General features: G+C 40.3%; 11 protein-coding genes and 2 long non-coding RNA genes across 56 annotated transcripts in view; 4 read left to right on the top strand and 9 right to left on the bottom strand.

Moving 5' to 3' along the window:
• Positions 1 to 866: 866 nt before the first annotated feature.
• On the bottom strand, positions 867 to 19,245 carry CASP2 (caspase 2). Of its 3 annotated transcripts, none has more exons than XM_064409983.1 (10): positions 18,964 to 19,244; positions 13,443 to 13,610; positions 11,885 to 11,960; positions 10,429 to 10,523; positions 8,883 to 9,059; positions 7,632 to 7,760; positions 7,119 to 7,209; positions 3,569 to 3,718; positions 3,367 to 3,476; positions 867 to 2,746 (listed from the first exon to the last, which is right to left on the bottom strand). In XM_064409983.1, the coding sequence occupies exons 1-10, from the start codon at positions 19,111 to 19,113 to the stop codon at positions 2,612 to 2,614; spliced, it is 1,281 nt and encodes a 426-aa protein (XP_064266053.1). In that variant the 5' UTR covers positions 19,114 to 19,244; the 3' UTR covers positions 867 to 2,611. The 3 variants fall into 3 exon arrangements, 2 of the variants coding, with proteins under 2 accessions (XP_064266053.1, XP_064266054.1); XM_064409984.1 differs by lacking the exon at positions 18,964 to 19,244 and adding an exon at positions 14,852 to 18,883; XR_010356634.1 differs by lacking the exon at positions 867 to 2,746 and adding an exon at positions 6,943 to 7,004 and having other exon boundaries at positions 18,964 to 19,245.
• Positions 19,246 to 21,073: 1,828 nt separating this feature from the next.
• Positions 21,074 to 25,971, bottom strand: TMEM139 (transmembrane protein 139). Of its 3 annotated transcripts, none has more exons than XM_064409982.1 (4): positions 25,816 to 25,971; positions 25,415 to 25,500; positions 24,166 to 24,474; positions 21,074 to 22,859 (listed from the first exon to the last, which is right to left on the bottom strand). In XM_064409982.1, the coding sequence occupies exons 3-4, from the start codon at positions 24,411 to 24,413 to the stop codon at positions 22,385 to 22,387; spliced, it is 723 nt and encodes a 240-aa protein (XP_064266052.1). In that variant the 5' UTR covers positions 24,414 to 24,474; positions 25,415 to 25,500; positions 25,816 to 25,971; the 3' UTR covers positions 21,074 to 22,384. The 3 variants fall into 3 exon arrangements, with proteins under 3 accessions (XP_064266052.1, XP_064266050.1, XP_064266049.1); XM_064409980.1 differs by having other exon boundaries at positions 25,415 to 25,578; positions 25,816 to 25,964; XM_064409979.1 differs by lacking the exon at positions 25,816 to 25,971 and having other exon boundaries at positions 25,415 to 25,804.
• Positions 25,972 to 43,466: 17,495 nt separating this feature from the next.
• On the top strand, positions 43,467 to 84,947 carry LOC135294552 (rap1 GTPase-activating protein 1-like). 6 transcript variants are annotated; one of them, XM_064409970.1, is made up of 20 exons: positions 43,467 to 43,623; positions 48,481 to 48,574; positions 49,027 to 49,062; positions 54,689 to 54,736; positions 55,854 to 55,892; positions 56,012 to 56,203; positions 67,750 to 67,853; positions 69,311 to 69,389; positions 69,678 to 69,731; positions 69,822 to 69,905; positions 70,286 to 70,386; positions 71,024 to 71,153; positions 71,406 to 71,561; positions 73,778 to 73,849; positions 74,038 to 74,124; positions 74,805 to 74,939; positions 76,305 to 76,451; positions 77,658 to 77,761; positions 80,039 to 80,152; positions 82,782 to 83,569. In XM_064409970.1, exons 1-20 carry the CDS (start codon positions 43,580 to 43,582, stop codon positions 82,789 to 82,791), a joined length of 1,830 nt encoding a protein of 609 aa, XP_064266040.1. In that variant the 5' UTR covers positions 43,467 to 43,579; the 3' UTR covers positions 82,792 to 83,569. The 6 variants fall into 6 exon arrangements, 4 of the variants coding, with proteins under 4 accessions (XP_064266040.1, XP_064266039.1, XP_064266041.1 ...); XM_064409969.1 differs by having other exon boundaries at positions 80,036 to 80,152; XM_064409971.1 differs by lacking the exon at positions 82,782 to 83,569 and having other exon boundaries at positions 80,036 to 80,156.
• Positions 84,821 to 91,293, top strand: LOC135294557 (uncharacterized). Of its 2 annotated transcripts, XM_064409977.1 has the most exons (6): positions 84,821 to 84,947; positions 85,036 to 85,138; positions 88,339 to 88,424; positions 88,581 to 88,638; positions 89,079 to 89,196; positions 90,838 to 91,293. In XM_064409977.1, the coding sequence occupies exons 2-6, from the start codon at positions 85,100 to 85,102 to the stop codon at positions 91,191 to 91,193; spliced, it is 657 nt and encodes a 218-aa protein (XP_064266047.1). In that variant the 5' UTR covers positions 84,821 to 84,947; positions 85,036 to 85,099; the 3' UTR covers positions 91,194 to 91,293. The 2 variants fall into 2 exon arrangements, with proteins under 2 accessions (XP_064266047.1, XP_064266048.1); XM_064409978.1 differs by lacking the exon at positions 89,079 to 89,196 and having other exon boundaries at positions 90,838 to 91,036.
• Positions 91,294 to 91,423: 130 nt separating this feature from the next.
• On the bottom strand, positions 91,424 to 98,882 carry GSTK1 (glutathione S-transferase kappa 1). Of its 2 annotated transcripts, XM_064409975.1 has the most exons (8): positions 98,719 to 98,876; positions 98,050 to 98,131; positions 97,171 to 97,299; positions 96,732 to 96,832; positions 96,293 to 96,328; positions 93,582 to 93,698; positions 93,001 to 93,094; positions 91,424 to 91,723 (listed from the first exon to the last, which is right to left on the bottom strand). In XM_064409975.1, exons 1-8 carry the CDS (start codon positions 98,782 to 98,784, stop codon positions 91,683 to 91,685), a joined length of 666 nt encoding a protein of 221 aa, XP_064266045.1. In that variant the 5' UTR covers positions 98,785 to 98,876; the 3' UTR covers positions 91,424 to 91,682. The 2 variants fall into 2 exon arrangements, with proteins under 2 accessions (XP_064266045.1, XP_064266046.1); XM_064409976.1 differs by lacking the exon at positions 96,293 to 96,328 and having other exon boundaries at positions 98,719 to 98,882.
• A 151-nt stretch (positions 98,883 to 99,033) lies between these two features.
• LOC135294549 (antigen WC1.1-like) lies at positions 99,034 to 123,596 on the bottom strand. 9 transcript variants are annotated; one of them, XM_064409951.1, is made up of 17 exons: positions 120,187 to 123,596; positions 117,165 to 117,579; positions 113,836 to 114,150; positions 112,032 to 112,340; positions 110,145 to 110,459; positions 109,051 to 109,362; positions 108,439 to 108,756; positions 107,399 to 107,713; positions 106,413 to 106,727; positions 105,538 to 105,600; positions 105,137 to 105,451; positions 104,923 to 104,958; positions 104,485 to 104,622; positions 104,092 to 104,187; positions 103,445 to 103,543; positions 102,250 to 102,402; positions 99,034 to 101,081 (listed from the first exon to the last, which is right to left on the bottom strand). In XM_064409951.1, exons 2-17 carry the CDS (start codon positions 117,238 to 117,240, stop codon positions 100,984 to 100,986), a joined length of 3,273 nt encoding a protein of 1,090 aa, XP_064266021.1. In that variant the 5' UTR covers positions 117,241 to 117,579; positions 120,187 to 123,596; the 3' UTR covers positions 99,034 to 100,983. The 9 variants fall into 9 exon arrangements, 8 of the variants coding, with proteins under 8 accessions (XP_064266021.1, XP_064266022.1, XP_064266020.1 ...); XM_064409952.1 differs by lacking the exon at positions 120,187 to 123,596 and having other exon boundaries at positions 117,165 to 117,315; positions 117,390 to 120,126; XM_064409950.1 differs by lacking the exon at positions 120,187 to 123,596 and adding an exon at positions 117,675 to 120,125.
• A 195-nt stretch (positions 123,597 to 123,791) lies between these two features.
• Positions 123,792 to 171,791, top strand: KEL (Kell metallo-endopeptidase (Kell blood group)). 11 transcript variants are annotated; one of them, XM_064409960.1, is made up of 23 exons: positions 123,792 to 124,242; positions 139,379 to 140,104; positions 143,511 to 143,626; positions 145,103 to 145,187; positions 146,335 to 146,487; positions 151,557 to 151,698; positions 153,034 to 153,237; positions 153,825 to 153,949; positions 154,743 to 154,889; positions 155,118 to 155,180; positions 156,147 to 156,335; positions 156,721 to 156,866; positions 157,566 to 157,589; positions 158,125 to 158,248; positions 158,721 to 158,831; positions 159,563 to 159,661; positions 160,209 to 160,286; positions 160,735 to 160,838; positions 161,680 to 161,790; positions 163,829 to 163,896; positions 164,140 to 164,297; positions 165,083 to 165,175; positions 166,393 to 167,877. In XM_064409960.1, the coding sequence occupies exons 5-23, from the start codon at positions 146,470 to 146,472 to the stop codon at positions 166,567 to 166,569; spliced, it is 2,181 nt and encodes a 726-aa protein (XP_064266030.1). In that variant the 5' UTR covers positions 123,792 to 124,242; positions 139,379 to 140,104; positions 143,511 to 143,626; positions 145,103 to 145,187; positions 146,335 to 146,469; the 3' UTR covers positions 166,570 to 167,877. The 11 variants fall into 11 exon arrangements, 9 of the variants coding, with proteins under 9 accessions (XP_064266030.1, XP_064266031.1, XP_064266029.1 ...); XM_064409961.1 differs by lacking the exon at positions 145,103 to 145,187 and adding an exon at positions 141,777 to 141,892; XM_064409959.1 differs by lacking the exon at positions 145,103 to 145,187.
• On the bottom strand, positions 127,902 to 128,975 carry LOC135294554 (taste receptor type 2 member 40-like). Its single transcript, XM_064409974.1, has one exon. The coding sequence runs from the start codon at positions 128,941 to 128,943 to the stop codon at positions 128,008 to 128,010; it is 936 nt and encodes a 311-aa protein (XP_064266044.1). The 5' UTR covers positions 128,944 to 128,975; the 3' UTR covers positions 127,902 to 128,007.
• On the bottom strand, positions 134,177 to 135,749 carry LOC135294553 (taste receptor type 2 member 40-like). Its single transcript, XM_064409973.1, has one exon. The coding sequence runs from the start codon at positions 135,436 to 135,438 to the stop codon at positions 134,503 to 134,505; it is 936 nt and encodes a 311-aa protein (XP_064266043.1). The 5' UTR covers positions 135,439 to 135,749; the 3' UTR covers positions 134,177 to 134,502.
• Positions 171,792 to 186,856: 15,065 nt separating the features above from the next.
• Positions 186,857 to 189,804, bottom strand: LOC135295562 (uncharacterized). Its single transcript, XR_010357687.1, has 3 exons — positions 189,461 to 189,804; positions 188,026 to 188,086; positions 186,857 to 187,308 (listed from the first exon to the last, which is right to left on the bottom strand). It is a non-coding gene; the product is annotated as an uncharacterized LOC135295562 (long non-coding RNA).
• Positions 189,805 to 191,041: 1,237 nt separating this feature from the next.
• On the top strand, positions 191,042 to 216,254 carry LOC135294545 (transient receptor potential cation channel subfamily V member 6-like). Of its 4 annotated transcripts, none has more exons than XM_064409947.1 (17): positions 191,042 to 191,402; positions 191,552 to 191,731; positions 201,063 to 201,160; positions 201,577 to 201,699; positions 202,578 to 202,718; positions 203,242 to 203,340; positions 203,548 to 203,723; positions 204,572 to 204,718; positions 207,012 to 207,224; positions 207,343 to 207,426; positions 207,549 to 207,635; positions 208,666 to 208,742; positions 208,929 to 209,094; positions 209,384 to 209,450; positions 210,017 to 210,285; positions 211,026 to 211,132; positions 212,664 to 216,254. In XM_064409947.1, exons 2-17 carry the CDS (start codon positions 191,601 to 191,603, stop codon positions 212,947 to 212,949), a joined length of 2,271 nt encoding a protein of 756 aa, XP_064266017.1. In that variant the 5' UTR covers positions 191,042 to 191,402; positions 191,552 to 191,600; the 3' UTR covers positions 212,950 to 216,254. The 4 variants fall into 4 exon arrangements, with proteins under 4 accessions (XP_064266017.1, XP_064266016.1, XP_064266018.1 ...); XM_064409946.1 differs by having other exon boundaries at positions 191,549 to 191,731; XM_064409948.1 differs by lacking the exon at positions 207,343 to 207,426 and having other exon boundaries at positions 191,042 to 191,731.
• On the bottom strand, positions 191,549 to 193,317 carry LOC135294547 (uncharacterized). The gene is made up of 2 exons (XR_010356628.1): positions 193,188 to 193,317; positions 191,549 to 192,562 (listed from the first exon to the last, which is right to left on the bottom strand). It is a non-coding gene; the product is annotated as an uncharacterized LOC135294547 (long non-coding RNA).
• Positions 216,255 to 261,305: 45,051 nt separating the features above from the next.
• Positions 261,306 to 271,100, bottom strand: part of EPHB6 (EPH receptor B6) — a 65,386-nt gene continuing 55,591 nt past the window's right edge. For 11 of the 12 annotated variants that reach the window (XM_064409939.1, XM_064409935.1, XM_064409936.1 and 8 more), the window contains 9 exons: positions 270,759 to 270,873; positions 267,952 to 268,007; positions 267,717 to 267,836; positions 267,074 to 267,321; positions 265,941 to 266,156; positions 264,784 to 264,933; positions 264,443 to 264,636; positions 263,044 to 263,199; positions 261,306 to 262,025 (listed from right to left, as the gene is read on the bottom strand). In XM_064409939.1, the coding sequence (XP_064266009.1) occupies positions 261,917 to 262,025; positions 263,044 to 263,199; positions 264,443 to 264,636; positions 264,784 to 264,933; positions 265,941 to 266,156; positions 267,074 to 267,321; positions 267,717 to 267,836; positions 267,952 to 268,007; positions 270,759 to 270,873 (1,364 nt within the window). In that variant the 3' untranslated portion in view covers positions 261,306 to 261,916. Of the gene's footprint in view, positions 262,026 to 263,043; positions 263,200 to 263,927; positions 263,993 to 264,442; positions 264,637 to 264,783; positions 264,934 to 265,940; positions 266,157 to 267,073; positions 267,322 to 267,716; positions 267,837 to 267,951; positions 268,008 to 270,758; positions 270,874 to 271,100 lie in introns of those variants that run through there. The other variant, XM_064409942.1, reaches the window with a different exon arrangement.

Genomic DNA, 271,100 nt, shown 5'->3' with positions numbered 1-271,100 from the left:
CTTCTGGTCTACTAGAATCACTTTCTGCACAGGAAGATGTTGGTCATTCCAGTGCTAATATCACACTAGATTTCCTGTATCAGAATTCTATATTTTTAATAAACCAATGTACTCTTTCACTAAAAAGAGATCACAGAAGACAGAAAATAACTCTTCAAGGTGTCGTGGATGAAACAGGGTAAATGGCAACCTCTAGTGGATCTGGAAGTTGGGGATTATTTTCAGAGCTTACAAGAACAGCTTCTACCTTCTTATTTCACACTTTCTCACAGGTGCATTACTTTGATTTCAGCTTCCCTGCCCAGCAGTAAAATCATGACTCGTTTGTGAAGGTGGAACAGAAAATTCTGTGTTGTACAGCTGCTCCTAGTTACAATCCTTATGCTTTTATGCATCAAACTTCTAAGCATTCCCTGGGATTCCTTCCCATACAGCTCTCTGATCCCCCTGTACCTTCCTCCACTTCCAGAATATCTCTGACTGATGGTATCTTCACTTTCTTTTCATTCTCTTCCTCCAAGACTCCTTTTTTCCAGGAACCCTTCATTTTCACATCAAATTTTCCTTCAAAAACACCAAGCCCAAAATTTTTCCAACGTCAGTATTTTATCTGCTGAAGCACAACGTCAGCCTCCTACTTGGTGGTTCTGCCTCATCTCTCTTTATTAATGAATCAGTCTTTGTTTGGCCTGGGAGTTACCAAAATTTACAAGCAGCTCATAGTGGTTGCAGCTTTAAGTAGCAGGCTTCTGCCTGAGAGTTCAAAACCCACTCTGGGATGTGCTGTCTCAAGAAATGACACAAAATTCTGTTTATTAGAACCTTATGTAGAGGTCTAATTCTACAAATGGAAGACACCACACAGATTAATCAAACAAAAATTCTTTATTTTGACACCTCAAGGCAGTAAAATACATGTGTACAAAAAGACATATAAAAGTGGCAGTGATAATGCAACTTGATGCAATCCTAGAGAAATTCAATCCATCAGAATGGACTGCTTCATCAATAAACCTATCTGCAAAATATTGCACCACTTTGTAGAGGGAGCACTCAGGAAGACCGTGTTTATGCTCCAGGGAGGTACAGGAGGTACTGGTATTTTAGACTTCAGAGTAAGGCACCAATTGGCAAGTATGATTCTTGTTCTGTTCATCACATTGTGTGTAGGATAAATACAAGATACACGTTAATGCTGCACCTTTGTCAGCTGGAGGAAACACAGCCTTCATTTACTAGGCAGAATAATAAAAAGAGCACATGCCTAGTTTTCCAGCCTCCCTCCATTTACCTTTGTGCTTCCCATTCATAATTCTATCCTGAAAAATGTATTTTAAAAGCCATACTTACATTAAAAAAAAGCCAGAACTATGCCAACTTAGTGCTACAAAATGGAGAGACTGAGACTGAAGTGAGCCACCTGTAGTCCACATGTAATCCAGTATCTCAGGATTTAGGCTCTACCACAAAAAGAGAACAATGCCCATCTCCCATGTCACATCAAGTGGGAGTAACTGCAGTTGGACACAGCAAGATACAAATTACAGCATGAAGAGACTGTGGTAGAAATTTCCAAAAGAAGTGATAGATTATGCTTTTAAATGATCACGGATTCAGAAAGAAAACTCACAGAACAGGATAATAATGTAAAACTCTTCTCTCTCATTTAAAACAGGAAAAAAACTGCAGTGATAAATAATCCAAGCAACATGCTTAGACTGTAAAGAGCTGCCTTGAATATTTTTGACAAAAGGTCCTCTTGTACAAGGCTGTAGAGTTTCAGGGCTTCAGATGTACAGTGCAATTTATACAGTCCTGAGAAGTTGGAGTGAATGTCTGTTGCGACATGTAAGTACTATGGCAAACAAATTCCTCAAAAGGAATATTCCATGCAGTTTCTCACTCTTGGGACTAAGGAAAGTTAATCTAGATTTTCTAGATTCAAAATATTTCTGGGGCATTTTATGCAGGCATATCTGTCTGGGTTTTGCTGATACTCTGGGATATCTGATAACTTGGCTACAGGAGGAATATAGAAAAATAGACTTTTAAGTGTCTAAAATGGAAAGTGTTGAGTACTGAGAACAATAACCTTCCATTTTAGAGCGGGGGGAAGATTCTCCGTCATAAGGAGCCCTTTTCTAATGCGCACAGGAGTCGACTGTCCTGTATGAATAACCATGCAGAAAGTACTTAAAAATTGTTGAAGAACAAGCATAAGATAAGTAGCATCTTTTGACTGATTTTCCTTTCAGAAAGGCTTAACTTAAAAATCGTACTAGTAGTCCATTTCCATTTACACATTCACTTTGTTCACAAATGTCCTTATGCCTCCTTCCAAAGGATGTTCCCACTTCTTTCTACTTCCTGTGCTGATACTCTTTCCATCACTTTCTATACATACAGAGCCAATCGGGATATTAGAATTTTAAACCCTGAACTGAGTCAGATTACAAGCAGAGTTGCCAGTTTATTTCAGAAAACGACATAAAGAATTAGACTGGCACTCCTTGCTTGCACATCTGACGTCACAGCTCATAAGAGTGAAAACAGATATCCACAGTCAAAGTTCAGCTTTGGCAGTATCTCTCTTCAAACAGAGCTGGCAAGGTTATTTTCCTGGTAGGTAGCCAGGAAACAGGTAAAGGTCCCGGCAGAGCGTGCTACAATACTCCGACATTTCCTTGCAGCGGTGAAATTCGGTGCCTGGGGCATAACCTTCTCGTTGCTTGATTTGCCTGTTCACCTAGATGTGAGATAAAAAAAAAAAAAAAATTAAAGTAGCTCGAAAGATTAAAAAGACTGAAGGAAGAAAAATGTAGTTTCTTTCTGTACACACAGATTTTTCTGTTTAATGCATTAAGTAGTCCCCTAATTACAAGAAGGATAAAGAACTAGGGTGCAGCTCCACAGCAGCTCAAGTTGCTGTGGTCACACTGCTTTTTTTCACTCCCTCTTCCTCCACTTTCTCAAACTTTACCTTACATGAACACTGGTGCTTTTGCAGCTGTGTTATGTGCATGTTCAGGGAATGAATTCACCTGTAAAGAAAGCTATTTCTATAGAAGAAAAGTAATTCTTGGCAAGCAATATGAACTCTACTCCCAAGTTCACCATGCAACCACATCAATGCAACAGAAGGAGTCAAAGAAACAGCATCATTACTTTGTTAAACTGCTATGGAAATGTACATAAATAAGTAAATAAGAAGGAGGAAAGAATTTTAGTTTTGCTACAAACAAGGCAAGAATAAGTGCTTGAATAGTACTAGAGTACTCCTAGCATCCTGAAGCAATGGAAGGCTCTTCAAAAACCAGGTAGGAGTGGGAGAATAAATGCCCTTGTGGGAGAGGAAATGCCCTTTACCTTTACCAGCATGTCAGCCACGTGGGTGTGTCGGGAGTCCTCTGCAAACACCGAGGTGAGCGCCTCGACGTACCAGGAGCCGCGCTTGGTGTTCCGCATGGCCGCGGTGCCTGGCAAGAGAGCGTCTGCCATGAAGACTTTTGGGGAACACAGACACAAGAAACCTCCTTATGCCTAAACAATTAGGGGCCCAAACAATTACCTTTCAGACAAGCGTATCCACAGATCATATCCGAACACGTTGGCAGCCGCAGCTTCAGGCTTTCCTCCTTGTTCGCATCACTTTGCTCACAGCCTGGAGAATCTGACCATCCCTTGCCATCTCTCTGATCCACTCCCCGGTCCAACTCATCTGTGGTGGCAATAAATGAGGAGAGGGAGAAAGGGAGAAGAAATTATCCTGAATGTATAATATATATATATAATGTACATATATGTATTATATATGTGTAATATAATGTATAAGCTACTGGATGTAGCTTTCCTGTAATTAGTTTTGTGGTCATCAATGTCACAATTACTGTCAAGCAGAAGGTTTTTGCACGAACTTGAGGCTTTCTCAGCTGTTATAAACTCATCTGAAAGTTCTTATGCACAAACTAATGCAGATACCAACAACTGCTGCACCTGCTCCACCTAACCTGACATGGTCTGCATGCTGATTTCTGCTCCCACCTCTTCCTGCAGAGATCATGGGATAACCATGAAAGCAGGCAAGTTTCTGATAGTGCTCCACCATTCATGGAAGGATTTGATGCCTACCCATGAAGTTTTCATCTTCCACTCATACCTACCTCAGAAATAGCCAAAAATGTCTAGTGCACTTTGCAATGCTAACTGTCTATTTACTGCAAAACTCAAACAAGAGCTCTAATTTTGGTTGCTAAGATCTACACTCAGGACATGTAGAAAACCTGGACCACGTATCTCACCCGTTTCTAAAATCTGATTACAATACTGCTTGTTTCAATTAAAAGCATAAATTGTGCAGCAGCAGAAAAATGCAAAATAATCTGAACCCAAACATGAGAGAAACCTACAGACTATGGAGATTAGTTTAAAACCTGGAGAGCATTTAATGCCCTTTCCAGGATTCATTAGTGTGTATTATGCACATGTAGATATTCTCGATTGGTGTTCTACATGATGCAGAACTTCCATTATAATCTCAACTAATTGCTTAGTGGTGGTAACTTGGATACTCCAGCTGAGTTGCAAGAAAATTAAAATTACATTTCACAAATTTTCCATATAATTTTGCCTTTTTGTTTTCTTTTGTTCTAAGATGAGAATCTATTATTCTTACTACCTAACAGCAGAATCAGAGTCTAGTGTTACAAGGCTTAAGTGTCCACTTCAGAGGCCTTCCTCCTAAGATGTTTCTCAATTTTTATTGCTAGCTCATGCCTAAATAATACATTTAGATTTCTAACCCTTTACCACGCAGTGGCACAGGTGGCATCTCATAATTAAGCTCAGAAAGCGGTCAGCTCATAAGTCAGCAACACTGTTCTTTTCCTCTAAAAAGAAAACAGCAATGGGAGGGATGTGATTGTCTGAAACAGCCTAGAATTAAAGTCTCCATAGCTCAGAATTCAGGTAATTTTGCTGTCAACTCTATTATTCACACTGTCATCACCCCATTATGTATAAAATCAAAACTTTTTTGATTAAAGCTTCAGAATTACACATCTTCCTCATGCATATTTTCAAACACCACTCCAATCAATTTAACTAATATGTGCAAAGCACTAACCCTTTGCATACTTAACCTCTAATTTACAGAACGACTGCCAGAGATTGATCTAGTCTGTTTAAATTGTATTGAAGCTCCCAGACAGCTGTTCTGCCAATTAATTTAAGTAACTGCTAATTACCCAGTTGTTAGCTTAATTTTTCACTCTTTTGAATCGAGTACATTAAACACAGATTCTAAGCAACTTCAAAGTTTCATTTTATACCACACTGAAACTCTTCCCATTGTTTTCTGTTGCCACTGGTTTTTGATCCATGACTGTAGGTGGACTACTTAACTTCTTTAGTAGACTCCTGCCAAAAGCTCATTGGGAATTAGGACTATACCAACATTTCTTTATCTACATTTTAAAAATGTGTCACTAATAGAAGATAGTGCAGGCCTACAATGTAAGGTTAGAGAAGAAGAATAATTTATGTATTTCTCATCTTGTTTCAACTAGTTCCAGTTAATTTGCATGGCATAGATAGATTGACTACTATTTCAAAGTTGACAATACTATTTATACAGTCCTTTTAATGCTGTTTAAAGGATACACATGTTTGTTGACAGTTCAATTACTTTGTAATTGGCTTTCCCCTCCAACTATTAATCAAGGTTTAAAAGAGGTTAGACGAGGCAGGGGTTTGCCTTCTTTACTGTTTTTGTATTAAATTGAGTTTGTCCTTCCAGTTTTTCAAGTATCTTAATCCTTTGTCTATTGCAATATCCTAGTTCTAAAGCATTGTGCATAGCAAGCTTTACCACTTGATGGCAACTTTTTTGGGAATACAGTTGCCAAGCTTGATTTGTTAGTCTCAACAGACTCATTTTGGTAACATTAACAGCCAAATAAACATAATTACATAATGAGGTCAGCTGAAAATTCTGGCTTATTACACTTAGTTCCACCCTGAGTCTGCACATTCATATTTATTCAAGAATATCTAAATGTGCACTCACATAAGGAAAGCAATCAGATTCAATTCATATTGTAAACATGCATGGTACAATAGTCCCAAATGCTTAAAAAGATCAAGTATTTCTGATCACTGAAATATTTCAGGTAGACTTTGGGCTTTTGCCTGCATTGGGATTAAAGAAGAATAGAGACTAGAGGACAAACTTTAAAGCTTGCTAAAAGTGAGAAAGAAGGGAGACAACTGTGAGGAACAAGGGAAAAGCAGGGAAAAAAGCATACACATGAGGAAAACTCCTATATCACAATGGGGAAAAAAGAAACTATAAGACAGAGTTTCACTTTGGAATGTCTGCAATTTCACAGAGTCCAAACACTTGAGGGAAAAATGTGGTCATTAGCAGATCTGAAAGCTAGTTAGTTACAGATGTGTTTGTTAAGTTACAAAAGGAAGGATAAGGAATAGCAGAATTAAAAAAAAAAAAAAGGTACACAAAGCACAGAAGAAGAACAAGTCTGTAAGAATCATGAAAAGAGATCTGCACAACAGCATGTAAGAATTCAACAGCAGTATGTGGAAAAGGGTGCAAGGAAAGGTCATTTGAGGCTGACAACAGGCTAAGGTAAAGGAAAAAGACAAAACCCTAAAAATAATTGGAACCAACTCTGATAGCTCAAGAGACCACCACCAGAGACACATTCAGGATCTAGAGGAAGACAGGACTTCAGCAAGACTCCAGTCTGTTAGTGTTCTGCTCCATGCTATGCTATTTGTACATCATGTGCCCCACTCCCCCTACTGCAGGCACAGCACAAGGGAGCCTCGGGGTATGAGTGGGATATGACAGAGCTTTGTGTCACTAAGGTGCTCTGGGGTCTGCAAGGCAATGCACACACCTCATGCAGAGCTAAAGACACTTACAGAGCAACAGATGCAGTGGCAGCAGCAGGGCAGAGGGAGGTGAATATGGGTCCCACTTACACCTGAGAGAAGCAAAGAGGAAAGTTGACAGCAAGTTGAATGTGAGGGTGTGCATGTGTGCAAAATGAGCCTTAACAGCATGCAAAGTACATGGCTTTCAGTGTTTGGGCACTCACCTCCCCGGCAGGCCTGAATAAAGAACATTTTGGGCTTATTCTGGAGATTTGGGCAGTTAGCATTATCAAACAGCCGGAAAGCCTCCTGCAGCTGAGAGAAGAAAGAGAAGAAATTTCTTCACTGTAGCCTTCTGTAAGCCAAACCCAGTCTCACCTTGCTTCCCTGTCGTTTGCTTATTACCTCACCAGTCTTGGTAATCCTCTCCTTTATCTGCAAACTCAGTGTGTGACAAACACATCCCTTCTCCACCCTCTCCCCAGGTTCATAAACTCAGGCTTGGATTCATGAACTCTACCTAGCATTTATACAGAGAGATAATTTCTCCTACTTGCCATTTTTCATTTTCTAGACCTCTCACAGACAGCCCCCTGCCCTTTTCTTCCCTCCAGCCCTTATTTTTTTCTGTTTTGAAATATGTGAGTCCTCAGTCTTGCATAATTTTTTTTTCTTTTTCAAGTTGGTTACTTCCCTAGAGATAACTTACAACAAGAGATTAGGACTCAGCAACATACCTGTAGTAGTTTGCCATCACTGCCATAAACCCCACCCTCCACACCATGGGAAAGCAGAGCTATAATGCAGGAATCCACATCTCGGTGATCTCGCAGCTTGGAGAATCCCTCCAATGCATTCTGCATCTCCTAGAATAGGAAAAAAAAAATTCAATGCTTTCCAGACTTTCATAGGGAAAGTGAATCAATTTTCTGGGAAGAAAACAAATGGCCCTCCCTGTAACAAAGAAAACCACACACACCTCAAATTTACATGAAAAAGATGTGTACTATTAAAAAAAGGCAAAATATTCTTGTTCTTTTATGCAATATTCAGTCCTAAATATAACACCGTGAAGAAGGAATCACTTAAGCCAACAGAGGAAACCAAGTCATATTTTGCAGAGTGATATTTTACAAGTGTTATTTTACAATGACACTGGAATCTGGCTGGGATGTTGGAGCAACTTCAGAACTGGGACTTCAGAGTATTCTGGACTTCAGAATTCAGACACTAGTGGTCAATTCAAAATTTAAACTGGAAAACTTCAGTAACTCTGACAATATGGCAGATGCAAATATCTTCTATCAATGTTGGAAAAGCTCTATTCTTGAATAAAACACTCTTTAAAAGGTCTTGTATCATTTGAATTCATAAGGATTTAAAAGGACTAAGGTCAAAAGATGCTGGAGAAGACAGCAACTGCATTTCTAGGGAGAGTGGCTTGATTAAGTTAGTCATGGAACACAACCAATTTTCCTAAGTGAAGCACATACATGTTTTTAATGAAGACTGAAAGCCTGGAACTGAACTGCATGCATAGACTGAATGGGATGCCAACTGACTTCAATAGTGAAAGGACATGAAAACATCACAATAGCAAAGACTACATCAAATATTTGCAAAGTTTAACTTTTAGGAGAGTAGAACACTTGGAAAATCTATCTAGAGTAAATTTGAGACTTAATTCATTTGTGCTTTTAACACATGTGCCAGGTGTTGTCTCAAAAGTCCTCCCTTGCACTAGGGTCAGACTAGAGTAAAACCTCTTGTAGTCCTTTGTGATACTACTATCCACTGGAAGAGCTCAGCCCTCCAAGCTTTCTCGTGTTGATCAGTATGAGAGCAGACATAATCATGCCTCATTTTCCATTCTTAAGTGATAATTCATATCTTCAAAGCTCAGCTGCATACAAAGGGAACCTCTTGAGACAATTATGACACAAACTCTAATGCACGCCAGTTGTGAAGTACTGGGATCACCCCCTTACCTGTGCAGTTTGATCATGAAAAACAGTGACTCGATACCCAAGGTGCCTGAAGAGCATCTCCAGGGAAGCACAGTCCACATCTCCCCCTGCGCGATATTCCAGGTCCTTCTCGCTGCTGAAACAGACATTGCTGAGGATCAGTGCTAAGCCTCGGGGCTCTGATGTCAGCTTGTATGCCTGAAAGGAAGATTAAAAATGGGTAAATTTAGACTACACAAGGAAATACTGGTGTGTTAGAATAGAACAGCAATCATTCCACACCAACTTGATATGTCTATGCTTGCCAGCCTCCACAACTGACAATGCTACACCATTATTAATAATAAGTTAGACTGCCTTGCCTTATTCCTCATTTCAAAATAAACATACCTTATCCATTCCAAACTGTGAATTAGATATTGCTAACTTGTTCTCCTTTCCTCACCCCAGCAGGGCCCCATGTATTTGTGACACCCCCAACAATGGACAACACTAGGCAAAATTTAGCTGAAGTTTCTTAATTGCTGTTGGGAGCAGATAGATATGTAAAATAGCAATGAGTGTCATTGCAACAGCAAGGGACTTGATCTTCAAAACTGTGCAACTAGCAAAAGAGGTTAACAGGAAAAGTACTAATTTAAGAGAGGCGCCTTCAGATTAAGTTCCCTCTCTGTCCCTACCACTCTAACAACAACAACAAATCAATAGTAATTCACTTACTAACACTCCTGTAAATCGGAACTAAAATTTTATACCAAAGGAGAATACCAAATAAGGTGTATCCAGCACAGATACAAAAGGAGCCCAATCAAGCTCACACTGGCACTGGTTATTAATCAAGTCACCCCCACAGACAATTCCAAAAAACCCCACAACAACAACCCCCCAAAACCTCTGTTTCATTATACATAGAGCCTCTGACATTGCATAACCCTAATGAAGTGTTTATCCCACAACACAAAGTAATTTTTCCTTAAGCCCACCCCACCACAATCTATTTACAGACAGAATCAACAAAAATTAGATTATATATATAACTTCAAACACTGCAGCAGAAGATTAAAAATTCAGATTTTTCTACCCACAGGTAGCATTCCAGCACATCATCCTAATCTGCTTCTTAAGCCTAAGGACTTTATTGCGTACAGCCGGCAATTAAAACAGGCAACTTACTAGCTGAAAACACAGTTCTACTATCTTACAGTCATTTAGAGGGTTTGTCATCTTACAGAAAATGAGGACACAGAAAAATAAACTTGAGGCAATAATACTGACAGCTCACAGAGAGTAATCAATAGTAGAGAAGTCATTCCACCAAGCTCTTCATGATCAAAAAAAACAGAAGCAGAGATTTATTTAGAGTTACAGAACTTCTCGGGATTTCTTGACACTTGTAAATGAGAACCACATTAAATGGGGCATGACTGGTAACACCTTTCAGTTATGCAAATAGCACAACTCTGATCTGCATCCCAGTGAAGCATTTCAACTCAATTTTAAGTGGCACATGTTCAGCTGATAGATCCAAACATCGCACATCTTAAGGCTTTCTCCGCCAACAACTTACCAAGTGCTGATGATTGTGATAAAATTCAGGAGTGCAATACTTCACTGGAGGAACTGAGGGACCATCTCCGTTATCCAAGGAATGTTCCATTGGTTCTATGTAAAACCAAATATATCAATAAAAATAAAAATTTCAGACAAAGCCTCTGCATTAAGGTAGTAACTTGCAAATTCTGAACTATAGTCATTTATGCATATTTCATGCCTCCAAAAATCTTGTTTGATCAGGGTCTACTGACACAAAACTGAAACACAGAAGAGAAAAAAAGTAACAGTATACTTATTTATTTTAACCGACAGCTTTTATTTTTGCTTTTTTGTGGGTTAGCCTTATCTAAGGCCTAGTCTACACAGTATGAAAACAAAATTCTCATGTAATTTAAGATCCTTGTGCTTTCTGCTGTTTTGCACAGTATGTTCTTACTTTCAAACTTTGGCTGACAAAATGTTGCTAGAAAATTTCAAACAGAGTAGTTCTTTCCTGTCATAAAAGGCCTCCCATGCTGAACACATGCATAAGTGATCAAACGAGACAATTTTAACTTTCATAAAGTGCAAAGCCCTTTTCTTTTTTTAATCTGCCTCTGAACACTTTCCTCTGGATAACAGCAGATGAGGGGAATGACAATCAACTATTCGCCATTTTCAGACAAACACTCACTCCTCTGTACCGAAGAAACTGAGCTAATGTCATTCACGATCTCTTCTGAAATCCTCTTTCAGCCTTTTGAGGCATGGCTCTCCTGGTTGGAGGAACATATGCTCTAAAAAATCAAAACAACCCAACCTAAAACCCTTGCACATAAATAAAAAAAGTTTCCAAAAATTAGACACTTGTTGTTTTAACACCAGAGAGAGCTCCCAGTAACAAGCAAAAGGGTAAACCTGTGGTTAGGGAAAAAGTACTCCAGGCATTACCAGAAGCAACATAAAACCCAGCAAGGAGACTCATTCCAACCAACATTTATTAAACCAGTCCCCTGGTCTAAGTTGGAAATGCGTGTTAAGGAAAAACTGATTTCCTGCACTTGATAGAAGCTAAAGAAAAGCAAGTTGGACCCAGATAATACATATAAGGCCTTAAACTAACTTTTTAAGAAGGAAGTCTTGGTTAAGGAATACTGCCTGAAGTCAGTATCTTATCAGAGTGCTAGCTCAATGGAATTCTATTACATATCTTAGAGAAAATCTCTGCAAAATCTAGAATTTTATTGACATGTACTGTTTTAAGCAACAAGGTGTCCCTTAAGAATAAACAAAGCTAACAAGAAACACATATTGGTTATCTCTTCCCATATGCTATGAAGCACCCTCTTTGATCATAATATAGTCATTTTACTGTCAAGTTTGCATTCCCGGGATGAGCAAAGTGGTGGCAAGCTTATCTTTACAATCAAATCAAGGCAGTATTAAGAAATTGGCAGGAGCCACCAGGTAGTAAATCATGTGCAACTCACCAAGCCAACGGGGTCTCTTTGAATTACAGGACTCACTGACAGGGTATGGAAGATCTGACTCATGACAGTGCTCAAGCTACAAGACATCAATAAATCCATGAAAATAAGTAGCACAAAACAGTTTTTTTTTCCTCTACAGTATCAAGCTGAAGGTATCATGGAAGAAAAGATACATGCATTTATATACACACATAAAAATGACTAAAATATAGTATTATGGTCACTTCCAAAAGAAACATCATGACAAAACAACAGCAGCACTTCCTCTCAATGCATGACTTCTTTGATCATCTGCACTTCTACCCAAATCCTCAGTTTACAATCTTTACACTGGGGTCATCTTTCTCAATTTTAGTAAAAATTTGATTGTCTTGTGATTCCTATATTTTTGTGTGCTGTCAAGATTTCCTTGTTTGTATAGTAAAAAAATTGAAAACAAAAAATTAAAAGGGTAGTCTGATAAATTTTACATTTTAATAAGGGAGCACCTGTTCAGAAGCATTTGATCTCCTTTCCTTTGTATAAAATATGTTTACTGAGAGTTTCCATCCTTGCCAATGTATTAAGAATATGGAATCTTTCCAAAACTCTTCCTTTAGCACAACACTAACCACACATAGTGAAAAGGTGGAAAAAAATAACAAGAAAGAAGTACATGCATTTATTTCCTTAAGAGTCTACTCAGACAATTACTTAAAATTAAACCAAAAAAGTTCAGAGAAAAAAATATTTTCTTTTCAATTTCTGGATTATTGATTACACATCCATTAAGAACTTGTTGGATGTAAGAACAGTGCAGGAACCTTGTACAGTTCAACAAAAATAAATGCAAGGTCCTATGCCTGGAGCACCAATATATATATCCTGGAGGCCACCCAGCTGGGAAGCACCTTGGCAGAAAAGGACTTAGGTGTTGCCAAGCCAAAGAGGAGCCAGCAATGTACCCTTGGCACAAGGGCAGCTGCTACCCTGGGCTGCATTAGGAGGAGCGATGCCAGCAGAAGAGATGAAGGCAGGTGATCCCTCATCCCCCTCAAGAGGAATTTATCAATGTGCATGAATACTTGAAAGGAGAGTGCAAAGAGGACAGAGCCAGGCTCTTTTCTGTGGTGCCCAGTGACAGACCCGGAGGCCATGGGCTCAAACACAAGGAGACTCCCTCTTGAACATCAGGAAATGCTTTTTTATTGGGAGGTGCCTGAGCACTGGAGGAGGTTGCCCAGAGAGGCTGCAATCTCCATCCTTGCAGATATTCAGAAGCTGCCAGGATGTGACCCTGGAAGCCTACTGAAGGTAATACTTGAGCAGGGAAGTTGGAGGAGATTAATTCCAGAGGCCCTTTCCAACCTCTAACACCTTGTAATTTTTATAAAAATTGTCTTCTTCCTAAGTTTCTTCCTCTCTACTTTTGCTAAGGCTACTACAAATTTCAACTTGCAACAAAACCATGCTATCTTATGTAAACAATTGATTTTCCCCCATTTGATAAAGCTCCTTTTGTGCCCAAACCCAATCTGAAATACAAGCCACCTGCCCTATTTTTTTAAAACTTCTGTACCCTTGCAATCTCATGGCTCAGGCTGGACATTGTCTTCAGGATCATTGCCTCCAGATGCTGCTGTTGGGTTTCTCGCAGAGCTTCACAGAAGGCTGAGAAGGCATTAGGGCCTCTCTTGGGCAGCAAATTGAGGAATTCCACATTTCGGTCGAAGCTCCCAGACTTGGCCTGAACCCAGAGGAAAAATAAACCAAAATCCATAATCAATAACACCCAACATAATTAACTTTCAATGAATCATCAGAACAACTTTCTTTTTTTTTCATTTCAGAAAAACATCCCACCACTATGCTTAGCTGTGCTAGAACCATTATTATACTCTTCCTAGTTGATTTCCTTCACACTCCTCTGTTCCTATTTGCTCAAGAGTATATGACAACACAACAAAGCAGCAATTCATACATGACCACACACAGTAATACACCATATTCTCTCTAAAATTTTACTTCCAGTTACTGCCGGAATAGTATCTACTTCTTCACACTGAATACACAAAGTCAAAAATGTGCTTCCACTACTATCCAATATTTTATGGTCTCATGCAGATTGTCAAATCCTCCAGAAAACATTAAGTAAAACACTTATTATATGCAGTCAGTTCCAGAATGGCATTTTCTATGTACAGATGAATACTCAGACCAATGAAGCAATATACACTAATATATGTGGAAAAGTAACCATCAAAAAATTAAACAGTGTCAAGAAGTTCTAATTGTTAGAATATTAACAGGTATTTGCCAACAAAACGTATAATTTATACAATAATACCCTTCCCTGTGAAATCTAAACCACACCAAAAATCATGCACCAAAACACAAGGTATCAGAAATAAATTTTATGTATTTCAAATTAATCCTATATTGTTTTAATTATCACTTAGATCCAAGATCTCTCCTTTCGGTGGACAATTGGGAGTAGCTGATGAGTTACAACTAAGGCTTAAAAATACAGCAATCACAGGAAAATCAGGGAAAAAAAAGAAGCCTTGAGTGACAAACGTGTGAATCTTCTGCTATGGAAGACATCATATCATCTGGTTTCATTCATAATTATCAAGCTCAGTGTCAAACATAGTTTGGTTTTTACCAACACATTGTTTGGGAGGATATTGCAAAATCTTGTTGATCAAGTATTTATGAACCTATTTAGAATTTCAGAACTACATTCATTCATTCATGACTAAGAGCATTTATTTTTAACAAGTGTTCCTCGACTTCAGTGTTCTGTCCTTTCCCTTATTTATCAAACTTCTTTCTGTAAATTGGTCTTGATTTGCTATGGGAAACAAGTCACTTTCATCCATAAATAGCCTCTTTCTCTTAACAGTGTATGTGTACCTTTTCCTATTCCCATAGGATCCTGAATTCTCACAGTACTATTGACTAGAATTGCCAATAATAATGCCTTACTTGTGTCTTCCCAGAAGTATGAAGGTTCCTTTCTCCTTCCTGGTAACACTGCTCCATGTCCATCAAAAATAACCACCTCCATAGATTTGTATCTTGCTGTAGGCTCACTGAATTTTATTGTAATTAATAAAGTAAGTTGAGACTTGATTTCTTAAGTATCTAATGAATTTTTCTTCCTTTCTGCAGCTGCTTTGAGACAAGCTAAGGGTGATTCATCTTTTTCACATCTGTGACTCTGAGCCATAAATGATAGTTTAAGGCTGACCTCAAGAACCAGAATGTTAATTTTACTGAAAAGTTAGGAAATTTCTAGAATGTTCATATTCTGCACTCTGTATGCACAGCAGTCAGCTTTTAGCAGACTTCTTCCTTAATGCTTCCTTAAACACTCAAAGGGCTGTGCTTCCTGATATGGCTTCATCCTCAACATCACATTTAGGTTATGCTAAATAATAGGCAGCAAGCATTCAGAAGTTAATAAGACACTTCTTTCATTTTATTTCCCAATACATCCCTAATTTATTTTTTCTCCTCACAGATGAGTTTGATAATCTGCATAACAGAAACTAACTGTAAATGAATTCTGAAGTCCTGTCAAAATTCCGTATTAGTCTTATTATACACCAGCAGAATCCATAGAAAAAGCATATAAAATTGACAAACATCCTAATCAAATTTATGTCACTTGTCAAAACTAGTGATCCCTTCATTACTGTCTAGTTATCAACAGAGTATTTAAATCTCTCTATATATACAATCTCAGTCTTTGATTACAGTACAGAGTACAACTTGTTTAAAAAGCAAGAAAGCTCTTGCTACCATATCTGCAATTTCAAAAGTCCATCCCAGAGCTCTGGAAGAACATGTGATGCTCCAACAAAAGGCATTTATGCAAGTAGATGCTGGAGTTTGCCTTAAAAACAGCTGTTTCCACTGTCCCACTTTATTTCAACAATAATTTTTCCCCTGTGTTTGAAACCCCCTCTTCTGGGTTTTCACCTAGATAATTATAACATCATTTTCACTACAAAGTATACACAATTTTTTTTTTTACACCTTATTGAAAATGTATACTGTGGAAAAAAACCTCACATGGTTTAGTATCTTTCTGAATGACCCAATTTAAATTCAATACTGTCAGATCCTACTATCTCCCCACATTTCAGACATCAAAGGAAGCAGCTTGTATTTGCTGAATATTCTCCTATGTTGTACACCTATAAACTCTCTACTTACTCTTCATATTTCTTGAGAGCTTCTCATCCAGTCCAGGTCACCTTTGCCTTCAGTGGCTCTTCCTGGAACACACTTCCCCTCTCATCTTTTTCTTACTTGGGATAAAGTTTCAGTACTGGCTTGACACCTCACACTTGGAAAAAATGTCATGGTTCATCTCCCTGAGCTTGTTGACTTATTTCACTTTCCTTAGATTACAGAAATTTATTTAAGCACTCTATTTCCAGAACCATTTTTTTCTTTTGTTGAGCTTAAATCAAGGCAACAGGATGAGTGTAACTATTGTTTTTTTTAAGAAAATATTATTTAGAGCATAACTATTTACCCAGATCTTGGTTTCCTGACTTACTGGGGATGCAGAGGGATATACAGAGAGCCAGTCAGTTATAACATCCAGGAGAATCTATTCTCTTTCATCGGACAATGGCATTTGGCTCCTCCTGTTTCCATTAATGTACCTGGCAATGAGCGTCACAATACATTTACAATAACAGGCTACTTAACAGCACTTCTAAGACCTGTACTCACATTTGCCAGAGACAGGAAGAATATTAAAAATTCACAGACCTACTACAGGAAGATCAAAGATAAGACAAAGTGTTTTCCACTCGAGTGAATTTTTTTAAATGCACTTTTTCTCCATAGCACTGTTATGTCTAGGACTATTCAATAAACTTCCCTTAATTTTTATCCTTCTAGTACAATGCATATTCTGTAGATCCAGCTTTCCTTCTACCTCTGCCGTATTTCTATTTTTGTTGCAATTTCCAGATCAATGCCCTGCAAGATAGTTCAAGTCACTCAGTTCTCTTGCTCAGGCTGCTACTGCTATTTATATACATTTAAGCACTTAGTCAGGTGTGCTAATTGTATTAGGCATAATTTTTCCACTAAGCCATTACTCTTTACCTGCCTTATCCATCATAACACCTTTCTCCTTACTGGTAATCCATTACTAAGTATTGTTGCATTCCCTTTTACTCATTTCCATCTGGAGGGGAAGATTCCTTTAGGCTTCTTCCTTTCTGTCTCAGTTTAATACTTTTTACCTACAACAGCAGAAAAGAGTACTTTCTCTGTCATTACCTTATGTTTGAGAGGATTTTTTTTCCTTTTCTTCCCTTCTCCCTCTTAAGTGACAAAGTGCAGGCCATCAAAAGCCCACCGCTACTCACCCTTCACACTTCAGCAATGCTGTTGCTTAACCCCTGTGGGCTGCTAAGCATCAGACACTGTTACCTCCTCCCCAAGTGGAATGGCGGGGAATAAAAGTGAGAAAAGTAGAGATAAATATGGTTTAATAGGTAAAGGAAAAGACACACACAAAGCAAAACAAAGAATTCATCCACTAATTCCTGCTGGCAGGCAGGAACTCAGCCATTCTAGGGACAGCAGGGCTCCATCACTCACAATGGTGACTTAAGACTCGCAGAATATTCTGAGTGGGAAGGGACCCACAAGGACCATTGAGTCCAGCTCTGAAGACCATGGCATCATCAGCACCATGCTCTGTCACTCAGAACTTCCCCCTCCTTCTTTTTCCTCTACCTTTACATGCTGACTATGACACAAACGGAGTGGGATATCCCTCTGGTCGCTTGGGGTCAGCTGTCTTGGATGTGGCCCCTCCCAATTTCCTGTGCCCTTCCAGCATTGCTGGTGGGGTGGGGTGAGAAGAAAAGGCCTTGGCTCTGGGTCAGCACTGCTCAACAATAAGTTAAACACCTCAACATTAACAATACTGTTTCCAGCACAAATCCAAAACACAGCCCCATACCAGCTACTATGAAGAAATTAAGTACTCCAGCCCAGACCTGGAGAAGTCCTTGATTCATTCTCTGGCTTGCACTGTTTCATGGTATCTTTGTTCTCTTCCATTAGGGATTGGAGCTATTTCAGGTGAGACTGCCTGGAGCTCCCACAATTCAGCACTGATATCCCTGACAGGCCCCATGAAGCATCTAATATTGTCTTTGACACTGCGTCAAAGTATGCAAAGTGATTCACATTATCTTCTTTGACAATGACTCAAAATTAATCAGGAAGTTATCTTTTCACTGCTATCAAAACCTTATCAGTCTCAGGTTTACATTTGCTACACTCATACCCAGAAAATAGTTCATAATCCTACTTTTCAGCATCCGTTCTTTATTACAGGACCATGAACTTTGCTAAGGGACTATAAACTCCCTCAGTTCCTTACTTGAGCCCTGACATGCACTTGGTGTGCAGTTTCAACCACTTCCTTTCCAGCCTGTTTTCTCTGAAGACCTGCAGTTCATCCTGCTCAGTGTTCTGTGCATTACCATCCCTCTGGCAGAAATCCCAAGCTATTTCCAATGACTTCTCTCCACAGTACCCAGTGCGCATGGGAAGTAACACAAGCCTACAAACAAACAGCATCTATTATTTGTTAGACAGTGAGCCTTGAAATGCAATTCACAAAAACATATAGGAAGCACCAATCCTTTATGTGGAAGGTGCCACAACAAACTGGTCTATAACATAGTCATTTACTTATTTTCACAGTATTCTTTTGGAAGTACATATTACTCCTGCTTCTATACATGGAAGGAAAAAGATAAGCACAAAATTACAATAGAGGACTGGAAGCTACCACCCGATGCACTAAGTGCAGCCTGCTGCAACTGCACACCAGAACACAGGGAAATCTTAAGAGGAAATGCACTTTTCCTTTCTACAAAAACACCTTATGGCTCTCCTGCACGCTGCAACCAAACCCTTGCAGGTCCTGGGAGCGCAATCCCACTGCAACGTGCAGGTAACAAGTGAGTTTTTTCCATGCTGCCACTGCAAGGAAGGACACCGAGCTGAGCCACAGACAAAGCTCAGGGCGCAGGCGACAAGCCGCGTACCTGTATCATTTCCACCATCTCCGCGGTGATGATGTCTTTCTCTACCATGTGCTCCACCAGCACATTCAACACCAGCTGCTTGGCCAGCATCACCCGGTTCTTCTTGAGCGCTTCCTGGTGGCACCGCTGCATGCCGCACGCCGCCAGCATCCTGAGAGGAGCGGGGACCCCACTGGCGAGCGCCGCGGCAAGGAACCAGCCGTGCCCTCTGCCGACTTTTGGCTCGGGAGGAACCGGCAAGACCCCACGAGCCCGGCCGCCACCTGACAACGAACGGACGGAAAAGAATACCCGTCCCGCCTTCTCCCGGCGGCCCCCGCGATTCAAACGGCGGGACGCGCTTCCCGCCGTCACGTGACCGCCGCTGGAGGGGGAGCGCTTTCCTGCCTCTTCCTGCCCGCGCCTCAGGCGTGTGGAGCCGCGGGGGATCCGGGGCTACAGGGCGGAGTAGTGGGGGTGCGGCTTTCCTGGGAAGCGTACCGACTCTGGGCTTTTAAAAAACCTTTTATTTTTAACCTATTTTAGTTTCTCTACCTCTGCTGAGATGGGTTTCTGCGGCAATCAGCTGCAGTCAGAAATGATAACGTGCTGTAACTAATAGGGAGAGAGGAATGGTGCAGATAAATACGGAGGGAAATACAAAGGGAATATCAAGTGACCACCATAGCGAAAGCAAATTCGCAGCTCTCATTACAGAATCAGAGAATCAATTGGAAAAATCATTTGGAAAAGACCTCTGAGATCACCAAGTCCAACCTTTGATCGAACAGCACCATGGCAGCCAGACCCTAGCACTGAGTGGCACGTCTAGCCTTCCCTTAAACACCTCCAGGGACGGTGACTCCGCCACCTCCCTGGGCAGCCCATTGCAATGCTGGACAACCCTCCTGAGAAGAAATTCCTCCTGGTATCCAGCCTGAACCTCCCCTGGCACAGCGTGAGGTCAGTTCCTCTGGCCCTGTCGCTATTTGCATATTTGCATGGGAAAAGAGCCCAAACCCCACCTGGCTACCATCTGCTTTCATAACGTCTCCCCTGAACCTTCTCCAGGCTAAATAACCCCATCTCCCACAGCTGCTCCCAACACAACTTACAAAAAAAGTCACATAAAGCTTCAGGTGGCTTCTGCATGTTATTCTTTAGCACATAGATTTCCTGTGTCCTGGTGCACAGGAATTCTATCTGCTAAAGCTTAGCACAACTCCAAAGGCTTGACAACTTTTACAAATGTTGAAAATAAAATTATACTGTGTTGCCATGATAATTTAGGGAAAAAGCCTCTGCTAGGATTTTTCCTGTCCTGAGGAGCTGAGGGCCTCGGGAAAGAAATGTAAACAATAGTTATCTGCTGCTGTGGAATGCCACGGGTGCATCTTCCATTGGTTCATGTGGATTGTTTTCAATCAGTGACCAATCACAGCCACCTGTGCCAAGGCTGTGAGCAGTCACAGGTTTTTGTTATTGATTCCTATTCTATTCTTGTCTTTGTAGCCTTCTGATCCTTTTCTCTCTGTTCTTTTAGTATAGTTGTAATGTAGTATTTTAGTATAATATATAACATAATAAATCAGCCTTCTGATGAAAATGGAGGCAAGCCTCGTGTCCTCGTCCAAGGGGTCTTAGCTTAAACAAGAGTACTGATCACAACTGGTGACATTTTTGGTCTTTGTTTTGGCTGGTTTTTAGTCTGTGCTGGTCACCTGAATTTCTTCCTGACTCCTGGAAATTTAGTGCACTCAGGCAAGTTCTGAGTTGCCCAGTTTAAGACTTAAAATTTCTACACCTGTGTCATACACATGACACTTTTTGGTGAGATTTTTTTCTTTTCTGTTAGCAGATACAGGAGGGAAATGCAAGTAGTGATTGACATTAAAGAAATTGCATTGCTTTGATCAACCAGTTTGTCTCTCCTAATACTTGCATGATAGAGGTATCATAATTGCTTCATCAGTAATGATAATAAAGTGATTCAGCTGTTGATTCAGAAATGGAGCTTCTCTCTCTTTTCTAAGCCAAGATTATCAAATAAGCAGAATGCAAGCAAAAGCATGGCTTTGTGGAGTGTTTCTTTTGAGAGGAAAAATTAATGATGCCACCAGGAATTTTTAATGCAGTCCTATTTATTTATAAACAACATAAAAGGTTTATTTTTTTTTCTCCTTGAACTATAAAGAATCAAACAATAAGAAATAATTTATTTGCTTCTAGCCTAGGGTTTGATGGTTCCTCGTATGAATTAAAGATGCAGTCATGAGCATGGCTGGGTTGATTGCTGCTCTCCTTCACAGGAGATTTGGACCACCATTTTTATTTTTTAATTTGGACATTAACCAGATGCAAATGCATCTCTTTGCATACTGCAGACCACTTTGACACTGCAGAGCTGATCAGTTTAGCTCACCCATTTAAAAAGACACAGCATCACTGATCAGTGAGAGCTAGAACCTGCCTATAGCCTAGAACCGTCAGGATGAAGGCCAAATGTGCCTTGGGACTGTTGTCCTCCAGTGCTCCTCTGCCTTGGCAGACAGACTGGACTATTCCAGAGCCCACAGAGAACTGGAGGAGCTTTGGCCTTTCTATGCATGATGACAGTAAAATGTCTCAGGCCATCTGTTAGAGTACATCTGTAATACAGCAGACATAAACCCTGCTGTAGAGCCGTCAAGTCCAAGCAGAGGATGCTTACATGTGTATATATCCCATCACTGGCCTCTCTTGCAGGGGGAAAACTTATCTCCCTCTTGTCCACCACTGGCTGTGTGGGATGAGAACTTTGTGAACAACAAAAGTCATTTGATGCATACTATTAGCTTTTCAACCCGAAGTCACAGGTATCAGGTGGTACCAGCTTCCAGATGCAGTCAGACGCTCTCCCCTCAGTCACACTCCCATAGCACAGTTGAGGATGTGGAGCAGGTGTGGCAGAGGGATAGTAACAAACAGCTCAGACCATAAATTTGTGTTTCTGCAAAATAGCAAGGTGGGGAGCACAGGCTTGTTCTCTCTAGAGATTTCAGGGTGGCTGAAGTCACACAGCGCTCAGCAATATTGCTGTTTGCAATGCACAGGCAGAATGTGCTTAGTGTTGTTTCTATTCCTCCCCTTTTCCAGGCAGATTCTTCCAGCTGCATCCTACAGTCCTTCAGGGTTTTTCTGGCAATCTTATCTCTTCTTAGGATTTACTTCTCCTCTCCCATAAAGGTGTATCTCCAGTTTGAGAATGTTGCCTAATAACACAGCTTTCCTCACAGTGGTTTTATGTATCTGCCAAGTCAAAGCAGTGTGGTATTGCACTGATTTCTATTTTGTGCAAAAAGATTCTGGTAACATCAGAAACTGTGTCTGTAGTTCAATTCTAGTTCAAAGAATGGTGAAACAAATGTTTAGGCAAAACATTATCAGCTGTTTTACCATCCCTCTAGGAACATCCTGTATTGGGGTGAGAGTTTGGTTCTGTATTCATGGAAGGTGAAATCAGTCCTAACAAAGAGGGCTGGTGAGCATCTGCAAAGACCTCATCACTGATGGCAGTCTCATAAGCAGGTGGTGGAGTGAGTGGCTCCAGTGGTTCAAACCTTTCTTCAATGTCTTTGTCCTCATGGATGTCCGAAACAAAGCGGTGCAGCCTTGGGGGCAGCACCAGCTGCAGTTGCATCCTGGAGCCCGTGTCTGTCTCAGAGGTGCGCACTGTGTTGGGTGGCACTGGCCCCTGGAGAGCCTCCACCATCATCTCTTGTTGGGCAGAGGATTCAATAACAACGTTGTATGGGGGAGGCTCGCTCAGCGGTGAGGGCACAGAGCCAGGGTTGGATGTAATTGTCCATATTGCTGGAGCTGGAGCTGACATGGTCATCACCTCCTCATAGGTGGGAGCTTCATAGGCAGCGTTCACCCTGTGTCAGAGAACAATGCCAGACATGCTCGTTATTTTAGTGCATAATTTATGTTTATAGTACAGATCATGGACTATAAGGGACTATGCTACAATCAAGAAATGGGACTGAGACAGGGTACCTCACATGGCATTGCTGTGTAGGATATTCTGCCCCTGGATCAGCTCACCTCTCCAGCCAACTGAATGTCTTTCTTACTGGTATAGAAAATAGCTCGTCTGACCATTTCCCACACTCCCCAGAGTTAGTGAAGCTACCCACACTGTTAAGTTTGGTGTCCTAGGCTTAACCTGGTGTCCTCCTACAGCTGAAATTTATCACTGAGGATTGCTAACTGCTAGTTATCTCATGGAATAAAGAACCTAAAACAGGACCTGTTTTTTTTAATATATTAGCTCAATGTCCATCCATTTTTAAGAAGTAGAGAAAATTAAGTAGTTTCATTTAGTTTAAACAAGGACTATTTATTCCTTGTTTAAAAGAACTATCTGCAAAGAAAAAATGTTACATTGGAGACATTTTCCTTTTGAAGTTGTACTTTTAAATAAAAGGATACTACTTTTCTGTAAGTATGCCCTCAAACTAGCAAGGCCCAATATAGACTTCTTTTTTTATATAGTCTTTCTAAAAATAAACATTGTATTTGGGAATATCAAGTCATTTAAGCAAGTGGATAATGATTATCTGGATTATACAAGGGAGCAAGGCTACAAATGGAGTTAACCTCTTCAATGACAGCAGGAAAACTGGGATTAAATTAGGTGATGCTGAGAACCTGCAAATGAACGTGAAGCCAAGAAAACGTGGTAGTATTCAGAGTCTCTAAAATCCAGGGGTTTTATTAGTGTCAAGCAGGAATTTTAAGAGTGGAAACATACCCAGTCACAGGTTTTTCTTAAAGTTTGCCAAGAAACTGTTGCTCTAGAGATAAGGTTTATAGAGCTAAACCAAAATCAGATTTGGTATTGCTTCAACTTTTTTTCTTTTTCCGTGTCTGACTCATTGTTTGGCAAGCCTCGATTACTCAAATAAAATGGGCCTGGATCAGTTTAACATCAGCAAGTTTTAGTGGATCAGTTCCCAGGGGGAAAAAAATATGTATTATAAAAGGTACAGGACATGCATGGCATTGACATTTGCAACCCCCACATCAGTAATGAGGGAAAACAAACAATCTGAAAAGAATTTTCATCTTTGGGAACGAAGTCTGCATTTGGTGCCTCAGGGGAAGGGCAGCAAAAGAGTGTTTAAAATGGCCATGAGTAAGGTGAGAGAGTGAAAGAGGAGTAACTGGGTTGCTGCTTACCCTGCTTGGCTTTGCCTGTTTGGAGGTATTTCATTTGCGTCATGCCGGTGTTGATTCCTCAGGTAACACTCGACAAACACGCTCAGCAGATAGCCGACCAGGCACACTCCCCCTACCCCGAGGAAGAAATAGCCTACTGGGTTAATGTTAGAGGAGATGGCCAGCATGGTGACCCCGATGAGAAGAGTAGCGGTGAACAGAAGCAGCAAGGTTTGGCGGATGTTCTTCCAGCGTGTCTCTAACAACATGGCAGAAGGGATGGTGGTAGCAGGCACTTGAGAACAGATGGGCACTTGAAGGGACAGACATCTGTGGAAGATGGAGCAGTTTTTTCAACGTGAAACATGAGCATGTAAACACATTTCTAAGTATTGTGACCAAAGTGAAAACATAGACACTTGAGTACATGCACGTACATAATAAGCCTGGGAAATTGGTGCACACCAATGTAAATGTATTAGAATTTCCTGTGTGCATGCATATTGAATAGTTGGAATACTTGGACACAGCTGCAGAACATAAAATGAATAAATGGACCATCAGTACTTATTACCAGACATATCTAAAAAGGTCTGGCTTAACAGGAATGCAGATTGAGGTTACTGCAAAAGCAAGACACAGAATAACTATAAGGGTTAATTCTAGGACATTTGTGCCTTGCATAATCAACATTCAAATACTTGTTCAAATCCCGGAAGAAAAGCAGCATTATTTAATAGGCCTGTCTGCCCTGGTAAATTGAGCATCTTACTTCAGTGTAGCACTAGAATAGTAATGTAACTAGGTTATGGGTGTAGCGAGGGTATGTGTGCTTTTGTAAAATGTAGGTGTTTATTTCAGTATTTGCATGTATTCTCAGTTCTTTCTCAATTGATGTGCTTTTTTTTTTCCTCTGTTCTCAGACATGAGTCTTTCCTGTTCCCCATTCCAAATCCCATTTCTGTGAAAGAGATAGCAGTTGTCACTGTGTGCAGTCAATACGGAATGAATACCAGGGATCTGGGTTATTCAAGAATACCATAATTAAGGAGCTGTCTTGCACATGCTGTGCTAACTTACATCCATCCCACTGTTTTGGTGAAGACCTCTTTGAAAGAAAAAAGCCTGACACGATGGGCATATTTTTTATGAATATGCTTCTCCAAACAAATAAACAGTTTTATATAGCTCGATGTTACATTGTGTGCTTTCCCCTTATTACAGCAGAAATATACGCAAAAGAAACATAATTGTTTTAGCATCTACTTACCAGAAAGAGGTTTTGGTAGGTACAAGCAGTCATGTTTTAACTTCTCTCTTCATCACAAGGAAAAATGTGCACTGCTGCTTCCCGTTCTGACTCGAGGATAGAACAGCAGTTAAAACTCTCCCTTCCTCCTTTTGAGTTTTTTGGTAAGGAAACTATGAAGATTTCTTTCAAAAATAAAAGTCAGAAACTAGTGAATATGGGAAGATAGCAACTGATGGGAAGATCCCATTGTACAAGTTTTGGGTGGGAAAGTAGAATCTCTGTTTTCCAGGTTCTGAATCCAAAGCAGTTTCTAGACAATCATACACCTTCTACTCTTTTGCAGCTCTTCTCGGTCTGTCCCACAAAAGCAGGAAACTCATTAGGAAAGAGGGCGGAGTGAACAATGGGGGAGTGCTTACCTGCGTCATATCTCTTTGGTCTGCTTCACTTCAATGAGAGAAACTGCCCTGAAAATTCTGGGTTTTTCCCCACGTAGCAAAGGAATCTTGATCTCTGCCTCACAAAGCAGGAACAACTGCCTGCCCAGCCCACATCACGTGGCCCACATATAAATCTATTTATGACTTCTGTAAAATGTAAATTCATACATTTGTCCTGATCGAGTTCTGTTTGTCAAATGTTGTTTTATGTCCTCTTTGATTTTACAAACAGAAGGGGAAAAAGGGGGGTAAAAGGTTATTATTTCACAGAGGGTTAATTTGAAAACATTTTTACTTCCAGATATATCTGGGAATGGAATGAGAGGTAATGATAAGAAACAGAACTGAATTAGGTACTGAATTACTTCTGTTATCTGAACCTTTAGTGTGTGTCTGAAAACTGGAATGGAATGGAATGGAATGGAATGGAATAGAATAGAATAGAATAGAATAGAATAGAATAGAATAGAATAGAATAGAATAGAATAGAATAGAATAATTTCAGTTGGAAGGGACCTACACCTTCCCCAACTCCCCACCTGCTGCAGGGCTGACCAGATGCTAAAGCATGTTATTAAGGGCATTGTCCAAATGCCTTTTAAACACTGACAGGCAATCAAGGGGTGGGATTATTCTGAGCAGCACTTGTTAGGACACACATGAAATATTGTGTACAGTTTTGCTCCCCCTAGTTTCAATGTGCTCTGAAAAATTGGATATGGTCTGGTGAATGCCTTAAGGGTTGGAGAACTTTGACAGCTTAAGAGGCTGGATTCATACAGCTGAGAAGGCTTGGGCAGGTGGTGTCTACTCAGTTTTCCAATAGTAGTAGCTAGTTACAGCTAGGAGGGAGGGAGCTTTCCTGAGGGTACATGGTGACAGGATAAGAGGCAACAGGAAAAAGGGTAAGTGCCTCTAGATATAAGAAAAACAGTCTTTAATGTGAAAACAGCAAAATGCTATTACTTGCTCAGAGAAATGGAGGAATCCTCTTGGCTGGAAATATTCAAGACACAGCTGAGTTCAGGGCCCAGCTTTCAGTAAGAGGTTGGATCAGATCATCTGCTCTTCCAGCCTAGACTTGTCAATGTTTCTGTGTTTTGAATATTTTCTCTTTATAATTGCCCTTCTGGCTGCTGACAGATAAAGAACTTTAAGCTTTGATTGTTATCTGTTCTTTGCTTTCAAGAGAATTCTTTGGACTGTGGCAGACTAAACACCCACATAATGAGGAGAAAGTCGGGATTCTGTTGTGTAGCATGTGTAGCATGTCATTTTGCAAGGCTATTATTTAGATGGAAAATATGACCTGCATTTTGGGGTTGCCTGGTGTTGAGAACACCTTAACTGCGAAGGAAGATTGTTTTGACAGCCTCTTTACACAGGCATCATGACTGACCCATGGTGGAATCTGCACGTCAGTACAAACAGCAACTACTTTCTAACCAGTGTAGCTGGTGGTTGTTAGAACCGTTCCTCAGGGATAAGATTTACATCCTACTGATTTGAGGAGGTAATTAAAATTATCCTCCTGTCTGTTCTCCATTTCCTCCTGTCTTCCTTGCAGTGACTCAGTGCTCAGGTGATCTCTTGCTGAACTAGCTCAGCTGTCTCAGTGGGAAAGTACTTACATTTTTCTAAAGTGAATTTAGTGGGCTTAATCTAATCCCTAGTGTATCATCTAACCATTAGTTCTCCATTAAAGGGAAGTGATAGGAATGCAGAGCCAGAGTGGTGGTGGAGAAGGGAGGAAGAGTAGGAATAATTTCCAAGAATGTAGTGGCTGTCATTTGATTGACTTGGCCCAAACCATTGGAGCACAAGAAAATTCTTCCTTCTTTGATGGAGTAAGCCCCACAGAAAGGTGTAGAAATAATCTAAGACCCATTTTTTACTCAGCAAAGCCTGTTAGATATACCATGGATTACCAGCTCAGCCTGATGACTTTAGACAACTCCCAGCTCTGGTATGTACACTGACTACTGTCCAAAGGCCTCAACAATTTGACCATTGTTGAATCCCCCTTGTAAGTTCTTACAGACTGTACTTCAGGTGTGTGGAGGGGGCTGTGGCATTTTGCTTATCTGCACATTCTCCTGTTCAGATTCTCCCCAACTGCTTTGGGGCTAGATCTTTTTTGCCAAGTTAGCAGAAAGTCAGAAAGGTGAAAAAATTCTTCATTTTTTTGCTGGAGAACTACTTCTGTGATTGGAAATGCTGTATTTGATTTGTGGATAGATAGAAAGATGTTAGTTTTGCTGTAATCTGTATAGCAGTTTTGATTGGTGCACCATTTTGTAAAATAGTCTTGGGCATAGTTACAAAATATTGGGATGAAAAAGGCTAGAAATGGTAGGTCTGTGTTGAACTGGTTGTTGCTGGTATTGATTGCATCAGTTTATTTCTGTTGAAGTTCAGGGTTCAGTAAGTCCTGTAGATTTTACCCATGCAGTTCATTAATGACTCTGCTGAATCTTTAGGAATTATTTTTATTCATTTACAAGCACACATAAAACAACAATACTTCATGATGCAGCTGTCAGTGCATTAGTTGAACATGTTTATGAATGTGATACATACTGCTTTGTGAGTCTAAGGATACAAAGCAGGATGAATTTCTATGAACTAACCTTTTAAATATGTTTTCTAGCAGAAAAGTGCTTCTACATGAGGCCTTTTAGCATTTCTGAAGGACTTCTAAAATTTTTGTCTCTGCTGTTTTGGTTCTCTCCACAGTCTGGTTCAGACTGTCACTGGCATCCATAATAAAGAAAAATTGATCGCAAGCTGCATCAATAAGTTTTTTGGTGATTAAAAGGTGCAGAAAATGCAGTGGGGCTTGGGTAAGGCCTGAGAGATATTGCTCTGCAGGGGTTGTTGAACAAGGTGTTGAAGCCTGGGAGAGTAAACAAGCACATTTATCCTGCAATGCTAAACTGTCTTCCTTTCATATGCAGTAGAGATTTTCTATTTTACAGAAAGCTTTCTGTTCTCTCTGTTCTCTGTTGTTCAGTCATACTGTGGGAACCTTCATTTAACAGTATATTTCTTTAGTTAGGACTGTGATTTTCCTTTTTTTTTTTTTTTTTTTTTTTTTTTTTTCAGTTCTTTGTTTGTTCCTGTATCTCGTTGTCAACCTCTAGGAAGCATTTCACCTTTCCCCTGTTTCATCTCACTATCTACTCAACCTTCTGCCCTGACTGCTACTAATTAACTTAGTACCTACAGTAAGCTCAGTTATCAGCTCGGTATGCAGAGAAGCTTGCTTTATTTCCAAGGGCTTGTGACGTGCACACCATGGCACGATTAATATGTTCATAATTGCCAAGTCTATTCTTCCCCATAACCTCGTCCTGAAGCAATTTCTGAGAACCGAGCAAGTACTGGGAACAAAGTGTTACTGAATCACCTTTTCCACTCTTGTCTGCCTCTCCTTTTGTCCCCCAGGATTTGCACAGTCACTTTTCTGACTAAGCAAATTGCATCACTGCATTTTATCTGCAGATCATGGGGCAATGATGAGTTCTGGTTGATGTTTCTGGTCAGTATAATGTTCTAGGCAGGAGAAAGCAAAACCCCAAGTGAAATGCCTATGCTTGGCAAAATATGTGTGTACCTTTGACCTGCCAGAGCTTAATGGTCCCACATTTCTTGGGAACTGGCAATCTCTGTTTCCTTCCAGCTTATTCCAGTTCTTACAGGACAATGGTTGGAAGTTATATGTGTAGTCACTGTAGGGTGGGTTTTTTGGCATGTCTGTCTTCTACCTGTAGTGGCTTTTCTCCATAGATCAGGGCTGAGATGTGGTGACAGAAGGACTGATACTACACAAAGAGCTTCCATTGATACTCTTAATTCTTCTGTCTGAAGGATACCTGAAAATCATAAAGAGACATTTTTGTTATGTTGTGCAAAACTAAAGGATTGCTCTTTTCTCAAAGTGGGGAGTCACATTCAAGATGTGAAGTGTTTTTCAGGGCTGTCTGCACACCTTAAGTTCCTAAGTATTTAAAATTAACAAAGCAGCACCTCCTTTTCCTGCCAGGAGAGGAAGAGAAAAATAACAAGCATTTACCAAGATGGTATGAGGGGTTTTATATTCTCTTATAGACTTTTAAATTCACATACATTATGTTTTGCTTTTTGTCTGGGGGGAAAGTGAAGTTTAGAAGCTTCCTCATCTTTTTATTCTGAGTTTTCCTTAGGGCAAGCACTTAAAATTTGTGATATTTCATTAGCATAGGTAAAACTTTCTGCAGCTGATTTAGTTTCATGATGGAGCCCAGCTTGGTCTAAATTATTTACTTTTTGCTGGAAGACTTTCTTCACTTGTGAAGAATCTCTGCACACTGCAGATGTTATTCTATGTGGGATGTAAATTAGTACTATGCACTTCTCTGAAGAAATCCATCTTGGTGACTGAAATGCTACTAAATGGGATACTACAGTGACCTCTCTTCTTTTGCTAATTTAGAGTTCCTAACTTGGAGTAGACAGAGGAGGAGACAGCCGTGACTAAATGTGAAGGAGGGCAGTTAAGATCCTACTGCCAGAATATGATGAAAGAATCACATGAAACACTGTGGAAATTTCCATAGTGTGGAAAGAGCAAATGAGCAGAAAGAAACAGTTGTAAGATGAAACTAAGAACTCAGTTGAGAATAGTTGAAAGAAAACAGGAAGATAATTTGCTGTCATTCTAGACTGTGCTAGGCGTCTCTGGAAAAAAGAGAAAAGCAGACCTCTGTATGCTGAGCATAGCTTTACTATGAAATGTTCCTTTTCTCCAGGCATAATTTCACCATTCTAAATCAGGAAACTTTTCAGCCAAAGGACATGAGATGCAGTGAGAAAAGTTAATGTGTAATTGCCACAGAGTTTCTGTTCCTTATCTTCCTCCCTGGTCCCAGCGATATATTCTTGCTGCTTATGTTGCCAAACCTGTTATACACTGGAGCCCTCCCTGACATGTCCGGAGTGGTTAACAGGGCATAAACACGTAAAAAGGAAACAAAGTGCATTAACACACTAACAGTTACAGAACTATGCAGGAAGCACCCATATGGCCACAGGAAAGGAGAAAGGACCTCATAGCCTATTTCTGCATTGAACAAAGGGGGATGCCCTTTTCCTTTCAACAGCACTAGATGGTTTTGCTAGGGAACCACACCTGAAATAGTTGGGAATTACCACACAACAGTAAAATACTGTCTACTTGGGTTGGAATTCAGCAACTGTGCAATTCACTGTGGACTAAAATGTAATAGATGTGAGAAGATGAGAAAGAAGTTGAAGTGCCTGTTGCAGAATATAGATTCCTGAGCAGGAATTTAGCAGTGTTTCCTGCTACTGGTGGGACCAACAATGTCTCTCCATAAGGTGCTCCTACATTCCTACTGTATAACATTGCACTTTCTTCAAATTCTTTCAGTAAATAGTGGGGTGGTACAATGGGAAAATGTTGCCAGACAGATAAATCACTTGACCATTTATTGATGAGTTGTGTCCTGGAGAAGAGGACACTGCTGTTATTGGTACTGGTCCTTCTGTGAGTGCTCTGCTTTGTAGCAAGTGAAGCACAGAATCCCACATGCTCCTTGATGCCTGTTCTCAGCCTAAGGTGCTCATAAGTCTAAAGCAAGTGTCACAAAGCCACAAAATAAATTAGCTATGGAAGACCAGAGATAGATAACTTAGTATGAAAAGAAACTCTAAGAAAGAAAAGCAAAGAAAAATGAGTAAAATTTATTTTAGTAAAGATACATTTTTCCTGAAAACTAGATCTGTAACTGGGATCCTCTTTTTGCCTTTGTTAGATATTCTCCACTCAAAGGCAACACTGTTTCAACCTAGTTTTACCATTAGTTTTTGCTACAGCCAAGTACCATAAAGGCAGCACACCTCAGAGGGAGGAAACTCAATCTGGTTCCTTTTTCTGCCTCAGGAAAAATGGGTGCTATATTTCAGTTACATCCCTGCAAATAGGCATTCACAGGGGTCAGTGAAAGAGCAAATATGTATTTTATGAAACTAAATAGTCACATGAGCTGAAAAGAATGTAGTTTTTATCTTGGCATGGTTCCTCAGTCTGAGATGTCAGTTTATTTAGTGATACAGACAGCTTTTGTCCAGTTCTGCATGGATTTGCATTCCTCATGGACACTGCCAAATTAACAAGAGCACATCATAATGCATTTCTGGTATGTGCCATTGTCATGCCTCGTAGTGTTGCAGTTTGTATGGCATCTGCATTGTCATTCTGGTACATTCTAGAATGTCATTGTGATGATGTTTCAGATGTTTGTTCCTGTGGGGGCAAATGACTGCTTCCAAGGTCAGCCACCAGCTGCAGGGACAGTCTCATGAAAGCACCACACCACATCACTGCCAGCCCAGCCTGCACCTTGTAAACGAGCACTGTGAAAGCAATACACCACCTTCTGCTTTCTCGTGAGGCAGCAGCAGTAGTGACACTGCAACTCCTATTGTTTGTGAAGGGGAACTCTGTGTTATCAGGGCTTCTGTTGCTGAGAGATAGCTTTCTTGTTCACTGTAGGCAACAAAAAACCAGGACACTCAGTATGTGGGATTAACTGCATATCTGGTTGAACTGACAGCTTTGAGAATTTATTAATGGTGATGACTGTGCAAGTTTGCTTGTTCCATATTGTACCTGTTTCAAGATGTGTTAACTGGTTGCAAAGGGTCTTACTGTGAAAATTAGAAGGTTGCCGTTGAAGGGAGAATTTCAGGGTAGAGTGGTCATAGTATGTGGACATTTGTGTTGAAGTGAAGTTATATTTGATTCTGAAGATGATCCTTGTGATAGTGCCTCCGTTTCTTGAGAAGAGTTTTTAAGTTTACTCACTATTGGCAACCTCTGATTCATCGAATTGTTCTGTGAAATCCCTTGCAGATGATGAAAGATGTCAGAGTGATTCATGAGAAGGTGTTAATTATTTGAAAAGCTCTCATTGACGCTTGGGGCATGAGAGATCATAGTCTTGGCTGAAGAGATTTCTTTGACCATGTTGGAAGTAGTGATGAGGTATATATTCTTGTCCACTGCCTCCTCTCTTTCTCCCTGCTTCCTCCAAATATTGTCTTGCTTGATTAAAAAAAGAGAGAATAGTCTTTTATATCAGAATTGCCATTATATGACCTTTACTTCTCACACCTGTGTGTGTGGCAGTATGCAAGACCCAGAACTCTCACAAGTTTCCAGTCTACACCTGCTTGAGATCCATTGATATTGACAAAGTCCCTGGGTCCCATTAATATTGATGAAGGTTCCAAGTCTCTGATATATGGTGGTGCTCCCTTTAGCCAGATTCTCCTGGTGATGAAGCTACTCAGCAACAACTTTGACCATCACGAAGATTTCCTACATTTGTACTTCAAGCACTGTTATGGCATGAACATTTGGCCATCTGAAGCATAGATATAGGGCCTCCATGATGAGAGCTTACTCCTCTGCTTCCTTGGCAATATTATGTTCACCTGCTGTTTTTAAATGATATTTGCAAAGTAGAGATTGGGGCGGAATAAGAACTGTATGGAGGTGAACTGATTTTCAGTTTCCTACAACCACTGTAAAGACCAGATGGTTTTTATCTATGCAAAATCCCTGACAATTGTTTGCTTGTATTGATGACTACAGCCTTCTGCATGTCTTGCTTCTGTTTGCTGCTTTCCTCTTGCAATCCTACCCTGAAGTGTAGTTCCATGGCAGCCCAGCTATGATGAACTTTGTTAAGCCTGTCTCGCAATTTCTAAAATTCTGAACCTCAAGTACACAAAACTGGCAATACGGTATCTACCGTGTCAACACACTTTATTACAGGGTTGGAGAAGGCAGAGATATGTTCATTTCCATGCAAAGGCTTGTTTCAGAGATTATTTTTATGCTCTTATTTTATATTTTGTTAATTTGGGGGCTTAATATTTTTTCTTACAAGTTGTGTTGAAACTCATAGGTCAAACAAGCAGTGTGGAATTTGGCTGTAAGCATGTTTCCAAACAAAAACCAGACAAAAACAAGGCTTCTTGTGAATTGTGGCTCTCTAAATGGAGAAGTTTTGACTAGAAATTACCACAGAAAGAGGTTTTTGTGGTAGGTCAGTAAGAGACAATGGAAGTAGTACAGCTCGAAGAACATAGACAAAATGGTGAAAAAATCAAACCTGACAGCCTCCAGATTAATACTGGATGTAGGCTCTTGAATGAGTCAAAGGGAAAAGAAATTACTGTTTTGGGGTCATATATGAGATACTGATATTATAAATAACAAGGCTGTGGTTAGATCATTCCCCACTTACCTATGCAAAACTCTTCAGGATGAGGGAGTTGTTGCTGATCCTAAACTCTCTGGTTTAACTGTTGACCCTTCTGAGTTATCTCTGTAGCATTCACACCAAGCCAGCTGGGCTGGTTAGTCGAGCACTAAGAAAGTGTAAATATTTACTGCCTAACAAATCTAACTTCTCTCACTTTGGTAGAGTCCCATGATTGATTACAGCTCTGCCTTTCATTCTGCAAATATATTGACATCAGTTATATAAATACATTTATCAATTCTTAATATTCTTTGAGAAGGAAGTAAACACCGTGCCCTCCTTTCATTACATTTTAGTTTGTGCAGCCCTCTCTTAAAAGATTGCTGAATTTTCCCTGTTCCCCGTTTTATGTCATCAAAGTATTGCTGGCATTCTTTATTTCAGGTCTACAATTTATTTAAGACCACTTGCTTCCTAAGAATGCCTGGATACTTTTTGTCTCATGCTGTGCTGGTTTTGCCTGTGGTAGAGTTAATTTTCTTTAAAGGAACCATGACACATGATGGAGCCCGGCTGTCCTGGGAATAGTTGAACACCTGCTTGCCCATGGAAAGTGGTGAATGATTCCCTGTTTTGCTTTGCTTGTGTATGCAGACTCTTCTTTACCTATTAACTATCTTTATCACATCCATTGTGTTTTCTCGCTCTTACCCTTTTGATTCTCTCCCCCATCCTACCGCAGGGAAGTAAGTGAGCCAATTTCACTGCAATTGAACATAATTTTTTCTTTTACTGTAGCAATTCAACTCCCTGCTGGGAGTTGAACTGCTACAGTAAAAGAAAAAATTCCAGTCTGGGAATTATACTGGATTGTTACTAACCAAGGTGCTATACGCAGGCTGATTTTCCAATGGTGCTTGTCTTCTTAGTGCTATCCAGGCCACTGAGGTGCTTAACAAACTGGCCATAAAATAATTTATCATTTTTTGTGATTTAAGTTTAATGTGGAAACACTATTTTGTGAGACATAGTTTGATAGTACTCCAAAACGTTTAGTGAGCACTTCTCTGTAACAAGTAAACTTGAAGCCATAGATTCCATTTTTACTGCATGTCTGATACATAGAATATATCTATTTGATAGATGTGTGTGTACCTATAATGCACAGCCGACACATGCCACAAAGAACTGTATGTAGTGTGCAATGTGCAAACACATCAGGACATATTTAATCATTCACAAAAGCAAAATGTTCTCCACATTCTTCATTAACAGATTTTCTAGATATTCAGGATCAGTATATAGCTCCTAAGTGGTAGACACCATCTTAGTGAATGTCATGAAGTGATTATTTTTAAGTTTTTATATATGCCAAGTATTTGTCAAAGCAAGTATCAGCTGTTCTCTGCTGTTGTACATGCATACACTACAGAACCCTCCCTATTCTCTATGTGTCCTTATTGATTGACAAATAAATGATCCACTATCTTGTCTCCTCATGCTCCACGTAACCCATCCTTATGGCTTTCCAGGTGGCCTGGTTGATGTGGAATAATTGCTAGGTGTTTTCCAATGAAATTCTGTTGAGTAATTAATTGTGAACAGTCTGCACGTTGTTTGTTTAACTGTCCTGATTCCTGTAAGTAACACCGTCCTTGTCTTGCCCTGACTGGAGGAAGGCACTGCTGTATCACAGGTGGGAATGAAGAGGGAAACAAGGAGACTGTTCCTGTAACTGGCATTGACTTCTGATTTGGGTCATCTCAGATCAAATTCCAGTTACTACAAAGCTTTCAGCTGTGACTTTAACCAAATCCTTTCGTTCACTGCAGGTCCCTCAGAGAATGTACTTTTTTAGTATGGGGACTGACTCTTATTTTGTGCCTTGGAAACAGGGACAAGATTTTCCTGAGCTAGCTCACGTCCTCCTTCAATGAAACAACAACAACAACAACAAAAATAGCAATATTTCACTGAAGTACAAATGCTTCACTGAAACAGGTAATTTCACGGTATTTCAGGTGTTGATCATGTCCAGGAAACTGTCAGCACGACCCCCCCCGCCTGTATCAAATGCGCTGGGGGTGTAAGCCCTGTTGAACGTCCCTAACACGCTCTGGGCACAGCAGCCTGTTGCCGGGCGGGCGCCCTGCTCCCGCTCCTTGCTCCCGCTCCGCAGTGAATCGTGCCGTCCACACTAATCAGCACCGGCTCCCGTTATTAAAGGGGCCGCCGCACCATTCTCATTTCCCAGAGGCGGGGCCCGGGAATTCGGTCCCCGGGGATTCCGCAGCTCGACACGGTCTAACCGGGGCCGCTCCGCCACCCCTTGTGCTGCAGGCTGCTTTAACCCCTTCTGCGCCCTTCGGAGTTGCAGCAGAGGTTTGTAGGGAATAATCCCAGCTGGTCCAGATTATCTGGACAGAAGGAAATTGCAAGCACCTTTATACCTAATTCTGCAAAAGAAATTTACTTTTCCGATTGCCTTTTCATCCACACGTTGTCCTTATCTGCACGGCATCTAGTTCTGACCTCCCTTCCTTCTTCCATGTATCTTTCTAGCAGCCAGTGCCACAAAAAATCCTTGCCTGTGCTTCCTGTCCTTTTGTTTGGATTAAGCAGCTATTATTCCCCTTGTTTGAATACCATTTCATTACTGCAAATTAATGTTAAATTAATGGATCAACTGTTAAACTTGTTGATCCAACCTAGGCAAGGCCCATATCTTCACTGTGGCGCTTTTCAACCTTTCCTCAGCCTAATGACGTGCCTCTCTGCTGGTACATGACCCTGGTAATCTTTTCACTTCCCTGCCTTGGTTTCACATGTAATTCACGGATGCAAACTGGCTTTATATTCATACAATACTGCTTTTAAAGGATTATGCTTACTGAGAGTGTAGAGTTTTCCTTTGTTAAAATAATTCATTAAAGCCCATTATGAAGTTAATGGTGCAGTAAAGCCTAGAATGATTAGAGAACTTGATTTCTGGGTGAAACCATCGGTGAAGAATTTTGACTTGGTTATGATCTGATACACTGCAGATTTTGAAGCTTTTATATATTATGCTGAAATGATTAATTTTGATCTTTTGAACATTTCATGCAATGGATTTTCTAACATGCAGTGAATAAAACCATAGAATAAATTAGTATAAAAAGGTCTCACTTAGGTCAACTACTGTGCATTAGATGGTCAACTTCAAAGCTAGAAGAGCCCTGTACATATATCTTCTAAAGATCTCCAAGAATTATATTACTCAGTCTCTCTTGGCACTTCGTAGTACTGAATCATCCTCATAGAAAGAACAAATTTTTTCTTGAATATAGCTGAAATTTTCCTTAGTGTAACCTGAATGTTGTTACTTGTCCTTTTTTGTGCCTATACTGATGAACCTAGACGTCACTTCTCTGGAGGAGCTGCTTCATCTTTTCTGAATCATGGCCATTCCAGTCATCTCTGAAATTAGCAAGCAATCTTATAATTTCCTTCCTAATTAATTTTCCCTGTTGACAAATATCCAAAGTTATATTATCAAAATCCTCTCATTTCCCCAATCCATACAGTACTGACAGACAGATAAATTGCTAAATATTTATCATAAAATTAAGTTTTACTAGCAGACAATTTTGGTCAAAGCTTGAAAGTAAACTGAGTTGTTATCAAAGAGCCCTGCTGAGAGATTGATGCCGCACTGATATCATGGGCTAGTTTAAAATTCAGTTGTTTGCAAAGGAGTCCTGCCATATCCCTTTCCCATCAGCCACTTGTTCCAGTCCCCTTCATTGCACCAGCACGGGCATTCAGGATGTCACCTGGACCCACTGGCTGATCTGAGTGGGGCTCTCCTGTGTCAGCACGGTATGGAGGCATCTCAAGCTGTTTGTACAACTGTACTGATGGACTCAGAGCTCTGTCTCCTTTCTGTGACCCTGGGAGATAGTGAGGGTTAGTATCTCTGTGCCAGTTATCCTTATGTGGAGCAGTGGTAATAACGGGAACCAATATCAGTAATGCATTGTGAGATATGCAAATAAAGGTGGCAAGGAAGTGGGAAGTGCTCGTATTTATATGGAAACAATTTCTTCTACAGTCTTTACAGACATATGGGAAGACCCAGTCAGTTTATAATCTAAGGGTGATTTAAAAACTTGTATAAAGGGCAGGATGTTATAATTGTATTGATCAGGTTATGAATAATAATAATTTTAGTATATAACATTACATTGTATGCAGTATATAAACTGTATATATACTATATAATATGAATAATATTAAATAGTAAAATACCAAAATAGTAATATAATTAGTCCAGTAAGAGTTCAATATTCTGAAAAAAAAGCATAAATCTATGCTCCTATATCTGTAGGTAGATACACAGGTATTGATATTTGCTGCTAACTGAAAAGCCAAAAATGACTGTTTTCTAATATTTATAATGCTGATTTTCTTACTGTTATTGAGTTTTACCATGTCTTGTTCTTAGTCTGCTTTTCTAGAAATAAAACTTACTTTAGACAGTCTGTGCCTACATACCATTTTTCCTTTGTAACCTCTGGAATAGCTTTCTTCTACCAAAATTAGGGTATCAAGGTCTCAAAAATAATTTGCTGATTTGATGATTTGCTTAAAATTATGTTCTGATAATTTGATAATTATCTCAAAGAGCCTTTTTTTCTGTTATCCCGGAGAAAAGGCTCCTTTAAATTTAATTAAAATGGCCAACCAGGAAAAAAGATCCAAAAGAGGGAAAGGTTTCAATGTGAATCTCATCAAAGATCCAGCACAAGAGAAGGGTCTTGTAAATGCTCCAGCAGACTCAACTACAGTTCTTGGACCTGGAGCAACTACACAAAACAAATCTTGGGAAAATTTGTTGTTATTCCGTCCATAGAAGTTGGTGGTTCCAATGCTCACATGAAAACAAAAAGGTGATGACTTTTTCTTAATTTAAATTAAAACTTTTCCAGCCTGCAGAATTGTGGAGAAATGCTTGACAAAGCTTGATCTGCAAAGTTTTGAAAACAAGAATATAATTGAAAACAATCAGAGTACCCTCTTAAAAGAGTTTCTGATTTTCAGGAGTTTTACTCATAACTGTAGTTGCAATACCAATATTTTCTATTAGGCAATTTATTTTTAATGTAATTTCAGGAAACTCTTCACTTCTTCTGGTAAAATTCCTGCAGACATCTTTTTCAAAAGATGGGAAAAGTTAAATAGGGCAGAAAAGCCATGATGACCTACTGTTTGAGCACTCTAGTATGGTGGGGTTTTTATTTGTCTCTGTGGTGATTCTGGCACAGCTGTGGTCATGGGAAGAATTAACAGAACAAATTACTGTGATATTTGAGATGACACAGCAGGAGGGTCCCCAGCAAACTGGTGGGACTGGGATGATTCAGGGTGAGTTACTCCAATGCAAAATGGAACAGTTAACTTGTCCTGGGATTTCAACCTAATTTTGCTGTGAGGCAGATCTAGAACACTCACCCAGTTGTGGGCAGTAGCCCTCTACAAAGGCAAAATGTTTTAAATGCCTTGACCCAGGTCTGCCAGAACTCATTTTACCTTTGCCTAAGACTGCTACCACGTAAGAATCCTTTAATTATCTACAAAAATTCTGACTGAAGAATCATTCCAACCCACAGGTCAGTCTCATGACTCATGATTACCAAAAGCATTTAGAGAAAGTACAATGTCATCCTGTCCCCTTAAATTATCCTCTCCCTGTGCCTTTGCTATGGGACTAAATCAGTACTACGTAATCGTGTTTCAGATTTTTCCAGTCTTCTACTTTCCCTTCCTACTCTGATCTATACACATGAATTTGCATGACCCAGTTCACTGTCACCAAATAACTGTCATCATACTTGAAAGGACTACAGAAATGTTCTTTTCTGTAGTTAAAAAAACCCCAACAAAACAAAACCAAAAAAACCTCTTTCATTTTTAAAGGTCATCCCTGCAGGTCTGAGATTAGAAGCGCAGGGAGCAGGATGTGGATGTACAGAGCTGCTTGTCTTCCACCTCTGGAGCTGCCAGTCCGTCCCCTTCTGCCAGGGCAAATCTTCTCTGCTTGAGAGCACAGCTGCTCCACAGGATGGCTGTTCAATCGACAATGATCTCTAGTTTCAAGTGTGACAGCACCGACCTGCTCGATCTCCATTCAGCTGCAGGTGGGGGCAGCGGAAGAGAAAGGGAGGGAGGGAGGGAGGGAGAGGGAGGACACTGCAACCTACGTGAATAATTGATAGTGCAAGGAAAGGAGAGCAGCTGGGTTCCCTGTCTCCATCTGCTCACCAGCTGGGGATGAGAGATCCTTGCTCAGGTAGGGGATGATCAGCTTAGCTGCTTTTATTCTCGTCTTGCTTGCAATGCCAATTAAAAATATTTTGCATCTAGAAGGAATGGGAGCAAAGATAGGTGGGGGAGGGTTGATCCAGATCTTCTCTGATGCTTGTGTGGCGTTGTGTAATGGATAGAGTTTGGGGCAGTTTCAGCCTCATCAGGGAAAGTGTGTGCTTTTTAAAAGACATTGTGCTATTCTGCATTGAGTAGAGAAGCAGTTGCAGAGAGAGAAATGGAGAGTGGAGGTGGGGGGAGCAGATGTCTGTGTAGGAAATTAAACAAACTGAAAGGATGGAGGGGCATGAGAGAGGGTCTGCCCAGACTCAAAAGGATCCCACCCTGATTATGTCAGTCCTGGACATAAAATGAGGAGTCCAAGTGCACTGCGGGAGATGCTGTCTGTGCACACCCGGTGCTATATTTAGAAGCTGTGTGCATAGATCTGTGGAAACAGCTGAGGTGAGAACATGTGTGTTTCTGTCTGTGGATGCAGCTATGAGTTTGTGTAATATTGAAGTAAAACTTAAAAAAATACAGGTTTTGCCCTGCAGAGTTTACCCTTGAAGGATATTCTGCTCTGTTTATGTGGTACTGCGCAGCTTCTGTGGAGCTGCTGATGTTCTTACCATGACTCAATTAACAGAATTGCAGGGACCAGTTTCTGTGTTACAGCTAATACAGACTTCTACGTGAGCAAGATCAAATGCTAATAAAATGAAACACATTGAAAAAATTGCGAACAGAAACTGGGAAAATTCATAGCAAAAGGTATAGACACCAATTACTGTAATACATATATTAATGTCTCTACAAGGATACCTGAAAGAACAAAAACTTATATGCCAGTCCCTAAACCATGCCATAACTATAAAACACATAATGATCCATGCAAGTATGGACACATATAGGGATTAAAATCTAAGACCGTAAGTACAATGTATTAGTCATATAAGAACACAAGTATTAATAGGAGCTGAATCTACTTACTACAACAGAAGGCTTATAATAGGGAATATTTTTGCATCAACAGGGTAAATAGTAACAATGGCTAGCTTGATTGTAAGTTGAGGAACAGAAAGTGGTCCTGTGATTTGTTTACATGTGATTTATTCATATTGCTATTGCTAAAGGAAGTTAATTAGAACAGTAATTAGGGTATTTAATAATTGTTTGATGTTTTGCTTATGATGTTGAGGGCTTTGTACACAACTGGAGTTACACTGAAGGTTAGGTAAAGCTGTGAGGCCGCTAAATGAAAGCTGAGTTCAGTGTGGTTTTGTATGTGAACAAAGTTGGCTCTTGTCTGTAGTGGCAAGCTGCCAAAGAACAAGAATGGCAGAAAGACCTAAGCCTTTCTGTATGCTTTGCTTTCACCATGGCCAGGCCTGATAGCGCTGCTGATAATGACCCTGAGATGGGGGAGGGCAGTAGTTACTGCTGGCAGCCCTCTCTAACAGCAAAAAATAATGTCTCTTCCTCCTTCCTAGATGCAACAGAAATGGCAAGCTTGGCTCTTTGCCTTGGTCCAGTCACATCTCTACTCAGAGATTCAGGTGAATGAGTAAGACCTGCTTGTGCAGAGAGCAGCTGTTCTATTCAGTGCCCTGGGTCCATTTAGGAGGCATTTGAGTTGAAGTGAGGATGTATGAATTGGCCCATGCTCCAGCATCAGATCTTCTGGGGAATTACAAGAGGTAGACAAAAGGAAATTGAGTCACCTTGGCTCCATGCAAGTTACTAAAAACAGCAAGTGGACCCTTTGTCCATTCAAAGTCATCACCCATCTTGATTCCTTACTCCTTAGAGTTTCTTTGCCCACCCACAGATCCTTGAAGACCCCATAATCATTTCTATCCAGGTCTTTCAAGAGTAGAATTTATAGGAAGCATTAGGATGAAAATGGTGCATTAATACTCAAAACTTTGATATAACTCCTTGCTCTCTGCATTTTTCTTTTTTCCCCCATCTCTATCTGCTAGCTCATATTTTCTGCCTGGTCTGTCTGCATATCGTTTGCACATTTCCTTTACATCTTTTCCTAGCTCTCTGGCAAATTCTGTCTCTTGTTCTGTGTTTCCTGATGTCCTCTTCATTAGTTAGAAAAAATCCAGTGTGAGGCTGACATTTGGTGTAAGGTTATAGTTACTGCTTGTATAGGTCTTGATGTAAAGAGAATAAATGGCATCATCCTGTGGAATGAAAGTGAGAAGCATGGAAAAAAATACATGTCCAGAAGAACTCTGTGTTCTCATTTAAACACAGGTATATTCATATTCTTTCTATAGCAGACCATGTTCTTATGCTCAGTTTTTTTATCAGGAATGACCATCTGTTGATGAGTCAATCTGTTGATGAGGAAATGTAAATACAATTGGTTAAGGCATTTGTGACCCCTGGGAAATTGAGCTTCCCTACACATTGCATCAATGAACTATTTCATAAGGAGTGCAGAGCCAAATCTCTGCGATACTTGATGTATGTCACGTCCAAATGACACAGAATTGGATTTAGTGGATACAGCATCTTCCTAGACCTCCCTTTAAAAGAATGGCAGTTTGTGGAGAACTGCTTTGATGCTCACTTTCCTCACTGGATACTGAGAGCCTCAAGATGTGATCTTGTTCCACAGCAGAGTTGACCAAGTGAAACCCCTCTGCTGTCCCCGTCTAACGCTGTGCTTGTGTTACCCTCACAACCCTCACAACCTGGAGGGCAGCGTCCTCGGCTCGGCTGTCCCAGCAGCAGCTCCGGCACGCTGTGCGCCATCCGTGGGCTCCCACAGCGGGGGGCTCCAGGGGAACCGCTCTGCCACGGCGGAGGAGGGGCAGAAGCCATCACCCCATCCCCCCTTGTCTCCTCGTCCTCCATCCCTCCTCCTCCTCCTTCCCTCCGTGCTCTCCGGGGCCGCTGTCCGCCGGGCCCGGTGCCAGCCGTGCGGGTCTCTCCCCCCGTCTATCCGGTGAATCCCGGCCCGAGAGGAAGAGGAGGGGTGGGGGCGGGAGCCGCGGCTTCGGAGGGGGCCTGGAGGCAGCCTGTGCCCTTCTTCATGGCGAGGCCGGGGGAGAGCAAGCTCCCGAGGAGGGAACCTGGGAGCTGACTCAGCGGAGCAGTCCAGCATGTTTTCCCGGGAGCACGGCTTCTCTGCCGGAGCCAGCGGAGGGTAGGTACCGGCACCGGGACCGGTGCCGGCGGCAGTGGGGCCTGGGCCCTGCCAGTCCCGCGCAGCCCGGCCACGGGGCAGGGCAGCGGCTGCCGGCGCTGGGATCGCAGTGCTGGAGCAGCAGGAAGGGCCCTCGCGGGTTGGCTGGAAGGGCGGAGAACCGGGGAGGGGGAAGGAGGTGGCCGTGCCCAGCCCGGCAGATCCGGTCTGGCTGTGGGCCCGGCCCTCGCTCCCTCCCTCCGGCTCTCCCGGCCCCGCTCCGGCCGGGGGAGGATGGCCGTGGGGCGGCAGCGGGTGCCCCTTTCCCTGGAAGGAAAGAGGGAGGCTCGGCAGGATTTCTGCTGCCGTCCTGGGAGTGGGGGACCTCTCCTATTGGGACTTCTCAGGAGATGGGAGTGCGATTAATTTCCCCCTGGACTTCTCCTTTCTCCTGCCCCGCAAGGAAAACTGCCCGGGAGAGTTCTCCCGCTACCCTCGTTGTGTGTGCACAAAGTCCTGAGCACGGGGCTGCCCACGAGTGGGAGCGGTGCCCTCCACGGGAGCTGCCCAGCAGCCAGAGGGGAGGGCGGGTGGAAGAGAGGTTCCTTGCTGGAAGTCGGAGTCTGTGGGCAGAAAGTTTGTGACCAGCTGAGAGCAAACCACCTCTCATCTGTAGCGGTAGCTTCCTTTTCCTAGTTCTGCTTCAGTAATTCCTTCTCTTGAGCTCTAGGAATGTGTAAGCAAATTTCAAAGCTGCACAGGTGTTCTGAGAGTAGGGCTATTCATGTCATGTTTTCAGCTGTCTCCACTGAATAGCTGACAATTGTATGTGGTGCAGCAAATGCACCTCTCTAAGGCAGAAATAAGGGAGTGAAACAGCAGAAGCTGTTGCTCAAGAGAAGTGGTTGCCCAGAATTTTCCTTATGAGCATTTCAGGCCTGTTCTTGTCTGACATCACCTTCAGTTCTTCTGAATTGCCTGTCCCTTCCAGTGAGGGATTTAAAAAACATATTAGTGTCTCCCTGCAAGAAACTCTTACCAGGCTGGGATACCAGTTATCATACTGACTGTTGTTCCACAGATAGCTGCAAATCGTGCTGTGGTGTTTCTCCTATTGGAAGACTTCCAGATGAGCAGAACTATTTACAACAGCTATACACCTGCTTCCCTGTTAACTTTTAGAAAAACAGTTGTCTGAGGATTTGTGGCACTTGCCTTTTAGAGTGCAACAAATTCCTACTTGCTCTGTAATATTTATGAAAGCATGTATGAAATTCTGTCCAATTTGTGTTTTTCTTAGAGCAAATACTTGCATTGACTTGGTTATTGAACTGGCTCAGCCACAGCAGATTGCAATGGTTTTGAAAGCTGGGTAGAGAGATCCTATGACTGAAATAGCAGAGGATGCTGCAAGACAGGAATATAAGGCATGAACACAGTTGTAGTGGCGTAGAGATTTCAGAGGTCCTTCTTGCTCCATTTCAGAATTGAGAGTGGAATTTATCAGTGGATCAGCATTTAGTTTGCCTACTTGTAGTACCTACATTTAGACTGCCTGCTTGAAATTATTGTACTTGTTACTGTCACTAACAAAATCCCAGTTTAGCCTTCAGCATTTTCTAGGCCCTCTGCTTCCCCTTATTGCCATTTTCTAGGAATAAAGCTTTAGCAAGTATATATTTGCACATAAATATTCCTCTCCCAATCTGCAGAATTGCTTTCCTTTATCAGAAGGATGATGTTCTTCTTTTCTGTGGTCAAATAGTTTGAAGTTTATAATAGTTTGAATAATTTGAAAAGAAGTATGTTCCCTTTTTGTAATACAGTCTAGTGCTTTTCATTCCAGAAGTTCAAAGTTCCAGAAATTGAATGTGGACTTTAAAGCGATAATTATAATAGCTTCAAATTTTTGTGATATTTTATAAAAGGTAATATAAAAGATAATATAAAATCTAAGGCATTCTCTTGGGTTTTCAAAGGCCTGTGGAGTATTCGTAATTTGGGATAATTACAGAATTGTGAACATCTCTGAATCTACAGTAAGACTGGTGATTTTGGCATCTACTGGACTCATTTAGGCAATAGAACTGTGCTAGGATTCAATGGTAAAGAACAATTTCTGCCTAAACTTTTCCAGTCAGTCCAAAGTGTTGAGATGAATTTATGGTGAGAGGACAGGGGCAGGACTGGCTGCATTGACCATGTAGGAGCTGCCAGATTTCCATGATGCAGGTGTGTATTTAACTCCTCTGAATGATTCAGCAGTCACCTCAGTGACATGCCAAAGAAAACACTAGTATGCAGCAAGGCCCCAGAACATCCAGTTGCACAAAAGGTTCTATTGTTACACTTCTTTCTGAAAATGAGAATTTATCAAATTAAACTCATGCCTTTTTAGGGCTTTCAGAACAGAAACTTCAGGTTTTTAAGAGACAGGGAAAATGTACTGCCTTGGACATAAATTTTGCTCATCCCAAGCATTCTTCAAGTAAATGAATACGATTATAAATAAAGCATGTATTAGTATAGTATTAATATTAATTTAAAATACATTTGCCATTGAACTATTTCAATATTTATTTTAGGTTGTCAAGACTAACTCCTACATCTTCCCTCCCAGACATGTTATGGCATTAATTACTAGATGCATTATACAGATCTCTCTCATTTGAATTTCAGGAGAAGATTGTGGGATGGAATCATTGTGTTATTTTGTGTTGATGAGCCTATATACAAGTTACATTATGCGATTAGGCCACTAAAATGAATTGTGAATTGTCAGAGAACTGGTGAGCATTAGGATTCTTGGAGCTTTCAAGATTATAGAAATATACAAGAGGGAATGTAGCTACTGCTTTCAAAGCAAGGGTCTGCATGGCCACTCTCTTAGCATGGAAGCAGCAGCAGTCATGCATCTAACAGCTACAGGACAGCAATTCTTGATTGCCTTTTAGGATTATTATATGCCTTGTATGATGATTGTATGGCCAGTGATGAGTGGTGTCTGTCGGGCTCTGTCTTGGGACTGGTGATCTTTAATATCTTTATCAATGATGCCGGCAGTGGGACTGAGTGCACCCTCAGCAGGTTTGCAGATGACACAGAGCTGAGGGGTGTGGTTGACACAACAGAAGAAGGGACCATCCAGAGGGATCTGGACAAGCTTGAGGAGTGGTGGTCCCATGAGAATCTCATGAGGTTCAACAAGTCCAAGTGCACTTGTTTTGGGGCAATCCCAGACATGGGCACAGACTGGGACTTGAACTTACTGAGAGCAGCCCCGTGGAGAAGGACTTGGTGGTTCTGGTAGAGAAAAAGCTGGATATGAGCCTGCAGTGTGTGCTTACAGCCCAGAAAGCCAGACATACCCTGGGCTGTATCACAAGAGGAGGGGCCAGCAGGCTGAGAGAGGTGATTTTCCCTCTCTGCTCTTGTGAGACCACATGTGGTATACTGCATCCAGCTCTGGGGTCCCCAGCACAAGAGAGATGTGAACCTCCTGGGGTAGGTCTAGAGGAGGCCACAAAGATGCTCTGAGGGCTGGAGTTCCTCTCCTACAAATATAGGCTGAGAGAGTTGGGGTTGTTCAGCATGGAAAAAATAATCTAGTACTTAGAAGGGGCTTATTTAAAAGGGTGAGTGACTTTTTACAGGGCAGGTAGTAACAGGACAATGGGGAATGGTTTTAAACTAAAAGAGATTTATATTACATGTTAGGAAGAAGTTCTTTACTCAGAGGATAGCAAGGCACTAGAACAGGTTGCCCAGAGAAGCTGTGGATGCCCCACCCCTGGAAGTGTTCAAGGCCAGGTTGGATGGGGCCCTGAGCAACCTGATGTAGTAGGTGACCTCTGGCAGAGGGGTTGGGACTAGATGATCTTTAAGGTCACTTCCAACCCAAACCATTCTGTGATTCTATGACCACCTAACAATCATATTCATGATTTCATTACAAAGTGGATGAGTCCTGTCTCCTGTAAACCTGCGCTTAGTTCCCAGCCCCACCTATGTGGCCTTCACCATGACTTAACCCCAATTGTGACTGCTAGTAAAAACTGTGCGAGGTGTGGAATGTTTATAAAGTAACAGCAGGAGAGGTGCAGCTGGCAGTGAGACTGTCTGTAGTGCTGTGGGCAATATGTCTTCTAAACTACAGTGTAGTGCTTGCTTTTTTTTTTTTCTTTTCTAGAAAATCTAATAAAGTCCTGCCACTATTTGTACCCACTGCTACTCCAGCAGGGACCATAGTAATAAAATATTTTCCATAGCAGATGTGCAGACAACAGCTCACCTAATCTTCATGCTGGTTGTACCAGCAGTAGTAACACAAATCGGTGCCTCCATCTCTGCAGGGTCTTACCGGTTCTGCTATGGTGCCATCTCTGTTATGCTCCTGTCTTTGAGATTGATACCCAGGCTGTGGCAGCTGGGTATTGGGTATTCGGTGCTGATTTCAGTGGTGGTTCAGGACTACTTTATCCTTTTTAATACAGTTCTGTTTTGACATCTGATTACAAAGCTTCTTGTGAGATGTGTCTTAATTCTGCTCCAAATCCATGATAGAAGAGGAAAAATCATTCAGCACTTCCTTGACAGTTGTGAGGAAAATATTGTATGTGAGCTGAGACAGAGCAGTCAGAAGCCAGAAAATTTTTGCTGTTACATCCAGGATGTTTGAAAGTGGCAAGTGGTAAGTTCAGCCACCTCAGGGATTTTCACAGGTAATGACAGCTTCCTTATAGGCAAGAAATGGCCTGGGGAGAGGAGTAGTATGCAGAGGGCAAAAGAGGCACTGCAGGCAAGCACTGACATCTTGAATTCTCTTAAGAGTTAATTTTTTCTATATTTTTTTTTCTCTTCTGCCTCTGTCTGTTGCAGGAAGTCTGAGGAGGCGGTGCAGGGTTTTAGTGATGTTATAGACTCTCCCACTGAAGGCTTTCCATGTGTCCTCACTCCTACTGTTCCAAACAAGGTAAAAGCAGTCCATGTTTGGCTCAGGGTTGGTGTATGCTTTGAGTTATGCGTGCAAAAGAATTGTCTGAAATCAAGCTTGTGTGTAGGTATGTCTTACAGCTATAGTTGCCTCCTTCTGTGAGAATCCTAAACTTGCTAATTTGACCAGTTCTTATGCCATACTATCTCAAGTCAATATGACCCATTGAAAGAGAGACATTCCTGATACTGACTGACCAGGTTTCAGGTCAAGCTTTTGCAACACAAGCAGAAGACAATGTGGCCAGTTTTTTTGTCCATGCTACCAATTAAGGAAGAACAATTCCATTATGTCTTCAGCAAGCAAGTAGTTTCTTTGCCAAAATATGGAGGGAGCTGTTGGCTCCTTCAGTATCTGGGTTACCACAGCAGATAATGTTATTTTCTGCAAATGTCAAATTATTTTTCTCTGTTGTCTTTTCCTTTTCACAGACTGCAGACTTGTTTGAGATGATTGAAAAAATGCAGGTAAGGAGAAGTAATTCTGTCAAACTTTGGGATCTGTTTATTTTTTGTAGCAAACAAATAATCAGCTACTATTTGTACTATTGCTTCACTCACAATATCCTTTATTGTGGGTTTACTGAATGTTTAGGGCCTCTAGGCTCAATCTCTTACTCTTCAATGGGATTTCAAAAGCATTTTTCTTTGTTAATTTTTCCAGTCAGCATGATGGAAGCAATAAACACAGGTTATTATAATTCTGTCTGTTCTTTGCAGAAGTGTGATTCTGAGAGAAAATCAAAGTTGCAGTAAGTTATCTCTGGCATCTTCTTCAGGAAACTCTGTTCTGCTGGGTAGCAGATATAATGACAGGTGGTTAATGGGATGTTAACCTAACTGCATTTAGCAAGGTCAGACAGTTTAATAAATAACTACCGTAGGTCCTGTCATTAACTTGTGCAAGAAGGAAGGACTCTGGCTTAAGTCTTACACAGAAATACATGCATTTAGCTGCATATATTTAAAACAGGGCAGAGCTGGGTTTTTCCCCCTTCTACCATATCAGGTAAAGAAACAGTAATATGTTATATGTGTTAAATATCTAACAATGAAGTTTTCAAATACTCAGATTATGTGTTCTCAGAGCATCCTTGCAGTTTACCAGTATTTTCCCTGAGAGGTGAACCTTCTTTAAAGTGCTGTGGTTAACATTGACCTAACAGAACACATAGCATGGCACATAACTCCTGACTTTTATTACATACAGGAATTAAACTTATCAAAACCATTTAGCTTATTTTCTGGAATTTGGGTGATCAAATGATGAATATGAGGAAACTGCCAGAATTTAGTGAGACTACAAAGGCGAGGAGGTGGAAGGTAGCAGGAAGATGCTGAATTTAGAGTTATGAGGCTGAAGTACTTTTTGGCAGATGGGAGAGGAGGAATGTGGGAGGGAGGGGCTGAAGGTGTATCTGCCATATATTCATGTGCAGACAGACACAGACCTTGAAACCACTGTACTGACATCCAAACTATGTTTGGGATGCGTTCTCAGTGCTTTAGAGAAGCAAGTCCTGTAAGTGTGCCTGGCTTATTTAACTGCAGGAAAGTAAGCTTGAGCAAGCAGTGCTGCTTTAGTTCAAGCCCATGTTCAAAGGTTGTGACAGTCCTTCCCAGGCCTTTTGAAATATGGATAAGGAAGAGTCACTAGCAGGTGTCCCTCAGTGAAAGACTGGTGCTTAAGATTGTCAGTGTTTCTCAGCTCCCAGTTTACCATATAGAAAGTCTGACTGGATTTGCACCTCTTTAGAGAGATAGCAGGGACCTGATGGGAATCTCCAAGGCATGCAGACTGCCTAATTTTGCATCTATGGTGTTTTCTTAGCTGCCCATTATCAAGACTTTATAGCTTTTTTTTTTCTATTTAAGCTTGTTTTGTCACCTAACATGCACTAGGAGAATCAATAACTGCCATTTCAGTATAACGGATTTTTTTGAAAGTTAAGTGTTTTCCAAAAGGAAGAAATATTTTTTCTAATACTTTTTATGATATTTGTTTAGATTTTTACTAATTCTTTATTCTCTTTTGTTTGTTTTTGCTTTCCCTTTCCTTCCATTTGACTGTGACTATCCTTTAGATTTGTTGAATCATTCTTTTAAAGTAAATCTGGGATTTTCCTTAGCAGTCAAAGTGAGTGAATATCACGGCAGCTCCCTACCGGGCTGTGCCCAAGCAGGGTTGCTGGAGCCAGGATAACTCAGCAGGAGCTCGGGCCACCTAAGCAAGCTATAGTGATTTTCAGCTCTTACTGATTATCAGCTCTTAGTGATTTCCGCTCGTAGCTTGCTAGGTGCCGCAGCAGCAGACGCAGGGAGAGAGAGGAGAAGGCCGTGTGGGGCTCTGCAGGATTCTTTATTATGTTCCGCGAAGGTTCCCAGTGACAGCTCTTCTGCTGAACCAGGCAGAATCAGGGGTTTTTATACCCTACAGGGGTTTTGAAAACTGTCCAATACTAAGGGTCAGGGGAAAGTGACCTATGGGCTTACAGAGAGATAAGCAGGGTCCGAAGAAGGAAGAGAGGGGCTGCTAGGGTCCAGTCATGCTGACTTGGCATTTCCTAGCTTTAGGCCTCTGACTGCCAAGGCCTCGCAGGCCCTAGGTCTGCTACAAGTGAAAACCAAAGCAGGAGACTTGAACATTTCTTCTGTAAAACAACAACAAAAAAGCCTCAGGATAGAATTGATTATTGAGTACTTTACCATTGGATTGGAATATAATTGTTGGACTGAAAATTAGGATAGCCATTTCACATTCTGTGTGATAAATTAACATAAAGTTGTGCTCTCTTTTTACACTGAAACTAATCCCAAGATCTGGGAAAGAAGTTTACCTTTTTTTTCTTTCATGTTTTATTTTTGTTTTTCTCTTCAATTTTATTAATCATTTCTTGGAAATAAATGGGCTACTGGCCACTTCATTCTGTGCTTACAGATCTAGTGAAGTCACAGTATACACTCTGTTAAGGACACTTAGCAATATGTTGTTCCTAGATTGCTTTGCAGTGCAGGCATTTGAAAACCAAGTAAATTTTATTTCATCCAATAAGCTCAGATATTTCAGGTCTATTTTTACATAGCCAGTCCTTCACTTGACTACTTTTGTTCACTCTGTCTGTTCTGCATTCTTAAAATTTCTGCATATTCAGTTTTATTTTCTCACAAGTACTTTCATGGGTTTTTTTCTTGTGTCCCCTTTTGTATCCAAGTTGTCTGTTTTGAATTAGTCCCCTCAAGACACTACTCTTTCCCCATAAAATATCATAGCGTTGTTTTGCCACGTTGGACCCTGACTCTGGGTCTGGACACGTCTTTCTCTGTCATTGATTCTTTCACCCTGCTCAGGCCAGGTGTTTCCCCTATACAAGACCTTAGGAATATGAGATTCCTGGGCTGATATAAGTTTCCCAGAGTGATGCTGTCTCCAGTTAGCTACCCAGGGAAACTGGCAGTGCTGCAAGCCAAACCAGATCAAACTAGAAGGATGTCTCAAGGGGTGGCTGAGACTGCTGCAGTTTATTCCCTTCCCTTTTAATGAATGACAGTGATCATCAAGCAGTTGTTCTTCCCATGCTTTGACACTTCAACAACTTACGTTGTACATTTTTTGTGGTCCTGGTTACCCTTTAAAATAAAGCTTTGGACTGTACAGCCCAGGGTTGCATTATTCTTACCTTAAGCTTCACTCTAGAGGAGAGGCTGGTAGATTTAAACTTGTCTTCTGCTTCCAGGCTATCAAGAGCTTCCTTAACAGTGCAGAGTCATGGAATGTGCTGGTACATTCCTTTGCTCTCTGTAGAGGTTCTGATACAGAGCTCCTTTACAGCAGCCCAGAAAGTTTTCCCTCAGGCTTGCTGAGATACTGGTCTCCTACCAGGACCTCCTTTGAAATTGGAAAATTCTTGCAGTTATCAGATCTGCCAAAAATGCCAAGGAAGGAGAGTGAAATATTAGAAGATTGCAGTTTCCCAATCTCCATTTCTGTCCCGGTACTTCCTACAGTTTGTTGTGGAAGTTTGTGGCTGTTTTGTACCTATGTATCTGTCATGCTTCAGCCCTGTTTTGACAGTGCACAGGACTTTTTGGTAGTGACAGGACTTTCTGTCCCTTTTCCAAATCCCTGTTTCAGAACCTGGTCTTCCTTGTGAACCTCAGTTCAGTAGGTTGACAACTGAAACTGGAGACCACATCAACAAAACACTTTTTAGCACTTACATTCCATGACCTCAACTTTATCACCTTTACAACTTCCCTAAATGCAAAATGGTTACTAACTACTTCTGCAAAAGATAAAGATCACTTGTCAGCCTGTGTTCCATCTTAATTTCACAACTCACCACATCCTGGTAATTAGTTATTAATTTTGTCAATGCTGTGTACTGACAGCACAATTCAAAACATATATTGTAAAGTTTTCCTATGAAGAATGGTTTCAGGCTGGTATTTGTTTAGTCTCTGTTGTTGAAAATACAAAAGGAAAACAATTTTTTTGGGGAGGATGTGTAACTGTCTTGAAACTGAGCTTTTGTAGTTTGATCTTGTGTCACCCTGTAGATAACATGTGAAGCTTCTTTCTTCTAGTAGGGCTAAAGAAAATAATTTGTTTTTTTGTTATCTGCTCATTGTTCCTCGCTCACTTTACTGTGTTCCTATATTTAACCAATTAAAATTTGTTGTTACTGCTACTTCTTGTGATTAAACTTGACTTCAGACTTCTGAAGAATGACCTCCTGCATCTACTACTAGTCTCCCTGACCCTAGAGTGTGGTCATACTGTTTTACTTCTGATGTTTCTAAGAGTATTTTAAAGGTGTTAAGCATTTGTTGTGTACTCAAGGTCTGGCTCCTCATGATTTCATGAAGGTTTAAATTTTTTTATGACTCCTTCCTAGGTTATTTTAATAAACTTTCTAATTTTCCTAAAACCTTGTTTTTTATGTGAAGTAGATGTGTTGGTTTTTTTCCTTCCTTTTTTTTTTCTTTTGTTGCTCCTGCAAAGAGCATCCTGATTATTATGAATCCTCAGTAGTAAGGTTGCTGTTGCTCAGTGTTAGTGGTACTATGCTAGCAGTTTTTGCATTCTGTACAGCTGGAGCATTGCCCAAAACTTTTGTTCCTGAGCTTCCTAAAGTCTCCACTGTAAAGCTCCTCTGTGATTTACCTATTTCTACCAGAATCAGTTGACAGGCTAGTTCCACTGTAGAATATGTGCATAGGCATGGCTGTTATGAATCCAATCCTTATTTTCACTTAACAAAGTTAAGAGCTGCTTATCCTGTCTGGAATCCCTGATTAGCCATGCCAGTCACTGATGGTAAATAAAAATGTAGTTTCAGCATCATGTTCCAGCATGAGAGTTACAAGATTTAGGTGACAGTAGTTGAATACTCATGTACTGTGTGTAAGAGAAGCCTACATTTTAAATCCTGGTCCTCACCTTCCTATCTGATCATGCAAATTCTGCTTCTTACTCTTCTGTCTGTGATGCCCACTTGGACAACTGTTGACCCTCATATCTTCTGCTCTGGGCCTCTACTCAGTCTGTGTTGGGACTCTCCTCACTACAATTGTCCTATTCTTGTGTGCTTCTGCTGCAGAGGTGTGGTGGAAGTGAGCTACTTTGCTGTGGTGAGAAGACAGAGGATGGAATAAACTTAAGGAGGAGATTCAAGTCTGGATGCCAGCTCCTGATTGAGGAGGAAACTAGGCAGCCAGTAGCCTTTTGCCCTATTATTCTAACCCAACTCATAGTCATTCCATTTCCTCTTTTTATTGCTTAGGATAGGAAGGAAGATAGCTAGAATAGATTAGAGAAACAGTTTGGGAGGTTGTTTTTAATATCTGCCAGTTGTCTGCTTTTTAAGAGGTGTAAGCTTGGGGGTAGCTTTTCAGTTTTAATGCCAGATTAGGGGACTGGCCAAGTTCTAGCTTCACTCTTCCTTTTTGTTCTAATCTTCCAAAGTTGCTTAAAATGGTAGATTTTATGGAGAGACAAAATATGCATATTGCGGATATGGAGAAGGACACAGAGGGTAAGTGAAACAGACATGCTGAAATACAGGATTCACTGTCTGTGACTTTATGTTTCCAGGGGAGTCGTCTGGATGAGCAAAGATGTTCCCTTCCAGCTCCTCTCAAGGTCAGGCAAAGTTGTTGTTGCCTCCTAAATTGCTGAGAATGGCAGATAATTACTGACCTGGCTTGCAGTGTACTTTTGTACTGGAATGAACAGGGAGTCTGCAAACATCCCAAAAACACATGCTTGCCTTTTTTCTTTTTTTTTTCCCTAGTTGCTGCACAAGAGGGTGCTGAAATATGTAGCTGAAATAGAATTAACTTTTCTTTTTTTCTAATTTAAGTGGCTCCTATAAGAGTTTATTATTATTAAAAGTGTTAGTTTTGACTACGTAATTTCTTAAATTTATTCGAGAGCTGTAATAATATTTATGAAACCACATAGCATTTATTTCAGTAGTCGGCTTGATGACTCATAGAGATGCTACTAGAAAGTTGATCTGTTTTGCCCAATATTAAGGCAATAAGAACAGATTCCTATCTTTAAATCCTCAAGTTGAGGATTAAATTCCGCTTCTTCAGTATCAACTCAGGCCTACTAACCTTAAAATCAAACCTGACCTTGACTTTTATCTTGGGATGACCTGTAAAAAAGCCACATCAAGAATTGACACAGCCTTATTCAGAGACAGAGATAGTCAGTGCTCTTTGTGGTGATGGAGAGGGGATGCAGCTGGCATAAATTGGCTGAGATACTGCCTCTGTTCTCTGAGTCACACCTCGGCATTGCTTGGATGCATACCACAGAGCAGCCATGGAGATGACACAGCCTCAGTCTCACTGTAAATAATAGTACTTTTTCTACCATTCCTACTGTCATCCCTGTCAGCAGAAGGACAGCAGTTGTCTGACACTGTGTGGAAGGAAAAGAGAGAGAGTGACACTCCTAACCACATCATGTTTGCCTCTAGTTTGGCTACTTCCTCATTTTGCATGCCTGTATTCCCTGTACTTTGGAGGAGGAGGGTGGGTAGAATCTAACTCCTAAGTTTATTGTTCTCAATGTTCTTTATTAAAATGCTGAGACCTTGGAAATGGAGTCTAACCTTAAGTCTGGAAATAAAACTCTAAAGGATGACCTAGGGCAGAATAGAAGCTGAGGGTGCAGCTTGCACAGTCATGAGAGCATAACACTTTAAAAGATGTCACATGTTTTTGCTAATGGCCTGTTCTGATTTCAGACAGAAGAGGAGTATATTCCTTATCCCAGCATCCATGAGGTGAGTTAGTACTGCTCTTTCCTCTCCCTATTTGTCCTTGCACTTCATTGGTTTTCCAGCTTATTAGCCTTCCAGCTTACAGATCTGTCAGCTTTAATGCTTTCTGTCCTTCTGAATAGGTATTACAGAAAGGATGGCCATATCCTCTCATTATCCTACCGCAGTTTGGGGGCTACTGGATTGAAGGGACCAGCCACAACCTCTCCAGCTTGAGTCCAACTCTGTCTGATGTACCCTTTTCCTGGAGTGGTAAAGTGAAACTGGAAAGTGACCCTACAGCCAAGCTGTACCGCAAACATTTTCTGGGAAAGGTAAGGGTGACCTTCAGAGCCTTCTTTGCCCACCCACCCACAAGGCTGAAATGTTTCTCAGGCTTTTTCTGGTGGACTTAAAAATGTATGCACTGCTGCTACGTTTCATTTCCTTATGATGCCTTGAACTGATGTAAATGAGGCACATACTAAGATATGGTCTATAGTGTTTTAAATTTGTTGTGTCCTCTTGTGAAATGTGCATAGAAAGATTTGCACAGTGTCCTGGCTTGTAAAGTAGGCATGTATTCTATTTTGCCATCTGTTGGGAGTTGGGCAGTTTTTCTTATCTCTTTCAAGAACAATGACACTGCCAGGAAGATAATCTCCTGCTAATGGGCTATATGCTGTCCTGGCCTGTAAAATAGGCATGTATTCTTTTTTTGCCATCTGTTGGGGGTTGGGCAGTTTTTCTTATCTCTTTCAAGAACAATGACACTGCCAGGAAGATAATCTCCTGCTGATGGGCTATTGAATTACTCACTGTGGCTGGTAAGATTAGTTACATCATCCCATTGAGAGATGCTCCACCCAGAGGGAGGAGCCAAGCATCCCTGCCACCATAAAACAAGCATTTCTGAGACCACAGACAGCCTTCTTCACTGGATTTCCCAGAGGAATCAGGAACCAAGGCCCAGCTGCTCCTTCGCCACATTTTCGGAAGGGATCTACACCCTTCTGCAGATTGCCGCTCCAGGAGGAGCAGCCACCATTTGGCTGGACTGCTATCAGCACCCTGACTTCTCAGGGTGTCAGGTTTTTCTCACTCTGCCAGTGTTTTTTTTTTGTTTTTTTTCTTGTGCTAAATTACATTGTTATTTAGGTTTTTTTTTCTTCCTAGTAAAGAACTGTTATTCCCGTTCCCATATCTTTGCCTGAGAGCCCTTTTTAATTCTGAAGTTGTGATAATTCGGAGGGAGGGGGTTTACCTTTTCCATTTCACAGGAGGTTTTTGCCTTCCTTCACAGGCCCCTGTCTTTTCAAACCAAGACAGATTTTGGCGCCCAACGTGAGGCTCGAGGGCATTGAGAAAAAAAAAGGATTAACAGTTCTTAGGTAGTTTAATTTTTAAGTACCACCATGTGGTCTAGTTTTCCCTGGTTTGGGTGGCATGTGGTCGCAAGTGTATACTTCCCATTTACAGGCCCTTATCTAAATATGGGTCCTATAACTAAGGCCACTGTGTCTGTTATCAAGTTTGTCCTCTGCGTGAAGGATTCATGGATCTTTAATTTCCTCTGGATGGCAGGTACATGGATTCAGAGCTATCACACACTAACTGCATGTTTTTGGAGTTACTTTAATAATGGTACCTACTGTGAGGAAATGACACGGGGGGAAACTTTCTCCCAACCTTTTAACCATCTTTTTGGGTCTGCTCCACCAGTTTTCGAAGGGTTAAGATCCACTCTAAGTGCTAATGATATCATACAATGGGTGGTGTTGCTGATATGCCTGTTATGTTTAGCACTCAGAGATAAGAGAAGATTAACCTGCATAACTACCCTGACACCTACACCAGAGACTAGGGATGCTGCTGCAGAGCCTGACACTACCCCAGAGACTAGAGATGCTGCTGCTCCAGAGCCTGACCCTGCCCCACAGCCTGCCTCAGAAACGAACCACCCAGATTGGGTGAGGGTGCTGGTTAAGGAGATGCAGGAGATGCAAGAGATGCTGAAGGAGTGCATTTCACCAGCTGGTGAGAAACCCGCCCTTTGCCTTGAAGAGGGACAGTCTAATAGTACAGCTGTGGAACCCACAAATGTTACAACTGTCCAGGTTCCAACTGAACCACAAAGGCAGTCACAGCCAGCAGCAGTTGCCCCGGTAGAAACAAGGAGGTCTAAGATGAAAGCAGAGCACCCAGATAGAGATAGGAATGGAGGAACCTCACAACCCACAGGGAAGCCAGAAGTTGCGATCATCACTGAGTCCCTGACGTACGAAAGTCTCCGTAATCTGCACAAAGACATTGTGCGACGAGGGCGTGAGGCTTATACTACCTGGCTACTCCGGGTCTGGGACCTTATGGGTACAGGCGTGCAGCTGGACGGTGGTGAGGCAAGGAACTTGGGACCCTTAACCCAGGACTCAGGTATGAATCAGATTTTTGTAAGGGAGCCAGGATCCCTTTCTCTCTGGGAGCGGCTTTTAATGAGTGTCAGAGAGAGGTTTGTCCACAGGGAGAGAATGCAGGAGCACCACCATAGAATGCGTTGGAAGACCCTGGAGGAAGGGATCCAACAGTTAAGGGAAGTGGCAGTATTAGAGGTACTCTTTGGGAGGGACGGACAACATAATAATGACCCCGACAAGGTCAGGTGCACAGGGCAAATGCTGTGGAGTCTGGCAAATCTGGGGCCATCTCAGTACACCACTTTCATTGCAACAATTGATGCTGACACTAACCGAGAGACAGTGGGTTCTGTTGCCAACAAACTTAGGAATTATGAGAGTATGATTAATGGCCCAATGCAGGCTCATATCTCAGCTGTGATTAAGGAGTTCAAAGAAGAGATGAGGGAGGAAATGAGGAAGGTTAATGCAGCACCCGTACGAGTCACAGGCCCCAAAGTCAGAGCCCAACATTCCCCAGCTAGAGAGAGAGGGTACACCCCAAGGGCTAATCTGTGGTTCTTCCTGCGTGACCACGGGGAAGACATGTGGAGGTGGGATGGGAAACCCACTTCTGTCCTGGCAGCACGGGTCCGTCAACTCAAGGAGGGAAACTCTAAGCGGGGGAGTTCCACCAAGGTGAAGGTAGCCTCAACCTCCCATGACCAAGCTTTTGGGTACGATCTGTCAGATCCCCTTGAAGGGACCTCTAGTATGTATACCCAGGAGAGGAATAATAACCAGTGTTAGAGGGGCCCTGCCTCTAGCCAGGGAGAGGCACGGGAAAAACGGATCTTCTGGAGGGCGTGGATCCGATGGCCTGGCACATCAGAGCCACAAAAATACGATGCCCTAGTTGATACTGGTGCACAGTGTACCCTGATACCATCGGGACATGTGGGGCAGAGCCTGTTTCTATTGCTGGTGTGACAGGGGGATTACAGCAATTGACCCTGGTGGAAGCCGAGGTGAGCCTGACTGGGAAGGAGTGGCAGAAACATCCTATAGTGACTGGCCCAGAGGCCCCGTGTATTCTGGGCATAGACTTCCTCCAGAACGGCTATTACAAAGACCCAAAGGGATTCAGGTGGGCTTTTGGCATAGCTGCTGTAGAGGCAGGGGACATTAAGCAATTGAACACCTTGCCTGGACTGTCAGAAAACCCGTCTGCAGTAGGACTCCTTAGGGTGGAAGAGCAACTCGTGCCAATTGCGACCTCGACAGTGCACCGCCGGCAGTATCGGACGGATCGAGATGCCGTGATCCCCATCCACAGAATGATTCGTGAGCTGGAGAGCCAAGGGGTGGTCAGCAAAACCCACTCACCCTTCAACAGCCCCATCTGGCCTGTGCGCAAATCTGACGGAGAATGGAGATTGACTGTGGACTATCGTGCCTTGAATGAAGTGACTCCACCGCTGAGCGCCGCTGTACCGGATATGCTGGAACTCCAGTACGAGCTGGAGTCCAAGGCAGCGAAGTGGTATGCCACTATTGATATTGCTAATGCGTTTTTCTCCATTCCTCTGGCAGCAGAATGCAGGCCTCAGTTTGCTTTCACCTGGAGGGGCGTGCAGTACACCTGGAACCGACTGCCCCAGGGGTGGAAACACAGTCCCACTATCTGCCATGGACTGATCCAGACTGCACTAGAAAAGGGTGAGGCTCCAGAACACCTGCAGTACATCGATGACATCATTGTGTGGGGGAACACAGCGGCAGAAGTGTTTGAGAAAGGTAAGAGGATCATCCAGATACTGCTAGAATCTGGCTTCGCCATCAAGAAGAGCAAAGTCAAGGGACCTGCCCGAGAAATCCAGTTCCTGGGAGTGAAATGGCAAGACGGACGGCGCCAGATTCCCACTGAGGTCATCAACAAGATCACCGCTATGTCCCCACCAACCAGCAAGAAGGAAACACAAGCTTTCCTAGGTGCCATAGGTTTTTGGAGGATGCACATTCCCGAGTATAGCCAGATTGTGAGCCCTCTTTACCTGGTTACCCGCAAAAAGAACGATTTCCACTGGGGCCCTGAGCAGCAACAAGCCTTCACCCAGATCAAGCAGGAGATCGCTCATGCTGTAGCCCTTGGCCCAGTCAGAACGGGACCAGAAGTCAAAAATGTGCTCTACTCTGCAGCCGGGAACAATGGTTTGTCCTGGAGCCTTTGGCAGAAGGTGCCTGGTGAGACTCGAGGTCGACCATTGGGATTCTGGAGCCGAAGTTTCAAAGGGTCCGAAGCCAACTACACCCCAACAGAGAAGGAAATCTTGGCTGCCTATGAAGGAGTTCAAGCCGCCTCGGAGGTGATTGGCACGGAAGCACAACTCCTCCTGGCACCCCGACTACCAGTGCTGGGGTGGATGTTCAAAGGAAAGGTTCCTACTACCCACCACGCCACCGACGCCACATGGAGCAAATAGATTGCCCTCATCACCCAGCGCGCCCGTATTGGAAACCTGAATCGCCCTGGGATTTTAGAGATGATTACAAACTGGCCAGAAGGTGAAAACTTTAGTCTCACTGATGATGAGGAGCAGGTACAAGCGACAAGAGCTGAAGAAGCTCCACCCTATAACCAACTACCAGCAGAGGAAACACGTTACGCTCTTTTCACTGACGGTTCTTGTCGCATCGTAGGGATGAACCGGAAGTGGAAAGCAGCCGTATGGAGCCCCACACGACAGGTTGCACAAGCTACCGAAGGAGAAGGTGGATAGAGCCAACTTGCTGAACTCAAGGCCGTTCAGCTGGCCCTGGACATTGCTGAAAGGGAGAGGTGGCCAAAGCTCTACCTTTATACTGATTTATGGATGGTAGCCAATGCTCTATGGGGCTGGCTGGGAAGGTGGAGAAAAGCCAACTGGCAACATAAAGGAAAACCAATCTGGGCTGCTGATATATGGAAAGACATTGCCTCTCGGGTGGAGAAACTAACGGTGAAAGTCCGTCATGTAGATGCCCATGTCCCCAAAAGTCGGGCTAATGAGGAACACCGAAACAACGAGCAGGTAGATCAGGCAGCGAGAATAGAAGTGTCAAAGATAGACTTAGATTGGCACCATAAGGGGGAGTTGTTCCTGGCTCGATGGGCTCACGATGCCTCGGGTCATCAGGGCAGAGATGCCACCTACAAGTGGGCACGAGACCGAGGGGTGGATCTAACCATGGACAGTATTTCTCAGGTTATCCACGACTGTGAGACATGTGCTGCCATCAAACAGGCCAAGCGGGTGAAGCCCCTGTGGTATGGGGGGCGGTGGTCCAAGTACAAGTGTGGGGAGGCCTGGCAGATTGACTACATCACACTGCCCCAGACACGCCAAGGCAAGCGCTATGTGCTGACCATAGTGGAAGCCACCACTGGATGGCTAGAGACCTACCCTGTACCTCATGCCACTGCCCGGAACACCATCTTAGGCCTGGAAAAGCAAGTCCTATGGAGACATGGCACACCTGAAAGGATTGAATCTGACAATGGCACCCATTTCAAGAACGGCCTTATCAACACCTGGGCCAGAGAACATGGTATCGAATGGATATATCATATCCCCTATCATGCTCCAGCTGCTGGCAAAGTTGAATGGTGCAACGGACTCCTTAAGACTACCCTGAAGGCACTTGGTGGGGGAACATTTAGAAACTGGGAAAATAACCTAGCAAAAGCAACCTGGATGGTCAACACCCGAGGGTCCATCAGTCGAGCTGGCCCTGCCCAGTCTGAACCCTTGCACACAATAGATGGAGATAAAGTCCCTGTGGTACATATGAAGGGTATTTTAGGGAAAACTGTCTGGATTAATCCCACCTCAGGCAGAGACAAACCCATCTGTGGGATTGTTTTTGCTCAAGGACCTGGTTACACTTGGTGGGTAATGCAGAAAGATGGGGAAACCCGTTGTGTACCACAGGGAAACCTGGTCTTAAGTGAAAACTGAGTATAAGATTTCATTGTGACACAGATGGAAATAGAATAAGGGGTGAATAATGTTCTGGCTTGTAAAGTAGGCATGTATTCTATTTTGCCATCTGTTGGGAGTTGGGCAGTTTTTCTTATCTCTTTCAAGAACAATGACACTGCCAGGAAGATAATCTCCTGCTAATGGGCTATATGCTGTCCTGGCCTGTAAAATAGGCATGTATTCTTTTTTTGCCATCTGTTGGGGGTTGGGCAGTTTTTCTTATCTCTTTCAAGAACAATGACACTGCCAGGAAGATAATCTCCTGCTGATGGGCTATTGAATTACTCACTGTGGCTGGTAAGATTAGTTACATCATCCCATTGAGAGATGCTCCACCCAGAGGGAGGAGCCAAGCATCCCTGCCACCATAAAACAAGCATTTCTGAGACCACAGACAGCCTTCTTCACTGGATTTCCCAGAGGAATCAGGAACCAAGGCCCAGCTGCTCCTTCGCCACATTTTCGGAAGGGATCTACACCCTTCTGCAGATTGCCGCTCCAGGAGGAGCAGCCACCATTTGGCTGGACTGCTATCAGCACCCTGACTTCTCAGGGTGTCAGGTTTTTCTCACTCTGCCAGTGTTTTTTTTTTGTTTTTTTTCTTGTGCTAAATTACATTGTTATTTAGGTTTTTTTTTCTTCCTAGTAAAGAACTGTTATTCCCGTTCCCATATCTTTGCCTGAGAGCCCTTTTTAATTCTGAAGTTGTGATAATTCGGAGGGAGGGGGTTTACCTTTTCCATTTCACAGGAGGTTTTTGCCTTCCTTCACAGGCCCCTGTCTTTTCAAACCAAGACACACAGGAAATGCTTTTATTTAGTTAAGAAGATCTTTTGAGGCTCCTGTACAGATACCAACCTTGGGATAACAAGTGTTCAAAAGCATAATAGTATTGGAGTGGAAATGGCATTATTTTTAGAGGGGACTTCAGCACTTCCATTTCCCTCACTGTATGGTCATTAGAGAATGTATATGATGAAACCACACCATGTGTTTTATAGCTGTTGATTTAAGTAAGTTTGGTGCTAAATGTTCCATGAATTTAAAAGTTCCAGTTTGACACATAGGGAAACAGAGCGAGGCCTCATAAAGTGAATGTTTGCTGGCCAGCCATGAAGGTAGGCCTGTTTAGGGAATTGGCTGATTACCAGACTGAATCCCAGGATGATATTATCCATAAAGAACAAGTGAGAAAAACCCATGATCTTTTTTGAGATTTGGTATATGGCATAAGGAGATAAGAAAGCTTGACAAGTATGCTCACACTGCATCTTATTCAGTGATCTCCCTCAGTGATTGCTGAATTAAGTTCAAAACCAGGAATAGGTGGTATTTTGCACAGTGCTGGGGACCTTTCTGCAGTAGTTATGCTTGTCAGAGTGATCTTCTGTAGTGAATCTTGTTCCACACCACTGGAAAATTATATTAATATGATTTTTAAATAATTAGGGAAAAAAGGAAGCCTTCCTGGAGTCTTCCCCTCAAGACTTAACAGATCTGCTGTGCAATCTGTTAATGGACATTTATCCTGTAACCTTCTGGAAGCTTTCAGTATGCCAACTGTAATTATTTTTCTGTCATGGTAAATTTAGGGTTGTGCTTGAAGGCTTCCAGAGTCAGACAGGACGAGAGGCAAATTTGAATATGATGTTTTCAGTCCAATTGTAGGATTTACTGCTGACCTGATATCACAAAACAGTTGAGGTTGGAAGGGACCTCTGGAGCTCATCTTGTCCAGACTCCTGCGCAAGCAAGGCCATGTCATCATTGTTCCTTCCAAGTGTGATCCAGGACTTCCTCTGTTGTGGAGCTTTGCATTTGCAAAGTGTCCAACCATTAGTGCCTCTGTACCACAGAAAAACTCTCTCCTATATTCTTCCTTTACTGGTGTCCATTGTTTTATTCTTTGCCTTAACTGACATGAATGTGTGTCCATGTTCAGTTAAACATGCAAGTTTTTGAGCAAGCTGGCGTCAGGAAAGATCTTGTGTCACTGAAAACTCTACCCACGGCTAGAAAACGTTTTCCTCATGGTTTAAAAACCTAGTTAAGGAGAGAGCTCAAAGCTTTTCCACTAGAAGAGTATTTCTTCAGTGCAAAGTTAGCAGTGATTTTGGTGCTGTGTTGGATCTTTTCCTTGTTGGTAACATGGGAAGGTTATTTCAACAATGGCAGGAAAGGTCTCTTTCATGCTTTGAATAACAGCAAACAGTTCTTAGCTGAAGAAGAGTCTGGAAGTATAACATGGTGGGAGAGGCATAGCCAGTGGTTTAGGGAATATCGTTTAAGCAAGACAGGAGATAAAAGTATTATGTGGTACTACAAACTTAATGTGCATGTCTGTGTTGTGGATGTGTGTATGTAGATTGCTCAAACCTGAACAATTCTGTGATACGTTTTATAGAATATCTTACAGCAGACCCTATAAAACAACCACCAAAAAAAGTGCTAGAACATTCAAGCCATAGCTCAGTTCTGTATTTTATATGACAATTACACAGTAAGATTTATTCAGCCTTTAGGATAAAGGCTGTAAAGTCTTATGTCTTATACTGGGAATTATTTTATGTCTATGTTGTTTTTCAAGTCGGTAATAAAGAGAAATAGCCTGAAGCCAGGAAGGATTTAATAAATATGTACATTGTAACTGCCAGTCAAATAAACTTAGGGTCCAGTTTCTCAAGCACTTGAAGCTCTCAGTGCTGAGGGAGGAGCTTTCTTGCTATGTATTCATATGTAATTATGTATTTCTCCTTTATGCTGTCCTTTCTTTGTGCTGGTTAAAGTTGCTGCACATGGCATATGTCTTACTAGCTTTATAACTTTTTAGGCAAACTGTCAGCATTCCTTGTGTTTTCTGTTAGTCTTTTCCCTTGGCCCATGGAAGATACTTAATTGTTTTTATAGAGATCTATCTGAAATCCAGAACTACCTTTCAGACTATATTAAATGTTACAGAAACTGCTTCTGTGGCTGAGCAAATTTGTACTTAATACATAGGTCATCTTAGCTCCAGGGTATCTTGTCATCACTGACTTGCAATCTTCAGTATCAACTGCAAAAGCTTTTGATGGTTCATCTCTAACTTCAGGACAGCTAACAATAAGGGCTGCTGTCCACTGAAGGAATGTGAGTCTGATGCATATTGCCTATGTGTTTTTACAGAGAAAGAAAATCATAAGGAGTAAATTATAGGTTTATTCATACATACAATTGATCAAATCTCAGTTTAAACCTCAGGCTTACATTCAGGGTCAAGCTACGTAGTCAGAGTGGCTTTTACAAAAATTCAGTTGTTTTAATATCTCCACTAATTCTGGTAGACATTCCCCTGTGAGGACTGCACCCATTTGTGCAGCTCTGCCTAGCTGTGTCAGCTGCAGAGCTGATAGCCCAGTTTCCAAAGCAATTGAGATCCCCCTGTATTGCATCTGCTGGGGTCTGGCTTAGAAGTCTCATCAAAAGGCATCTTAATTTCTGGTCTTTGCAACTCAGTGTTACTTTTAGCCACAGCTAACCTTAGGCTTTGGCTCCTCTTCCTTGCTTTGCCTTCTAGTTCTGATTTTTGTTGGTATTATGCCATCTTTTCTCAGCAGCCTGTCTTAGCTATCCAGCCTGGCATTTGACTTCTCTGGCTTAAAGATTTTGATTCTAGACTTCAACTGACCATGGAACATGGTCTTGCTTTGTTCCTTGAATCTGTCTGTTCCTCAGCTACTCTGTCTTTCTGCCCTTGGTCACAGTGACTTACTGCACCCGATTCTTGTTCACATCCCAAAAATCCATTAGTATCCTGAAACTCATGGTCAGGAGAAATTAACTGTCCTTTGTGGCTTCCTTTGATTTCAGCTTTTTTTCCCGTGTACTGTCACTGACCAGTGTGACAGATCACAATGCACTTCTGTGATTTGAACACTGCAGCTAGAGGCCATATTATTCTGTTTGCCTCTTGGCTGCTCTTAGACTTTACCTTTTTCAGACTGTCTTGTTTGATCAGCCATGGAACCTTCTGTCCAGTATCAGGGCAGTTCTGGGTGTTGGGTGTTTTCTGTCTCAAAGAGGAGGTGAGGACAATAACATCTTTAATACTTTAAAAAGTTAGATAGCTGCATCTTCACGTTATGGTTTAGGGTAGTGACTAAACCATAGTTTTGGTTTAAGTAGTCTTACTATTCCTATTTTTTGTTTCAAAGAGAGGATTGGTTCATGTCTGTTAGCTTCAAGTTGGCTGTGTCCATGTACATATTTCATGAGATGTATTTTTATTTCTGACAGTGAATCAGAACTATGACTTATACAAAAGATTTAGACAGCAAAAGACAATCTTACCAGTGTTTTTAGAGAGGTTTTAATCCATAAGAGCCAGAGCAGACCTTCTAGGCATGTATATATTCTATATATTCTAGGCAAAAGACTGAGGAAGGAACTGACAGACCAGCAACCATTTTTTATCAAATTACGCTTTGCTCCCACTGAGTTCTTCACTAATTTATCATGCCTGGAGTATTCCTTTCACAGAACATATTCTGAATCATGCAAGTTTTGACTGTACAGCCGAATACAATTTGCTGTCCCACTTCTGTGTCATGCATGAGGATGCTTTTCCACTAGGATGATGGGAGTGATCAAGGCATTTCTGCACGATTTCACCTTAATGTTATTTTCATTGTGATGGAGGTTTCCATTCACATCCTGTGTCAAAAGGCTTTAACCTCTTGAGATTAGAGATTATATAGCAATATGTATGATACAGCAGTATACAAAATACACGTTGCTGTATCTAGGCCACTGGAACATGGCTGTATACCCCAGAGAAATGTATGGCCACAGCCACTTACATATAGAGACTGTGAAAATGTTTGCAGTGTCTTTCATTGTTTGACTGCATGACTGTTCCAGGCACACTCCACTAAAGCTCAGGCTTTAGTGGCACTGCTGAGACCAGTCTTCATCTGCAAAACCTCTTTGCTTACTGACTGTATCCTTCCTGACATGTGAGCACTCTTGGAGTTCAGCCATTTACCACAAACCTGCCATTGCTCTTTAGATAGAAAATTCCCACAACCACATCCAGCTGAATGCCTGGAAGACACTGCTTAGTCAAGCAGAACCTGAATGGATACAGGGAAAGCCCATGAAAGATAGGATTTTATTTACAAGAAACTCAATTTCTTCAAAATGTGTTGTTGAATGTTGTAATACTATTCCTTCTCAGGAGCCCTTGTGATGTTGGACAGGTGAGGAGGAACTCAACTGACTGGATGCACTTTGGCTGATATGCTCAGGCACTGTTGATCAAGTGGGCTGGAAGACCACATACACACATCTGGAAGCATGCTACTCTTAGTTAAATTAAAAATTAGCTAATCTTGAGCAACAGGTTGTATGCAAAAAAAACCCAAACAACTTGGAAAGCTTCTCCAGGCAGCGTTTTGGGGATAATGCATTTTGGTTTCCTGTCTGCAGGAGCACCAGAACTTTTACTCCAGTGACATGTCCTTGGGCTACCTGGTACTTTCTGTGAAATATGAACAGATTGAGAAACAGGAAAACCTACGCCTGTTGCTGAGGTAACAGTGCCTGTTATTGAAGTGTATGCTACTGTGCTGTGTTCTCTTGTCTTACCTTGTGCTCCCTCTGCATAGATGTAGTGTGAGTTTCGTGTCTTTCTTCTGGAGTGAAAAGAAGCTGCAAAGAAACCTTTGAGCCTTTTTTTCTAGCCTTCTGCTCTTGAGTTGCTCTCAGCAGTTTCCTTAAAGAAGACGATGGTGTGCTTACAGGTGCATCTTTGTAGTACTTGTGTGGAAAATACCTGTCCTTCCCTCAAATAGAAAGCTTTTCTGTTTATTCTGTCTACGTAGAGAGATATGAGTACTCTGTAGTAGAATATGGATTTCCTAAAGGAGGACAGCCTAGCCCAGGCTTTGTACTTGAGATTAAGGCTCCCTTGAAGGTGGTCTAGAACATTCCCTGTATTCCCAGGGCAGTCTATGAAGCCATAACCCTTAGAGAGTGTTATGAAGAGAGACATTACCCAGAGAGAGCTGCTGGGTGAGCTACAAGAAGAATAGAGAAGGATCTTGTGTAGGTGAGAGGCCACCACAGAGAAGCTTTTTACTACATTATGGGCTGGGTGCACTCCCAGGAGGCAATGCTACTGGAGCCAAGTGATGTACAGTTGCCACTGACAAGGATTTGTCCAGGACTGAGGGGAAAAAAATTATTGCATAGAATTAGCTACAAGAAAATCACTGGTGGGTTTCTTCCAGTGTCTGCAGGGAATGCTTCAGACTGCCAGCAGTAATCTGGGAATAAAAAGAGAGCCTGTTTGTGAACTGTGCCTGGGAATATTTATCTTCCTATGTGGAAGAGACCAGGGAAGAACAAAAGGATAGTTATTCCTCTATTAAGATATTTTATTGTATGCAGTACTTTTTGTTCAATAGCTTGTTTATAATGGTTTGAAGAGGCTTTTGACAGCCCAATATTTCTTCTTCATTAGAAATATATTTCTCCTTAAATACACATACAAAGAGGAAGGCAGCTTTCCTCTGTCAGCTTTCTGGAACAATGCTACACCAGTTTCTACCTCCTTTACTTTGCATAGATCTGCTTTTCTAGGCTGTTTCTAACAGACCTTTTAACAATCTTTCAAGCCCTCACTGATCATGGAGATCCCTTATTATTCTGTGTCCATGAATTGTACTTTGACATTTAGATTTCTTTGAAAGAAAATGGTGTGGGGGGGAAGCAAAATACTTCTTCAAGGCAGACAAGAGTGCAAAGGAGCAAAGACACCAAGGCTCCTGTTTTGTTTTCTCTGCTCACCACAACAAGTGATGGGCAGTAAGAATTGAAAATACCTTGCTTTTCCAGTGATTCTATGCACCATGGTTAAAATTAACCCTCTGGAATTAACTGCTTTAACAATACTCTGAAGGAATGGCAACGCTTTCTTTAAAGATCCAGTGTTGCTTGTGTCTCCCTTCAGCCATCAGTTTCTAATGCCTTTTTTGTTCTATGTCAGGACTCGTACTGGCACCAAACATGATCTAATTCCCATTTCCTGTCTGAATGAGTTTCCCAATGCTGTTCAGATGGCAAAGGTGAGGTTCATGCTTGCCTGTTTGTCTTAAGGCCTCATTCTTCAAGTTATTTTCCCCTCTGTCCTCCCATTTCCGTCTTTTTCTACTATTCACCAATAGAACTATTATATAGTTCCCTTTTACCCTTCCATTTGCCTTTTCTTCTTTCTCTTCTAATTTTACCTCAGAATTTTTGCCTGAAGGGGCTCCTGTCAGATAATTATATATGGTGCCTATACTGTGAAGCCTGCAACAAGCCAGAACACATGATAATCACACTTATGTTTTCCTGTCTCTCTCACTCAACAGCTACTGTGTGAGGATGTGAATGTTGAACGCTTCTTTCCTGTCCTGTATCCCAAGGTACAGTGTTCTGATATATGTGTATATCACTTTTCCATCAAGGTCTGGATAATGACATCCAGTTGACAATTTCTGTTTTCATTATCTCAGGCCTCGCAGCTTATTGTTGCATTTGATGAACACGTCATAAGCAATAACTTCAAATTTGGGGTCATCTACCAAAAACCTGGACAGGTAAGACCCATCAGATCCCATGGTACTTGGGGCAAAATGAAAAGAGTCAGTTTTCTTAGCTTAAAGGATGTAATAGCAATGTCTGCACTGTCCAGAAGCAATGGCATGGAGGCAGCAGTGTTTGTGCGGTGCCATGGTTCCCTTTGCATGCTTCTTCCACCCACAATGTCTCTGGCAGTATAGGCTTTGTGGATCTCTGAACCCTAACTCTTAACACTTATGGCAGCTTGGGGCTGAGGCACGGGACCCCAGCACCATGGGGGACTCAGGTCAGAAATGTATTCAAGCACAGATGTTTGTTGGTTGAACTGTCTATAGAAATTACTGCAAATATTTTTGTACTCATTGTGCTTCTTACTACTTGTGCTTTCCTTCTGTAGACAACTGAAGAAGAAGTCTTCAGTAACACAGTAGAGAGTCAGGGATTCCTGGAGTTCCTGGATTTCCTTGGTGACAAGATTCAGCTGCAGGATTTCCGTGGGTGCGTACCCAAGGCAGCTGACAAGCCAGATTAAGTTAGGGAACATCATGTGTTCAGAGGCTGTGACTCTGTTACAGCCCAGCTTCCAGAGAAGTGCTGTGTCTTCAGAAACCCAGTGCAGGTGAAGAAGCCCCGAATGCTTTTGTTGGCCATCATGACTGAGAGCTACTTGGAGCTTAGGTCTCTGCTGGTATTTTCATTTAAAGGTCTCCTGGTATCTCAATCTGACCCGCAGCATCAGCAGAGAATAATTTTACTTGGCAGTGCAAATACAAGTTTGTTTCGTAGTGGTATGGGGCAATATTGTTTCAGGCTCTTTCTGTAAGGGATCTCATCCCTTCTGTAGTTCTAACATATAGCGTGTGTTTCTCAGAAGAATGCAAAAAAAGGTAGCTACTTTGAGGATCCCTGGTTTAACTTCATGGCTTTTAACAAGCTGGTATGTTCACCAGCACAAACATGGTGCAGCTTCAGTCATTGCATTGGTTTGGGGAAGACTTGGTGCCTCCCTATCATTGATTTCCTAAAAATCACCTTTAATAGTCCTGATGTAGTAGTCTTACTGATACTGTCTGTCTTCTCTCTGCTCTCTCATTCCTGTACTGCCTGACCTGTGGCATGGTGTGGATTTGCTCAGGTTCCGGGGAGGCTTGGATGTTACCAGAGGTCAAACAGGCACCGAGTCAGTCTATACAAATTTCCGGGGGAAGGAGATCATGTTTCATGTGTCCACAAAGCTGCCCTTCACAGAGGGAGATTCCCAGCAGGTATCAAAAGGATGAATAAGGGTTACAACAGTGTGGCTGGGAGAGGAGGGGTATTTGAAGGACTGCATAGAGGGGACAATGATTGACTCTGTAATGTTGGAAATTATGGCTGGAGTAATGGCAAAAGTAGTGATGAGGGGTTTGTTGAACAGATGGGTTTGAGATGTTAGGCAGACTGATGTTTGAGATCCCATCACACTGTTCCACTCTTTTTCACCTGCCTTCTCTCCTCATTATTTATTTCCTCTCCAGCTTCAGCGGAAGCGTCACATTGGGAATGATATCGTAGCCATCATTTTCCAGGATGAAAGCACACCTTTTGTCCCTGATATGATTGCTTCTAATTTCCTACATGCTTATGTGGTAGTTCAGCTCACTCATAGCACCACTGGGGACACTCTCTACAAGGTAACCAGGATCAATAGATTAACCTGTATTGATTTTGATCCTTGAAGTGGAAACGGGTTCTTGGGCCTTTGGGAGAGGTGCAGATTCAGCCAGATGTCATCCTCATTTCTTGAGTATCTATACCTGAAAGCTGCGTTAAGTTGTATGCTTTTCTAAGTAGCTGATTAATTTCTGAGGCTTAAAGCTTTGGAATTGAAGCAGAAAGAATTCAGGTAAAAAAATTTGTTTATATCACAGAGCATGAGCCACAATTGATCACGCTTTGGGGGTTGTCTCGGTTGCATTGTGTCAGTCAGGTAAAATTCATGTCTGCATTGCCCATGCTGCACAGCAAAGTGCTTGAAACTTGCACTGCTTGAGGCTGCTAGTCAGATACAGCTGCTTGACCTAACTATGGAATCCAAGCCAGCTACACCTGCTTTTGGGGATTCCAGACCTGGTGCCTATCTGGCAGAGATGTGTTACCTGTTAGGGCCTTCCAGCTGAAAGAAGCCCTGCTAGAGCCCAGATTAATTATCTGCGGCCTTTGGACACAGCTCATTCTCTCTCACACTGTATGGATATCTGTATAACTTTATGTTCAACTTTCAGTGATGCTGAGAGAGCAGAAAATACAAAGAAACTTGGATTTATGATGGATTCTCCATTGTAGAAACATTTTAATCTCAAGTGCCATGTGTTGTATTATGTAGGGATTTTGATATGGTGATGATGAGTCCTTATGCCTAGGAGGTCTACAGGAACACCAAGAATATCATAATTAGGACAGTATCCCCATCTCCTCTTCCACCAAGAGGGTGTTGGTGGTGGAGCTACCATCTTCCCTTGTTCCCTATGCTTTGGGCAGCAAAGCTTTCACTAGAAACCAGCTGGTTTTCCAGTTCTCTTGCTCTGTTTTGTAGGCCACAAAAATTCACTGGACTTTTTAATGACAAGAAAAGAGCTGGGAAAACTTGCTACTTGTTGTGTGTGCTCCTGCCATTGTTTTCATCTTTGCCTGTCTGCAGTAACTTTTTTGTTGTTTTTGTTGTTGTTAGTGTAATAGGGCTGCTTCATTCCATGAAGAAGAAATTATCCCAGTAATTACCCTTGAGCCAATGCAGTTTTCTGTAAAGGCTTTAGTTCTAAAGGAGCTTTAACTGATGCTGCCTTGAGAGCACTGTAGTATACAAAAGACTGCCATTTGAAAGATTTCTTTGCCATCCCTTGTTCCATTTACTTAAGCTTTAGTGCCTCCTGTTAAAGTGGAGTATTAATGGAATTTATTTCACAGAATCAATTTTTGCAATCAGAAAACTAAAAATGCAAAGCAGGATTTAAACGGGTAGATATCTATTAGGAGAGAGATGGAGACTTTGTAATTAGTGGAGATGGCCTAAATATGAGAAATCTGAATTTAATCAAAAGCCCATTTCCTTCTTCCTTTCATTAAACTCACACCTCTCAGTGGCTCTGTGACATTTATTTGTTGTTTTGAGGCAGTTGTGGTTGTTATGACATTGTTCCCTTTTGTATGAAAGGACAAATAATGGTCTTGTTTCAGCTCAATCATGACAAAAAAAAAAACCCTTGTGAAATATTGTGAAGTACTGTATGTATTTGGTAAGATAGCTACATATAATTATTGGTAAGTACTGTGAAGAAACAAGTGACCATGTAAAAACTGGGCTGCATTACAGTTACTTTACACATTGGTATGTCAGGTAGGAGCATGCTAAAACAAATGAAACCTATCTCTTACTGGGAAAATGCATTTGCATGTTTTCCACCTGTGACTCCCAGAGGCAGTGGCACTGAGATATTCCCCTCAGTGTGCAGCATGTCTCCCCCAAGGATTCTCTGTAAAAAAAAACAGGTCAGAACAACCACACTGACAAAAGTTCTTTAGTGGAGGTTGGTCTTGTGGGCTGAATAGGAGCATTTTTTTGTTCCTAAATATACTGGTTATACTAGTTATTATTTAAAATATTTTTTTAAAAAGCAGTCAGTTCAGCTTTTTTTATTGCTCTTGCTGTGTGCACATGTGGCTGGCTGAGTTTCTGAGAGATAAATGAGCACATCCATCCACTGAGTTCAGGAACAGAGGGATGCACAGGACACTGTATTACATCTCTTTTTTATAAGTAAATTATTTAGGAGGAATCAGATCTATTGTAGTAGTTTGATGGTCTCACTTGTGTTCTGATATTCATTTTTTTCCCCTTACATTATTTCAGGTTTCAGTCACAGCCCGAGATGATGTCCCCTTCTTTGGACCACCACTGCCAAATCCAGCCATATTTAAAAAGGTTTGTTTCTCTGGTCCAGTGTTAGTTGGCAGGAAACGTGGTGCACACACTTGTGTTCTGAGTCAGTATTATCAGTCTGGCTAGAGCACTTTGGAGGTCCAAAGAGTAGGAGGCAGAGTTTTTATAATGTGATATTTTTACTAGTGTTTTCATCTTCAGTTTAGTCTAGTCTTCATCTTGTCTTGTAGAGTGCAGAGTTTCGTGAATTCCTTCTGGTCAAGCTCATCAACGCCGAGTACAGCTGCTATCGAGCTGAGAGATTTGCTAAATTAGAGGTGGGTCTGTTATCTGGCTGACTCAATGAAATATAATAATTATATATATATAATAAATATATTATTATCACACAAAGAGAATAAAGCAAAATTTCTGACTTCTAGTTTTGTGTTGCTTAAGAAAGGAAGATGAAATGTGATTTTATACTCAGTTATGGGATATTTCCTTCACATTTCTTAGTAGGTGTGATAGAATATGAACAGGTACATTTTAATATAAAAATCTAATCCTCAAGTAAGGATGGGAATATGATGCATATACTTTGCTGGAGGAAATTCTGTATTAGCTGAAATTCAGTATTATGCTAGAGGATGCATGCTGATATCACTGATTTTTGGTTTAAGGTACCAAAATTCTGTTCCAGACTCTGCTGTTGCCTGATCTAGAAAAAAGCCATGTCTCTGTTTCATCAGCAGTAAAGAAGTGTCCTTTATGACTTGCTTTAGACAGAGTTTGAAGGGGCTGGGTGTTACTGCAATATATACTGTAACTATGCAGTTAAAACTACTTCATACTGTTTAAAATTATTTTCATGGGGTTTTGTTCTCATTGTTGGTCTTTTGGGGTTTTTTTTTGTTTGTTGGGGGTTTTTTTTAAGAAGGATGTGAGACATTGAAAAAACAAGAAAAAATCTCTCTGCTCCCAATAAAAACTGTTCTGATTCCCAATGTTGATGCAGGAAAGAACTCGGAGTGCCCTCTTGGAGAGCCTTTTTGAGGAGCTGCAGCTTCGCAGCCGCAGTATGATGGGATTACCTGTAGGGGAGGATGATAAGATAGAGAATGGCAGTGGGGGCTTCCTCGAGAACTTCAAGGTGAGCCTTTCTACAAACCTATAGTGTGGTCTAAATTCCATACTGGCCCTTAGAAGCCAAACTCTTTATGCTTTGTGTTGGTGTGTCAAGTGTCAGATATGATTTTATTCCATGACTTACAGAAGAAGGAGTCAGTGTTTGCAAGAGGAATTGTAATAACTAGGAGCAAGGGGCTTTCAGTTCCTGCAGCAGACCTCTTTCAATTAATTTTCATTATAGCCGAAAGAATTGCAGGAGCCACTGCAAAAGTTTCTAACTTATCTCTGAGTGTACTGTCTAGAAAAACTGGAGCTTTCTTTACCCTCTAAAAGCCCGAGTTAATTTGCCTTTTTCAATGTAGATGGCATGTTAGGAGGTTTTTATTGTTGATGTTTTAAAAATAAACCAGGTGACCGAACTTTCTTTTAGAAGCGATGAAGATAATTGATATGAGAAAGCAAAGGTTTTGTATGAATGGGCAAACTGAGTTTTGAACTGGTTATACAGAGAGAATCTTTAGTGCTTTACTATTCTGTCTACTTGGCCTTTCCCACTTAACGTGGGAAGTGCCTTGCCACTTCTTTTATATAAAAAGTTATCTCTCTGGAAAGAGAGATGTGTTATAAATAGCATTTCTTCAGATGATTTTATGGCTTTGTATGTTCGGTCAATTAGAGTTACTAAGGTCTGTAAAACTGACCTGTTCACAAATATGTTTGGTAGCTGTGTGCGTAGCTTTGGTCAGGTCTGGGATACTTTGGTGAGGGTTTGTTTTTTTACATACAAACTGCCTCTGTTGCTAACCATGAATTTTAACCTATCCACATCTTACACTAGTTCTCCCAAAATGTCCTTTTATGACTTCTGGCAGATGCTGGGATTTGCACATCATGTATACAGATGACATTTGTAAAAGGCTGGAAAAGGCTGAGTTAATTCAGAAAATGGCTTTTTTAAATGATGCAGATTTTTATATGGCTGCTTTCCCATTGAAACCAGAACTCAAGTTCATATGAGACTGAACCTTACAGTCTTGAACAGGAGTTTGATTTTGTGTTTTATAGCCTGTACTGGATAGGACTGCTCCAGATGATGCTGTTTAATCTAGTGTGCTGGGATACTGGTAGGAAACCTCTATTGATTGCAATAGGAGAAGAGAAGTGAAACTAGAGAATATACTTGATGAAGAGCTCTTCCCAGAGCTCCATGAATCAGCTAGAACCAATCTAAGGTGCTGACTTCTAGGAATTAGGATCTGTGTGGTTCTGGTGTCAGTCTGTCACAACTTCCCACTCAATCTGTGGTGCTTCTCACACTACCCTACCGTGTGCATGTCTATATGTGTATATCTGTGTTTGTCTGTTTCCCTGCCTCCCTCCTGTTCAGCGGGTGATCAGAGGCCGCAGCCAGAGCCTGGATACCATGGGGATATCCATGAGAAAGCAGCAGCCAGCCACCCTGCCCAGCCGCCCAGCTACAGCTGGCCTTGCCCTCAGCCAGAGTGTCGCCGAGGGCCCTAAGGCCATTGCTGCGGTAAGGTATTCGGGTGAGCTGTAAGAAGAGAACCCGGCATACCTTTGTATTTTGTAACCACTCATACATTTCCTTCCCTATTAGTTTGTCCTCTTGTCCCACTGTGAATCTTTTTGTTGTATCATCCCATTTCACAAGTGGTGACAGCGTGTGTTGCAGTCTGTTTTGTCTGTGCCCATCTCTAGCCCCAGTTCATGTGTAAACTAGAGCTGAGATTGATGCAGACTGGGAGAAGAAAGCCAAACATGATTCTATATCAGACATCTATCTCTGATATCCTGGATTAGATCCTGTACGGTGCCATGTGTTAAAAAATGCATGCACTGTGGTTTGGCTAGAATGGTACTGTATTGTCATATGGCAAGGCCTGAGAACATAAGGACACTAGAACTGTTTCATTTTCTTTGATTTCATCAATCAGACTATTTTCTGGTGCACAAGGTATTCCAGGTGCTGTTTTGCTGTAAATAGAATTTGCATGTTGGGAACAAAGAGCAGAATTAATAAAGTTTGGGGTGAGAAAAAGAATTAATATTTCTAGTCACTGTCAAAACTTTTCTTATTTGATAGGGATACTAAATATATGTGACCAATGAATTAAAAATCTATCACAAATCTTTCCAGAAAAGGATCCATGTTTCTGATACTGAAAATATGATTGCCTTGGGCAAAGTGCATCCAGCTGGTTGTGGTCTCTGCACTAGTGATGTCAATACAGGCAAACTACAAAAAAACCCCATCTCTGAGTAAGCCAAGAAGGTGCCCTTCAGAGTGAAGATTTCTTGGTGACAGTTTACTTGGTTGTATGCATTCCTTATGTCAATACAACAAAGTCACAGCGTACTAATGACTTGGGTTTGCTGCCTCCTTTGCTCCTTTAACTTCTGGTTTTCTTTGTCTTTCTGGTTCTGCCTCTCCTCTCACCATATGGGGATACCTCCCTTCCCAAGCCTGTTTCTCTGTACACTGGCTGTGTTCTGCCTTTGTTTCTTTATAACTGTCCCTTTCTCACACCACCTTTGTAAGCCCTGGCTGCTTTTGCTCGCTGACAGAAAGTACTCCTTGCACAGGTGGAGCTGAGCTCTTGTATTGCAGTAAAGGAGAGGATCTGGACCTACATTGCAAACTCTTCTCCTGTGGTTGCAGCTCTGCACAGCTTTTCCTGTGTTGTTCCTCTCCTTTCTGTCATGCTTTCCTTTTTTCTAGTCTTTTGCCTTGCCTGGTAGGAGTCCATCACGTCCTCGAGCCAGTCGCTTCCAGGGGAGACGGAGTAGTGCCATTGGCATTGAAAACATACAGGAGGAAAAGAGGTATGAGCTGTGGGGAGACAAGACAAAGAGGGTAAAAATAAAAACGAGGAGGTGAGAAAAGGAACATAGAAAGGCACATATAGGCAGAGGGGGAACCATCAGGAATGAGAACTAAAACAGAAATGGTTGGAATGGGAAGAAAAGGGACTGATTATCGACTGATGGAGAAATGGACAAATAACAGAAACAGACAAAATAAAAGAGGGTATTTGGAATTAAAGAGAATCAGTATTTGAGTAAGAATGGAGGAAATAGGTGGAGGAACATTGTAAGATCACTTAAATATTGTGCAATATTACCCAGCACTCTTGAGTTTCCTGCTCTTCACTCACCACTTTCAGAAGAGAGTCAGATGAAAGGCTGGTATTTAGGAAGGGGATACTTGATTGTTTGTTTGTTTTCATGTTAAAATATTCAAATAGGCAAAACTTCTGCTAACTTACAGGATTTATTTAAAAAAGCTTCAAGTCCAAATGACTAGTGTTTAAGTTAGATCATCTGAGAAATAATTATAATTAAAGGATAATATACTGCTTCAAGGAGTGATTTGTCATGTTTGACAGAATTGTAACCATTCAAAAGTTGTCTACTGGTCACAAGAAATTATTTACTTAAATGATAAATTTCTCTCAGCACTAGCTGAGACATCATTTTAAGATTATACAGAGTCTCAAAAGTCATGTGAATGCTCTGCATCTAATGTGCAGTTTTCCCAGTTGCAAGAATTCCAGAAAATAGCTTAAAGACTGGGTGCAAAAGAGGGAAAGTCATCTCTAAAGTGGAAACTAGTTATTTTAGGAGGAAACTACTGCATTTTCCCTTCTTTCTTAATGAGGTGCCTATGACCTAATCTGAATAAAAATAGAACTTTTGAGAAAAATTAAGTCTTCAGAGACAACTGCCCTGTAGCAGTCTAAGCTATCAGAGTAGCCACAGCTTGTCTCTACTTTAAATACTATTGTACCATAGGCAGCTGTGTCCTTCAGTCCATTACTTTGTGTACAGCAACTGTTTCTATCCCCTTGAAGGATCTGTAAAACTTTCCTACTACAAGGAAAACCTCTGGATTTATTTTCTTTTTTCCCCCTGCTCTTTGCTTAGAGATACCTGATGAACTAATTGGCTTATTTAGCTTTCCTTTTGCTTACTTGTAAACTTAGATGTGAGGAACAGGGAGCCTTAGTTTGTTTTTTCTGAAAGACTTTTTGAGTCATTCTTGAAGGTGCAGTTTCACTAGCAACTGCTCTAGCAGTTCATTGTTATTGAAAGCAGATGTGATACTTCCCTTCTGTCCCTTTCATCTACCCAATCCTGTCTATTCCTTGTGATGATTGCTCAAATCCCTAGTGGGCCTTTCATGGAACTGATTCAGCCCATTAATCAAATAGAAAAAGTATCAACTTTCTTTCACTGGATTGTCTGCCAGGTTCTGCCATGAACTGGCTCATGGAGAAGTCTGATGGGTACCAGGACTGGTGGAAAGTGCACTCAGCAAGAATGAAGGAGGCTGGAGCATGCTCTCTTTCTGGGAACAGTGAGCTCAAAGTGTCACATGTGACTTCACCCTGAAGCTGTAATTTAAACATATGGAGGCTTTGCTGACAGAGCTGACCCAGTCCATCCCCCTTGTTAGCTTGTTGTAGGAGTTTCAGGGTTGTTTTAATTTTAGAATTACTTTTTGTTAGGGTAAATTCCAGTCTCACAAACAATTTTATTAGCATAAGTGAGGGTATCAGAAACTTTTATGTGAGGGGCACAGGTAGGGTCAACTGACCAAGAGAGCAGAGGAAGAACTTTGTGACAAGCTCCATCACTGAAGCTCTAAGAAATCCCCCGAAATCCCTTAGTTTTCCTTTCTTTAATTAAATGTACCTCTCATTTCAGTTACTCACACAGACAACTTTCTTCAGTGGTATCTTGACAAGTCCTAGTAGCACTAACACTTTTGTAGCCATCATATTTATGCTCTCTGTTAAATTCTGTAGCTTCTTAAGACCAGTGGAATGGGGAGGATAGAGGAAAAAGTTAAAAAATAATGGTGAATACTGAAATTAATTCAGGCCTTTATATCAATTCAAAAGGAGCTTAAAGTTGGCCATTTCCAGATGTTACATGTCACATCTAAGGAGTCTGCCCTTTTCAGCACAGCTGTGTTTGCTTCCCTTTTACGTGTATAGAGGAGATACAGCTTTCTACAGTGTCTTGTATGGAGTGTTAGAATAGATGGTAGTTAACTCTGGCCCTGGAGTATAGCTGGTTTCTCTTTTCTCCCAGCAGAGACACCACAGAGAGGATACAAAGAGTGTTGGACAGTCCAGGAACTTTCTTTGACCTGAAGTCTGATGGATCATCTAGTCCCAGCTCTCCAGAGTTCCCCAGCAGGAAGAGCAAGTGAGTTGAAAATAAATTTTAGTATTTGAAAGATGCTCACTGTCTCTGGTATTGGCTTAAGTGTGGTGCATGTCTTGCTCTGTTGGAGGCTTTACTGAAATTGTCCACATCAGGCATTGTAGCATCTCAAAGGATGTCTGTCTGTGGCACAGTAATTCAGAGCCTGTCAGGAACTTGGCTTTCTTAAACAGACTGTGATGAAAGATTGGACCACTTGATTTTGGTTATGTCTTTACTGTAATGTGAGCTTGCATCCAACAGGATACACAAAATTCTAGCTGTCCAATTATCCATGTTTACTTATATGTATGCTTCTTCTATAGTTTGCTCTGGAGTGATTTTGGAGCTTCATGGAGAAGCTTGGACAAGGATATGTTGGGATGTTGGGTTGTACTCAAGTTCTGCCCCTTTAAGCAGGATTCATGCCGCTGCTCCCAACCAGTGTGAACTAACCCGTCTCCAGTCTCCCCAAAATGTTACAGCAGGATTCCAGCACAGTCCCATGTGTTGCACCTATATTTTCATTGCTAAAGCACGCCATACCACACCCAGCGGTATGTGCAAATCACTTCATGCAGTAGTCTCCAGTTTCTGGTTGTCAAAAGCTGGAGAAATGCAATTTCCTGGTAGTGGAGCTTTGCTGCTGCTAAGCTGCATTATACTGGGATGTGATCCTACCTAGAACACTTTAGGGAAACCAGCCAATTTATATTTCCAAGACCCCAGAACAGTCTGTCTTTAAATCAAAGGCTGCAGCTGACTTTCTGGAACATTATACCACACCTAATTTTTTTCAAGAGAGCTTGGATGAGACCTGTGGCAAGAAAGGTAGCAAGTACTTTGTATTAGGGCGTTTCTCTTTCTCAGGATTGTGGAGATTCTTAAAAAAATTTCAGTAGGTGCCCTAGGACCAGGCATCTATGGTTATAGTTGCTTCAGGTGCCAGATTTGACAAGAAGGCGCCACCCTTCCAACTCCACCCAACACTCCCTAAGAATTGCAAGCTGGTGACTATCTGCAGTAGTTCAAAGACCAAGTTGTGTGCTGTAAGACTGCTCAGAATTTTGTCACAGTCACAGTGCAGTGTTCTAGTTTTTGTGTGTGTACTAGTTTTTGGGTTGGATGAGTGCCCAGAATTCTGGTGTGGAGGAGAATGGGAGCATATCTAGGAGATACAGACCATTTAAGGTGCTAGCTGTGGCAGCTAAGGACTAGAGGGAATGCAGGACATGGAGCTGATTATTAGTCAGCACCCGCCATCTTCCAGCATTACCACATCATTCCACCTTCCCTTCCTCATCCTGCCTGGGGCCTTGTTAGTGAACTAGAAGTTCTTGACAGACATGTGTGAGGGACTCGTGCTCTGATTACATAGCTGATTACCTTGCATAATCCCCAAGAATTCTGCTCCCCCACTTCCCATTCTCCATCAGCTGAGGAGGTGAGCCAGCTGCAATGGCTGTTTCAAGTTGGTATCCACATGCTTTCAGAGAGCAAACATAGCATGGGATTTTACTAACAATACTTGCATGAATATTGTTTATGCACATTAGGCATGACCCGTATGATTTGTCAGCCTGTCTAGTTCTGTTCCCAGGATTCTTTTTCCAGTCATGGACTCAAAACCACTTAGGATCACCAGAAAAAAAGAAGTATTTTCATATCTGTGGTGGTGTAGCCCATTCCTGGACAGTTCATTTACAAGGTGGGATGCAGCATGGAGTTCTGCGCAATTAGTGATTAGTCAGAGTTAGAGTTGTGATCTCAGAGTTAGGGACTAGCCCATGTGCAGCCATACTTTTTGCATGACATCGGGGAGGGGGAATTAAGAACATGTAAAACACATAATTTTTAGCAAAACAGTGTTAGCACATTGCAGGAGAAGTCTGGGAGTGTAAAGTCTGTCTTGGAGACAGTTTACTGGTGTTCTGCTGAAATAGCCTACCTCTTGTTCAGCAGCTGTGAAACCGGGATCAAAATGTAAGCATACTTCCAATGCAAGTGAGTTCTGCCTCTTTTTAGACTAATTTAAGTAGTCCCTATTAGATAACAGAATGGGCTATCCCTGGTACTATGTCATCAGTCCACTCCTGGTCTCTCCATAGAATCACAAGAAATTTCTGTTACCTCAGAAATGTCCAGCATGATGCTACTGGTCTTACATAATCATTTCAGATTCAAAACTTGGAATGATCGACCTCTTCACCTGTCTTCTACTAAAAGCAACCTGGAAATAAATGCAAAGGGAACACATAAGTAATAAATTAATTATTTTACAGTAGAGGAAAAGCAGCATGCTGCTGAGTTTAACAGATGTTTATACAGTGATCAGCCAGCAATCCATGAAACTGCATCATTGTTCACTTGAGCTAACGATGTCTTCTCTCCCACATACAGGGACAATTGTCCTTAGTTTTTCTGCTTTACTGTCCATGTAGCCTTCCAAATAATCCTTCTTCTCAAGGGACAGACTCAAAAGAATGAACCCAGCCTATATAATCAAGCAGTAGAACTCCTGAGGATCAGACGACTCTCTGGGTTACATCTGAAAAATCAAGCACTGTACTGTGTATGTCCATATCCTAGGAAAAGTACATGGATTTTTTGTATGTGTGTTTTCCCTCCTCAGACACATCTGAGTGGGGACATCAAGCCAATCAGGAATGGACCGGATGCTACTCAGTCATTGGGTACCTCACTGAAGACACTGGCAAGACTTTTGGGGTGAAATCAGAGTCCTGGCTAAGAGGAGCATGAACGTACTTAGAGGACCTCAAGGACTGGAGAGACCGAGTGGCACCAAGTGACGCTCCACTGTCAGTTCCTGGAGCAGAAATTCTGTGAGAGAAAGATGGAAGATAGCTCCTGTTGGAGCATTTTGGCTCTGTGCCCTTCCCATTGCCAAATCAGCAGCCACTGAACCAACCTCTACTAGTGATGCGGAATGGAGGCCACCTTGAGTGTGAACCCTTCTCTTCCCTTCCTCTCCCCTAGGATGAGTGAGAATAGTTTGGCCTGCAGAATGCAAGAGCAGAAGAACACAACTCCACCTCTGTCTCTAGTGCCTTGACACAGGTCAAGAAATGCAGTGCAGAGAACAAGGATAGAGAAACCTGCTGAGGAAGGGTGCTGAGAAGGAGATACTTTGTGGAAATCTAGATCCCATTTCACTTAGATTCGTGTTATTGATTTGCTCTGCTAAGGGAGAAGCATGTTGGCCTTCATTTCCTCCAAAATATATTTCCTAATCTCTTGAGGAAATATCTTTGGCGTTTATTGGCCCTGTCTTTACTGTTCTCCTTGTTGCATGCTGGCATGTAATATGCCTGGGACTTTAGGTTTCACAACTGCTTGTAGGTCAAGACTGGCCACATTTTGCAGTGTTTCTGAAGGAATAAATATATTTAGTATGTTAAAGGTTTTCTTGCCATTTTTAACTTTCTTTTGTTCCTTAACATTTTTATGCTTTAACATTTTTAAGTCTCTCTCTTACTAGCTGGTTTCTTATGCAGTCAATGAGTATTTCACCATAAATTTGGGGCTTACATGCACAGTCCACCTTCTGCTATGTAAGAGTGTCAGCCACATGGCCTGCTATATCTCCTGAATGACTCTAAGCAGTGGATCCCAAATTCTCAGCTGGGAATAGCTGACCTTAAGCGTCTTCTTTGGTAGATCTGAAACATGCACCAGACTACCTCAGTATCTGTTCCATTTGATAGAGTGGTGGTAAGGGGATCCAATACACTTTTCTTTGAATGTCCCTTTTGAATGGCCTTGTTGGGAGCTAAATTTCAGTGGGACAGACCTACAGGAGTCAGTCTGTTGGCAACTGGGCACATGGAAAATCACCAGGATGGGAATCCTGACCTAGGTGTGTTCCTCTCTGTAAGCAGGAGGAAGGCTCTGACTTGTCTGTGCAAGAGCTTGGCACTTGATCCTACATAGTTTTACACTGAGACATCCTGCAATAATGCAGATCTCAGTAATGTGTTTCTACCTCCCCACTGCTTCCTTAAACTTTCTTAGTTGACTGTTCTGTAATGGCTAATGTGTGTCTGCTTTCCTGCTTCCTCCTGTTACATGTGTACAGAAAACAGCAGTAACAATTTATAAGTTCTATGACATGAAAAGTATGCTTTTTATGGTCCCTTTCTTCTGCCTGGAATTTCACATAAGAGAAAACACAATAGCCTGAGAGTGGATGTGGGAATGAGTGGCCTAGACTGGACTGCACCTGCTCTTTATACTCAGTTTAACACCTCTTCATTCTGTATTTAGGCTTTTAAAATCTCTGATCTCCACAAGAGGGCATCTGTTGATTTTAATGAATGTCTAGATCTATTTAATATATAAATGCAGGTTGTTTGAGTCACTCCACATTATTACACTTAGGTCTGTGACTTAAAAATTTGTTCAGACTTGTCCTTTCATGCAGTTATCCAGAATGGAGACAGAGAATTGGTGTTTCTCCTAAGTAATGTAGCAACTGGAAATTAAGGTATGTATGCCAGTTCACCTGAATTCTGTTCCTAGGTGGAAAAACTAGTTGTGAATTAATAATATATGCTTATTGTTTCTGACTGCTACATAATAAAGCTATGCCTCAAGAAGTTAAGCCTGTGTGTAACAATAAGCATGATGATGTTGAATGCTTGCATTTCACAGAATGCTCAGGAGTCAGACTTCAGGATACTGTGTGATGCAGCCACTCTCACATTCATCATCCAATGTAAGCAGTTGTTGTAGTGGATTGAGGGAAAATGGAACATCTGAGGAAGAGGAGAATGACAGGGTGGGTGTATGATCTCTAACAAACAGAGGCTACCCTCCCTGATTTTACCAGGTGCATTATTAAAACACATCTTCTTTGCCCTCTCCAGGAGCTGACGTGCTCACTTAAGGGCCCTCCAAAACAGGATTCAATGGTTCAGAGTATGTGGCTGGATGACAGTGACTGCACACCCAGTACTTCTAGCTCACCAGGTAAAAAAGAAAGAAAAATAAGAAAACCCTCTACTTACACTTCTAGAAGTGTTTGAGAGGTTGAGCCAAATCTTTTGTATGCTCTACTTAATATTTTAGAAGGACAGGTAGATGATAGCCCAGGAAAATGGGGAGAGAAGGTGTCATGCAAAGTTTAATTGGGAAAGAATAAATAGTGCTGTATATACTGCAAAAGGAGTTACAATAGAGTGCAAAGAATTAAAGTGTTCATGTCTTTTCTGTGGAGAACTATGGTTGCATTTCTGAATGCAACAACTAGATAGTTTGGATATGGGATTAGAGGAGCTGCTTCCTGAACAAAGCAGTATGCTCCTGAGAAGGTGGGTAGTCAGGAAGCTAACCTACACTGAGACTTTTTTGTCAAGGTTGGGCTCTTAGTCTAGTACTTGATTAAAGCTGACGTAGTTGATTAAACTCAGTTTGGATCCATTCACTGTGCAGAGATGATTATAGTCCTTAGAAGTTCTCTTCAGTCCTGTAGCAGGGACACCTATTGTGTTTCCTGCTGTAGAGCTGGATCACCTGCCCTCATCTCAGACCCTGTTTGCAGTTGCATTTCACTTTTGTTAAAATGAACTGGTTTGGATCGAAGCATTTCTTGTTGAGCATCAGCCTTAGGCTAAAATTAGGGAAAGTTTAAATCAGTTTCAGTCTGTTTCTGATAATGAGGCTGTTTAAGATTTTGGGAAAGTATGATTGAAAAGACTAAACTTTTGAGTTTGGGAAGTCATTAGAAACTGTGAAAGCCAAAACATTTAACATTTGTTGCTGGAAGACTGGAATAGAAACTTGTTGAGGTGGTAAGAGATAGTAGGGATTATGTGTATGGCAAGGAAGAGCGTTGGTTGGAATGAACCATGAAATCTTTATAGGAATTGTGTGGAAAAGGATTGTTTGTAAAGATTACAAGGGTCAGAAGGTGGAGTCAACTTACTTTGAGGATAGAGTTAGGTCTCATTCTCCACAGCTGCCATATATGAGATATCAGGAGTGGCTATCAGATAGATCCCTGCATAAAATTGTCTGTATCTTAGCAACAGCATTGGAGATGTAATACTGTCAGATATTCTGCAGAGATCTCTGTTCTGTCAGATACTCCTCTTTTGTTGTGTATGCTGGAGACAGGGATGCTTTCCATTGGCCTCTTCTGCTCTTCACACATAGAAATCTCTGTCTGCTGACCCTTTATTATCTTACAGTATATAAATCATTAATATGCATCACTGAGAATAATTGTTACAGAGAATGCAGTGTAAAGTTCAATGTGATTTTTAGGTTTTACAACCCTGGGGACAGCGAGCAGTATTCTGGTGGTTTAGTTTTGCCCTTTATTGAGTTAGCCAGTAAGTATTCAGCCACAGTTAATGCACTGTGTAGAGTCAGACCAAACTGATTTTTTTTTTAATGGAGAAACCTAAGACAAGCCCACTGTGAGTCTAGATCCTACAATGAATAAATCCAGCATTCCTGACCCATGTACACATTCTTGGCTTCTCCAATTTGCCTCTCAGATTGAGAGAGCAAAGTTACAGGGGAAAAAAAAAACTCAGCAGTCTGTGGTCATTATGCTCCCAGATCATGACACAGAGAACTGCCTTTACCAAAATGTTTTCTGAGTTGGCTTTAAAATACCAACATGTCTCATGTGCCAGTGCATGTCACATGAAGCAGAGGTGACTTTCTCCATAGCCTCAAGGGCAGGATAAAAATTCAGCTATAACTCTCCTTAACACTTAGACACTACCAGTTGTGTTAGGTATATTTTTATTTACTATTTTATAGTTACTTGGCCTGTTAGTCACTTACTACAAAAAACATATATCATTATTAAATTTTAGCATAGTGGAACTGGGATATATACAAAATAGAGAAGAACTCTCATACTGTATATTCTCTATTAAGAGAAAGAAAGCGTTGACCATGTGACAAGCAGAGAAGACAGACAGATGTGGATTGCGAAGAGATTCCAACCTTGTGCTTCATCCACAGAAGATTGTGGAACTGGGATATATACAAAATAGAGAAGGACTCTCATACTGTAAATTCATGTTGTTTAAAACAACAGTTTAGCAGCATTTGGTAGTGATTCACCAGTTTTGTTTTTAAATCTCAGTTTTAAACTACATAATGGCACTGGGAAAGAGGATAGTCTACTCTGGAAAAAATGCTGAAACAATTGTTGCATCTTATCTGTTTACTAGAAAATACTGGTGTGATCACATATAAGTAAACAAAAAAAACCAAAAACAACAACAAAAAAAAAAAAAACCACCAAAAAACCCCACCCAAACAAAAAAAAAGTGTTCCTGGGAAAAGCATCTGAGCTTACCATCTTACTGCAGAAATCCCTCATTAGCTTTCTTCACTTTCCTGATTGAATGGTGGTTAGATATGCCATCAGAAGTATTCATCTGCCCATTCTACCCCTTAGCACATTCCACACTAAACTCTTTAATTCAGACTCTTTCCACTTTTCTCTGATTTAAAGATTTGGTATTTTATAATACAGATTTATGTTGTGATGCAGCTATGCATAAACTCCCACAAACTGTACTGGTTGGAAATTACCATATTTTAACCATAGAATGGATAGAATGGAGGATCATCCAAGAGTAAATGTAGAATGGTTTAAGAAGGCTGTTATGTTAAAGACATCTTGCTAATTTTTTGGAGAATAGTGTATGGTGAATATAAGCTGATTACAGAAAGCAGAAGAATGCTTTTAATTTGTGCATTTTGCAAGCATTTAATCCCTGGTTTTGCCATGGTGCTGATATGTGATGAGAGGCAAATTCCTTAAACCCTGAGGTCATATGTGGGAATCTCAAGGAAGAGGTCAGAGGGAAAAGGAAGAGAAACATGTGAGAGTGTAAGATTAGAGTCTGCTTCACAAATGTGTATCCTCGAGAATAAAGCATTCAGATTGTCTGGAACCAGTAGCTGATGACTATTTTTTTAATGAAATTAAGGCAGTCACATTCCTCATGTTTTGAGCTGGAATGAGAAACAGGTGAGGGTAACACTAGTCAATTTGGGCATAGGTACACTCCTTTCACTCTTACCTGTGGAAGAGCCACAGATCTGTGAAAACCAATTTGGAGTAAAACCAGCTATGTGTGCAGCTCCTGGGATACCCACTTGATTATTTTTGTATTGTTCTGTGCTTGGTTCCCTTCTAGGAAGCAGGTTGCTTCCTTCCAGCAGTGTTGCTGGCTCCATTGGAAAAGGAAAAGGCAGCAAAGCAGAGACTCAGCACCATAATCCAGTAAGTGCTTTAATAAAACGTTTCCTTCTCGCTTGCACAGAGATAAGGATGGGAGAAAAGAGAGAGGCTTGATTTAGGAAGCGTTGCTTGCTGAGGGTTGAAAGGGCAGTAGGAAGGCGCTTGCAGGAGGAGGTTAAAGCGGTGCTTGTTCTGCAGGCCTCCATTTTGTGCTGTGTGTGATGTCAGCGCTGGAGCACTGTTTGCAACACGCAGGGTGAGGAGCACAGGTAATGGACATGGGGGGAGGAGAGCCATGGGCCCCTGGCCATCCCTGCCTCTTTGAGACAATGCGACACGTGCTATACAGCTTCTCTGGAAACAGTTAGTCCTTTACCTTCCTGCCCGAGTGATCTTCCATGGCCAGCAGCTCTGAGCTGTCTGATTTACCTAAGCGCTCCCTTTCCTGGCTGCCTTCTCCCTCTCAGGAAACAGCATGTCCCATTGAGATTCTGTTTTCTACCCTAATCTAGGCACAGGTTTTTTTTCTTTCTCTTCTTGTCTTTGATTGTTCAGTTTCCTTTGCTCAGATACAACCTACCTTTCTCTGTGCCTAACCTCTGCTTTTTCTAATAGTTCCATTACTTTACAGAACCCCTTTTTGTTGCTCATTTTCTGATGTTGTGCCTATCTGTACACTTGCTTATTTGCTTTCAGCCTATCATTGCTGGGACCTACTTGTCCATGCCAGTTTCACAGCTTTTCCAGACATGGGAAGTGGGACTTGATTTCCTGGTGAGGCCTGTAATAAGAGCAAAGGGGAACACAACTTCAGGTTTGTTCCCTAAAATTCATAGTCCAGTTTTGCCTGTGTTGTTGAGAGTCTTTTTGCTCAATGTACCTTTCCTTGCCCAGTATATTCTCTGGCCTGACAGCTAAACAGCTACCTTGAAAGTGGTGGGGATGTGAGGCTCTCCGGAGCCTCACATCGTTTGGTATGTAGCTGAGTAGAACAGGATCACCTTTATGGAAGAAAATTCTTGCAGCCATTCCTAAACATTCCTAAATAGCTGCCCTGCCACCTTGTGGCATTCAGAGCAGTCAGGTGAACAGTTCAGCTCCATGTGGTCGTGGCCACTGGCGCCACAGCCGATCAGAGCGGGGAGCTGATACTCACCACTGAGACTGCTTCAGTGTGTGCTAGAACAAAGATCAGAACTGAGCATGACAGTGCAGCTGCCAGCCACTGTTTACTGGGGTCATCCCCAGAGTGTTTGCCACGAGCTTGTGCTCACGTCATGGTTCTGTAACACAGGAGCAAGTTTGTCTAAATGAGGGGCAGAACTCCCTCAAAGTTCTGCTGCCAAACAGGCAAATTTTGCTCAGAATAGGTACAGGGTCAGAATTGCAACAGTCTGCAAACTCACTGATAAAAAGGCAAAGGCTGTGGTTTTGCATTTACTGTTGGCTATTACAGGCAATAAGCAATGTATCTCAGTAGTACTTAAGTATGATTTTAGTACCTGAGGTTTTGAGCATTTAATTTCCACTGATTTGAAGTAGGTCAAAGATGTTTAAGATAATTTCATGAAATATATTGCAGTCTGTAGGATCCATGTCTTTTGGTCCATCTGCCAAATCAACAACATTCTGCCACAAAGTCATTTTATTTGTCAGTTGATCTGGTTCAAAGAACAAAGTTTCATGAGACCATGCTTTTCACGGTGAGATTATTTCCAGATGTTGTTTGAATTCTCACCAGCTCCTTACCAGAGTACATTATTTCCACAAAAGGGCATTTTACCCACTTCTGAGATAGCACTGCTGGCTTAAAGTGATGTTTTAGTCATTCCATTTTATCACAACCTCTGAATCAGTTTGATAGCACAGACTGGAGACTAGCAAGTTTCAGGGGAAATATTGTAAAAAATTTCTGTAACATGGCTTCAAGGGACTCAAAGAAACCTATGGCACCCACATCCATGGTAGCCTCCTTGTCATTCTAACTCCTCTTATCTCTCACAAAGATTTCCTTCAGTTCCAGGCTGGATTTGCCCAAAGACTAATGGGTGCACTGGTAAAAAGGAGGAAGGACTCTTCCAATCCTAGGGTATTTCCTGAAGAGCTGAAAGAAAGAAAAATTGTGGATGGGGGAACAAATGATACTCCCACAACACTTAGAGCTCTAAGAACATGAAGGATACAGATTTTTTTTTTTCTGATGCTTTGTTTTAGGAATTGCTGTTCAAGTGAAAATACACAAATATGCTTTACCTTAAAAAGACAAAAAAGTGAATTCCAGCTGCTGCTGTTTCATTTGGTGATGCATGAGAGAGTGTGGAATCATGCAGAAATCAAACTTCATATAAATCAAATTTCTGTGTGTCATTCCAATTCAGCCACTACAGGGCCAAGCTCAAACTGTTTCCATGTAGAATTTCTTATTTTAATTGTTTGCATACCTTTCCCTCTGCAGACTACATGCTTGGAAGTCCCCCACAGCCATATCCAAATCACCTTTGGATAGGCAGAATTAGGGCATCCTTGAGGAAGCAAAACAGAGTCTACTTCAGTTACCAGCTGAACCTACAGCAGTGTTCGCAACCATACTCCAAGGACATTCCTGTAAAACTTGCATTAGTTAAAAACTCCTACTGGGTTTGGGGTTGGTGCCCACAAATGCATGTGTGTGGTGGTTTCCTCAAATATCAGTCACTGCAGAGCAAGGTGTATCAAATATTGTCCAGGATGGGGACAGCTCCTTTTAAAATACTTGATTGGTTCCCTAGACTCTACTTTGGGCTTGAATTGTGTCCTTTCCAGCTGCCATGATGCAGAGTAAAAGGAAGCATTAATATCTTACCCTGTGCTTCTTATGTCTGTGTAGTACACTGGACTTAAAATAAAAGGAGAATGTGGCCAGCTTCTCTTAGTATTTGTGTGTGTGTGTTTATAAAGGACAAGCAGGAAGATGTGAAAAACCCAGAGATCGCAGTCCAGTGACTATGTAATCCTCATGGTTTTAGGGTAAAGGAAAGAAAACCAACCAGGGAAGGAGAATGTTCACTCTGCAAGAAGTTAAATCTTTAATGTTAATCTTTGATCTGTTGAAAGAAAGGAAGCACATTTGTATGGGTAAGCACCTCACCAGGCTAGTAATACTGGCAAACCTTGGTATGTTTTTCAAAATTAGAGATGAGATCAAGCAGTGAAGTTAACTTAAGGATGAGAAAGCCATCTCTCCATAAAATTGAATACATTAAGATAACCACTGAAGACTGACATATATATTTTCCTTCCTATATGTTTCCCCTGGACTTTTCACAGCTTGGGGCTTGGAACTGGTCCCAGCCATTTTTCACCTGTAAGACAAACCAGCATAAAAGAGATATGTTAAAATGTAATCCATTCAAGTAATTGGCCAGTCATTTTTCTGCAGCAGGATTACTGTTCCCACTCTTGTGAAAGGTAACTACTGGTGATGGAATATGGATTTATATCTTGTTTGGTGTGCTTCAGCCAGCTCCATAAATCTTTCACTGTCTAGTCACAACTGAAACTGTACGGAAGAATTATTTTCCTCCATTACAGATGAGACATTCTGCAGGTCAGGGGTATTCCACATGGAGAAATCAGTTCTTTTTAGGACTCACTTTTTGGGGGAACTGGGGGTTAAAAAAAAGGGTACAAGGCTGCAGAGTCAGAGAATCAAAAAGAAAATCTGATTAAGTCCTTGGAGTTGAGACTAGAAACCAGGCCACAACGTTCCAGTCAGTATTAGTGACTGCTGTAGTGGTAGTTGGGTACTCTGCTTCCTCACTCTCATGTTCATCAAGAATATTTTGTAGACTCAGAAACTCATCGAGAAGACTAAAAAGAAAAAACTTCAAAAAATTTCCATTCTGCGTAAGCCTATGACTAATACTGATTTGCATTAATACTTTCTGCTGAATGTTTTCCACAAATGCATGAGCTAATTATGTGCATAACTCTTTCTAGAGACACTCTCTCAAGTGCTAAATCTTGAGATGAATAGTCAAATGCCCTCTAACTCATAAAAACCAGTGACTTTAGTTTTATTATTTATCACTAGCTGCTTCAATCTCTTAAAGAATTTAAAGTGTGTATTCTGTTAATAGAAAAATGAAAAGAAGGATGGTCAATATATGAACAACCTAAACAGCTGTGTAGGTAGACACAAGTTATGGATTGGGGAGCTGTAATAATGTGCTTTTACTAAGAAGGAACAGATATAAAATGAAAATGTTAGAATGACAAAAAAAAAAAAAGTACCATAGTCATAATCTTAGCCAAGGCCTACTGTCCAGTACCAAAAGGTTACATATGAATATTTTGAGAATGGCACATGGACCACAAAGCCTTGAAACACACAAAGAGAGGGTGTGAGAGAGAGAGAGAGAGAACTCAAGTTACTTCTGGTCTGGAAAAAGATAATTTGGTAATTTTAAGTGTACTGAGACAGATTTCAGGCAGCAGTTTCATTCCAGAAGAAGGAAGAAATAACCAACATTATTTAACATTTGAAAGCCCTTATGAGTGTTTTACTCAGCTGCATTACGTATTTTGTTCTAAGAGGGTGAAAGCATGAAACCAAAGTGATGAAATGAGGTAGACTCACCTATAACACTGCCTAGCAGCTCTAAACGATCAGAGCCAAAAAACAGATGAGGTTCCCCATCATAATGTGCCACAACAGCAGGCATCCCAAATGCCTATTGACACCATGGAGATGAAACAGAGAATGTTATAATGGGAGAATTGCTTGCAGTCATATCATCAATCTTTGGGAATAAGTCCCCACAACTTTTAATTTTTTCCCTCCCCTTCTTTTTACCTTCTTCATTCTTAAAGATAAGCCTAATGAAGCCATCTGAAAGTAGGTGACTCTCCAGAGCCTGTGTGCCCCTTTTGAAGGAGCATAAAAAGCAACCTGATTAATCCACAGTTCTATTTCAAGAAGCAATAAATGGTATCTCTCAGTACTGGTCCTGTCCTTGCTGTCTAGCTGGAATGAGTGGGTCAACTTTATTTTCCCAGATGACAGTGAGATAAACTACCAACAACTGTGAGGTGGCTTTCACACACTGGAAAACAATTAGTGCTTTCTAATCATCACCCTCATTGTTCCCTGCTTCCCTGTATTCTTAAGAGGGAAGGAATGCACAGCTGTGAAGCCCAGTGCCATTGCAAACATCTCACCCCATATTTCAGTGCTTCAGTTGTTGTGTCTTTCAGTCGGTCCTTCACTGTAGGGGATGAAATCATTTCAAGTGCCTTCTGGGAGAGCTCTGCTGAGAGTCCAGCCTGTCGGGCAACCTGTGAAAAGATGATATAATTAAGAATACTCTAAAAGTAAATATTCTAATTCCTACCCTGGTCTAATTAATTTAATCTTCAGGATTATTATGTAAGGTCTAGTGACAAATTCAAAATATTCTTGAAGCACTTCTTGCACAACTGTCTTGCTGTATTCCCAACTTATTCATCATTTAACAACTCTCAGATACAAAGTAGAAGAGACATTTTAAATCTTCCAAGCCCCAAATCTGCACTTTTTTTCCCAGGAGTTCCTAAACCGAAGAAAAAAAAAGAACCTTTGATACAGCGACTCATCAGATAACTTACAAAAAACCTCAAACTGGTGTTATGGAAAATAAAATCTCTCTGTACAAGCCTACCAAGACTTAAACAGTTTGTGTTACAAATGTGTCCACATGGATCTGTAAGTAACACTGCATGAAAGACACTAAATCACAGAGGTTTAACAGTTGCTGGTGTTACTCTGCCACACAGGAATGAGACAAAGTAGCCAAACTTAAATGTCCAATGTTTATCTGGTAACAATGATTTACAAATACTCTTTGAATAAAGTCCTTCAAATAAAAGAAAAAAAAAAAAGGGAAAAAAAAAGAGAAGAATTGTAGTATTTCACATGGAGAAGTAATCCTGCACATGTAACTGAGTCTTTATTTCAATTTTTTTTTTTTTTTTGTTTAGCACCCACATTTTCACGTGTCTTCCCCTACTCACACATCAGGGAAATGAGGAGCTCTTTTGGACTGTGCTTGAACAGGAGGTTAAACAAGTGTACCACTGGATTAGAACACAATGCTTGGTAGCCACAGTGTTTAGACAGTGATGTAGTATTTGGTCCTCACCATTTCAGGGCAGAAAGAGGATTTAAGTGGACTAGGGAAGAATTCAGATCACACATTGCTGATATAGCAATTTATGTGAAGCTGCTTTTGATTAAATAAAGAAGTAAAAACTACTAAGGCATTATTATCCAGTTTTAGAAGTACCATTTTTCTAACTGCTGTGTAAAATAAATCTAAAAAGACTCAGATGATTGGCTGGGACCTCTCAGCCACCTTTGGATGACAGACTTCCAGAACAGTCTAATACTTGTTGCAGGGGTGAATGAAGATAGGCACAAGCAGAGAAGGGGACACCTCCTTCTATGCCTTGATGAAAAAGAGGGATACTCATTGACTGCCAAACTGTGACTAAATTAGAGATTGTTCTGAGTATGAAGTTTTTGGCGCTGAATTTCTGCATGTCCTTGCTTTATTGAAATACTGATGAATTCAGAGAAAATGTGACAACGTTCTATATATATTTATGTACTGGGTCTAGCAGGAATGGAGCTACTTTGCTTCACAGCAGCTCCTGTGGTTTTGTGTTTCAGATCTGTGACCAAAACAATGCTGATAACATCCCAATAATTTTAGCTCTTGATGAATAGTGCTTGCACAGTGTCAAGGCAGTCTCTGGTTCTCACTCTATCCCCACAGTGAATAAACTGGGGCTTCACCAGAGGCTGGGAGGTGACCTGGACTAACCCAGGAGACAGACCATGCCACATGCCATGCTCAGCAGTAATTGATGAGGAGGGGGTTTAGGCACGTTAACCTTTTTCTTGGGAACTGGCTGAGCATCAGTCTACGTGTAGGTGGTTCTTTGTTTTCTTTCACTCTGTTTCCACTTCTCTTTTGCTTATTAAGTAATTTTATCTCAATGCACAAGTTTTCTGGCTTTTATTCCTCTTTTCCTCTTCCCCTTTCCTCTTGGGCAGTGGGAGGAAGCAAGTAAGCATCTGTGTGGTGCTTGACTGCCTACCAGAGTAAAAGTACCACTTTAATTATATCTTTAGCTATAAAGATAGTTAATTAATTAAATTATGTCTTTAAATAAAGAATAACTTCAATTATATCCTTCAAATTTTGCTTCTTAAAAAGGCAAAGTGCAAACCTTTGGTAAAAAAGCTACACTAAGATGAAGCTGAAGTGCAAGAACTAGACTTGGAGGGGAACAGCAAGACTGCAAGCTTCAGATTTCAGCTAGGGATGTTGGATAGGAGAGACTAGTCATGGACAACTCCTCTCTTTTCTTCATATTCCAAGAACTTATAAAATAATTAAGAAAGGAGAGACCTTCAAGAGGATCTACTGGTATTGTAACTTACATGCTATTACAGCTTTTACTGTAATAAACAAAATCAAAATGGCAAAAGAAAATATATTAAGAGTATAATTTCCAGGTATATAAAAGGGCAATATAGCACTGAGCTTAATAGAAAACTTGACTCCATCACTCTAAGGAAAGTCACTTTCCCCAAGTGTTGCATTGCACCTGAACATTTCATATAAGAGCAATGCCTCAATGCATTCTGCAGAAACTATTTATACTTTCATACTGTTAATAAAACAGTATCAACAGGTAACTCATTGTCCAGCCCGGGTATCTTGCCACATAAATTAACAAAAAAAAAGTGTATTCTGGTTCTGAGTATTATGTAAAAATACCCAAAAAAATCCAGAGCTGCAAGGGAATTTAAATCCATTTTTCTTCAAAATCATCAATAAGAATATCTATCAGAAATGCAGAAGCACCAAGAAAAAGACACTTACAGCCAATATGCTCTCTGGCTGACTGATGTCTTCATGCTGGTAAAAGAATAAAATAAGTAAATCAGTATTTACTGAACAAAAGCATGTCTCTGGATTTAAAAGCAAGTTTTCTAAGAAAACAAAAATAAACCCAATACTAATTGCTGGAGAAATTACCTCAGAAAAGGTCTTAAGCCACCTAATCTAGGAATGTATTAAAGTGTTTTCTGATATGAACCACTGATCAAGCCTGCTGGATCCATCATATATACCTGAAAGAAGGCAAATTAAGCTCATCATAAGCTTGTGGCTTCTGAGCCACTGCGACCTCAAGTTCCTGCTATGACTTTTTATTAAAAGACATTTTCTTCCTCTTCCTGGAATTCCACATTTGAATGATGTGGGACAGGGAAGGTGACAGAAAGGGTCAAGAAGTTAGTTGGCTGCATAAAATACTGACCTGTGACCAAAACCGCATCCAGAACTCCCTCGATAAGGGTTCCAGGTACTGTGGGTCTGTCATGTCAACGGCTGTGATAAAGCGCATGGCTGTCAGGCTGCCTGGATCCGTGGGGAGACAGAGGAACACTCAGACAAGGCACAGCATCAGGAGCAGGTGTGGTCTGCATGACTGCTAAGAAGAGGGTGATCTCCCCTGTAACAGTCCTGAGAAACCCACAGTCTGTACAGTAAAGCTCATGTTGATCCACTGTTATCTCCCGTGCTATTCACAGCCATATTTCTCCAGAAATTTCTTTCATGGCTATGAATGCACAGACTTCATACTGCTCATAGGTTAAGGAAAAGGCTGCACACAGGGAATTCATCTTCACCTTTAATGGTAGGGAGAACTGGAACCAGAAGTGCTAGGGATGAGAAATACCAGCTAAGACTCTTACTTGTGCCCATGATGTGCTGGAAGGCATCTGGTGACATGCATACAGGCACCTGGTAGTACTTCGCCATCCTTTTCATATCCTTCAGCAGGTATTCCCCTCGCTTTGGTAACATTGCTGGCGGCTTGTTACCTTTTAGGAAAAAGTTCTGTTGAGGTTTGTAGCTGTGTTATAGTACCACTGAACAACGCTGGACAAATTATGCCTCATACATACATATAGCTAAGGAAGAGTATAATTTTGTAGTATAATTTCATATTGGTTTACTGAAACATACTTAGCTTTTCCAAAGATAATGCTATGATTTAAACATGGTTTATTTCAGTTTTACACAGATCAAACCTTTAGGGTAGCTGAATCAGTTTTAAACCAAGGTACAAATGTCCTAGCAGGGATTTATGTTGATTCAGACAGATGACTTTTCAGCTAGACAACTCCTAATGCATGGGTAAACTGACGTAAAGACTTGTTAATTCATGATTTATGCGTTGTAAGTCTTGGTGATCTAATTAAGGCCATAAGTACTGTTTCAGGACATACTTGTATCCTTCCTGCATATTACAAAGTGCAAGTGTTGCACAAATTAATTCTGGTTTAAAAGCTAACTCTAAGAAAACACTCCATGTCAAGTTATTACTTATTTTATTGTGTTTTAGAACAGATGGAGTTTGGCACAGACTGTCTGTGTAGTTGCAACGGTGTGAAATTCCTTATGATTAATTTCTCAATCCCTTTGGGACTCCACAATCCTGTAGTTAATCTGTTACTGGTGCCACAACTTAGTTCAGAGCTGGCTCTGCACATATGCAGGGCCTGCACACTAAGTGCTCTGCTAATGAAGAAGGTATCTCCCTGCAGAGCTCATCTCCCCGTACTCCATACCTGTTTGTTGCATTATGCCACCAAGGAAAGCTGGACGGAAGCGCAGGTCAATATTCCAGATGTGCTGGTACCGGCAGAGAGCCTGCAACGTGAAAGAGTAGTGAAGGATTCACAGTCAAAGATGTCTGTAGAGCTGTGTGCAGCTAAGGCAGTAAATACTACAAATAAATCCTTTCCTATTGTATTAGGGCTAGTCCTAAAGCCTTTCCTGGATGATGTCAGGGAACTCTGATCTCAGAAAAACTGAGGGGTCCCTATTTGTGTCACGACTATCCAAGGATAAGCAGCGGTAATTATGGGAAAGGTCAGGCTCATGTCATGATCAGGACACCTGCATTTTCTAAATATGAAAGCTACCCCCGAAGCAAAATATTCAGCACTAACTCCTGCACTGCCGTTTGGCTCGGACACGCTTCCCTGGTGTCCCTGGATTTCAACACGCGAAGGAGAAGCCCAGGCACCCCTCAGAGGTGAGAGAAAAATTAACTTCAGAGGGCAAAGGGCGCTGCCTGCAGCCAGCCCTTTGCGCTCCGAAGCAAGGAGCTTCGGAGAGCTGCCCTTGAGCGGCCCTTCCGAGGGGGAGGCGGTGGCGGGACCGGCCGGGCGCCAGCGCCGTTCCGGCACCGCGGAGACCCGGCAAGGGCCTCCCTCCCCGTGCCGACCCCTCACCTCGAACGCCAGCCAGGAGTACGGGGAGATCACATCGTAAAACAGCTCCACGAGCGTCCGGCCCATCCTGGCCCCGTGCTGTGCCGTGCCGTGCCGCGCCGCGCCGCCGCTCCGCAGCGTTCCGCGGCCGCAGCACCGCCCCGGGAGGGAGGGAGCGGCAGCGGGGCGGCCCTTCCGCCGCTGCGGGACGGAGCCGCCCCCGCCGCCCCTCCGGCTCCGCCTCCCCGCGGCTCCCGCTTGCTCGGCCCGGGCGTGCCGCTTGCTCCGCTGGTTCTCCGGGAGGAAGAGCAGGGGTGCGATCGCAGGAGGCCGGGAGGCGGCCTGTGCCCTTGGCCATGGCGAGGCCGCGGGAGAGGAGGCTTCCGAGGAGGGAACCCGGGAGCGGACTCGGCGGGGCAGTCCAGCATGTTTTCCCGGGAGCACGGCGTCCCTGCCGGATCCGCAAGCGATTTACGTGCCACTGGCCGTTTTATCCCCCTACTCTCCATTTTCCCCACACTTGTTCCTCCTCCGTTCACCTACGCCCTTCCCTTTCCCCACCTTTAGTTCCTCCCCTGCCCATCCCACAGAGACGCTGTGCAATCCCAAAACGCTCTCGTTCTGCCACGGTTCCCTCCCCATCGCAGCAACGCCGTTTAGTCCTGGATGTTATCCGGAACGTGCTCCTGGATCCCTCCTTTGGCTGTAATCTTGATTTTTTTAGCAAAGCGGCTTTCTGGGTAACTTTATCTGGGTAACTTTAACTCAAGAATGAAAAACCTGAATCCCAACAGGCTGTGACCCCTCCCTGAAGTCTTTCTTAACACCTGAGTACTGGACAGCGAGCCAATCGTTAAGAAAAGATTTGGGAGAGAGCTGGGAAACTTAAGTGTGAAGCATATTGGTGGCAAAAAAGAATCAATGAGTGACTGAATAAAAATTCTATTCAGGAGACTTAGTAGAATTTCTCCAAAGAGGAATCGTGCCTTACGTTTTTCTCAAGGGGTCAGAAATACTGCAGAGAGTGACTTTAAAGAGTTGCAATAAGTCACTGAGATAAATTTGTGCGCACAGAGGTGACTCCAACACAGCTGGCTACACAGACTGCAACAAGCACTGCTGCCTGTAACCCCACTCACAAACAACTTCCTTTCATAGCTGCTTTTTCAAAAATTTGAAAGATAGATTTGTAATGAGTTCAGCTGTAGCCTGATTCTCTAGGATTTCATCCTTTGCCTGATAGATCCTACAGTTAAGTCATTTTACATATTTTATTAATCTTGTTAATTGTTAATATGCTTTTAATCCAGTTACTCCAATTATCCTAAAACTTTCCCTGTGCAGGTGTCATTCAGGTGCAGGGAGAGTGCTCAAGAGTTTGGCTACAAATTTTAACACATTCCTAATATCAGTCCACTAAATCAGTCACACTGAGGATTATATACCCCAGTCACCTGGGGAACACTCAGCTCAACTGGATCATGCCTGTGACATCAGTTGTTGCCATCTCTGAGTCACCAGGGATTCCTTCTTCCTCGTCCCTGCCTGGTGCACCTGGAGAGGAAAAGTTCTGTCCTGTGCAGATAGTGCTGACAGGGATAAATAGCTTGCTACATCTTTTTTGGGCATAACATTTGTTGCAATGCTTATGTCGGTTTCTTCTGCCTTTTACTATTCCTTGCAAAAACTTTCTACTTTCCCAGTTTTCCTGTTAGTGAGCCAGGAAAAGTAGATTGCAGGATGCAGTTAAATCCCACGTGTTTCCCTCCTTCTGTGCCTCACATCATGCCTGCAGCACACCTGTCAGATCTCTTGATGTTGCTGCAGAAACAATCAGCAACAGTTCCTTTCTCAAAGATTTGGCTGAAACAGAATTTTGATTATTTTCTTGCAGTTCAGTCTCAATTCCAAATAATTCCCAGAAGCTGCCCCCATGTATCTGAGAGGAAAACCATACATTTGAGAACTTTGGACAGCTTCTAATAAGAAAATATAATAATTTTAAAATTAATTAAGTAAAAAAAAATAAAAATGAAGGTATTTAAAAATAAAATCAAAAGTATCCATTAAGTCTTAACAACAAGAAATTGTAAGATAAATTTGAAAGATCTTTTTAACAGACATGCTTCCTTATCTTTTATGTATGTTATCTCTTCTCTGAAAATAACCAAAACTTATGCAAACGAATCCTAAATGCAGATTGTTCTGGTTCTGCTAGTACAGGATTAGCATTTTACGAACAGTGGTGTGTTTCCAGAAGAAGTTAATACAGCTCAGCAGTCTCTATCAGTGCCCCAGCTCTTCAATGTCGTCGTAGCTTGTATCCTCAAGAGCAGGGGATGAGGATCTCTCAGCCTCAGAGGTCCTGTTTCTGTGAGTCCAGTCTGAAAACATGAAGGGAAGAACACTGTGATAGACAAATGCACATCCTGTAGGTATTACCTCTGAGTGGTTGTGCAGCTTCCAGTTGTCTCCTCCAGAAATTAGAACCTTAGATAGGAGTGCCTGTGAAAGATCTGAGAAATGCTTATGTCACTCTGACTTCTGTGGCGTGTCTATATATATATATATGGATCGAGCTTTATACACAATGTTAAAAGGAATATATTCGTGGGCTGTCAAAAAAAAAATCTCTAATGTCTCTCTAGTTATTTAGTGTCCTGTATTTTGATTATTTTTCCACATCTCCAATAGGCCAGAAATATTTATCACTACCCCAAAAGTAAGAGTTAAGATCGGGTGTTCCACAGCTATATTAAATGCACTGATAAAGAAAAGTCTGTCTTAAATGTTAGTTGTTAATGCTTACTGAATTATATGAGCCTGACAAAATTTAGTGCCAGGTTAAAAACCCAGCTGAATCCATCCTCCATGGACATAGAATGAGATCTAATAAGGATACTTGAGACTACAGGCGAAGGGAGAAAGAGTCAATTGCATGATTTGAAAAATCCATGTCTAATGCTATGTAGTATTCTACAGAGCACTCTTTGAAGCTGCATCAGACATGGAGCCCTCTCAAGACTGTCATATTGTTGGAAAAAAGGAAGTATCACACTAGCATCCATAAACAGAAGGATATGGTGTAAGAGCTGGTCCTTCTGCTCTACCTGACACTAGTAAGATCTCAGTACCATGCTGTAAAGAAATACTGTAAAGTTTTGGGTTTGAAGCAGTTGTTGAAAGATATGGACCTTCTGACATGGACTGAGCAGAGACACATCATGGGCAGAGTGTAGTCTACAAGACCTAAGTAGAAAGTTGACTAATTTATGTTGCGGATGTGTAGAGAAACAAAATACAGAGCAGAACTGAAGGTAGGTATGTGAACAAACTGTTATCAGTCTTCAAGTACTTAAAAGGCTGTTTAAAAGATGACTGCAACCCTCTGTCCCCATGGTCATTCTAATAAGAAGTAAAATTTTAATTTGCAGCAGTGGAAACTTAGGTTGGTTGGCCACAGGCAAGAATTTTATGGCTGTAAGGAAAGCAGAGCAGAGGTATAGGTTAGCTGGATGTAAGAACAGAACAGCACTGCTCTTCTAGCCTCACCTGTCTGGGAATCCTTGTTTCTGTCACTTTCTCCAGGGATCCCAATGATTTCCTGTTCATTCTGCTCAGAAAGAGAAGCATCTCTAGGTCCAGGAGCTTCTGTCACATCATCATAACCATCTTCCAGGGCATTTTCAGGCAGTGGAGAGGCCTCTGGAACAGTACAGGTATTAACTTCCACTAAGGAAAGCAGTAGGTGATAATCCAGCAACACAGGGCTGTAATACTGACTTGTCTGTAACTGGAATCCATGCCTCAGCAAATGTTACTGTGCACACTTTTATTGTAAATACATATGTTACCAATAATACATGTATAAACAGAAAAGTAAATCAAAGCACTCCTGTTTCACTTTTTACCTAGAAATCAATATTCAATCTGAATAAGGGAAAGAGAAACCATTTAGAATAATTGTCTTCTCTATAAGCGCTTCAAAGCTTTTAGTTTGTTTTTTAGGTTTTGGTTTGTAAGCAAAAGCTTTTAGTTTGTTTTTAACTAAAAAAAAGTTCTTAATATGAGAAAAGCAGTGGAAAATAAAGACATGGTGCAGCAGAGTCTGGGATATGGGCAACTGAGATGCAAAACTGCTTGTGCCTTTGGCAGTTGTTCTCTTGACATCAGACAATGGCTATCAGAGCTTTTTGATCAGCTCTAGGAAAATACAGTTCTTTTCCAAACACTTCCCCTCCCTCAACTATTTTAAATAATTTAAAAAAATCCAACAAACCAAATGTACCCCACAGGCAAACCCCACAGATAGGAATATGTATTTTCTTTAGATCACTTGTATTAAGATCCCTTGATCAGCTCGAATTGTACACCAGTGTTCTTATTTGGAATATGTCTTTCCTCTGCTTTAATTCTCCCCATTTTTCTCAGAAATAAGGGAAATGTTTACAAGCTGTTATGGTTGAATGTCTGGGAGAAGCAGTTGTCACATTGTTGGATTCATGTGACTGCATCCTGTGAAGTGTCTGCAGAACTACCAGCAAGCATTTGTTTTAAATTTCTCATACAGAAGAGAAAACTAGCACTTGTATATGGGATTGTATGACACTCTTCCACCACAAGAGTTACACAGAAGATTTCCATCACAAGGAAACATCACTAGGACATAAAATTAAACTCTTAATCACTCATAATACTTTGGATATTAGAAGTTACCCTGATTTGGGATATCTTTCTTTGTACAAACCCTTTCTCACATTGCCTTGGGTTGCTCCAGGACCATTTTCTTCATCACTGTCTGCTCTATAAAACTGTTCCTTTGGTTTTGAGCTCTCTGAATAAAAATCTAGGCAAATGAGAAAGAGCATGATACCAGATTAAACTCTCCTTAAGTGCTAAAACTGCACAATGAGAAAAAGAGCAGTAATAGCATCCAAGTCCAGCATATTCTTTGAAAGTCAGTATTACTTCTGCAAGGCTTACAATGGAGTAACCAGGAATCCCTCAGGGGGCCCCATAACACCTCTCATGGACCATGGCGAAGGCAAGCCACAAAGGGAGAAAAGTAATCCACAGGAGGAAACCTACAGGGACCCAGCTGCTGTGAGGGACATGCAAATTATTCCTTTATTTGTTCCTGCTTTAAATAATTGCAGCAAAAGGCTTTTGTTTGTTTGTTTGACCTATACTGATCTATGCTCTGTGGCTGCAGTGAGAACTGCACAAAACAAATTGTCCCTAGGAAAGGAATTGACAGAGTCCACTGGGCAGGAAACTCCTCTCCTCACATCCAGGAATTTTAAATTTCTCAGTAGATTTGGGAGCTGCAAGATATGAGATTGGGATCAGAAAGGAGGAGCTTTCCCTTGAGAAAAGCAAGACACACACACAGACCTGAGAGGAAAGTCACGCCCTGCTTTTCCCTCATCAGGTTATAGTCAATCTCTTCATAGACAGCCTCAGAGAAGGGGTCGTAGGATAGTCTGGAGCCTGAAAGTAAAAGGTAATGATCACTTTCACAGTCTCTGCTTGTATTCAGGTTGGAGTCTTGAAAAGGAGAAGTGCCTTACAGGGGTCAACATGGCCTGGTTGGTACCTAGAAAGGCATCAAGAGGTGCTGGCTGAGGATAAGCACCTCTGGGCTCTTCCACTGCCAGAAAGTAATGAAAAATCTCAGCGTGTCAACAGATTCAGTTAATCTCAGTCACCCATCCCCACTGCCTCCCAGGCAAGTAAACATTTGGGACCATGTAAAAGAGGCATTTCATACCAGTCTGAGAAACCCACCTCTGTGCTGTGTCCTGGCACGTTGGATCTGCCCAGCAAGAATGGCAAGGACCAGGCAGAGAAGGGTCCCCAGGACAATGCAGAGGATGACAGGCACTGAAAGTCTTGTACTGCCTGTGGCAGGGCGGCGGGGACGATCTGGGTGGAAACCAAGAGGAAACAGGTAGAGAATCATGTGTCCCAAAGAGGTGCTCCTCTGCAGCCCCTTGCTGTGCCCATGCTAGCAGGGTGAGGCAGGGCACCTGCTGCTCTGCTATGGGTCCTGCTCAAGCAGATAAAATTCAGCAGTTGGGGGTGGTGCCTCTCAGTGTTCCTTTATGAAAGTCTGTGGGAAGTGCTATCTGATGAGCTGAAATAAACTGCTGTTTGATCTGTCAAGCATCTGGGACCTTAAATTGTCATTTGATTGGAGAAAGAAAAGAGAGAGAAAGAATTTACCTGCTCTCGTGGGTGATGCTGTTGTTTCTGTCACACCTGCAAAAGAAAGGTGAGTCTAGATTAAGAGGCAAGTGTGAAAAATACATCTTCATATAATTTGTGATGTTTTAGCAGTCAAAATTATGAAAGGGCTAGTCACTGGGAAGTACAGCTGGCATAATGCTCCCCTACCCACCTACTTCACAGACATGTGTAATAAAGGACCAGTACTAACCAGAGCAATTCACAGCAGCATCTTCCTTATGATCACAGGTTTTGCCAAACACAGGCTTGGCCGCACAGTCCCAAAGAGACAGCTCTGTTCCTTTACAGTGTACCTTCTCCAACCAGATGGGACCAGTCCCTTCACCAAAGGCAGCCTCACTCAGAGCAGACACAGCAGATCCACAGCCCAGCTGCCTGCATACAACATTGGCATCTGCCATGTCCCAGGAGTCATCACAGATTGTTCCCCAGGAACCTTGGTGCCACATCTCCACTCTGCCTGAGCATTCATCCTCTCCTCCCATGACTCGTAACTTCTCCCTGTCTGCAAAACACAGAAACCATCTGTTTTACTGAAACAGCAGGAAGGCCCACAGGGACCAATAAGGAAAAACAAAGAAGTGGAGGTACCTGAACAACTTGTGGAGTTTGGACACTCAGCAAATGCAGCTGGAGATGTTGCCTCTTTTCTTCCTGCAGAATTTAAATAATGAAGTAAATAATTTAATTATTCTCTGAAAAAAAAATGAGGGAGTATAAAATAGCTGAAAATTAACCATCAGGTTAATTGTTTCCTGAAATATGTGTATATCCTGTTTAGTTCTTGGCAGATGGCTGTTTGGCTGTTGCTGTGAGTAATAATCTTCCTGATGGTTATGCTTTCCTTCTTCTCATGAGGCAGCTGCAATCCCTTTCAGGATATCTGAATGTCATGTAGATTTCATTTTTATTATATTTTATATTATATTTTATTTTTATTTTCTATTTTATATTTTTTCATTTTTATATATTCTATTATATATGAATACAGATATTGATACCCATAGGTGTGAAATACTGTCATAAGAACAGGCATTAGAAATGGACCTTTAGAACCAAATGGATTTGTGCGCTTGTCCATGGCTATGTGTATACACAGATACACCTCCTTACATGCAGAAACATAGACTTGGCTCTAGACCTCTTGGGAAGTCTCATCCTAACTCAGATCTCACAGGCTGACTTTGTATCATAGATTTTTGCATTAAAAAATAGGCAATGACGCCATCTTATTAGGGAATTCCTTAGGATTTCACTGGTCCACAGCACTCTGATAATCTTGTAATTTTAATTCACTCATTTAAGTCAATGATATAGACAAAAATCCATGTTGCTGCAATTTTCATGAAACTAGAAACAATATACACCAGATAACAGGTGCACACAAAGTAATTACTGTGATGTCCATACGTGCATGCATAGGTTAATGTACATGTCTGGCCATATACAAATACATTTCTGATTACCAGTGCAAGTAATGTGGGTCTCTTCAGCTCGGTTAGTGCACGACTGAGGATCCCAGGGGTCTGACTGACATTGCCAGAGCGAGCTGTGCTGCTCAGTGCACTCAATGTGGTCCAGCCATGTGGGCCCTGACCCTCTGCTGTACTGGGACTCCGTGGCTATTTCTCCTCCATCTCCGCAGCCCAGGTGCTTGCACATGGTTACTGCGGTGAGCAGGGACATGTGATTAGAACAAACGCTCCCCCACGTCCCATTATAGAAAACTTCTACACGCCCAGCACAGTCATTGCCATTCACCAGTCTCAGAGCCAGGAAATCTGGAAGTGAAGGCATAAAAATGGAATTAGTGCCACAGACTTTCTGTGATGTTTCTTTCTTGCCTGTGTAATAACACTTTTTTTACAGTGCTAACTGCTTGTGTTGGTTCTTCCTGTATTGTGGGGCAAAGAGGCTGCTGTCCTTTCAGGGTTTGTTCTGGCTCCAACATGGGCCCTAACAGACTGCACTCCCTTCAGGGTTCATCTGTGGTTTTTTCCACTTCTCTTTCGTTTCTCCTCTCTCTTGCTGCTGCCATTCTTAAATATGCATGTGCAGAGCTACCATAAGCTACTTGGATTGTCTGATGCTGTAGTGCACAGTGGGTTGCTCCCATTGGTTTCAGAGCCAGTGGTAACTGACTGGAAGGAGCACACAGCCCCTTGCTGTAGAAATCTTTACAAACTCCTCAAATTTATCCCCTAAATATCCTACTACACCACAGACTTTTGTGTGTGTGTGTGTGTGTGTGTGTGTGTGTGCATTGGTGCATAATATGGGCTTCTGTAGATCTTTTGCATCTTGGTAGGACAAAGAGGATATGCTGAGCAACTGTGCTTGTCATCAAGACAGGAGGAGGCTATCCAAGCATGTCCCCGCTATTCTTGACTTCCCTTTTATACAACCCTCCTGTTTGAACCCACAGGCTTAGAAAAGTGTTTTCCAAACACACCTGAGCACAGGACCCCAGCATCCTCTTTGTGTTGGCAGTTGTGCTGGCCCCACGCCCTAGAGGGACATGACCAGAGATCAGATTCAGCCCCAGAGCAATTCACGTCATCCAGCCAGATCTGCCCTGACCCTTCGCCATAATGAGCAGAGACAAATGCCTCGATGGCATGCCCACATCTAAGCTGTTTGCAAACAACATTGGCATCTGATAAATCCCAGTTATCATCACAGATGGTGCCCCAGCTGCCATGATGATAAAGCTCTACTCTCCCAGCACAGCGGTTTGTTCCATTCACCAGCCTCATCTGTCTGCTTCCTGTAGGAAGAAAATCCAGCTGTCAACATGCAACACAACTATAATTCACAGGTCAGCATAATGGCAATATTTTTAAAGCGCTTTTAAGACATCATGTTCTTGTTATATCCCTGTTCTTCTGCTATGGTTGCTTGGGCAGAAGTCCTGTGAGGCTAAAACTTCATAAGAGGAAATATCTACTCCTGCACCAGGTGAATGTTTTAATAATTCAGGTGAGATATTGCCAGCAAGAAGTGTATAATCATACCAAGTATATGCAGAGATCACCTTATCTTAGAAAGCCAGACAACCTGTTTTCTGTCTATACTCATTTAGTTAGAGACAGACACTGTTCCTGTTACAAACGAGTTGCAAAATCAGAGAAGAGTAGAAATAGTTCTATAGAAACTATTCTACAGTAATGTTATGTAGAATAGCTGCAAGTATCTATAAATATAGAAATGTCACAAAATAAAAGATATTTAATTCTCAAGTGGCAGTAAGAATGCTTAGCAATCATAGCTAAATTAGTGTTCTTATGGCTTCTGTGTTCTAATAGTTCTTTTTGACTCTGGAAGAGAATTCTGTAAGAAATTCGGATGAAGAAAGCATTATGTAAATTACACTTTTTTCCTTAACTATCATCAAGCTCAGACTCATGCCAATTTAAGATCTGTGACACCACAGCACAACGTGGGCTGGAGAAATCCTAGGAAACCTTCTGTACCTTTCACACAGCGACTCACCTGAACAAATCACACCAACATCTTCTGAAACTCCTGTTGGCACTGTCTGATAATGGGAGGCGTTGCAGAGCATCAACTGAGTCTCATTTCCAGTGCACTGGACACTCCTTAGGCCAACAGGACCCGTGCCTCGCTCAGACTTTGGAAGGTAATAGGCTTTCTCAGCAGTTCCGCACTGGAGCTGTCGGCACACCACATGGGCATCCCTAATGTCCCAGTTGTCATCCAGGACTCTGCTCCACACCCCATGGAGGGAAATCTCAACTCGCCCACCACAGTGGCTCTCACTCCCTGAGAGTCTGAGTGATTCAACAAGACCTGGGCTCAAGAGAGTTAGGAAATATATTGAGTGACATCTACTTATCTCACTACAGTAGAAATAACTTGCAGGAAAACAATGGAAGACAAATTTCTGTGCTGGCAAAATATTAATTCTCACCACTGATTGAGGAGACTGCCCTTGTTAAGGCTGTTTGGTTTCATGCACACAAGGGCCTGCAATGGGAAGCAAGAAAGGCTTCCCTACCTCAAAAACTAAATCCTGTCAGTGAGATCACCAGCACTGCTTTGGTCTGAAGTAGCACTACCCATAAAAGGCCACCCCTGACTTACCTGAGCAAGTTACAGTGGCTATTTCTTTGGCTGAACAGGTTGGATTGCCCAAAGTCACTTGAACACAATCCCATAGGCAGGACTCTGTCCCTTTACAGTGAAAAGCATCTCTCCATATAGGCCCATTTCCATCCACAAAACTGTCTTTCATCTGGATTGATTTTGCATAGCCACAATTCAGCTGATGGCAGAGAACATTGGCAGCTTGCAAATTCCAGTGGGAGTGGCAGAGTCTTCCCCACGTGTCTCCATGGCGGATCTCCACTATGCCAGAGCATGTGGTGCCATTCACCAGCCTGCCCCCTGGACACCCTGAATGTAAGAGAATGGGAATATCGGGGTGTTACATTTGCAACTGCTCATGGGCAGGACCTGGAAGTGACTGGGGAATGGGAATGAGTTTTCCTTACCATTCAGTAGTAAAAATGACTTAACTGGGCCATATTCATAAGTAGACTTCATTCCAACCTATTTTACTGGGAAGAATGACTAAAACTCAGGATCATGTCCCATCTGCAATTTTTAAAATCAGTGCACTAGGTTTTGGGACTTTGGGTCAACCAATAGACCTTAATTTTTCAGACCAACATCACTGAGGGCCTACAGCTCTGCATCCTTCAACTGCTGGTCCAAGTCCTCACTTAAACCTGGACCAGGAATTCAGTCCCTGCCTCAAGTACATGACAGGTATAACCATCTCCAGTCTTGTCTCATGCTATGCCTGGCTGTTCTCTCCAGCCAGACCCTACACCTCTTTGTTTGCTTCAACTTGTCTGGGACTGCTCATAGACCTTATTACCAATACCTTCCTCTGTCCTCTCTGCAAATGCTTTGGATTGTGTCTAGGTGGCAAGGACTCTACCTGTGCTGTGCTCAGCCTGGCTTGTGCAGCAGCCCTGCTCCTGCTGTTATCTGACACTAGGAGCATTTCAGAGAGAGCAGCCTTGTGGTACAGTTGAAGTGCAGCCTTGACTCCTGTTGCAGCAGTCAAATGACAAAGCCTGACTCCACATATGCCCTCTGAATTTTGAGTCCATATTTTTCCTCAAGGAAGGAGTTTTTCAGTTCTTTTCTTAGACCTTCCCACTTCTCACCTGAACATACCACATGAGCCTCTTTTCCAGCAGGGCATTCATCCTGACCTAGAGCACGCACGGGACACTCTCTCAGGAGTGAGCCATTCTTCTGGCAGCTGAATGTGGCGTTCCAGACAGATCCATTTCCTTCCCCAAAGGACTGTCCACTTGGGATCAGTAGTGCAATTCCACAGTTTAGCTGCTGGCAGAGGATATTGGCAGCTGGTAAATCCCACAGGTAGTCACAGAGGGTTCCCCATATGCCTCCGTGAAGAAGCTCTACTCTCCCTGAACATGTGGTATTGCCGTTTGCCAGCCTGTACCCACCGTAGCCTGCAGAAAGAATAAAGGAGTTTTGCAATTACTTTTGGGTTTTTGTGCTACTGTGCTGAAAACTGTAAGAGAGCTCTATCTGCAAGAAACTAGCGCTCATTTATATGTCAGGTTACTAGAAGCATCTTAGAACAGGATGCTGATAAGCCAGCCCGGAAAAAAGTCTCTATTTTCCATTTTGTAACCTTCACTGTATGACAAAAAGTCTTTTGACTCTTTGAGTTCAGTGTCTCCTTTCTGCTCTGCCCTGTCCTCCCCTCACCATACTGCTGCTACCTTACAACATCTTCTGTTGCAGAGGCTCTTTCAGTACTGCCTCACATGTGAGGAACTCAGGGTAGGAGCAACTGGTATCACACTCTCTCCCAGTAGCTGGTCATGTCACATTTCCTGGTAAGCAGAAACTGCAGTGGGGAATTCTTAGCTTTCATCCATGTCCCAGAGCAAGGCTCTGAACACCCCAGGCCATAACCATCAGCATATTGACAATAAATGGTGTCCTACTGCCAGCTCCATGAAGTTCCTCTGTCTTCTTGCACTGTTACTTTCTACCCTTACCTTGTCCTTGCACTGTACCCCTAATGAGCCCAGGATTTCAGCTCTGAGCTAAGACTCTTGCAAGATAGAGGCAGGAGCCAAGGCCTGTTAGGTGGCTTAACTGAGGTGTTTGGCTGCCACTGGTCACAGTGTCCAAGGCAGTCTTGAAACAGACTTAAGCCCATTGGGCAGGAAATGGACATGAGCTCCAACCCTTTTCCAGGCTTGTTTTCTTTCAGTCTGTTGCCAGCAGCTCTGTCCCAGGTTTAGTTTATCCCTTTAGAACTGTGGCCTCAGAAAAATTTGTTAGGCCTAATCTTCACTTTTTCAGTGGGTGGCAATACATAGCTGTATTCAGAGCCCCCAGCAGCCATGACTTTATGGAGTTCTTAAGTGATGTTACCTTCAAATCACAATGAAAGTCATCTAGTCATCTAGGCCTCTGGCAACTTTTTTTTTTGTTTTGTTTTTGTTTTTGGTTGGTTCGTTTTTTGTTTTGTTTTTGTTTTTGGGTTTTTTTTTTAAACCCCAAACCCTTACATTTGTAACTTATGCCTCCTTCAACCTTTTGGAGATATGGTACCTCTTCCAGTTATATCATTAACTGAAGTGCCAGGGATTAACATACATATTGGCACCACAGGAAAGAAATTAATGTCTTGATATTCCTGCTTGTCTGCTCTGGCCATTTTCCCTTTTGTTTATAAGAGAAGGATGTGCAGAGCATTCTTAGGACTGTTGAGTGCCTATTTCTAATAGCATAAAAGAATTAACAGCCCTTTTGACATATCTGTGTAGTAGTGAAGTGATTAGAACCGCCCAAGTTAGATGCAGACCCTCAGTAGAGTGAATGAGACATTGTGGGACTGCTCTCTGTTATTTTCTGGTCCCCCTTTGAATGGCTCAAGGCCTGATAGTGGAAGCATCCAAAGATCCTGAGGACCACAGAAGTGTACAGATGCTCTGAACAGTGGGTTAACAGGAAAAAGGCATATAGGACATGGGTGAATTACATTAATCAGTCCAAAGTCTCACCTGAACACACAACAGTGGCATCATGAGAGCATGTGTTAGTGTGGTGCCTGCTCCTGGGACAGTCTGCAAGGTGAGTCTCATTCCCTACACAGTGAAACTCTTCTTGCCAGATCAGTTCATATCTATCTCCAAAGTGAGTTCCTCTCAAGGTATCCACAGCCTGGCCACACTTTAACTCATTACATATAACAGAGGCAGTTTTGAAATCAATGTGTGAGAAACAGACAGTGGCCCAAGTTTCTTCTTTCTTTACTTTCAGAAGTCCTGAGCAGGCAGTGTCCCCTCCAGTCAGATGCATGTCAGAGAAGCCTGGAAAAAAAACCAAAAAATAAGAAATCTAACATCAAAGGTTGGTTCTACTGACCTATTTTTATAACTCCTTAATGGGCAAGACACATTTCACTTCCCTAAGGATGACTGATACTTTTGAATTGTGGCTGGGGCAATTCCTATATAGCACTGATAAAGAACAAAATGGTGTATGAGATTGCTTATTTCTCAGTATGTGAAAATACTACATCCTTGGGAAAGAAGGAAGGAAGCTTTGAGCATCTGTAAATGACTGAGAAGTAGCAACCCCCAAATAGATAAATAGACAAATAGCCATTTACTACTGTGTGTCCTTGAGACCTCATTATTTCAATGAATAGCTGAAGCACCCAGGAAGAGGAAACAGGAAATGTTCACCCAGTTTCAGAAATTGCTAAAAAAACAGTTTAGAGAGCTACAGGCTGAGCAGCCTCACTTTGGTGCTTGAAAAAAAAGATGGAGTGAGACTTGTAGAAACTCATTTGTGGGAATAAGGAGATAAATAGGAAGAGTCAGCATGGTTTCATCAAGCATGTATCATGCCTGTGGAACTATAAGGCTTTCTCTGATTAAGATGGGTTTATGGATGAGGGGACAGCAGCATATGCCATTTGCCTCACATTTAGCGCTGCCATTAACACTGTCTTGCACAATATTCTTATGTCCAAGAACTCGGATGTTACTGTCTGGCTGGAAAGGCAACATGATTAAGCAGCTGATTGAATGGTCAGGTTCAGTCATTAGTGAGTTGCACTCTACCTGAAGACTGTCAGCAAGTGGAATATCACTTTCACTTGTTGGGTCTTTCCAGGAGCCTGTTCCGCCCAGTGTCTTATCTTCATGGAGGTGGTGATGGAGTACACTCTTATGATTTTGGGGGGGTGGGGGGGGGAGATAACCACGAGGCAGACCTGCCATTCTGAGAGATCCAGACAGGATAGAGTAATGGGCTGACAGGAACCTTACAAAAATCAAAAAAGGACAAATGGAAACTCCTGAAGCTACAAAGGAAAAGCTTCTTGCAGTGGTTCTTTTTCCAAAGAGTAAAACCATGCACATCTTGCACAGGAAGCAGCCAAACAGGTATTGGTCTTTTTTTTTTTGCCATTGCAGACTGTCTTGTCTTAGCCTACCTGAAGATCTGGAGAAGAAGGGAAGTTATATGACATAATATTGCATTTTCTTGCTTCTCCACCTACACCTGCTTTTTTAGCCCCAATTCCTTATTAATGACAAGTTCTCCCCTGTTGCCGGGAGAGCTGTGGTGGAAACAAATAGTGGATTGGGGTTTTTTTCTGTTCTATGTAATTTAATGTCATTTGATGTCATTGCTGTGCCCAGGCAAAGTCAGCTTGCACTCATAGTTAGCAGAAGACTTAATGCTCGAGCAACTTGCTTTGGATGAGTAGCAGGAGTACTTGGCTTTATCCAACTAGGACAAAGTTTGATCCTAGGCTTGTATCTCTTTTCCTATTGTACAAGCCTGGATTCTTACCTGAGCAGATCACTCCAATATCAAAGTAATGAGGGCAGGTAAAAGCACCCCATCCTGTATGCGAGCAGTTCCATAGAGCAGATTCATCACCACGGCAATCAACTCGGTACAACCACGTTGGTCCAGTTCCTTGTCCAAAAGGAGCTCGATTTAGGGCCTTAACAGCAGATCCACATTGTAGTTGCTTACAGACAACCTCAGCATCCTTTATGGTCCAGTCGCCATCACACACGGTTCCCCACTGCTCCTCATGTTTTACTTCCACTCTCCCAGAGCAGGGGCCAGTTCCGTTAGACAGCCTCAATTCATCAGTGCCTTCAGACAGAGAAAGGACAGAGCTTAATCATGGTTATGTACTGCAGATGTTAATGAGATTGGTATTGCTCTTAATTTACTCTTACATCAGACTTATTTGGTTCACCTTCCTAAATAGTCCAACTTAAAGACTTTTTTTTGCAAGGAGTTATGTCTGTATTTATAAGTTTAAGCTAACTGCACTGCTAAAATGTAAATTAATTCTAATGACAGTCAAACTTTCTTTTTTACTGACTTATCAGGGCTGGGAAATGCTGAGTAATGTCCCTGCTTTGTGATTCACAAAGCCTGCCACAATAAACACAGCAACTGGAGTGGGGACTGCCTGTCAGTGTGTGATTGCCACAGTAGATCAAGCTTCATTATCCTGTGAGTTAATTGGCCTGAAAACCAATGTGTATGTGTCTTTGGGAGTGAGGTAACTGTAGGAGCTGGCTACCAGAGGGACCAGTGGGGCCAGGCTAGCTACTGGAGTGGTGGTAAGGTCAGGGGGGCTACTTGAAGACGCAGCTCAAAGTTGGCTTTCTGGGCTGCAAGGGCACATTGCTGGCTCATGTCCAATTTGTCCCCACCAGTATCCTCAAGTCCTTCTCATGGGGCTGCTCTCAAGCTATGCATCCTCCAGTCTGTGCCGATCCTGATGGTTGTCCTAAGCCAGGTACAGCACCTTGCACTTGGCCTTGTTGAACTTCATGGGGTGAGGCTCATTTTTCAAGCCTGTCAAGATTCCTCTGGGTAGTATTCCTTCTTTCAATGGCTGAACCACTGAGCTTGGTGGGAGACATTTCTACGTATCACACATCTTGCTGTTTTCTGACATTGTGAAATAAGAATATTTAATTTTTCTTTGCATTGGGAAACAAATCTAATTCTTCTCTCTACTCACTGCAAATGTATCAGTCTTAACCCATGAGCTGGTGCTAAAACAGCCATTTCTTTCCAAAACTAACAATTGTTTTGCTTCTTACTGCAGAGTAACTGCTAGCAATAGTCAATTGGAAGGCAATGTTGCCTCCATCTTCATGTGGTCTGTAACTGCTTCATCATACATAGACTATGGCTTTGACACGTCATCACCTCTCATACACCTCTTCTGAAAAGGTTTTACCTCTTTGCTAACACTGCTGGATTTCCTCACAATTTCCTGCCTATCATTTAAATTTGGAAACAAACAAACAAACAAAAAAGGTGGTTATTCAAGTGACTGACAATTGGTAATTCCCAAAACCTATTTTTTCTGCAAAATATCCTCTCTCCTCAAGTCTCCATAGTAAGAAAATCACATGCATAGTACAATCCTCAGGTAACTAGAAAACCACTTTGTGCCTGCAACATATTGTCTCAGAGGGGGCATTATCTATCTGTAATAAGTCTTGTAAGTCTCTAGAAAGATATTCTGGAGAACCGCCAGAGCATTTAATGAATATAATCCAAAAAAAGAGTTTTCTCAGCTATAATATTTATACATATAAAAAGGTAATGAGTTCTAAGAAAAGTTGAATTCCTAAAACATTTTTAAATGAACCAGACAACCCATTTCTATTAGCCATATCCAGGAACAAAACAAACAGCTCTTCACTCAATTCAATGACCTCTGTGCACTTGAATTTTTAAATAATTGTACAAACGACGTTTTCAACGTGTAACAGCATGCAAGACTGGATGCAGAAGTAGGCACAACTGAATCGAGATATTTAAATATTTCCTAATAAAATCAATAATTTGCTGTAGTCACTCTTCTGTGATTTTTTTATGATACATACAGGTACAATTTCATATTTCTTCACATTTCACAGCATGTCCTGCAAGTACCTTCATTTGGTGTTTGGTGTTCTGCTTGGCTGAGAAGGCATGAGATTTTTGATTGCTCCAGCTGAAAACCCGGTTATTCTCATGGGCAAAGATGAGGGTGCGCCATGCATTCCTGTCTCCAGGCCCTCAGAGGAGGTTTCCAGCCTAGGCTGGCTGCCTCAGGGGCAGATTTCCAGCTCACTCCTGGAGAGCTGTGACTCCTGCACTGATCTGCACAATGCTGTGTGCCTGGGGAACATCAGAATACCTGTAGCAGCATGAAGAGTGCAAGTGCTGCCAGATCAGAGATGGGGGTGGTAGGTGCTGATGATGATAGTGTCATTGTAAAGCTACTCTTGTCTGCATGTTCCAGTCAGTCTGTTACTGTTCCCTGATGTTAACAAGGAGTTGGCAGAAAAGTCACTCTCATTTCTGCAGTACAGCTCAGTTGACACTAAAACGTCACTACAAAGATGTCTAAATAAGAAATGTTTCATATTATGAGAATGTACGTCAAGAGTGCCTCCTGTTCCCTGCCATGTAAACTCTGACTGCATCCACACAACTGGAGAGAACCTTCAAGACTAGGGCCATGCTATAGCAAAACACCAACCCTGAAGTCTTGTTCTCATCATATGGGGATGACACCACCACCACAATGCCTTAATGTCACCTCCATGTGTAGGGAGAAAAAAACAAGGTTCCCAAATCTGTCTCTCATCACCAGCATCAAGCATGTACACATAGCTCCAGAAGTGCAGAGAGAGAAACAGTGATAAGCTTCAGATATACAGGAACAACTGAGGAGATGTTGTGTTACCAACACTCCACTGGACACAGAGGGTAGAGCTGCATAATTTTAACTGGTGTTGAAAAAAGACCCAGAATTATTAATTCTGTCTACAAAGAGCTCAGCAGGGGAGATAAGACAGTAGTAAGAATACCCAGCTGGTTTTTAGTACAGCTTTTAGTTTACAAAATTTGGACTTGAATTTTTATGGGAATGGCCAGTCACTGATATCTAAGTAAAATACAAAACTTTTACAAAAGGCTTACATTTCCTTATCTCAGGATTACCAAGAAGATTGAATCAAAGACAGAAACATAAACACCATTTTGTCACTTTGCTTTAGAGGTTAGTAAAAGAATAACCTAATGATATTAAATTTGCATACTTTTTTTTTTAATCTCACTGCCTTATGCAAAATAAAGAATGTACTTACACAGGGAGACCTGAATGGAGAGAAGAATCAACCACAGTACTGGAGCAGAAAGTCTTTTTGTTGCCATCTTGACCATGGATGGATGAAACTTGACTCTCCAGGCACTGCCTAGCTAAAACTCTGGATGGGCATTCCAGTATCTCACAAATGACTACGAAGGAGGAAATATATAGATTCACGTGCTAGCATGAGCTACCTGAAGGAACCAATAGAAATATTGTTCACCTTTTTAGACGTTATCAGCAGATCAATCTCCAAGCTGAAGGAGACAAAACCTCCAATAAAATTCAAAAAGTGTACTTGTGACCTTATATGAAAAATTATTACGTATCTGGTGTCATCATCGGAATTGTTTTACTGTGGGACCAACATTGGTGGCACAGGCAGAGCAGTTCACAAAGTGGTTATTTCTCACCTGAAAAAGGGGTATGAAAGTGCAGAACACTGGTCATTTTTTAGTCACTTCAGAAGAAAAAAAGGCAAAGAAAATTCCTTTAATTTGTAGCTTACCTGTCATATTGGAAGAAATTGTACTCCAATCAACAGAAATGGTGTTTATCACTAGAGGTGAGTAAAAAATTACACCCTCTCTGTCTTTGGGGTAGGCTTAAGGCTTCCTTATTTGGTCATACCTTTTTGGGCAGACTCTCTTAAAAAAAGATCTTCCTTAGGATTCAAATTACAGACCTTCCTGTTTCCTCTGCTGAATTTCTTTTTGTTTCAGGTGACAACTGCTAGTAGTTCTACCCCCTCTCTCATTCACTCTAGAATAGCAACTTCAGGAAAATAAAAGCTTCTGTTAATTAGAGTGGCTACTTGACTCATTCTGACAACTGGAACAATTTGCATAATGCTGTTTACACCAGTCTAAACACTCATTCCCCTCTATGACGCTGCCAGCATCTTGCTTTTGTCTGATAGTGTCTATCTACTCTTTATCCAGAATTCTGAGTTCAGTAACATCCATGCTGTTGGGCCCTTAGGACACCAATCTTTGCAACCTCTTCCCCTTCTCACTGGGCTGTGCTTGTTCAAGTTCTGTGTAACATCGCACAGGATAACCTTGGGTCAGACTGCTGCAGAAAGGTATGAGAGGAACAGCAGAGAGTCTGGCCAGAGGCTGCCTGTTCTTTGCTCAGGACCTCAGACACTTGCTTGTGGTCTCTCTAGAGCTACAGAGAGCAGGCTGGCAGGCTGGCTGGGATCTGGCCACAAACTTTGCTGATACCTGACTCTGATCTGCTGACTTGAGTTTATTTCTTGATCTTGGTTTTTTCTGGATTGTCTGCACTACTGGCTTAACCTTGCTGATGTTTTGACCTATTCCAGAGGTTTTTTGTTCAGTTACTATGGGATTGCAACTCTTGTGAGGACTTTGCTTCATGACTGGTTTGCTGTCAGCTTCAGTTCCTGGCTGACCTTCCCTTGCAGAGCATCCTGCTTCTCCTACCTGATAGAGACCTCTGAAAACCAGAAAGTCACTGCCACTCCATTGGAAATGTGGTCAGGGTGGGGGAAATCCCACTACAGATGTGCTAATGAGAGATAGGTAAGGTATCCATTATCATGTCAGATCCTATACTGAGGTTCAGTAGTTTCAGTTAGCACTATTCTTTGCTGATTGGTGTCCACCAACTGAATTCTCACTGACATTTTAAACCCACTCCAGGAAGCCTTAGAGTAAGGTCTGTTTCTCAGCATACAAGCCCTTGATGATCAGAGCCTCTTTTATGGACACTGTGTCCATGTAGCCAGGTACATGCCAGTGCCCATGGATGTTAGAACAGATAGCATGAAAGAAAATTGCCTCACGTTGTGCTAGAGGAGGCTCAGGTGAGATATTGGGGAAAAAAAAGTTTCACTGGCAGGGTTGTCAAATCCTGGGACAGACTCCCCAGGGAAGTGGTTGAGTCACCATCCATAAATTTATTTCAAAGATATATAGATGAGGCACTTAGGGCCACAGGCCCCTAGGTTTAGTGCTGAGTTAATGGTTGGACTTGGTATTAACATATTTGCTAGCTAAAATGGTGCTATGATTCCAGGAAAATCAGGCAGGAAACAGCAGAACAACTCTGAGATATTTTGCTTAAGAAACTGAATACAATACTTCACTTACCAAAAATATGTGCTAGAGTTGGAACAATACAAAGAATGTCTTCAGGGATGATCAGGTGATTACAAAGTCCATTTTACAGTCAGAGGATAATGAAGAGACTTCAAAAAGTTGTCAGCCTAGCAAAACAGACTTTTGCTTCTAAGTATTTTGAGACACTAACTGGAATATGGACTATATAATGTAAAGAAAAGAATAAAGTATATCACAAGGGGGGTTTCTAAAAATCAGAAAAATAAGGCCTGGAATTAGGTCTGAGTAAAAATGGTGACAGAAAACTTCTGCAGTAATGACCAAGTAATGAAAGGAGCTGTTGAGCATGTTTCATTCCATTAACACAACTGCGGGTTTGGTGACTCCAATGGTCCCCTTAAATCCCTTCTCCATTGTTCAGGAATTACCACAACAGACCCTCTGAATAAATCATCCTTTTGCTGCAGATACAAGAGAAGATTGCTGTAGAGCAGACAGAAAGGCCTTACTCCATAGTGACCATATAGCATTTAATCTGGTACTTGACTCAGAACTCTGTCCTGAGGATATGCAACATCTCAGACTTCCCTATACTGTGACCAACACAGTGCAAAAGAGGCAGGTCAGTGAAGGAACAATGAGCAGGATTAGTGGAACATTTATTGGTCATTGAGGTACAGATGGGGCTCAGGCAGGAAACAATTAATGAGCTTGTACTAGTCCTAAAGAGTTAAGCAAGGATGTGATGGTTTCTTAAGTAAATTTGCAAATTTTCCTGGTCGGTATTTAAGTCAGGAGAGAAAAAGATTACAGTTAATGTCTATTAGATCACTTCTTACTGGTTAGGCTATTAGTAAATCAAGCTGTTATTATTAACAGCAGATACCAATTCACACATTATGCCCAGTTTTTGACTCACACTCAGACACTCACCAACACGAGCTGTTGTCTGGTATCACGACATGTTTGTGGCCTGGAGAGACTGGAGAATCTTGATATTCTGAGTTTTTCTGTTCTTGTGAATCCACAGGACTGAGAGTTTCCTGACCTTATGTATTCTTAGGAGTGTTTCACTTGTCTCAGCACCCACCCATTCTTTCTTTGGTCTGGTTTTTGGTATCACATGCACAGGCCCTGCTCTTTCATGCAAATTCACCCCATGTGGGCTTTTATGACAGAAATGCAGAGCCAGAGTTGATCCAAAAGCCATCATATGTCCCACAGGACATTGTCCTGTCCCATGATTTCAGCTCGCAGTAGCAATCTTTACCTCCAATCCCTCTGAACACAGTTCTTTTGTATCTGTGGGAAATTTATACCTTTACTGCTGCACATTATAAATAGAATTTCAAAGTAGATCACTCACTGCAACATAACTAAGAGACAAACCACTTTTCTTAATTGTTTCAATTTAGAGTATGAACCCTTTTGTACAGAGGCTGTACACATTTCTGAAGGCTTCCTCCAGGTCTTATGACTGTCATTCCCATACGCCTGTGAAAATGAGAAAGATAAGCACACCCAAGTGCATGTTTTGTGGTCTGAAGTTAATACAGGATGCTTCAAAACTTGTTTTGGGGCTGTGTAAGTACATGTGCCTTTGAACTGCCTTTACCTTTAAACACAACATAGATGGAGTTAAGAGATGAAGGTAATACACTGAGTGCTAAGGTAAAGATGGGGCTGCCTGAAGGAAAGTAAGCAGTTAGGAAGGAAACCACTTTCTTCCTTACTCAAGCTGTGCTGGAGGGATTTTGAGTTTCAGAGAAATGAGATGTATCCTGTGGTTAAGATAAACCTGAGCTTTGAGATAGATTAATCTCTGTATCTCAAACTGACAATGGTTTAAACAGACATCTGAAATTAAGTTACCTGGAGCGGTGTTTACCTTTGTGTTATCTTTATGAATGTATTTGTCAAAGCCTTCCAAAAGCTAGTTATATATTTACTGTCTTGTGAGCCCAAATGCTTTCAGAGAAGTGTCAGTCAGGAATTTTTCAGCAAAAGTATCGCTTGAAGAAAGTGGACTCTAAAGAAATATTAATATTTGACAAAATTTGGTTTCAGGGAGACTTCAAGAGTGAGAGCCAATATGATTTTTATTGTAAGGAAAGATAAGCTGTATTCACTTTCAGAATAAACCATATTTTGATCTTATGACACATTGAATGAAGAGTTAAACAACTTGAAAGTAAAGTTTTAATGATTTCTTTAAATTGTGGTGTAAGGCATATGTTTTCAGTGCACTTCCACTGAGATATTTTAATTTATACATACATTTCTACAGGGTTTTTTTGCGAGTATTGTTCTTTCTGCACTAGTTTCCTTAATAAGTAAAAAATATTTTTATATGATTCTTTGTTATTTTTTCCTCCTCAAGTTTGGTTAATTCCAAATAATCATGAAATCACTATTTATTCAAACCATGTGTATTAAAATTAACTTTGGGTCACTGTCTAGGATTTCATGTTAAGTGTGTGTCAGCTAAACAAGGAAACAACAGATCCAATGGCCACTGAAAATTCACATAAATTATGGCAGATTATGCTCTGACCTTTTCTTGAGAGATTTGTGAGGACTAGTTATTAATTAAATACCAGCATCTCAGTTCTCAAGATCAAAATGATTCAAGTTTCAATAGGGACCAGGTGACATGTATATCTGTTTATCCCTTTTTGTAAGATAAGGCTTCTAAACTTTTCCTCAGTATATTTAAATCTTTCATCCCTGAATTTGAAGGGAGAAGTTAAAAACAGTGGACCAGGTAGTAGCTGGTCTCCAAACCCACAATTTCTCCAGACCAAACCAGCATAACGCCACATTTCTAGCTTAAGCAAGAGATTTCAGATGTGAGCTGAGGGATGCAAATCACTCATTAAACAACATTCTACTGCTTCTTGCAATGTTTGTATATTTTCTTCCTTCAGCACTGGTGATTGTTTATTGCTAATAATTTAAATTTGTTTTCCTTTTGCAATTCAATTACTTACAGGTTACTATGAGTGCGTGTGGGCATGTGAGACAGAAAGAGAAAGTGGGAACTATGCAAGTGTATTTGCTTTGTGAATAGCTATTAATTTAAAATGTGTGGTAGAAAATAGCCTTGTAATTAATAAAGACATAGAAGTAAATATTTTTGTGCTCTTTCTGCATGGCAGAATCTTCTGTCAAGGAAAATGGAATTTGCAGAAAATATTACGGCTCATGTCTTGATACATAAAGAAGAAAATCTGTTCAAGAGTTGCCAGGTCTGCTATTATGTACAGCTGATTGAATCCTTAAATTTTCATATTTGGAAAACAGAAGAATGACTGTATCTTTACAAGGAAATAATTTCAAAACTGAAAATGTAGGCATCAGATATGATTAGTCACTTTTTACTAATGTTTGGAGAGTTTTATAATTTTTTATTATAATAACTGTATTAGGCATATTTTCAATATGCTGTCTTAAAGTTATTTTTTACGTTTCACAAGTGTCATCTGTGTATAGGCATTAATCAAACTAAAATCAGGATGATAGTATTGCTCTTAAGGTATATACCCAGAAAAAGACAAAGTTGTGGATGTCCAGGAAAGCCTTAAAAATGCAATAGGATTTTCCATTTCTCTTAGCTGAGGATAGAATGCTTTGATTGTAAAAGCCCAACCAGTAATCACAGGGATGCAAACTACAGTGAATAGCTGTTTGCATGTTCTGTTAGTTGCTGCATTTGACTCTTTCTATTTTAAATTAATATAACCTGTTAAATATTAATAGAACCTGTGTTAAATTAATAGATCATCCTCCTTTACATTTCCATATTGTGCCCAGAAAGAACAGACAATTTTAAAATAATTAATTCGGTGCAAGCTGTGTCAATTAAACTTCATCGGCTTTGTGGCTGCTGTCTGAAGAAATTTCAAAAGAAAAACTGAGTATCATACACATAGAATACAGTCAGCCTAAGTATTATCAATAACGAAGGTTATGGAGCTTGTATGAAATTGATTTGGTAAAGCAAAGTGATTGGATCCCCTTAGGGATACATGTTTCCTTATGCTCCTGCCTCTGATTGGAAGGAATGTGTCAAACACTAAAGACTGATGATCTTGCCTGTCCAGGAGTTGAAAATTGTGGTGGCGTCCAACATAAATGATGAAGAAACTTGTAGTTGGATGCTGAGATACAGCAACAGATAATTAAGGAAAGCTACAGCCATTAATTAGTTAATTAATTCCCTTTGTGCTGCTGGTCTCTTGCACTTGTACCCAGTTATACAATAGCCTATGTTGTTCCCTTCATTTTTTCTCTGACCCTTTTGTTCCTTGTACCAAGAGTGTGTGTCACATTCATTTGCCCTTTCAACTCTCTTCCCACTTTTGAGAGTGCAAGTTATTCCATGCTTTATTCTTATGCACTGGGATCTTCTCAGCATTTCTTCAGACAAGGCTGGGAAATTATTTGGTAGCTCTTTCCTCTTAGACCATTTAGGCTGCTGTCTGCCACTTCAGCTTTTTACTGGCTGTGCTGGTTTATCCCTGCCCTTTCAGGCCGCACTGTGACCTCAGGAATGCTCGTCAGGCCTTGATGAACAGCCGCTGGGCCCAGCTCCTCGAGCTTATCAGAAACGCTGTCTGCTCTCAGAAACTTGCACTGCCTAACGAGCTCCTGGATTTTTAATGAACAGCCTCGAAAACTGTTTTTCTTGCCTGAATGGTGTAACATCCTTATTCTCACAGTTTCAAAGAAGGGGTGCTGGCCCGAAGCGTGGCCAGGTTGAACACTGTTATGACTAAGGCCCGCTCACTTGTGGCCTACAAACAGCCCTCCAAAATGAGACCCTTGGAGCTCTCCTGGGCCGCAGCGGCTGGAACCGGCAACCACCCTCTGAGCCAGCAAACTTTCCTTTGCTGCGCCCAGAGACCACCAAATAACAATGGACCCTGGGCTGATACCCCCACTCCTCGAGGCCCCTTTACCCATTGAGGAGATGCAAGGGCATCCAAAGTGAGTATTTCATTACCTTCAAGGGGAATTTTTCATGAGTACCTTGCACTGACTTTTTATGTCTGTGTGCATACAAGTGTGCAAAACTATGGCAAAACAGGAGAAATGCTGCTCTCTCAGGTGTTCAAGTATCTTAGGTATCTAAGTAAGCTAGGCCTGTAAGTAACTTTTATTAAAGTCATAAGGTAAGTTAAATGCTGTTGAGTGTTATTCCTTTGCTAAATTGTTACATTTAAGGTATAATTTAAGTTATGTTAAATGCTGTTCAGTGTGGTTCTATTACTAAATTGTCAAGTTTAAGGTACAAGTAAGTTTAAGTACTGTTGAGTGCTATTAAGCTTTTAGGCTGTATTTCTTTTTATGCTTGCCCTTTCTATCCTTTTATCACACATAGCTAAACACACATCAAAACACACACTCACAAATAGATAGTACTTGGTTAATTTCTGTTTAGATTGAGTGGATTTTGTTTGTTGCTTTCTTACCCTTGGTGTGCCTTAATCATCTAGTAAGTAGTAGAGTGAACCTTGCCAATGACTCTTGTCATGCAGTTACTTAGTATTAAATCTGATTTTTACTGATACCCTTGCTGGTGATTTTTTAAGTAACCTCAACTTTCATAACACTGCACAATGAGGTTTTCTATTCAGGTTTCCTTTTTTTCCCTGTAAAATAAGTGATCTGAGAATCCATGAGTCTAAGATGTACTTGTAGATACACTCTTTTTGTAACTGTGGTAAAAACAAACAGTGATTTACTCCCTTAAGCAGAAATGTCCTTCATTTTTTGAGCAACTGACATTAATTGCTCCTGGACTTTCACAAACACATATATCCTGTCATAGCTGAACTGAAATTTCTGCCTATCCTGCATTTTAGATTAATTCCACACACATTTACATATGTGTCCAACTACTTGAAGATAATAGAATTTTTGTTTTTCAGCTCTGAGCTTAGTGTAGTGTTCCCTTCCATTTCATAGGATCAATGAAAACAATTCAAAAGCTAAGTGCAGATATCATCATTTTAATGTCCCTTCATAAAAGAAAGATACTGTTCTAAGAGATTTCACTGTGTAAGTAAAAGGTACAAAAAGAGCCCAGTGAATTGGCCTGAAAAAACAACAAAATTTGGCTTATATAAGACTCTTGTAACCTGAAGGCATGAATAATACTTGCATTTCCATATCTCAACAAACTAAGCTCCTCTGAGATGAAAAAAAGCAATTTTGGTGAAGAAACTGTCCATTTTAATAGATGTGTGTTTTTGTCTAAGACGCTATCCAGTTAAATGTTCTATTCCATTCTATGCCATTCATTTCGATATGCACATGCAAAGCTAATAAGGGACCATCAGACATCAGACCATCATATAATGTGCCCAGCTGCCAACCGTATGTGTGCTACCAATTTTAAATCATGTTTTGATGGGCATTGAAAGCAGAGTCCATCAGATGTTGTCCATTATGAAAATTCCATCTGTGCTTACGGGAATGCAAATCAGAGAAGAATCCTGTAGTCATCTCTCATGTAGATGTTTGCATTTCTTGCCTTGAGATAAGGACTCTAATCAAATTACTGTTTTTTCACCTGGAAAAGACTGTGCTTTAGAAAAGAAATGAGGACTACTCTCTTTCTTTGAATTGCTCACTGATTACTTCTTCATCTTTAAATTACAGTAATACAGAAAAGTGCTTTTATCAGAAAAGGGCTTTGTTTCAAATGCTGGCCTCACTGCTTTATGTTATGTGTGAACAGTTTCCTAGAAAATCTTTTGAACTTTTTCCAGGATGCTCAATAGAAAGAGGTACACGACAAGATGATTTGCATGATGTCTTTCAGCAATGTTAGAGCAGGATGAACTTTGAATTTTTTTTGTTTCATGATTTGATTCACTGTACCAGACTGGAATCAAGCTGCCATTGCAGTTATGTGGTATAGATGTGTGTGGAAAGAGTTCAGATGTTTTGGAAGGGTCTGATTCCATGACTTTTAAACCTTCTTCAGGTTGCAAACTGGCAGGTTTAGGGTGAGGGGTACAAATCACCTTTAGATTACAAACAGAAGTGAAAAAAGAGAATATGCCTGCTCTCAGACATGATGCATGTCTTCAGAGGATCCTAATCCCAAGAAATGTAATTTTCCTACTAATACAAAAGTTGCTATTTTCCTTCACAGAACAAACCCTTATCAAACTTATCTTATAATTTTTCCAATAGTGCACAGGGATTTAGTAGATGGTGCATATAATGCGTGTTGAAGGTATTTTTATTCATATGGCCATAGTTATTTAGGAGGTTAGTTACAGACAGAAAGGTCTTCCAGAATACTGGCCCTATGAGTCACTTTCCAATATTTCTGTCTACTTTCCCTCTTTGATTTCTAAATGTATGCTAATGAACTGGAAAGTATTTGATTAAATTTTATGGAAAGGAAACTTTGGAGGGAAGATATACGTAAAGAGGCTGGAAAAAAACCACAGGGACCACTTTTGAATCCCATGTGCATGAGGAATGTGGAATAAGGGAATGTAAACCAAATTGTGTGAGAGCAGCTGTTCAGGGTGTCCCTGCTGAGCAGCCGTTTGCCTCAGAGCTCAGCCAGGAGCAGAGCAGCACACACGGATTGTGGGTTGAGCACAGCCCACATGTTTTGCTTGTTGGTGTGGGCAGAGAGCTCTGAGGTTTCTTCCTGAAGGCCGGTGAGGGGAGAGCAGGGAAGGGCAGAGGATGGACCAACCCTCCCAACATGGGTGTCTCATGGTGCTGAGCTGTGAACCAGCATGGTGACAATGCATGGTGCTGACAATGGCATGTCAGCGTGTCATTACCATGTGCTCAACTTTCTGCATGTCTGTTAAATGGCATTAAAAATGTTCATGGATGCCAGTGCTGTCACCTGTGACACAGTTTCTGTCATGAGGGAAAGGAAGACTCCATCTCAAGTTATCCTTTGACTTGGTATTTTTTAATTTGTAAAATAAAGCAATTCAGGCACAGACTCAGATCTATTACAGGTCCATTGCTTCAAACAGATTGACAACATCCAACCCAGACACATTGAATCAGAATGGGCTTAGTGAACACAAGGCTCAAGTCATATATGTTTCTGTGACAGTTACTTTAGAAATATGTAAACTCCCACTACAGCTGGAAATGGTCATGAAGCTCCAGTTCTGATGTAATAATAATGCAGTGACACAGATCACTATTTCAGCAAGAGCAGGAATCTCAAAAGGCCATATCATTCTTTCCTGAACCATGCTGGAATGTTATAGGCAACTTTAGAATTATCAAATGTTTCTCTAGAGTTCAACCAGAATTGAAAATGATCAGTGAGATATTCTGAAAATATTGGGAATTCCTAAGAATCCTCATTAGGAGGTTTTAGTAACCAGAAACCGCATTCAAGCCTTATGTTGAGAGAATGTGACCATGCTTGTGCTTAAACAGGTCTATTCTATTTGTATCAGGTATTGTAGCTTCTAGCATTTCAAGAGATTACATTCTAGTCAATCCAGGCCCTGTTTTTTCTGCTGTATTAGGGAAACTGTGGTGATTTCCAAGGAAAGTACAGCAGATAGTTGACAACATGCACAATTATTCTTGACAAGACTCACATCCAAGTAAAGCAAATTCCCACCTTCCTAATGACTGGTGATCAAGGCCCTACTCTACACATTCCAGCATCTATTATTTATAACTCTGATTATTTCAATTTAATTTATTTGGATCTAAACTAGAAAGTCCAGGCTAAGCCAGTGCCTTTTACTTGGGTGCATTTCCGACATGACATTTAGTGTGGTGCCAAATCCTAGCTGGCAGCTCTCGAAATTTGGGATTGCTCCAAATTAAAACCACTGTGTGTGCTGTAGGGCAGGCAGCCATTATAACTACAGAGATTGAGTCTCCATTGCTTAAAGGTGAAAATCCATTGAATACAACAATAAGCACACAAATAAAATATATTATGTAAAGGATAAGAAAGGAACAGACTGACTTGATTACTTTCCTGTGGGCCTCTAAGCTGGGATCCCTGAAGCCACTTGCATTACTTTGCATCCGTCTGGTGTGTATCAACAGAGACTGAATCAGCAGAACACTGGAAACAACAGACAGCATTAAAGGCATAACTATACCGGCATTAGAGAGAAGAATTATTAAACCCAAACTGTCTTTTTTTGTTGTTCTCCTTGCTGAAGAGTTTGTCATGGATGAAGGAGCAGTGATGTTCTCATGCACACTGTAGACATCCCAGGCAAAGGGAATTGCAGCTGTGAAGGAGAAGAGCCATGATGTGAGCAGCAACCAGGGCACCAGCCTGGCAATTCTTAGCTTCAGCCAGATGAAGAAAGACTGTGTAAAACTGGCAACTTTAACACAATAGAAGACACTAAGCCAGGCTCCAAACCAGAGGCTGGAGTAGCTCAGAAATGTAGAAATTGTCTTGGTAACTGTTAGCAGGTTTTCCGTATGAATGAAGGGTTCATAAAATATATTCATAAAGAAATCCAGTGTATTCCATGACTGCAAAATGAATTTAGATAAAGTCAGAGAGATCACAATCATATCATATGGGGGCCATATTTTGTTCCCAGTGCAGCTTGATGAAATGGCAGCCAAGATAATTCCATTTCCTAGAATTCCTGCCAGGGATTCAATTATAGCAATTGATAGACAAAGGACAGCAAAAGATGTCACCATTGCAATACAAGAGCTTGCAATTATTACTCAGCTTCCTCTGGGCTCCTGAAAGCCTCAGATTGGGCACTGCCAATCCCAAGGAGCTGTTATGGGCAATGCTCACCTATTTATCTCAGGGGCAGAAGTATCCTAACATCATTTAATATTTCTGCTGCTTTACATGTTGTTTTGGGGGTTGATATCTCAGCTGATTTGTCTAAGCATGCAAATTGGGTCAAGATTCAATTGCATAGATTTCATTTTTGTGAAAGGATTTGCACTGGAAGGGTTATGGAGCAGGTGAACTGTGGTGTTTCCAAATGTGGGTTTGCACTCCAGCAAACCTCTTTGAGTCTGTTGTACCTCTGTACATGTTGAGATTTGTATTTTATATGTGATGCCTTAATGTCCCCCTTTGTTGCACTGTTATCTCTTCTGAGATATAGTTTCTGAGGTTTCTGAGACATAGTTACCATGGCCTCTCGTAATATCAAATAATTTCATGTTACTGCTGCAATGAAGATTACAATGTTCTTCTTCTGCCTATGGGAAGTTTTAAGCATCATAATTATTCTTGCATGCTTTCTCTGAGTGTCCCAATGGAGAAGAATAAATTTCTGTGAGAAGATCAGAACAGAGAAAAGGAAAATAATTGTACAGAGTACCTCACTGGTCCATTTTTCACCAGCCCCCAGAATAGATGTGGAGTTTGCCTAACAAGTTTGAGATCTGGGAATATACAATATTACACATAGGGGCAATGGCACAAGTGTTAATTGAGGCCCAATTTTGCCCCCATGTGGAATATGCATGTTTTTGAAATTCTGTTATATATTCTAAAGGAAATTAATTCAAACACTTTCCACATCTAAGGAGATACAGGTCTTTAAGTAAGTGGAGAGGCTTGGATTCCTTAAAAAGCTTTGGAACTCATGTTTCATCTGTAACCCAGAATACAGATGGTAGCATACCAAGGCTCTTCAAAAACACAGTGACACAAGTAGCTGTCAGTGCCACAGTAAGAAGCTGCAGGCAACGATCAAATGAGAAATTTTGAGTTGTTTTCAAGGTGGTTTCTTTGAATAGCTTGAAATTTCCTAGTGCTTAATATAATCTATGATGGCCTAGGAGAGTGTTCAAGTCTTTTTTATCAGGCACTCATAGGAGCAAAACTTCATAAGCATTTACCTCAGATATATATACATTTGTTTATATATTTTATATATGTACTACTATATGTATTATGTACATATGAGGTACAGATACTTGCTATTTGAAAATATATACCAAGAAAAAGTTTCAAATCATTCAAGACCCCAAAAAATTTTTTCAAAAATTATTTTACTTTAGTATCAGTACAAAGTCTTTTTCTCTTCTCCTTAAAATGTTATTAATAATTATTTTTAGTGACAGTAACATGATTGCATAGGCTTAATTTTTGTTTTTTAATCTGGGCTTATTGCTTTGTAACACAGTGATTCAGAGATCTCGTTCTATGTTCAGTTTCATTTGATAAAGGCTGTAAATGGCTTTCTCACTAATACATCTGCAAAGTTCTTTGCTGAAGTTCAGTTGAAAATGCTAATTTCCCTCTTGTCAAAACTTGCAAACTACTAACCTATTCTTCTGGTTTTATATGTTTATGATATGGGTTCAAAACTCACAGAAGATCTTCCTTAGAAAGTTTTTGAAATTGATTAGAACATTATGCTTCCAAATGTTGCAAGTGTACCTGTACTAGAGTTTTTGGAGCTGTCACACTTATACGATATTTGGCATGAAAATCTTTTAAAACACAATTCCTTTCTTATCCACTATTACAATTTCACTTTCACCTTGAAGAAATAAAAAAGTGTGTTTGATTTTTTGACAGGAACAGGTCTGTAGCATGCTATTGACAGACATTTCCAATAGAAAAAGGTCAGCAAATATGTATCACTTCCCTTTTAGTAAAAGAAAACGGTGTAGCTGCTGTTTAAATTCAACTTGTAAAATTCATCTCTGTGAATGCTCTTTTAAGCTCACTCATTGAATCATAGAATCACAGAATGGTTTGGGTTAAAAGGGACCTTAAAGACCATCCAGTTCCAACCCCCTGCCATAGGCAACGACACCTTCCTGTAGACCAGGCCCCATTCAAAACCCCATTCAGCGTTGAGCCTGAGCCTCTTGCCATAAGGTAACCAGCAAATGTCTGTGTGATATGTGTAGGGTTGATGGGCAAGGTTTTGGCAGTGGGGAGGCTGCAGGGGTGGTTTGTGTGAGAAGAGACCAGAACGTGCCCCTGTGTCACACAGAACCAGACCCAGTTACCCCCAAAAGGGACCCACCATTGGCCAAGGCTCTGCCCACTGGTGGTGCCGGTGACATCTCTGTGACTACTCATTTAATGAAAGGTAAAGACCAGTGCCCAGCAACTGTGAGTGAGAGGACAGGGAGAGATTATGTGAGAGAAACAGCCTTGCAGACAGCCAGGTCAGTGAAGAAGGAAGGGGACAAGATGCTCCAGGCACTAAAGCAGACCTTCTTGTGCTTTCCCTGGAGAGGACCACGCTGATGTAGACTGTGACCCTGCAGGCTCTGTCAGACCACACTGCAGCCAATATCCAAACTGCGGCCTGAACAGTTTGTCCCTGGCAGCAGGTGGTTGTGCCCTGGAGGAAGCTGCATCCTGTGGAGATCCCACCATGGACAAGGCTCGTGGCAGGAGCTGCAGCCTGTGGGGATCCCATGCTGAAGCACTTTGTTCCTGGAAGATTGCACCTTGTGGAGAGGATCCCCTCTGCAGTCCCCATTCCCTGTACCCCTGCCTTGCTCAGGGAGGGAGGAGATGGAAGAGTGAAAAGGCAGGGATGGGGGAGGAAAGCTTCCTGGTTTTATTCTTTCTTTCTTTCTCACTCCCCTAGTCTCTTATTGATTTGAAATAAATTCAGTTATTTTGCCCATGTTGAAGGAATCCCCACAAGGCAAGGCAAAGACAGTGTGGTCACTGTCAGGCCAGTAGTTCACCCACAATGTGGTCAAGGACAGCAGATAAGCTCTGTGAGAACAATTAGGGACATCCATAAGGCCAGGGATTGCCAGTCATATCCAGAGTGATAAGACATGCCCAGGATCAAGCCAGTAATTCCAGTCTGCAGGCCAGGATCAGTATCCAAGTGAGCTAAGCAGGTGGAAAGGCCCAGGCAAAGCTGCAGCACAGCTCAAGGAGAAGCAAAGTTTGACCGTCAAGCTTAGAAGCAGCTTCTGAATGTAGAGGGGTCAAAGCCCCACTGAGGCTTCACTCAGCAATTTGCTAAAAGGTTAGTCAGGTGGACTGTGGAAGTTGGCTCTGAAACAAGGCAGCCAAAGCCCCAAAAGCAAGGCCTTACTTTCACCAGAAAGTCCATGCATAGCTTTTTGTCTTCCCCTGTCCCCACATACACAGAAAACCAGTACAGCCTGGCACACTGATTTTGCACTTTTTTAAATCCTGCTGTGATGGGCACTAAAAATGGACTCCATTGCACGTTGACCTGAATTTCAATGATGAAAATTCCAGGCATGCTTATAAGAATGCAAATCAGAGAAGGATCCTGTAGTGATCTCTCATGTTGATATTTGCATTTCCTGCCTTGAGCTAAGGACTCTAATCAGATTACTGTGTTTTTTCTTGGAAAAGACTGTGCTTTAGAAAATAAATGGGTTCTTCTGTCTTTCTCTGATTTTCTTACTGATTATTATTTTCATCATTAAATTGCAGAAACCCAGATGTGTGCCTTTAACAGAAAAGTGCTTTGTTTCCAATGCTGGTCTTACTGTTTCATGCTACATGTGCACAGTTCCCTAGAAAATTTTGTGGATTTTTTTCCTGGATTCTCCATGGAAAGAAGTCCAGGACAAGATTTGCATGATGTCCTTCTGGCAATGTTAGAGCAGGATGAGCTTTGAATTTTGTTTGTTTTCTGGTGTGATTCACTGTAACAGACTTGAATCAAGCAGCAAGAGGGTCTGAGTAGCATTGGTGCGTATGTAAATAGTTCAAATGTTTTGGAAGGGTCTGAGTCCATGACTTTTAAATTTTCTCCAGGATGCTATGGTTAGTTAAGATGTGGGAATCAAAATGATTTCCATCTTATGGAGAAACAGACAAAAAGAGAAAATGGCTACATTCAATGAAGATGTGTGATATAAGAAGATCCCAACTGCTGTAATTCTCATCTTCTTACTGGTTCAGAGGCTGTTCCTTTTGCTTCCCCGAACAAATTTTTATCAAATTTGTTTACTAACTTAACCATTAGAACACAGGGGTTTAGTAGATGGTGTATATAATGCATGTAAAAGATAATTTTATTCATGTGATAATAATTAGTTAGGTCATCCATTACTGAAAGGAACATCTAGCAGAGGCTGGCCCTATGGCTTTCCAATATCTTTGTCAGCGTTCCCTCTTAGAACCTCAAATTCATGTTAATGAACTAGTAAATACTTGATTTAATTTTATGGAAAGGAAGCTTTGGAGGGAAGAGGCACTTAAAGAACCAGGAAAATAGCACATGCTTTTGAATCTCGTGTGCATAAGGAATGTGGAATAAGGGAACATAAACCAAATTGTGTGAGAGCAGCTGTTCAGGGTGTCCCTGCTGAGCAGCCGTTTGCCTCAGAGCTCAGCCAGGAGCAGGGCAGCACACACGGATTGTGGGTTGAGCACAGCCCACATGTTTTGCTTGTTGGTGTGGGCAGAGAGCTCTGAGGTTTCTTCCTGAAGGCCGGTGAGGGGAGAGCAGGGAAGGGCAGAGGATGGACCAACCCTCCCAACATGGGTGTCTCATGGTGCTGAGCTGTGAACCAGCATGGTGACAATGCATGGTGCTGACAATGGCATGTCAGCGTGTCATTACCATGTGCTCAACTTTCTGCATGTCTGTTAAATGGCATTAAAAATGTTCATGGATGCCAGTGCTGTCACCTGTGACACAGTTTCTGTCATGAGGGAAAGGAAGACTCCATCTCAAGTTATCCTTTGACTTGGTATTTTTTAATTTGTAAAATAAAGCAATTCAGGCACAGACTCAGATCTATTACAGGTCCATTGCTTCAAACAGATTGACAACATCCAACCCAGACACATTGAATCAGAATGGGCTTAGTGAACACAAGGCTCAAGTCATATATGTTTCTGTGACAGTTACTTTAGAAATATGTAAACTCCCACTACAGCTGGAAAGGCTCCCAAATCTCCAGTTCTGATGTAAGTATAATGCACTGACAACAGTCATTACTTCAGGAAGAGCAGAAAAAGATCAAAAGGATGTTTTGTTCTTTTACTGAATCACACAGGAATCTGAGTTTTGGCCTTGTTTTTCTCTTGTTCCAGAGAAACCATGGCAATTTTCAAGGAAAGTGTAGCAAATAGGAGACAACTTACAAAATATTTCAAAATAAAACTCACATCCAAGTAAAGCAAATTTTTACTCTTCTTCATCATTCCAGATCAAGGCCCTAATGTATTAATTCCAGTGCCTAATATTTTTTATCTCTGACAACTTAATTTAATTAATTTGGATCTAAACAAGAAATTGCATGCTAAGTCATGATCATTTACACAGATATAGTACTGAAAGGACATTTAGTGTGGTGCCAAATCCTAGCTGGCAGCTCTCGAAATTTGGGATTGCTCCAAATTAAAACCATTGTGTATCCTGTAGGACAGGCAGACAATATAACTATACACATGGATTCCTTATCACTTAAAGGTGAAAAGACTCTGGAGTAGAGGAGAAGCAAACAAATAAAATATGTAATATAGAAGAAAAAGAAGGAACAGACTGACTTGAAGCCTTTCCTATGGGCCTCTAAGCTGGGATCCCTGAAGCCACTTGCATTACTTTGCATCCATCTGGTGTGTATCAACAGAGACCGAATCAGCAGAACACTGGAAACAACAGACAGTATTAAAGGCAAAGCTGTACTTGCATTCCAGAGATAAATCAATAAAGTGAAACTGTCATCCCCTGTGGTTCTCCTTGCTGAAGAGTTTGTCATGGATGAAGGAGCAGTGATGTTCTCATGCACACTGTAGACATCCCAGGCAAAGGGAATTGCAGCTGTGAAGGAGAAGAGCCATGATGTGAGCAGCAACCAGGGCACCAGCCTGGCAATTCTTAGCTTCAGCCAGATGAAGAAAGACTGTGTAAAACTGGCAACTTTAACACAATAGAAGACACTAAGCCAGGCTCCAAACCAGAGGCTGGAGTAGCTCAGAAATGTAGAAATTGTCTTGGTAACTACAAACATGTTTTCTTCGTGAATGAAGGGCTCATAAAATAGACTCATTAAGGAATCCAGTGTATTCCATGACGGCAAAATGAATTTAGATGAACTCAGTGAGATCATGACCATGTCGTATGGGGGCCATATTTTGCTCCCAATGCAGCTTGATAAACTGGCAGCCAAGATAATTCCATTTCCTAGAATTCCTGCCAGGGATTCAATTATAGCAATTGATAGACAAAGGACAGCAAAAGATGTCACCATTGCAATACAAGAGCTTGCAATTATTACTCAGCTTCCTCTGGGCTCCTGAAAGCCTCATATTTGCCAGGCACTACCAATCCCAAGGAGCTGTTATGGGCAATGCTCACCTACTTATCTCAGGGGCAGAAGTATCCTAATGTCATTTAATATTTCTGCTGCTTTACATGTTGTTTTGGGGGTTGATGTCTCAGCTGATTTGTCTAAGCATGCAAATTGGGTCAAGATTCGGTTGCATAGTTTTCATTTTTGTGGAAGGATTTGCATTGTAAAACTATGGAGCAGCTCAACTGGGGATTTTAGAACTGTGGGTTTGCACTCCAGTATCTGATGTCCTGCTTTACATGCCTAGATTTGGTTTTCTTAAAATATCTTATGCTTTAATCTCTTCCTGTCTTGCATTGTCATGTCTTAGTTTATGAGAGTAATAATCTCTGTGGCCTCTTCTAATACTGAAGCAGATCCTTATCAGATGTATTCAAATATCTGCCAATAGGCTTGGTGGGCATGTGACAGCCAATCAAGGTCAACCCCCCAGAGGTATAAAGGATTTTCATCATGTCTCCCCTGTCATTGCACAGTATTGTAAAGGTTCTAATATTTCAAGGCCTTGTTTTTATGTAATGAACCAAAGTGATGACATCCTGTAGCACCTTTTGCAGGTCTGACTCCAGTTTCTTTGCTGTAATAACTCATCTATGAACATTGCAGTGAACAAATTCCAGGTGTAGTGATGGCAATGTAATCTTACCACCCAATCCTTCTCTTATGCCAGTCAAAGCAGCTGTTCCACTGGTCTTTACACTTGCACAGCTCTTCCAGGAAATATTTTTAGGAAATAAGTAATTTACAGTTGAGAATACAGCTTCTGTGGTAAATCTTCCCTTCAGTGGCTTAAAGAAAGTAGCTCTTAATTTATATCACTACTGAAACGGAATTTGTAAAACACATTAATCTGAGGCATTTTAGGAACATTTGTACTTTCATCCATCCACTCAGTAATCCTCTTCCACTATGTAATCCATGCTGATACTTGTCTCTTCAAACCTTCAGCAGTATTTTTATGTGTCTTGTAACAGTGTTTGCTGACAACAGAATCCATTTTAGTTTGCTGCTTTATTGCTTTCTGTGTATTATCCCAGCCATTTTTACTTTTTCTGGCAGGAAGAATGTTTCTCTGGTGCTATATGACAATTTTTTCTTTTGCTGTGAAGCCTCAAGAAACCTCAAAGGAGGCTTCTCTACACATCTGTCATTAAGTTTGGTGAAATTTTGTAAAGTAGTGAATTGAATCACGTGGCTTGAAACAAGGCTGAAAAATTGTAGGGGTTCATCTTTGTGCTCTGGATGCTTAGATTTTAAATAACTTGGTAATTCTCATGGCTTCATACTGACATTAGCTAAATTTTCAAAGCATTTTCAAGGAAAAGTTTTCAAGTACTTCCTGTCCATGTGATCTGCATGGCCACCACACACATGTGTGCTTGAGTAGTCTGACTGTAAGTGCTTGTGTGCATTTCTATAGACCACAGGATGATACAATCATAGAATGGTTTGGATTGGAAGGACAATTTACAGATCATCTAGTTCCAACCTCCCCACCACAGGCAGGGATACCTGCCCAAGGAGTATTTCCTCAGCCTCACTTCCTAGCCTGACTTCAATAAAACAGAGCTGTAACATCCACACTTCATCAGGAAAACGGATTCATCCACTTGTAGCAATACTGCCCATACATGACAGAATCTAATTAAGTATAGACATAAACAAATATCATAAATACCAGCTCTGCTGGAGATGTTTCAATAGGAGAGGTTAGACATTTAATGAAATTATGTAACATTGAAACAATGTCTGTTTGTAGTTATTAACATACTACAGTACCCTTCTAATGTTGTATAATTAGAGAATCGGAACAGTTTGCAGTCAGCAAACTGCTTACAGAAATAATTCTAAATTTAGGGTTATTACTAAATTGCAATTCATCCCATATGCAACAAACTACAGAACTTGCAGTTATTTCATGCAACTTTATATTATCCTGGTAACCCACACCAGGGAATGACCTTTGTTTCCATGGCTAAGAGATCCAGCGTGACTCATGTGCCTCTACTCACTGCAGACCTCAAAAGCCAAGCCAAGCCTACCGTATCTGGCAATGGGCTGACAGTCTGAGTGACACTGCTGCCATTCCAGCTGCTGGATTTGATTCTGCTGCTGTATTCTCAATTATGCTCATGCTCAGGATTATCTAGAAAGTACTGGAGCAATCTTTTTCTCTAGGAAGGGTCAAAGGAAGCTGCTGATGGGTAGATAACTCCTTCACCCCGTGAAAAATTACTGTCCAGTTCCAGGGATCATATTGTGCTGTGCACTTTGGTGGAACAGCAAGAAGTGACACATTTTGACCTGAAAAGGGTCAGTTTAAGTAAGTAGTGATCTCATGCCTGTCACTGTCACTGTATCACATTCTGGTCACCGACACCTGAGAAGGTGCTCCATTGCATTTTGCAGCCTTACTCCCTTGATGCTGATTGTCAGGCACTCAGTCTGAGTCCATGGTGCAGATGGAGAAAAAGGTCTCTCAGGCCATCTCCCAGAATCTATCCATAAGTCAAAATCAACATCAGAGATCAGATGGATGCTAGCTGAATCTAACAGCCCATCCTCATGGAGCCAACTAGCAAAATACATATATATCCCCATACACAGTTTATAGAAAGGCTACAATAGAAGCCTAGCAGTCAACTATTTCAAAAGCTGCTCAACACCCTGTAAACCCACAAGGGAGAATTATGGTTGAAGCATAGATTACAATGGTCATGTCAAGAAGCAGCAGGAGGAGCTGTTCCATAAGGAAATGAGATCCAAAAAGGCAGCATCTCCACAAGGCAGGTAAGGACAGAACTGTCAAGCATGCAGTCCCACCTCCTATAGGCAAGGATAGCAGAGAAGCTCTGTAATGGGTCAGCCAGCAGTCCAGTCATACCAGATATGTCCATAGTGATACAACATGTCCAAGATCAAGCCAGTAATTCCAGTTTGTAACCAGGATCAGTATCCAGGTCAGCAAGGCAGGTGGAAAGACTCAGGCAAACTGCAGCACAGCTCAATGAGAGAGCAAGGATGAGCACCCAGCTTAGAAGCAGCTCCTGAAATGACAGGAGGCTGAGCCCTGCTGAGGCATCTTCCAGCAATTTGTTTTAAGGTCAGTCAGTTGTGTTGTGGAAGTCGACTCTGAAACTCAGCAGCCAAAACCCCCAAAGCAGTATAGAGCCCCCTAATCATATTCATCATATCAGTACCTGGGAACTTTATCAATTAGTCCATCCCAGTCGCGCCTTTTTATTGTCTGGTGGTAAAAACTAATTATATCAGCAGTATTCAAGTAGAGTCTAAGGGCTTTACAAAGAAATCAGAATTAAGTACCACAGTAGATGGGTAGTTAAGTACATAAAATAGTTCATAAATATCTAGAGAATAAGTATACAATGTACAGCACTCTAATCTGGTTTAACAAGAGCACAGCCAGTAGAGTAAGGAAAATTATTATCTTCCTCCACACTTTTTAAAGGTGGTATCTGGACTATTGCATCCAGTATTTGGGGGGAATTTTATTTTTCTGGTGACTGGACACTACCAAATTTACACACAACACCAGGCTTAGGCTGAGCACAAAATTCTGTAAGACAGATTCAGAATTCAAAATCATTTTGGCAAGCTGGAGATGCAGTCTGATAAAATAGGCACAAATGCCTACAGAATATGAATAAACACATGCATATTTAAATTTGTGAAGGAAGATGTAATAAAAATAGACGCCATGCTGGGAGACGCAACCAAAAATTTTTCTTTGTTGCAATTGTGCTCTTGTATGTAGGTCTAATAAAGTTGTATTGCAGAACTCTAAAACCTGGAAACAACAGCCTTTTTTTTTTTTTAGAAAGAATAAATCTGCCAAAGGTCTAAAAAACATGCAAAAATAACTCTGAAAATACAGGAATAAACTTTTATTAAAGTGCATTGTGGAGAAGGCAAGGAGCGACTTGTTTCATAATTACAAAGCCAGATCCTTTTTACAATTAGTGTTAAAACTTACAGGAAAAAAAAAATCATGTATATTTTCATTGCAAACTTTTAAAAATAGTTTGAACAAGAAGCTTTTGGAGAGTCTAAGGGGAAGCTGATTTTGCCTTGGAAAAGAGAAATGAATGAAAGCAAAGCTTATTAATCTAACTCTATAAAAATCTACTAAAAATACATTTGTTTCCATTTCATCTGTATGGGAGAAAATCTCTTCCAACTTATTTGGCTACTGAATGAACCAAAGTGTTTGGTACTTAATAATACCTCATAGTGACACAGGAAATTATTTAGTTCAATTCAAAACATGCCATGTTGCTGGCCAGATGCAAACTCTACTTTACAGAGGCACTGGCAAGTTACCTGATTACTCAAAACCACATATTACAACAGAATCAAAAATACAAATGGAACTTGAAATCTTCAGAATTCTAAGTTTAAGCCTTAACTTCTGAAACATACTGCAATAACTGGAGATACTGAGGAGGATGAAAACTCTAAGAAGAGGAGACATAAAATGAAATTGTGGTGGAAATACAGAAGGAAGAATTCTTCTGTATTCTGGGTTCTGCTCAGAAGAGATGAGGTAATTTTAATTTTTTAAATTTTTTTTTATTATTACACATGCATTACTTTGTGATATTGCAAAGTATATGAAGAACTTTAGTATCTAAGTTTGACCAAAACCACAAATGAGGACAGCAGATTTAGGGCTGACCTAAAGAGAATTATTGTGACTGATGGCACTTCACTGTGTGGTCCACAGATGTAACTAATGGTAGATATTATATATGTACTTCTAACAAAAAAAAACTTAAAAACAATGTCTTGGTGATACCTTCTAAAGTATTTTGAATGGCCATGAAATTCATATAGTTTAGAATTTAGCTGTAAATGCTATGCTTCCATACTGTTTCTTGTTGCAGCATTACAATTAAAATACACATTTGGAGACATAAATCTGAGTTGTGGTCAAGTGGTTATTGCATTGTGACATCCATGATTCAAGTGATTTTGCAGCAGAAGAATATTATCTACATGTGAAATAGAAATAATTCTGCTTGACAGACCCATAATCTCTGAAATGCAAGGCTGTTTTCACCTCACACTTTGGCACACATAATTTAGGTTATAACGCTTTGTTCTATTTTGCTATCACCAAGCATAGCAATTAACCTGAGTTTTCCATAAGTAGGTACAACTCCACATCTCACACAAGGTTGTCTTTCATCTGAATTATATCTGTAGGGCTAATACAGTAAAGCATAGGACGTAGGTTTTATGTTATGAAATTCACCACTTTTGATTATGTTGCCTATGAAAGGGTATTTTTGTTATGGTCATTTTTTAGAATCAGAATGGAGTTTTACAGGAAATATCCCTTTAAATCAGCCTGTAAGCAATTGTAGAAAACAAAGCAGATAGCAAGCACTTTAAAGAGCCATGGAAAGTGGTTTTCTAGGATGTATTTTGGAAGGTGCTGCACTGTGAAGAAGCAAAAACAGAGTTGATACACACTCAATTGTAAGAGAAGCCCTCTGGCAGTCTGCTGGACTCAGATACTTCATTTGCCTTAGCATGCCTTCTCAGTAGAAGGCTGTGTGGCTGCTTATTCAGGGATTATGCTTTTATTCTTTTTTGCTCTCCTTGATGTTAAATAAATGCTTCAGAGGCTAGGATTTGCATTTCTGAATGGAAAACTATGCCTCATGGGTGTTTTGGAATGGTTTTACAGTCAATGTCTGAATGCACAAAGAGATATACAACTGCAAAAATTTTTTTTATTATCAGTCTTTACCCTGTTGCAGAGAAAAAAAATTAAGTTCTCACTAGTACAGTAACTACAAGAAACCTACAAAATCTTTAACAATAGCCTGAGGTGATATTCTAATTATGCTATTTATTCTTAGAGTTTGTGCCCAATGAAGCAACAATGAGATATTAAAGTACCAAAGAAAATAATAGAAGGCATTCATGTACAGTAGGGTTATGACTAGGGAAATTCATGTACATTCATGTAGGACAGGGAAAAACAAGGTGTTTTTTAGTTTCAACTTCAGTGGGTTTTGCCATTCTTATTTTCACTGCTTCTTCTGCCTTTCTTGCCTAATCTTCTCCATCCTCTTAGCCTTCATTCTCAGACTTTCCTTTCCTAGTACCTGAAACCAGCTCCTTTTCTTTCCTGTCATCAAGGATACACTTCGTGTCTACCTCCCAGTTCACATATCTTGTATCCATTCTATCCACTTGAATCCCAGGTTTAAGTATAATCTTCCTTATGGGTGGACTGATGAATCTTCAATTTGAAGGACTTGCAGAGGTCAGGTCAAAAATTCCTGTTTTTTCCCCCGCTGTCTTTAACAAATTCATCCAGGTAACTGAATTGCCACACATTGAGCTAATCTGTCGTTATAAACTTTAGTCTCTCCCCTTCATCCTTCCTCATCTGAACCTAAAGTCTATTAACTTGTGGTTACGGTTAGAAGTATCAATGACTTTTCTGTCTTTTTTTCCTGAATAAAGATGTCCCAGAAAACTGGAAGGACAGGTTGCCCCAGGAAGTGGTGGATGTCCCCTCACTAGAAGTATTCAAAGCCTGGACAGAGATTAAGCAGCCTGACCATGTTGGGTTGGTTGAATTGGATGATTTTTGAAAGGTCCCTTCCAACCAAGGCATTCTGTGAATCTTTGAGTTTGTGTACTGATGGACTGATGCTAGATGAGAGGGGTAGTTTTTGGTGGGTAAAAGGGCGAAAAGTTGCCATTGGCATATGTGATTTGAGAGTATCTGAGAGCATTTTTGCCCCAGAAGGGATTTCTCTCTGTCACCTGCAGGGCAGTTAGAACACTCTGCTGGATCCCTGACTGACATCTCCACTTATGGGTTGTTTAAATTGAATTTATCCTGTCATCACTCCTCCAATCTACAATGGAATATTATGGCTCTCAGGCTGTCCTGCCTCCAGTTTTCTGAACTTCTTTAGTGAAGGAACAAGTGCTACAGTGTTCTGACGACTTCAGACCAAATTTATGCTTTTGATGGTTACCAAAATTATTACTAACCTTTAGCAGACAGTCTTTCATATCAAGGAGATTTTCTTTCATATTGTTTTAATCCTCAAGTCACACTTCTCAGTAGTAGTACCACCAGGGACCGTTTGAGGTAGAAGAGCTTGAGTTAAACAAGTGTTTTTTTAAACCTAAGTGTAGTCTCTTTGTAATTGATACCCTTTTCACAAGAGTTTTCAAGATGGCCAGTGTCATTAGCATTGCCTCACCATGTTTTTTTAATGCTCTTTTTAAAAGAGCAATCTTTCATGCAGTTGGTGATACATATACATTTTGGAAGGTTAAAGATGTGATATCAATCCATGAAGCAAAACTTCAGTCTACCAAACTGTTGCAGTGGAATTTACTATTCACATGATGTAGAAGATCAAAGTCCCAGTTCAATTTCACTTCAGGACAGATATTAGAAAAATAATTTTCTGAAATCTGCTTTTGGTTCCAAACCATTTGAAATACTAACCATTTAAAATTACCGTAAGAAATATTTGCAACAACATCTGTCAAATGCACACCAACACACTTAATATATCCATATTTCTTTGAATCAAATGTTTATTTAATTCTAAAAGGTATCTAAAATATAATTGCCGTTAAGCATTTTTATGTGTAACAGCTGGAAGGCATGGTGAATATTATATTTTTTTCAATGTGCTGATCAGTGTTAGATTTGGAAGAAGCTAATGCACTACATGGAGAGAAAGTGTCTGTCCCAGAGAAAAAAGCCAGGGGTTCTCTTCCTAATTTGTGGACTCAAGGGAGCAGAGCTGTCATATGTGCCTTAAAGATAAGAAGGGAACAAGTTGATAAGAATTACTTGTGACGTCTTCTCTCTCCCTGCCATCCCTCCCTCCCCCAAGCCCCTCTTCCTGCTTCTGTAATTAGAAAAAAATTACAGAGAAACTTTTTGTCTTTACTTTCTGTAGGTGATAAAAGTGTCTTTGAAGAAACCTACATGCTAGCAGGAAAAACAACAGCACCATTTTCATGTATACGTGAATAATTTACGCATTCAGCTCTCAAGATACTCAAAGCTCTACAGGTTGTATATTCAAAACCCCATCAGAATATTTACAATGCCATCAGGCAATCCTGTCCAAGACAGAGCTTTTTCAAGGCTTAAATATATATACACACTGTCACTTTCAGACAGGAATTGCTACTGTCCTGTGGCACATAATGGAAAAGAAAATTCCATATCCAATTGGTGATGTGGAAAATGCAAGACATGCTTCACAGCCTTATGCAGTGATGCCAGATGCAAATATGCTCTGTCCTTAGCCTGACAGAGGCAAGAAACTCTGCTTGAAACATAACTACACACATAACTACAGTGTCTGAATTACTTTGCAACAGCTAATAACCACAGACAAACAGATTTTTCTGAAGTGTGGATCATATAATTTCAGATAAAATGTCTTATACCTGGATATCTCAGACCATAGTCACAAAGGCAGCATCTTTGTGAAATAAATCCACATTTTTCCAATGAGATACACGAATTTTGGAATAAATAAAAGTTTTAACAAATTAATTCTCTCCATAACAGCTCAACCTTGCTACTTAATTACTGAACAAACTGAAAACCCAATGTTCACTACAGCTGAATACTACTCAGGAGCATACTTTCCCAGAACAGTATTGAGAATCCAACAATAATGTCGATTAGATCCAACATATAATGTTACTATGGTGTGTAATGCATTAGGAGAAAAAATATCACCACCACACTAGATCTTGCAAGGCAGCTTTCTCAGCATCACAGCACCATTGAAACGTGTACTAATTAAAAGAGCTGTGCTCTTCATTGAGAAAGAGAGGGTTTCTCAGCTTTCCTTTCCTGAAACATCTTATGCACTCTTGAAATGAAGTTGTGATCCATCTACTTTTCAGGATGTGTCCTGATTAGTTTACAAGTCTGGTAAAAATCATCCATACAAATACACATTCAAAGCATTTCTAGGTAGCGTGTGCGGGACAATCCATGTGTTGTGGCAATAACAATGTACTGTTTTGCCAAAGTATGTGGTAAAATTTCATTTAATCAAGAGGAAATGAGAATACCTGTTTAAAAGATACTGGTGTAGGAAACCACATTAATGCAAATCATATCCTCCCAGCACATTGATCAAAGGCTTTTTTTTTGTCTTCTCAAGTGTCATTTTAAAAGTGAATACTTCAGCCAAGTTTTAATTACTTGCTTTTATTTTAATTGCAGTGTTCAAAATGATCATAACCATTTCATAATCAAAAAAGGCAATAAATTCCTTGCCCAGGTAAATTTTAAAACTTAGATAGTGTTCATAGAGAAAAGAGAAGTAAAATTTACTTCATTACATAAAGCTTAGCAGCTGTTAGATCCTGTAATTATGAAGGTGGAAGAGCTCAGATACAGTTAAGACAGATAAATAAGCTGAATATTGTCATGAACAAATTTGTCCAGATAGTTTACAAAGATCTCTTCACTGTGAGATCTCAATTGTGGCTAACAAAATACTTTTTTGTTGCTTTCATTAAGTCAAATCTCAGTCAATTTATGCGAGAAGTATTTGCAAAATGGATTCTGATGTTAAGGTGAAGTGATGCACTGAAAGGAAAGAAAGGTTAGTAGGGACCTTTTTGTCATTATGCAAGGACTTTCTTACTGTATTTAGAGCTGTTTGGTAAATATAGAAATATATAGCTACCAGTAACCTGAATGCTAAAAAGAACTGGGAGTAAGTAATTGGTTTCAGCCATATGAGAAATATGCTGTGATAGTAAAGTATTAAATTATGCAAGCACTACAGAAATAGGGAAAAATCAGGTTGATAGGAGATCTGAACAACTGAACAGATATCAAATTATCTTCAGACTAGTGAACCAAGATAACATATTCTCCTCAGAGACTTGCAGGCTTGGGAGGCAAACAGTCCCACCCCGGTATTCTGTATGTTTCAAGCACTTTGGAAGCTGACACCAAGCTGGTCCCCACTACCTCTCTCAGCTCACAGCTGCCAGTTGAGAAGGTCTCAGATCCCAATGTCTCACTCTCCTATTCAGTTTTTAATGTCTCAAAGAAGTAATCTGGGTTCCCAGTCCTCAAGGCAGAGAAACCTCCCTCCCAAATCGTCCCAATATTCCTCCTTAAATAAGCAAAGACACACAAGCTGGCCATCTTCCAAGAAGCAATGAACAACTCTAAATAGAATCAGTAATTAATGGGTTTTTTTTCTATGCATCTTAATGGGAAAGAGAAAAAGTCAGATGTGTTCGCCTCTTGAATGGACACTAGGGCACAGTTGAGAGAGCAAGAGCAAGAAGCAAGTCAGCACCTTGGCTTTTCCTCGTGGGAGGAGGAGCACTAGGATCCCTAGCCCACACTATCTAGCAATAGGCAGAAGCCTGCGGGCCCCAAGGCGGCAGCAGGTTGAAACAGGCTAGTGGCAGGGAGAATATCAGACCAAAACAGGCTTGTTGGGTGGGCAGGATAGTGAGGCTGCTGGAGAGAAAAGAAACAGCGAATAGCTGAGAAGAGGCTGGGGGAGATAGAGAATCACATATTTATGTTCAAAAAGATTTCAGTGGAGCTCCGAAAGACAGAAAGGCAGGTGGGTCACAGAGACACAGAAAGGAAAAAAATATCCTTTTATGAGAAGAAGAGGTGTTAAGAAGGTGGGTGGAGAGTTGCAGAAACACCATTTCCCTCCCTCCCATTTTCTCTAAGTGTGTTTGTCTCCGAGCTTTTCCTCTCACTTCTCCTCCCTACAGCAAACAGCCAAGCTGGGAAGAAGAGATTGTCTCTGAACTCAGCAGAGTGTGTGGGCACAGAAGACTGATAGCAAACAAGTAAACACAGTTCACAACTGTGGCAGCTGAAGGAGCAAAATCTGCTCAGTGACAAGCATGAGCACTGTTCCACAGGTAAGGAAATGGGTCTGTTTTGTAATCTGCTGAGGGACCTTCGTTGCACACCTTGCTTTTCCTTCCTGTTTCATAGCTACACTGCTTATTGCCTTGGGGGACTGAGGTAATGGAGTTTTTGACAGTTTGTATCCAGAAAGGTCTTGTCCAGGTCTCAGAATTAATGATTTGGGATATGGTGTGATGACTTAGGGGTTCTTGCCCTTCCTCTTAGTCGCCCTAATGGCTGTTCTGAGAACTGTTTGAAGCACTGACCAACAAGTAGTAATAGTAAAACAATTAGTTGTAGTAATAATGATAACAACAACAACAATAATAAAAATAACAATGGCATCTTTTATTCTATCTCCATTTTTTTCAGCAAGGTATTATAAGAAAGTACTCACACAGAAATGTGCAGTTTCTCTCCTACAAATAGTTGTGGATAAACAAGGCATAGTTTTTGGAATGCGAGAATGACATGGTGAGCCTAATTGCTTCCCATGTAGTGTGGTGTCCTTTTTCTGCTTTGATGTCTTATATAAATAGCTAGCAAAGTTTTAATTGTATATTTACAGACAAATTGCACTGAACTGAACTGTCAGCTCAAGGTTGCTAAAAAAGTACAAAACATTCAAGGGCAACAGAGATAAGTGAAGTGTTCTATGTTACAAAATAATGTAAGCACTGAAATGTGCGTGTGTTCTTACATTGAGATCTGTTCAGTTTGACTGTGGCTGTAATGCAGTCACTTATATTTATCTTGTCTACATTTTTATAGTTGAAGAATTTGCAGAAATGTTTGTTTTGTATATCCATTCCCAAATTTATATGTGATTGAGATCAGACTGTAAGCATAATTTTAGTTGTTGGCCATGGTTTTGCTTTACAATTTTAGTATTCCAAAATACAATTCAGTAACCTTTCTGTTTTGTATTCCATGTGAGTGGGCAGGTACTCTATTTCAAACACAGGCTAAAATATTTCTCAAATGGCATTTAATGGGTTCCATTTATGTGCTTAAATAATTTGCTGACAAAAGATAAATTTAAGAATATGAAGGTTTTTGTGATATTGGGGTATTAGTCTGAAAATATGCCATCCATGTGAGTAATGTGATAAACATGATTTGGGTAACAGCCAACGTCAGTAATTCATGAATAATCTACTGGCTGAAAAACAATACTGCTACATTATCTGGTAAATAGCTATGAAAAATAACTTCAGTTCTCTTTTCCTTTGATCTCTTTTTTAAAATTTTCATGAAAGCTAGATGTTTCTTTTTCTGTAACAGCACTAAACACTGTGAAAATGCAAGGTGAGAAAGAATTAGGCAGAGTAACTTCAACCTCCCTTCAGAATTCAGGAACAGCTCACAAAGAGAAAGAAGGAAATGCTCAAGGAAAATCAAATGCTTTGGCTGATTTAGTTGTATCAAACAGTTTTTGCTTTAGTGATAACAGTACTTATCATGCTATCTCAAGTCATGCTTGCATTTGAGTCAGATGATACACATAGTACATTAACATAAAGTCATAATTTTTTATAATTTACAGCAATTACAATAATAATAATTTACAATTAATCTTTTAATGATTTTACAGCCATTTGTTCTCACTTATCTCCAGTGAACCCAATTAAATTTGAGCATTTGCACATGCTTAAAAACATGAAAGAACTAAAACTGTACTGGAAATTGCACTCATCTTTACACTAATACTGATTATTCTTCTCACCCATAAGTGAGGCCTGTAAGGGAAAATCCTGTCAGATGTTGAAGTCTTTTTGTCCTTTTACACTGGCTTGTTCAAAGCATTCACTTGTATCTTTATATGGAGCATGCTGGATGAACCAACCAGGTCTCAAAACATGCCACAATAAAGTGCTGCTGCTTCCTGTAAGCTATGTAATGTTCCTGTATCCTGTGCCCTGGAAGTATTGGTGTGCCACCTCTGGGTTCATCTAGTTAAATCAACACCTCTGCCTTGGCCAAGAATCACTGGCTTAGGAAGGGGTCTGTATTTTAGTGCCTGTGAACCACTTAATCCATTGTGGCATAAAAGGAAAATTCATTCTAGATCAAGAATCTGACAGGGATTTTGCTCTGGTCAGTATCTGTGTAAGAGTACTGAAAAAGCAGGTATTTGTCAATCTAGATTTGTTTAAGCTGTTGTCATGAAAAAGACATAAAAGACAACTAAATATGACTGCCCTCCTCTTTTTTTCCTCTGTTCATGTAGGTCCACAATTTCTCTCAAATCCCACCCCAGTTACAGAGGCAAGATTAGAAAGGCATTTTTTATGGAAGGTGAAGTGTTTCAAGAACAATTTTTATGCTTATGGTTCACATAACATAGACCATAATCCAGTCTCTATGTAGAGGTCCACAACCAATTTCCACTCCCCTGTCATTTGTTTTGTGCTATGTTATTATTTTGGGCATGCTGCTCTAGCCAGGTACTTCTCTAGTTGTTTCACAGTGGGGATTAGAGGGAGGTAGTGCTGTTTCTCTTAGAGATTTTTAAAAATCTGTTATTTTATGCATTTTGCATTTCAAAATAAACATAATGCATAGGCCTGAACAAGGCCGACTGTTAAATAAAAATCCAACAGACAGTCTTGAAATACCAGTTTCTTGTTAGTATCTCCACAGTCATGACTTTTATGACACAAAAGAGAGAAACAAATGTCTTCTGATAACATGAAACCAAATAATTGCAAAATTGTTACTATTTCATGGTAGGAATAGGCTATAATAGATTTGCTATGCTAAAAGCAAGAAGTTGATTGCAGCAGAGAAGTCAGGAGAATTGTGAATGTAAATCACTCACTCTTTCCTAAATGGTGAGAGATGAAGACTTGCATGCCAAAGAATAGTTTTCCTATTTCCTTTACCAGCTAAGTTAATTTTTTTCCACTCAGTTCCCTGTGGTACTGTTGTGACACTTTCTTACTCCAGGAGTAAAACAAGTGTTTTGCTATAGGGATTTATGAAAGGAATTTGGATTTCCTCCTTTGTAGTTTGTACACTGTTCTTTGCCAGCATGATCATGTTCTGTATCTAGCAACTTCTAATGTCACTTGTATGTACTTGCTCTCCATTTGGTTATTCTGTATCCTTCTGGAAGAAGTCAGAAGAATAGGATTTTAAACGAGAAAAGCATTAGGCACTCAACTTTTGTTAGTGATTTCCAGCAGCTGAGTAAGCCTTTGAGAGGCTTTTATTCAAGATTGAATAAAACTCACGTTTGAAAGATTATAAAATTATGAGGTCTGTTTTTCTATTGCTTATTTTTGTTTTCCCTGCTATTAATGTTTTTGTGCAGAAGTTGAAAATAGTATATTAATCCAGATGATTAACAGCAGACTCATTCCTTTCCCTAATGTTCCCTTAGGTGAAGGGGCATATACTGTGACATACTTAATTCCTGTAAGATTTTGCTCCATTTCTTCTGATTTTTGTCAAGATCCATGTTTCCTGGTCTTGTGGCAAAGAACATAGATACCAAGAGTGGTGACAAATGCAGTTTAGCTGCTGCATGTAAGGGAGCAGCAAAGGCAGAAGAGAGGTGACAATCTGAAACCTGAGAGTCATGACAAGACAGGCAAGAAGCAATGACTTAAAAAGCAAGGGGTGCACCCCTCAGTATGGGCATTAGGGGTGTAAGGTAGGCCTGGTGACAGTGCTCATGGTCAACCAAGAGTGTAGATTGCCAGGCAAGTCCCTTGTGAGGAGGCAGGTCCAAGGGCAAACTTGCAGAATCAAGTCTGTAGGTGATGATCAGGATCCAGATCAATGGGATGCCTGTCCAGACAAAGGCATGGCTGCCATTGCAGCAGAGCTCAGATGGAGACCGCACAGGAGAGCTGCAGACGGCCAAGTGAAGAAGTGGGCATGTGCACTAAGGCTGCTTCTTGCCTTAGAGAGTTCCAAGGTCTGACAAGGTTTCTCAAACAGATTTCTATTTTTTCAAAGAATCGGGATAGAACAAGGAGCTAAACTTGAGCCTGTGGGGACAGTACAGGCCAGGCCCTGACAGTGACATGTAGGACTCTCCCAATAGCACTTCCATCAGCCTTCACAGCTGTGAGATTTTCTCCTTGTTTGCTACAGCTGAGGTTTTCCATTATCTTCTGGCTTTTTCTCCCCTTCTGCCTCCCTTTTCTCACTGTATACTCCAGTCATTTCACTTTTCATTTTTTTTTCAGTTCTTTCCCTTTCTTTATATATTACCAGCATGCATTCCGGTGTCTGTTCTTTCATAAACAGCTATTCTCCAATCTTATGTACTTCAAAGTATGCAGAAGGAGAGAAAATGTCATAATATTTAACTATATCCAGGTAGATGTTAGGGGTGTATCTTGTGATAGTCATCTGGCTTCCTTTGCAGCCAACAGAGAAAAGGACAAATATCTCTGGAGAAAGCTTCAGCTCATCCTAAAACAGATATCTAAAACAGAAGGTGTATTCATTAGGTCCCTAGCCTGTTCCACAGACAAAAACGACAGACCTAGATTATGAAGATAACTAAATTTAAGTGACATAAAACCTGTCTCTATATAAGATCATCTCAGCAATTTACAGCTTACTCCAATTTGTAGAATAGAAAAATCTTTTCTCTTACTTGAATTGGACTAGAGGGCTTTGGATGCAGTACTTTATTTCTTGAGGAGAGATCTGAAATTAGTGCTCAGATTGCCAGACTCTGGCAGAATAAAGAACCACTAGTCCTAGCCATCTTATTATTAGCTTTATAGACTCAAAAAGGCTTTGGTATCTTCAAGAAGTATATGCAAGGTGATTCCATAAACTAGAATGAACCATGGAGGGACAAGTGTCCTCATAGCAAGCTGGATTTTCAGTGAGTAATTCATAACACTATGCAACAGATATAGCTTGAAAAAACAAGTGAATTAAGAAAGTGAGAAAGCCCATGGGAGTAGAGTCATGTACCTGACTTGGATGACTATTGGTGTTTTGGCACTCGTCCTGTGAATGATTTTCAAGTCGATTAGGTGGGAGATGAGTATGTTATTAGTGCTAATCTTAATATGGATTTTTCTTTCTTGATTTTTTTCTGTCTCTTCAGACCTGTGACCAGGAGCTGAGAACAGGTGCAAAGAAAGAACGATGCCTTCAGGGGAAAAGCCTACTTCTGTGTGCACTTCTTCTCAGTACTCTCCTTGGCTTTACACTGCTCATCACCTACCTCGTGATGACTTGTGCTCTAGGTATAATATGAGATATCCTTTTCCATTCTTCCTCATCCACCCCATTTTTAAGATCCCTTTCTCTCTTACCTGCCTCCACTGTGTTTTAAGATTAACATCAGTATTAAGAACCAGACTTTCAGAATCTCCAGGAATCATAGCACCTTTTGTCAAAAAAGTACATTTTTCTACCTCTTCCTTGAATCACAGTGGGGAGAGATCATCCCCATCTGTCCTCCTCTGCCTGCTATTTAATATGCCTGAGCCCAATTTTGAGAGAGAACAGCATTATATTGTATTACACCTCATCAATGTGCTCTGCTCTCTCTGTTGTCAAGAAACTGAACTGAATCTGAGACTTGGAGCTCTTCTTTTGCCTTTCTATCTCTGACTTAATCTAGTCCTGGTTTTCTAGCACAGATCAGTGCAAAGAATAAAAGCAAAAAAAAAAAAAAAAAAAGCAGAGTTTCTCGCTAATGGAGAAGCTGTGACTATAGACCAGAAACATTAATTCACCTTCCAAATTTGCTAAAGAATTATCTGCACAATGGTTCATATGGTTCAGAATATCTCTGCATATAGAAAGCTCAAAACAGTAGGTGCATTTATATTGATGGATACAGACATTCCCTGCTCCAAAATAAGCACTGTTGAACCTTTACCTAGCTTTCTTTCTTTAGCTCTTGTTATATGTTAGAGACTGCAGAGACCATGGAAAATCTGTTTAGATCTAGTCCATTTCCACTCTGCCTAACTTCTCCCATTTCTACTTTGAAACCATAGTATGAGAAGTCTTACCTTGATTTACAGGTGGATTATTTCAGTAAAAAAATTGATCTGATCTGATGTTGATATAAGATACTGAACTAAAATGACAATGTATACCCAGCAATTTGAAGCAGTTTAGAAAAAGAAAAGTATAGATCAAAGCAAGATATTCTAAAAATATTCTTGTTCTCTTTTCACAAATGTCATCCTGAAAAATATTTCTCATGCTTGAAAAAACTCAGGTTTTAATCTTATTCATTTCTCTGTGCTATGTCCTTCTCTTGCATCATGTATTGACACCATCAGTTGCTTCTTGTTTATCATGTGGCCAAATTTGGCTGACTCAGAGGAAAGACACTGAGAAGGCAGAATAACCCAACCTGTGGCTGCCTAGATAGTACAAACAGATTATCCCTTCCTGGAATATGAAAGAGAGAATACACTTCCTCAACATTCAACACTGCATGCAAAGGAGTTTATACCAAAATAAGTCTTTTGGGGTAAATGTCCCCTAAAACATTTGTGTTTGGAGTTTTTCTCACTCTCCATTGTTACTTCTCAGTTCTCTCTTATATACTTCCTCTTCAGGATCCTGTGATGCTGTGTCAGATCCTGCTCTGTTGGAAAGACTTCTGAATTCTAGGAATGACACTGTTAACCCCTGTGAGAACTTCTACAAATATGCCTGTGGCAGATGGGAAGGCAAACAGTCAAGCAGAACCCGAGAAGAATCACTAAACGTATTTGATGTGTTGTTGGAAGAAAACCTGTTGATCGTGAAAAGGCTTTTAGGTAGGGTCAGATGATTGGTGTGTTACCTTCGGCATCTGCCTCAGTCAGATCTGACAGTAGTAGTGACTGAGCATAATCATTCCTAACAGGGACTGAGTCCCCTCTCTTCTATCATTACAGGTACAGATTTATTTTTTGAGCATGGCATGTTACTGTAGCTGCATTTTAAACATTTTAGTTCCTCTTGCCAAGTGTAACAGTGTAACAGATGAAAGTCACACTTTAAATTCTGACAGCAACTCAAACCATATCCTGTTACCTTGTCAAAGTAGGCCATTGTTGCTGTGCTAGTCTGAATGTGCACTCTGGTGATGTGTGCTGTCTCCATGGGGGACTGAAGTCTAGATATGCACCAACTTCCTGTTATGCTCCTGTTTCCATGCAAAAAACCTCACATATTTGGCCTCAGGAAGAATCATGGTGCTAGAAGGTCTCTTGCTTTGGGTCACTGTGGGAAATATGGATGTATTTGTTAAAATGTTCTGGATCAAAGTACAGTATTTTCTTAAAACTGTTCTCTGCTCTAATGCTGTCCCAACTTCTTTTTAAATTGCCTTTTTAAATTTTAAATCTACTTTTTTCTTCAGAAAGTCCACAGTCTGGGATAAGAGGCTCAGCCAAGGAGAAAGCAATACAATTTTATCGTTCCTGCATGGATACTGAACGAATAGAATCCCAAGGAGCTCAGCCATTGAAGGACCTCCTAAATGAGGTAAATGTTTGTGCTGTTTCCTCTCCCTTAGGAAGAGAATTCCTGCAGAGAAAAGGAAAGTGGGCAGGTGCGGTCATATAGTCCTACATGATGTAACTTTCATAGAATCTGACACTAGTCATGGTTCCAGCACAACTGCCAAGTGGTAAATCTTCTAGCTTTAAATGCTGTTTCACAAACTGATTTTCTGACATCAGTACCTGAATCTCTCCTCATAACCTTATATATTACTTAAGGATGGGGAAAAAATCAAGCCTACAATTTAAAGGAGAAAATCCTTCTCTTTCTATTCTGGGAGACTCCTCTTCGTGCCAGGGAGGGCTGGACATCTTCCTTCCAGCACAGAGCATTTATGCACTTTGTCAAAAGAGGGTGCAGAACCTTCCAGCAAAAGGAACAGTGACTACAGGCCTGCCTGTGAATCTGCTTGTAAGAGAGGTGGGACCAGTGATTACTGTTCGTTCTCCCAGATAGCTTTAGAAAAATGAGACCTATTTCCTGTCTCCTGCTTATCCAGCATTTTTTTCTGCACACCTTACTCTGTTGCTAATTACAATTCGTTTTTCTTGTGTCATTTTGCAGTTCATTGCTTTGCTTAAGGGAAAGTGTCAGGTCATTTTAAAGCCAGTAGGGTATGTAGAACACTTCACAAGTTTCCCTTGGTGCTTTTTTGCTCTGTTGCTTCTCAGTTACCAGAATGACTGAACTTATAGGTGTAAAAGAAAAAAAAAAATCCAACCAACTACAGATCCAAACATTTTTTCTCACTTGCAGCATTTCTGTCTTTCTCTAGGTTGGTGGATGGCATAACACAATTGTGGGGGAAACAAAAGATTTTAATGAAACTCTTCAGATTCTCATGAGCAGATACAGCACTTTTCCATTTTTTAGAGTCCATGTGGGACCTACTCCTTTTGACCCCAATACCAATATTATTCAGGTGAGTATGCTAAATAAAGAGCATTTTCAAGGAAGCACTGTAAGTAAAAAGTCAGACCAAGACTTGCTCAAGTTAAGCCTGTGTCCTTCTCTGAAGAACTGAGCAAACATTTTCCAGAAGTAAAAGCAAGTTAATAGCATTTCAAAGTCCATTATACAGAAGTTACCAAAATATCCTCACATTTGCATTTCTGAAAATAATAAGTTTTTCCTTTACTCCTTTTTGCAGATTGACCATCCTGAGTTTGATATTCCACTTGAGAGTGAATTCAAAGAGAACAATTATCTTGAGGTAACATATCAGAGGCTGAAGAAAGGTAAAAATAGCTATTTGATGCAGGGATCTCCTTGAATTGCCTCCTGATTCAGAGTGGTCTGTTTCCATGGGTTACGGTCAGTGACTTCTGAAAATGCCTCCAGAAAGAATTCTTTATGAAACTCAACTTTTCCAGAGGATAGATTATAAAATGTAACACATTTTAGCTGCCAGGATTAAAATTTCTAGTTTAGAATTGCTATAATTACAATTTTAATTTCTATTTGCTAAGTAGTCTGAACCTGGGCTTCCTTTTAGTTTTTACCTTGAATGAATGTTTTTTAAAAAATGGTTTTTGTCCAAAATAAGGCTTTATAACAAAATTTGTGTATTGCAGGGAGGGATAGCTAGCATTTTTCAGCTTATTTTAAAGTGTTTGAACATATGTTGGGGGAACAAGTTCTCTGACCTTGGGACATTGTAACAAAATGAACTTTGTCATTTCTGAACTTCGTAAAAACTGAGTTATGTCAGTTTCTCAATCTGAGGCTTTCAGAAAAATCCTCAAAAAAACTCCTGACCTCTCACAAGCATTTCTCTGAAACCTCATGAAAATAGAAACAAGAAGTTGACATATTGTCTCCATTAAAATACTGTCTCATTATATCACTGATTTTCTCACCTATGATTCTAGAGATGCCAGGCATACATCTCTAAAATTATTCTAGTATTTGAAGTAATTGTGAGCTGTGAGGAAAATAATCTTTTGGGAATTCAGTGTTGTTCACTGAGAGAGGAGCTGTACTTGGCAAAGCATATTCCACATGAATAATTACAGAAGGATGTTGCAGCAAGAAGACAGTTTTATGGATGGGGTGGGTCTGCAGTAGTTTTGAAAGACTGAAGTTTATATGGTCAAGATAGATGTGTGGATGGAGGGATGGATGGAGTGACTAATTTTTGGTCATATATCTTCCATTGAAGATGTGCTCTGTATTGCAGGTTCTCCGTGTGTATCTTTCGTATTTGAAGAAATTGGGGGTCCTACTTGGAAGGTCAGAGGATGGTCCCCCTGACTCCTTTTCCCTGACGTTGTCCTTCATTTCTAACCTCCAGCGATTTGTCACTCCACTGCAGAAAAGACAGCAGAGGGGGATGCTGTTCTTTCACACTACCATTAGGGAGCTACAGGTATCTGTGCCTTAAAGCTTGAGCAACAGAGTTACATGTGGCATTTATGACTTCTTTCTGAAGATCCAGATCAAAAGAGATATAAGATGCTGTGTTTAAATGCCATTGTCTTGCAAATTACACTTGGAGCCTGTTGAGCTTTAAATAACCCAGTAACTTATGGTCTTTTACTGACAGTTTTTTCAAGCCCACAACTCTCTCCCTTCCCATGTTAATTCCCTTTTAAAAAGTCAGCTCTCCTCTTAAAGATGCACATTATAAAATCAATTTAACTTGTGGAAAGTATCTCTTAACATTATTGGGAAGACTATCCTGGTTTCCCTATTATTTCTTGTGAGCCAGTTTAGATCCGTAGTTCAGCATGTAAGCTTTGTTTTACTTGCAGGAAAAGGCACCTGCAATTGACTGGCTGGCGTGTCTCAAGGCAGTTTTCCATCCTGTGCCAATGAACCTCTCTCAGCCAGTTGCAGTGCATGACATGGATTACTTAAGCAACATGTCACAGCTCATCGAGAGATGGCACAAGGGAAGGTAGGAGTCAATATCTATGGCTGCAGTTGTTCATGCCCCAAGAAATATTTTATTCAAATACCATAAATTTAATAGATTAGAGGCTGCTTTGTTAGAGGCTGCTGAATCCAGAAGCCTAACAACAGCAAAGCTGCTGTGGCTTTATATACACAGGTTTGGCCACTGCTATGGCTTAGCATATATTCCCAATAGGTTTGCATATGCATGCACCATGTATGAACACACATGTAAAATAATATATTTATGTGTGCCACACAGACAGAGAACACAGTGTCTTGACTGGCACTCATTCTCCCATAGCACTCATACCAACATGAACACAGACTGATTATATTCCTCAGCTCCAGCTGATTGGGATAGGTCTAGACTAGTGAAATATGTGTGTGCACACGCATGATGTGGCTCAGTCCAATAGCTGGTTTTTGGTATTTAGTCTTTCAAGAAACTGGCCAAGATCTCCCGGTGTTCCTTTGTCTATATCACATGAAGATATGATCCCCTGAGTCTTGTGGCTCTACTTTGGTTGCTGGTACTCTGGTGTCTTCCTGTTACAAGGACACCTATATTATCAGGTCTCTTCAGTAGCTGCTCCCAACCACTAGTATTCCCAATAGCCAGTTCTCAGACTGCTGCTCTCTCCAGAAGCTAGCTGGATCCAAAGTCCCTCCAGTAGTCAACTCAGACTTGTCATCTCTCCAGCATTCAGTTCCATCTTCACACACAGTGAGTAGAATGTTACTTAATAATAGCTTTTAATAAGTTAGGAGGACAAATCCTGGTTAACATGTGCAGGGCTCAGTCAGGCAGACGCCCTGGCAAGCACAAGTTTACACTCAACCATTCCCTCTTATCGGCTTTCCTCTCTATTTTCCCATATATATTGTCCCAGTCCACTATGATCCTTCCCTTTCCCTGCCTTTGGTCCTTCCCATAAACATGCCATCATAAATCTTACATAATCCCACAGGCCTCTCATAATATTCTATATGTTTCACCCAGTCCTAAAAAGTATCCTTCTCCAGCTTCCCATAAAGAATCCTGTGTCCCAGCAGAGAGTTACCCCTCAAGTCTCCACAGCGTTTTAGGGAGTTTCTGTATTCAACTCATGTCAATCATCCCTCTTTGATAGCCCCAGGGGTATTCTGTTTAGAGTTCTTTGTTGTCATTGTTCAGGTTCCTAGGATTTCTCAAGTTACTCTTCTGACACTTACCTTGCTTCTGTGTTTATGGTTACCAGCCTTCAATTTTCTGTCTACAGGGTCCTTCACATTTACATGATTGTTTGTCTGGTTGGGAATCTCTCCCCAGCCCTTGACAGTCAATTCCAAGATGCGCGCCTGGAGCTGTATAAGATCCTTTATGGAAAAATGGGATCTAGAATGGTGAGTTAGCCTTTTATCAATTTCTTCAGCCTCCCCAACAGCTGAACACTGTAGCTCATGCCTTCTGAATGTTATCTTGATACCTCCTTAGATGGATGGAGTTTCTTAGATCTGGGGAGAAAAACTACTCTCCCATGGTAATTAAGTGTTTCTTTTTTCTCAAAATAAATGTATGAGTAGATATGACCCTCAGAAGTTTAGAGAGCTGAGTGTACTGTATCATGGAGTAGGGTAAAATATATAGATGGTCACTTTTCTTCTATGGCTTTTTGTCTGCTAATATACAAATCTGCATCTTGAGGGGAAAGAAATAGAGTAAATCATAAGGAAATAAATGTTTTACTAGAAATGTTTACTGTGGTAGCTTAAATAGAACTACATTACTTATTCACTGCTATCAATTTTAGATAGTCCACAGATTTCCTAGTTTTTGTCCTCACTCTCATATGTCTCTACTCCTTTGTTCCTACAGATCCCAGCTGAGCGCTGGAGGAAGTGCTTGACTGATACCAGCTCTTTCTTTGAGCCAGTCCTAGGGAAGATGATCGTGCAAGAAATTTTTCCTGAGCAGACCAAGAAATTTGTAGGTATTCATCATCTTAACCCCTAAGCAGAGTTCAGCTTCACCTCTTTCGTTTTTTGACATGCCACCTTAAGACCACATCAAGGCAGCAAAATCATCTGTAGGTTTCCTACCTTTTGTTCCTCTGCTTATTCACTTCCCCTCTTTTTTTGGGAATGTGTCAGAACAAGACATTGATGTCATTTTAGAATAATCAATGCTAAATACTAGCTATTATCTTTGTCTCAACTGTTAGAAAAGTCATATATGCAGCACCAATAGCTATGACAGCCCTACAAATGCATGCAATCTCTGTATACTCCCTGGAATAAAAGTATTAACAGTATTCATCATCAATGTGATTTATCTCAATAAGATTTTCAATTGCAAAGACACTAAGCAATCATATGAAAACATTCTGAGTGGATCCACAGTAAAAAGAACCACCTGCATGCAATGTGGAAAAGCTGTTGTTTTCATCCTGTGGTGGTCAGAGTTCCTTTTTTTTTTTTTTTTTTTTTGAGGAAAGTTAGTGTAGCGCCTGGTTTAGCAGAGTTTGAAGTCTATCAAGAGTAAATAGCACCAAGAAAAGCTAAATTACTTAGAAAATGAAATCTTTTATCACACACACTCAAAATGGATTTTTCCCCCAGATACTCTGTGGTTGAATTGTTAGAACATGGGAAGATGGTAGCTAAGAGTGAGCAATGTTTTTGTGCAGTTGAGACCATGCCTTCTTTTCTTCATGGCAGGCTGAGCAGATGTTCTCTGTGATCCAAGATGCCCTCTGTGACCGCCTGGATCAGGTGGAGTGGATGGATGAAAAGACTCGCCGAAAAGCTAAAGCTTTGGTGAGTGCAGAAGGCAGAAATTACTGAGGCCTTCCTTTCTCTGAAGCCTCTGGAGAAGGAATGGAAGAGACCTACACCTTTATATATTCCTACCTGCTGCTACAGGCACACAGTCTTAAATAGATATCATATTCATACTAAAAATTGAAGGTGGTTTTATACGTGCCAGCATGCATGGGTACATACATTGATAGGTCGGCATAGAGCAGCTCAGTTGTTGTCTGTCCATGAATACTCTGAATTAATTTTATTGAGATACAATTCAATTTTATACATCTAGCAAGGGTAAGAGCTAAAAAGCTGAATGGCAGAAGACAATACAAAGAAAAAGAGTAGAACAACATTAGGCCTCAGGTCGCAGAGTTGAGACAGCAGAGCAGCAGGACAAGATATCTTCTTGAAACAGAGTAGCTGTCATTTTGAAGGGCTGACTCACAGATCATGCTTACATTGGTTAGAAATAGCCTTTAAAAGGACTTGCAGAATGGGAAGCCAATTAAGTTTCTTTATGTATGCTTGTTTGTTTTTTTGTTTGTTATTATTTTAGGTATCCAAACTACAAGTGGAGATTGGTTATCCAGCTCACATACTCCAGACTGACAAAGTGAACCTGGAATACCAGAATGTGAGCTATATAATGTAAACATGCCTGCCTCATTATTACCTGTATCAACTGCTGTCTTGTCTGCTTACAAAAGAGGCTATGACCTCTGGAGCACATTTCCTACAGTTCATTTTTTGGGAACGTAAAATGTTCTGGGACCACAGAACCTTTATCTGTTGCTTCTATATTGTTGCCTATACTGTCTTCTGTTTAGAGGCGCTGGCCTGATAAAAGTAATTTTTTATCTGTTTGTATATTCTCTTTGGCCTTCAGATAACATTCCTGTCATATCTTAAATTGAAGGTCTTTAGAAATGGGAGAGAAAAAAATACAAGTATTCCATTGGTTTCTCTTTTGATTAACCCCTTTTTGATCCATGGGACTTTTTCTCATTTTTCTTTTTCTCAGTTGTTCAATTCATTCCTCACTTATGCTCTATGACAGTCACATCCCCTGTCTCTTCCCTCAGCTGGAGATAAATGAAGACACTTTTTTCCTCAATGTGGTGGCTTGCTTGAAAGTACTGAGGGAAAATTCCTACCTGAAGCTCCTTCAGCATAACCCACAGAAAAAGTAAGTCAGATGTGATCTGAAAAATATAACAAAATCACATACCTGTGGACCAGCTGAGGTTGGAAGGGACCTGTGGAGATCACCTAGTCCAATCCTCCTGCTCAAAGCAGGATTAGTTAGAGCAGGTCTCAGAACTGTCTATATCTCTTTTTTTCCTGTGGAAGAGGAGGAACAGCAGGTGGGAGCCAGTGGGCAGAGTTGGATTCAATACCTCTGAAAGTAGTTTCACCAGTTCTGAATGTTGCTACAAGTCTGCATTGCTGCACCCTGCTTTAAAGAAACCTTGAATCTGGCAGGCTGTCCTCCATTGAGCCTGAGCCATGCTACCAAAGTACCCACCATTGTGAAGAGAGCACCAGAGCTCTGAAAAAAACCCCATTTTTTTGACCATGCACCCTTAAATAAGGGTGATAGCTGGTTCTCCTGGACTTCTTAACAAAGCCAACAGCAAGGCACTGTGATGACAGGAATGCTGGTGGAGTCACCTCAAAAGCAGGACATAGGAAGCTTCAGAAGAAAGACAGCATTGACAGATGGGCTTAGGGCCTTACACCTCCTGCACAGTATTCTGTGGATGACTTCACAGGAGGTTACTAATCCTAATTTACTTGACAGGGAAATTGTGAGGGAGAATGTCTATGATAACTAAGCTATTAGTTCTGACCATCCATAAACAACTGAAGATTTATTTCAAACACCTGTAACTCTAGGGAATGTGAATTTCATCGTTTGCTGGTGCTGTGTGAACAGTTGAGCTATTTTTGCAAGCTTAGTGAAGGAAAGGATCAAAGTGTGAGATAAGGAGTTAGTACATTCTCTAATTTATTTTTTTATTTTCTAGCTGGCATGTGCACCCCTGGAGTGTGCATTCATACTATTCAATAAGCCACCACATGGTGGTCTTTCCGGCTGGAATGTTCCGCAGTCCTTTTTTCCACATGGAGTTTCCCAGGTATGGAGGGGCTTCAGAAGTGCAAGCTGAGTGTAGTCCCTGGGCTGCAGCATGCTTCCAGGAGGAATCTTAGCAGGCTGTCTGTCTTTAATTTCTTTTTCTCACTGCATCCCAGAAAGACACAGGAAAGGGGGGAAGCCCATCTTTTTTTAAGTCAGATGGATACTGCTTGATGCATTCTGAGAGAGAGTGATCATTAACTCTGCTGAAGCAAAATCAGAATCTAGGTGAAACTGAACTAACACAAAGATATTACTCCAGAGCAAAGAGGCAGAAGTCACATGTAGATTAACTGCAAAGAAGACATTCCACCTTTACCTCTCATTTTCTAAATTCCAAGGATTCCTGAAATTAAACCCAGAGAAAATAGGAGCCTCACAGAGCAACTTCTTGTCAGAAGTCTTTTTCAAATGTATCACAGTTCTTCTATATTTTTTTAAGAAACCCTTTCTACTAAGCAAATAGATTTTTAACTCTGAGTCTTCTCCTGAAATAGCAAGACTTCTCTAGACCATACTCCTCTGGTTCTGTTCTTTCATCATATGGAACAGATCTCTTAAGCAATATTTTTTCTTATAATAAAAGCACTCCAAACAGTTGAATGTAAACATATAATTCTATGTCCTCTTTGTCTATAGTGGATATATACTTGTCCTAATACCACCGTACTGAAAAATAAGCTCACATTGTGGCAAGAGGATGAAGTTTCAAAGAAACATGTTTCAGTTAAAATTAATTATTTTCTCAATTATGATCTTCTAGTGCTTGCAGTATTTAATTAATTTATTATATTATGAGGAAAAGAACATCTCAAAAGAATAGTACAAAAGAAATTTTTTTAGCAGTGATATGGGCTTTCACTATATTCTTTCCCTGTGAAAAAGTGTCTATGCCTTCTTGTTCCTTTTGCATCAGTGTTAGTAAAGTACATTTTTTTCACTGTCACCTCAGTTGAGTAGACTGATAAGTAAAACTTGATCAGCTTTTGGTGAGTTGGTACAATAGCATTTACTCAGATGATGCTCCAGAGCTTAAACTTTACTGGCAAAAGTCAATTCAGATGACTGTGAGGATAATTTTTAAAATAAGAACTCAGCAAAGCAGTACAATTGTTATAAAATCATAAAAAGGTTTGGGTTGGAAGGAACCTTTAAAGATTGTCCAGTTCCACCCTCCCTGCCATGGGTTGGGACACTTTCCACTGGATCAGGTTGCTCAGAGCTCTATCCAGCCTGGCCCTGAACACTTCCAAGGGTGGAGTATCCACAGCTTCTCTAGGTAAAATTTATAAATTATCATCTATAGATCTCCTACTGAGTTCCCAGTGATGCAATAACGATCTAGTACAAAGATTTCATGCTTCAGCAGTGTTAATCAGTGCACGGGAAGAAAGAATGAGCCCATAATTTCATATAATGGGAATGCATTTTGAGTGTTATCTTCCTTGTGAGAGTACTTGTAAATTCATTGCACAGAACCATAGAAATTCCATTTGGAAAGAACTACTGGAGGTTTCTAGGACAGTTTGTTCTTGCATGTTGCCAATGCTAGACCAGAGTATTGCAGTCAAAACATCATGATTTTAATCTACCTTGCCAATTTAATGTATCCTTTCTCACTAGACAAAAGTTGCAAGATTGCTTCTTCAAACGTCTGCTTTTGTACAGTTACCAGTGTAGTTGGTGTTTGTGCAGCAGTTCAGACAGTAGAGGTTCAATAAAGACACATATGAACATCAACAATACCTGTCATTACAGCTAAAAAAAGCAGAATCTCATTCATAGGCTCTTCATTGTTATGATGGTTTATTAGCAATAAATACTTTAAAATAAGCCCATAGTACAATTTTAAGCATAGCTAAGTCAATTTGCACTTGTATTTGCGCTTTTACATGCCTGAGTGACAATACATAGAAAGTGTTTCTGTGTGGTCCAAGAGTAGAATGCTCTTGTGGAGCACATAGTTGTGCTCAGTATAAAGAATGCTCCTTTGCCCTCTTTTTCTTTCCAAAAGCACTCTTTTCATCTTTATTTTTCAGCGCTGTGAATTTTGGAGCCATCGGGGTCTTCATGGCACATGAAATTCTTCACTCATTCTATGGTTATGGTGGGTACTGGCCATGGTGTCTCTATTTACTCTTCTAGGTCCCCTAGAAGAGTACTTGGTACTCCCTTAGAGGATCTGAAATCCTAGTCCTTACATCAATATATACATATATTATTAAGGTAGATGAACTTAAGGAAAACATTTTTCAGTCCACACTGGCTACTAGGAATAATCAGTGACTAGTATGAGGAATATAGGTAAATGTCATAAATAGCTTTACTTCTAGGACTTTTTCCCTCACAGTGCTGCCTGAGGGCTGTCCTGCATGCAACAGGAGTGCACTACAAAGCTCTATAGACTGTTTGGTTGAGCAGTATGAAAGCTACAGCTTTAATGTCAATGGCACCTTCACACTGTTGGAGAATACAGCTGACACTGGAGGGCTCGCCATCGCCTACCAGGTATTGTGATTTACCCACTTCTGCAATCTCATTGTTTCCCTACATAACATACAAGATTGCCCTGCTGCTCCTCTGTCCCACGTCCCCCTCCAGTTCCAGATTTCTTGCACACCCACGCCAGTGGAACATAAGCCCAGCATGTCCTCTGTTAGTCCAGAGAGAGGTTCCTCACAAAACTTTGCTCATAGCCACAATATGTCCATGTAAGACAACTTGTCCCCTTCACCACCTTTACTTCCCGGTTTATATCATGCATACAAAAGCATGCTATTGTACATATGCTTATGTTATACTTGAGGAAATAAGCTGAGACATGAAACAGAATTTTGTGTGATGGTAAAATGGCTCCATAACAATGTTTTCAGCAGTACTTCAGGAGTTTAACTGCTGAGGGTGGTGTGAGATCCCTAGGTCTAAAATAGTACTTATTACATTCTTTCATGAAGAACATTGGGAAGCAGAGAGTCTTTCATTTATAGTCAAATATTTGTGATTTTTTGAAAATAATTTTTATTCTCTCATAGTATAATTACCATGCCCCATGACAATGTGTATATCAGTATCTGTGTAGTAGCATCTGAAATGGTAAGGAAAGTAATTACGTTGTGTTCTCCCACTTTAGATTCATTAAGGGCATGGCCAGCAGCAGAGAGCCTCAGAATGAGGAGAGAGATACAAACTTGCTGATTTATTAAATATATATTAGATTGATAGATTTCATTGACAGAAGAACTTGTGATACTGTCTAAGGAAGATTTATAATTATCCATTTTATCTCTCCACAGGCCTATAAGAATTGGCTGAAAAAGCACAAAGAAGAGGGTTTACCTAAGATTGGACTTTCACACGATCAACTTTTCTACCTCAGTTTTGCTCATGTAATGAATTCTAATCATGTGTCTTTTCCACTCTCCATTTCTTCCACATCCTTACAGTTTGTCTTTCTCAATATTCAATCACTTCCCCCCCTCTTCACAGAACTGAGAAGATCCAGAATCTTATTTAGAAGCTAAAAAACATATTTACAGCTCCTAACCTGTTATGGATCTCAAAGCTAACAAAAGGCGTGTCTGCAAATATATCTTTTACAAAGCACTGAAATCCACCAAAATTAAGTTGTAGCAGACAACTGTGTCAGGGAAAGCAGGCTTCATTGCCAGCCTCTGAGTACTTTTTTGCTGTTGTGAGCAATCTTTCACAGGGAAAGTGAAATCTAACTGTAAAAGTCATGTATCTGTCCCTCCCTTCCTTCCTTCACTTCTCTATCATGGTGCATAGCTGGATGTCACATCACTCTGATTGACTGATTGTGAAAAAAAGTGTTTCAAATGTTATTTAGAGACAAATAACTAGAAATACATGCACCCATAATTTGCTGATTCTATGGGTAGCTGCAGTAAATTGTGCAGCTATGCATAGCTGTGCTGCCAAGTTCCTCATGATAAATGGTGAGATTTCTGTGCTCAAAAAATCACATCCTTGTAAGTCACTAATTGTGTAAAGGGAGAAGTTTTGTGTGTTTATTAAGTCAGAGCGGTGTGTGAAAAAAACAGCTTATTGGGTCTTGGTGGCAAGATTTGCATTTTAGAGGCTAAATGGCAGCTGCATCATTTGTTGATAAAAAGGACTGAAATAATGAGAATGAAAACTTGAATTGCTAGTTTAACACCAGTAAAGTCATATAATCCTCCCCAAGTCTCTAGAGTAGTAATGGGATTTTGTGTAAGTGCTCTCCTTTGTTGATGAGCACTCATTGAGTTCACCTAAGAAGCTGAATCTAGGCACTGAGACATCTTTATCACTTTTTTAGATAGAGTCCAAGGTTGCATGAGCTTAGCCAGGGTGGCCTCAATTTTCTGTGTTCTGGACTATGCAGTATAAAACCAGGGCAGGTGACTTGTCAGAGAGTGGAATGGGGACAGAGAAGTTCAAGGAAAGGGAAAACAATCCAAAGAAAATCTTGTTGTCAGCCATGTATGCACATTCCCTTGTTTTCTCCAGCGCCCTCTGACATGTGCAGAGAGGCATGAGGAGCCTAAGTCTTGTTCACATGAGGACTTCCAGCCAAACTGACTTTTATTTTGCTTCCTTTCAGGCAATGTGTGGACACCAGGACCCAGAAAAGCTCCAGTCTTCCCTGAACACAGATCCACACAGTCCCTTGCCACTTCGTGTCTCTGGGCCTGTCAGCAATAGCCAGGACTTTTCCAAGAGCTTCCAGTGTCCCAGTGGATCCCTGATGAACCCAGATAAGAAATGCCGCATCTGGTAGTGCACATGGAAGAGGAGGAAGAGAGATGTTATCCCAGGGAGAGGAAGGCCTGACACATGAAAATATGACCATCTTCTCAGGGCCTCTAGGGTGACATTGTGCTCTTATTCACTCCTTTTCCTTCCTTTTCTTGTTATCCTTTCCTCAGCATTTGATGGCAGGGAAATTCTTAAACTGATCTCATAAGGAAGGAATCTCCTCCAAGGCTCTCAGTCCCAGATGTGTGACAAGTCCCAGGGCAACAAGGTGACTGGCCAGTTCCTAGTAGGCAGCAGCTTGTGAGGAGTTGTAAATAGAAAGACTGTTACATTATTAGTCTCTCTGTTTAGTGCATTTACCTGTCTGCCTCAGCAGCCTCACAGTCCTGTAGAAAGGGCAAGTCAATAAACAGGAGCTGTAAGACTTGTTCATATCTTAAAATAGCTCTTGGGGAAATCCTATGGGTTACTGTGCAAACCACATGTAACTTACAAGAGAGGGAAGAATTCTCTTATTTTGCTAATAAATGGAGACAGGTGCTAGGAAAGACTTAGTGGCTGCAGCTTGTAGGCTGAAAGGTAAGTAACTTAATAATGAAGTTTACTGGAGGCCTTCTCTGCTCTGTTTTTGTTTCATCAGCAAAACTCAAACATAAGGGGAAAGAGGAAACTCCCCCTTTAATGGGAGGATAATTGGGCAGCTGAGAACAGATTATCTTTCTTTTCCAACAAGATCTTTTTTTAAGTGTCTAGGGTTGAGGATATGGTAGAGGATGCAGTATGGGAGAGTTACAAAGGTTTCTAGAAGTTTTTGAAGGTTGAACAACTAGAACTCAAAAAGCTTCTCAGCATCCTGAACCTGGTCCTCTCCCTACAATTGTAAATATTTACCATCCAAGCAGAGACATGGAGCTGTTGCAGGATTTTACTTTCTACTTGAAATTGAATTTTAGGTGTTATTTTGCTTTAGAGCAAAAACAGAGTAAGAAACAACATGATTTGGAGTAGCAGAAGTGTCTAAACTACATTCTTAACAACAATGTAATAATTACATCTATTTCAGAGTTTCATAATTAGAAAATTTATATCAATGTTCTAAACTTTACTGATGTTAATAAGTATACAAAATACTTATACCTTTTGCATACTCTTCAAACTGTTCTTGTTTATGGGAACATTTTTATTTTACTTATTATATTGGCTGCCTGGGGATTGTTTGTGGAATAGATGATGGCAAGTGGAAATATCCCTTATCAATGTAAGCATTTTAAAAATAACTGTGCTAATCCTATTCAAGTACTGACAAATACAGCAAAATGTTTCCCAAGAACGGACTGTTCAGAGATTTTGTTTTCATTAATTAACAAAAATAGTAATAAAGTGTTTGCTTCTGAAAAAAAAACCAAAAACAATTACTTTGACTGCAAAAGCTTTATCATCAGGCCTGTATCTTTTTTTCTGTATTTGTACTGTTCACAACTTGTCTGATGCTCTTAGCTGGACTTCACAAGTAATAAATAAAAATACCTCAAAATAATTTGATTTATTTACCATCATAAAAATAACAAAAGTAGGCTTGTTCTTATCATTACCATTTAAACAGTGTATACTCTTCCTTCCCTTCACTCATTCAATTATTTTCTCCTAGCAGCATGTCCAGACAGGTTTTTTTAAGATGCTAATAGCAAATAACATTGCATAACACTAAGTGTATAATATAGACATAATTTCAGTGTTCTGAGTCTACTTGATTTCTGTGTTTATTGTGTTTAAAAAAAGCAAAAGGTACTGACAATATGCATTTTGAGGAGTATAACTGTTCTTGTACCTATCTTGTTAAGTGTATGGGTAGGTACTGTTCCCTGGAATATGCTTTATTTTTTCTTGTTCTTTCAATATATGTTGAATTTAATTATATTCTATTTAAAAGACAGGGTCACTGGTGAAATTGGTGAGTTCAATTCATTCTTATTATTAGCTATGATGTTTTTACACAAAGAATATATGGGAAGTGCAAGAAGGGAAGGCTGGCGTAGAAAAAAATTACTGAGAATTTATTGTGTTTCTCAAGAAACAAGAAAGAAGGAAGGAGAAAACACTTTCAGTATGTGCACAGGGTCCTTGCCCTTATCTTCAGTGTTCTAGTTCAGTTCCCTGGGATATGGTTGGTGAAGAAAAGCTGTATTGTCCAGAAGGTGATCATGAAACATAGGTAGATGTTCAAATTGTCATCATTCCTGATCACAGAAATTATTTCAAGCTCTAGCTCATGCATAAAGAAACCCAAAAAACAATCCTGAGGAGAAGAGCCAGATCCAAGAGCAGATCTTTCACTGCTGAATTGCTCAGTATCTCTGAGCCCTCATGCTCCACCATATCGATTACCTCCATTCCTTCCCCTGTTGATGAGGCCACAAATGACTCCTCCATTTCCTCCCAGACTGTAAATGAGGGGAAAAGGGAACAACATCAGCTTTCTTCTTGTTCACTTCTTTCATACATGAAGCCTTTTTACCACTGTGTCTCTCCTGTTTTATTCTCTCTGCTTTCTAAACTTTCAAATTCTCTTCACCTTCACTGTATGTCCACTTCCTCTTTCATCAATGAAAAGCAGCTTTTCATTCATACCTGTTCCCTCTCTCTGCTTCTTTTGTCCTTTTCTTGTTTCTGTGTTTCTGGTTTTGACATATTTTCTTTTAGTAATTGCTTTTCCTTCACTACACTTTGCATCTCATGTTTTTCTCCTTTCCTGTATTTTCCATTACAAAAGTTACCCCAGATACATTCTTTTATCTTTTCAGGGCCATGACTTTAGCAGTAGGCTGTAATAGCCCATAAAAGCCTTGACTGGAGCCTTTACCTAAATTCCATGGGTCCGAGAGCTGTATTTAAGTTTGGGTATGGGTCTCAGATCTCTATTTGTGGTTTGCTGCAAATATACTTATCTCCAGCTCTGTCTCTATCACAGCTGTGCCTGGACCCTGCTATTGTGTATCCTGACCTGCAAACTGACCTCCTGGTTTGACCTTGAATGTGCATTGTCACTACAGACTTGCTTGGTAGTCATGGGACTGTGTCTGACTCTATTTTCTTTCATTATTTCACCCTGGCCTCCAGGCGTGTCCTGGACCTTTCCTTTCAGATCTCTGTAGGGTGTGAGGGGACAGCTGAGACAGGAGGCTGCAGTCAGAGTTGCAGGTGATATAAGAGGCCTTAACATCTATGACTGGCCTGAACTTGTGTGTCCCTCATGTCCTCTGCCCCGAGTGAGAGTAGGGTTGGGCCATCACTGGACTGTGTCTGACCCTGGGCACCATCACTAGGTTTGGTCCTCACACTGACTGGTATTCCTCCTTGAACTTGGACTTGTCTCAACATCATGGACCTCCCTGGTGACCTCTTGGCTGACCCTGACTTCCATCCCAGGCCTGTCCTGTTTAGGCCTGTGGGGTGGCCTTGATATCCTACTCCTTTGCAGGCTCCCTATTCCTTAGGGATCATCTGACCTCCACTTCCCCTTGACATATATCTTGTTGTTCCTCCTCTGATTTTATTTTTACAACAAGACATTTTTTTCTTCTGTGTCCACACCTAATCTCATTTCCTGCCCTTAGCTGCTCTCCAAGACCCTTATTTCTCATCCTCTCTCTCTTCAGCCCATCCTCTCACCTGCTGTTGGACTGCTTTCCTCTTCCTGTTCAATCTCGGCAGTGCGAAACATGCTCTGACTTTTCACTGGTACTGAGCAGTAAGTGGCCGGGAAGAAACTCATCAGACAGATGGCAAAACCCAGGAAAATTATCAGGGTTGAATTAATCCTCATCCTATTTTGCTGTCTAGCACAAGACACTTTTGCTCCTTGCTGCTTTTCAGGTAATGGAGTCTGGAAGTAGCAACCACCACAGTCTTGTTTGTGGCACATTGTGACATCATGACACCATCTGACATACAAAGGTGTTGCATTCTGCTAGGCAGAAACACTGTGGACTTTCACCCTATGTAGCTAAGAAAACCCCAAAGCAAGGAAAGAGTGTGAAAGCTTTTGGGAATATTTTTTTTAAAAGTATGTCTCTGCTGAAAGGTAAAAAAGAGAATGAAGGGGATAGGATCATAACAATAGGAAACTACCTAAAGTGAAAAAATCACACTTAATCCCGAATATTTCTGTAGCTGCCAACTAACTGAAACTGAACAAGAAGTGTTCTATAAAACTGGTAGAAGTGGAGTGGAAAATGTAATGAATTTCCCACTTCAGTGCTTAAGCAATTATTAGCAAATTGTGCTGTTTGGCTCAAACAGCCTTAGTAAACAGAAATAGTATTTTTTTAATCCAGTCAAATGACAAGCATGTGTTTTAAATGACCTCTAGATGGTGATCTAACAACATCAATGTAGAAACAACTTATCTTGCAAAGCACCTATTCTACTGAGAAAAACCCATCTCATGTCTTATTAACCCTAGCCATTGACTTTGCCAGACCAAATTGCCCACTCTAATTAAATCTCTGTTCAGACTGCATTTTAGAACTCTGATGATGACTTTTCAGCACTTAGTGTAGAAGACAATTTTCTAGTTATTTTCAAACTCACATTTAAACCCAACCATTTTTTGCTGTACCATATTTCTTTCATACTCCTGAAATTTACGTACAGATTTATGTTAAGACCCCTTAGATTTTACTTTCATTTTGTTTGGTTTTTTGTTGATTTTCATTTGTGTTGGTTTTGTTTGGAGGGTTTTTTTGGTAGTCTTGGGGGGTGGTTGACATTTCTTGTTTGTGGAGGTTTTTTTCCCCTTTTCTACTATTAGCAATGATCCTTTCATTCAAGCTCTTCACATTTCTTTTCTAGATGCCCCAAAGCCAGGTCGGAGAATTAGCTCATCAAATCAAGATAACAGTTATCCTGGGCCTATGATGGTTTCTTCAGACTTAAGCACATGCAAGGAGATATATATATATATATATATATATATATATATATATATATATATATATATATATTCTGATTTATAGGCATTGAGATTTCTACACCGGGTCTTAGATCAGATTCAGCTTGCTGTCCAAGACATTCAGCGGTCTTTTTTCCTGCTTGTCTTAAGAAGACTTTAGATTTGGCCCAGAAAGTGCTCATTAGAAATATACTTCAGGAGGTTAGAAGATCAATTTCTCAGGAATACCCATTGAGTGGAATTGTTGAATGTCACATTCAACAAATAAATAACATGTTTGGTTGTAAAATAAATTTTCACTCTACTGGATCCTACTGAATGGTGTAATAATACCCAGTTCAATGCACTGGGTGTCAGGAGGTATATACCCTAACACAGGAGTAGGACAGAAGCTTCCACAGATCTGCATCAGAAAGGGTAAGAGGGAGTGGGACTGGAACAAGGAATTTTCAGTCCTGCAGAGCAATTAGTAAAGCAACTTCAAGGGACGTGTTCTCTACAGAGATCTCTGCATCTGAAGTAATCTGTACCCAAATCAGCATAAGATTGTATTTCAAAGGTGTTCTGCATTCCTCACGTGGAGTGTGGGATACTTTCAAGTCCTCAGCTGCACCTCTGAAATTCGTCATTTCACTGAAGTAGGTAAGTAAATAGATGCTAGATGTGAAAACTCTTACTATGACTGAGGTAATGATGACATATTCATTCTGGCATAAGATCACACTCCTGCTTCGGCAGAAGTTCTTGCCACTGGATGCTTGCTCCTACATCTTTTCCTTTGCCAACACTAGAGCTGGTGTGGCTCAGTTAATGGGGTGTATTAGGTGACAGAATCACTTTAAACACGGGTTTTATTAGGTCACTTTTCTATTGGGTGAGTTTTTGATGCAGTTAACTGTGCACTCACACAAATGCTACTCTGCACTGAGCCAGCAGAAACAGAGGATTGGGGCAGGACAGAGGAAGGCTGGACTGCCCTTTACTGAGTGATGGACACTCCAAATTCAAAAGAAGCCATGGCCTTAAAAAGAAACAGTGACTACACAATCCTTGCTCGAGTACAGAGAGTTCTGACTTCTGTTTTGTTTTGTTTGTGGTTATGTATGTTCCCTAGCAAAGTATATATAAAAAAAGAGGAAAAGCGTGAAATGCAAAATGAGAAGATTTAAGCTTTGAAAAGAAAGATTTAAGCTTAAAAAAAATTAAGCACTACTGCTCTATCTCTGAAGAGTTCTTAAAATCAAACTGCAAAAAAACTTTTTGAAAGAAAAATAAATATGGAGAACCAGACTGTCTGACTAATGTTTTGGGTTTTTTTTCTCAGTGTGGCTGACAGTAATAGAATATTTATCTGACCATCTCAGACCTTGTATACATATTTTTCTGTCTGTTCTGTTTTGAATGTGTGAATGCAAATATGTGCGAAAATTTCAGCCTGTATGCATCCCACACAATAGAGAAAAGGTTGAAAGAATTAAATTAATAATTACTTTTTTCCCCACTGCCTCATCTCTGTTCCCAGAATTAAATCATCCTTTGCCAGCACTGTGACCCCATTGATTGTACTACATTTTAAAAATCTATCCTCAATTAACTGTTTTGTTTAAAACATTGTTGCATATTGGGCCTTAGTTGGACATATTTAAAACTCTTTTTTTGCTTTGGGTCTCCGGGCCTGCACATTAGTAGGCTAACTTCACTTCTTACTTCTGAAGAGGAATGACAGAGGAATGACCCCCATTCCAAAACCTCACTTCACATGGCCTGGACCTTCCCTGGAATCCTCATGGCTGTTATGAATAAAAAATTGTATTTTTTTTAAGTTTCAGAGTTAAAAAAACCAAGCCAGACCGAGTCAGACTCCTTTGGTTTCACTGCCGAAGAAAAGCCCTTTATCACCCGTTAATGGCGGGTGATTAACTGATTGTTTCCCTGATGCTGGCCACTTGCCAGGACAGACCCCTCCGAGGTAAAGAAAATAGGAGTGACATCGGAGCCAGTATGCAAATAAGAAATGCAGTGCACCTTGGGTTTTTACAGTTTTACAGTTTTTACAAGAAAAAAACCCCTAAAATCACGAGTCAACAAGTGACGTAAGTGACGTCTAAGAATGGGAGCATAGTCCCGTACCTGCTTGGACCTTTTTATTTTCTCACCCTAACCTGAAAAGAAACTGATTAAAGAGACCCCCCCCGGGTTTTTAAACAAACAAACCAAGGACTCCACGACTCTCCCGTGAGGACAGAGTCCCCAGTTTTGTCTGCAGACCAGCGGACAAAACTGCATCATCCTCCTCCTTCGTGCCACGCCCAGGCAACGGCGGCGAGGGCGCAACCCGTCGATTTCTCCCCACCTGAGCTGATTCTTCTTAATAAAGGCATTAAAAAGGAGAAAGATCTCCTGCCCATTTATTTCAATGGCCCTTTCTGTTTATTGTCACACTGACTACAGTGGAAAACAGATTCCTGCTTAAGGCTGTGCTTTTCTAGCCAGACCAAGAGATCCAGGTTCATTTCTGTAGCCAAGGGAGTGGATTTTAGTGTAGTACAATGACTGCCCATGGACTTTGAAGCTGAGGCTCTAAGGCAAAGAGGAACAGTGGATATGCATTTCCCTGTCCATACAATGGTGGAGAATGAGCAGGATATGAGAAAGATGAATACAGTGAAAGAGTTGGATAACCCAGTTAGAGCAATAATTTCTCTTTCTAGGGATTGTGAGTCAGTATTTCACATTTTCCTTCCTTAGCAAATTCTGCAACATGACTCAGTGTGGTGCAAAGATGATGAAAATACCCAAGGCAGAGCAGCCCATGGGCCACTGCTCTCAGGCTGGGCTGAGGGAGGGGGATAAAGCAGACTAGTTAATGTATGCTTTCTCCCTCAACAGGTTGAAAGAGCTGGAGCATGAAATCCAGTAAAAGCAGCTCTCCAGTCCAGTGAAGCTCGGGACAATTGGCAGCACCAGGAAGGTTATCACTGTCTGCATCAGATGACTCTCCTGTGTGAGGTCAAAACCCCATTGGATTTGTAATGAGGAGGTGGATGAGGCTGTAAAGTCATTCCCAAGATGGAGCAGTGAGGGCCTTGAGGCAAGAAGGAGCCAATGAAGGGAAGAAAGGAAATGGACCGAAATATCATAATCACTGGATTTCTGCATCCTACCCCAAGGCTGTATTCCTCAGAGAATGGGATAGCGCCAGGAAACTAAAGGCACGCCTACTGGCTGATTTTGATGCTGGGATCCAAAACTGATGGAGAATTTGGGGATACTGCAGTCTGTAATGGGGAACCCCAGAAAATGACTGAAAGCAGATTTCCTTGGGAGTGCCTACAAAGGCCAGGCAACAGTGTAGTGGGGAATGGCACAAGCAGAACTTTATGAGGATTCCAGAACAGAAATAAGTGGAGAGACACAGGACAGGACAGAGGGAACTGACAGAGGGTTTTGTGACTGTAGGTTGGAAATGACTCAGCAGCTGCAAGACAGGAATGGTGGGTGTTGTGTTTGAGATGAATCAGCAGCTGCAGCTCAGGCCCACAATTGTGAGTAGAGGTCTGTGGTGAAGGGACTGCAGGCAGTTCTGTATTATGGCTACTGATCTGGTGTTGCAGGGAGTCATAAAGTGCATTCAAATTCCAAGAAACTAATTCCCTTCTGGCAAACCAGGCTTTTAATTTACCTTCCATGTATTATCATCAGAATGCTAACTAACCTGTCAGAGTCCAGTTGTTCCAAAGCAGGTACTGTCCCTCTCTGCTTTTTCATGCAGAATTCACAGCTTCTGAGGTCATCACTAAAAAGAAAACTTAGAAGGAGCGGTCAAAAAGAGCAGAAGGGTTTGGAAATGTGGCCATCTTTCACCACTAATACAGGATTCTGGAAATGGAAAGTGCTTCTTCTAAGAGCAGATAGCAGCAGCTAGGTTGTGTCATCCCATGCAAGAGCTGGGGATAGCATCCTTCCCCCAAAGGTTTTGTCTATCTCACCGTGACACAGAAACAACAAATGAAAAACTCCTCAGCTGGGAGTGATGGACAATTATTTAAAAAAATAGTGCAAACTGGATTTCCACTGAGGCATGGGTTGTACAAACACTTTCTCTTCTCATTCTCTTCTTGTGCCATTTCTGTTTTCATTTGCTCTTACTTGGACTGCTATTATTTATATAAAATTTAAAAGTAACAGTTAACAGTAGAATCACATGCAAGATATACAGTGTGAATCAAACCTGTTTTAAATCTAGTATTCTTTAAGAGCAAGAGTCACCTCCACAAGACAGTCCTTTCAAACCAGCTCAAAGGCCGTCACTTTTTACACTTGCTCAGACTTACCTACTTTTTTTTTTTAAATCTAGATTTAAGTGAAATAAACAGCACTGAGTGTAATTTTGAGAAAAGTGAATTCAGATAAAGAAGAAAGTTCATAGTTGGAAGCTTCTAAATCAGAAGATTGCAGAACCTGATTGCTTCATTGTCAACTGGAGGAGTCAGAAGTAGCTTTAATTGTTGAGACACTGCTCTGTGTGGCCTGTTAAGCCTCACATCATTTATTCAAACATCTTTATGTCTGTCATCAGCCAGCTCCATATGCATTCAATAAATATTGAAATATCTTTTACAACAGCCTTACTGTGTTCATTTTAAAATACTTTTATGTTTTTTCTCTAATTTACTTCAGGCTACCCTGACCAAATCTAGACACAATATAAGACATAAATTGCTTGAGAAGAGTTTCAGCTTCTTATTATTTCAGAAAATCACAGTTATTAAAGCAAGTTCTTAAGAAAATTAATAAACTAACTAAGATTATAAGAAACACAATATGGCAATATATTGTGCCTTCTGTTGAGGAATATAGTTGCTTAATATTTTCTGGGTTCTTTTTTTAGCAATTAAATCTTGGAACAGATTTTTAAAAAGCTCAAAATATCCAGAGACTCAGCCCAACATGCACTGTAGGCTTTCTGCACAAGGCATTACAGTGCTTGTACAATGCAAGTTATGTTCATTTCCCATGGAATCCGCATATACCCATAACTCTCTTTTCTATTCACATTTTATGATGTAGATGCTAATTTTTTTTCATTTGTGAAATGATCCAAGGCCTATTCAGAAAAAGATACCATTTAATGACTATTTAATTAAATTAATAACTATAATTAGTAGTTATAATTTAATAAATTAATGTATATATAATTATGGCAATAGAATGGGGCCTCCAAGTGGGTGGAGTCTACATATACCTAGTGTTCTTGAAAATGAGAATGTGAGGCAACTCTGCATTTGCTTATTGAAAATACAAAGAAGAGGAATGGTATAAGAACCGTGGGAATGCAAAAGTCATTAGGTTCATTGTCAGGGCCTTGGATCCCTTTCTCCCCAGGTAAAACATCAGTGACATTGTTATGACATGCTTTCTTTATGAATGGGCAATTATACAAGATTCTGTCTTAATTTCTCTTGTACCCTTTCCAGAGCTGACCACATGATATAACTGTTCATCAGATAAAGTACACAAATCACCACTGCAGTCTCCTTCCAGGCTGTAATTTGGTTTGGGGTAAATGAGGGCAGTACAATGATAAGATAGAGATCCAAGATAATTAGGTAGTTGATAAGAAAGTCTGTGATAGTTCACTGCTGTCAGAGGTGTTGCTCTGAACTGCCCTGATGCTGCACAGTCTGTGTCATGCTGTATATCCCAGTCACTCATACTAGCAAGGAAAAATATATAGTATTAAAAGAATTAAATAAATAATTCCATGCTTAAACAATTAAATGCAATTATGAAGTAAATTTGTCCTCTTTAATCATTCTTATTCTAATTGTGTTTTCTAAATAGCCGTTGAACACTGCTTGTTAACCTTGGTGACTTTCACTTCTGAATTTCCATGGGATAGATATCATTCCAGTTTCTCTCTTTCTCCAGCTCAGAGAAATTTTACTGTTCCCACCTCACTGTTTTTCCTTCAGTATCTATAAGCTGGGATCTGTAATATTGACTTGCTGTAATGGAATAGAATGATGAAAGAGATTGCATTGTCCCTTTAAATGTAACTGCATTTGGATTTTGAAAAGAAGTCAGTTGCAAAACTTCGGTATCTCATTCAAGTAGTACCTGCATGATTGCTAGGTAAGTGGGAGTAATACAAATAGTCTTCAAGGTGTCTGACACCTGGCAGTTGCGCAATAAACACTCTAAAATTTTAGAGTGTCCCGGGTTTTTTTTCTTTCAGTTCACTGAAAAAAAACCAGTCAATCCAAAATTGAATATTTCAATGTTATTTCCTGGTAAATTATTTGAATTGTGTAAAACAGAGTTGTCTGGAGAGGAAGAGACAAGTGTTTGTGTCCCATCGTAAAGCATTTGGACTGAGAACTGTGTCACAGGACAGACTGGACAGGTAATAGCTGCAGATGCAGAGATATCTTAGATGCATTGCATTATCTACACCTTCTGTAATGTGCTTGAACTTATCTTTGTCTATTGGATACAGCTCTTTGAAACCTGTGACTCTCGCTTTTACAGATATTCCTTCTGAAATGGGAATACATTAATATTGCCAACAAATTACTTTTTCTGTTTCTAATGCAGGTGAACATGTTCTGAAAATATAGCTGTGACAGGAATAGAATGATAATACTATCATGACTTCTCAGAATTGCAACAGAGAGGGTAGCAGTTGCCAGACTGTGCATTCTTCCCATCATACTCTTGATAATGTGATGCCCAATCTGCAATCTGATCTGTAATTTTTGGAATGTGAACTGTGCCCACAACTGCGGCACCTGAGCTCACGTTCCTTCGTGCATGTTCCTTCGCGCATGTCTGGCAGCCTGGCCCTAGGAAACAAATAGCAGAAGTTGTTTTGAAGATTTTTATGTTGGTGTTCCTCCTTCTTTCCAAATATAGCAGATTCACGAGGGTTTATGTGAAGAAGAACCCCAAAGGTGGAGAAGTTCAAATACTCTATATTTAGTTGCTTCTGTGACTGCCTTGGAGATTCTTTTCATGTAAATGACACAGTTAACCCTAAAAGTATATTCTTTGGGTTTTCTCACTATGACTTCCTAGTCATGTCTTGGAATGTGTGATATTTTATGTAACATAAACAATATGCTATTAATATAAGAAATATTTTTCTATTTTCATTGGAAAGGATAATACTATACTGTGCATAAGCAATATTAGAGAACTGACACAAAAGATAAAATGTTAGAAATTACATTTGCTTTCTAGCAGTGAGAATTATTCTTAAAACTGCAAAATGATCTTTCGTTAGCCCTAAGTTCTTCTGTCACTTGGGTATGGTTTCAATGTATACCACTCACATAGGGTAGACAAGTGTGTAAAAACTGACCATTTAAATTATTCAGTGTTAAATTACATTATGATTTGTTATCAGCTTATAATCTCTCTGTTTATTATTACAAATTTTATCTCCCACAGGTAATGCAACAAAATAGGAGAAGCTGAATGATTGACCTAGTTTAAAGTCATCACCAAGATATATTTAACACTCATTGTATGGCACCATGCAAACTAAAAATGCAGCCAAGAGTTTGTGTTCATCATACCATGGCAAAGAAATCATTATAGGTAGTGTCAAACATAGCTGCCATACCTGGAGAATTACCAGTTCTGAGAAGAAGTTTAGGAATATAGTTTAAATTTGTACTGTCAGTAGTTTTTTTTTCTTCCAATTTATTATTTCTAAATGCTCCTTGACAAAAATGTAACCTGTTCAAAGGCGCTTTTAACCAGAAATATTGTGGAGTTAAAAGTGTTCATGAAATAATTGCTCAGCTGCAGAGCACTCATGGGTCTGCAAGTTGGCAGAGGTTTGTGAACTTTGGATATAGGTCGGCAAAGTAAGCCCAATATGTTTTGTAAGCATTAGGGTATTGATGTGGGTGCTTCCCATACTCCAAGTTCTGAGCACATTATTCCTGCAAAATAAACAGATATCAGAGTTTTATTACTGAATGGTGGAAATGAAAATATCTCAAAAGAGTTAGAAAAAGGAAATTTCCAAACGAGGAATGATTTAAAACACCACATAGCCTACCTAAATAAAAAAAGAGCAAGAGGTGACATGCCACTTTTTGGAAATTTGAACTAAAACACTAAACTTGTGATCTGCTCTGTGATAGGGATAATCAGTTTTCAACTGAAGTTTGTATATGGCATCACATGAAAATAGGTTGGGAGTCAATGTTTATAGCTGACGTCAGAAAAAACTTAAGATGCAAAGAAGGCTTTAAGGCATAACTATTTTCCTTGGTAATTCAAAACAGGAGAAGCCAAATGGAATAAGTGTATTCAGTTACCTTTTCTTTTTCAATAAACTTGGTGACTCCAAAGGGCAAATTATGGAAAAATGCCGTGGGTGCCCAGGAGATGTTCAGGCGGAAAAATACTTTGTGGTCTTTTCCCCAGGGTTTGGATGAAGGTCACCCGGATACAGAGTTCTTACAGCAGTTCTAGAGACACGACCTCTGATCTTGCAGACTTCAAATCAGAAGATGGACAAGGACTTGAGCACTAATGCTTGTTACTCTGCTGTATGAATAGGAAATGGCCTTCTTAAGGGCTTCAGTTGATCTGACTTAGTGTTTGTGAAAGTCCCACTCTAAGTAATGCCACCATTTCATTTATTTGGAGACTGATTGCCTTGAGCATCCAGGAACTCACACTGAAATCAGGAGGGGCAGATGAGACATAGATTCTCCCCAACTATTAACACAAAGATTGTAGAGGTTTCAAGAGAAGTCAGGTTAAGAAGCAAGCTGTTCATAGAGGACTCTGGTGTGCAGAGCTGGTGCACACAAAAAACCCTGCAGGACAGAGTCACATTTTTTGGATAGCTGGTCACTTCCAGTAACTGCTTTGGCTAATGTTTGTAGGAGATGACAACATTGTAATTTTAATGACTGTAGGCTGTAGCATGTACTAACATCAGTGAATAAGTAATGATTAGATACAGAACATTCATATCTTAAAATACATTTTGAAGAGTTGCCAAATTTTTAGTTTTAAGAAGCACTTTTATACCTTCATAGCCTTTAGAAAGGCTGTAGTCTCTCCTTGTTCAAAGCAATGCTGACACGGAAACTGGATCAGCTTGCTCAGAATCTTCTTCAACTAAGTTTTGAAAAGCTCAAAGAACAGAGATATCACAGCCTCTCTTGAAAACCTATTGCACTGCTGAATCACCCTCACTGCAGTGTTTGAAAGTTGTTGCTTTTTTTCCTTGCTACCTCTTAGAAGAGTCTGGTTCTGTCACCTCTGTGACCCTGATGGACACAGCAATTAGTCCAGCACCTTCCCTTCCCCTCCCCTCCCCTTAAGCAATCTCCATGATAAACAAAAGCAGCCCCCTCAGTCTCCCCTTGAACAGTGTTTTGACCCTCTGTTTGATGTGCTCCTGTTTGCCAGTGTGGGGAGCCCAACCCTGGATGCAGTCTCTTATTAAACACAGCTTAACCCCTCTGAAATAGAAGGGAAAAATAATTTCTCTTGACGTACTGCCTACAGTATTGCTAATGCAATCTAGCATGTGGCTGACCTTCATTGATGCAAGGACACCCTGCTGGCTTATGTTCAACTTGCAGACTCTTTTCTGCAGAGATGGTCCCCAGCCAATCTTTCCCTAGCCTGTAGTTTTCCTTCCCTATATCTAAGACTGAGTTTTTGTCTTTGTTGAGCCCCATGAGATCCCTCTTGGACTCAGTTTTATCAAGTAATCTCTGAATGGCAGCCTTGCCTCCCAGTATAGTGAGCATTGCCCACACTTTGGGGTCATGAATTTACTGAAGGTGCGCTCTGTACTTTGAAAGCATTTGTGATACCATCAACAGTGTGAACCAACTCTGATTAATCCAGTAGTGCTCAGTCAGTCTCTCCTAATTAACACACAGAGCACAGAGACATGTCAAAGCTTCCAAACCACCAGCCCCTGTTGTGTTTCATGGATAAATAGGTTAAAAACTAGGGAAGTCACTATGGAGATCATTGGGAATAACTAAGATAAAATATGCATTTATATTTGCTATGCAATTGTTGAGTGTTACACTGATACTTGAGCTTGCATTTAGTGATAGTGGATGCACACTGAGCACACTTCCACACTGGGACATAAGGGCTGAATCAAGGAGAAATGGTGTTACTACGGAGTCACCTCCTGATGCTGTTTTATGGCACCAAATTTGTGGTGCCTTGTGATCTTTCTGTCACATCACCTACACTCCCTTCAGCAGCATGAGTGATATTTTTCTTTGTCATTCAAGGGAAAGGTGTCATTTTGGATCATCAAAACAAACAAAAAATTCCTTGGTTAAGAGGCAGTTTAAGGAGTATTTAAACATATTTAATTGCTTGGTCCATGGCCAATGATAGTAAGAGACTTTAGGGAGGCTATAAATGGGCCTCTGCCTGAGAAAATTAATGAATCATACTTGCAAAGGGAATGGTAACTTTTTATTTCAAATCCTATTCTCAGATTCTTTCATGAAGATAGAACACTTGCTCTAAGAGTTTGTTTTTTCTAAATGTCAGTCCTATTCAGGGTTATGTAAGTCAATGCAATTTCTTTCCACTTAAGAAAGTAGTTAGCTGTCACTGTGAACATGCACTTCAAAATCTCCAGGACAGTTTTCATAACAAAAAAATTCAGCTGTGCCTGGAGTATGCACAAGTGGCCAAAGACCTGACTTCTCAGGATAATTTTGTTCTGTACTCAGTTTTAATCAATGCACATCTGTTTAAGGGGACAACTTTCTGGTATATCCAACATTCTCAGGGGGAAGTGTGTGATGATTAATTTTGATCATTCATCTGTCTTTAATTGTGTGGTTAGAACATACCTCTCTCTGCGGTGAAGTACAATTTCTCTCAAGTTCTTGGTGAAGATGAGTATAAAAATTCACTAATGCAAATACATCTCTTGTAGCTCTTTGGATGTCCTGTTATATCAGGCCCAAAATTCATTACCTAATAAAATATAATCAGATAACATGAATCTGAAGAAGAATCCTGCTTTATTCAACAGGGTGAATACAACAGAATCTGAGGAAAAACAAAAATTCAAACAAAAAGATCCCAACCATCAAGTTTTCCAGCAGATGTATAACAAATTACTAATAACTAAACAAATTACTAACAAATTACTAATAAGTAAACAAATAAATTATTTTTGTTCTACTAGTTACTTTAATACATGCATTAAATAAAACCCAACTAATTCCATTTTATAGGAGATTAGTTATTTCCTTTCTCGGTGCTTATAAAATTTTATTTTAAGTTTAGTTCACTGCCATCTCTCTGGATCAGTTTCCTTTTGCGTACAACACTCCAGTTTCTGCCATAAAATTTTCCATGAGGTGTATAACAGTCCTTTTCCCAGAAGCTCAGGATAATGAGTTCTGCAGCCCTTGACTATCTTTCTTAACTATTGCAATACCATATCTGCACAAAAAGAGCAGAATTACTCACACAGTAACACAATAACCTGAACTTTGCCTGGCTTAGCTATCAAAGCTGATTAATAGACAACTACTTCTGAACAGGCCATTACCTAGCAGTAAGTGTTCCTTCCCAGCAACAAGTATGTTGAAGAATATCCTTCAGGATATTCCTTTTGAGAGGAACATATCCAGCTTCTGTGATTTTTCTCAGAGAAGACCATTTAAACTCTATTGGCTTGGGATCTAGCTCTGATAAAATCACCGAATCAAAGATCTTCCAATAGTTAATGCAATAAACCACTGTCTTCTTTGTCACTTCTCTACCAGAAAAATTCTGCAAGCAGGTCTTAAGATACCATAAGTGGAATCCACTATTTTCATTGATTATTCATTTTCTGGTGTTGAAAGCAATGAGTTCACATAGGCAGAGATATTTGTTTTCACTTTAGGACCAATGGATTCTCTAAAGTAATTTTGCAGAACAACCAGTCAGATCTGACATCTGCCCATAACCTTCTGCTACTGCCAAAACTTTCAGAACAGGTGAAGACGTCACTGCAACAATCTTCAAGACTGCAATTTGAAGAGTAACAAGTGCAAAGGTATTTATAGGACCTCTTATATTGTGAGGGAAATGTTAGGAAGCTGCAAGGGCTAGCTGTACCCTAAGAGATGGGACAGAGCCTGACTTTACACCAGACAGGATAGGGGCCTCCCATCTGGGGTACAGTCCCACACTGCTTGAGCAAGGTGAGTAGGCAGACCTGGAGATGGTTGCTCAAGCAAGAGCCTAGATTTTCAAGAAATTTCATGGTGGTGAGGCAGGTCTAAGATCAAGCCAGGAAATTAATCCATTGGTCAGAACGATCTCCAGTGATGGTGACAAGGCCTGCTTATCACAAAGTACACATCCAAGCTGACAAGGCAAGTGTGAAATCAAGCTAGAAGTCATGGAGCCCATGGTCAAACATGTTCCTTTCTTCTGCAGGCAGGAACTGAAGACACAAGACAGGCCTTAAACCAGGCTTCTATGCTTCTGGGAAGAGTGTGTATGTGTAGCTTTTTTGAAGGCTCTTGGGTGGACTGGTCAGGGTCATGAAAACCCATTAGTATGCTCAGGAACATGACAGTAAGGGTCTCCTTCCAGCAAAAGTGTCCTCACATCCCTCAGGGTTCTGGAGTCAGAAAGGACTTTACGGAGAGTGGATTAGCTGTTGTGGGTTTCCACAGGACTATTTCAGGGGACACAAAACCAAGGGCAGACTATTGAGAAAGAGAAGAAAGTATAGGAAAATTTGAGCTGCAGAGTAGAACTCAGAGTGCCTATGAGGTTCCTAAAGGCTAGGTGGGCTTGAGAGACAACAGGGGATGAGTGGGTAAATTCACTATATCCTTGACAAGATTTGGGAATGGGGCAAGGCAGAGGAAGTAGGGGAAGGAAACCCTAGGGAACAAAGGAGGAAACCTGGAAACCTAGGCTATGTGAGAGACCATACAGACTTTAAGGTGATGAGTATGAGGCTGGAGATATCAGATGAGGCTGGTCAGGACCATTAAAGCCTTTTAGTACACTCAGGGACCTGACCAAGGGCAGGGCAGAGAAACAAAACCAAGGATTTTCAGTCTGCTCTGAGACTTCACAGGTTGCAGTAAACAACCTGTGAAATTTGTGGCATTATTTGTAGCAAGCCATGTAACCTGAGATGTACAGTTGAATGGCTTCACCAGGAATTGCTCTCAGGATATTGTTAAAGACAAACATTTAACAGGGCCCAGATTTCCCCTGTTTGTGAGGACCAAAGTTTAACCTCTGTCATCAGAACTTACCTTCAAAATTCTTCCTCTTACACCAAAGCATATATTCAGGAGTTCCCCTAATGGTGCTTTGGACAACTTAGAGCTGTAAGTACTAAGTGGTGTCACTTGTTGCCACAAAAAAACATCTCGATCTTTAGGATCAAGAAGAATGTCTACTGAAAAAGCAGGATCTACTCACTCATACACAGAACTTTATAGTTGCTGAATGAAAGACTTAGCTATTCTTGTGGCATTCCAGGCCACAAAATAAAACTAAATAGTAAGGTGCTTTTTTTTGCTAATGGTTTTTCCCACTCTGTTGTAGGCTGGTTTGGAGATTCCTGGTAACACCCTTGGGCTACCTTTAAATTCCAGATCTCCACTGAGGAAATCTGTATGAGAAGCTCTCATGACTTGATTTCAGTATCTTATACCTCACTGTTGATGCCTTAAGTTTTAGCTTTCATATTTTCCAGATTCTGTATTAGTACATAACTCTGAATTTCATATGAAATGCTTGCAAGTTCTCTTCACAGTTTATTCAGGAAAAAAAAATTCTTTTCCAGCCCCAGAACCAAGGACATCATTGCAGCTTCAGGCCCAACAAGTGTAAACAACAGTGAATGGACGACAGCAATCTGGGAGGATGGGACTCCATAACCTGAAGTTGTATTTGGACAATTAACCCCAATATGTAAATGGAAAAGTGTGAAAATGTGGGACCCATTGTCCATCTTGGGTGGAGCCATGGCTGGGCTCCTGCACTGCCCAAAGTGCATCTTTTGAAGGCCTTTTAATAAATACCTTCTTTATGCCTTTAACACTGTCCAGGCTCTCTTCCAGGGAGCCTCTCAAGGCGTCACTGTCATGATTTTAATGTCAGTCTACAGTCCAAGTGGAGATCCAAGCCCTTTTTTTCTTTTTCTTTATTACCTATATTTGTGTTAGGATCCACTACCTGTTCCCTATCTGCAGGAGTAGATTATTAGTTTCACATTTACTCAGTCCACCTTTTATAAAGGAATATGCTTCTGCTTCTATTGAGTACATGAGTCCATAGGACACACTCCCTTGACAGGAGGCTGAGGGTTGGTCACTATGTAAACCACCAGCAAATAAGCTTCCCAACTTTCTCAGAGAAAGCTTTCTGACCTGAGCTAGACCTCAAAGTAGACAGAGTAGAAAACCATCTGTGTCTGGGCTTCCACACTGAGTTAGAATCGTACTGACTCCCTCAATCAAGGTTTTTTAGGAATTAGTAATACTCTTGGTGATCCTATTTCACTAAGAGATCTCCTTCACACTGCCAATATAACTGCAGTTATCAGAGGTCTTCAATTCTCTTTTGGCTTTTCCTGGAAACGTTACAAAGTCTGCTGCAAATGTTGCAGGGGGGGATAAGTTTTACAAAATCTAGTGATCTTTGTGCTGCTTTTCTGTAACAGTCAGTAGTGTTATTGCTGATCCCTCATCCAACTGACCAGGACCTCAGGAATGCATCTTTCAGGGAAGTCTCTGCCTCTGCTACCATTCCTCACCACGAGTAGCTGTCCTTGCTTCTGCTAATCTGAGTCAAGAAGTAGAGATCACTTCCCTTCAACTTTCTTAATCAGGCTTACTACACACACATTTTCACACACAAGGCCACACTATTAATTAAAAGAATTCAGTGTAATATTTTATTTACAAGCAGCTTCCCTCTAGCATTTTGCACTCCTCCAGGACAGAAGATGGATTAATGGAATTACACATCAGGATTAGTTGCATAATATAGAGTAAATCCTTCAAGGACACATATGCCCTGATATAGTTTATAATGTATTGTTAAGTTATGTCTGTTGCTGAGTTACCTGTGATTTACTGGTGGTGAAGTAATTAATATTTACACAGCAGATGAGATCTTGTGAAGATAAGAGTTTCTCAAGACTGGTGGAGATAACACCGCTAGTATTCTGCTTCTGGAATATCTAGTTATTTTCCTCTGTTACTTTGTTTTGGCTTTTGATAGATATCATTACTCAGCTGTGTGATATCAATGTGTACATAATGCTGTGCATTTCCATACAATCATCCTCAGCTTTGTTTTCCTATGCTACAGAAGTAAGATATATAACTTGAACAACTGGAAATATCACAGTCCAACAGGATTCCCTAACGTATCTGTAATACATCAATCAGTTGCTGCCTAGCTATTATTACAATCTTCTCAGATGGAAGATTATCCATTATGGACATGGAGAAACTACATCATTGTTTATTGCTGGCTTGGTGAATTCTTGACTTTCTGTTCAGTGTTCTCTCTATACTTTGACTCTCTCTGTCATTTGCTTTTTCCTGCTCTCATTCTTTTCTCTTACAACTCACATCTTTAGAGTTTTTATTAGATGTTGAGATTTCAGACAAGGAATTGCAGTACAATCAGAAATGTCCAGGCTTCGGGAAGTGTTGAAAGACTGGTCTGGTTGTAGGTTGCACTTCCAGTCTTCCTCTTAAGGTGGTAGTGTAAACTTGGGAATGTGATCTGTGCACTTGGTTTTTGCTGTTGCTGAAATGACAGAATTTGTCTTGTCATATCCAAACTGGGAATTTTTAAGAGATAATTTTTATGGTGAAATTATTTTGTGAATTTCAGAAAAAAATAGAAAATGTGGTTTTATTTTTAAGGTTTGAGCATATATGTGATTCAGAGAGATTATATGCAAAAAAGACATGGAAGAATAAGAGTTTCTGAATTGGTTTGACAGTCTGTGGCTCTGGAAGAACAGGCAAATCTTTGTGTGAAAATTTGTCCAGGCAGATGTTTGGGAGCAATACTTATCTCTGACAGGTAAAACTTGTCTGTGCTCTAGCCAAGATAACTTGGCTACTCAGGGACTCTGAATGTGTTAAGCATCTAATTATGCTACTTTATTTGTCTATTTAACATGAATGTGGGGGCCCAAATCTGGAAGGCAAATGAAGAAGAGATTTTCAATTTGTAATAATAAATGAATTGACTTCCCCTTCTTTCCTTTCTCTTCAAAAGCCCTTTGTGTAAATTCTCTTGATACAACTCATTACATAATCTTGTGTGCTTAACAGAAACCTTAAAAAAAATTTCAGAAGATCAAAATGGGGGATATTTACCATGCCCAGCCAATTTGGTTTCTCCTTTAGGTTCAATAGGTTTCCTTATTTTTACAATGCCTTTTATCTTTTGCATTTCCTGCTGCTCAGAGTTTGCATTCCTGTGGATTTTGTGAAAGACTGAGATTACACTTACATCTTTGTAGTAACTCTAAAATATCTCACAGTTCTCGCAATTCCCTCTCCCCCTGAAAAACCTGTAAGATAAAACCAGAAAGATTAAAAATAAAAAAGCACTCCCATCCTGATTTGTCACCAGAAAAGCACTTTGGATTTAATCTTACATACCTCCAGCACTCAAAATTTCCAGGAAGGTTAACAGGAGTTTTGTAAGAACATGGAATGTAGGGGTCAGGAACATTCAGAAGGAAAGGAATCCATGTACTGTGCAAATTACGTCTGTCTCTACATTAGCACTGAAATTACTTTTATAGTAGGCCAGGTAATAGCTGTGCTGATTTAATTTTGAAAAGAAAGAAGGCACTGAAAAGGTGGCTAGGAGGAAAAAAAAAACCAGGAGACTATGTGAAAAATTCTCCTGTAGTGTTTTTCTCTAATTCTCCTGTTATAATTTTTACTTCTCAAGTACGTTGCTGGCAAATACTAGCTTGAATTTCAGGTTCACCAAAGGTCACCTCATTCACACTCAACTATTCTGATTTGCTTTAAAAAAAAAAAAATCAAAAATTAAGGCTGACCTAAAAGGAATGGATTGTACTATAAAAAAAGTGCAGAGTATTTTCTCTAGCATGATAACAATCCCCAGTGACAAAAGTGTTTTTTTTCCTCCCTTGTATTTATGGCAGGTATGGGAAAATCGAATTGGTTGTTGCTGAAGTATCTCCACACATTGGTTTATTTGCACTCAGTTTCTATAGTCCTGCAAAGGGCAGCACATCCTTACTGTGCCATGTATGACATTGGTAGATACCCCAGAGCCATGGGGTGACTGAACTGCACAGAACCAGCATCGTTCCATCACTGCAGGTCTGTTTCAATTTTGTGTAGTTAGACACTGTGGTGTGAGAAACAGATTTGGACAGGTTGTGCTTTTCATTTCTTCATGCTTACATTGCTATGGATGGCCCATGCATATGGAAGGGAATTTGTGTGGAAGGAGATGTTGACATCTGCTGTCATATTTGTTAGAAGGGGTCAAGCTGGAATCAAGAGAGTGCAGGAATCAGGTCAGTCAGAATTACCCCATTTCAGAAACAAGAGAAGTCAAGGCATACACCAATAAAGGGCATCACTGGCAGCCAGGATAAAGACACTATTTGCAGTAGGAGCTTGGAACAAGGAACAGGTAGAGCTAGAATAATGTCAGGAGCTAAAGGGCTAGAAGCCAGTCACAACATGACTCAGGAGCTGAGGAAAGGGAAAACCACATACACCAAACCTGTATAGACCTACAATCCACACCTCAACTGCAAGGCCTTATCAGGTCCTTAGTTTTTGAATAAAATTATTTACAGCCTTCTAGACTGAAAGCCCAGCAGTGCTTAAGTGGTATGGTCATGATGTGCTAAAGAGGTTTCAGTCCCTACCATATGCTTACATATTTCACCCACCTTTCATCTCCGTACTCTATTTCTGCTGAAAATGCCCTGACCATGAATTACAGGAAAACACTCTTTTGCAGTATTAGACTTCATGTTCACGCAAGTGGGTAAAGGAAAACTATTGAGCCAGCTTTGCTGCAGTCTGAAGCTCTAATGAGAGGTCTGATTAGCTGCCCACACCATGTGGTGAGTCCACCTGAGACAGGTTTGCAGCTGCTGGGGCTGCCATGGCTGCTGCAGCTGGTGCCTCCATGGTTAGCTAAGAACACCTTCCTCGACCTGATGTCTGACTGCTCTTCACTTCTTGTCCCATAGAACTCCTGTCAGGGTGGCAGCGCTGCCCAGAGGAGGCAGGAATTAATCACTGCTTTCCTGCCCTGCTGATACCGCTCTTCTAGGGCTTCCTTGGAGAGACAGTGGAAAGTGTTCTCTGCTTGGGAAAAACAGAGATTGTGTTCGTCTGTCAGAGGCTATTAATACTTCAGTATCTAAATACCTTTCTCAACTTCAAGAGGAGTTGCTTCCCCCACCCCTCACAGTGTTAGAATTGATATTGATCTATTGATATTCTTTAAAAAAAATTCTTTAAAAAAACTATTAAAAACACAATATATGCTCAAAACACCTGGCTGGTATAAATTCTAACCTCTCAAAGTAGCAAGTAATATATTCTTCCCATTATTACAGCTTAACCTGACACTTCCTCCTAGATCGGGTCAACTCAGTGAATTTTACATTTAGGGTAAGGTCCCTCAAGTTTGCCTTAAATCATTGGTTTTTGTGTAGAAATTTATGATTTTATAGAAGAGCATACATCATGAGTTTACAGAAGTTTGGATGTTAATCCTGGTTTTGTAGTTCTAAGAAACCTCTAAATAAACCAGGAATTTCATAGAGATGACTCAGTCCTTTTGCTTTATACACTTCTCTCTCTCTGTCTAATTCTTTCAAGATCCAGGCACCCTAAACAGAATTGGTTTCCACTACAGCAAGAGTAGGAATGAAGGGATTTTTCTATTCCTTCAAGGTGCAAAAATACTGGTACAAGTCCAAGTCTTTAGGGAAAGAAGTTTATAAACTAGAACCTTTCTCCTTTCCTTTTCTTTTTTTTTTTTTTTCCACTTTTTGTTTTTTCTTTTCTTCCTCATAGCTTCCAGTTTCTTCACACAAAGAAGGATGTCTCATCTCTTCATTTTCATATTTGGTTTACTGCTTTGCAGACAAATACTCTCTGACCATGAATATGTTTTTCTGTGCCAAAATCAAGTTTTGTTAAATAATGAAAACAAAACAAAACAAACAAAACAAACAAACAAATAAACAAACAAACAAAAAACAACAAAAAACCGTTTTGTTAAATAGAAATCCTCATCCCTTTCCTAAATAAGATTTTTCTGGAAGAAATGAGAAGAAATAATGAGAGTTGTAGAACATTAAATGAAAATGAAGTATTTAAAGTTTACACATTAATCTACATAAACTCTTCTTCCAGCTTATGGAGTAAGGTGATTTTGTTTTACGTGGAGAAGGTGGAGTCTGTAAGGATAATTCTTTAATGGGATTTGCAGACAGCTGAGGTGGGAGGTGTGTCCTCCTCTCTGCCACCTTCCCAGAGCCCTGTGTCTTTTAGGGCACGTTCCCACATGTTCACTCACCTTAAAGGTGTTTTGCCTGGCTTACTCAGCTGTCTATTTCAAAATTGCTTCCATGTTGCTTTCCAGAGGAATTCAGAGATTCAAAAGGAGGATGATTGCTTCTAAAGCCTAGATTTCAGAATCAAAATAGCCTAGGAATCCTAGAAGCCTAGAAGCCCAGGACCTTGATGCTGTATGAATTCTTCAGTTGCTGTACAGGGTCTTTTTGAGGGGTAGGCTGCTGGCAAGCTACTTCAAAATCAGACACACCTTTGGGCTGGACTATTTTGGAAACTAAGTAATTGATGAGGCTCAAGGTATGGTCTGCTAGGAACAAGTGATTTTATTGTGTGTTTTTACACACACTTTGATCAGCTGATGCAGTTGACTGACAGTCTCCTCTGTAAACTGAGGGCAGAGGAGTGGTGACCTGCAGTGAGCCTTTCCTGACTTTTTCCCAAAGTAGGGATTGCTGGCTTTCAGGCAGCTAGGCAAGAGAGGAAAAGGGACGTGATATGGGGGTACCTTTATTTGGGGAGAGCAATCCCTTCTATTCCCGGATATGGAGTGAACTGAGTCAGAAGCTGCAAGGCAAAAAATCCTGGGATAAACATCTGGATGAAATCTATTTACTCCAGCAGAAGAGGTACGGTGCACTTCACGCTTCTTTTCTTCTCTTCTCTTTCTTCTGCTGCTCTCCCTGTAGCTGATTCTCACTCTTTCCCCTTAGGCTTTTCTGCCGGTAGATAAACTTTAAACAACCCTGGAGCACTTTTCTCTATCAGATTTCTTCTTTCAAGGTGGAATGCTTCTGGAGTTCCAATCTTATCTGCTTTCACAGGTAGATTTACCAGGTTGCAATTGAATTACCCTGTGCAGTACTTCAGTCACAAATTAATTATGTATTCTCTTGTCTTTCCTGCTTCATGGGTAAAGCTTGCAGGAAAATGCATGAAGATTTGTTTTTAATTGTTATTATTATCGTTATTATTATTGTCATAATTATCATTAACATTATTATTATTATTAGGAATGTGTGTGATGTATAGGCTGCAGTCAGCTGAAATAGTGGTGCTTTTTTGTCAGGATTTTGCTTTCTGTCTCTCTAAAGGTTGCTCTTACTGTGGGATAGAGTAGGCTTAATGTTGTTAAACGTTTTGGGGGTCAGTCACCTTCTGGGTCAGACCGTGCTTTCTCAGACCTCTGACCTGGGTGTCAACACGTACAGTGACTCCTCTTAGACCTTAGATTATCCAAAAGATTGGCTGTGTCTTCCCATGTGAGCACTGAAGGCTGTTTGTTACTGCTGTGCAGGGTTGTTCCCTCCATACAGAGATGTGGGACTATTCATGGAAATACAGCTGGATCTGGTTTTCATTGTCATTTCTGCATGCACAAATGCTGCAGTACTCAAATAACAAATTGCTTCCAGTTGCTTGTAAAATCTGTTTTTTTTTCCACGCATAACTCTCAACGTCTGCGGGAACAAAAAGGTGACTGTGTGGACAAAATCTATTTATCTATACATATGTATATGTACATATATATATATAGAAATATGCAAAGAAGTAGATTAAGGGGGACAAAAGTACACCTTTAGGGAAATAATTATATCATTATCTAGCCTCTGACCAAGTAATAAAGCCTGTTCCAGTTTACTTCAGAGCAGTGGGACTTAAATACACTTAAAATGGGAGGGACAATGGGAACAATAGTGTTTCTGTGGAATGCTAAAGTGTTTACATTTTGATGTGTTCATGAAAAACATCACAGGTAACTGAAAAATAAGTTCTCAGCAGGTTCTGTAAGATCCAAATGAGTACAAAATAGAAGCATAAATATATTAATATATCAAATTAGTTGTATTGATTATATACTAATAATTAATACCAATAATCAATAAGTTGTAATACAGGGTTTTTTATGATTATAACATTATCTTCATATTTTTAAGTCAAAGAGATGTGGAAGGAAGCTCTGCTGATCTCTAACCTCCTACTTGAAGCTGAACTATTACCAGCAAGAGATCACATTGCTTTAGCTCTGTCTAGCTCAGTTTTGAAAACTTCCCAGGACAGAGGTTCCTCCATATCTTTTGGTACCTGTTGCAGTGCTGTAGTAACCTCCTAGAGAAAGAGTTTGTTTGGGTTCTTTTCCCAAATATTCAATCTGATTTTGATGATACTCCTGTCCCTTGTTAGCCTTCTGCTGTTGCCAAGAGGGGTTTGGTCCCTTCCTTTTTGTTGCTCCCATTCACGCAGGCTCCTGTTAGATTGCCACTTCTCTTTGCTCATTGGTCCTCATGAGTCATGTGCTGCAGGGCCATTAACATCTTGTGTGTTGATGGAGGAAAGCATTAAAAATGTTAGTCATATAAACCCTTCTGCATAAAATTCTCTTAGATCACTGTAGTGCAATCCCACTGGCCCCAAAGTTAATGTTTCTGTGTTTCTTTATAAAGCTCTCTGTAAAACACATGCAGTGTGCACAATATTCTCTGTGAAATCAGGGTTGCATGGGGACATGCTTGTTCCCTTCCATTTTAGTTCCATATGTTTCCCACAGCTTTCAACCAACACAAATTAGCCTCTTGCTATTTGGTCACAAATTACGTGGTGCCAATATATGAAAAATCTTTTGCTAAAGAGGGACAGGACCAGTTCTTCCTCCTATTATCCTACTCTTTCCTTTCTTTTCCCCGGGGATGCTCAGAGTTTGAGGAGAAAAAAAAAGAAAATGGACATTTTCCAGAGGACTGGTTTTATTACTTTCACGTTTTTACTTATATACAGATATAAAAACACAGCAGGAAGACCTTTGGTGACTAGTGTGTGGGAACTGCTCTTAAGAAACCTCTGCTTTTGTGGAAAAACTGTTGTAAGCCAAAAGGTCTTTTGCTGTGTCCTGCATTTTGTGGTATAGAACTGCAGTGTTGTGGCTTCAGCTTGAGTTCTTCTTAGTGAAAATGATGTTGGAATACATACAGTAATTAGCAGTGATTGAATTCTACTATTGTCTTATTCAAAGACAGTGGTAAATATGTTACTATTTAACTAGCATTCTCTGATGGCACACAGAAAGTCTACGAGAGAAGAACAAAGCTTTTTTTTCCTGTCTGACAACTGGTGATAATACCAGAAAATTGATTGTTTTGGTAGTTGTCACCTTCCCTGGCATCAGGGCATTTCTTTGTGTGAAACAGTCCTTTGAATCTTATTAGTAGTAGATCTCAGCATTATTCACAGAAAGGGGTTAATATTTCACTATAATATTTCCCCAGGGGAATCCAGGTTCAGAAAATGCAATACAATCTCCTAACATTGAAGAGAATTTAGAGTTTATTTGGCCTTAATCTTCTGGTTCCTCTCTGTTGAAGACTCTACTTTTTAAGCAGCCTGTAGGTCAGTGTGGAACCCCCGGGATTCTCTCTAGAATCATCTTTGGAAGGAAACTCTGGGATCTACACAGCCTGAAGCATATGAGCATAATCCCTCAATGTAATTCATAATGACGGAGAACAGAAAGATGAATCCTTATGAAAATTTGGGCCTGACAGAGGTGAAGAAGGATCACATGTCTGTCACAATGTAATAGATCCTCTAGAAATTATTTTCAGTGCAAGAGTTTCCAAGGAAATGTGAACAATTTCCTCCTAGAATGTGATTTTAGAAAATCCACTCTATGAGAATTGCACTGTTCATAAAAAAATAAGCAATATATAAATTAGAACAAGTGAGTGTATGGTAACAGTACCTGTAAAAGTATAACAATAATGTAGTATTTTTCCTCCTGCTATTGCCTGTATTCGTAACTATGGTTGATAAATAGTAACTAATGCATTAGAGGTGCCTGGAACAATTTGCATAACTTGCAGAGAGCTATGGTCATTCTAAAGATGTCACTATAAAACATTTGGTTTCCAAATGCTTTGGTGGCTCTTTAGTGTCCCAGACATATTAGTGAGGTGCTTTGCTTATCCTGGAAACAAATGTGGCACAAATAAAGAGGCAGCTCAGCCCAATGCAGGTAAACTGGTTTGTTTAAGAGTTGTGCAGGGCCACAGAGAGCCTTCAGCTCCTACATAAATCTTTCTCAAGCCGGTAGTGAGTGAGATGTTCCCATAGTTTGGCTGTTCATTTGTCTAAACAAAATTACTGAGTTTTCATCCCAATTTAGCATAGGATTACCCTGTCTTGAAATCCACAATGCCTGTCAGTATTAATTGGTTTGCTCCCAAAGGTGACAGTGAAATAAAGATGTCAGCTTTCAGTTCCAGCACTTCATTTATAGCTTGTTTCAACAACTGTGTTTCTGAGTAGTCAAGATGCAAAGAACAATTGGCTGCTGTGCATAAAGTAAAATCAAAAACATCAATAGCAGCATTTCTGGTCTTTTCTTCTACTGAGACTCCTTCATCTTAATGAAAGTTTTGAGACTAATAGTGGAAAACAGTCTCCCTAATTTCACAAGTATAAAGGTCCTCCAGAAGTCATGTTTCCCCAGCAATGCACAGACATACACAAACCCAATCTCAGCCTAAGATGCATCTAAGGCTCATAGATTTAGGAAGTTATTTGTAGATTTATCAATTTATTTGATTTCCTAAACTTGGCCATAGGTTTCCATATAAAGAAGAAAACATGACATTTTTGCTCTTAACCTCCCCCTCCCCCCAAATAAAAAAGCGGGTAGAAAAAATATATTAGACACTGGGTAAGGAACACAAACCTGGAATAAAACTGAAAGAAAATCCCTATTGACAAGGCCTGGAAGTTTTGATGCAGAATGAGGTTATACATCACGGAAAAAAATTGTTTTGTGACTGCTTCAGTGATAATAAATAACAACTAACAACTTCTGAACCACTAAAACAGTTCTAGCATGAGATTATTCTTATGATGGTCTCAGATGCAGAATTAGAAAAAAGAAAGTGTTAATGCAAGCAGAATGCCCTGCTGGAAATGACTGATCAAGATTTCTATTGCTTTTGTGGCAGATAGTTAAATATCTGAAGGGATAAGAATTCCCTATCAGTTTCTTGTCTAGTAACATTGGCAATTATTAACCTGTTTAATTTATTTCCAGAGAAGCTCTGTTTACTCTCAGCTGAAGGGGCTTTGACATACATGAGCAAGAGGTCCCACTTAACTTGCTGAGTCTTGTTGCTGGTGCTGAAGAAATTTGCTGACCCTGTTGATTGTCCAAGCCCCTGTTATCTGGCTCCTTTTCACTTCCTGCAATTATTCCCTAACTCCTTCTTTGGCATTTTGCTAGGTGGTTGCTTTGATCCTCTTTCAGCTGGTTGGCTTCCTCTGAGCAGCCCTCTGCCCTCCTGAAGGCTTTCTCACATTTACATGCACATGCTAGCAGAAGGAAGGCAGAAGATTAATCTCCTCTGGCAATTTCATGATTCATTCTGGAGCATGGATATTCCGAGCACAACAGGGGAAGAAGAGAAAGCTAATATAATATTCTGATGATGCATTTGTAGCTTAGGTTAAAATAATTGCTTTAGAACCCCAGGAACTGACTTTCTATTGGCATAAAGCTTGAAGCTGGAAGCAAACTTAAATTAGAGCAAAGAATGGGGAAATTCCATATGGTAAATTATTGAAGTTGTAGAATCTGATAAGGGAAGAACAGAAAGAGATGCTTCATTGCATTTCTGGTGAGTTCAGTCGTGAAATAGAATCTTCAGATTGGTTGTTGTCCAGATAGTTCACATACTTATAATATTTCCCTGTTCTGAAAGAAGAATCATAGCAATCAAAATTCTTCTTTTTATAATGAAATTAAGACTTATTTACTAGTCTTTGCATTCTCTGTCTCTCCATAAGTGAAATGAGCACGCTGCACTCCAGAAGAAGTTCTTAAGAGGCTAAAAGGGTACATATTACCAGCAGAAAGTGCTTGTGAAATCTTTAACCTTGTTTAGAACTGTTTTACATTACTACCTCAGTCAGAATGTGACCTACATTTTATCTTCTCTTGTTTCACAATGGATTTTCGGGTGTCCTGATTTTGTCCTCACCTATCTTGGAAAAACAGCTCACGGCTTCCCTCATTGAATCACCTGTGAAGAAAACTGGCCGATAGTAAGGCATGACCAAGGCTCACTCATGCCTCCACACAGACACATTCCTTAGCTCAGCAACAACAACCCAGGAGCACATCCAGATGGATACTCTTGTGGTTCTCCTTGCCCCTCAGAATTACTGGTTTGCCACGGAACTGTGCTTAACCTAAACTGATCCTGTAAGGCAACATCCAGTCTGCCTAGTGTTACAAACTTAGCTGGGTAAATCAGGAGATCATGTTCCTTGATTTCATAGCTGTTGAAGGGGATAAAGAGGATTAGAAGAGAAGCTTAACTTTGATGTGCTGAATTATCCGGATATGTCTGCTGAATCATTTTTCTGAAAGCCAGCCTCACTGTTCAGTGACATAATGGTACTTTTTGGAAGCTAAGCATCTACTGTAGGCAGCTCTGTTAAGAGACTTAAGTTACAGACTTTGCCAGCTGCTGCTTTGACACTCAAAGGGGCCCAAGTAGTAAAATGCTAAACTCTGTGCTGCGTTTGATCTTTCAGGAAGAAAGTTGGTTAAATATGCAGAAGTTAAATAATTGAAAATGTTTTGAAGGTTCTAAATTCATGTGACTTCATTTAATTTTTTATATTAGCAAATTTGCTTCCCCTAGTTTTTGACATTTATATGCTCAGTACATTGCTGTAATGTATTAAAAATTAGTTGATAATTAGAATGGTATGTTTTAAATGAGGTTAAAATGTTTCCCCAATTATGAGACAGAAAATTAAATGAGAGTAAAAGCATATGCCAGGAATGTGTAACTCACAAACCTTTGAGACTTCCCAAGCAGTGTGCCATGACATTTGCCAGTATTTCTGAGCTCCTTTTCTGGTTTGCTCTTTGGCCTGAGATCTCTGGCATTTTAAGCCCAGTTAGAAGTTGCTGCAATAAGAAGAAATGTTTGACAATTTTGCCCTCAGTTTCCAAAAGCTGAGTGTAGTATTTTTTAGTTGACTTCCTTGTAGCAGTATTGTGAGTTAATTAGTTGTTTACAAGAACTATGGTAATTTTTGAAAGATATTGTGTTTGTGTCCTCCCATGTCATCTCTTGCCCAATCCTTCCTTCTCTCTGAGGTCATTTGAGGGATAAAGGCTTACCCAGTCAAGCATCAACATATTAATTGTAGCATTGTTTATGCTATTGAAACCCCACTTCCTGCCTCTGAAACTTGTCTTTTCCAGAATCACAGAGTCTTTCTTAGCCAAAATAGTGGCACAGGTGGCAAGCTGACTTCACCAACACTGAATCTTAAGACTTTTGCTTAGAGTGACTCTTCATTTAGTTCCTGTTTGTTTGATCCTAGATGCAATCTCCTCATCAAATCATCATGTCATTAGTTAGTAATGAAATTGACACATGAGTAAGCTATAGAAGGAATACTTCCCCAACTAGGAGTGTGAAGGACATATAAAAATATCTCTGAATGGCTCCCTGATGTGTTGAGGATTGTTCTTTTTATCCTGAATGTTTTTATTTCTCCTCTGCTTTTCGGGGGTTTTCTAGTTTATAGTGACTTGGGTAATGGGGTGTTTTTGGTGACAGGAAGTGGAGTGATAAACATGATGTTCAGTTATGCTTTGATTACTTGTAGCCCATGTCCATTAATTTACACTTACTCAAAGATTTCTCTTTATATGTATAATTCTGTTATTTTTTGTTTTGCTTCATCCCCAAGTTTTCTCAAGTGTCTTTCCACTATAAAAGAGAGCAGAATTCTCACATTTCAAGTGGATTAAATCCAGAGATAATGGCATATAAATTTCTTATAGATTCAAGGTCTTGTTGTTCATAAGAGAATAATTTAAAGCAAAAAACATATATTCCAGTGAGCCAGAGAATTCATGTTGCCTGCTTTCCTGTTGTTTTATTGTTAAACTGTCTTGTACTTAAGATGTGTGAGTTGTAAGAAAACATTTTTTGCAATGGGCCATTTATATTCTGTCTCTGATGTGGATATTATTGTGCCTTATAACAGAGTTATATTCACAGGTAATGTATCCTCACATAAGTGGTACTACTTAATACAAAGCACCTATTGCTTTATGTAGGATTTATCCCCAAAATCTTGTAACTAAATAATGCTGGAATACATGGAACATCACCAGGAGGAAGCATTTACTGGATCTGCAGGTGTATGGTTTGACTAATGTATTTGCCCCACATGTGTTTTTGGGAGGAGTGCTTAAGACAAGCATTGCCAGTTGTTAGACTGTAGTAAAGGGACAGATAGAGGCTGGTAGAAAAACAAGGGCTGGTGTTATCCTGGTTCATATCAGCTTGAATTTGTCATTTTCTACTGTAATCCTTAGATTTATTCCACATCACACATTGCAGCCTGACCTGGGCCATGCTAGATAATTAAGATCAAATTAAACATCTGTACTAGAAAACAGCAGGGGTGAGATAAAAGCACAAAATTTTAATTTGAACAGAGATCTAAAACTGACCTTGTCTTGTTGGGAGAGAGGAATCTCTTTCTATTTCATACTGAAAAACTCGTGAGACAATTTTTTTCTTTAGGTTTGAGAGCCTTTCCTCCCCTTTAATCATTGCCTCCTGAATATGGATACTTATAATTCTTTATTTGTATAAATTCAAGAAATCATAAAGCCCACACCAAACCATTTTTTAATTTATGATTTAAAAGAGGAACCTGAAAATACTGAAGTATAACAGAAATATTTACCTAAATTTTGTAGATTTTGTTCTTTTTTAAATTTTGTGTGGCCAACTCATGATTTCGAACATTGGCAAACCTTGTTTGGATGCTGAACAAACACTGCAAGCTCTCTTCAGGTACTTACATAAATTGATAGGAACACTGCCTGGAGCCTTCTCATTTCCAGGCTAAACAGTCAGTTCTCTCAGCCTTTCCTCATCTGAGAGGATAATTTTTTGATTCTTATGATCATTTTTTGCCTTTTGCTGAACTCTCTCCAGTAGCTCCATGTGTGTTTTGTACTCAAGATCCTAAGACCTGGATACAGGGCTCTAGGTATGGCCTCACCAGAGCTAGAGTAGCTCTGAGTAGAGGTGGGGGGATCACCTCCCATGACCTGTTATTTGCTTCCCAAGACCTTGCTGTAGCGAAGTTTGATGGCTGTACTTATAAATTCTTCATCAAGCCCAAAAGATATATACTCAAATAACCCAGATCTTCATGGAAGACTCAAGGACATGCTTCAGCTATGAGTGATCCACTATGTCTGGAACTTGCTTGATGCATGCTCTTTCCCAGGACATGACCATATTTCGGTTCTCAACAATTTCCTCAGTTCTCTCAGCACTAGAGAAAAAAGTAGTATAGCTAAGTTGTCAATGTTTTCTCCATAACTTTGTATATGGAAGAACTACATTTCAGAGCTCCATCTCTTAATTATAGGAAGTGTTGCTAGAACACAGATGGAATCCTTGTTTTCTGTTTTCTATCCACTGTGGGAGCAATTCAGACAAAAACCTTTTCTTAATTTATTGTGCTGTGTGAAGAAGCAACTGGCTTTTTCTGGCTGCTAACTACTTGCAGAAGGGCTTCAGTGACCCATCATTTGCTATTTCTGTGCCTCAAAAAGTGGGATATAAAAGCAATAAATATTTTGGTCTAGACAGCTTTCTCTCTGCTGCCACCATACGGCTCAGCACCAGTAAGCCAAGAGATTATGAACTTCAGTGTGTTTTTAAAATTGCACTGCTCTGCTTTTTCCTGTTATTTTTCCCCCCCCTCTTTCGGTGCATTCTAAGACTACCTCAGATGGTAGATGTACACTGCTGATTTTTCAGTGAAAATGTTCAAGATACAAACTGTCTTGAACAAAGGCCATGCTAGCTCTGGAGAGAGGCACCATGTGTTTGACTTTGTTCCTTATCAGCCACTTTTTCTTGACTCCAGGATCTGGGAATCCCCACTCCTTCAGGCTGCCAAAGAGAACAACCTTGCTGCCATTAGGAAACTTCTCACTGATGGAACATGCGATATCTATCAGAGAGGTAACTGGGATTACTTGAAAAAAAATGGTTTCTGTGGAAGGCAAGAGCTTCCTACAGTGAGCAGTGTGTTAGTTTTTTTTTTTTTTTTTAATTGCATCAGCAGATTCAGATGACTTAACTCTGTGTCAGCAGCTTTGCAACAAAGTGAGTTTTCTGACTTGGTTGTGCTCATTCACTTTATGCCTGAGATCAGCTGTCACTTACAGACACCTGAAGTTTCTGATCAGTTTTCAGATTTTGTTGAAGTGAAGGACAGAGACTGTGCAGTTGTGTGGCTGTACCAGGCACTACTCAAGGGAGGACATAGCCCTCCTGTAATTCCCCACCTCAATTAATCTATTTCTGCTTTTTTTTTCCTCTGCTTTCTGTACAGTTGAATACGTTGACAATTCTCATTCTTGTCCTACTGTTACTAGGCGCAGTGGGAGAGACTGCCCTTCATGTAGCTGCCATGTATGATAACTTGGAGGCAGCAGTGGCTCTGATGGAAGCAGCTCCTGAGCTTATCAATGAGAGGATGACATCAGAACTTTATGAAGGTAATATCACTGGGAATGAGGATGGGCAGGATTCCCTGCAGGAGGGGAGAGGAAGTGCTACTTGTACTTTTGGGAAACTGGATTGTACAGTTCCTGGTTCAATATGTTGCTGAAATGATACATGGCAAAACCAGCATGAAAATGGCTTCTGACCTTTCTTGGAAGGTACAATTATATTAAACATGAGTACACACATGTGCAAACATGCAAAGGCCTTGTCCACGGAATTGCAAGGATATATACAGTTTGCTTTCAGACATACACATTTGTAAAAAAAGGGATATCTGCCTGGCCTCCCCTAAAAGGAGAAAAAGGAGTTATTTGGTTGAGGAAATTAGAAATGTGGCCACGGCTTTTGAGGCTAGACTCTTACCCAGATTTTTAAAGAATGCTTCTGGTTGACTACACAGAAATTTTAGTTTGAATCTCAAAACAAATAAAATAATAGTATTAATAATGGTTTTTTTTAAATTCTAAAGCCTAGTTTGAAGGATTAGAGGAAGTCTTTGGGAGTCTTGTCTTGACCGTAATCTTCATTTCTTATTAAGGAAATCATAGTCGATCTCACAACTTTCTGTTTGCTTCCCAGAAGAGAGTGACATGTCTTGATTTTCCCTAGAAAAAAAACTAGAGAATGTACCCTGTTGGAGTTTTTTGCCAATTTGTAAAGTCAGTTGTAATAAATTACTGAAAAGATTTAGGTAGAATGAAACCTCTGGAAAATCTCTAGCACGACCCTTTGCACACAACAGAGATAACTTCAAAGCCAATTCCTTTAGCTGCTGTCCATTTACCATGACTGACACATGAACTGTAGACTGCTGATCAGCCTCAAGCTGCTTTCTTGAATGACATGGTTTTGTTTCTGTGTCTTGCAGGGCAGACAGCTCTCCACATTGCAGCAGCCAACCAGAACACCATGTTGGTGAAGGCTTTGCTTAAGAGAGGAGCCAATGCCAGCACAGCAAGGGCCACTGGGCACTTCTTCAGGCGCAGCTCCCAGAACCTTTTCTATTTTGGTACAGCCTTAACTTCTCCCCTTGCTGCTACAGGAGGGAACCAGTGGGAGGGGACGTGGGGGAGCCTTACTTTAGTCCCCATCTAAAGTGGATAAACAGAGGCTCCTATCTCCAAGTGTCATCAGACATACACCTTTTAGCAGAGAGTAAGACTTTGAGCGTGTGAATGTTATGTGAATACAAATCATACACATTTTATAGATTGGCATGTATGAAAATAAATACATATATTGTATAAAAATTGTAATTTAGTGTCTTCCTAGCAGCAAATTACTTGTCAACCTTCTTATGGAGGTAAACCACTGAAAAGAACATTTCTTCCTTTTAGTGTTGTGTGGGACAGGTCTTCTTTAACCTTTCCGATTAGGATGAGAAATGGGGTGGAATTTTACAAGTTACCTAAAGTAACTCCTCCTTTCATATCCTATGGTTTCATAGCATGGATAGCTTTCCCTCAGCATGCTTCAACCTCTTCTACCTCCTGGATCCTTAATGTTGTTTCTCCCCATTCTTTTCATTTCAGGAGAACATGTTTTATCTTTTGCTGCCTGTGTGGGAAATGAAGAAATTGTGCAGCTGCTCATTGAAAATGGAGCTGACATTAGAGCTCAAGATTCTCTGGGTATGTGCTGTGGGGCTCAATGAATTATATAGAGTAGATCTGGACATTTTAATTCAGGCTGTCACCCGTGCATGCAAATATTCTTCTCTCACTAGAAACAGCTGTGGGATGAGGGATATGAGGAAAATAAAAGCCATCAGTTCATTCTCAGTCTTTGCACAGGGCTGGGCTATTCCAGATCCTTCATCCAGTCTGCTTCCTTCATAGGTAACACTGTTCTTCACATCCTGGTTCTCCAACCTAATAAGACGTTTGCCTGCCACATGTACAGCCTGATACTGTCCTATGACAGGAACAAAGAGGGACCAGGGTCACTTGAACTGATTCCTAACAATGAGGGGCTTAGTCCATTCAAACTGGCTGGAGTTGAGGGCAACACTGTGGTGAGTTTGTGTGACACTGGTAGCTCTGTACAAAAGAAATGGAGACCTTGAAATAACATCACTCAGAGCAAGGGTGTTTGTATATGTTCTTAGTGGGTAGGAGATAAGTAACAAGATTTTTTTTCCCAGAAGTCTTATGTAGACCCCAAAACTCCTTTATAAGAAATTTGTTTATCCTAATGAAAGAAATGAGTCCTTAAAGAATAGATATTTTCTCCCAATTTTTGAAGCATTTGAGTTAAACAGGAATTAACAGACACATTGAGCCCAAGTAATTTTTTGAAAGGCTCACAGAAATTATTGTCTTGGTTGCGTAGATTTCATTACTTTAAATGTGACACATGGGAAACCTCTTTGGATACCCACAGGCATTTATTCACAGACAAAATCTTAGCATTTAGTGCAAACCCTCATCCTTCCACTCACTGAAAAGACAAAGGTGGTTAGTGTTTCTTCTGTAGATTCACAAGGGACAGGATAATTTCCCTTGTCACATCTCTTTTCTGATGTCTTAGAAGAGGAATAAAACATTTTTTTCCTAATAGACATGCAATTCCATCTGAAGTCTATTGTCAAGTAACTTTAGTAGTTTGATTAGAATTTAGAGTAAAAATAACTCATCCTTTACGTCAAGCATGAGCTAATAATCAAATGGGCATCTGAAAAGTATCTTCCACTTCTTAACCTGCTGTAATTGTTCCCAAGAGATATGAGAACCACAACAGCTACCAAGTTCAAGGAAAACATGTCATAATTGAAGGCTTTGAACAACTTTATTTGTTCTCAGTGCAAATGCACTATATACTGGAAAGCTTCTGACATCCTTGCCTCCCTTCTTTTCTCCTCAGATGTTTCAGTACCTTATGCAGAAGCGGAAGCAGAATCTCTGGTCCTTTGGCCCCTTGAGCACTGTGCTGTATGATATCACAGAGATTGACTCCTGGGCTGAAGATCAGTCCTTCCTCGAGCTCATAGTATCCACCAAGAAGAGAGAGGTACTGCACTGCATGGATTCTGTGTGCAGGCCATGGTGATTATAGAGGGGGAATAATGATGAGTTTGAAGGTTCAAGCTCACTGATACAATCCACAGAGCAAGGACTTTGTAGCATGAGCTGCAGAGGACACATGAAGTATAGAGGTTTATTAATGCTTTACATGCAGTTTCTTCTGTGGTGTGAAGATTGAAAGTTATTGAAAGAACTAGGTATGAACAAACTACAGAAAAGGGTTTTCTCCCAGCAGGCCAAAAGATACACTAAGAACCTGTAGAGTAGCTCTAGCAAGTATCTTCCTGTACCTGTGATACTGATTAACTCTCAGAATATCCCTATGAGACAGGAGTACATTCAGAAATCCTAAACTGGAGTGCATTTAAAAACCACTCATTGCTATTATTCCTTTCATTTAATGACAGGTTATGACTCAAAACAAAGTGGGCAAATTATCTCTGCTGTAGGCTCAAAAGCTTGTGAAGGGATTAATAAGACAAAAATAGCTGAGTGTAATGGAAAGCTTTGATAGATGTCCCTAGGACTTTCAAGGTACACAACTCCATCAGTTGTAATGACCTTAAATAATCCTAACAGGACAGGAAATGAATCAGAAGACACTTCAATTAGCACAGTTCTGCCCACCCTGTATTATTTCCACCTACCAAAATTTTAGTCAAACCTTTCTAACTAAAGTTTGTGCTTCTGGAGAGCTTTGCTATAGAGTTGCTATGTCTATGGAGCATTCATTTGCTCTTAAGTGAAATCCTCTAAATTTCTATGAGTAGGGATACATATGGAAATCCAGGGAAAAGCAGTCCATGTCAAAAAATATAACAAGCTTAGAAGATGTCCACTTTAGAACACTAAACCGTAATTCTAAAAAGAAAGCAGAATATTGGGCCTCTCTTATCCCAAAACATTCATACAGTGCTTGCAGATCCAAGAATCCTAATTTCAGAAGATAAGATGTCCCCAAATACCAAGAGATATAATGATTTATTTTTTGGAATGCTCTACACTTACTTAGATGCAGTTGCAATTTTTTGATGCATAACTAGTAATTATTTTTTGCAATTGATATGTTTGGCCCAAAATGTTTGCTGCCTCTCTAGAAGAATGCCACGTGTGACCCCATCGCATCATCCCTTCCCAGTTCAATACTGGACTAGAGAAGAACCTTTAGCCCCCAGACAGAAGCAGGTTCCTCTTGGATTAAGGGGAATGCATACACACATAGATACTAAGATATATTTTCTGATCCTGAAGTGGTTGAAAACTAAAAAAAAAAAAATAGATGGGAACTAAGATATGGGAAGATTATAGTAAGCTTCAAACTTGTATTATCCCTTTTAAAATGAAATGTACTGTCCTATGCAAAGAATTCCAGAATACTGACTTCTGCAGAAACCACAACATCCATAGGTGGATTCTCTCTCATGCAGTTTTGATCCGTTATGATTTTTCATAGCCTATTTCATAGGCTATTCAAGAGTCATGTCCATTTATGGAAACATTCCCTGCACTTTGTGCACTCAGCAATTTTTGGCTGACTTAGAGGAAACAAGGCATTGTAGCAAGAGAAGAAAAACATCCAGTGTGCGTCAAGTAGTTTTTCTTTAAAGTAACCCAGTCACAAAAATTTGACTCACATTTCCTTCTCACTTACTGCAGTTGTCCCCTAAACAACAGAAAGTAAATCTAGAAATATATAACAAAGTGTGTGGCTCAAATTAATAAGTTGTAAAGTACACCTGTCTCTCCTACTTATACTCTGTCAGTCTTCTAGTATAAGCTGAAGGCTTGATATAGACAATTCAATTAATTATCATCCAGATAATAAGGCAGAAACTGAAAGGCAGTATTTTTACATAAGCCATAGAGCATCAGACAAGTACAAATATATTTTAGAAAAATGTTTCCATTTTCTTATTTTTAAACGTCTGATACAGAAACTTGTGTTGTTGTACTAACAGGAATATTCTGTCATCCTCAATTCTATGTTCCTATACTGAGAACAAAAGTATTCCAGTATCTAATATGCTTTTCTTGTACTTCCCACTGTTACTCAACAGCTGTTCTCTGCAGGATATATTTCTTTTTTCCAAAGCTCTTTATTGTCAGACTGGGCAAATCCAATGCCCACTAGACCATTCCACTTTTGCAAGGTAAATTCAGCTTCATAATGCTGAATAGGCAGATGAGAATAGTTTGTTAACACTCTCTCAGGAAAATTTGTGAATGCTGTTGAAACAATGCACTTTTGGCAATTAATTCCTTCTTTCTCTCTTCCTCAGGCACGCCAGATCTTGGACCTAACACCTGTGAAGGAGCTGGTGAGCCTGAAGTGGAACATGTATGGTCGTCCCTATTTCTGTTTCCTGGCCTTATTCTACATCCTCTACATGGTGTGCTTCACCATGTGCTGCGTCTACCGGCCTCTGAAACCCCGCACAGGCAACAGAACCAGCAGCAGGGACAACACAGTCTATGTCCAGAAAATGCTTCAGGTACTGGGGCTGTAGGAGTTGGAGCCCCCATTGGGGCTCCCATCTAAACTACTTAACTGAAAAGGCCAATCCTTGCCCAGTCCTCAGCTATTGCAGCTGTCCTCCTCCCTTCTTTCAGCCAGCTGACCTTTGTCAGGGAGGAATAGGAGGTGTGCTCTGCTCTCCATTGCTGTGGCTGGGCTGGTTCCTCTGGCATTGCCAGGTCTGCTCATGTTTATTATAAGTAACAACAGGCTTTCTTCTCCCCCATCCTCTTTTAAAATTTACTTTCACTTTATTTAAAATTTAATTTTAACTTTCATTACCTTTTTTTTTTTTTTTCAGGAATCATATGTGGCATATGAAGATGAACTGAGACTGGTGGGGGAACTGATCACAGTCATTGGAGCTGTAGTAATTTTGGTCCTTGAGGTAAGAGAAACAGCTATACAGTTTCAAGTATCATCAAGGCAGATTTTATTTACTGGACAAACATGGATTTGTGCTCACTACTTGGTAGGGCTTATTTTTTTAGTCTGAGTGCTTCAACATATGTCTATGGCAATAGACATTGCCAACAGTATCTATTAGATGAGACAGAGACTGTGGCAATGTCCTAGTAAGACTCCAGGTGCAGAAGAAGCAATTAGAAGGATTGGTCCCACTCTCAAATACTGTCTGCAGGGTAATCCACAGTTCCTGTTAGCACCATCCATGTCTAGCTGACTCCCAGATATTGCTTCACCCAGCACCCATAAATATTCCTGTCTTTAGGGGTGCTGGGTAAAGTGATTTCTGTCCATAAAGAGAAAATTTTTGAAATTAATTGGAGATCAGTTACTCTCTGGACTTGTAACAGGAGCCTTTCTCAACTACCCCCCACTTGATTTTATTATAATAGGAAATAGAAGAAACATTTTTGATAAAACTCAAAAAATAAGAACTGAAAATTAAACAGGAAGTGTAAACTGCTTTCTGCCTATATGGGGTGCATCAGGCACAGCTGGCCAAAGGAGGTGATTGCCCCCTCTGCTCTGCACTGGTGTGACCTCAGCTTGAGTGCAGTGTGCAGTTTTGATTCTACGGTATGTTCCAGAAGCACAAGTTGTTCTTCCTGTGCTTAGTCAGGACTCTGGGGCGAAGGCAACAACCAACACAGTGTGAATTATAACAAAATCCTTTGATTCCACAAGAAGATCTTTTTCGTCTTTGTTACTGAGGCACCTCTCTCTGACAAGTCTCTCAATCTGCGCAGGCATTCTTAGATTTTTCAGCAATCTCTGTCTCATCCCCAGAAGGTCCACCTGGCTCAACCATTCTGATTTTAAAGTATCATAGAAATTGATCCATCAAAGGAGATGTGGCTGACCCTAAGAACCTGTGAATATTGGTGGTTGCCATGACATTTAGTAGTGTTGTGGAAACTGTCTGAGTCCTTAAGTTAACAGGATGTCTCTCTTAGATTCCAGATATCCTTAGAGTTGGAGCAGCTAAATACTTTGGACAAACAATCCTAGGAGGGCCTTTCCACATCATTGTGTAAGTAGAGAACATAATAAGTCTAATAAATATATTGTGTATCGTTTTCCCCACTGCTCTCTTTTGCCAGATGAGTCACTTTCTCCATTTTCTTTAGCGTATTCTTTCTCTGGATTTATTTTTCTTAATGGCTCGGCTAATATGTCCTTTACTGAACATTTTTTTGCTGTCTCTGCTTCCTTGCAGCATCACATACGCTTGCATGATCCTGGTGACCATGGTGATGCGCCTCACCAGCACAACTGGGGAGGTGGTGCCCATGTCCTTTGCCCTGGTGCTGGGCTGGTGCAATGTCATGTACTTCGCTCGGGGCTTCCAGATGCTCGGACCTTTCACCATCATGATCCAAAAGGTGTGAGACACAGACAAATACGGGCTATCCTGGCACCTCTTTGCAGATAGGGAGAACTGTAAGAGTACTTTTCCCCCACTCAGGATTATTTGCTTAATTTTGCATTCACATACAACAAACTGGTTCTTGTCTACACAGAGCATTTTAGAACTTTCACATTCTCTCTTTAGTGCAAAGGTTTCCTTTAGTCTGCTCATGGTCTTAGAATCTGGAAAAAGGTTTACATGGGGTGACACTGTGACTTGGTGGAACAGTTGGGCCTCATGGTGGATCTGCCTTTGCTCTACAGATGATATTTGGAGATCTCATGCGGTTTTGCTGGCTCATGGCTGTGGTGATATTGGGCTTTGCATCAGGTGAGTCTACAAAGAGAAAATAATCATGTTACCCCTGCCAACTGCTTTGGTATGAATTAAGAGTGTGGGTTTTGATTAAATCTCTGATTGACTTCTGAATAGCTGGAAAAACTGGTGATGATGTTTAGCTTCTATTTCTCTGAGCGTGGTCACCTTCCCAGTACTGACTTCTGTTCTCAAACCATGAGTTTGGTTTTCAATTCTTGCACTTTCCAGGGTCGTAGAAACTAGGATAATTCAGATAATTCCATATATTTTTAAGTCAAGGTAACATACTGCAATTATGATATTTGTCTGTGGAAAATTTGATTAGCACACATAGCTTTATTATATCCTTGAGGATAAAAAAATCACTACTTTGAAAAATAAATAAATAATGAAGGTAATTTTGGGTCATTTTATCATGGAGACCAGTGATTCTAATCAGGGAGTTATCCTTGCGTAGAAACACATGCAGGTCCTGCCCAGACCATATTTTTTTTGGTCAGAATCTCTTGTTATTCCTCCTGGAATGTAGTTCCTGTTGTTAAACTCTCTCTTTTTTTCTCCTAATTTCTCTCTTCCAGCTTTTTACATCATCTTCCAGACAGAGAACCCTGAAAACCTTGGGCAGTTCTACAACTATCCCATGTCCTTGTTCACCACTTTTGAGCTGTTCCTCACTATCATTGATGGCCCTGCAAACTATGATGTGGACCTGCCCTTTATGTACAGTGTGGTGTACTTTGCTTTTGCCATCATTGCCACCCTCCTAATGCTCAACTTGTTAATTGCCATGATGGGTGACACCCACTGGAGAGTGGCCCACGAGCAGGATGAGCTCTGGAGAGCCCAGGTAATCTAGTTAAGGTGGGCATTCCTACCAATTTCAAATAGCAGCTAGAAACCCATCAGCCTTTCTTGTCCATGCCGTGTCTTCCTAGAAGTTTGTTCCCTATGTGGAGAATCTCTTGTTAAATAGAATTGAAATTGCTTTTTTTTTTTTTTTTCTTTTTTTTTTTTTCCAAATCACATTGCTGTGTAAAAATTATAATTATAGGGGTTGTATAAGGGGGGATAGAACACTAGGTAATGGTTACATGAAGGCCAGAAATGTCTTTCGATGCACTAAAAGTAGTTGGCCTGACTGTCTTGGTCAAAAGGCAAAGAAATTCAACCAGTTCTATAGCTAATCGAGAGGAAATCCATTTCCTCTGCTTTTCTGTGAGAAAGAAGTCAAACAAATGGTAGAATGTAGTCAGTCATGTGGCCACAGTGGCAAGTTCTGATGACAACTAAAATAGGTATACATGCTGTCCTCTTCTCTAGCTTGCAATTAATTTCCATGAGGTATAAAAGGAAAGAAATGGAACAATGTTTTAAGACCACCATTACTTCTTCAAAACATGTCACAGTTAGATCTAAATCAGTGACTGCCTTATTTGAAATGGAGTATAGACTCTATAATTGGTTTTTGCCTTAACAAACTATAATGAAGTACAGCATGGGTCAGTGCTCATGAAACTAATGTTTTTGTAAGTGAGTCTGATTTTTTTTTTCTAATTCATTGAGCGTTTTCTTTTTCTCATTCCCAAGGTTGTTGCTACTACTGTGATGTTGGAGCGGAAACTGCCGCGGTGCATGTGGCCGCGCTCGGGAATCTGTGGGCGGGAGTTTGGGCTGGGGGACCGATGGTATCTCAGGTGAGTTCTCTTGGAGTGTGTGATGTCAGGATCCAATGAGAAGAACCCAATGTATGGCTGTTAATAAAGAGCCTCTCCAGTGGTCTTGGGAGTGTTTGAAGTGCTGTCCTTACAGAATACAGACCCCAGTCTGTTTTCTGTCTGTGACTGATAGATAGACAAGCACTGTCTCCCTCAGAAAGCTCTGCTGTGCATTTCCTTGTGAAATCAGCTGATGCCTTCTCATCCAGTAGTCACATTGGACAGACCCCAGAAACTGCAGGGGTTATAAGACCTGAATTTTTCTTTCAAACTTCTTGTAATGAGTGTCACTGAACTTCACTGCTGTGCTTGGTTGGCCATCCCTGTCCCTTGGACACATGAAATGGCAGAGGCAGAATCAATTTATCAGGCATTCAACAGCAATGAGCTGCCCTCTGAATGACTCAAAATCAGAACAGGAATAATTAGTTAAAATTTCTTTCTCGAGTGAACCTAGTAATTACTTTATACTTTGCAATGACTGTGTCAGGTGGCAAAGGCACAGGTCCAGGATTTCAGGTTAGGCACTGAACTAAAAAACTGTCTGTAGTCTGGATAACATTAAATTCCTCATTATTTCTGATTTTAATCAATATTTTTGCTGGGTGAGAAAAGAAATAACTTTCGGGCATTTGCCTTTTCTAACTGTGCCATCTTTTGCTGATAAAGCCAGAAGGGGGAGTGGTGGCTGTATGAATCATAGAATCATAGACTCATAGACTATCCTAAGTTGGAAGGAACCCACAAGGATCATCAAAGTCCAACTCCTGGCCCTGCACAGGACTTTCTGCAGGTTTTGCAGACAAACTGAGCCTTGAGGATTTTCTTATTTACTGGGCAGAACAAGCAGACCTAAAGTGGTGCCAGTATGCAACACTTTCAGTCCAAGGCATGGAATATAGAAATATATTGCAAGAGCAATGTCCCAGAAATTCACTGAGAAAAATTGGGATTGCCAGTTATTTACTGGATGCTGTGAGAAAAGAGTGCTGTGATTTAGTTCTGTCAAGTCACATGGGTGTTCCTTGTATATGTGTGGGATAGTAATTCAGAGGACTTAAGTAGTGTAGAGGACTGGTGGAAGTGGAGCAGTTAAATACAAGTTCAGCAAGAGAGGAGTGACATCCTGAGGCTAGCAGCCTTAGAGTATCAGAGGAGGAAAGTCAAGAACAGAGAAAATAAATGAATATGTGCATATATGTGAATATATGCGTATATCAAGGTCTGCCAGTTGCTTACCGCTGGCAAAATGGAAAGGGTAAATCATGACTGGGAAATGAGTTAAAGGACAAGAAACCACGAACAGACAAAGGTACTGAAATCAGTGATGAGGATGAAGGTCTAGGAGGTAACTGTACTAGCAGCCTCTAGCATCCTGCTTATAATAAGTTTCCTGTGCAGATTTTTCTGGAATGTCTTTGTCAGTAGGCTTGTTTTTTGGAGGGTTTTTTTTTTATAAACTGGCACTTTTCTACTTCATTCAGTTTATGTTTTTCTAATCCTCTTCCAGAATTGAAGACAGGGTTGATCCCAACAAGCACAAGATGATGCGGTACACAGAGGCATTTAAGGTTCAGGATAGGGATAACTATGACAAAGGTTCAGAAAAGCTGGAGACCAACGGGGACACCTTGTGCAAGAAGGAAGCAGACAGAGCAGTGTCTGCTCTGTCACTGTCACGGAGCACATCCAGAACTAGTTCTCACCGTGGCTGGGAGATACTGAGGCGCAACACCTTCCGCCAGCTCTGTGGAGAGGTCGGTCCTGCCATGGATGAGGAGGTCTATGATGTCTAAGAAGCCTCTATTTTCACTCCACAGTATGTGAAGTGGCCCTTTTGCCATGACAGTTGTCTTCTACAGCTGTTCATACACTCCCCATCACGCCACACACATTTGTCAGCCTTGGAGAACTCTGCTGGTGAAGATTTTGTGAGCAGTTCATGACATCTGGGCTATGGCAAAATAATGCAATCTTTTCTCTCCTACTTGTAAGCCTCTTTGCAATTGCACTGATATTTGCACCAAGCTGGTGGGTTTATTGAGCTGTGTTATGCAAATAATCAAAAGAAGCCTGCAATGGGATTTCATCCATTTACAATGAAGTGATAACAGTAAGCCCTCTTCCAGACTGTTACATAGAGTATAATCTTCCCCCCCAGTTTCATGAGATTGCAAGGCTCTCATAGCAAAGAATGACTGAAGTTCTGATTTATGATTTGACACAGAACAGAAAAAAACCCAAACTCCCCCAAACCCCACAAATTCTGTAACTGATCTCAGGAATGAAGGTAGTTGTTGACACTGTGATGATCAAAAAGGACTGTAACTACTCAGCTGGCATTCAGGGACTGACAGATTCTGCCCTCTGAAGAAAGGCAGTCTCCATTAACTGCAATTTCAACATTTCTGGCTTAGCAGGACTGTTTTGGTTTGCTTGTTTGGATTTTCTATTGGTGATGAATGTTTTTGTTTGTTTTAATTTTTTGTCACGAGCGCACTTTAAGCTTTAAAAAAGATGTGGTTGCTGTTCCTGGGAGTATTCTAAAGCGGGAACTTATTTTCCAATTGAGAAATTGTATGACCTGGTTAGGTGACTTTCAGCAGTGTAAAATTTCAGCAGAGATACTTATCTCCCAAGTAAGCTAAAGCTGGTCTTTTGTTTTTTTGTGGAAGAAGGTTTCTGAACCAGAGTTCCCTGACTTATAACTGAGCCATCAAGGTTAAGTAGTGAGCTCCTATTTAACACAGACAGAAATGGTGAGGAGGTGTTGGATAGGTGAATAAGAACTATTGCAGAAACAGTTCAGAAACTGGCACTTGCTCCCTCTCTGTCTCTCTCTGAAAGTCTAAAACTATCCAATGAACAACTGATTTGAACAGTGAACCAGTTGGATGAAAGTCTAAAACTATCCAATGAACAGTGAACCAGTTGGATGAAAGTCTAAAACTATCCAATAAACAACTATCAACAGTTCCCTTCCAGGCATATGCCAGTCTGTCAGTTTATCATCTGCCTCAGGCCACTTTAAGAAAAATGAAGAAATGTTCAGAGAAATGGACAGTCATTTCAGTTTCTTTTTGTATTCTCGGGAGTGTGGAGTTTCATTCCAGTAGCAGAAGTTAAGCAGAAAGCAATCCATGGTCTTAACATTTCCTTCCAATGATACTAGTAACAGCAACTTTGTTCTTTAAGAAATTAAAGATTATTATCTAGCACTAGACTTTGAGCCAAATCACCCTGTGATAATCAAAGCAGACAATGAAAAAACTGAATCCAGTGGATTTCTGATTTTATTGAAATATCACTGCAAACCTCTCCTACACCTTCTCACTTGTGTAATGAGTATCATGATCTTTGCAATTGTGTGTATTTATTTAAATGCCCACTTTCTCTTACTTGATTTTTTTTTCCTCCAATGGAAGACAGACAGAAGGATGTCACTTGTCACTCTGTAAGCTTTTGAGTTGACTAATGTTACTGAATTAAAGGTCTTGCCTGGTCTCAGTCACTAAAGTGCTGTCAGTCCTTCCCAAAAGCTTTGGCCTTTTCACTGGAGATCTATGGAAATGGGAGCAATGTGGTACATTAACCAGAACTGTGAAATGTTGCTCTATTGTAGATTAGTTTTATTTCATAGTGAATAGGCAATAGCAAGAGCGGGAGAACTAATGATTTCCAGGTCCTATCCCTGGCCCCAAATATAGTAGAATTTTTACTAGTTTGAAAAATAGCTTGAAAACTGAAATACATCTATGATGGAACAACATACTGTCATTTCTACGAAATAACTCCCCCTTATAACAAAATAATAATAACAATAATAATTGTAATAATAATGTAGATTGAATTACAAGTTGTGTAAGCCCTGGTTCTGATTTTGCATTCTTTTTCATTGTTATAAACACTGAGTAATTTGATCTTAGTAATTAAAGCAACACTTTGACATGGCAGGAAGCAGAACATAATTCAGTTACCAGTGCTAGACCTTTTATAAATTTTGGTATCCACTCTCCAAGTGCCTTCTTTCATAAAATTGCATCCCGTGATCCTTAGCTTTCAAACTTCCTGCAAAGAACCCCTGCAAACAACAGCATCAGAACTATGTGATTGATTTTCTGACTTTGGAATTGCCTAATGTAAATAGGATAGAGAATCATAGGAGGAGGGGACCTTTAAAGGTCCTGTAGCCCAGAAACTGAGCAGGCACATCTTCAGTTGGATCAGGTTGCTCAAAGCCCTGTCCAACCAGACCTTGAATGTTTCCAGAGATGGTGCATCCATCACCTCTCTGGAAAACCTGTTCCAGTATTTCACCACCTTCACTGTAAAAAGATTTCTTAGTGGCTCCTATTGGAATTTGACTTCCAGTTTCCTAAAATGACTTGCATATTTTAAAAAAACCAAAACCATGGGGAAAGACCTTGTGCAAAAGGGGGCAGAATATTTTACCAATAGAAAATTGATTCCCTGGTCTTTTGTTGATGATCAATGATGCAGACCATTTTTAGAATAATTTTATTTATCTGTAGGATAAATGGCTACAGAACAAAACTAGAGGTGTGGAAATTTGGCAGATGTAATGGGCACACCAGTTGTTGGGAATATCAAATTTAATACATAAATGTATTAATGACTACCTACCCACAGTCATTTGGACATAGATACATGAAGTTCACCTGTGTGAATCTCAGGTGATGAAGTAATAGGAGGCACTGGAATCACCTTCGCGCTGTTTCAATGCAATCTAGGTCTGACTCAGCAAAAGCAGTGCCTTCAGTCACACAGAGGCAGAACACTTTCACTGTAATATTCTGCATGAATGTGTTACTTCAAGATTTGCTTTATGTTTTGTGCTTTTTGGTGTAGTTATGTCCTAAAATTCTGAAACAGTATTGCTGCTCCTTGCTGTTGCAAGGTGTCTTTCCTCTCCTTCCTAACAATATTGCAATTATTTCAAAGCAGACATTCCTCCCCTCTCTGAAAGTGCTAACCTCAAACTGTCTTCTACATTACTGAAGTTTATGATAATGTGATGAATGAATGTTTTGATCCACTTGCTTATAGTTGAATGAAATATATTTTGCTGACAATAAAAATATGGAGTGTCTTAACTGCTTCTTTGTGTCTAAAATAACTATCAGGAGCCAATTTTTGTGTTAGCTTCTCTAGCATCAATAATAGGCATTAGCTGACCAATAGTTTATATTGTCACATATGGGTCCACACAAAATTTTTTTAATTAAATCTGTTGTTCCACAACAATCCACTTCAGGTATTTCTTTATACAAAGTTTGTACAATGTTCCAAATACTGATTTCTGGTTTAAACTATGAACTGCCAAGGTCCTGGTTTTTAAAGTCATTGAGAGTTTAGTGAAAACTGCAGGGCAGTTCTCTTTTCTTCAGGGAAGAAGTTGTCCTTTCATGCTCATGGAAGGATGCATGTTGGACAGTGAGGCAACAATGCCAATATAATACACATTTATACAGAGTTTTCTCAGGAATACACATGCAAAACAGATACAGATAACTCAGTTTTATAATGTGCCAGTGTATAATCATGGTTCACTGAATTTGATGTTTACACCACTCCTTAAATTATTACTGTGAGTCAAGTTGATTTTTTGAAAGCTTCCTAAATGGGAATGAACCAATTCAACAAATACTTGGTTCATAGATGATTAGGGTAATAATTAGAGCCATTAACTATTGATTTTAAGAATAAAGTTAACTTTATCTCTGAAATTACAGAATTTAAATCAAGCTCTCAGCTGTGCACTGAGAACTCTCTGGCAAGAGTTGTGTCCTGACCTGAGAAATCTACAATCCAAGACAAGAAACTAGTGAAGATGTAAGCAAGCATTTCTGAGATGGGCCATATGAAAACCCTCTGGTCTTACTACTGTTTTATGCTCAGTTGATAATTGCAAATTGTTTCCTCTCTGCTGCTCTGAAAGAAGCACATTCTACCATCAACACTCTGCATACATGAAAACCTTGTCCTTAGAACACCTTCCTATTCCTTAATCAAATGTATTGGTTGGCTGAAAAAAAATTTTATTGCAAAGAATTCACTGAGACTGTATGTTGGAAAGAACCGGTAGGAAAGAAAACACTGCTCTGTAAGATCAACCAGCCTACAGTGTCAGAATAAATTATTCTTTATAATCTCTGAGAAGTTCTAAGTTAATCTAGGAACTTTAATATAAAACATCAATAAATTCAAGCTTCCGGGGTGACAATATCTGCAACACATACTAATTAACTCTTTTACTGGTGTAGTCAAGCATCTGTGACAGCCACTTGGCAACACCATGCCATGCATTGTTCTGTCTGGGTCATGGATGGAAAACTGAGGAGAAAGATTTTCCTAGATTCTCAAGGACATAGCAGCATAAATAATTCATTTATTTGCACTTCAACTAAAAGATAATAAAATGACAAGAATAGGTTTTAAGGAGGTACAAGGCAGATGCAGCTGCATCTATGCTACTTTTGCACATGGATGTCCATAGTGCTTCCTCTTATTATATTTTATTGCAGACATGAAACAGAATCCAATGGATTCAGATGAGAGTTAGGTCTTTTCTCAAGCTTATAGTCCTGTTAATTTGCTTGGTCTCCTGGGGAAAGTGCCCTGGACTGTTAAAGCAATAGAGACTGGCTCATTCTAACATGATACTCTGGAAATACTGCTGAAATGCTTGAGAATGCTGGCATGCTTCTTCCTTCTGTGGCTCAGAGTTTGGGATGGGCCTCGGCCACTCCCACTGGGAAGACTGTATGATATTTCACATATGGAATAATCAGGAATGGATCATAAATGTCAATGTGCAAAAGGTCAGCTTCATAGCTGGCATTGGCTGTGGACAGCCAGCACACACTTATCAGGGTATTGATCCTCATTCTAAAGCAACTGACCTTTAACAAACACTGATCTCCCTGGGGCGGGGCTGGTGGAAGGAGTGGCTCACCAAATAGCAGATGGTGATCCTAGATGCTCTCCTGGGCTGAAAGCATAATAGTTTCTACAGACTCATGGTCTGGAGGAACCTATGCTGAAAGAAGCCATGTAGTCAGTCCAGGTTTTTTGGTTGTGCTAAGATCTTTAGCCACCACCTTTTCACAACCAGCCTCAATGCTCTCCTCCTATTCTCTGTGAAAGACAAGGATAGGATATTTTGAAATGCTTTTTACTTATGGTACCAATGCATTTCCACCTCTCCTTCACTTCAAACAGGAGTTGCCATTTATATATTTGTTCAACAATTTTCCTTCAAGACTGTTTATGTATAGTGTTGAACACTGTTCAGGTAAAACAAGAATAATTGAAAGTAGTTTTTGAGCATTTTTAAGATGACTTTCCCTAACCAGTAGTTGCTGAACAGGGTGCTGGGAGAATCTGAAGCAACATTGCCTTGGCCAGCTACAAAAGTAACCACCATGGTGCTTCTCTTCTTGAACCATCAACACAAATGATCCAGTGTCAGAACTACCTCCTCATAATACACAAGAGGTGACCTACTTAAAGACAAATATATATATGAATTCTGAAAAGTGAGGGCATTTTTGAACCGTAGCACGTCTGATCACAAATAAGAGGAAAAGGGTAAAGTGAAATAGTCAGGAACTCAGCATTTTCTTGGGAAGGTCTAGTCAAAACCCTCCAGTACTTTCCAAAGATTTGAGTCCAAAGATTCAGACATATAATTGAATGCAAAATTAATAAAATCTTTGTATTTATTTGTTCCTGCTTATGAGCCACCATCTCTCCTATTGACTGTACAGAAGATACTGATAATATTAATATTAATATTAATAATATTGTCTAATATTATTATATTATATTATATTATATTATATTATATTATATTATATTATATTATATTATATTATATTATCAATAATCGATATTGATATCAATAGTAGATATTGATAACATTAAATATTGCTATTTATTAATATTAAATCTTATTAATGTTTAGTATTAATAATATTAAATAGATCCTTTCGTTTACAACAGTTATGTCTGTGTTGTTGGCCATAAGTGTTTCTGACAGCCATTTTGTTGATCTGTGCTATGCAGTACTTCCTCTAGATTTATATTTGTCTTCATATTTTAAATACCTCTATATCTGGAATTTTGACTGGATTTTTTTTTGTAGGAAGGAAAGAAGTTTTCTGTTTCTGTCATTCTCTTTCTTCACTACTTCAGCAGCTCCTTCCCTGAATACTTTCATATAGTTCTTTGAGTATGGGATAATCTGCCAATTTGCCTTTTAAAACTCTTTAGTTTGGGGCCACTCCCTGACAGGAAAAGATGCAATCAAAACCTTTCCTAGCTTTATTATATTATAGACCCACACACTGCTTTTGGGGGTTTTGCAGCTCTGCAATAAATAAGTTCCCTTCTCAGCATCACATTGTAACCTAACACTGAAACTAATGTTCACAGCCAGTTAGAAAATAAGACTTTTAAAGAAAGATATTTTCCTGGGGCTAAATACAGAAAAAATCTCAAACCTGTGAGATATTCCTCATAGCTAACAATTCAAAGAAGCCTAAAATGTACTTGTCTGCATGGAACCTCCACTCATGCCCTGAGCTCTGTGCAAAAGGTATGAAAACTAGTACAGTCAGTATGGGCCCATAACAAAAAGTAAAGGAGCCCAATTAAAAAACCCTGAAATTAAGACAGACATAACTTCACCTGCTGTAGTACAGTAGTATACTAAAATAGTGATACCTGTGAGAACAAAGGCATAATCATTTTTTCCCCACAGCACTGAGGAACAACACTCTGTTATTCAGAGTGATATTGCCGAAGGTCAGAAATTAGATAGATCGACAATTTACAATACAGTAAATATCTTTTTTTTTTTCAGTTTTTCATTCTCATCTTTGCAGGCTCCTAACCACTGAAATCCATTTAAAGGTCTGTGTATATACAATCACTTTTTCAAGTAATCTACACCCAAAGTCTCTTCTGTTTATGCAAAGCATATTTGCTTTTTTTAAAACTCAGAAACTGTAAGGTTTTACTCCTGGACTTACATTCATGGTGAAATGATGAAATGCTACATTATTATTAGAATCTTTGTTTTTAGTGGTAATTGCATAGCAGAATCAAAAGCATTTTGAGAACTACAAAGTTCAGACTTGCAGAAAAGGTCAGACAATTTCCAGAGTATTTTCTGTAGGCATGCGTGAAGAGTATGCAAACAAGATACAGAAGCATGTAAGATAACTAGGTACTTAAAAAAAGGTTGCTTTAAATAATTTTTTTCCAGGGTTTCACATTATTTCATTTGACATCTGTGCTGAGTTCAGAAATTTGAGAGCTGAACTCTTGTTTCACATTGTTACTGTGCCAACTAATTTGGGGATTTCTTCCACACTATCTTCTGTTGTCATTTAGCCATCTAGGCTTCCTGCACAATAATATATTCAGAAAATTAATTTGATATGCTGGTTTTGGTTGGGATAGAGTTAGTTTCCTTCACAATTTCTTGTATAGTGGTTTGTTTTAAAATTGTGATTAAAGGAGTGTTGACAAGACAGAGATGTTCTGGTTGTTGTTGAGCAGTTCTTGTACAGTGTCAAGGTCTTTTCTTCTTCTCACAATGCCCCACCAGCAAAGAGGTTGGGGGTGCACAAGAAGGTGGGCAGGGACACAGCTGGGACAGCTGACCCCAGTTGATGAAAAGGATATTCCATACAATGTGATGCTGTGCTAAGCAATAAAAGCTGGGGGAAGAAGTAGGAAGAGGGGCAGACATTTGTCTTTCCAGAAACACTCTGTTACACGTGGTTAGTGTATTTCTATTCATTTTGGTCACATCAAACACACACCCAACATACAGAGAAGTGAGAATTGCTTGTTTGTAACCACTGAGCATTTTCTTCACTTGCCAACTTCAGTATGCCCACAAGTAACCCTTCTCTGTTTGCATTTGCCACCTACGTGCATGTTTTCCTTTGAGACCTGGGAAAAACCCTGTGACACATAAAAAAAATAGTCAGCAATGGTGAGAGTCCTGTTTGACTAGTTTGGCATGCCAATAAATAAAACAAAATCTAGCAAGGACAGGATAGTTTTTAAAAAGTGATTAAAAGGAAAACAAATGCATAGAACAAATCCAGAAGTGACTAACCACTGTTCAACTTTTCTGCAAGTAATGTTTCATCCATGGTTTTGACACTGAAAATTTAGAAGAAAAAAGTTAGAGGTTTTTAGTATGGAATACTAAATTTTGTTAGTATTTTGTTATATAGAACATAAAGCTATAAGAGAATAAATTACTCGGTTTTCAAAGAAGCCGAGTTTAGTTCAACTTTTCCTTCCTTGTTGCCATATGAGCCCAAGAGCAGTTAGTGAGGGAAGACCATGGACAGAACTGAGAATCTTCTCTCCAGCCATCTTTTTCCTGTGTTTAGGAGGAGATACAGCGCATGGGTAGAGCAAATTACAAACCTGTTTTGTTTGACACAGTCTCTGTGAAGAGAGAACTAGGTCCTTAAGAGCATGAAATACTTCAGTTTTGGGGGGACATCAGGAGGTTATTTTGTCCATGTTCCTTCTCAAAGCAGGGTCTCCTATGAGGTCTGACAAGTTTGCTCTGGAATTTCTCCAATCTGATCTTGAAAGCCTCTGAGGAAAGAAACTGTACAAGCCATTCAAAATCTCTCCCAGTTCTGAACAGTCCTCATAATTAAACACCTTTTCTTTATGTTTATGTTTATGTTCCATTTGGAACCCCTCTTGTTCTGACTTTGTCACTTGTCTCTTGACCTCCCACCATGCGCTGCTGAGTAAATTGTCTGCAGGTATAACACTCTGCTGAATATCCACAGGCAAATTAAAGCACTGACAACCTCGCTGAAAACATAAATACAGACAATGCAGTGAGTTACTGTTGCTTGGTGCTAACTCATTTTTACGCAGTACCTGGAACAGAGCCCATGATGACTCCAGATCCTGTTAATGGAGACAGTTTTACAGGGGGAAACACCACAAACTGCTATAATAAATATTTCTTAACAATGAACAGGAAGATGCCCAGGTCCTCTTACACTTGAAGCTGAAAAAGATAATGAAACTCATATGTATTATGACATGTAGCTCTGCTGGAGAATGTAAAAATAAGCATTCTGCGGCAGTTAACAAAGGGAGAAATGGAAATGTTGATAATCTGTCATGTTGGGAACCAAACCCTTTCCACTTCATTCATGCAGATGCCAGGAAGATTTCCAATATAACATCAAAGTTACACTACACTTATAGTTAATTGACATGGCATCTTGTCAGATAAATTCCTAAGTATCACTCAAAAAACCCCCCAAACAAAATACCAAAAACAAACAAACAAACAAACGAACAAACAAACAAAAACCCAAAAAGCAAAACCCAACCAATCAAAGGAAATTAAAAATTATGAGTAAAATTATCTTAAGAAAATGTTTTCTTTGGATTTGAAAATACTACTAAAGATTTTGTCCATTCTTCTGGCTGAATCATTTGCACAGGTGTTGTCTAACAGTGAAGACTACCAAAAACTATTGACCCTATGTTTGTGCCCATGAGACACCCTGATTTCCATCATGCTTCAACAAGACATGCATGCAACTATCCAAAATCTGGCAGCACAGATTTTTAAAGTATTTTAAACCTGGAGGGATTCTTAGATTCCCCTGGAAATCTCATGTTCAAAACCTGATTGTCTAGATATATTCTTGGGTTGTGTTAATAGCCTTCACACTGGGGGGGATGCAGTGCTACAACTCTTATTTTCCATATCCTGTTTGAATTTGAAGTTATATTTTCTAGACTGGCACATAACTGAGAAGCTGTAAATTATTTAAAGCTTTTCTACTAAAAAAAAAAAAATCTCTTTGTGTCTCTCTCTCAAAAAATAATGATAAAGAGGTCAGATACTGGGCCGCTAACATTACCCTAACTCTTCTTTATGTCAGCTCAGTAAGTCAAAACATTTACCCCTAGAAATTGGTGACTTATGCAAAATTTTGTTTGCCAAGTCTCATAATTTTGTTACATTTTTACATTTCCATCAACTAGAAAAGTGTTCAAAAAAAAAACCACCAAAAACCAACAAACCCAGAATTATGAGAAAAAAAAGTGGTTAAAAATAACTTTTAGCAAATAAATAAGGGGCCCTTTTATTATCAAAACATCACGAAGTTTTCAGAGACTCTTCATTTCACCTTTGTTCACTTAGTAAAAATGCAGTTTAAAATTAGGCCTCATGGTGTAGTTGCTTCATTCAGGCACCATTACATTTGAAAACTATCTTATTCTCTGCAGTTGTAGCACTACCTGGGTATTTTCAGATGGCTTTATAAATGTGAAAGTGGAAATGCAATAATTTTAATTGTAAAGGAAAATTTTCTGCTGAGCTCAAATCTACACTTGAGACAACAAATTTGGGACAATCAAGAAATTATTTTCCAATCTAGTTCATTTCAGTGTGTTTCCAAAGATTGTTTTACAAAGTTAAAGTTAAACCAAAGTAAACTTTCTGATGTTATCTTTTTCTAAAATCTATAAAGAAATGTCAAAAAAGTAGACCCCTGAAAACCTCAAGATAAGTCACTTTGGCCAGGAATTTTGATATCATTCCAGCAGTCTGCAAGACTGGGCAAGTGATCTCCAAGCCTTAAGCCTAGAAATTGGGCTCCAAATTGGAGGGTTAGGTGCAAGACAGCAGAAATGCAATTTTTGACTGTAAGAGAGCAACTGTAGGTTCAGAGAACTGTCTGACTAGAACAACCAGTATTTCTCCATTCTGTCTTTCTATTTTCTTGCATTCCTGCAAGTGAATTCCTGAAAGTGCTGCTTCATGTGGGAGAAGATGAAGGGTAGGAAATAAATAATGGTCAGACTGGAAACAGGGATATAGAAGACAGAAGTAAAACGGATAAAAAAGAGAAACGAGAAAGTGATTTCCGAAAAGTTTAGATCATGTCTGTATTTTATGCCAACATGAAAAGAAGGAAAAGTTTCCATACCATCATCACAGGTGGTGGTGAGTGCTCCCCCTAAAACAGCTGGAACACTGTTTGCGCAGTGCAGGTGATCACAGACCTGCAGGGAGGGATAAATTTTTACACTGAACACGAAGGCATTGCCTCAGATTTCCGTCTTTCATTTCACACGTGTGGGATGTAAGAGTTTGGTAACACCTAACTAAAATGAGTAAAACATCACAGTCTGAGGCAGAAGAAAGGAAAGGCCTCCCTGGCCCACAGTCCATTTTGCCTTAATCTCGCCTTGACTAAGTGGAGTGTGTCATGGATAGGGAGTTGTATTAGCCTTGGAGGAGTCATAAGTTTCATAGGATATTTATGCATCAGCAAGTGAAGGTGTGTTCCACATCAATGGCTGCACTGTCATTGGAATGGTGATAAAGAACTTGAGTTCATTCAGCCTTGGCTTAACTATCACAAAAAGGGAAACAACTTCTCTAGACAAGCCAACAGAGTGAGGATGAGCTCCTGCTAGAGACAGTAGAGCACTGCTAACTCCCAGCATTCATTTTTTCTCATCAAAGTAATGAAGAACATCTGAAATATTTTCTTTATCAGCTGAAAGGACAGCTTGGAGGAATCCATTTAGAGTCCCTTAAGCTAGCTCCAGAGCTGTGTATGTGATTTATTTTTCATTTGAGAAAACACAAGAATCACTCCATCTGAAGATGTGGTTTCAATTATTCCTGTTCTTCTACTGCTATGTGGCTTCATTTTTGCCAATTTTCCTTTCCAGAAACTGTTTCTTCTTTCTGTTTGTCAGAAAGCCAATCCACAAGACAATAGACATTGTTTCAGATTGTCTATTGTCTAATAGAAAATGGTGGGCTTCCAGGCATTATCAAAAGTACCCAGTACTTAGAAAATAAAGGCACTCATTACTCTTTCAAGCTACAACTCAATATAAGTAGGTGGATAAGAAAAGAAAGAATCAGTGATTTGTTAGGTCCAATATTTCCCATATTTATTTTTTATTATTCTATTTATTTAATTATTCTATTTACTAGAATTGGAATGCACATTATTTTCATTAATATATACAGAAAACCTGGCACAGCAGAGATCGAAGTGAATGGGATTAAGAGGCATTCTGAATTTTCCATTTGTGGCTGAGTTTTTCCTGATCAGCATCCTTGGCCAGCCCTTGGCTAAAATGAGCAATGCAGCTGAATCTCATTATTCTCTCCCAGCTTAGAGACTGCCAGTACATATGTGAGAAAGAGATGTTTCCCAGAGACATGTAGAAAATGTGACAGGAAGCCCTAAAACATTGACATGAGGGTGGATTCAATACATTGCACACATCAGATTTTGCCAGGCCTTTTTCTTTTTGCTTTCTGCTTAAGGCATAAATAGAAGAAAACAGTCTTCAGTAACTGGTTTGCCAGACACAGTGTGAAGTATTGCTTTGCCTTAACCTTAAAAATTCTTAAAAATAAAAGAAGAAGACAGCAGAGGATCAGAGGGGTTAAAGGCAGATACACTTTTTGTGTTTCTCCCTATGAATTCAGTGACTCCAAAGAATGCAGAGATGAAAAAATCCTGCACAAGCTGAGGAAGGTAGAAGGAAATAATAATTCTGATTTCTCATTGCAGACAGAGAAGTGGCCACGAGGACATGGAATGAAACAGAAAAATGCAAGCTAGAAAAGCTATTGATCATTGAGGGGGAAAATGAGTCCTGGCTATTCCCACAGTGCTTAATAAGGACAGCAATTTCCCTACAGAACAGCAGAAAAATAAGTGTTATCCTCTAGATAAGCATATAAAGGACTCTGAGTTTTGGCCTCATTCATATCTGTGTGCCTGTCACTTGGTGAATATTCATGTGTGCACACTCATGTGTATGAACTCACTTTCAAGCACTTATGAAAGGTATTCAGTCTGGTGGCAGTCTTTTAGGGATATCGTTATATCTTGATGATGATTTTAGCTGAGTGGTGTCAGATTAAAAGCTTTTTCTCATAATAGCCACCAAATTTACTTCATATACTGTCAAATTATAGTTGACATTTCCAGTACTTATTCATGTTGGGCCATGTTAGCATTCAGATCTCCCTGCTTCAAAGAGAAACAACACATGAATCAAGCTTCTACTCTGAGGAAGATATGAATGCTGCAGAATAATAATGAATAAGTTGAACTGGAAAAAAAAAAGAGACATTAAATGCATTTAGTAAATTCAAATATTAGGACTCAGAACTGCAAAGTTAACTTTAAAGTTAAGCATGGGAAGAAAGAGAGAAGAGAATTTGTGTTTATGTGTGTATATACATAGGTGACTGCTGACTCTGCTCAGCTATTTAGAGGATACTGAAAGAATGGAATAGAGAAGACAATGGGTTTACATTTCTCCATATTTCTGTCCTGCATACCTTTGATAGAAGTTGCTTTGTCAATGCAAAACATCTGGAAAACATTGAGCTTTTTCTCTTAACACACAACTCTTCTTCAGCATCTGTCTCTAAAAGAACAATGTCAGAATTGGTACTTTTAGGCAACACATGAAGCTCATCAAAAATCCTGTACTACAGAGCTCCTACTCCCTGGCTGTCCTGGTAAAAGCTTTCCTCAATAAGTGGAAGCGTATGCAGATGTACAATGCTGGACATACGCTCCCAATTTGTGATTGCCTCTTGGCCTGTAAGACCAAATCATGCAGTCAGTTCAGCTGAAAACCTTCCTCCTTTGGTTTCAGGAGTGTGCAATATGTAACAGGCTTTAATCTAGCTTCCTGTCAATTTATCTTGACTGTTGATTTGCCATTGACATTTTACATCTCTACATCCTTAACCATGCAAAGATGTCAAAACACTTGACATATCCTATGGAGTGGGACATAATTATTCATCCTAGCAATAGCCAAATTCAAGGAGTTGAAATGAAGACTCATTTAAAATTCCTGTATTTTAGAGGGAGCTTACTTTCAAATCAGGCACGCAAGATTTTAAGACCTTTACATGTTCAAGCTAAATACTGTCCAAAATTGCACAAGAAAATACTATTGGACCTCAACACAGAAAATTGCCTTTTGTTCTTACATGTTCCAAGCACAGAACTCTCTTCCCATCATGACCTTCTATAGCAATGTCATGTGGTCCAGTTTTACTGAGATTTTTAATTTGGCTCTTTGAGGAGAGCTCTAGAAGGAGAGGAGGATCTAGAATAAGACTGACTGGCACACATTAGAAATGAGCATATCCTATACCACAGTATCTGACGGAATGCAGAAATTCGGCACTTTCCAGGAGCAGCAGGTAGGGTTAAGTTTTTTTGTGGCAATTTTCCATGTTGACAATGCTTTCTTCAGCCTATAAATACCAAATAGTTTACAACTGCCTCTTTACCAAGATTGTTTTTTTTCCCATTGGACATACAAGCAATCAGTAGTGGTGTTGTTTCTCATTCAGACAACAACTCTGGCTGCATGGAATCTTCAGGCAATATGTCTTCTATTGTTTTCCATAGCCACATCTTAAGTTTTAAGAATAGTAAAATTACAGACGCCACTGATGGCTAGCAGCTTCCCGATGCATGAGGCAAATGATGCTAATGATGCATAGCTAAGTGAATAAATTCCTCTTTTTAGAGCAGTGATGTCCTAACAATGTGCTCAAGTGAGGCTGTTTCCTCCAACAGACCTTTTATATCTGTCTTGTCTAAGGGCTCTTTGTTCGGGAAAGTGATGCAACTGAAGAACACATTAAAGTGCTTTTCCTTCATTCCTCATACACGGGTGATGTCAGTGTTTGCTAATATAATTATATTTAGAGCTTGTTTTCAAGCTGGGAGGTATTTTAGCCTATTCTTTTGTTAGTGCAGAGAGGTGAAAGAGTCAATGGTGCTAAATTATAGATACTGTGTGCCAGGAAGGGTCATGGTTGATTCCTCACTGAAACTAGACTGTAGTACCATGTAGTCCTGGTCACATTCTTATCAATCTTTAAATTAATCACACAAACAGTAAAAAATAAATAAATCTCATTAACAAATGCAGGCTCATGGAAAGCATGCAAACAATGGCAACAGAAACCGGGTATAAGTCTGTACATGAGGCCATCTGCTTGATCCCAACTAAAACTGCTCAGTTAATTTCTGACATCAGGCAGTGGATTTCCCATAACTTTCTTCATGTAAGTATTAGGAAACTGCTCAGTGTCAGGTTTTCTCAATGGTCCATAGTGGGAAACTGCTCCAGGTAGTAATTCAGCCTGCTTTGAGTGCCTCTCTCAGTTACAGAGTGAAATTGTTTGCCCTCTGACTACTGAGACACTGATGCCTTCCATTTCCATTGGATACCTGCCCCTGCAGTGCTATGCTTCAAGGAAATTTATTTTCTTAGCACTTGCTTAGCAGGACATCCCTATGATAAATTTTTTCTTACTTTTTAAAGATGCATGTGTCACTTGTCTAAATTAATAATGACTACTGGTTAGTGATTTGTATGACCTCTGAAGGCAGAAATAATTGGAGGTACACATTTTGACTTTGATTTCTCTGCAAGTAGTCTACTCTTCAATAGCAATTTCACCCACTTGGGAGCATTTTCTATATTGTGGTAAATATTTAGACAGCTGCATTTGAATCAGAACTACAACATTGAGATACTGCATAAAATTTAACATTTCATGGTTTCCTTTCAATTTCCCTTTAAGGGAGATTTATTGTATTTCCCCTTTTTAAATGGAAGGAGAACACACCTGAACAGGTGACATCTTTGAGATTCCAGTGAAAGTGTCCATTTATTTCATATTTGCACTTCAGATACATTGTAGTTACAGAAAACAAAAGCAATTCAACCCTATTGGTTTCCTCAGTATCACTTTGGAGATCTGCCATGTGCTTTGACCTCAGTAGCCTCTTGCGCAGCATGAACTGAATGCTTCCAGATATCAGCATTAGGGCTGCTTTTCAATCAGAAGTCCAGAAGGCATTTTTTACATGTCAAAAACACTCACTGGAAACTGCTGGACCTGTGGTAGCCCAGTTCTAACTCAGAACATTATTCCACAAGTATGAGGGTATTATTTACTGTAAGTAACCCCCCTTCAAATGAGATCAAAATTTCTCATACTTTAGAGCCAGCTCCCTAAAGACTAAATGTGAGATTGTAGTTACAGTGATTTTTAGGATTAATATTATTCTTGGTTTCCTTTCCTTTCCTTTCCTTTCCTTTCCTTTCCTTTCCTTTCCTTTCCTTTCCTTTCCTTTCCTTTCCTTTCCTTTCCTTTCCTTTCCTTTCCTTTCCTTTCCTTTCCTTTCCTTTCCTTTCCTTTCCTTTCCTTTCCTTTCCTTTCCTTTCCTTTCCTTTCCTTTCCTTTCCTTTCCTTTCCTTTCCTTTCCTTTCCTTTCCTTTCCTTTCCTTTCCTTTCCTTTCCTTTCCTTTCCTTTCCTTTCCTTTCCTTTCCTTTCCTTTCCTTTCCTTTCCTTTCCTTTCCTTTCCTTTCCTTTCCTTTCCTTTCCTTTCCTTTCCTTTCCTTTCCTTTCCTTTCCTTTCCTTTTTTTCTTTTCTTTTCTTTTCTTTTCTTTTCTTTTCTTTTCTTTTCTTTTCTTTTCTTTTCTTTTCTTTTCTTTTCTTTTCTTTTCTTTTCTTTTCTTTTCTTTTCTTTTCTTTTCTTTTCTTTTCTTTTCTTTTCTTTTCTTTTCTTTTCTTTTCTTTTCTTTTCTTTTCTTTTCTTTTCTTTTCTTTTCTTTTCTTTTCTTTTCTTCTTTATTTTTTCTCTTCTTCAGAATTTTGTAGCTCTTCTGATTTTTTTTCTGGTCTGTTTCTTCAGTTCTGTTTAATCACTAAGCATTTTCCCCTTTCTGGAGATCTTTTTCTTTCTTTCTTCCATCATTCCTATATTTTTAATTATCCCAACTTTCTTTCCTTATCCTCAGCTAAATATGAGAATGCTGCTTTAGGTTGTTGTCCCCATCTCTACTTCAGAAAATAGCAGGAGTTGCAAAGGTAACCAGTGTTATCAATATGGCCAGGACTTCACACTTTTTGGGAACCTGGCCCCATTGACCTTCAGTGATGTAATCGAACTGTTGAATATGGTGCTGAGAGATAGTGCTTGAATTCTCCAGAGAAGGATTTGTGAATATCACCTTCCCCACAACATTGTTATTCCTGGAATACTTTCTTTGTCAAGAAGAGTTTGCTTACTTGAGGTTATTTCCATGCTTTAAAAATGTCAGCAAGCCTGTCAGGGAGGAAATCCATTATCATATAATTCTGAAAACCACCACAATTGAGTATATTTAATTGTTTTCATATCTGTCATACTTTACAAGGCTTTATTTCATAGGATGAAGAACATGAAGCAAGATTTCTTGGCTCTTAGACCTCAGGTTAAATTTGTAAAATTACACTTAATATGGAGCTAGACATTTTTAATTTTCAAATAAAAAGGTTGAGTCAGAGATCACTCTACCAAAGAGTAGATTATAAGTTCTGTGTATGCTCCATGTTTAGGGTTTGCTTCCCAAAGCTGAATTGCACTTGAAAATGTTTGAACAAGAAAATAATAAAATCAGTATCCTCAATCTTGTTAAAAAGGTCTGGGAAGGGGGACACAAAGATGATCAAAGGGACGGAGCACCTCTTCTATGAAAATGGGTTCAGAGAACTGGGGATGTTCTTTTCTCCAGGATGCTTCCTGGAGAAAAGAAAGCTCCAGGGAGACCTCATTACAACCTTTTAGTAGTAAAAGTCTGTAAAAAAAACCCCTGAGTCACCTTCTACACAGGCAGATAATGACAAGACAGGGCGAGTAGTTTTAAATGAAAAAAGAGAGATTAAACGTTAGGAAGAAATTCTTTACTGTGAGGTGTTGAGGCACAGGAGCAGGTTTCCCAGAGAGATTGTGGATTCCCCATCCCTGCAACCATTCAAGGCCAGGTTGAATGGAGTTTTGAGCACCTGGTCTAGTGGAAGGTGTCCCTATCCATGGCAGGGGGTTTGGAACTGGATGATCTTTAAGGTCTTTTCCAACCCAAACCACTCTATGACTTTATGACTCTATGAAATACGAAATTTTTTTACTCTTGGTTGCATTATGAAGAGAAGGCAGAAAATGGAAATGCAGGAATTAATCTTCATATAAAGTCAGCTGACTCATGATGAAATCTTAATTGGGAGAAAGTTCTTGTTGGTGTAAGTGTTAAGAGATAGGACGATAGCCCACTTAGGCTTAAACATGCATTGCTAAAGCCAGGGCAAAGTGTAACCTTCCTACCCCCTGCAATAGTTCATCACAGCAAATTCCATATGTAAATGAGTCTCCTTCTTTTGCTGTGCACAATAACTCTTTAGCATTTCCTACCTCTCTTGCCAATGGAGAGCTGAAAATACTAAGAACATAAAGGTAATTTACCATAGTAGTATTCCTGATTATCATTGAAGATTGGGAGCTAATTGGTCACGCTAAGACAAATAAAATTTACTGTTATTGCTCCCATTTTGTATAAGATGGAATTGAGATATAGAGCTGAGCTGCCCAAGGAAATAGCTGTACTTGGCAGCACAGCTGCTGTCACATTAATGTCACTTTAGTATACACCAGATAAATACTATGGTGTGGTAAGAAAAAGAAACATCTTTTCCTTAATACATCCTACTGGTTATATACAGTCCGCTCTGGATGGGTTCAGATCAACTTCAGGGCATGCAGCCATCCAGAGGGACCTCAGCACGCTGGAGAAATAGGCTGACAGGATCTTCGTAAAGTCCAGCAACAGGAAGTGCCACGTCCTGCACCTGGGGAGGAGCAATCCCATGCACCAATATGTCCTGGGGCCACCAGGACTCTGCAGAAAAGGACCTTGAGGTTCTGTTGGACACCACGTTGTCCTTGAGCCAGCAATGTGCCCTTGCCACAAAAAGGTTGCATTAGACAAAGTGTTACTGGCAAGTCAAGGGAGATGATCTGTCCCCTCTACTCGGCTCTGGCAAGGCCACACTTGGAATTCTGTCACCAATTTTGGACTCCCCAGTACAAATGGGCATACTGGAGAGAGTCCTGCAAAGGGACATGAAAATGATTAAGGGACAGGAGCATCCCTTGTACAAAGAGAGGCTGAGATAGCTGGGACTTTTCAGGTTGGTGAAGACACGGCCCTGGAGGGGATCCATCAATCTGCAGCAAATATCTCAGGAAAGGATGCAAAGGGGACAGAGCCAGGGTCTTTCCAGTGGTGCCCAGCAACAGGACAAGAGGCAGCAGGCACAATCAGGAATCCAGGAGGCTCTGATTGAACTTCAGGAAATGGACATTTCTGAGTAAAGATAATGGGCCAGTTCTTCAAAGGACTGTTAGGGAGTGAGATAGTTTTTTCTGAGTGGGCAGGGCAGGATTTTACCACTTCTAGGCCTTTTCCTGGTCAAAAGTCAGACCCTTGATATTTAATTGCTTTTCAAGGGACTATTCTTCAGCTAAGAGGACTAAATCAAATTGTGTTTTTCTGACATTTCTCTTAAGTGGTCCTGAGAACACCAGCATCATTGCTTCCCTAAAGGAAAGGCTGGTCACAACCATCAACAGAACAGTGAAACATAAGTTAGGTTTGCTTCTGTGAACACACGTCCTACCTACCCTGAACCTCAACTTATCAAGACCCTCACTGAGGGTCATGACAGGCAGCTGTACAATTCTGAGTTCAGAGGTTCCCCTTGCCCTTTCATTCGTTCTTTGGACAAAGACAGACCTCTCATCCTGACTGCCCCAGATGCCAGGAGGCAGCAGAGGTTTATGTTCCAAGTCACTAAGGTTCTCACACTTGTTCATATGCAGCTCCCTCCCACCAGGCATTTCCTTTGTGGGCAAAGAATCAGTCTAATGTCAACAGGGGTTGTGAGACTCTCTGAGTTCATTTGGTTTATCCTTATGCACTTCAGCAGACAGGCTGCACCCAGAGACCTCACTCAAGCCAGCCTGCCAAACCTTCAGCAGATTACAATCATTCCAACTCATTCTTTACAAATCTAAACGACTTTTCTTTGGTCTCTGGTCATGATTAGAGAATGAAGCTGTTGTCCTTGGTTTATGGCAACAGCCAGATGATGCTGTGGCTTTGTTATGTCTTTTTAGCAAGAGACCTGTAACCTAACTGAACTTCACACATCAGTTTTGGGTTGGTGTGCTTGGCATGCTCCTTCAGTTGAGTAGCATGAGACACATGAAACAACAGCCTGATTCCTGGGCCCTCACATGTTTTTTTATTGCCAATATAGCACGATCAAATTTTCATTCAGGGATTATTAAGCAGGCATAACAGGAATCAGCACTAAAGAGATCTTATGAAGGAGGCTCCTTTTCAGTCCCTCTGCTGATATACTTTTGTTTTGATGGTTCAAACGGGGAAAAAGAACATCTTAAGGTAGCTGAAGGCCATGGGCAGCTGTTACTCAGGGCTGGGTTTTAAGCATGTGCAGATGGGATGGCTATTGTCAGAAAGAGACACAAGAGAGAAGTTTGCCTGGGAACTTAAAGCAGAAGAGCTTCAAGAAAACCTTCACATTCTCCTGTCACTAATACCATTCCTGCTTCTGCAGATAGGGACAAAATATGCCTGAAAGAGAAAGAAAGTGAAAAGAAGTGGAGGTAAATTGGAGCCCCTGACAATATTTGGTACTCTTCTTGTAAATCTGCTGTTTATCTTTGAAATATACTGTTGCAAATGTGTTCTGGAAGTTCTGTGTGGAGTACAAATAAGACTATGGGAAGTACAGTAGATTTCTTACAACCTTTGAAGAAAGCTGTCTCTTTTTAAAAGACTAAGTAGTTTGGGAAAGAGGTGTGTGCTTGCTGTCTTTCACTCAGCAACTCTCCATCAGCCTGTCTGTCCCTGAAACTCAGCCAAGTTGCATCCTTAGCAAGTGTTGCAATTCCCTGCCAGTCTTCTGCACCAACATTTCCTGCAGAAGCACAATTCCCACTCAGTTAGTCTTACCTCAGGTGGGGTAGCCTTATCCCAGGTTTGCCATTTACTCATGAGAAGAAAAAAGAGATGGAGGTGATGGTTTGAGTTCAGCTGAGGATGACAAAACCACAGAGATGGCCCTGCCTAAGTATCATGGCTTGCTCTGGAGCTCTTTTTAGATGCTTTACAGGGTGACAGGAATCAGGTCAGATGTCTGGATGAAATCAGCTTAGTGCAGCAAAAAATGTATGTATAAGGTTTGCTGTAACTTTCTGCATTTTCCTTCAATTTTTTGTGGATTTTTTGTTTTTTTCTTTTTCGTGTGCTATCCCCACCTGATGTTTACCTGTTTTCTGCCCTAAACTGGCTATGTTGAGACAGCTTGGAAAGAGTTTTTTCCTTTCGTATATCATTGGGTGTTAAGAAATGGGCATTTCAAAGATGCTAAAAGCAAACTAAAGCATACTACAGCTCAATGGCATTGGTACTTTGACAACAGAGAATTCAGCAGCTCCCAGTTGTGAGGGAAAGCACAACAGAGATCATAGGAATACCCTGTCATCGTTAATAGTTTCTGGTCTTGAGGGAGCCCTACTGTGAACTTTGGCCCAATTGCAACCAGAAATTTGGTGTGTCATACCCATGATTATCACATATCATCTCTGTCTCTTCTCTGCTGAAATGTTTATGGAGAAGGACAAATTTTTAAAGCATTTTAAAATCATGTGACTGTGGAGGAAGAGTAAAACAAAGATTACAGAAAGGTTCCATCATGCCCATGTAAGGTTCTAGGGGAAGAAAGTCAATCAATGAAAAGCTGTATTGGCCTTACAGTGAGGCTGAATTGGTGTGGCCACAGTTAGATGAGGTTATGTGTGCTTTGAATGCCACTGGCAGCAGAAGTCTTCTTCCTGTGTCCCAACCCACCTACATTCACTCATCATCTTCCTTGTGCCAGCACTAATGCTGATGTTGCTGTGCTGCAAGCTGATGAAGAGATGTGGGCTTGTTGCAGTAAAGAAACCTGAGAAAAATATTTGTTTTCAGCTGGATGGGCTCTTGATATGTTGTTGTGAGCTAACATGAATTAACCTCAGCACAAGGAGGTACAGATGACTGCACACCTGGGGCACAGACAAGGGTGAGGCTGAGCCCTCCTGGTCTGCCCACCCCACCCCAGCGGTGTGCTGTTGCATCCCAAGACACAACACATCCCACTGCTGGTCCATCTGGCTCTGCTGCCAGGCCTTTGGCATCCTTTCTTTCTGGCAGTGGCATCCTGTGGGGTGGGGGATAGCCAAACAATTTGAAATTAGGCTGCAAAGGGACTACCACTGCAGTCTGCTTGGTGAATGGGCACTAAACTTGTTCCTTTGAACTTTAGCTATCCTTAATTGCAGCAAGCTGCACATAACAATTACCATTGTGACTAATTTTCAGGATCCATAGCAAAGGGGCCACAGGATCTGTGTTTCTGAAACAACACTTAGAAGAGAGAGGGGATGACCAAGGTGAGCTGCTGGGTGCTCAGAATACAACCAGAGGGGAAAAAACTCCAACTATTTTCAGGATAAAAAAAAAATTTCACAATCCTAACATAGTACCTGCTGTAGACCCTGTTCTTGCAAGGTATTTGGGGAAACTGAGTACTGCAATGTTGGTGATTATTTCCTGTGGGTGGCCAAACAGGTGAATGACAGGACTGGCTCGATCAGCTATTTATTCTATTAAGTCTTAGGGTGTGCATACTGTAATTGTATCTGGCTTAATCATGATTAAGGCTTGCACCCGAGGAGCTCATGAACATGGAGGCAGTAAAACTTGGCTTGAGAATGAAGTCCAGAGGGCCAGTAATTAGTAACTAGAAGGTTAGCAACTGGAAACCTTTCCTCTAAGCCCTCCTACTCTATTACCGATTAATGCCACTGAATTAATGAAGTGTTCAAAGCAAATAATGAAATTAATGGAATGTGTCTGAAAGTGGAAAGGGGTGGGATGTTAAAATACTCCCATTGTTAGCAACTTCATTTTAAAATTTTGGTCTATTTAAGAGTAGGAAGAAAATAACAATGGGAATATTGTAATGCTTATGGCTGGAAGCAGCCACAAGCTGAATGAGAGAAGTGAACAGTTACAGAGCCAACATCCTCCAGAAAATTTTCTCCTCTCCCAGTCTGTAAAGGAGTTCATTCAGCCTTGGTTATCATATCTTAATGAATTAGGCAAATGTAAGAATGGGTACAGAAACTTATTTAAAGCATAAAGAAAATGTGATATGTGACAGTGTTTAAATTGTTTGGTTTAGGAAGATTAGAAACTGGGTGTGTACATAGAGGGAAGATTTTCTAAAACAATAGAAGGAATAGGATGATCCTGTTCTTCACATAGTGGAAGAAATCAGAGAAATTATCAATAAAACCAAAATTTGCTTTACATAAGAAATGCAATTTGCTTCTAGAACGGTAAGTTTTCTACAATGAAAAAATTAAAACACAGGACATCTAGACCTTGGGTTTTGTCTTTGTTTTTTTCAGAGTGTTTTTCGGGGTTATTTTTTGTTTTTTGTTTGTTGGTAGATTATGTTCATACCAACATCCAGCAGCATGAATCTTCTGTATGCAGTGGGAGATGCAAGAGACCTGTTGAACAGCATTCTCAGGTGAAGCTCTACCAGGAAACGGACAGTTAAATGTCCTGCAGATTCTCCCATCATCGGTGCTGTTATGTACTGCTGCACAGGGCACCACTCCCCAACAAGCACACTTCACTGCGTTATATACTTGAGTGTATATGTAAGTTATATCCACAAACAGATCTGATCCTGATGTTGGCATTTATGAAGCCTCTGTCATCTTTCTGCACTGTACATGTCACTGGGCATTCTCTGACAGGGCACTGAGTGAGCTGCCATTGTGTCACATTATGGTCAAGGCCATGTTACCCCAGTTTCAAAAAATAAGAAAGGAAAGCATCATGAAACCTTGAAATTTAATTGTAGTGAATGGCCTTGGATAACTTGAACTACCTCTCCTTATTTTCAACCTTATAACCTCTAGGGTAGGGCTTCCCTTTTGGTTACCTCATGTCTGCCAGCAGGTCTGTGTTAACTGAAAACTTTGACTACATCTTAAGGAGTAATATATTGTAATTTTTGTATGCATTAAGAATAGGACTAGGTTGATTTGCCCCAGGATTTTATTAATTTAAATTATCATATATATTTTGATTATTCATTTTCAAATTATTAAGTACCATTAGATTATGCATATATCATCAGAACATGCATAGTATTTTTTTCAACAAGACCTGCATTCCTGATGTAGGAAAGGCCAAGTGCTATCAGTTCATGTTTCACCAAAGTTGTTTATTCAGATATCTAAAAAGCACCGCACTGTCCAGCAGGAACTGGAATTTCATGTAGAACTGTCTGGGACATTCTTCTAGATGATTACATAGATAACATGCCAAAGAATGCAGCACTGCTAATAGGGCATTAGGAAAGTAGTCATTACCATAAATGACTGTATTTTTAAGACTGACTTTTTCTAACAGGTTTATCTAAAGAGTTATTATGTAACACAAACAGCCCACAGCCGTTGCATTTTTATGAGGTAAATCCTACTCTCAGTGACACTGTCCAAACTCATTGACCTCAGTTAGCCCGTTCAAGTGGCTCCAAGAACAAATGACCTTTTGGCCAGCATTCACCTCCTCTTCTGTTGTGTCATAGGCTACACAGTTTAAAGGTTTATTTCATGTTTGGAGTACAGTTTAATTTTCTTTTAAAATTAGAATAGAATAATTCTTGTTGGAAGGTCCCTTTGGCAATCATCAAGTCCAAGCTTAACCAAAAGTTAAAGCAGGTCATTAAGGGCATTGTCCAAATGATTCTCAAACTGACAGTCTTGTGGCATTCACCCCCTCTCTAGGAAGCCTGTCCAGAGGGATGCTGTGAGAAATAGTACTGAAAGCCCTACTGCAATCCTGAAAACCTTCACTGACTGTCTTTCCTTTACCCACTAGGCAGCTGATGTTACAGCAAAAAGACATCAGATTAGCTAGTCAGGACTTTCCCTTTAACTATGCCTGATGATTTCATCGTTTCATTGCTCTCTAAATGCCTTTCAATAGCATCCAATATGATCTTCTTCATAATTTTCCAGGTGCTGAGGTTAGAGTAACAGTTCTGTAATTTCCTGGATCTTCATTCTTGTAAATTGGAATAACGTAAGTTAGCTTTCAGCTTCCAGTCAGGAAAGAATTCCCCAGACTCCCAAGGCCTGTGATAGATTATTTCAGCAGCTGAACAGACCTGTAAACTGAACTGTTAAGTTTAGTACTTTTTTTGGAAGAGAACGCTGATCTGGAAAGGAAAGATCATTAATATTATTTGGAATTTGGCAATATTTAAATTTTCATGACCATGGTAGAGGGATATTTGGAATTGTTCCTTAAAATTGGTGTAATCAAAAAGATCTAAAATTTGGTACAATAATTTTAGTGATTTTAAACTTCAACTGAGTGTAGGCTTTTCTAACCCAGTATACCATCTTTGCTGATACCTGGTTCTGGAGAAGGTAAAAGAGCACTCACAGTCAACACCTTGAAAAAGAATTTATTCACTGTTAGCTTCAAAACAAAGGCTGTGTTTTGAAGGTTTACTTGATTGTCCCTAAAGTATTGTGCCAGATTTATTGTTTTCAATAATACACTGAATGTAACCTGTTGGCAATTCTGATTCTGTTAAAAAGCAAGCAGATATGATCTGTCTTGTTACTTGTTCCTTAGGAGAGGAAAGGATGAAGTAACCAGTTGTCCATGAAGCAAATTTGGCTAAAATAGCCACTATAGGATGCTCTGTTTGGCACTTATTCCTGAAAGACTACTGGTGATGCAATGCTACCTTTTCCTACAAAACTGTGTACACCTCCAAAACACAATATTTAATTATATCTGTGAAAAAGATCCATGCTTTCTTGGGATAGAATAGCTGCTATATAAGAGTTTACTGAGACAGTAATTCTAACAAATGTACTTCTTAAATTATGTGTAGGTATGGAGAAGCAAGGCAAGGAAAGCAGCAAGAGGAGAAAGGGTGTAGACAGGTTTGCTTAATTTCATGCCAGCTGAGTCCCCACAGCATATCCAGAGTGATGAACAGTAAGGCTAACAGGAGACATTAATACATAAAGAGATTATGTGTTTTGATCAGAAACAGATGTGCTGAAATGAGACTTGAGAAAGGGCTGCTAGCATTTACATCTTGGATAAGACACATCAACATCAGTCAGGGTATGTTGGAACTGTTCCTGATTAGAAACCGTATGGACTTGGCAGGATCACTTTCCAGAGAACACCTATTACTGCAAACAATGGCAGTGTTAGAGAGACACTTGTAGTCTTTTTTGTTATGAATATGGTGTCATTGTAAATGTAAAAACTATAAGGAAGTTTCTTTATTCATCTAGACCAATAGAACAATTTTTGATGGAGGTCTTTATTTCACTAACAGGAAACTTCAGGTATGTATTTAAACTATTTAAAAACAGATATATTTTACCTATGTATTATTGTTGTTCACATTGTGAACTCGGCAAGTTTTATAAAGTTCTGTTCTCTGAAAGGAAGTATAAATATAAAATTTTCTGTAATACAGTCTTCTGTCTTCCTACTTTTGTTTTGGCTTTGTTGTGGTTACCCATATGCAAGCCTTTAACTTCCAGGAGAGTTGCAACTAGCTTAACATCTATGAGCAACCTATTCTGTGAATTCTTAGAAGTATTCACAGAAATTCCATTTGAGTAGCAGCTGGGATGCATCCAAGGATTCTCTACTAAACCCCCCTGGTGTTTTGGGAATTAGGTTATCGAGCAGTTGTGGCGTCACCAGTGATCTCAGTGGAGCACAGAACATTCCCCAGCAGCAGAAATATCTGATAAAGTGGCACTGCTGGTATGTTTAAGTATCCAGTAAGTTCTCTGAGGTAAGAGCCACATGATGCAGTGAAATTGCTCTTGAACCCTGTGACTGACCCGGTGACCATGAGGAGCACAGCAGGCACACCAAAAATTCAGTTCTTTTCTGCGTGCAAGACTCAAACACAAACTGGAGGCTGGGGCTGTCTGTGTCATCATTCTGTTCATGACACAAGATTACTGTCAGAAAGACATTTGAAAAGAGAACACATTATTTCCACACTGTTTTTCATGAATGTTCTTTTCTATATGAGTTTCCCCATCTGAAGATATTGTGATTCTGTGTAGATGGGCTATATGTTCTACCTTGCCACATAGATATAACAAACATACCACCTAAGCAGTGCCAATTCTAATGGTCACTTTCCCATCTTCTATCCTTCTTTCTCCCTTTCTTTTTCTAAATAAATTTTGCCACAGGCCTATGGAAATACTTTTTTATTGGCTACCTGAAAAGGCATCAATAAACAAAACTTGAGACACATCAGTTCCATTGGTTGCCATTTGCCTTGGGTATCATTAAATACTGAAATTACTCACGCTCAATAAATGCCTCTGGGTTTGTTTGTATTTAAATATTTCCAGAAACCAGTTTAGATTATAGAGACCTACCTAAAATGAAAGGAATTGATCCAATAATAATTGGCCACATATGCACACAGATTACAGGGCTACAAATTGAGAGCAAACACTAACTGCTGGTTTTTAGAATTGTTTTATTCCAGAGGGACACAGAACACTTTCTACACTGGTTTCAGACAATGCAGAGTGGTGAACAGGTGGCATGGGAAAACAGATAATTCTAGGCCCATGCTTGCTTGTAGTAGGATGTAAAACTGGATAACAGAAAGATTAATGAAGAGAGACAAGGAGCAGATTGCTGCTGTTCACTCTGTCACCAGCACTGCAACAATAAACAGAATAAAAATTAAAACAGAGGAGTTTTGCAAGACACTGGGGGTTTTTTTTGGCAATCTGGATCCATACTTAGAGATGTAAGTCTTGTGTGGGTTGGCTTGTTTTTCTGTTTTTAATAATACAGGTAAATAAACTAAGATTATCAAAGAAGAAAGATATCTATATATAGATATCTATAAAGATATCTATATGTGTGAGGGGACAAAAAGCATGTTGGGGTAGTAGAGAACAAAGAAATCTACATGACAGTCCGTGTGAAACTCTTGCCGTGCATATTGAAGGGATTATGCAAGAGAATTAATGTAAAATGTTAATTAATACAGAAAATGTTAAAGCATTGGAAAAGTTTAAAACCTTGTTGACGGGAACTCTAACAATGAATCAGTGAATGGGGAAACATGCCTGGCACTGAAAAGCTTGCAAAGTACAGTCCATACAAGTATTAAAATAAATAAAAATGAGAAGTGGCATGTTACAAGTGTTAAGTAGCTCCACAAGGACAAAATGGCAGCCTGGCAACAGCTCTGTAAAGTACCTGAGAATGATGTAATATAACAAGAAACAGTGGCATGGAGCTTAAGCCAATGTTAATTTTAAACAAAAGGAGTGATATTATCTGTAACAACAGCATTGATTAACTGGGGAACAAAATTCCGCAACAAATGGTAAATTTTTAATCCTCAACACTTTCTTGAAAACAAGTTCCATCTAGACACCTTTACCCAGAGCTCTGATATGTGGAGAGCTATAAGCATCTAAGATGTATGGAAGGTCAGCTTCTGTGATTTTAGGGTTGCTTCTGGCCTTAAATTCTAATAATCCCATTTATTTCAAAGAGGAAGGGAGCACAAACTCCGTGCACTTGGGAACAGGGGTGGAGAGGAAGGGTAATGAGAAAAAAGCGAGCAACAGCTACACATAACCAAGCTCAGAACTTATTATTTACAAGTATCACCTTCTGCCAAAATGGTGATAAAGCACATTTTGTCTGACCTTGTACTTGTCCTTCTACACTTGCGAAAGCCAGAGGTGGAGAACACCAGGTATTCTGAGGAGGCTGTCAATGTTGTGCTAGTCAGCTGGAGAACTATTTAGTCAGAAGGAAAAATGCCTGTGCCTCATTAAACTCTTCGTTGTATGTTGCAATTGACATTGTTTTGCTCTTTGTGCTACCATTGCATTCTGTGTCCTCCCCTGTTTTATAAAATGGAGAAGAATTCATAGAATCATAGAAAGTTAAGGGGCTGGAAGGCACCTTAAATGTCATCTAGTCCCAGTCTCCCCTGCCATTGGCAGGGCCATCTCCCACCAGACCAGGTTACTCACAGCCCCATCCAGCCTGGCTTTGAACACAGCCAGGGTCGAGACATTGACAGCTTCTCTGGGCAACCTGTTCCAGTGCCTCATCACCCTCACAATAAAAAGTTTCTTCCTAACACCTAACCTCTGCTATGACCAGAGACTGTTGGTCAAACAAGGGGTTTTGCTTATACTTTGAATCTTTGAAATACTTGTGTGCACCTTGCTGGGTTAATCATTGCATATGAAATTACCTCTTATAAGATTGCATCAAATAGTGATAACCTACATATTTAAAAGATAATAAATCTAGTGAAGAATTTCCAGTCTCTGTTTAGATAGTGTATTGTGCTAGAAGTGGTTGCACAGTGCACAACCAGCTGAAATACACATCATCACAGGCTTCTGTCCTGTTCCTGGATATTGGATAATATTATAATCCAATCTTGAGTTTTAGTGACTGGGGTCAAGGCAATTAGTGGCTGCTGTCTCATAACTCTTACATGCTTCACACATTAAAAGTATTTGCCTTGAAAGTTACAATTTAGGATTCTAGGCACAATTCTGTGTGACAGAGCCCATCCTGTATTTTATGGGAGAGTGGACTGACTAGAGCAAGGCCCATCTATGAAATAACTGTTAGGATAAAGTGAAAACTAATTTTAGATAAAATTTCTAATTTCTGGTACATAATATTTGATGATCTTCCCTTTTCTAGCAATGCTATTTTGATCTATGCTGTGGCTAGGGCTGGGGTTCCAGAACTGTAGAGCACAAAGCAAGAGAAGGCGTCAATGGCAGAGGCCTTTGGTGTCTTTTGTGCAAGAGCCCATAGACCCTGCATTGAGCTGGTCACTAGTCACTCTTTCCTGATGGAAATTCTGTGCAAATATATGAGTAACAGCACTGGTGCAAGTGAAATATGGTTTAAAGACAGACCAATATTCTTTTGTGTTGCTGTAGAATTTCTCAATCAGCTTATTTTTCTCAGTATTTTAAAATCCTTAAAACTGTTTTCATGTTTGCAAAGGTAAAATCTCATCTTTTTCCTTCCCGTGTTTCAAGGTATATGTGCTGTCTTTCTGAGCAGTAATCTGATTCAGGTTTTTTTTTAAGCAAAGGACTAAATACTACAGCCTTGAGTGCTGCAGATCAAAAATTAGGAAGACAATAGGACAAGAAAATGTGAAGAGAGAATCTTTCCAAGTGAGAAATATTTTATGTAGGAATGTTTGTGGTAGGTAGGTTAGGTGTCTGGGATTTGCTCAGCTTTTTGAGCAACTTTTTGCACCTGTAGTGATGTCTGTGCTGCCTTGGTTGCATTTAAAGCTTGCTCAGGTAAATAAACTGGAATACACACTTGTGACATCAGTTTAAAATCCCCAAGTAGGATAACATTTGTCAGCTACTCAGAGAGAAGAACAGCTGTATTTGCTCTCAGCTTAACAGTTGAGCTGTTTGGAAGTGCAGCACACACAGAGCAGAGATGTGGAAGTTGGGACTATACAGCCTGTATTCAGAGCCATGATGAATTTTGAAAATTTTTTCATTTGTATACCCACTAAGAGGCAGAATGCAGTGGGTGTCAATTTTCTGGCATTGGTTTAAATTCTTCTGTGATGTGTAAGAAGGAGGGCTCATGCATCTGCTCCCTTAAAAAAAATTGTTAAACCCGTTCATTCCTGGCCTTTGGCATATTGGACAGATCCACACTCTCACTAAGGACATACAAAAGCCTGCAATCACCCCAGAATCACAGCTGATTGCAAATAAGTATATATTCAGCATCTATAGTAAGGGAAGCAGAATTCTGGCACAAATTAGTGAAACCAGTCTCTGAGGGATTGGCCTAGATGAGTTTCCTTTTGTGCAGAATCCAATTTAACTCTCTATCAGAAACACAATTCTGATTAGGTAAATGTAAACTCTCTTAAGGGGGTCTCAGACATCTGATTTGAGCAGAGTAGTTTTAATTTCAGAATTGCTGGAATTTTTCTAATTGTCGTTATTCAGAATAAATTGACACACAATTATTAAAGAAAGTGTCTAATAAAAAAGCAAAGCTTTATATTTGCTAACATGGAACCATATTGGTTTAAGAAAATAAAAAGCAGTTTACGTTTTGCTGTTATGGCTTCTGAACAAGAACTGCTTCAAGGGAAAATGTCATTTCAGCAGGTATGTAGGGCACAGATATCAGAACTTTTCTATGTCCAAGTAGAGATTAAATAAATTTCTGTTTGACTGAGCATGTTCAGCAATTATTATCTTCACATTCGGCTGAACTGGTTTTCAGAAAAGCTAAAACTCCTATGAGTTCTGACGGAGTACTTAGCTACAGAGCAATAGATATCACCCATATAGAAAACTTTTTGCTATTTACAAAGGGTGCATGTCTGCTAACCTTGCTCACCTGATGGTGAGTCAGTGGAGAGAAATTATGCAGCAGCTGATGCTTATCATGATCAGATTGAATCACCTCTATCATTCCTTCCTGCTGCTGCCTGATAGTTCTATTGTGACTTTGGAATCTTGAGAACAAGCCCAAATCATCTGCGCATTTATGTAGCTGATTTTTTTTTAGTTACAAAAGAATGTAATATGTTTTATTCAAAGACAGCAGGATTTTTGTGAGGAGAGAGGAACCTCACTGAAAATTCTTTTTAAGGGGTCTTCAGTGTCTCAGAATGCAAATCATTATGTACAGCAAGATATTATTTTCTTCTAAAAGATCTTTTGGGCAAATCTTGTTCTGCCCTCCTTCTGTGCAAATGGCTTCACTCTGAGCAGCATGCAGAAGTTTGTATTGAGGGTTTCAGGAGCCAGAAATGTGGCACAGCTGAAGAAAATGTAATTAAATCTGGCACACAAAAAATGCTACCTTTTTAAAAAAAATAAATTCTTTATATTACAAGAGCTCTGATAGCTGATATAGCATTTTCAAATGAACCAAGAGAGACTCATTGTCTGAGCCAGGGTGCAGTCAAGCCTGGGAATGAGAACCAGGTGTATAGTTTTATGGACAAACACCCTGACATTTAGAGGTAGCAGCTGCATTCCAGTGTTGTAAATCTGGCCTCATAAAGCCTGTGCAATTTTTATACATGGGGTCTGATATACCCCCAGGTGTCAAAGGTTTAGCCAAAAAATAGAGTTGGGGGGGTTAGGTTGACGTTTGCAGCCACTTGAACTAAAACCTAGTTGAAATGGCTTGTATTTAACTGGAGTTGGCAAATACATGCCTTCTCCGAACAGAGATAAGGTAAGCAAGTCTTTATATGTCAAGTTCAGGAAGAGATGAATTTCTTCAAGCCCTCCCTGTTCGCCACTCAAGTCTCTGCTGCAGCCTTGTGTTCATTTATTCTCACTGCAGCAGAATGGCTACATCCTCACCATGGCCTGCCTGTGGTCCTAGAGTGACCAGCAAGAATGAGAATTTCTAGTTTATTTAAACATTTGAGGTAGCCATTTAAAGTAAGTCTTTTTGTGCTGGGTCCAGCAAGGCATCTCTCAACTCAGCAAATTTTTTTCTAGTGTTAGAAAAACAAAATAAACTGTTGTTCCTGTCTCAAACCAAATTAATCACATTTACTTTCAAAAACATAAATCACCCCTATATGCCATCAGATCTACTGCTATTTCAATGCTGGGCTTGATTTCTCAAGGACAGTATCACTAAATTTTTTTTAGAGAAGAGAGGGGAAGGGAAGGGAAGGGAAGGGAAGGGAAGGGAAGAGAAGAGAAGAGAAGAGAAGAGAAGAGAAGAGAAGAGAAGAGAAGAGAAGAGAAGAGAAGAGAAGAGAAGAGAAGAGAAGAGAAGAGAAGAGAAGAGAAGAGAAGAGAAGAGAAGAGAAGAGAAGAGAAGAGAAGAGAAGAGAAGAGAAGAGAAGAGAACCTCTTCAAACTAAAGCACTGCAAAAATAAACTGGTCAATATATGGATCCTGCTGTTCTCCATGGAAAAATCCATGTTGCTCAGCTCTATGTCCTGGACAAAATTACATGTTTATCTTTTGCAGACCACTAATACACCTGTCAGAGCTATTGTTACCCAAACTATAAGCCAAGCCAATCCTAGCTGAACATCACATGGCAGCTACCAAAAGGAGCAGATGCTCTCTTTATTAAAATAAAAGCAAGTGAAGTTCTCTTCTCTACTTTTTTTGCTTAAATACTATGCCACTTTTAGAGTATTTAAACAAACATAAATTGAATTACAGCCTCAAAATCTGGAAAGGCTATGTGGCAGTCAAACTGAAATCATAATTAGTGACCCACCATCAGGTTTTAAGGATTAATAATTAAACAATAACAAGATTTCATAATTGTATGAACTTCCAAGAAAAGTGAATCTCACTGCTTGAGTCATCTTAATATGAATAATCAGTGAGTAACACAACCAAGCACATCTGGGAAGAGTAAGTCTAGTGAGGCATGAGTGGAGATTAATTCCTCTATTGAAAGGTAAGAAGGACAAAAAGGGAGGGAGCTTTTCCTTTTTCTCTTCTTTTGTTGAGTAGGACCATTACAGACTAGCAATAACATTTCAGAGCATGAAACTACCACTCAAATGGTATTTTGATACTCTTTAATATGATTTAAATCAAAATATATTTAATGTTTCTCTACTGAACTCATCAGGCTTTAACCATTCTCAAAATTCGAATTTACCTACCTGGGAAAAAAATTCTGTAACAAAAGAATGTACTTTCTTGATTCCTGTACTACTTTACAAGCAGTACATCAACACACACTCTTTCACAGCCCTGTTACAGAAATTCATGAGATCTGTACAACAATCCAGTCTTATGTGGATATACATATCCCATCAGGTGATGAGCACCTACATTAAAAATAATTCCAAATAACATAGAATATACTTTACAATAGTTTGATTAAAGCTTTAATTTAGGGGTATTGCATTTACTGCATCTTCACAAAATTTTAATAGTAGAATTTTAAAATTCATTTTAGGCATTTTAGTATAATAAACATCCTGCTGAGAATAAAGACAGAGAACTTGTTAGGCACAGATGCAAACAATTTTAAGGCAAAGGTAGAATTATACAGACAATTATCTTATTCTTAAAGATAAAGCAACAAAATTGGTTAGAGTGGCTCAAAGAAAACATAGACAACTTAAGAAAATAATTAGGAAAACCCAGATGTTTCAGGTAGAATTATAAGAGATCCTTTATCACAAATGCAGTTCTATAAACCTGAAAAACAGTCCCCTCAAGCACAGAAGACCAAACATTTGTAATCTAAAAGATTTAGACTTTAGCACTGGTAAAAGGTGTGATTTTTTTGACTACCAAGGGTAGATCACAATGAAATGACGTTCCAGACTTTCACATATATTTTCTTCTGAGAAAAAATATTAACCTTGACTTTTGTCCATATGTTAAATTTCCTGCAACTTCATGTTTGAAATCTTAATTATTCTGTAACCAGCTCCCAGGGTGTTTTTTAAACTTATCTTATAAATATTTCAGACCTAATCTGATTTAATTCTTGACTCTCTCTAGGTCAGGAAGGCCTGATCAATTTTCCTGAGGAACCTGCTAAACTGAGGGACATTGCTGCTGTCTACATTTTGGCCCATTCCTAACACTGAGGACATCATAGTCTGCATGGATACAGAGAAGGTGTAAAGACTTCAGAACAGCCCCCTTTTCTATGAAGTGCTCAGAAACCATGCAGAAACACATGAAGGGAACTTAAAAGACTTGGTAGAAGAGTTTCTCTCATCTTTTTGTGGGAAACTAATGGAGGATCAGGACCTACTTTCTACAATGGGTTTGGGGTAAATGATGAGCGCTATATCCTCTTTCAATGTTTCTTTGGGACTAACATCCAAATACACGTGCATGGTACCTCTGTTTCCTTGAGCAGAAAGGCAGCAAATCAGAGGTCCTGGGCTGTGACTGCAGATGTTTATATTACCCACTGAACCATGAGGAACTATGACAACCATTTATCTTATCTATCTTTTTAATAAATCAGGGTTTGCACTGTTAGTAAAGATGAGTAGCTGACAGCACTACCTAGTGCTATGCAGAGCCAGTGAAAGCTGAACAAGTGCTGACTCCATATTCAAGTATACTCCTGTCCCTTCATCCTTTTCAGCTCTTTCTTCTTTGGTTTCTGTATCACATTTTGGAGATGCAGGTCAGACAGACACAGCTCTTTTCCTAATTTTGCTCTCCAGCCTTGTATATCTGTGGTGTGATACCTTGTTGGCAAGATCTGCTGTTACGCCAGTCTTGTCCTTTCAGCATGTTTGTCAGTACCTGCAGGCTTGGCTTCTCAATTTCTTAAGCACAGCCCACCTCATTAAAAGCAGGGAGAAGGGTTTTCATTCCCTCCATATTAAAAGCATGATGCTGCATGTTGTTAGTACATTTTCTTAGCACATCACCTTATTTTACTTAAGTTAATAAAGAGATGAAGGAGAAGCTTCTTTTTTATTTTTATTTTTTGCTTTTTTTAATTTGGCAGATTAAGCTGGCTGGGACATTACAGGCTGAAACCCCCATGGCTCTCAGTATCCGAGATAATTACAATGGGCATGCAGCCAACCTTTATGTTACTTAAAAATTATTTACTTCTCTTAACAATGACATCTTTATTTTCAAACTTTCCAGAGGGGTCATTATGTATTGTATTGAGCTGAAGCTCCCATGCTGGCATGGAAAAAGATGAAAGGTTTAAATCTTTAATTAGGATTCTTTTTTACCCGAATTTCCTGGTTAGAGCAGAAGGATGAGAATCAAAGAGACAGCTTTGTGTTCTGGCTGTGTATTTCCATCTGTCAGAAAGAAAGGATTTGGTTACTGAATTTTGTACTATGGCAAGAATCAATGATCCAGTCTACTTGAAACTGGTTGATGAACTTGAAATGGGAAGAGAAATCCAGAAATAGTGCCGTGAATATGTGCAATTTCTGCATGGATCTCAGATGTCGTGTGCTGGAAAATGCTGAGGCCTGGCTGTGTAAGATTGGAAGGTAATTTGACACCTTGTACAAAGTCTAGTCAAGTACAGTAAATGTACAATAACCCTGGAATGCTGAATTACCACCTGAGTCAGAATTATGTTTCCTTTGTGACATCTTCATCAGCTCCCTAGTCATGTAAAAGCTGAATTATAGATCTTCTGGTTATGCAAAATGTCTGATCTATAAAAGGTGGGTCATTTATAGACCTGCCTTGAGAGTTCTCAAAGTATCCACTACCTTGAGAACAAAAACCTCTAACCAAGTCTGGTTTGCCGATGCAGCAAAACTAATTTCCTGTAACAAATGTATTTATTTTAAGACTATGAATGGGCAATTTTTATTGTCCCAGGCGTTGGGAATCTCCCATGCTCCAGACCTTGCAGGATAATGAGCTATTCAGAAACTTCTTGCTCGTAAAATCTGTTGCACTCATGAGACGGGTAATGCCCCTTCTTGTGCTAGTCTGGGCTGCAATACTTTTTTAGAAGAAAACTACTGGAGCCTGTGTGTTTGGACAATGGGTACCAGACTGTAACTGTAGTAGAAAATAAACTTGCCCGTGTGCAGGGGAAATAGCTGAACGGTGGGGACTCTCACTGGGATGGTTAATTTATTATAATGTCCCTAGGTGCAGTGGGGGAGGCAGCCCTGCACATGACTGCCTTGTAGGACAGTGTGGGTGTTGCTCAGCTCTGACAGACACAGCCCCAGAGCTTGTCAATGAAACGACGACATCTGAGCTGTAAGCTGGTGTAAATACATGAAAGGACAGTATGAAGTCATCTAAATGATCGAACAGGGTCTAGGAATTGTCCAGAACCATGTTAGACATTCACTAAGGATCCCATAGAGCTAGTGAAAATTACCTGCTCAAGGATGTTTTATGTTTTATGACTCAGTTTCTTGATACTTCTGAATACTTTGCTTTTATTCCAAGAGGTGAACTGTGTACCTACATGGTCTAGAACACCCATGTCCCTAAACTGTGTATTTATGATGACCTAAAAAGCCCATAAGTCAATTTTGTCCTTGGAATGTATCCCATTCTCAGCTTTTTTTCTCCATTTATATTTACTATTTGATTTGTCTGGATTGATAATTTAGAAAGATCACATTGTGATCACCTCTGCAGACATGTTTCAGTGCAGTGTGGATCCAGATGATGCTTTTCCTATCTGAAGCTCATTCTCACAGATGTTGCTACACAGACCTGCCAGAGAAAGCAGTGTAAACAGTCGTGGGGAGCAGCCTCCTCCCTGAACAAACACAATTCATGGAGGAGAATGCATCTGAAGTTCTTGTAAGATCATGTAGCCCTCAGGAGCAGTAGTATTTATTTGTGGTTTTGCCTAAATTTCAGGGTGAACACTACATTCACACTGAATTTTTGGAGGGGTATGTCACTTCTTAAAATGCTTTCATAGCAACTCTGCATTGTGCTAGAATTGCATCCACCTATTTCAGAAAAAGTCTAAGAAAATGTGGGGAATAGCGATCTATGTGTGAAACCTAGTTGTGGTCAATTTCCGATCTATGAACAAAGATCTTAATTTCCCTGTGCCACAGCTTCCCCATCTGTACAAGATCATTAATTATTTCAGATCCATAAACAAAGGCTACTTCACTGAAATCTGGTGAAGTAGCATTTCCAAGCGCTTGAGATACTCACACTGAAATGTTTAGAGAGTATAAAATTATGACTGGGACCAGAAGTGGAATAAACAAAGTGCTAAAAGACTTTAATGAGAAATGCTGACAGTGAATTTGTTCACTCCTGAGTGGCAATTCATTTCACAGATCTAATATCTGCCTTTGGGTCCAAACAAATTGAATCCTGCACGGATGAGAAACTAGATCAGATCTTATAGTCCTTCTCACAGGACAAAACCCAGACTGTCTTCTAGAAAGTCACTCCTAATATGAAAATGACAGGAGTCTTGAACTGACAATTTCCTGAGACTTGAAAGAAATCTTATGCTTCATCTCCCTAGTTCCATGGATATTCATCACTCATTGCTGTGGAAATCTTTGAAAATCCTGTAGTTTCCTATTATCTCTCAGTTTTCCACTAATAAAATATCTGTGGCTGTGATGTGGATCTCTTGTTGTTGAAGTGTTTCTGGCACATTTGATATGGTGTGGAGACAATAAGGAGATCGTGTGTTGCAGGAGAGACTGCCCTTCACAGTGCTGTAGTGAAAGAAACCATCAGTTTGGTGAAGGTGATAATGGAAAAGGGAGATGATGTCAAGAATCCTCAGGCCACTAAATAAATTTTCAGTCACAACTATTACAATCTCATCTACTTTGGTATTCACCTGTGGGTTAAACTGCTGTGTTTTCTTTATTTCTGACATGGGTGTCTCTGTAACTGTCCACCTTTTCTTCCTCTTTCTATCCACCTGTTGCATCAGTAGCATGTCTGTGTCTCTTCCACAAATTATAACTCCAGAATTTCCAAGGAAGGCAAATCTTCTCAGAGAACTTTTCTGCAGAAATTTGGTCTTAAAAAAGGAAGCAGTTTTTTGTTCCTGTACCCTAATGAAACTGTGTCCCATGGGGAAAAGCCTGTCTGAGCCTGCAGGCAGCCTGATATAGTGAAAAGAAGCAGCAAACTTTAATCCTGTAAGATAATGGTACTGACAAGAGCTGTTAATAACTTCACTGTCACCCATTACAACACTAATACAACTAATCTGAAACTTCATACCATGCTTTCTCTCTCATACCAGGCCCAAAACCATCAGCTCTTCATATTCAACTATGAAAATATTCTGCAACCTCAGCTGTCAATAGAAATATGCAATCTGAAGCTCTGATGTCTGTGGAAAGTGATTATAAACCAAAGTCATAATAAAAAATTATCTAAAGAACCCAAAAGGGCAGACTGTGCAAATGCATCCTCATTGTTAATAATGTATTCAAATGGAACTGTTGTTCTGTGGGTCCAGATGCATTGTAAGGTAACATTTGACATCAGACATGGCTTCATGGTTTGCCCCTTCAGTTAATAAAGATGGCTTTGAGAAAGTGATATTATTAATTTAAAATTTAGATGTCTGAACATATGTATATATGAAATATTCATATAATCTCCTATCTACCCTTCTGAAATTGAAAAGCATTGCTTCAGAGTGCACAGACTTGTGATATTCTTTCCAAAGCTGTCTTTCCAATTTGTTCCTCATGTGGATGCATTTCTTTCTTCCATTCTCTCCTATAGTCCACATGTCATGTCACATCACAGCATGCTACATCATGTCCTCTCACCTAATCATATACTTCCAAAAAGCATACAACAGTCACAGACAGCAGATACTCAAAAAGACCTCAAATATACAGCAGCAAAAAAGGGGTTGAAATTTGATAAGCAAAAGTGTGTGCTGAGTGTGCTGAGGAAATATTTATGATGGTATGGAACTGGGGATATTCAGCGTTAAGCACTTAGCAGACAAATTCCTGCTCACTTTAAATTAGAGTAGCTAAAGAATTATTAATAATATGCTAACACTTAGTAAATCTCTCTCTTGACAAAAAACATCTGTCTGTGGTAAAAAAACACCTGTCTTTGAAATGCTGGAACACCTCTGCTGCCAGGATTTGGCATGGCAGAGACTGAAGATCAGCATAGTGCCTTCTTGCAGGAGAGAATCATCTTTTCATTATACTGTTAATCTGAATTAGCCCTGAAGAGCGGAAAATCTCTGCAGGACAGGTGGAAAAGAAAGCAAATCCAAACCAATTTTTTTGATTTCCATATTTCATTTCTGTTTTCATTTCTCCAAATTCTGTAGCTTGCTTGTTGTATTGCTTCTTCCTATAATGCTGGGTTTTCCCCTTAAGATACTACTGGGCTGAATTGTCATTTGATACAGACTGAAATAATGCAAAAAATTCCAGTATTTTATTTATGTTAGTCAACCAGCTGGCCACCATATTTAGTAATTGTCAATACCACAAACTGTGAGTGTAATGAAATGAGATAAGAAATTTACCATTACTTTTATATTGACACTTCAATTAATTTTTAAGCCAAACATCTGTGTGGTGTATATATGTATATACCTGTAGTGTGTACAGAAACATGTGTACTTTGTACTTATATATGACTGTACTATGTGTGCATTACATTTTTGCTTCCATGTCTTCCCTGGGAACATCAGAATTTTCTCCTACTGAATCTAACATCATAGATCTTTCCATCCCATTGATTTTTCAATATTCTGCTTTAAAACTGTTACTGGTCTAAATTACAATTGAGAAAGCATGAAAAGTTCCAAAAGAGAGTCACTTATCTCTCCATGTAGATACTTAATAAAAGCAACTTTTCAGAGAGTTAGACATTTTTCAAATCAAATCTGCTACAGATGGTGGTCTAATCTTACTCTTGATTATTTCAACATAAATATAGTGACATTTCATTGAGGTAAAGGCATTTTAAGTGAAGTGCTTTTATGATGAAAAAAAATCCATGTAACAGAGCCATTATGAGGCTGATGAACTCCTTTACATCCCACTCACACTATAAAATAAGATTGAAGTGGGACGTAAGCCTTGCATTGTGCATGATGAACTTCTCTTACATGATGAATGCTAAATAGGAGCATCCACTCAGGTTCTGTACTGCCCTGCTAATACAGACCATGAGTAAGAGTTCATAAACAGGAGATTATCAACAGGAGTTATGATTAATATAAAAAATTCGTTTCCCCTTTTGTTTGCCCTTTCTAATGTTTGTAAATAATTATTTTGTTATGCTTCCACTTCATTATATGAATAGTTCTTTCTCTCCATCCCCCAAGAACAAGGATATATTTCTCTTTTAATTCCTGCACTAAAATGAAATGCTGAAAAAAACCAAACCCTGTTATAAATCATGCCTCTGGCTGTATGGCTTTGCAGAAAGTCTGGGGATACTGATGGACCACAGGCTGAACATGAGCCAGCAATGTATCCTTGACACCAAGACAGCTAATCCTGGGCTGCATTAGACAGCATGCTGCCAGCAGAACAAGAAGGTGATCATTCCCCTCTGCTCAGCTCTGGTGACGCACCACCTGGAGTCCTGCATCCAGATCTGGGATTCCAAGTTAAGAGAGATGTAGCTGCCACACAGAGTCCAACCAAAGGCCACTAAGACAATTTAGGGAGCAGAGTTTCTTTGCTATGAGGTGAGGCAGGGAGACCTGGGACTGTCCAACATGTACAGAAGTCTGAGGGGAGTGTTTAAAGAAGGCAGATGTCGACAGGCTCTTTCAGTGGCGTCCAGTGACAGAAAAAAAAGCAATCAGCATGAACTAAAGGACAGCACATTCTGTCAGGAAATGTATTTTACTGGGAGGGTGATAAAACACAGGAGCAGCTTGCCTAGAGATGCTGTAAAATCTAAATTTGCTGCATTTTCAGTCATTCTGAGGCTCTAAGCCCAAAGATGTTTCTTACTTTAAAATTCTTCATGGGTTTGCTTGTTTGTGTCTTATATATTTTCTCAGTCTGTAAGTTCTTATTCCCCTCATCTTCTCCTCTGAAGAACATAAATCTTTAAGTTGCTCTGTCTTTACTCTCTGCTATGACTTAATTCTTGTCAAAATAATTTTCTCTCTCTTTCAGGCAACCCCCCTTAGATTCCTTTACTCTTTTTGCCTTCAGCAAATAATTCTGGAATGTTGTTGTGGGAATTTCAAAGGAAGTAGTGATGTGTAAATGGAGACATTTGTTGACACAGAGCTCTCCCTCTGGATCATTTGAATTTTTCAATCTCAATCTCATTTTTCAATCTCATGGTGAAAAATATTCAGTCTTAGGCACTGGTACACTACAAACTTGAAGAAAATGAAATTAGTTCTCCAGTTTACATTAATGGATTAGGGATAAAACCATACTTCTTTTTTACCTATGCCACCATCTAAGCAGATGATTAAACAAGACAGACGAGATCCAGGAATGGATCCTTGACCTGACTGGGTCAAGCAGGGGAGATTGATGACTAGAACATCATGGATACAATTGCTTAAGAACTTAAGAGTAGTTCAGTGTTATGGGATCTTGACTACAATAGATCAATTTGAAGAGAGGACTGGAAGAGGTGCATGTTATTTTTTATATCCATCACCAGCTTAAAGGACTTGGTAATTCACATGCTCCATTTCTCTGTGAACGGCATCACAGATCCCAAGTGATGTATGGACAACCATCGAGTTGCTATAATGAAACACACACACCACAGTCCTGTGCAATCCAACAGCACAGTCACTTTTATAATGACAGGATCATTTTGCAGCATGGCCATCCAGATCCACTAAAAGACTTGAACACCTAAATGCCAGAGCCTGTAATCCATAGTTGCTCCAGCTAATCTATTTCACTTTCAGAGAGGATGTAGTTTAAGAATTTCTTGACTGAGTTATTTTAGACCCTAGGATACTGCTGTTATGCTTACCCTTCACACATGCTTAGACTTAGAAATAGACTTAGAGATTATCTCATCTAGCTTTGCTCTGGCTGTACCTTGTAGGGGACCTATCTGATAGGTACTCTCTCAAAGCAGAAATGGAAAAATTGATAGGATACAAACTAGCAGTCACGAACCAGCATTTGGCAGCTGAGATGGAAAGGCCTACCTTTGATAGGGCCATTAGGGATTCAAAAGTTGTGGATCACTTTCATTTTTAGACACTTTATATTTGTAAATCCCTGGCTGTAGTTAAAAAATGCTATAGCAATATGGCCCAGGATTTGTAACTCCTCTGCCCTTGGAGTTTCACTGAATTGAAGTCACAGGTTCATTCCTTATTGTATTTAAGAAGGGCTTAGAACCTAGAAACAACTAGATGCCGGATTCCTCTGACAAGGTGTTGAACAAGCAAGGGAAAACCATGTCTAGGAAGGAAGTGGCAGACACTGATATATTTTCCTTAATTCAGGCAGTTCTTGCAAATACTTACTTTGAGATTTGGATAGCAAAGTTCCCATACAATTGATCTTACGTAGTCCAGACTTGACTTACAGATAATTTTATGGTCTGTTAGATTGAAATACTAATTAAAAACTGCTTAGCATGCTAAAATGCCAATACAAAGATCCATTTTTTTTGAAAACTCTCCTCTAAGGGTAATGCTTGACAGCTGGGGAAAAAAAAAAGAGTACACTTTCTATCTACATAGAATGGGTTTCCTAAAAAACATTTACGTCAGAAGGATCAGAATGCCCTGATTGAGTCAAAGAACTAAATTGTGAAAGGCTCACTGTGATCTGTGGGTGAATAAGCAGTGAGCAGCAGACTGGTTCTGTCTGTTCTTGATATTCTCCTCTTAGAAGGGAAGGTAGATGAGATGAAGAAGAGAACCATAACAAGCATGGGAGGACCAAACAAGACGTGTGACAGGGAGACATGTAAATATTTCCTTTTTCTACAATATAAAGAAGCAAGTGTGTGAGCCAAGGATGGTGGAAAATGCAGAAGTATCTTACAAGCAGCTCTTTATCCAAATTGGGTAGTAAACAAAAAGTTTACTAGGCAAACTGCAATTAAAAATTATCACATAGCCATGGGAAAACCAGTCCAAAGTATCTTGTAGATGCATTATTCGTGAATTAACCAAGATTAGATGCCTTTCTAGCAAAAATTCTTCGGTCAAATGTAAGTTAAACTCAACAGTGGGAAAACAGGTGAAGTGTACTGTCCTGGAGGGTAAAGATCAATGTTCCATCTTCTACCTTTATAGCAGAGACAGTAAGGCACACTATAATTACTGTCTTTTTTAACAGAACAACATGAATAGATCTATTTTTAAATAGCTTATTTCAGGTAGTGCCTTGTCATTCATATCTGACCAACTAGATGACTTCTCTGAATAAATCTCATTTTCTTATTTTTAATCTCCTGTTTACTTGCAGAGCTAGTAGGGTTCAAAGAGGACAACAGTCTGATCTCAGCAACAGAAATGCTTATAAATGATCAATCTGATCCAGCTGCCAAATGCATAGGCACTAGTAGGTTTGGCTGAAAGTGTCCAAAATGCGATGAAATATAACTCAAATTCCAGTTGTAGCCAACAGCCTGTGTAGTTTCTAGCGTCACTGTACACTGGAAAAAATCCAACCTTACTTAGCATGGCCTGAATTTAAAGCAGTAAGTTTTCAGAAGCAAACAGCTTTATTGCCGTCAGCTAAGCATGCTTGGTCTTGTGTAAGAGATGTAAGTAACAGGCCAAAGTATTAACTATTTGGGGCATAGATGTCAACCCATTGCACTCAGACTTTTGACTTGCTCTTGCAGCACTTGAGTAAAAGATCACATTACCCTTTGAGGAAAAGAGGCCATGGAAAAAAACAGAAGGAAATCTCAGAATGTTTTTATGAATCTGCATGTTTCAACTGAGAATATTTCAGAAAGAGAGTTTTCTCATCACCCGGGAAAGGGAAATGAAATAGCTAAGCTCCAAGGCTTTTTGAGGGCAGTTCTATACTACAGCACACCGGGACACTGCTCTGCACTTAAGCACACCAGGGGGAGTGATTCCTCTTTGAACAGGTCCTAGTTGCAGCTCCACAAGATCTAGAAGACACAGTGGCTTTTCATCAGCTCAGCACAGCCCTTTCAATCATCAGCTGATTGCATTGCCCCTCTAGCATTACCTGGTTTCAGGAAGAGAATTTATCAATTTTGTCCTGAACCCAAATCTACTGCCTAGCTGCATCTCGAGGTGTAGAAGACATGAATTCTTCATGAAGAAGAATTGCATAGCCAACTGGTGAGAAAATGTGCCAAAAGCAGGATGGACACAAGCTGGTTACCTTCACTTGGAACTGCCCTCAGGTAGATGTGTTGGCTGGAATCATGACCAAGGAAGATCCAGTGGTAGGGACAGCTCTCGTTTGTTTAGTAAAGCCAAATTCTTTGGTGGTGTTCATCATTTCCCACCACACCCAGAGGTTTCATTCAGCTTCATAACATATGAATTGTCTGGGACTAGCTATACAGCAGCTTCTTTCTTTCTAGACAACCCTAGGTGCTGAATACATTTGTGCTAAACAGACAGACTCTTTCAGCATTTCTCTCCACCGAGCAGCTTGTGCTCCCTCAATTAGGCCTAGTACAGTGCTGTTTAAGCATGGACTAAGATTACACCCTTCAATTAAAAAAAAACCAAACAAGCAAACAAGAAACCAGGGACTTCAGCCATTTCACCTGCACATGCATTGAAGCTACTTGGGTGCAAAGCACAGAAATCACTGTGTAAGTTACACTGTCATTAAGCCTTTCCTTATAATAATTTCAGGCATGGAAGAAAAAATGTTAGCTTACGTGCTTGTCTTTGAACACTCTGGTGAGCAGGGCCTGCTTCTGGCAGAAACATGCCATGGCTTAGTGAGGCAGGAGTGCACAGGCATGTAGCTCCTGGCTGAGAATTTCACTTGGCTGCCAAAGCAGCATAGGTGGGAACTTGCTTGCCTGACGTGCTCTCTGGCAGCACAGAACATTCACTGACATCCTGGTGCAGATCCAATTACCTGTCTGGGAGGCTGTCCAGCAACAGACACCAAAAAGACAGGTTCAAGGAACCTCATCAAGAATAATTGCAAAACAGCTTGCCTTAAGGTGAAGTTTCTTCCTGTTTCCAGACAGTGAAAAGTTGGTGTTCAAGCACAAAAGACATTAATCTTTGAGATATATTCTTTCTAGCTATAGGCATGACTCTTCAGAGCTTTCATACAAATGCCTAACACCCTTAAGAAGGTTTGTCCACTGATCCCTGTGCATTTAGTTTAGTCATTACTCTTGTACACTGCCTGTTGTAGAAATCATATGAAGGTGGGCAATAACTTGTTCATCTCCCATTGATTCTCTGACAAAGCCCTGTGAGACATTTTTAGCACTGTTTCTCATCCTTCTGGTGAAGGGCAGATACCAGGTGCCTAGGTGAGCCCACTGCTTTCCCTCCTCATTTCCATGCCTACCTGTTAGGGTTGCTCATATACTGCAGGACATCCTAGACGACTGTGGAAACAGAACGTAGAATTTCTGGTTTCAGATGATTGAGAAAAGTAAGATCAGGGTATTTCTAATGTTTTTGCCATGACTGCCCTTCCTTCATCCTTGCAGTTAAGGAGTGGCATGATGGCAAATGACACAAGTTGCATTGCAACTTGAGAACCTTTGCATCCCAAACTGTGTAAGAGAATAACCACCTGAAAACTGGGAACACACTGGGAATAAAGAGAATGGAGACACTTCTTACAGAAAAGAGTTATCCATTTGCACTCAAATATGATGGCATGCCTGCTCCTTGTGCAGTTCTAAGTCTCATTGTTAACACAACAGAATTCAGGCAAGGCTCCCATTTAATTTCCTATCGCATGAAGGGAGCAAGAAAATGTTTCTTCTGCAGGTAAGTTTCTATTAGGCTGAAAAGAGGCCATAAAATTGTATCTAGATTGCTAATCTCTCCAGCAATCCTGACCACTCAAGGTATGGAAAAGAAAGGCCACCTAATTTCTCCAAATGGCACACAGAACTTGTAGAGTACACTCATATATGAAGATGTATACATGCACTGTTGTCCTCTGGTGAATATATATGGAAGGTGCTAGAGACCACAGATTCCCCTCAACGTCTTGTGCTCAATATGCTTTCTGAAGAGGACAACACTTGTTCTGTCTCAGATGCCGTGGGTGGAGCTGACAGTCAGTCAGCATACATGGGACTGGATGTGTGAGTATTACAAGTTTCCAGAAACCCCTTAAAAAGCACAGACTGAAATTTTCTAGATTGGACTCTAGTTGGATGTGATTTGGGTTTTTTTTAATCTTCACACTCTCTTTGTACTGTCATGAATATTTTATTCATGTTTGCTTTTATTGCTTTTGTATTGTCTTTTTTATATCTTGAAAAATGCGCTGTTGTTCTCCCTCTTCAGCTAAAAAAAATAAAATAATGTTACTCTAATGCTGCAACAAAGAGTCTGAACTGCACAGGCTATTCCAGTGCAAATATTCTGAAGCACCTCCCATCATATTATTGGACTAATTCAATCACTCTTAAATGTGGCTTCTTGGTCGTCAATTGTTAGGTTGACTGAGGGAATCTTTAAATCCATACAGGAGTAGTATGTGAAGAAGTTGTGATGTTCTTGACAGCTGGAGAAATACATGAGGTTCATGTCTAGCCCACAGATGAGCACAGATCAGAACAGTTGGGGTTATTTCCTCTCTAGACACACAGAGGTTATCATAACTGGGGTGTCGTTTACCTGGGCCATTTCCATTTCCCTTCCTCTGTGTTGATGAGGTAGACAAGTGTATATTTATGGGTTTTCCTCTCAAGTTCAACTTCACAGTGACAGATAGAGAGATACAGCCCCAAAGCTCTGCTCCTTCTTGAAGCAGATTTTCCCATAAACAGGTACCAGTCTGCCTGAAGGGATACATAAGCTCTACCATTCTGGTCACTCTCATGTACCTTGGGATCAACACTGTTGAACCCAATAACATTGTTAGCCCTTTTTAAAGGACTGAAGTGACTTATGGGACTGATGCCATTCCCTGACCACTCCTGACAAAAACTTGTGAAATAGTTTCACCTCACCCATTTCAACTGTCTGTTTGAAGCTGACTACTGCATGTCTGCATTTTCTTCAAAAAAATACTTAAACTGTGCCTAATGGCTAGGGTGAGAAAAAGAGGAAGTATTTTTCAGCAGCATAGGGTTCAGATTTTTTTCATTCTGCTTTTCGTTGTAAGGGGCTCAGAAGAAAACAAAACCCAAGATCTGGGTATTCAGGATTTCTGTGTATCACAGGTTATGCCTTTCCTCACAAGAATAAGCTTGTGAGAACCAGAACGTATTTGTTTCCCCCTTCACTTGCAGGTCTTGCAGGATGGATTCTAGGAATAGTTGTTTATTCAGTTGCAGTCCCATAAATAGAGATGGACTGTTCCTCACGTCAGCACAAAGGATTAGCAATTCCCATCATGGAGCAGACCCAAGAACTGCACACGAAATAGCACTGAATTTGAATTCTTTACTCTGAACCTGTGTACCAGATGACATCTGTTTTTGCTTACCACATGCTGTGCACTAGTTGGAACTTCAGTTCCGAACTGAGCTGGCACACCAAGTGATAGCCTGATGCTCATCTCCATCTGAAGAATAATCTTTCACACCACAATGGCATTCTTCTGAAAAAAAGCGCTAATTTTTTGTTGCCTTTATTATGTCTCTGCAGCTTTGCTGGGCTCTCAGCCATAAATAAAGCCTGCTGATGACTTTGTAAAGTTGTCAGATACCTTTTGTTGGCAGACAATAGGCAACAGGTGCTTGTGATCTGTCCAAGCCATTATTCCATCTCCACCCCGTGTTATTACAACCTTCCCTCCCCAAACCCATTCCCAATGTATGAAATCAGCCATATGTAATTGTCACCAGTCATTTAGTTCTGCTTTCAAATCACAGCAAGGCTGGTTTTTGTTCATGGAACAGGACACGTAGTGTGCACTCTCTGGGTGCATTAAGTCTTCAAGCAGCATACTGACATCTTTTTCTTACACTGAAAATCCCTCTGATTTCCCCCAGAACTTTTCCAGAGTTTGAGACTAGTGGAATGAGGATGATGTAAACATCACACTTCAACTGGTTCAAGTTGATTCAAATGGACTCGCATGAGCTGGATGCTGTTTAGAATCTTCTTCTGGTGACCAATAAGGGTGATTCCAATACGCTGGATATCTCTGCCAAGGAACAGAGGACACAGAAGTTGTTAAAATGAACTGCTTGTTTTGAACAGTCTCAATCCATGTTGCTATAGATGCAAATAAACGTATATGGATATGTATGTGTGTGCCTATCTGTGTCTGAGAAACAGCTGACGAGACTTCTGCTTTTGCTTGACAAATGTGTGTGGATGGAGGGGGTGTTGGCAGAACTTGGTAAGTACAAAAAGAAGCAGTGAAACTGGGCCACAAAAAGGATCAGAGGGCTGATCTTCCACAGAAAAAAAGAGAGTTGGAGTTATTCAGCCAGAAGAGAAGGCTTCAGAAGGAACTTCCTCAATATATAAAGTGGGCTTAAAAGAAAGATGGAGAATTACTTTTTACCAGGCTCTGTAGTGACAGGGCAAGGGGCAGTGGTTTGAAACAGAAAGAGGGTGGGTTTAGACTGGAAATAAGGAAGGGTGGTGAACAGAAACAGGTTGCCAGAAGATGTTGTGGGTGTCCCATCCCTGTAAACATTCAAGGTCAGGTTGGACAGTGCTGTGAGCAACATCATTTAGTTAAACGTGTCCCTGCTTATGGCAGGGGTGTTGGACTGGATGATCTTTAAAAGTCCCTTCTAACCCAAACCATTTTATGATTCCAAGAATGTTTCTTTTCCTGCATCCTGTCTTCTACATAACACTTCAACCCAGTATATGGTGTGGCTGGTTCTACACATGTGCTTAAAACTGGTTTTTATTATCAGTGCTAGCTGTCATGAACACTCTGATATAACAGACTCTCTGCAACACTGACAATACATTTTCTGAGGCACACAGGATCAGGTTTATAGGTACAGATTACAAGTGTATCAGAGCATGGATGCTGTCCAGAGGCCCTAGTAATATGCAAGGAACAGTAGCTACTTTGCTTTGGCTTCCCTCTCCTTTTTCATGTGTATGTACTTTCATATGGCAAATTTCTCAGACTGCTTTCACTTTCTGCATGGAAAACTCAGTGTCTGGTATCTGTTGCTCTCTGCTCCATTACTTACTCGAGAGTCATGCGTGATATGACATCAAAAGTAGCCAGACCAGCCTGGTCAAAATTCTCCTTGTAGCGACCCATCTTGATAGCATCCAACCACTCATGGGCATTGCTAAGGGAAGGGAAATCTGGAGGACAGTTGCTCAGGAGAGGCTGAGATGGTCTGCAAAAGAGGCAGGTTCTAAAACCCAAGCTATCGACACGAACTGAGCACACTAGTAAAATAAGAATTATGAGAGGAGGAGAATGCAGTCTCCAAAGAGGATAGAATGAAGAACAATGACATTTGTTCTTCATGCCCTGGCTCCTGAAGTCCCATACTGATGTGCTGTTTCTAGACTTCCAGTATCCCTTTTTCTGCCTGAAAACAATCAACCAACCCAAGGAATTGATTCTCCCTTCCCATTGCCCATACTCTCTCAGACACATTCTCTTCTTGTTGCCCAAGATCCTTCCACATTTTCTTGGTCTAGACCTATTAGCTGGGCAATGAACTGCAGTGAGGAGGTTTCTGAATGAGACCTTATACACCTTTTTACCTCTGTGACTAGGTGTCCCTCTCCTAAATGTTCTCTCTCAGTCAGATAGTGACCTATGAGACAATGAATGTGTTGTTTCATCTCCAATACCCACCAGACAAAAGAACTGCACTAAAATGCTGAAGAGATGACGGTTTACATACGGTATTTGCTCTTTTCTTCATCATCTGAACCCGTCCCAGAGCTTTAGCACTCTTTATGTACTGCTTTTAGTAAACTGGGCATCACTAGATACTCTCCCCCTTCCCCATCTGTGGAGTACATTCCACTGAGACAAGATTTATAACCACAGGGAAAAAACCCTCCAGGCTAGCAGGATGTAATTTCGTCATCAGCCCAGCAGCCAACTAACCTTGGCACCGTTTATCCCTCCAGAGAGTTCTTCTTTGCTGACCTCCTGCCTCCTGTTCCATCAGACTGCAAAATGCAGTTGGGAAAATATGGGATGTAAGATGCAGTTCTAATTATTCCTATGTAGAGACTTCCTTCCCTCCAAAACTAAGGTCTTCTTTTTCTTCATCATCTCTTGTGGTCACACAGTATGGTGTGATCACAGAATATCTCGTGCTGCTGCACCCAGATGCGTCCCTCCTTTCATTCCCTATAATCCTTCAGTTATTCATCCTCAGTGCAACTCATCAAGATTTATCTCTTGCCACATTCAGCACTCAGAGCTCCCCATTAACTGAATCAGGATATACAGTTTTTCCAAGCTGCTTCCTCTCTTTTTTTCCACTTCCTGTTTGCTCCCAGTCTCCAATGACAGGGTTAGGAAAAAAACTATATAGCCTGATTTTTGGCTTCCCTTTCCTCATGATGCCTACTGAGACACAAGTCCTATTATTTTGCATTAAATCCCCCTCTCACCTGCTGGTCCCAGTGCCAATGGCTTTAAGGGCTGATGGCTTGCGAATCATTTTATCCAGGGCACTGACTATTTGCTCAAATTTGGGTCTCTGGACCCTCTCCTTCTGCCAGCAGTCAAGCATCAGCAGGTGCAAAACAGTTGGGCAGTCTGGGGGTGGTGGCAGGCGATAGTCCTGGTCAATGGCATTAATCACCTGCAGGAAAAGAAGAACAAAGCTTTATCACAACTGGGAAATAAAAGACAAAAGAGCTTCAATCAATCGGTGTGTATGGCTTTCTTCTGCTTGAATTGATACAGGACAGAGAGGCAGAAGTACATCCTCACCACTTCCAAAACTTACATCCTGATTGGACATGTCCCAGTAAGGCCTCTCACCGTAGGACATCACCTCCCACATGACAATGCCATAGCTCCAGACATCACTGGAGGAGGTGAACTTGCGGTACTGGATGGCTTCAGGGGCAGTCCAGCGGATGGGGATTTTGCAGCCCTGGCAAGCAGATAGAAAGCAACCAGAATGTAGTGAGATAAGGACTGCTTGTGAAAACAACACCACTAAAACAATCAGATGTCAGCAGCACAACACAGCCTGGAGCACAGAGTGACAGTCCCGTTGACTCTGTCTTGAAAACACTGATGGTTTAAATTCATACTATGTCCAAGGCTTCCACCTTGTTTTGCTGACAAGAATAAATGAAAAGAGAGAATCATGCCTCCTTGACGCTACACATCCCATGATTTTATACTTTCACAGCTTTACAGCATTTGAAAGTGGCATATAGCAAAATCCTCCTGAGTCACAATCATTTGGAAATCTAAAACCATTTAAATAATGCCAAACTGCAGCACTTAGGGACAGAGTAGCTAGAGTACCTAGCATTAACTCATTTCCCTTTCCATCCTGACCTCTCTAACTGCAGGTATGACCTGCAAGATGAAATACCATTCAGGTGCTGGTTCTTCAAAATGCACAGATCTAAAAATTGTTCCACTTTTCAGTGACTGAATTCTTCATCCCTTCTTTTTCAATCCACCTGTTATACTACCACCCTTTTTGTAGTATGTGTGACAGGTGTCAAAACTTCATAGGCAATAAGCTAATTTGATGGTTGGTTTTAAGCCCATAAATATACTTAGGTCATTTATCTTTTCTGTAGGAAAAAACCAAACTCTTTCTTCAAAGAGTGGTAGTACACGATTGTAATCTCTCCTTCAGTCCTTTATCCTTCCTATAAAAAGCTAATGAAAGGGGGAAGATAATAGATACATCAGGCTTTGAGGTTTGACCTATTCAACATCATGCCACAAAGAACAGCACTGAGACTTCACACGGCTGAGTGGCTCAGATACTCAGTTATTTTTCATTTTTATTGCTTTGGAACAAATAGCCCACAAGACAGAAGGCCCTACTCCATGCTTCTCTATGGTCTTAAGATGGACTAAAGAGGGTACACCAAACCAAGGACTACAGTAACTCCCACCACAGCAATGACTCACCAGACCCCCAGTGTAGGTGGGATTGGAAGCATCATCCTCCAGGAAGCGGGACAACCCGAAGTCTGACACCTTGCACACCAGGTTACTGTTGACCAAGATGTTTCGTGCTGCCAGGTCACGGTGCACGTAGTTCATGTCTGACAGGTAGCGCATGCCGGCTGCAATCCCCCGCAGCATTCCCACCAGCTGCAGCACACTGAACTGCCCTTCCTTTTGCTGCAAGGGAGGAGGCAAACACAGGCTCTCATGGCCACAGAACATGAAGTCAACAGGGGAGAATAACAAAGAGCAAGGTAACAACATGGATTTATGAAATTAGAGAACGCACATCTTAATTTCAGCCCAAATCTGAAGGTTCAAAGACAACAAATAACAAAGGAGGGTGGGCTTAAAACAATGAACCTCAAATAAATCAGGCATTGGTGAACTTGTCCTGAAGGCAAACCTCCTCTTGTGGCTACATCCCCCTTTAGCATCCTACACCTAACATCACTAAGATGGCTAAATGAATGTGAGCAGACAAATCTGCCTGTACTAAGATCTTTACAATAGCTTCTATGCAGCTCTACTCAATGTGCTCCTCAAACTGTATGTGCCAAAGTATTTGTACTGATGCTCATTCAGCATTCATGTGCTGAATGAGCACATGAATCAGTAAAAAAGAAGTGAAGCAGCTATACTACATAGATTGTCTATATTTCTGTTTCGTTACTGGAAAACTCGAAAACCAAAAATAACTGCAAGTTCCATTATTTCATTACAATGTTAAAACTAGAAAATATTCTGTGGAATAAAGCCCGAAAAAGATTATTAGAAAGGAAAAATTTGGAACATGCACATAAGCAACTGAAAGGGTGTGTACAAAGATTTGGTACTGTTTACATTAATTACAGGAGTTAAAGAAGTCTAAAATACTGAGATCTTATATGGTTGTCAAGCCCTTGGAGTATTTCACCATGTTGCCCTGAAACCACCTAATGTGGCTATTTAGAATAATTTCTATTGCATTTGAAGAGGGCAACTGAGGACTTAGGGAGACAGGACTGAAGATAAAGGACAGGCAAAATTATCAGGTCTGAGACTGGCACACAGTGAGATGAAGAGGTTAATGGTTGTGGGAGAGTCTGTGGTACCCTGAGGAAGGAATCCAGCGATCCATTCTCCATGAACTCTGTGACAATCATGACTGGTCGGCTCTTGGTGACCACCCCCTCCAGGTGGATGACATTGGGATGCTCAAATTGCCCCATGATGCTGGCCTCACTCAGGAACTCCCGCCGCTGCTCCTCTGTGTAACCTGACTTCAAGGTCTTAATAGCTACCATGTATTCACGCTTCCCTGGGTGTTTCAGGCGCCCAAAGCACACCTCTCCGAACTCTCCTGTCAGGGAGGGAAGAAACACACCTCAAGTAAGGAAACACAGCAATGGATTTTAGTCAGATGTACTAAAGCATTCTACTGAGGACAACTTTGGGCAATGCATGGAAATAAGATTATGGGACCGTCTAGATTACGGCAGTTTTTGGTGAAGGTTGGAGACTACGTCTTTGGGGTTCAAATGAGGAGTTTTGAGTCCTCAAAGGGTGTTTTAAATGTGGCTTAGAGCCAGCATCTAAGGGTTAGTAGGTTAAAATGAATTTTGGTAAAAATGAAGGTTTAGATATCCCGGGACACTCGACGTACTGTGCATCCATTGGTCCACTTCAGGCCAGTAGTGTGCCAGGTCTCAAGGTGAACAAAAAGCACTTTAAATAATCTGCAGATTCTCACACTACCTGATCCAATGACCTCCTCAATCTTGATGAGGGACACATCAATCTCCTTGGCAAATTCTCGAATGGCTTCATTGGGATCTTCATAGGTTGAAGGATCAATGTAATACTTCACTCCGAGTCCTGCAGTGAGGGAAAAAGCCCAAAACATCACCAGGATCAAACCCTGAGACACACAGGTGTTAATGAGTCCTGCAAAGAGACAGGCCCTTGCCATCTGTTGCTCACACACACTTACCTCGTGCACCGATATACTGCTGCAGGCGGTCTGTGTATGGGGTCTCTCGCCTTTTACTGCAGGACACAAAGGAAAGGAAAGTCAAAACACACACAAGAGTCTCTCATCAGATGCTTGGGTAGGCTTCTCAGGGCAAGGCTCAGAGAATCCTTGAAATTAGGGGTAGAAAATGGATGTTAAGATCCTGCCCATCTCCGGGTAATCAGTGCATGCTTGTTTTCTATGTGGTGGTTTTTATACCACTGTTGGCACTCCCACTTTAGAAATGACAAATGATAGGGCTTTCAACACTATCCTGAAAAAGAATATTACAGTTTAACATTACTGCCTTGGAAGTTTTATTGCTATTCAGGCTAAATTTGCATTTTAATTTAATTACAACAAATTATTCTTCTCAATTATAATGTATGCCTTCTTCTGTGATGTCTTTTAAGTTCTTCAAAAACATTCTAAGAGCCATTTACTCTAATGATTAATATGTATAGATCTCCCCCAATTATTTTTCCTCCTGGCTTTGTTTAACAGCATTTACTTTGGCCATTCTATTCGTAAGTATGGTACCCAAACCAAACAACACAGACCCAAACAGATGGAAATCTGTTCCTTGATGTGACTTTTGCATGTGCAGGTCAAAACAGGAATGATCTTTATTATTGTAAGGTTTATTGCATATGTGCATCTTATTTCCAGTAAGCACAGATCCTTCTCAGCACATGCATTTCTCAGATTTCATTCTCCTTCTGTATGTGTATGATTCAATAATTTATTTCCCACACAACCTAATTATTTTAGAAGTTTCATTCTATTCTTTGTTTGCACTAAATCTATTTGCCATTTTCAAGCTACTTCCTTTCTTCCAAGCAGTGTTCATTAAAAAAAAAAGTACGTTTCATGCTAATTTCCAATCACCCTATTAATTAGACCAGACTGTAAATCAAACCCTACAGTATCCTGCAGTATCCCTGCTGTCTGCATGCATTTGTGTCAACTCATGTTTTGCTGTTTCAGCATGAGACCTTTTAGCTGCTGATTCAATTAGCATTTGAAGGCAAAGTACCGTGAAACATTATGTTACTTTTCTTTATGAATGTAAGTAATTCTGACATTCTAACAGCTAACTGTATAATTCTTACTTGTCAGACTTATCTCTTTAAATTCTGCTTTCAAATCCACAGACAGTTCTAACGTCAGAATTTTTTCTCTTGTGCAAAGAAATCAGCTTTGCTGGGGGCCTATGCCTAACAGCTCTAACTCTGTTCCTGAATCTGAAAGACAGGTCTACAATAATGTTTTTTATAGTTTATCTAACAAATTAATTGTTTTCCATATATAAAGCAAACAAAACAATTAGCTAAAATAGATGTTTCACAGTGCATATTGCCTCAAAAATGTGTACCAACAATTTATAAAAACAAGTTAGTCATAGCATTTGACTCTACATATGTTCAACCTTTTAAGGAACTACTGATTTCATCTGGTGTTCCTCATTTTCTGCATTTTACAACTTACTTTTCTTATCAAGGACAAATTTAAAATAGAAATTTGGTATCTCCACTTTTTGTGAAAAGCTGTCTATTAACTGTACATAATTCTTTAAGTATAAATGAATGTATTTTTTTATGATATTCCCTCATATGTATATTTACAGATGGCATTAATGCCTTTCCCCAACACAGTTTTGGTAATATTAACTTATTCTGGGTTTGGTTTATTTTTTTTAGAAAAATATATGCTTTATTGAGTTGTGCACATAATATCACATTTCCAGCTGTAACAAGAAATTGTATTTTTAACAGTTCAAAGCAACAAAAGGAGGCAATATTTCAAATATAACATTATTTGATAATTATTTTCTTTCCAGGAAGAAAAATATTAAAATAGAATGTACAAAAGACGAGAAAACAAATGTAGAAAAGGGAAGAGAACAAAAAAGAAAACATTAAAACTAGATGTCACTTTCTAAAGTTAAGTAGTTTATACTTTTTTTTTTTAGGTCAGCAGAAAAAGCTAAAAAGTCCCTCTTGTGCAGAGGCACAGTAGAGCAAAGACGCAGAAATCCATTACTGACAATCTAGGGGATTAAGTTCAAACCTCAGTAAATTCAAGAAGCGGGTAATGACTGTTTCTTTTCTTCAAATAACAAAACCTCCATTGTTTACTTTTGTACCTCTACAAAAATAGCAACCCTTACTTTTTTCTCTTCAAAATTTCTGTCTTTTTCTTTTTTTTTTTTTCTGTAACATATTATCTCTACAATCTTTTATATGCCCTTTATTCTTTCCAAAATGGAAAGTGGTATTTGCTTTCTTTAACCTGTATTTTATGAGCTAGTGCTCCATGGAACCATTGGGGCTGTAGAGATTTTATTCTTCAGCAAATGAGCCCTTGTCTCTTGGTCCTTGGTGAAAGGGAATTTATCACCTTCTAAATAACTGGATATGCATACTTATTCTACCAGTCCTTCTCCACTACATTGTTTCATTCTCCACTTGCTTGCCTAAAATGCAATTTACAGTCCCTCCTCCACCGCGGTGCATTTAAATACCTTTTGAGTACTGGCTTTGAAATGCTTTCCTTGTGTTCATATTGCTAACTAGCCAAATATCAACTAAGTACGTGAGTGGTTTACCAAAGGAGAGGCTCCTCAGATAGGAGTAATGAGGCAGGATCTTTCCTTAATTAGAGAATGGTATCTCAAGTACATCTGGATAAATAAAGATCAGGCTGTTTCTCTTGGGACAGAGTTATGTTGCGGGGTAAGGAAGTTCCACTGTCTGAAGTGCACATGAGCAGGTCAAGGAATTCACCTCTTGAAGATGATGGCAAGGATGGCAATGGCAGCAATTACCAAGAAGGCCAGACCCCCGAGCGCTGAGCCCACAATCAGCAGCAGCCGGTCCTGCACCATCTCCGAGCGCTCCCCTGGCAAGGAAGACAAACACACATACACGTGGATGCAGAGGACAGGAACAGAGTTTCCTTTCTGCTCACCGAGATCTCTCCCGTAATTCCAGCCCTACCAGCCCTTTGCTCCCCAGTCACTGTGCTCCTCCAGTGCCTTCTTTCCTGACTCTGAAAAGCCAGTGCTCTGTCTGAATCCACTTTCTCTTCCCCATGTCCACTGACAGCTGACAAACCACTTGAGCACA

This window comes from Passer domesticus, chromosome 2 (genome assembly GCF_036417665.1).
Source record: "Passer domesticus isolate bPasDom1 chromosome 2, bPasDom1.hap1, whole genome shotgun sequence".
Classification (NCBI taxonomy): domain Eukaryota; kingdom Metazoa; phylum Chordata; class Aves; order Passeriformes; family Passeridae; genus Passer; species Passer domesticus.
The sequence above is the reverse complement of the archived record's forward strand: the minus strand, read 5'-3'. Positions and strand labels throughout refer to the sequence as shown.

What these genes read in the sequence shown, in the direction of transcription:
- LOC135294545 (XM_064409947.1), top strand. Translation starts at nt 191,601, where the DNA reads ATGGGGGTACCTTTATTTGGGGAGAGCAATCCCTTCTATTCCCGGATA. An exon ending in TCACCATCATGATCCAAAAG is followed by an intron (nt 209,095 to 209,383) that starts GTGTGAGACACA and finishes TTTGCTCTACAG; the next exon opens with ATGATATTTGGAGATCTCAT. An exon ending in GATATTGGGCTTTGCATCAG is followed by an intron (nt 209,451 to 210,016) that starts GTGAGTCTACAA and finishes TCTCTCTTCCAG; the next exon opens with CTTTTTACATCATCTTCCAG.
- CASP2 (XM_064409983.1), bottom strand. Translation starts at nt 19,113, where the DNA reads ATGCTGGCGGCGTGCGGCATGCAGCGGTGCCACCAGGAAGCGCTCAAG. An exon ending in TGAGCCATGAGATTGCAAGG is followed by an intron (nt 11,961 to 13,442) that starts GTACAGAAGTTT and finishes GATGTCTTGTAG; the next exon opens with CTTGAGCACTGTCATGAGTC. An exon ending in TTCATGATCAAACTGCACAG is followed by an intron (nt 7,761 to 8,882) that starts GTAAGGGGGTGA and finishes TTCCTATTCTAG; the next exon opens with GAGATGCAGAATGCATTGGA.
- TMEM139 (XM_064409982.1), bottom strand. Translation starts at nt 24,413, where the DNA reads ATGTTGTTAGAGACACGCTGGAAGAACATCCGCCAAACCTTGCTGCTT. An exon ending in AACAGGCAAAGCCAAGCAGG is followed by an intron (nt 22,860 to 24,165) that starts GTAAGCAGCAAC and finishes TCTCTGACACAG; the next exon opens with GGTGAACGCTGCCTATGAAG.
- LOC135294549 (XM_064409951.1), bottom strand. Translation starts at nt 117,240, where the DNA reads ATGGTCAAGATGGCAACAAAAAGACTTTCTGCTCCAGTACTGTGGTTG. An exon ending in TGCCACTGTTGTGTGTTCAG is followed by an intron (nt 110,460 to 112,031) that starts GTGAGACTTTGG and finishes TTCTTTCTGCAG; the next exon opens with GCTACGGTGGGTACAGGCTG. An exon ending in AGCCACTGTAACTTGCTCAG is followed by an intron (nt 108,757 to 109,050) that starts GTAAGTCAGGGG and finishes TCTTGAGCCCAG; the next exon opens with GTCTTGTTGAATCACTCAGA.
- LOC135294557 (XM_064409977.1), top strand. Translation starts at nt 85,100, where the DNA reads ATGACAGTGACTGCACACCCAGTACTTCTAGCTCACCAG. An exon ending in AGACTCAGCACCATAATCCA is followed by an intron (nt 88,425 to 88,580) that starts GTAAGTGCTTTA and finishes CTTGTTCTGCAG; the next exon opens with GCCTCCATTTTGTGCTGTGT. An exon ending in CACTGTTTGCAACACGCAGG is followed by an intron (nt 88,639 to 89,078) that starts GTGAGGAGCACA and finishes ATTTGCTTTCAG; the next exon opens with CCTATCATTGCTGGGACCTA.
- LOC135294553 (XM_064409973.1), bottom strand. Translation starts at nt 135,438, where the DNA reads ATGGTGACATCTTTTGCTGTCCTTTGTCTATCAATTGCTATAATTGAA.
- LOC135294554 (XM_064409974.1), bottom strand. Translation starts at nt 128,943, where the DNA reads ATGGTGACATCTTTTGCTGTCCTTTGTCTATCAATTGCTATAATTGAA.
- LOC135294552 (XM_064409969.1), top strand. Translation starts at nt 43,580, where the DNA reads ATGTTTTCCCGGGAGCACGGCTTCTCTGCCGGAGCCAGCGGAGG. An exon ending in GCAAACATTTTCTGGGAAAG is followed by an intron (nt 56,204 to 67,749) that starts GTAAGGGTGACC and finishes TCCTGTCTGCAG; the next exon opens with GAGCACCAGAACTTTTACTC. An exon ending in ATGCTGTTCAGATGGCAAAG is followed by an intron (nt 69,390 to 69,677) that starts GTGAGGTTCATG and finishes CTCACTCAACAG; the next exon opens with CTACTGTGTGAGGATGTGAA.
- GSTK1 (XM_064409975.1), bottom strand. Translation starts at nt 98,784, where the DNA reads ATGGGCCGGACGCTCGTGGAGCTGTTTTACGATGTGATCTCCCCGTAC. An exon ending in TGGCATAATGCAACAAACAG is followed by an intron (nt 97,300 to 98,049) that starts GTATGGAGTACG and finishes TTTTCCTAAAAG; the next exon opens with GTAACAAGCCGCCAGCAATG. An exon ending in GCTGCTAGGCAGTGTTATAG is followed by an intron (nt 91,724 to 93,000) that starts GTGAGTCTACCT and finishes TTTGTCTTACAG; the next exon opens with GTGAAAAATGGCTGGGACCA.
- KEL (XM_064409963.1), top strand. An exon ending in CTGAGCAGACCAAGAAATTT is followed by an intron (nt 158,832 to 159,562) that starts GTAGGTATTCAT and finishes TCTTCATGGCAG; the next exon opens with GCTGAGCAGATGTTCTCTGT. An exon ending in GCCGAAAAGCTAAAGCTTTG is followed by an intron (nt 159,662 to 160,208) that starts GTGAGTGCAGAA and finishes TTATTATTTTAG; the next exon opens with GTATCCAAACTACAAGTGGA.